At 35.9% G+C, this 279,858-nt stretch overlaps 2 protein-coding genes and 1 pseudogene across 4 annotated transcripts in view; 1 reads left to right on the top strand and 2 right to left on the bottom strand.

Moving 5' to 3' along the window:
* Window positions 1-66,977, bottom strand: part of GRIA2 (glutamate ionotropic receptor AMPA type subunit 2) — a 145,952-nt gene extending 78,975 nt beyond the window's left edge. For 2 of the 3 annotated variants that reach the window (XM_028104432.1, XM_028104430.2), the window contains exons 1-2: window positions 66,805-66,892; window positions 66,130-66,270 (exon numbers count right to left, since the gene is read on the bottom strand). In XM_028104432.1, the coding sequence (XP_027960233.1) occupies window positions 66,130-66,270; window positions 66,805-66,892 (229 nt within the window). Of the gene's footprint in view, window positions 1-66,129; window positions 66,271-66,804 lie in introns of all 3 variants that reach the window. The other variant, XM_028104431.2, reaches the window with a different exon arrangement.
* LOC114210093 (ubiquitin-ribosomal protein eL40 fusion protein pseudogene) lies at window positions 32,162-32,756 on the top strand (annotated as a pseudogene).
* Window positions 66,978-118,504: 51,527 nt separating the features above from the next.
* Window positions 118,505-219,399, bottom strand: GLRB (glycine receptor beta). The gene is made up of 9 exons (XM_028104391.2): window positions 219,278-219,399; window positions 177,013-177,119; window positions 175,243-175,310; window positions 156,260-156,489; window positions 156,075-156,157; window positions 154,371-154,511; window positions 149,139-149,291; window positions 135,007-135,299; window positions 118,505-118,801 (listed from the first exon to the last, which is right to left on the bottom strand). The coding sequence occupies exons 1-9, from the start codon at window positions 219,397-219,399 to the stop codon at window positions 118,505-118,507; spliced, it is 1,494 nt and encodes a 497-aa protein (XP_027960192.1).
* Between the last annotated feature and the right edge of the window lie 60,459 nt (window positions 219,400-279,858).

Below are 279,858 nucleotides of genomic sequence, written 5' to 3' on the forward strand. Positions count from 1 at the left end.
AGCTTTCTAAAGTTAGTTAGACAATAACAGCACCCTACATATATTCATTCTTTTCCTACATCATCTCTGGAGGCAGAGGAAGGAACAGAAAAGATCAGTTTCCCCTCTAGTTCCATGGCCCATATAATCACCTTATGAAACACTATTACAACTTTCTGAATGATTACGCTGATTAATATTAAAGTTGCATTCATGTCTTGAGACTCAAAACTGATTGCAAACTGGTAGGTAAAGATGGTCTTACTGAGTTCTACTTTAATAAAATATTTAATATCAACTTTGAGAAGCTCAGCAAAGCGAAGTCCTTTTAAAAGACACTTTAGGTCAAACAGCAGAAATTATCATCTCCTGGGTGTAAGTAATTTGCTGATTATTCCACTTTTTATTACAAGCCCAGATGATATAAGCCAATAACAATGCTGATGGTGCATCCACCTCCCATTTTTTTCTCATGGGTCATTCTGCTCATTGGTGCTGCTAATGTAGCATACTCGATACAGTCTGGAGGACCTTGCATGGTTATTTAGTAGAAAGGCAAAAAAAGAACAGGACATGATTTATTTTTGTTTTACATTTTTTTTATACTAAATTGCCATTCACTTCAATGAAACAGCATAGGCTGCTTCATAAGCAGGAATAGTGACAGCCCCTTTGCAGCTTGTGCAAAGTCTGATAAAAGCTGCATCACCAAGCAATCCTGACTTCAAAATCTGGAGCCCACTGAAAATATCTCTTCTCTCCTCACTAAATTTCTGACATTAACCCCTTGCAAACTTTGACCCTGATTTTACTATTGATATTTCCCTATCATCTGTCAATAATGATCTCCTCCTCACTAAATCCAATCATCTTTTTCTCAGATCAAGCTTTCTTAGCCTCTCTGAGTCTATTAATCAAAAATTTGCTTCTTGATCTCCCTCTCTCTCTCTCTCTCTCTCCCCTGCTATTAGGCTGGTTCTCCTCCAATCCCTTCTCCACATTGCTGCCAATGTAAAATCATACCATCTTGGTACTTTTCCTCTCCCTCTAATTACCTTTCACTCACTTATCTTTTTTTTTTTTTTTTTTTGCACATCCCAAATTAAAAAGGCATTCTCCAAGAATCTGTCTTCTGATTGTTTTTTCTTCTCTTTTTACATCTTATCTCTTAGTGGTCACATTTCTTTTAAGAAGGTCAAATTCAACTTTTTATGCATGCTTCCCAAAACTTCATTGGCACCTCAGTTGTCTCCCTTTGTCTATTTATTTACTGAACAAATACATACTGTAATCATTCAATGCAATGAGCATGGTGTTAGGCTTAGAAACTGCCACAGCAAACAGGGTAGATATTGTCCATGTTAGCTGGAATTGCTAGCCTAGCTCCAATCTCTCACCCTCCAATATCACCCACTGGAAAAATGTCTAATTCCCTATCATTCAGCTACTTCCATAAAAACAGGGGGAAAATCCTGAAAATTTTATCCTACAAATCATGTGTTTGTGTTGATTTTTTTTTCCTTTCTACTCATGGCACCGTAACTCCTGTAATCATTGGTCTTCTATATTTTAGAATAATTAATTCAATATTCTTCTTTGTTCTGTTCATGACATTTATAACAATTTCCGTTTTATTCTACTTCATTCATTCCCCTCTCCCTTGTCCCTGTCCCCCACTGCCCACTTGTGATCTCTCTCTCTCTCAAATAAATAAATAAAATTTAAAAAAAAAAAGAAAGAAAAGAAAAAATGAGATGCAACAGTGTTGGCAACTAGTAAGATCCATATAAGTCTCTTGTGACCTCCCCACTTATTATATTCCATATTCTAATCAATGTTGGTATTAACTACTTATTAGTCATGTATCAGGACTTTGTCTTTTTTCTTTAGCCTAAAATACACCAATTCCATAAGGCAAGTGTTCATGTATAAAAATATTTTCCAAATATGAGGGTCACTCTAGACATTTTCCTTTCCTTAATCCCCAGCATACAAATTGTCACAACTGCCCCCCTTGACTTCTCAAATCTGTCCACTCCAACTCCCCTGGCATTGCCTTCATATGGTCCCCAAACATTTATTGACTGGATTGCTGCAGTAACTTCCCAAATAGCCCCTTCATAATAAATCTCTTTCTTATCATGGCAGATATAATGCTCCTGCTTAAAATCCATCGATGTCTCCCCATTGCTTAGAGAATAATATACATAACAGTGCTCAGGTGTTACCTGCTCTGTGTGGTCTGAGTTACATGCCTCTCCTACATGTGATTCTAAAGCAATCTGCATTTTTGCATGTTAGCCTGAGTTATAATTGTTTGGCTTTGCCCTTGAACTCTGAGCTAACTGACAGCGGAGAATGAAGTGCTGTTTATCTCACATACTTGGCACACAGCAAGCACTTGACAAATGTCATGTAATAAAATACCAGTTCTTCCATGAAGGTTGTCCTGCTTACCATCAACTGAATGATTTTCCCGATTATGAGCCCCTCCCTCATGGGAGGTACAATATGAAGTACAGCATGTCTGAGTGAGCATGTGTATGTGTGTGGGGAGGGATGGGGAGGGTGACTTGTGACCTCCTCAAGAGCAGGGTTCAGTGTGAGAGCAAAATAAGAATACCTGAATTAGAAGGCCAATTTCATCCTTCGCTGGTCATCTGGTAGGAGGAGTCACTGAACCTGAGCCTGTTTCCTTGTCTACTCAGTGAGTATATTAATTCCTCTCCTGCCTAACCTGGAGGAATGGTTTAAAGTTTAAATTAGATAATATAGAGAGACATGCTGGGGGAAATATAAATCATGAAATAAATGTGCTAATGACAGAAAATCCAACCAGAGGCATTTTGTATTCTCTGAAATACCCAATTCAGGAATTTTCACAAGCACACCATTACATATTTGTTGAATGAATATATAAAAGATAAAGAGTTTCCAACAATGAAATTTCACCTGTCACTTCTGTTGATACTGGGGTAATCATGTCAGGACAATATTTCATCCTTCATTATCATACTGCAAAATAACTAGTGTTCATTTAAAATTACCCTGAAATTTAGTCTCTTCTTATAATAGAAAAACAAACCAACCCCCGCAAAATACCATAATCATTACTATGAAAAGACAAACCCTGAAATATTTGTAAAATCTTATTATTTTAAGCTTTCAAAATATATTTGATATGTAGAGAATGTGCACCAAGAGAGGTGAAGTTAACCTTAAAATATAAATAGTGCAGGGTGCACTTGGAAAACTAATGAAAGAAGTGAACTTCTTTGTCTTGGATATTTGTCCAATAACATATTTTGTACTTGAAAATATCTTCAGGTATTCTCACAGCCTAAAATGTATTACTTATATAATTCTTGGAGGTGTTCATGCCTGAGAACTTATCATAAACAACATGTATTCCTTCAAAAAAAGGTAATTGTAACAGACGGCACATGAGACAATTGTTTTCCTTGTTAAAACAAAAACAAAACAAAACCAAAAACTACAGTTTTCTTTCTTCTTGGAAAATCTAGGTAAATACAACAGCCTGTTCTCACAGTGAGATGGAGTAAAACTATCTACTTTCCATTAATGGGGTTATTTTAAAGTTCACATATCTATGGGGGGCACCTTCTTTCACTGCCAATGGACAGGAAGGATCTCCCCCTCCCGAGCTAGCAGTTAGCACCTCTTACAAAACTCTCTCGTCTCTTCAAAAGCCTACTACTGTTCTGCATCTACCTCTGCTCCTCAGAGGTCAGCACAGTTCTTAGCAAAAATACTCACTATAGAGGTATTGAATGAAACAGTAAAGAGTCAAAGAAAATGTGAAGAATAATACAGACACCACAATGACATTTTCTATAAATTGCCTCTGATGATTTTTCCTATAGCCCTGCCACAAATCTTTACTATGATAAATTGCTTCTCCTTTGCATATATTTTGATCCCATTTTTCATACAAATATTAAGTGGGATGCAGCATCATCACCCAGTAGTTGAAGATTATGAAGTTGTAATAATACATTTTTTCTTTCCCTCAAACAAACATTTATCCTTCCTGACCTTCCTGTTATGTTTGCTGAGTGGGGTGAAATGTCGTAAGTTTATTGCTGTTGCCGGTATTATATGCAGCTTTAAAAAATCTATAACATTTATTCTGGTTTCATTCATCACTGCGGAGAGCAAGCAATAGTAGTCCTGGCAGTAATAGGCAATAACCCTTATGTGAATTTTAATGATGGGTTCTGGACACGTAAACGAAAGGGAATTACCTCTGTTTATATAAGATGCTATTTCACAAAAGATAGTCCCATTCTTCATCCCTTGGGCATGTGTTTCCTCCTCATAAATACGCAGAGTTCTACTCTCTGCAAATTTTTGTTCAGCTTAAGTTCTGTGTAAATTCTGGGCATTGCATGCCCTGCTGTGATTTGAATGTTGTGGATAAGGAGTGCCAGGCTGAATGTCTGGAGGCCTGGCATCTAATCCCAGTTGTGACACCAGCCAGCTGTATGCTTCTGGCAAACAGCAACTTTCAAACGTCTCAGTGCCCTCAGAGGTCCCATCCAGCTCAAACTTGGGCCTGTACGGCCAAACATCAAAGAGAGAAATTATACAAAATGTCAGAAAGTGCATATTTATTATTCATTGAAAGCTTAAATCCTGTAAAATTGAGTGTGAGGTAGGATAACTTTTGCAGATTAAATTCTACCATTCTCTGCAAGTTTTATTAGTCTTTCTTCCTCCCATTCTTTCTTCTTTTTCTATTTCCTCTCCTTTCCACTTATCCTGTTTCTTCTTTCAATTTTTTATTTTTCTATTTCATGTCTATCTCTACCTTTCGCCTGCCAGAGACATCCTAGGCTCCACAGCCATTCTTGATCTTGATGCCTAAAAAAATGTCACAGCCCTTATCTGATTGTAATTAGAATGTACAAAATTGAAGGACTATATTTTTGCCAAATATAGATTCGATGATATTTCAGTACAAATAAAAATGTTAGCTTTTGCAATCAATCTTTTAAAAAAATACTTGAAAACTTTTCAAATAACTAGAAGGTTTCTACTTAAAAGAACTTTCCGTTAGGTGACATGCAAAAAAAAAAGGAAAAGACAGAACTTTATTCCTTTACCTGTCTGGATGCTCTCAAATTAGATCTGATAGCCCTCTTTCTTTTGGGAGGTTCAAAGTGTTTCTGTAGCTTTCACAGGACTTTCTTGCTCATCCTTTTGTCGGCAAGTGAGAAGGTTTCTACTTCTATGCCTCAGCATTTATATGTCAATTCATAAAGGTTTATTAAATGAAGGAAAAATTTTTGAATATCATATAACAAGCCATTATGTAAATGTACTAAGAAATGCTCTGGACCATTAGCCTACATTCCTAAATTTCTAAGTAACTGGAGGAATTAACTTTAGCACAATGGACTCATTCACACTTGATGCATCGGTTCTGGTAAAATGATGCCCTAATGTTTGTTAAGGGAACACGGCGCTTCACTCTAACATCATCCAAAGGTTTTGCTTCATTGCTATGCTCACTTCGATAAGAGGAACAAGTGCAGAACAAATGGTGTGAAGAGTTTCCTCAAAAAAAGAGTAATAATTTGTTTACATTTTGGCCTTATCTTAACATAAATAAAATGTTCATAACTCAAAAGTAATAGGAATAAACTCTTACACAATTTTAAACAAGTATGCTCATTAAAAGGCCATGATTCCCCTTCACTCCCTACTTCTCCCAGAAGCAACCCCTATTAACAATCATTTGGCATGTATACTTCCACAGCTGAAGTTCTAGAGTAGATTTTGTTGGTTTCTGATTTTGTTATGTTTTTTAATTAAGGAGAGCACAGAACAATTGTCCTGTGACTTGCTTTGACATTTAACAAAGAAATTACCATGTTGATACAGACTTAGTTCATTTTTTTAAACTACTCCCTAGAATTCCCTGGTTTGGACATATCACAATTTCATCAATATTTCCTAACTAAGGTATCATGAATTTTTGCTACTATAAACAAGGTTGCAGCAAATATGTCTGTATGTTCACCTTTGTGCATTTGTGCTAACATTTTTGCAGAACAGATTATTAAAAATGGAATTGCTAACAGCATTTTTCACAGAACTAGAATAATACTAAAATTTGTATGGAACTATAAAAGACCCTGAGTAGCCAAAGTAATCTTGAGAAAGAATGACAAAGCTAGAGGTATCACAATACCAGATTTCAAGATATACTACAAAGCTGTAGTAATCAAAAAGTATGGTACTGGCACAAAAATAGGCATATAAATCAAAGGAAGAGAAAAGAGAGTCCAGAAACAACCACTTGTATGGTCAATTAATCTATGACAAAGGAGGCAAGAATATACAAAGGAAAGAAAAAAAGGTCATCTCTTCAATAAATGGTGTGGGAAAATTGGCCAGCTACGTGCAAAAGAATGAAACTGGGCTTCTTTCTTACACCACACGCAAAAATAAACTCAAAATGGATTAAAGACCTAAATGTGAGACAAGAAGCCATAAATCTCCTAAAAGAAAATACAGGCAGTAATTTCTTTGACATTGGACTTAGCAACAATTTTCTAGATATGCCTCCTCAGGCAAGCAAAACAAAGACAAGAATACACTATCAGGACTATACCAAAATAGGGCTTTTGCACAGCAAAGAAAATGATCAACAAAACAATATGGTAACCTACTGAATAGAAGATATTTGCAAATTATATATCTGATGAGGGGTTAATATCCAAAATATAGTAAGAACTTGCACAGCTCCACACCAAAAAAACCAATAATAATAATAATAATCCAATTAAAAATGTCCAAGGGATGCCTGAGTGGCTCAGTTGGTTAAGTGTCTACCTTTGGCTCGGGTCATGATTCCAGGGTCCTGGGATCGAGTCCCTCACTGTGCTCCCCGCTCAGCGGGAGGCCTGTTTCTCCCTCTAGTGGCACCTGGATGGCTCAGTTGGTTAAGAGACTGCCTTCGGCTCAGGTCATGATCCTGGAGTCCCAGGATCGAGTCCCGCATTGGGCTCCCTGTTTGGCGGGGAGCCTGCTTCTCTCTCTGACCCTCCCCCCTCTCATGCTCTCTCTCTCCTTCTAATTCTCTCTCTCAAATAAATAAAATCTTTAAAAAAAATTTGAAAAGAATAAATGAAAATGTGCAGAGGACCTGAATAGACATTTTTCCAAAGAAGACTTACACATGGCCAAGAGATACCTGAAAAGATGCTCAACATCCCTAATCATCAAGAAAATGCAAATCAAAGCCACAATAGATACCCTCTTACACCTGGTAGAATGGCTAGCATCAAAAAGACAAGAAATAAGTGTTGGTGAGGATGTGGAGAAAAAGGAACCCTCATTCACTGTTGGTGGGAATGTAAATTGGTGCAGCCACTGTGGAAAACAGTATGGAGGTTCCTCAAAAAATTAAAAAAAGAAATACCAAATGATACAGTTATTCCACTACTGGGTATTTACCCAAAGAAAATGGAAAAACTAATTCAAAAAGGTATACACACCCCTATATTCATTACATGATTTATATCATTTATATATATTATTTATAACCATTATTTATTTCCATTATTTATAGCCAAGATATGAAAACAATCCAAGGGTCCATTGATAGACGAATGGATAAAGAAGATGTGGTACATACATACACACAGACACACACACACATAACCATTTATATACATACACAATGGAATATTACTCATAAAAAACGAGATCTTGCCATTTGTGCCAACATGCATGGACCTAGAGGGTATTATACCAACAGAAATAAGTCAGACAGAGAAAGACAAATACCATACAATTTTACTTATAGGTGGAATTTAAAAAGCAAAACATGAATAAACAAATAAACAAGCAAATGAAAAGCAGAATCAGTCTTATAAATACAGAGAACAAACAAATGGTTGCCAGAGTGGAGGGAATAAGGGATGGGCAAAATGGGTGAAGGACAGATAGAGATACAGGCTTTCAGATATGGAAAGAATAAGTCATGGGGATGTAAGGCATATCATAGGGAATATAGCCAATGGTATTGTATTAGTGTTGTATGGTGACAGATGGTAGCTACTATGGTGGTGAGCACAGCATAACATATAGACTCATCAAATCACTATGTTGTACACTTAAAACTCATTAGGATATTGTGTGTCAACTATTCTTCAGTAAAAAAGAAAAAGAAAGTGGAATTGCCCGGTTGAACATTATGCTGGATAAAATGTTATCAATGCCATCAAATTATCACCTGAATATAGTGTACCAATTCACATCCCCGTCAACAAAAAAAGATAAGTTCTTATTTTCTGGTATTCTTCATCAACAGCTGATAGTTTTACCCATTTAATTTTTTCTAATCTACCATGTGATAATAACATTTCACTGCTGTTTTAAAAATGACAACTTAAATTTTGTACCCTTGTGATAGAAGGTATTACTCAGGGTTTTTCAAGTAAGAGCTCTTTTAAAACTCACATCTATGTGAGACCTGATATTATACACTTTACAGATGAAAAAAACTTGAGAACAAGGTAATTTTCTGAGATAACACCTCTAGAAAATGATACGGTGGGGGTCTAATCCAAGCAGCTGGACTCCAGACCTTGCTTTTCATCCATTGTACTATATTCCCTCTGGTAAACAGAAAAATGTGGATTTCCATCATTAATGAGAAAGTGCATTTATTTTTATATATTTCTCTTTTAATGGCCTATTCCTATATACTGCATTTTTTTTCTTACTATCATGTTACCACCTAAATTTTGATATGTTTAATTGCCTTTATATGTAAAGGTCATATTTTTTTCCTTTCCCTGTTGTGTTTTACTTTGTTTATAATATTTGTAGGGGTGTCTGGGTGGCTCAGTAAGTTAAGCGGCTGACTCTTGGTTTTGGCTCAGGTTATGATCTCAGGGTCATGAGATCATGAGATCAAGCCCCCAGCAGGGTTCTATGCTGAGAGTGGAGTCTGCTTGGGATCCTCTCCCTCCCCCGCTGCACTTCCCCAACTCATGTGCTCTCTCTCTCTCTCTCTCTCAAATAAATAAATAAAATCTTTAAAAAAATTATAATGATATTTGTAACCAAATTCCCAGTCTTTTTCTTGATGACTACTAGATTTTGTGTCTTGTGTAATAAGGATCTGCCAGCTGAAGTTTTTCAATTTTTTTATGTTTGATTTCATGATTATCCTTGTCATAACTAATTCTTCTAATATTAGTGTTTAGATTTTATACAGGGTAGAATTTAACTTTGTTCCTACATGGATATTCAATATTCTAACTCCTTTAATTTAATTTTATTGATTTCCCCTCAATTTTAAAATGGTACCTTTTTCATATCCAAGTTCCCTTTTGTGCTTAGGTCTATTTATCAAGAAGTAAACAAGTATTTTAATTACTCCTCCTTTTAAAAATAACCATTTTCAATAGCTTTCAGTGTAATTTTGCCTATTGACCTACATTTCTCTCTTCTAAATTTTGGTTAGGATTGGATTGAAACACACATTAATTGGCAGAGATTAACATTTAGAACACCATTAAATGTATAGCCAATCTCAATATTGACTTAGAATTATTTTATGATTTTCAGTAAAATTTTACACTTTTATTCATACCTTGTACAATTCTTATTAAGTTTATCCCTAGACACTTTGTAGCTTTATTACTATTGTTGTCAGAAATATTTTCTTTATATTTCTATATTAGGTACTGCTAGCAGGTAAGAAAGCTACTGGCTTTAAAATGATATTTTTATTTCCCTGATGATGAATGATGTTGAAGCATCTTTTCATGTCTGTTAGCTATCTGTATGTCTTCTTTGGAAAAATGTCTATTCATGTCTTCTGCCCATGGTAAGTGGGGGGATGAGTTAAATAGGTGATGGGTATTAAGGAGGGCACTTGTTGTGATAAGCACTGGGTGTTGTATGTAAATGATGAAAAGCTAAATTCTACACCTAAAATTGTATGTAAACTAACATACATTGTATGTAAACTAACTGGAATTTAAATTTTAAAAAAATTATATTTTTATCTAGTGATATTATTGAAATCTTTTATCAGTTCTATGAGCTTTTGTGTTGATTCTCTGGGATTTTTGTATACAGAAAGCCATTAATTTTGTAATAATATTACTCAACTCACCTTTGGACCATTCTACTTTGAGATATCATTTCTCCTTATATTTTTATTTCTGTTACATTTCTTAAATTAATAATAAATTGAAAAATATGCACCATTATCTGGCTTCCATGCAATGAAAATTGAGTGAGAATTTGAATACTCATCTGATACATTTGATCAATGTATAAAATTAAACTTTTTTTTACAGTTCATTAGTCTTTCTTTCCCATAATATACTGGCTCTTAAAAAGCCCATGTATTGTATGAATTATTTTTCCAGCTTTCCACTTCACTTTACTATGTGGTCCATAGAGAATGAAAAAAAATAGGAGAAAACATAATACAAGTTATATAACGTTAATATTTAGTCATTATCAATATGGTTCTAAAATTATTCATACCCTACTCCCAGCATACCACAGGTGCAACTAGGTAAATTAATTAGCCAAGCAATAATTCTCCATTAGTAAGAGCCAGGGATAGAGAAAAATTGTTCAGAGTGATGAAAGCAAGTGGACAACAAATGAATAACTGAAAAAGAAGCATTCAGGAAAGACAGCACAAAAGCTCAGTATAAATTACTACTGCAATAACTAATTTCTCTGAAAATCAAAGCTGGGAAAAATAGAAATGAGTAGATGACAACTAATTGCAAGGAAAATATTAATATTGTATACATCTTATGCTTACACCATACGTGATTTCAGCTGCACATGATTACTGAAAATAGGCGCATATGAATTCAGTTAAAGCCATCCTTTCAAAGATATCTCAATGAATGGATGCCTTGTTCTGGAGAACACATGTAATTTTGTACATAAATCACAGAGTAAATTGAATATTTGGCAATTTTAAGGTGGTTAAATTAAATGCAAACGGCGAAAATATAAAGAAGAAAAAAAATCTATACTGGAGTCTAAACTACTCAGTTTGGTTGCCTACCTTTTTCAGAGCCGCTAGATAGTTACAGGTCCCTAAAAGATTATGTTGTGAAAACAAACAACATGGGGAGGACCAGAACTTCTAAGATAATTTTTTAAAGAATCAAAGAAGATGTTCTGATTTTTTAAAATGTTAAGAACAATATTCTAGTGTATGTCATACTTCAGTAAGTATAACAATGAATCTTTTATTAATGGGAACAATACAAAGTAAGTCTTAGCATGGAAGTGAGGAAAACTAAGGCATAACTTCTGGACAAATATATACACAAAATGGCTGGCCTACTTCTATGAAATAGTTCCTTCCAGGATAACATAGTAGAAAGCAATAATGTAATCAGCCAGGATATACTTTTATGAATGCTAATCTTGCAGAGTGTCCAAAAATATTAATGAAGAAGCGAGAAACCTACACATATATGTGCATGAGTATACCATTCTTTTCTTTTTTTGAGTATAATTTTCTTTTATGCAACACATTTCATGCTCTCAAAAGAATTTTCAGCAGCACTGGACCAAATGTAATCATAATCTAATTTGACAAGACTGCCAAGTTATTTGTGAAGCTATATAGTGGTTTTTTCCATAAGATAAAATTTCCCTTTGAGTAAATTGTTACACTATGTTGTATATTACTGTTGTATCATTGTATAACCAGAACCCATGCTTTAATGGAATGTAATAAAAAAAAGAAAAGAAAAGACAAAGCCTTGGAAATAAGTGCAGTGAATCTGATCTCTACATGACCATTATTCTTTGAAGTAATAACCAACACTTAGATAAAACATTATGTGCCAGAAACTCTTCTTAGGGCTCACATATATCAAGTCATTTAATCCTCCCAACAAATTGCCATACAGAGAGACTGAATTTCCCAAGTTCACACAACTAGTGGTAGTAGAGCTGGAATTTGGACCCAAATAGTCTGGAACTAACTAGAAATGTCACACAAGAAAAACAGGGAAACATATTATAATAGATGAGAAAATGAATTCTGGAGTAGTGATGTAGTGATAGATATCTTAAGTCAAACAGGTATTAAGGAAAATATCTTTCCAGCTTTTTATTTAAAGTTATTTTCTAATATATATGCTTAATGTATGGACCTCTAGTGTGTGTATGTGTGTGTGTACTTGCATGTTACTCTATGACATCCATCCATCCATCCATACGTCTAAGAAAAGATGTATATAAAAATTATGGACTTTACTGAAAGATAATAAAGAAGACTTATATAAAGATTTACCATTTTCATGTGTAAGAAGACTCAGTATCATAAATATGTCAAATCCTCTTCTAAATAATGCTTCTAAATAAAAGCTAACTTTTATTAAGCATGCACTGTGTACCTGATACTGTTCTAACTTGTTTAGCTCTCCTTCACCAAAAAATTAAGTACCACAGTTTTTCACCATTTTGATAACTAATCGGTGAGGAAATCAGAGTGGTTAAATAAACTGACCAAAATCAAAGAAAAAAGAAATCCAATAAAAATTGGGATAGATATTTTCATGAAACTTGGCAAGCTAACTTGAAATTTTATATTGAAAAGGGATAGGCGGAGAAGAGCAGAGACATTTTTTTATTATTAGACCAATAGATCAGTACAAGAGCTTAGAAACAGGCCCATTTATATACTTGGAAAATTACTGGAATAGAAGTGATATAGTAGCTAAATGTAGAAAGAATAAGTTCTTCAGTCAGAAGCTTCTCAGACAGTTGATTAACCATAGGGAAAACATGAAGTTGGATCTCTACTGCACACACACAGAAAAAACTTTATGTGGGCTAAAGGAAGAAATGTAAAAATTAAAGCTTTTAAGAATAGATGAAGCTAGAGGGCCATATCTTTATAAAGTGAATGTAGGAAAAATATTTCTTAAGCAAGACACAAGAAGCAAAAACGATAAAGGAAAATATTAATAAAGTCAACTACTTTAAGAGTTTTTATAAAAATGTATATGAAAAATAAAGAAAATAAAAAGGCAGGGGCACCTGGGTGGTGCAGTTGGTTGAGCATCCGACTCTTGGTTTAAGTTCAGGTCATGATCTCAAGGGGGTGAAATCGAGCCCCGCATCAGGCTCTGTGCTCCGCAAGGAAACTGCTTGGGATTCTCCCTCTCCCTCTGACCCTCCCCACCCCACCCCCATGCTCTCTCTCTCTCTCTCTCTGTCTCTGTCTCTCTAAAATAAATAAATAAATCTTAAAAAAAAGAAAAAGGCAAACCATAATATTGGCCAAGGTATTTGCCACCAATATAAGTGAATGTGGATTAAAATCCTGGTTCTATAAAGAACTACAAATCACTAAGAAAAAGAAAAGCAACCCAATATAAAGAATGACAAGAACAGATATTGCATTTAAAAAGGGACACAGAAGGCGTACCCAAAAATTTAAAAATGCTCAACCACACTGAAAATCAGGCAATACTCATCAAGACCAACTGAGTTACCTTGACATATCTACAAATTGACAAAAGTGACAAGTCTGATGATACCAAGAATTGAGGAAATATAAAAAACCAGAACTCACATGGTAGGCGTAGGTATGTGCACTGATACAGATACTTTAAACAATAATTGGACAAGATCCTGTAGGTTGAAGAAGTACACACCAGCAATAATTTCTTTCTCAGGCATTTGCCCTGGAGCATGCACACCAGGGGACATGTAAAATGTTTATGGCCACTTTTCTTGTATTACCAAAACAATGAAAACATCCTTCAAAAGGCCGCCACATACTGTGGTATACCCACTGGAACAGTACACGGCAGTGACAATGAGTATTTTCATTTTTTTAAATTTCATTGTTTCCATCTAGAACTATATCTCAAAACATATTGAGTATGAGAAAACCAAGTTACAGGAAATGGATAATTTGCTTACATAAAGGTAAAAGAAACTATGCTCTTTTTAAAAAGCAAACGTAAAAGTGGTAAAAACACAATGAAATTTATAGAAATGAGAAACATCAAATTTGAGACAGCTACTGTGAGGGCATACACAGGGGAGGAGGCTCAAGGATTTGAACCTTCCTAGTAATGTTTTATCTCCTTAGCTGGGTGCTGTGTATAAGGATGTCTGCTATAATAGGGCTGTATAATTTTTTATACATCTGATATATTTATTAACATGTTTTAAATGAATAACAGATGCTTTGGAGATCTCAGACTTATAAAAAAAACCTTGGTTAAAGTTACCAAGGATCAGATGAGGAACAGAAAACACATCATATCAAATGTAAACCCACTAAAGTCGACACAGAGAGAGCTTAATGTCACTTGTAGTGTCCTAATTAGTGGGGTTTTTTTTTGTTTCGTTCTCAATAAAGTAACAGCCAAGCTATGTTAAGAAAGAAATGCCGACTAGTTAATTAAGTGCACTAGCTGGCCCAGTTCTCCTTCTCGTGCAACATCAAATTCTCTCAAATCTGTGCTTCAGAAGAATCATAAATTATGTCTTGTCAATTATCTTCTGGGTCATTCCACTTACAGTTAAACTGATAAATGTCAAGTTGCTTTTGTGTTAGAGAAATCTGAGATCCACTTTTCTGCAGGAATCTCCAGTTTTTTTATTAAATATAAATGTATTATACTGATGCCACAATATTAAAAACTCTCCAGCAGGGCACCAGGGTGGCTCAGTTGGTTAGGAAACTGCCTTCGGCTCAGGTCATGATCCCGGATTCCCAGGATCCAGTCCCACGTAGGGCTCCCTGCTCAGCAGGGAGTCTGCTGCTCAGCAGGGAGTCTGCTACTCCCTCTGACCCTCCCCCTTCTCATGCTCTCGTTCTCTCTCTCTCTCTCTCTCAAATAAATAAATAAAATATTTTTATTAAAATATAAAAAATAAAAACTCTCCAGCATCACTCAAGAATGAATATTTATTATTAGAAACTAAGTTATTAAGTATTAATTAATGACTACTCTAAACCTTCGCTTTTGGAGAAGGATTTCATATTGCTTTGATTTCATGTCTCCTCTTTGACCTTACACTAGAATCTCAGGGTAATAATGTAAATCTTACTCTCCCTATTTTACAGGTAAAGATTTGACTGATTTTCCATAAAAATACTGATGTGAGTTTCTTAATTTACTTCAAAAAGCACACTAATTTCTAATAACTTTTAAAATAAGAGGTCCAAAGTGAAAATATGAGACTAAATTAGCTAAATGTAAAGTAGCTAAATCTGTGAAATGAGAGTCACAAAATGAGGAAATTTTAAAGATTTTTATTTATTTATTTGTCAGAGAGAGAGAGAGAACAAGCAGGGGGAGCAGCAGAGGGAGAGGAAGAAGCAGGCTCCTCACTGAGCAGGGAGCCCGATGTGGGACTCAATCCCAGGACCCTGGAATCATGACCTGAGCCGAAGGCAGACGCTTAACGACTGAGCCACCCAAGCATCCCAAAATGAGGAAATTTTAGAAAACGGTAAACAACATTAAAGACATTAGGAAGGTTTATTTCCACATACAATCAAACTGGTCGAGATAAATTAGACATAGCTCTTGCGCATGTAATGACAGTGACTCAGATGGATTTTTGCACCAAAGAAGTTGTTTTTGCTCATTAAGGGTTAATTTAATTTAGTTTAATTGGCATTTATAGTTCCAATATTATAAATAACTTAATACTTAGTACTTAGGCAATAGCACATTAATTATAATTGCCTTTGTGAGTATTTATCACATTCACTACGAGCCTAACATTTCAGGCCTCAGATTGTTCAGGGAGGAGATTTGCCTCTGCTCCTAGAAGGACACCATTTTCCCCTCAGACATGACTTTACAAATTTATTTTGCTGTCATCACTACATTATGCATAAACAAAATTAAGTCAAAACAGCATTCCATTTGAGTGGTTCTTAACAACAGCTTGGAGGGTATTCTGGGACCTTAAGGGAGATTTTTTAATGGAATTTAGGATGTCTAGATTGTAGATATTTCAATGGTTTAAACTCCTGCTCTTCACAATGAAAAGCCTAAATATTTTGTAAAACATTGGTTTTTCTAAGGTATTTCCTTGACATATATTTAAAGTTATGAAAGAGAAGACTTTAAATGTATAAAGCAAACTAGAAGTGAAAAAAGTAGTTGACCCAGTTTGTTTTTTGACCTTTTTATGAAATTGGCCTATTCTTTTGAGTCTCAATTCATATATATTTTCTGGGCCCAGGCCAATGTAATGATTGAAGCTGAATGTTGTTCTACACAGGCATATGAAGAGATGTTGATTGTGATATCTTGTTTGGGGTTTTTGTAAATTTTCAATAACATATTTTGTGGAAGAAGCAGAGCCTACTTCAAAAACAAAAGTACTGCTACTAAAATGGCACATCCTCCTCATTCCCACCCCCTGGCCCAAAGGACAAACCCCTGCTACCTACTTTTGTCTTTTTAATTTGTCTTTTTGTAATTAGCTTGGACTGAAATGTACAGAGGCAGTTCAAAATGAATTTTCTATGAAAATAAACGGGCTGAGAAGGCTACTCAACTGCAAATATGTAGCATGTCTAAACAAAAAGAAAGCAGACCCAAGGACCCAAAAAGCAGAGCCAAGCATAACAGAGAGCAATGAATTAAGGAAACCCCCAGGAAGCAGGATGACCCAATAAAGAACATTCCATACTCCTGGAGCATATGCCGGCTAGATTTCAGCAATGCTAAGGACCAGTAATTTCTTTGTGCCTTTTGTTCATCCAGTTATTGAGTTACGGAGATTTTCCTGTCCCTTTCAAAATTGATGTCAGGTGTGGATGTAGAGGAGGAAGAGGGAGAAAATGTAAATCATCTTCTTAGTTCCCAGTTCTCTGGTTAAAGAAAATCTCTACCCAAAGAGCTTCTCTGCCTATGAATCTGATGTAGATGATGAGATCATGGCCTTGGAGCTTGATGCCATGGTTGGATGAGACTGAAGGTTTTGGAAAGGGATGAATGCATTTTGCACATGAATCACTGGAGCCAGAGGGCAGACTGGAATAGACTGTTACACCAATGGATCCAAATAAATCACGCCCCCTGTTACTTATGCTCATGTGCAGTTCCCTCCCTCCTTCACTCGGGCATGGCATATGCCTTGCTTTGGTCTGTAGGCTATGAGCAAAGATAATGCATGCACTTGCACACTGAGGCTTGCCATCTTAGAACATTGTGCCAAGACTGTGTGTGAAGAAGTGTAGCCTCACTGAAGTAGTACTTCTATGGAATATTAACAAAATTACGTGTTATTTTTAAAAACAATACAAAATAAACTGTTGTGAGGTCAGCACAGAGGAGCAAAAGAGAGATGGCACGAACACTGGAACCAGAAAGAATGGTTTGCTTGTGCGCACAGGACCCAAGTGGCCAAGTCCCGGGGTGGCCAGGTGGCCAAGTCATCTGGCTGTTTTTCAGGGTTCCTTTAGTTTGCCAGTGTCCCTTTTGTAATTACCAAGAAGAAATCCCAATGGCCCTGGCCACTTGTGGCTGCTGGGTTTGCTCCGTGGCCCCCTCAATAGTGTAGGGGATTTCTCCCATCCCAAGACCTGGCCTCAGCCCCACTGACCCTTTTCTAAAGCTGACCATGTCCCAGGTAGGGCTGCTCACAGTAGTGGCAGAGGCTGGCTGGAGCGGAGAGGTACAGAGGCGGTTGGGCCAGAAAACTCTTGTCAGTACTCTTGTTTGGTTCATGGCATAAATTCTTGTCCTCTCTTAAAGAATTTCAATAAAACATTTCAAACACACAGACACACACACACAGACACACACACACACACACACACACACACACAAGAACAGAGAGCCAGTCATCCCATTTATTCCAACTGAGCTCACTAACAGAACCTGGGCAAGACAAGATGAAGAAACTCACTGCCCACCTATACAATCATGAAAACAAAACAGTTGTTGTTTTAATCCATTGATTTCTTTAGGGGCAACAAAAAGCTATTAATTTTTTTATAGGCAGCAATACAATATATAATTGATACAAACACCTCTTCCTTATCACTGCTGTTTATTGTTGAACATTGTCCAAGACACTTAGAAATTTTCCTGAGGTTGCTTTGGATACTACTTCTTCTTTACTTTTTTTCTATTTTCATCCTAAGGGATTTCAGTAAGCTCTCTTTTTCTCTGACTCTTCAACTCATAAGCTTTATAGTTCCTTGATATCTTCAATAATAAGAGCATTCATCTTCCAAATACTTTGCTATTTGTAAGCATGGCCATATCTTCAGCCAAACAACAATCCAAATATTCTATTTATTTATGTGCTCAAAAGTTTTTAAGTATAAAGGAGATCATTTCAACAACAAATATTTTATCAATGATATAAGTCATCAGATGACTTCTGGAGATGTCACTGTTCTAATCCTAAATACATTGGTAATTTAATGTAACATAAGAGAACATTTTAGGGTAAGACAAACTTGGAATAAAAAGGCAGGTTTGATGATATCCTTGTGTGTACAAAGAAAGTTGATGTGAGACAAAAAAAAGGCAGGTTTGAAATGAAAAAAATTGTATGTATGGTGATGGATATTAACTAGATTTATCGTGGTAATCATTTTGCAATGTATACAAATATTGAAATGTTATGCTGTACATCTGGAATTAACATACTGTTATATGTCAATTATTCCTCCATTTTAAAAAAAGATACTATTAAAAAATTTAGGCACAAAGAAAGTACATTCTTTTCTCAAACTGAATATAAGATGTAGATGTTCCAGAAGAAGCTTTGAGTCTCATAATTTCTAAATAAATTTAAATTCAACTAAGCTAAAAAAATGCCAGCTTTGGCATTGATTAACAAAGTAAATTTTAATTATCTTATGTATAAATAGTGAAAACTATAAGACTCAATAGCAAGATGTTAATATTATTATACTTATTCATATAATTACTTTAAATCATCCAATCCTATTTTAGAAATGTAATTGAATAAAAAAAGTGTTTGAATAAATAAGCAAATTAATAAATGGGTTTTCAGCCCTATCTTCCTCCTTGCAAATAAGTTTATATTTAAACATAAGGATGGTCATATAAAAGTATAGGTTGAGTTCAAATGTGAATCTCTGACTTGATGAAAGGACTACCTAATTTGGTGCTTAAAAAACTATTTGATGTCTGACTTTATTAATTAATTACCACTATTTGATTTTGATCATTTGCCCTCCATATACCTCCCTGATTCCTTATTTGTAAATACCATTAGCTACCTCACAGTGTTGTAGTGAAATCTAAGTATGAAAAATAACAAAAAGCTATTAAAATAAAAACTCACAGATGATTGGCCTACCACATTATGAAAACTTGAATTTTCCTGAATCTATGTTTAATTTGCAGATAACAAAATTAAGACCTCTAAAAAGCATTCCTTCTAGGACCAAAAAGCATTTTTTGCAATACCAGAACATAGGAACCTCCTAGGGCTAACCAGTTATAAATCGTCTATGTTCCTCTATTCTAATATGTTTAGGTCTCATTAAAATGAATCAAATATCGCTTTTCTAAAGTGAGAGAGTTTATTAGTGTTTGAAAATAAAAATACCTCCTGGAAATGAATGGCTCGTTTTTAAAGTGTATACTCCAAAAGAAAAATAAATTGTAATTCCCTATAATGTACAATGTTCTTTCAACCCACCAAAAGAATCACCAGTCTTTCCAATTCCCCATGCATCCAACTCCCTGTCTTCACTACAGACTAACTCCTATGCATGCTCCAAGATGAACCTTAATGGTTTTACTTCCCATCTGAACTCTTTTCTGACATTCGATCCAAGTCCCAAGGCCCCAGCACTGCCAGAGCACTTTAAGTTACCCTTGACTGTAACGGTGTCACAGTCTAATAATCAGTTTACTTGCATGTTTTTCTGGCAGATTATGAGTTGGAGCCAAAAAGTATATATTTCACTGTTTTCATCTCCAATTCCTAACATGAGAAATGGCCTAGAATAGTGGTCTGAAAAGGTTTAAAAATCTTGAATTATGAAATGAAATAAAGAGCAAATAAAAGCCATATATCTTAAAAACTAAGGAAAAATATGACCCAATCTCTGACACATTTTAAATCTTCAAAAATTTTTAACACAAATTGAGCCTCTTGAGTTCCTTGCCAAAAAGAAACCTGAAAGCACAACTGTGGAGGCTGCCGGGTGGTGTGTTCTCAGTATGAGCCAATACCTTGAAGCTAATGGCATATTGCCTTTTGGAGCACCAAAACTTCCAGGTGTCTCTAAGACACTCATTACATGGAACATGTGCCAAGTTCCTGAAAATGCACAAGGCAAAGGATAGAAGCACTTGAAATAGTTTATACCCAAATAAGTAAGAATATTTCTTCACTGGGAAAAAAAATGAAAACCGTGTCTGTATAAGCCATCATCATCATCATCATCATCATCATCATTGAGTTAAATCTGATTCTGACAGATATCAGCTCACTTAGAAAGTCTCCTGAGCCAGATAAAGCTCTGACCCTCATTCAGGAAACCCAATATTATACATGAATTTAAAAGTTATACACATTAAAAAATAAATAAATAAAAGTTACACACATTAAAAGAGCAGTATTTGAATTAATTATGGAAAGAGTTTGTACTTATAAGAGGAATTTTATCAAAATCACTTTAATAGAGCTTCTTAAGAAGCTACCTTTAATGGGAGAAGTCAGATCTTAATATAAAAAAGTTCTGAATTATAAAAGATAGAATACTATGGATTTAATTATAAAGAATTGATGGGCCCACTTTTCAAGATCCTTTTATATGCACATAAAGAAAAGCTCAAAAGTATATCACGCATTATCCATCTTAGTAAAAAAGGTACCTATGTTGCATAAAAGTTGTAGATGCCAAAATTAAATTTCTACATAACTGAAATTTATAAACATATTTAAATTTAAAAAATTTATAAATGTAAGAAATCTTAAGAAATCTACAAATGTATTTCAGAAAATGGAATGCCAATTCATGATTTGATATCTGAAGGATAATATACTCATTAAATACTGAAACACCTGGACTTGTATAAGTCTACTGCTAAGAAAAAAAAAATTGAAACTTCATATCATGCCTCTGAAGATGCTCTAATAGTGATGACAATAAGTAGTTCAGGCCAGGGAGATCTTGGCCAAGTTACTTAAACTTTTAGGTCATAAGTTTTCTAATTTATAAAAAGAGTAGTTGTTACAGATAGTTTCTTAATGCCTTCAAATTATAAGAGTCAGATTAAATTCTTGTGTTTGAGAACTGTCTTTGGAAGCATAGATGAGACTTTAATGAACAGCTACTGTAACCTCTGTCTACCTTAGAGCATAATTAGGACATAAAGATACCTTGGTGCTTCATCTTTTCCTTTCTTCCAAGTAGGGAACCTAATTTTGGGCTGTCCTCCTTGATTCTAACAATGCTTCTGTCTTACTACTTTTTCTTTCATCCACTTTCCCATGTGGCATCAGACGTGATGAGAGTATTGATTCAATAAGAAGTGAAGAGAGAATAGAATCACACTAATTGAATGATCCATACCCACTTTCATCACTAAACGAAAGCCTACATTACATTTGTGTATATATACATATATATGTGCATGTATACATATATGATGGATCACATGGGGTACTTCTCTCTTCTAATTCTCTCCAACAAATACTCATACCTATATTTTCTAAATTGAGAAAAAAGAAAAGAACTACTTATGTGGCTATGTAGCTATTATATGATCTTTTTTCCCTCAGTTTTAAATTCCTTTCTTCTTTTCTAATTTTTTCACAAATCATTATTAAGAAAAGGAAACTTGTACTCTAGAAAAAAAAATAGATCCTGAATTTAAAAGTGAGTAATAATGCAAGTGGAATACTAAATATGATCTAGTGGAGTAACAAACTTGATTACTCACAAAACAAATTATAGGTTTTTTTAGAAAAGAAATTTTTCCTGGAGTATAAACACTGCTCCCCAGTAATTTAAATAGAAGTATTGAGTTCAGTTTAAAATTGCTTTGCATTGGAGCACCTGGGTGGTTCAGTCCATTAAGAGTCTGCTTTCGGCTCAAGTCATGATCCCCGCTGAGCAGGGAGCCCATTTCTCCCTCTCTCTCTGTCTGCCTCTCCCCCAGTTTGTGCTCTCTCTTTCTCTGTCAAATAAATGAATAAAATCTTTAAAATAAATAAATAAATAAAATTGCTTTGGGTTTTACTTAAAATGCCATTTCAACAAAGCCAGTACTACAGTTTTTGGCATAACAACAAGAACAAAGACATCAAGTTCTATACTTATGTTAATACATCTATTTTAATATTTCATAAAACTATCATTAGGTAGATCTTTTATTTTCACTATGAGGGAATTGAGACATAGCTGGGTGAAGTAATCTGCCCAAAGACACATATCTAGTAAGCCACAAAACTAAGATTCTAATATAGGCAGTGGGCTTCCTTTTTTCAGTAATATTTTATACTATTAACTTTTAAGGCATGAAAACATATGAAATAGCAATCCCATACCAGAAAAACCACAGTTCTCCTTAGGCCATATGTAATTTGTTATCTGAGACTCATGTGGAAGAACAACTTTGTGAAATCATGTGAAGCCAATATGCCAAATATTCACTATAACCTTGAGCAATTCAAAGACTACTAAAGACCTAGCTCGTTCATGAATCCCCTTTAATCTATTTGTATTTTCACATTGTCTCACCCCTTTGGTTAATATTTCATTAATTTAAAACAGACTGTTTAAAGTAGTATTTCTTTTGATTTTCCCCAATCTCTTTCTTTGTGTTTCAAGGGTGTCCTCTAATTGTAATATTATGAAATTTGGCGAATAAGTTCATGTTTATTCTCTTCCAAGTCTTATAAACTTTGATCATTTCTCCTTTCAACACTTTGACTTTCCATACAAAGAGTTCTTTTAAACGCAGTAGATAAAAAATTCAAGAGTTGAGACAGTTTCAATTTCAAAGTCCTAAAATTTCAAAGGGATCCAGAAACTTGTTATCCATCCATGTCAAGAAGAATTTTAAAGAAAATGTTTTTAAAGTTAAAAAGTTCTGATTTGGAGATAGTCTCAATTCTCATAAATGACACTGGAAAGAAAGTCCCAAGGACAAATGCACTATGTCCATTTCTTAAAAGCTCTAAAGAAAGAAAAAAACCATGACCACTCATATATTTCCCAAGTCAGAGGCATCTTCATATCTTAAAATTTTAGTATATAAGACTTAAAAATGGCATGTATTACATGGAGCACTGGGTGTTATACACAAACAGTGAATCATGGAACACTACATCAAACACTAATGATGTACTAAATGGTAACTAACATAACCAATAAAAAAAAAAAGAAAGGAAAATTTAAAAAAGAAAAAAACTTAAAAAAAGACTTAAAATGCCATTAATGTTAATTAGAATGATATGAATAACAGCAGCAAAATGATAGGTCTTTGATGACAAAATGCTTGTATTAATCTCTTCCGGAATTAGTGATGCTGTTTTTCACAGCATTCCCACTCTTTAGATTTGAAAAATTTTAAAAATATTTTTAGCACAAAACTACCATCCTCTTTCTCTTAGATTTTCAAAATTTTCTTTATTTTTTTAACTGGTCCCTTCTGTCCAAGTCTCTAGAAAAAAAACAAAAACAAACTTGCTCAATGTCTCAGACTCCTCCATCCTCACTTCTCTCCTGCAGTCTAACATCTTCAAATAAATTCATGGCCCACGTGCCATCTCCACCTGCTTGCTTCCAACCCTTCATTAGCATGCCCCAACAGGTCGATGAAACTTTATGAAACTCATTGCTCAGATCTCCAACTGTCCTGTTGCTCCTTCCCACAAGTCTGCTGACCACCCTCTCCTCCTGATCTCTCAGTAGCATTCCAGAGAGATCCTTATAACCTGTTTGAAACTGGTTTTACTTGCCATAAGCATTTTTTCCCATCTCCCTAAATGCTTCTTCTGTCACCTCTGACCTTTCACCTTCTCTCTACCCTTAAATGTTGGTGTTCCTTGGATTCTGTCCTAAGCATACTTTTCTTTTAAACCACATTCTCTCTTTAGGCACCTTCATTCATAATCATACCTCCAATTATGTCTATGGAGAAAACAGCAAAATCTCTATCTTCAATAGCAAAATCTCTTACTCCTGAATCCCAGACCATATATCCAATTGCTTTTAGACAACTTCAGTTGGATGTTTCATAGGACTTTAATTTCAATAAATGATTCTAAAACTGAGCTCATCATTCTTCCTTCAGAACCTTCTTTTCTTCCATTGTGAGCTAATTCAATAAATAGCAATCTTAAGTTGTTCAAGACAGAAAGCATATCCTTATTTTCTTCTACCTCATCCTCTACCTCGAATCTACCTTGAATCAATGTCAATTTGACAATGACCATATCTTGTCAAATAGGCCTTCTAAATATCATCCAAATCTGACTTCCCTTCATGCCTGCCTACTTTCCTAGTCCAAATCACCATTATTATTATCCTAGAGTTTCACCCCATTCTCCATGTTACAGCCACAGTGATCTTATTTATAATTTAATTCTGAATTATGCTTAAATTTTCCTGATTAAAGTTGTTCAAAGTCTGTCTATTGCAGTTATTTTAGATTCCCAAATCCTTACGAGGCCTTGTGTGATTTAGCCACTGATTTCCTCATAAAAATCTCTCATTTACTTTCTATGTTCTAGTTTGTGATGGACCACTGACCACAACTTCTTGGTCACTCTTTCCATAAAAGATTTAAGTATACTTCTCCTCTTGAATATGAACACATTTGGGACACCTGCGTGACTCAGTCTTTAAGCATCTGCCTTCGGCTCAGATCATGATCCCAGGGTTATGGGATAGAGCCCCACATCGGGCTCCCTGCTCAGCAGGAAGCCTGCTTCTCCCTCTCCCACTTCCCCTGCTTGTGTTCCCTCTCTCCTGTCTCTTTCTGTGTTAAATAAATAAAATCTTAAAAAAATAAAAAATAAAAAATTTAAAAATTGAATATGAATTCACTCTGTGGCTGCTTAGCCAACAGAATACAGAAGTGATGTTGTATAAATCCCTGACCTAGTCTTAAAGAAAACTGGCAGAATTGTTTCCTCTCCCTTAAAACATTCATTCTTGGGACACTCTTTGGAATGCAGCCATTATGCAGTTAGAAGCCTGTCACATGGTGCACCAGCTAACAAACAGCACCAACTGCCAGTCATAAAAGTGAGCCATCTTAGATTTTCTAGTGGCATGAAGCTCAGCTGAATTTATATGGGCAGAAGAATTGCTCAGCTGATGCCAGTAAACCTACAAAATCGTAAGAGATAATGAAATAATTGTTGCTTGAAGCCGCCAAGTTTTGGGCTGGTTTGTGATACAACAGTAAATTATAGGAACGATGTCTATATTTCAATCTTACCTACATTCCAATTCACAGAGACAGAACCTATGTTTTGCTTACTTACCACCATATTTCCAATGCCTACCAGGGTTTCTGGTCTGCCAGTGGGTGCCCAATTAATATTTATTGGTCGATTTATCTAATAAATAGATGAAAAGATAAAATTTTAGTATCTTATTTCAATGAGGGCAATATGCCCAATGTTTAAAAATTCTGAGTTAGGTCAGACTTTATGAATGAAATCATACCTCTCCTGCTGAGTGATCTGCTGAGTGATCAAGAAAATGTTGTGTAAACTCTATGTGCCTCAAGTTTGATTATCTACAAAGTGGGGTAGAGTTGTTTTAAGAATTCAATGAGATAACACAGACATAAAAGAGTGAATGGTATATCGAGGCTCCCAGTGGAGAGTATTTATTATTAATTTATTGAAATGGTAAACTGTGAAACAGAGAAATAGTAATAGCTTTTCTGAGTTTCTTTACTAGTTGGCTGCAGAGCTGGGACTAGCAAGCTACTTTCTTCACCGACTGTCTTTTTTTCCTCACACCTTCCTATTTTTTGTTCTTTTTTTAAAAATGTCTCCATCACCTATGGTAGGCAGAAAAATAGTCCCTCAAAGAATCCCATTTCCTAATTCCTGGAATCTATGAATATGTTAGGTTACAAAGCAATGAAGAATTAAGATTGCAGATGGACTTACGGATGTTTGCTAATCATCTGATTTTGAGATGGGGAGATTTTCCTGGATTAATCAGGTGTTCCAGTGTAATTACAAGGGCCTTTATAAGTGGAAGAGGAATGCAGAAGAAGGAGAGCACCAGAGTGATACAATCTGAAAAATGCAAGAGCAATGAAAGAAAGACTTGACCTGCCATTGCTAGAGTTGAGAAGGAAGGACACCCGTGGAGGACTAGAGGTGGCCTCCAGCTGATGGACAAGGCAAGGAAATGGGTTTTCCGCTAGCAGCTCCAAAAAGGAATGCAACCCTGCTGACACCCTTAATTTTAGTTCATTGAGACTAATTTCAGATTCTGACCTAATAAATTTGGGATGTCTTAAACCATGAAGTTCACAGCAATTCATTACCACAGCAATAGAAAATGAATACATACCTCAATCTTTTTTTTTTTTAATTCATAAGCCTGCATGCAGTTCCAAAAACCAATACATTATACATTTTTCAAAGTGGTCCTTGGATATGTGATATTGAACTCAGATATTTCCATTTGGGGTCATTAAAATTCTATATTCCTTTGTTAATACATTTCACTACTGAAAGAGATGATAATACTTCCTTTCTTTGTAACCAACAGTAAAGTTCAAAATGGGAAAGGTAAAGAGAGAAAACTATTAGGAAAAAAAATAAAGTTAAACTTAATAATTCCAGGATTTTTGAATGGTAATTCCCACCAGAAAGATCAGTACCTATGACCTTGAGTGTCCTGGAGAAGGTAATTTCACCTCCCTAATCTCCAGTAAGACACTGGAACTATTGAATTGATTGCAATTATAATAAATGCTCACACAATCCATACTGTGTAGATACATTTTTTTTATAACAGCTAAATACCTCTGCCAAGGCGGCTAACCCAACACAATGACTATTAAATTGATTTAGGGCAACAAGATCCAGAAGGTGTCACACCTGTAAATGAACCTTTAACCATATGTTGTGATGTGTTTATATGCTAATCTCTTCAGAAGTAACAAAACCCTTGGATGCCACCTGGTTGGCCATATTTTCTGAATTAACTCCAATAAAATGGAATCAAATTATAATACATGAGGTCTGCATTCTTTAAATAGGAACAAGAATGTGAATGGATTATTTGGTGTATTAAGCTCTTAAACCACTTATAAAATACTTGAACCACTACAGAGAAAACTCTCCAAATGGAGATATCCAAAAAATAGAAATTATTTCATTTGAAACAGTCTAAATATTTATAATTTCTGTAAAGCAAATATAAAACAGTCATCCTCACATGTAATATTAGTGTCTGCTTATTGCTTTGGGTATTCACCAGGGAATGAGAAGTAGAAAAGAGAATGCCTTGGAAGAAACAAGGATGTAATATCAACTACTTTGAACTGAAGCACTTAATGTGGCGCATTTTATACTTCTCTATTCAAAGAAAATAACTGTGTAAGATTGTGACCTAGTTTGGGGAATCTTGCTATTCTTAGTTTACCTTGACAAATTTAAATGACAACCAGAAAAGTCACATTTTAAGTAAATATGTGTTAACTACTGTGGGCTAAATACATAAATAAGAGTTTACATTACCTGTCTCATATACAATAGTGTAACTCGGCTGCTGTTGGGAATTTGTTTTGTATGTCTTTTTCTCATCTAACTTAAATAACTTTGATCAGAATGAATCATTTTGGAAGTATAACATAAGTGGAAAAATAAAATGGAAGAGTTTCCTAAGAGGTTTTTGTGTAGTTTCTGTAGTTTTTATACCAGGCCTTTTTTGAGACGTTAATGAGAGTAGGATAAAAGGGTTGATTGACCTAAACAAGAATTGATTGTCTCTGCTAGTCAGTGAAAGAACAATACATACCAAGATATTCGTTTGGAGTCAAGACAAAAGGGAGTCAATTAAATCGTGGTTATAATAGATCCTAGTTCGGTGAATTAGGTCAAAATTAGGGGCACAGTTTAGAGAAAGGCTAGACTATAATTTAGAAGCCACATGGGCACTCAGGGTCCATTCCTGACACCTTTGAAGTATCAGAAATGATTAGCAAGATAACTTTGTTGGAAGCCCACCAATGGGCTTAGCAAAAAGTAATGGTCTTTTTGCTGATAACTCTGTTATAATTGGCCCAGAAACTGGTACAGGCATGGATTTAAAGTTAGAGCCAATCCAGCAGCAAAAGTTACTATTATTTGAGAAGGACAGGGACACAAAAAGATATCAAGGGATGAGAAATAATAGCCTATGGCTTTACTGATTAAAATGCAGCACTGATGTTTTCTCCAAACTTCCATATGAAGATTTAGATAATACGTTTACAAGGTCTTTTTATTTGTGAAGATCACAAATGAGTCCCCTATACAATGAGAACTTTTGACTCATAGAAGTTTGATACTTATAGTGCTCTCCAAGTCAGAACCAAAATATTAACATTATTTTTGGTCACAAAGAATTTCAAGTTATTAAAAAAAAACATTATCTAACATGGATAAAGTATGTGTATTTCCTAGCAAGAGATTTCACGTTACTTCAACAAGATTTTTGAGCACATAGTCAATAAGGTAGCATGGTACAATGGAAAGAAAAAAATAATTTTTGAAGTCCTATCAAAACTCAGGTCTTCCAGAGACTGATGCAGAAGCTGATTCAAAGGTAAAATCAAACATGAGTGAGACAAGAGATACAAGATAATACATTGCTTTTACAGAAAAGACACATATCTTCATAAAAATACTAAACACAAGAACAATGTAAATACATAAAGATTATATTCAATCAAGCTGGACTGGAAAATTACAAAGCAAAAGAAATGCCAGGAAGCTCTAGGAAATAAAAACTTTTGAAAAAGAAAAAACTCAATAATTCAACCAATCTAATTTCCACAAACTGTCTTGCAGCAAACTGGCTATGGCAAGCTTAGCATTTGGTGAATTAGAATATTTCCCTGCAAGTTACTAGCTGAATAATTTTAGTCAATTTACTTAACTCCTGAGTCCTTTTATTTGTTTTTTTTTTTTGATTGGTTGGTTTGTTGATGAGTGAAATGAAATAAAGTAGTACCTAGAGCATATTAGATGACAAAACATTTAATTCTCAAATATTAATATACACAAAGCAATGTAGATAAATATTATAGAACCAAGCTACAAATAAGATTCAGTACATGCTCACATTCTAAAAACTTAAAGATGAAAACCCATATATTAGATATTAAAGTACAACATTTTGTGCAAAAGGATATCAAGAGGAAAATAGATTGACTTAAAATTGCAGAATCTTGAACAGTATGGTTTTGGCTTGGATCCAAATGATGGATAGGAATTTTAGCAATGGAGATAAAACTAAAGGAAAGGACATCTCAACAAAGAAGATGGTAACAAAAGCCAGGGAGCTAAGGAGAGAAGGAACGAGAGGAGAGAGAGGAAGAGGAGGAATAGAGAACAGGAGAAGGAGAAGAGAAGGGGAGAGGGAGAAAGACAATGAAGAAGAGCAGGAGACCACTAACAATTTAGGGAGTATGAGAAAGACTCCTGGCTATCTCTCATCTGGTTTTCCCTTTCTTCCCTAGTATTAACAATTTTAACTATGCATATATTGGACTAGTATCAAGATCACATTTTCTAGCCTTCTATGCAACTGGTATGGCCAGGTTAGTAAGTGCTATTAAGTTCTGGCCAACGGCATTTAAGAGGAAATGGTTCGTGGAAATTCCAGAATTTGTTTCAAATGCAGAGTGTGTATTCTTCTTCCCCACTTCCTCTCTCATGCTGCTGGAGTGGAGACATGGTACCAAGTTACCACTGATCATGCTGGAAGGAGCAAAATGCTTCAGATGGTAGTGTCTGGGTTCCTCAATGACCACATCTGCAATCTGGGTTATTATGTGATGGAGAATTAAACTTTTATACTGGTTAAGTCACAATTATATGGGGTCTCTTTTACACAGAGCCAGATCCATATTGTAATTAACAGTATGAATTTAAAAATGGTAGGTAGTCTGATATGACTGAAGTACAGGATGTCTAGGAGAGAATTAGAATGGAAGGATGAGGCCAAAAAGTGAAGACTCTGAAAAGTCTAGACTGAGAAGACTGTATTATTTTCTATGCAATAAAAAGCCACAGATCACTTCTGAAAGGAGCAGGACGATCAAACATGTACATCAGGAAAATAAAGTGTGCAGAATGGATTATAAGGAAGAAAGACTGAACACAAAGACAATGAAGTCTCTGTTGTAACAAAAGTACGACACGGGTTTGTGGCCACACAAGTAAGAATAGGAATGAGGAGAAATGTTCCACCTTGGAGACAGAAATGACAGAATTGTGCAAGTATTTAAATTAGTAAGAAAGGGTTGTTCGTGAGCAAGAAGGACACATAAAACGTATAACTATAAACAAAGACAATCTTAATCAGGTTAAACGACAAGAAAAAAATCAAATTTTAAGTGACAACCGACTATGCAAGTGTGGAGTAATACAAGAGTTAGAGCTAGGTGTCTGCATCGGGTACTCTCACAAATAGGGACAGCAGTGGAAGACTTGGTAGTAAACAAAATGGACAAGGAAGATCATATAGAATTAAAATAAAGAGAACAGAAAACAAAATCATATGATGACATTGATTCTCTGAAATTATTTTTTTTAAGATTTTATTTATTTATTTGAGAGAGAGAGAGAGAATGAGAGATAGAGAGCACGAGAGGGAAGAGGGTCAGAGGGAGAAGCAGACTCCCTGCCGAGCAGGGAGCCCGATGTGGGACTCGATCCTGGGACTCCAGGATCATGACCTGAGCCGAAGGCAGTCACTTAACCAACTGAGCCACCCAGGTGCCCGTTTCTCTGAAATTATTTTAAAGCTTTATTCCTCCTCCAGGATTTAGGATGAATGGAACATAAGATTCATATCATCTTGAAACACCAAATGGCCTGTGAAATAATCTATCTGCAGAATGACAGAGTCATTGGTCCTCAGACCAACCCACTTTGTTATAGTTAAGGAAAGTGACATGTAAAGGGATAAAGTGACTTATCCAGGAGAGCTTTACTAAGATGACAGAATTCTCCAATCCCAGTGTGCCAGGCCATAATTTGATGCCCAGTGATTTGTAAACCCTAGTGAAAGGAATCTAAAGATGTTTCTCCTTCCCCTTCATGTCTTTATCTTTTAATTTTTCTTTGTTTCTTTCCGCTTCAGAACCTCTAGGAACTTGACAACTTTTCAAGAATCAGTAATATTCCATTAGCAAGATGCCACAGGATTGGCTTTTCATACTCTTCAACTGTATTGGATAAAATTATTTGTAGTAGAAAATTTAGCTTGTTTCCATAGTTACTCTTTTAATCAAATACATAATCTTAGCACTGTTTCAGATTAAAAGACCAATGACAAAAGAAAATTGTATTCGGGTCTCACCAGTAAAGCTGAGGCATTAAGACAAATGATACCTTTGAAATTAATCCTGTAGATTTTTACAAATTCATTGCTTTTCACATTGTTATTCCTTGCATTTCAATCAAGGAGAAAATTCAAACATCTATCATAAATAATATTTAGAGAAAGCAGCCAAAGGTTCATTGATCTTTGTAAGCAGTTAGACCTACATTCTTAAGAAACATTCACTCTTTCAGGCTCCAAAGCACTAAAGACAAAATCTCCCTTCAGTGATGTGAAAAAGCAAAATAAATCCATGAACAAATAACAACCTCAGAGAGCGATTAAACACTGAAAAGCAGAAAACATAAGATACACTTGAAAGCAACATGGCACAGTAAAAAGGCCATAGGGCCTGGCATGAGGGAATGATGGATCTGATCTTGGTTCTTCTATAGCATGTGACGTTAACCTCTCTGTGCCTCAGTCTCCTCATTCACAAAACGAAGGTCACTAGATCTATGGCAGTGCTTCCATAAGGAAAAAAAGAAACTAGCAGCTGATAATAGATGCAAAAAAAAAGCTCACTCATATAAGCATTTAAAGAACTTCTGATATGATAATAAAGAATGCATATGAAGGGGCGGCACCTCGGCGGTTTCCGGTTCCACCGCCCTCTTTTTCTTCAACGAGGTGGTCGAGTGGTTTGGTGGCGGCGGCCTTGCGGGTTCGCGCCAGCAGACGCAGAGATGCAGATTTTGTAAAGACCCTGACGGGCAAGACCATCACCCTCGAGGTCGAGCCCAGTGACACTATTGAGAATGTCAAAGCCAAAATCGAAGACAAGGAGGGCATCCCGCCTGACCAGCAGCGTCTGATTTTTGCGGGCAAACAGCTGGAAGATGGCCGTACTCTGTCAGACTATAATATCCAGAAAGAGTCCACCCTGCACTTGGTGCTTCGCCGCCGGGGTGGCATCATTGAGCCTTCCCTCCGCCAGCTGGCCCAGAAATATAACTGTGACAAGATGATCTGCCGCAAGTGTTACGCTCGCCTGCACCCCCGTGCTGTCAACTGCCGCAAGAAGTGCGGCCACACCAACAACCTGCGCCCCAAAAAGAAGGTCAAATAAGGCCCCTCCACCGGCTCTTCCTTTGCCCGCAGGGCAGCCTCCTGCCCGAGCCCCAAGGGCCTGGGGCCTCAATAAAGTTTCCCTTTCATTGACTGGAGCAGTAAAAAAAAAAAAAAAAAAAAAAAGAATGCATATGAAGAAAAAAAGTGTCTTTGAACACTAATTACCTGCCTAGATAATAGTTTAGCTCTTATTCAGTCACTTATTCACAAGGCGAAAATGTTTAAAAACTCAGAAGGTAACAAACATGATCAGGGATATTAGAGAAAACGCTTTTCCCTAATTCATCAAAACTAACAGAAAACGTTCCATAAGTGAATGAGAGAGTTGCTGATAATTTCTCTGAGATTTCTAGAATCTATTCCAGGACCTCCAAGATCAGTCTGTGAACTAAATCCTAATTGTTGTCCCAGACCCATATTAATTTCCTCCTCTTCAATGTTCATATTCCAGATTATCCCATTTTTTCCTTCTCTGACGTTACATATAGACATGTATTATACACCCATAATATTTTTATAAAAATAATCACAATATTTTATACTCAATATATGATGAAATTTATTCTCATTATATATAAAACTATATGTATTTTCATGACTGTACAAAAATATGTCAGATTGATTTGCTATCATTTGTTTAACTAATTCAGGCATCTCTGAAGTAACTCCTGCCAGCTTATAATTATTTGATCATTCAAACACTGCTTTGTACTATGGTTGTACTCTTTTTTTCTTTCCTTTACATTTTTTAAAAATTTTACAAGAATGTACTAGTGGTAAATGTAATTAGATTAACACATTGCCTGAATATAGTACACTCATTAAATATTAATTGAATTGAATTTTCTTAGTGAAATTCAAAGAACATAATCAGCTCACAAGATGGATACAACTTAAATAAGTGATTTGAGAAATAAATTAATTCTTAAATTGTGGTCACACTGGGCCTTTTGAGTTTTAGGGAGTAAGCTTTCTGTGAGCTCCTCCTTCTTTTAAAATAATTAATGTCTTATAATTGAGGAGCTGGCCACTGCAATCTAGTTGACACTTCCCCACTCTCCTGTAATATGAAAATGAATGCATTTATAACTGAAACTCAGGGAAATTACACTAGGAAAATTCAATTTAATTAATATTGAACTTGAGGAGATAAACAGTAAAAGAAAGTGAAAATCTCTTACAACCACATCACTAATTATATAAATATATATTTATATATTTATATAATCTATATATAATATATATGTCTAAATATATATATATTATAACCACATAAAGTAATTCTCAGTAGTTTGGTGTCTATCTTCCAAAGACATCTTATCAATCCATATAGATAAGTATTATATACACATACACACAGTATTTTTTTTTAATTTTTTTTTAAAGATTTTATTTATTTATTCATGAGAGACACAGAGAGAGAGAGCGAGAGAGAGGCAGAGGGAGAAGCAGGCTCCCAAGGAGCAGGGAGCCCGACGTGGGACTCGATCCCAGGACCCTGGGATCATGACCTGAGCCGAAGGCAGACGCTTAACCATCTGAGCCACCCAGGCGCCCTTACACACAGTATTTTTATAAAAATACTCAGAGTATTTTATACTTAACATATGATGAAATTCCTTCTCATTGTGTATAAAACTACATATATTTTCATGACTACAAAATTTGTCAAATTGACTTGCTCTCATTTATTTAATTAATTCATGACTAGTAACCAATTAACTTGTTTCTACATTTTCACCATTGAAGAAAATGAACATCCTATGCTTATATCTTTGAGCATAGATGTGAATAACCCAAGGATAAATTACTAGATGTGGACTCTCTAGCTTAGACACACATTCAGCCAAGTTAAAATCCTTAAAATTAACAAGTCAGGAGATGACAGATGTTGGTGAGGATGCAGAGAAAGAGGAACCCTCCTACACTGTTAGTGGGAATGCAAACTGGTGCAACCACTCTGGAAAACAGTATGGATTTTCCTCAAAAGGTTGAAAGTAGAGCTACCTTACAACCCAGCAATTGCGCTACTAGGAATTTACCCCAAAGATAAAAATGTAGTGATCCGAAGGGGCACCTGTACCCCAATGTTTACAGCAGCAATGTCCACAATAGCCAAACTATGGAAAGAGCCCAGATGTCGATCAACAGATGAATGGATAAAGAAGATGTGGTATATATAGTCAATGGAATACTACTCAGCCATCAAAAAATGAAATCTTGCTGTTTGCAATGACATGGATGGAACTAGAGGGTATTATGCTGAGCAAAATAAGTCAATCAGAGAAAGACGATTATCATATGCTCTCATTTATATGTGGAATTTAAGAAACAAAACAGAGGATCATAGGGGAAGATAGGAAAAAAATAAAACAAGACAAAATCTGAGAAGGAGACAAACCATAAAAGACTCTTAATCATAGGAAGCAAAAAGGGTTGCTGGAGGGGAGAGGATGGGAGGATGGGGTAATAGGGGGATGGCATTAAAGAGGGCATGTGACATAATGAGCACTGGGTATTATATAAGACTGATAAATCACTGACCTTTACCTCTGAAACTAATACATTATATGTTAATTGAATTTAAATTTAAAAAATTATAATAAATAAATAATAAAAAGAAAAAAAATCCTTCCAACTAGGCATAAGAGTCTTTGAAACACCATCAACTCTGAATAGCTCCAACATTTATAATATTGTCATTTTGACAAATTCTCCATATATTGGCTGAATATATGTATCTCTTCCTATTATTGTATTTCCTGATCTTTAACATTTCTTATATAGTTGTTTGCCTTTTCTTTACTGACTTGTAGGAGCTCTTTACAGACATTATGCACTACAGATATGAACCATTTGTTAATTGCATATATTAGAAACATTGTCCTAATATTTTTTTAAATTTTTCAAATAAGTAATACAGGTTTGTTTCATTTTTTTTTAGATTTATGTCATCAAATCTAGTTATCTTTCCCTTTATGTCTTATGTTCTTTGTATATATGCAAAGACCACCTCCATCTCTAGACTCTAAAAAGACTTCTATGTGTTCTTAGACTACATACAGGAAGTGGGGAGCTTATGTAATCTTTGCCAAATAATTATCAAATTGTCCCCAAATCATTAATAGACTATTGTAACTTTTCCCTTCAATAACTAAAAAACTTCTGGTCCTTAGAGTATAATCACACATACTTATTTTTTTGTTTCTGGACAGAAGAAAAAAAGTGTGTATTTCCCCTCACTTTTAATCTAATCCCAAAACTGTCAGAAAAACAAGAATGTATGTGCACACTTTTACCTTAAAATATTTCTGAAAAAACTACTCTTCAGATAAATTTATTTTTACTTATATTTGACAAATCTTTTACAAAAATACATAAAAAGAATTTTTCTCTAGTGTTTATTTTGCTTTTTCCATGATTAGCATAAGATAAACTTTATTCCCTGCTGAAAGTGGAAGAAAAAGCAGGATGATAAACATCATTGAGCTAGACTAGGCACTGGGTTAAAATTTCCAATGAAATTTTCTGTTTGGGTCAATTTTGTGGGGTCTGAAAGAGGATCAGAAACAGAGCCTCACTAAAAGTTTTGATCCCTATACAGAAGCAATTTTTCCCAAATATAGTAATTCCCATAAACTTTGGTGTAGGAGTTCAGTCAAACAAAATTTTCAAGTTCCAAATTTGTAAGTTCTGTTTCTCTATCATGTTGTCAATTCACTTTTTGAAGTCCTACCAGTAGAAAATCTCCTAGACTCGGACAGCAGTTCTCAAACAGTTTGGGCTCATCATTCTTTCACACTCTTAAAATTTATCAGGGACTGTAATGAGCCTTTGTTTATAAGAGCTATACTTATTCCTATTTACTATATTTTAAATTAAAACTGAAAGATTTTTCAAGTGTTCATTTTTTTTAAAGATTTTATTTATTCATATGACAGAGAAAGACACAGCAAGAGAGGGAACACAAGCAGGGGAAGTGGGAGAGGGAGAAGCAGGCTTCCTGCAGAGCAGGGAGCCCTATGTGGGGCTCGATCCCAGGACCCCGGGATCATGACCTGAGCTGAAGGCAGACACTTAACAACTGAGCCACCCAGGTGCCCCTCAAGTGTTCATTTAAAAACAATAGTATTAAGCCCATCCCAAGTTCCTATTCATAATGTCTTTTATGAAAAACCATATTGTCCAGAAGAATGAATAGAGGAGCACCGCTGTCCATTTTGCAAATATCTGTAATGTTAAAAAAGGAGAGAGCTGGATTCTTGTATTTTACTTTAATGGACGTATATTAAGAAAATCTGTCCTCACATATCTATTAATTTAAAAAGTGGCAAGTATTTTAATAGCTTTTTCAGATAACTGTGGATATTATTCTTTGGATCACACTAAAAGTTGGTAATTGGTAGTTTTTTAAAGGTTAGTTGCAATGTGGAATCTAAAACCATTATAAATGAACTTTTTGTACTCTGTTCCATTAGAATCCACTGGTCTATCCTGTGCTTTGGATCTTTTACCCATGCTTAGTTCTGTAATATTATGCATTGGTCATTTGGAAAATACTGATTCAATAAATTAAGCAGATCTTCCAAATGTTGATACATCTCATTATACAATATCAAAATTTTGCATTCCTTCATATTACCACTACTCTTATCGGAGAAGCCTTTAATTATTGGGAAGGTACAAACTCACAGTGACAGATACAAGTTTTCCAATATTCTATTTTTTACATAAAAGCTTGACTATTGTAATTGGCACCAAAAACTGTCAATTGTTGCCCCTTAAAATGACAGACTTACTTTGCTCTTTTCCAAAAACTATTTCGAGATAACCAAGTCTAAGTAACCCTAGTTTGTCAGTTACTCTTTCAAGTAAAGAGGTTGTCTATGAAATTAGTAAACAAATAACCAGGTGCTTCACATATACTCTTCATTTTGTTTCACAGAATAGAAAAAGATGTCTACTTATGGATTGAGATTCAGTAGAATCAACGGTTTTTACTGCTTTACGATAGACATTCTTGAACAAACCTTTTTTTTTTTAATGCATGTGTGATAGTGATGAATATAATAGCTCCTCAGTACAATTTGATACCACTGGCTTAGTTCATGCTAATGCTTAGTTCATGTTTTTGCCCCATCAGCACAAAGTATACAAAGCAGAAAGACAATGTCTTGATATTATTATAAAAATAATTTAGATTTCATGGACCCTCTTATAGAGTATCAAGAATCCCTGAGATCCTCAGACAACATGTTGAGAATCACTGGACTAGTATATAAGATTTCTGGCCTAGTGATACAACTGACTATGTTAATCTTGAATGAATGAATAAATGAATATCAATTTTCCACTAAATTTCCATACCTACAGTTACATGAAACAAAAATAGTCTTAGAAAATGGGTATTTTATTATAGTAGTCTCTGCTGTTAACGGTATTATTGGAAGAGCATTCATCTCTACTGTTCTTTATTAGAAAGATACGCATCTTCACTGACTTCGCAATCTGTTCCTGATGTCAACGTTAATAGTGGACATCAGCAGGTTGTCACTGCCAAGACATATGAAATGAAATTAAAAAGAAAAAAAGTACTACAGGAATAAAATAACTCCTAGGATGGAGTTTTTAACTGAACAAAATCCGATGAAAAAGCTGAGTGACTGAATGCACTGAAAGAAATTTTCTAAAAAAAGTAAAAATAAAGAAGACAGTTAGGAATCTATATTGTCTTTGTTCTGCCCCTCCCAGAATAGAATGACCTTATTTCTCTTATAATAAGCCACCGTGTCAGAAAATATTTTTTAAAAGCTTTAAATATTTTAAGAACTGTTTCATGGCATGTCTCTTTTCTACGATTCTCCATCTCTCTGAGGGCAATGACATGAGTTTAATTCTCTCTCCTAGTTGTTACTGCCTTCCTTCATTTAAGATGACATTTCTGACTATAAAACTGGAATATATACATAAGGTTTTTTGATAAGTGCTACAATGCATCAAATCCAGGTAATTTTGGAAATTGGGCTTCTGCTTCTCTTTCTGAGATCATACTCCTTCCCACTACTCTTCCCCTAAGAAAATGGTGAAATGAGAAAATTTAGGGGATGGGACAGAAACATAGAGAACAAGAAGAAGAAAAGCAAACATAGCTGGATAGTGAGAAGCACTGCCTCTTACTACTTTCTGGTAACTGTGCTGATGTCCTAAGATGTCCCCTGGGATCATGAAGTATGTGAGGTGAGAAAGATTTTTACTTTGGAGATAAGTTAAGAAGATTGTGGTTTTTGTAAAAGGGTGTGGAGAAAGCATTTTTATTATTATCACAGTTATTACATCTTTTCCCTATTTATCTTTTTTTTTCCCCTGGGGAGCAAGAGGACCTTCTTGAAATAATGATGGGTTTTAACTTAGGAGTGGAGGTGTTTATGTGTCTTTTAGATTTTTATCACCTTTGCCTTCTATATAGATCTGTATCTTGCAAACATTCAAAGGGACTGGGCCCATTCAGACCTGAATATGATCTTATTTTAGAATGTATAAGAAAGAAGGATCTCTAGATATTTATTTAATATATGCACTGGCCAGATGAGAAAGAAAGACCCACCATTATAACGTTTCTTCAACTGTGAAAATTGACCCTGCTCCAGATATCACCCCAGGATGCAATAATCAACCTCCCTGTGTTCCAATGATAGGATAGAGCAAAGCTTCATATTCTCTTTCCTAAGCCCTTAGTAAAAAGTACAATAATTTTCTTTAAATTCTGATGTATATCAACTAAAGAAGATTCTTCACAAGTAAAACATTAATAACATAGGGATTCAGGCTTCTACTGCTGCTTTCCATTGGAACAATACTTCCTTATCTATGAAGCAGTTAAACTTGTGTCTTGAACTTAAAGCTAAGAGCTTTAAATATCTATTAACAAAAAGGGAGCCATGTTCCTTTGACTTGTAGGATGCAATGATTTTTGGCAGTCCCATAATCACTAATTCCAACTTGAGGAGTGGCTGCTTAATGGTAGCTTTACAAATATTTGCAGATCACAACAGTCACTTCTTCGCAATATAAACAATCAATAGTCATTTTTGCTAGAGTAACAGTCCTAGCACATGCCCATTGCTCAACTGTGAGGCTCAGGAACCTAAATATTCTTCACAATAAAGACACAATGATAATAGTTCTTAACATTGACGTGGTCATTCTTTCATGGTTTCTATGTCCTCCATATGAAGACAATAGGAAAGAGGTTTGTGTTAACAATTAATCAGTAAATATATGCTTAGCATCTACAGCCGGCTCAGTTCTGTGTTGGTAATCCAGGATACACAATGCAAGTGTAAAGCACACACAATTCTTAAAGAAACCATAGTGAGGAGCAAGACTGATACCTAGCGAATAACAGCCATCATTCATTGAGTATCTGCAATATGCCAGCACTTTGTCAGACACCTGACTGATGTAAGAGTCAGAAGTTTGAGGTACAAATCTTGGCTCCTCTGTAAATAGCTGTGTTAACCTTAACTAAATCACCTTATCTTTTTGGGCTCCATATCTCCATATTTTAAAATAATTAAATAAATAATGTTATCTCTCTTCCAGCTCTGAGAAGTCTATAATTTCACAAAATAGTTAAAATAGATTAGAAGTTCTGAAGACTTCACTGGGACAGTGAAGATTACAATGTTCCAGAAAAGCTTCACAGTGCATGAGAATTTTGAGTTGTGTTGAAGGATGTATCTCAGCTTATATAAATATACACAGATATATAACAAAATAATAATATAATAAATGTATAAAACATTAATAACAAAATAAATAAAACAATAATAAAATAATACATTTTATTGAGGCATGATTGACAAATGAAATTGTATGTATCTAGATTATACTAAGCTCTGGAGTAGTTGGAGGAGAGTCTGAAGGCACTCCATTAGGAAGTGCTCAGGAACTTTAAAACATCCTTGGAGATTCATGAAGTGATTCCCTAGATTACAGACCCTTGAGGGCAGTTTCTTTCCCATTGGAACAGTGTCTGGCACATAGGAAGTACTAAAAATATTTGTTAAAAAAGGGGATATTGACTAGGGCAGTGAGTTTATTATCCAAAGAGTACATAATGTTAGGGGAGGATTCTACAAACCAGGCAAAGTTTAAACTTGATAAACCAGTAACAAGTGATTTCCCAGGGAGGATGATAAAAGCAAAGATCAGGCATCTCTGTGCTCTACTCCAGACTCAAGCCCTAACAGCTTCCTCCAGATAAGGGTATGTGCTGTCTACACGATGACTCTGTTTCCGCCTGTGCTTGCTTCACTAACTCCGCTCTCTGAAATCCACCTCCCGCACATACATTCCTGTGCCCCTGTTCTGCCTTGAAACCTCTGAAAACTAAAATTCCCTTTTAATCAGAACTGTCCTCGGGTCTCCATTTTGGTTAGATAGCTCTGATCTCAGCTTTCTCCCCAGGACTCTCAAGAACTGCCAGTGTCCCGGCTCCCCCAAGCAATCTCACAGCCAGCAGTCAAACTTGGACTCCGCTCCAGTTGCCTGGTTCACCTGCCTGCCCCAAGTCCCGTTTCTAGACTAATGTGACAAGTCCTGCTGTGGGACTATGTCTGTGCCCGCACTGCCGAAAACAGCCATTCTTTGGACCTCATCTCACATTCTTCATTGATTTCCTTCTACGTGCTAGGTATGTTTCTGGGCACCTTACTAATTTAAGAGTCACACGTTATGTCCATGACCTCTTTTCTTCTATTTCCACATTAACACAAAATAAACGGCATTTCCCAGTTTCATCAATCATAACGATCTCTGCATTTTCTAGATCCACATCCTACATATATCTAGGGACATAAGCATTCCATCTTCAAATCTTTAGTGTGTTTTGTCTTTTTCCTCCTAGCGTATTTGTAACATGACCCTGGGTTTGCTTCCTCAGAAGGCCTGTCAGAAAATATACCTGGAAAGTACTTGCCGATTATGGAAAGGCACAATTTTCAGCCATGTAGTAGAAACTTGCTGATGAGTCCCAAGTATTACAGACTTTCATCTTTATCTGGGTGAGACAAAATAAAAGGAATAGGCAAGAAACATCTTCCCATCAACTGGTGAAAGGAAATGTATTAAAGCATAATTAATGTAATTGTAAATTACAATTGTAAAAGGAAGTAGCTTTCAAATTTTATCACTAGTTGTGATACATGTTCTATACATGTTCTAACATGAATGTAGAAATTCAGGGTGAAAATAAATAGAAATGAAAAATTTAAATTTAAACTTAATATATTTTTATATAAGAGTACGAGAGCATGTTTCCTAAAGCACTTAATGAAACAGTGAAGATTTAAAAAAATGATGACTCAATATTTCTGAGAAGAAAAATCAGCCCTACCCCGCAAGTGAAAGTCCCTACAAACTACAAAGATGTAGCCTATCAACTATAGATAACATCATCCTAATTTCAATCTTTGCTTTTGCTTGTTTTTTTTTAAGATTTTTATTTATTTATTTGTCAGAGAGAGAGAGAGAGCACAAGCAGGGGGAGCAGCAGAGGGAGAGGGAGAAGCAGGCTCCCCACTGAGCAAGGAGCCCGATGTGCGACTCGATCCCAGGACCCTGGGATCACATGACCTGAGCCGAAGGCAGACGCTTAACGGCTGAGCCACCCAGGCATCCCCTAATTTCAATCTTTGATATTGCAGAGGACATAATAAGACACAGAGCTCAAAGCCCTTTAGAAGAATAAATCCTGAATAGATTCTAAAGCGAATTTATAAAAAGCAAACCAAACTCCATAAATCTGATTTCCATTCTATAATTTATGTTTGAAGGAAGTAATATCACTACTAAAGTATGAAACTAAAATAGAGCAAGCAGGGTCACATCATAAAAAAATATTTATTAAAAATAAAGAAAAGCTCGTGCACCTGGCTGACTCGGTGGGTTAAGCATCCATCCTACTGTTGATCTCAGTTCAGACCTTGATCTCAGGGTCATGAGTTCAAGCCCCACATTCAAGCCCACCATGGAGCCTACTTTAAAAAAAATAAAGTTGAACAAACGTCCTATTTCACTACGAATAAATGTATTAACTTCAAATAATACATATAAGAAAATGTACTCAGAATGAAAACTTGCTTTTCTTGAGCACTTACTACATTCCTAGTAGGTCATTAAATATTTTTATAGAGACAATATCACATTATTCGTATTTCACAAATAAGGTAATTAAAGCCAGGAGAGGCTAACTAGTCTGTCCAATACTACATAGCTAACAAGTAGCAGTTAGGATTCCTAACCAAACACAAGAATAATAAAGTAAAAAATAAAAAACAAACAAAAAAAGGTCAGCAAGATCTTAACCTACATATTGAATGAGTATCATCAATATAATGTAGTTATTTCAAAACTAAATGTAATATTGGAATGTATTCAATATTAAATGATATATTACCTTGAACAAATGCCTCAACCATCATCAGCATTAGCTAGAAATTATTACTATTGCACCTACCAGGTCTCAATTCTTTTTTCTTAAATAAAACAAAATAGGAATGAAGTTATATATGATGAAAAAAATAAACCAGAGCATGAACTCATGTATTTGGAGAAGCCTGAGTTGAGTCCCTTACTTAGAAAATAAATGAATAGTTTAATTATCATCTTTAAGTATATGGAGTCCTATCAGGCTGAGGAAGCAAAGAATTTTTTTTTTTTGCTTCTTTTTCAAGGGTTGAATAAAAGAAAGGATAAATTACAGTAAGACAAATTAAGTTAGACATAAGGCAGAACTTCTTGACAAGAAGAGTTATTTTGTGATTAAATAGACTACCAGGAGAGGTCTTGAAATCTTTCTCCCTAGAAAGCATCCCCCAAAGACTGACAATTTATTGCCTTTACTATTTAGCATGGCATCCATCCTGGGGTTCTGAGGTCCTGATATTTTATCATTGGATTTCATTTCACTTATCATGTTTCTAGTAATATAACAAAGTCTCTTCATCTTTCAATTTTACCAAGTTGTTGAGTTTTAACAGTTTCCCCCCAAGGAAACCCTGTTCTCAAGCCATTCAGAAAGCATAAATATCCTAATAAGGCATATAGGAGAAGATTCAAAGGGACTGTTCTTAGGTTGGATTCTACTCCTTTGAATGACATGTAACTCCAAGTCTATTATCACCAAGATAAGGAGAAAGGGAAAGCAGAGTGTTTTGTTTTGTTTTATTTTTCACAAGGAAAGCAGAGTTCATTCCATAGATGTATATTGGACCTGGCAGCATAAACAAACACTGAAGCATATGATACCACCATAATTACCTGAAAATAAAAACAGTAGTGGGCCTTGGGGATTACAGTGAGAATCACAGCTTCCATAGAGGGTCTAGTACCCTCAAAGCAGTAACTTTACTCTGTCTGCTACCATTTTAAAGTGTATGAAAATACTCACCTCATGCACTAGGTAGCTCTATTATACAAATGAATTGAGTAAATATAAATTTTTGGAAAATGGCAATCCTTCTGATATTATGTGATTTTTAAGCAGCTCTTTTTTCAACCAAAGAACATCATGTTTTGGCCAAGGCAATGAGGACCGATCAGCAGATGAGCACATTAAATTTCACATTTCTTTCCACACTTGCTTTCAGAGGGGAGAGTAATCATGGAGCCGCCAACATGGCTTCCGGGATGACCTCATTCATCCTCACTATGAGCAACTAACTCTGCCTCAGCAGGAATGAAGCTAAGAGGGAAATGGTGACCCCTCCCTTACCCCCAAGGCCAGACTTTCTCCATTCGTGATCTCCTGTTTCTCACAATGAAAATTTCAGAAGTCAAAGATGACAGATGCTTTGTTCAAAAGATTGTTGCAGCAACAAGTAAGGGACAAACTTTGAGGATCCTGAATTATAATGTAACTGTCCTATCAGTAGCCTCATTTATATAGGGCCATTCACAGCACAACAGACCGAAAGTCCCTGTAAGCATAGAAATTCTTTGTTGCCTAAGACATTTCTAGGGAGCTGTTCATACTGAACAAAATAAAGGCAAATCCAAATCCAATCCAAAGAAAATAATTTTGTCATCCTACAATGATTTTGTGAGTACCGCAACTGTATTTGCTTCTTCCTATCGAATATTTTTGCTGACATTCACTCTGATAAAGCGGAGTTGTTAAGGGATAAGATCTTTTTACTGTTTACCTTCCAGTCTGAGATAGATTTGAATCTTGAATATGCATAAGTTAACACACATGCTGCTTTCCATGATCTACAAAGAACTGTGTGTTTTGCCTCCTGTACTACTCTCTCGAGCTTCTTTGGCCCACTCTCTGGCTCTCTTACTATGCTGCAACTCCTCTGGTTTTCTCCTGAAGAGTAATCACACCAAGAATTTTCTCTTTCAGGCTCTTTGTACTTCCTGTGGCTTCTACCAAGGATGCTCTTTCCCCTGCCCTTCATCCATCAGGCTGATTCTGGTCTGCCTGGCCTCTGCTTACGTCTCACCTCCCCCAGGAATGCACCTAACATACTGTCTTTTTCTAGTTCCTCCATCACGTGTCCCTACTGTGTTCTTTTAAAGCATGTAACCCAACCTATAATCGCCTCTTTTCTATTTGTTGATCAGTTTATTATCACTCATCCCAATCTAATGTGGGTTCCATGAGGATGTATACCTTTCCAATTTTCCTCACCACAACCTCCTCAGTGCTGAGAAAAATGGTACCTAAATTCCACTAAACCCGTGTGAAGCCTAGATCCATCCCAACACACGGCCAAATTGTGTGTACACTATGCACAGATACACAGGACAGCCCTGTGCACTTCTCATTTCTCTGTCTTCTTTGGCACTTGGACCTTCCCAGTGAGAAGACTGGCAATACACCAGTGGAAAAAATGTAGAACACAACACAAAAATCACTGCTTAAACATCCCAAAGGAGCTTAATGCCTTTTGGTGCTTTAGACCTTTCTCATTTAGGGGATATCCTCTAGAGAAGAAATAAAATAAAGTGCTTTGTCCTTCAGCTGTGCCATCATGAACTAGAATTTGTGGAAATAAGCATTTTTTTACCCCTCAATTTGCTCCACAGAGTTTAAAGTAATGTCGGTTTCTCAGCCTTTCAAATCCAAGGTTATTTATCAGCATAGGTAATTACAAACATTTCAAAGCAAGGTGAAATTCTTTCTATTCTATCAGACTACTAAAAAGAAAAAATAGAAAGCTATTTGAATTGCCAAAACTGGCTCAAATCAAACAAATACAGTCAATTTTCACTATTCATGGATTTTGCATGTGCAAATTCGCCTACTCCCTAAAATTTATTTGTAACTCCCAATTCAACACTTGCAGCCCTTCTACCCAATGCCCAAACGTATGGGGTGCCTGGGTGGCTCAGTCGTTAAGCATCTGCCTTCGGCTCAGATCATGATCCCAGGGTCCTGGGATCGAGCCCTGCATTGGTCTCCCTGCTCAGCGGGAAGCCTGCTTCTCCCTCTCCCACTCCCCCTGCTTGTGTTCCCCCTCTCGCTGTGTCTCTCTCTATCAAATAAATAAATAAAATCTTTAAAAGTAAATAAATAAAATAAAATGCCCAAGCATAATGCTGAACACGATCCCAGGACAGGTCGCAACTGTCAAGTATTCCTAAGCATAAGAAGGGTGTGATGTGCCTTACTGAGAAAATGTATGTGTTAGATAAACTGCTCAGACATGTGTTCGATGTGAGTGGATCAACAATATGTATTAAATAAGGTGTCTGAAACTCAAACACATATCAAAGGTTATGTATCAATCAGTTGATGGAAACATTGTGACCAGAGAATCTAACTCTCTACTTCCTTAGGAGCAATGGTTCAGTATTCCCTAATTTGGGGTTCACAGTGATTTTACAGAACATAACTATTGTGAATCAACTTTACACGCATTTGGTGAGAATCAACTATAGATACATTTTAGGGAAGAGATGTTAAATTCTTCAGATGAGTTAAAGAGAGTAGCAATCTCACCAGTACCTCTATCATCAGAAAGTATATGAATCAATCTTCCTGATTTTCTTTAGAAAACAAAAAATTATTTAATAAACTGCATTTTCTCCCAGCCACTAATGTATCATTTGTGTGACTTTTTCATTGTACTTTCATTTTCTGCGATGGCCTCCATTATCAACAAGGAAAAGGGCAAATAAAGGTTGACAATAAAAAATAAAATCCCTAAATCTCCAGGCTTTTTCTCTTCTGTCAAATATATTTATTTTTTTTCTGAGTACCCCTATTTGATAATTAGTGGTGCACTTATTAAAATATAGGTGAAGCTTTAACCTGACTGATTTTTAGGATCAAGAACCTGGAAATGAAGCTTATCATGATCATCACATTCAAAATTCAAAACCCATACACCTAAGATGAAATATCAAAAAGATAGAAAACATTCGACTATGTTGCCAATGTAAAGAAAGAGTCTTTCAAAAGAATGAGATGGCAAGGGTAAGAACTGTGAATATATAGGTTTCATAGAACTGTTGTAAAGAGGAAGGAAAACAATTTATAATTAAATACAAGAAAGGGAACGACCAAGATGAGAAAAGAATCAGTAATGTGAAATGGGCAAAACAAGTATCTCTTATTATTTATGTCATTGCTCACATTTTCTTGCTCATCTGTTTCCCTCATTTTAATGATTAGTCTTTGCTTTTTGTATTGTTTACATCATCACTCACAAATATGTTTCCCTCACCCAGGGATTTTCTGTGATTTCCACAATACCACAAAAGCTATATTTTTAAATAACCATGAAATGAGTAGGAAGGGAAAAGTGAACACTTGATTAAGCATCATTTAGAAATAACCATTGAGGATAACCTTAAAATTAGTTAGATGTTCTATATAGCAAAATTAATGCTATATGATTTATTTTAATTGCAATATACTAGTAAAAACAAAGTTTAAGGGTATAGTATGAAGAAAACTGATGATGGCTTACTTTCAAATGTTTATATTATGTTATATTAAATAATTCTAAATGAGCAGGAAAAAAGTCAATCTAAATAGCTATCTAGAAAGAAATAATTAAATGGAAGAGGGCAAATCCTCTGAGTAATAATTGCTAAGAATTTCCTAAATCTTAAGGAAGAATCTGTTTTCAAATAGAGTGCTGAGTAGGATGGAAAAAAAATTTCCATACAGGTGTATAACTGTGAATTTTTAGGAGACTAAAGATAAAGAAGACCCTGAAAGCTTCAAGAAAGGAAATAATAAATTCACAAAAATAAGAATTAGACTTCTCAACAATATCTGATGATAGAAGATAAGCATGTGATTCCTTCCAAGTTCTAAGAAAATACAATTTTCATCCTAGGAATCAATATCCACCACAGTCATATATGTATATATGATAAAGTTTTATTATTTTATTACTTATTATTTTCACAAAATTATTTTAAAGGAAATTAGTCTGCACTCTTTTAAGTTGTGCATGGCCATGTGAATAGTTATAACCAACAACATAGAAGGTGAAGTATCATGGACCTTGTCTGGGCCAAAGCACTTAATACCTGGATGTTTAACTCCCTAGCCCCAACTTCTCCAGCCACAGTTGTCTTGGATAAATAACTCATGCCAGTCAATGGGAAAAAAATATCAAGATGGTGATGAAGACTGAGCAAAAGATCTAATAAACAATATGTGAAAAAAGAAACCTAAATGTGTAATAAGTATGAAAAACTTTTATTGACAAAGAAGATTTTTCTAGCTATCTAATACATAAGGACTTTTAAAAATAATAACAATAATATTGAGGGTCTGTGAGATTAGACTTTTCATAGATTGTTGATAGGACTATAAATTGGTATGAATTTCCTTAGTGTATATCAGAAATAATTAAACGCTTCAAGGCCTTTGATCCTATAATTACACTTCAGTCATCAGAAATGAGGAAAAATGCATATGCAGAACGGTTTTCAATTGCAGCAATATTTTATAATGGATAAAAGAAGGATTCAAACAAAATCTGCAAAATTAGAAAATGATGAACTAAATTATAGGTATGAATATTATAAAGCTATGAATATTAAGTGTACAAATGTCTTTATTGCCATCCAAGAATGTTTCATGTACAAAAGCACCAGAAAAGAACACACGTAACTTTTAAGTGATTATTTCTTGGTTAAAATTAGTGATGATTTTTATTTTCTTTTAGATTTCTTAATATGTAACTTTTATAATTAGGAAAACTATTCTAATCAGAGCCTCAGGAAGTTTTTATGTTAATTTTGGAGGAAATTTTTTTCTTTCCTTTTTTTATATGAACACAGTTGACACACAATGTTACATTAGTTTCAGGTGTTCAAATAGTCATTCAACATCTCTATACGTTATGCTATGCTCACAAGTGTAGCTACCATCCATCACCCACCATACGATGCTATTACAATACCATTGACTGCATTCTCTATGCTGTGCCTTTTATTCCTGTGATTTATTGATTCCATTAACTGGAGGCCTGTGTTTACCACTCCCCTTCACCCATTTTGCCAATCCCCTACCCACCTCCCCTCTGGCAACCACCAGTTTGTTCTCTATATTTGCAGGTCTGTCCAATTCTTCTTTTCATTTATTCATTTGATTTTTCATTATTATTAATAATTATTATTATTATTTCATTAGTATTCATCACATAGTTTTATTTTCATTATTGTTCATTAGATTTAGAAATATATTTAAATAAACATGTCCTGAATTAGATTCACCTCAGGAAAATTATGACGTCCAAGAGACTTGAAAAAACTTAGAAATAAATAAAAATGAACAGAAAAGAGACAAATATGATCGAGTGCTTTGAAATAAAAATTTGCAAAGAAAACTAAGAGCAAATGGAAAGTTAATACAAACTATGAGGTTTTAAATCAAAACAAAATTACTATGACATATATTAATAAACATTTAGACACAATTGAACATATGGCAAAAGAAAAGCAGAAGTAATCCCTTGAAATAGAATAGAGACTGTGTGTTCTACGGACCATTCTTGAAAAATTTGCCACCTTGGTCTAACTTCATTCCGCTCCATTATGACACCAGAGAGGCATTATGGACACTGTTTAGTGGCACTTCACCCATTTTTAATAGAGTGGCACCAAATGGCTTTTTCTTCCTCACTTTCCTTTGCCTTTATGACTAGGGGAAGAAATGAGACTAAACCAATGTTTACAAAATATTTAATTTTTTACACGTTACCATAAATAATTATTAACACTGCAGTTCTATGATGTATTTTTTATTTTCACCCAGGTATATGTTTTTATCCATCAAAAGATATATTAAAACATAAACAGATGACTAGAGTCTTTCAGAGACTTAAAGAAATATATTTATAAACTCATTATCTTAAAAGTTAATATCTTCCCATTTTAATGATCATGGAAAGAACATGTATTAGAAAATGTATGCCAGAAAATGAACTTAACCATGTTAAGTTCATTCTGCAAAATACGGTGATTAAAGATTTATAAATTTCCCTGATGTTTGGCCAAAAATATACAATGCATGTCATATACCATAAGGCAAATTGAAAGTATTTTCTGACGCAAGTGATAGGTTAGTGTTTTATTTAGCATTTCAGATTAAATAAGATTTATATCATAAATAAGTTGATATTTGGCTTTAGAGAGACCATATAACTAGTTCTTATGTGAATCCTCAACAAATTGAGGATGAAACTATATGTTAGTTAATAAAACCATGAGTATCTGAGTTCCTTTACCTTTCTTCATTGCATATGGATTGCGGTCTTTAGTTTTAATATTCTATTTGTGAACACATATGGATTGCTACACTGAATTAACTTCAAAGTGATATTCAAAAGCCAAGTCATAGTCATAACCCATTACTTAAACCTTGATATAGGCAGAGAAATATGCAAAACTAGCAGTCCATTTAAATGATATTAGTGCTGTGACACAAGCCAAAAAACATAACAAAATCCTTTATTTATCCCTCTGGGCTCAGTTAATGTTCAAAATCTGACATCCTTTTATCACTCTGAGGCATAGTGACACAAAAGCACAATTTATAAGAACAGCACTACTCAGGAAGGAAGTGTCTTGCATTACTTTACATTCCTTTGTCTGTAACAGAGTTTCAATCTTGTTTATTTCATTTTCTGGGTAAATTCCCTGTTTGTTTTTTTAACTCCCTAAAGACTTGTTTACTCAAGAAAAAACTTAGATGGCATTTCAAATCAATAAGGAAAAAAAAATGCATTTTTTAGTATTCGGTGTTGTAACAACTGGCTAACCTTATGAAGGAAAAACTACAGCTAGATCCTTACTTTAGTATTTATATCAAATAAATCCAGATGAATCAAAGATTTATTCTGAATCATGAAACCAAAAATAAGATGAATACTAATTTTAAAAATGAACAGTTGTTTTTCTTTAAATAACTTTAAGTGGGAAAAGTCTTGCTGAGCAAGGCACAAAAATCCTGAAGCAATAAAATAAACAATCTCTAAATTTGACTAAAATATAAGAATATGTGTACTGATATGAGGAATCTGAGAAACAAGACAGAGGATCATAGGGGAAGGGAGGGGAAAGATGAAGACGAAACCAGAGAGGGAGACAAACCATAAGAGACTCTTAATTTCAGGAAACAAACTGAGGGTTGCTGGAGGGGAGGGGGGTGGGAGGGATGGGGTGGCTGGGTGATAGACACTGGGGAGGGTACGTGCTATGGTGAGCGCTGTGAATTGTTTAAGACTGGTGAATCACAGACCTGTACCCCTGAAACAAATAATACATTATATGTTAACAAAAAAATTTAAAAAATAAGAATATGTGTATTCTTAAAAATCATGAACTGAAATTTTGACTCTGAAAAATCATAAACAGGTTAAAAGAAAAACAAAAATACCCACATAACACAACAAAGTATGTTACTTTATCATATGTATCCATAAGTAATATAGATCCACAGCCCAACAGAAAACTGGGCAAACTTATGAACAAGTATATGGGCGCACACACACATACACACAGAGATGCAAGTAATAATGTTAAGAAACTTTTAGCATTAATAAAAAAAATTATCGTTTTAAATTTCAGCCATTAAGTACCAGAGGAAAGCTTTAAAATTTTCAGTATTGTACACTACTAGTAAGATCAGGAGAAAACAGACACACTCATGCACTGTAGGTAGGATTGTAAATTGATATGCCTTTTTTGGGCAGTTAACACAATTTCAAATTCAAACACCTTTGAATCGGTTATTCCACTCACAGAAATCTATTCTGCAAACTCATTTGCACGTAATATTAAAATAGATAGCAAAATGTAGAAAAAAATCATCAACAAAAGATAGGGCTAAATAACAAGAGAATACTATGCAAGGACTACAGAGAAAATGGAAACTGTGCAGATAAAAGAAGCACTCCAATTTTTGTTAAGTTAAAAGCAATAAAGATACAGATAGCACAGTTCATATATTATACTAGAATTTCTAGAAACCATGATGGTTATAATCTGAAAGAAGTGGAATTGGGGGAGGGAAAAAGACTCAATATTTATTATATTCCCTTTTGTAGTGTTTAAAAAATTACCATATGCAAGAGTTATTTTGATCAGAATTTTTAAACTTTAAAATATTAAGACCTTAAGAATCTAAATTCTAATTTTTCCATGTTTTAAGTTTTAAGTCATTCAAAATACCAAAATGTTATTATTCACAAATATTTTAATTCTTTTATATTTTCTATATATTAAAACTACATAATTTTTTAAAAGATTTACTTATTTATTTGAGAGATAGAGCATGAGCATGGAGTTGGGGGCAGAGAGATAGGGAGAGAGAATCCCAGGCAGACTCCCTGCTGAGCACAGAGCCTGACTGGGGCTCAATCTCAGGATCCTGAAATCATGACCTGAGCTGAAATCAAGAGTCAGATGCTTAACCAACTCAGCCACCAATGTGCCCCTACATCAATTTTTTAGATAATTACAATCTTCTACCTGAAATACTCAAACCGCTATAATAATCCAAGTTTAGATTTTATAAAATCTGTCCTAACATTACAAGAGAAGTAATAATATGTTAGTTCAATAATTTCAAAATAACTATACATATCAATATTTTTAACTATTTCATAAAACTTATTATTGTAAAAATTATAATTTATTTCTTCAGTAACAAGCTAAAATAGCATTTATGGTAATTATATAATATGCCTACATCTAATTAATTTATATAAAGACCACCCAAAAATTTCCATAGTGTACACCAGTTCAAACAACTTAAAAGCTTTTGGCAGAGAAGGAAAAAAACAAAATCATGCAAAATAAAATGTAAACAAATCTGATTTAAAAATTACAATTCTTTTTGACAGATCTTCCATTCACATTATAATTAATATCACTAGTTCCTCATTTGGCTACCTATTTTTCAACAATATATTCTAAATCACTATTTAAGATCATTATTTTTCAGCTTCCATCAAGACCATTTTATGTTTTCTTCACAATTTTTGGAATTACCATTTCTATTAAGATATTTTGATTCATATCTAGTTCCAAGGTACTTAATAATATTTATAAACAGTCTAGAAACCATGACTACCCTACACACACTAACATAATAAGAAAATCACTTAGCTAACCTAGATTAACTACTACGTTTGCCATAAAAAAGGTTTTGGACCCACTGAATAATTTCCAATACAGAAACCTTATCTTTCTTTGTCATCTCAGATATCATCAAGGGATTGGCTTTGAGCAGATATCTACTAAAAGTTTGAGAAAAGAGGTAAAGAAAGAAGAAAATCCTGTAAGTTTTGACACAAACTAACAAGGTAGACATGAGTATTTTGAAGACAAGCATTTGACTTTTATCCAATGCATTCTACCTCCAGTCCAAATCAAAAGTTATCAGTATAACTTTACCTTGTAAATATATGGATTTCTTTTAAAAGAACACTTTTGACCCAAGTTCTGACTACACTAAAGATTTCATATGCTGATTACTGCAATATGAGGCAGCATCAGATTAATGCAAGTCAAAATGAGGTAATGAATAGTTTATAAACAAAGAAAAATTTTAGTTCATTCATGGGATTTCCTTATTTTTACTTACTGTCGGTTACATCCCCTCAAAAAGTTTCTATCCATTCTCCAAAAGAAGGAGAGCCTCCCTTATTCATGCTGAGGAAGAAACTTACAAGGAAGATGACAATGGGCCAACCAACCAGCAGCAAGTTGCAGATAATTGATCCACAAGGAAGAAATCACAACGAACATATCTTGTGTTTAACGTCACGCTATTCATGGGAAATATCTACCATCATTTCTACTTGCTCAAATATATTGATGGTAAAAGTGGTAACTGAATAAAATCAGATATTCACAATTAAAGCTAACCAGAATCTACATTTTTGTTAACTTATTCATGATTTTCAGTTTGTTCTGTTTATCTTTTGAATTTTAGGGGGCAGGTTTGTGGATCAAGAATACCCTAAAATTATTGTAAGGTGTGCATATTCACCAGTTTCCTAAAAAATGATAATAGAATAAAATCCTAGTCTCTAATATTAGTTGGAATGGCCATATTAAAGAAGCTTATTAATTTGAAAATTACACAGAGAGGTAAATTAGTTCTCCTTAGCTACTTTCTCTTTCATGCATTCTAAAAGGATGGAACCAAGGGACACTTTGGTAGCCCAGTTGGTTAAGTGTGTGACCCTTGATTTTGGTCAGGTCATGATCTCAGGGTCCTGGAATCGAGTCCCAGGTCTGGCTCCCTGCTCCGCGGGAAGGCTGCTTCTCCCTCTCCCACTCCCCCTGCTTGTGTTCCTTCTCTCACTGGGTCTCTCTCTGTCAAATAAATAAATAAAATCTTTAAAAAAAAAATCACATCTGCTCATCTTAATACACTAGCTTCACTACCACCTAGGACTGGGGAAAGGCTCTGGCCCAGGAAGCAGCAGGCAAGAGCTCCTCCATAAACCTGCAGTAGCTTAGAACAATTCACTTAATTTCTGTTTCCTCATCTGGAAATCCATATAATAATACCATTTATCCTATAAACTTTACAGAGCTACCTATAGTAAAGACCAAATGGATGTGGAAATGTTTTGAAAAGATGTAAGTTACACATAAATACAAAGCTATCAAATACATAAGCTCTCTGAAGGCAAGAGTTTAAATCTCTTCCGTTGCTGTGAGCATGCTGTTTAGTTCGCAGTAAAGGGCTAGGATACAGAGAGGAAGGGAATATTTGGACCATTTATGACAAACTAATCAAGGCCATTTATTTTCTCATTTAAACCTCCAATAATATCAGGTATAAGGAGGAAACAGCCTCATCCTACAAAGAGAAAAAAACATGCTTTGTATCATAAAGCTACTGATCATATTCAAACCTGTATTTGCCTGATTTCAAAGCCTCTGGTCTCTTGACAGCTTCTCATTTAAATAAATATAATTTAATTAATCAAGTGAAATAAAACATTAGGAATCTATAATGTGTACAGTTCAAAAAAGATATCAAATGATATCTTAATTATGTGCTTGAAAGATCTACCAGGGATAAAAGAGTTCCAAATTGCTGACATCCTAAATGTAAGTGATATGCTACAAAGGGAAAGCTGTGGTATCACCCGAGTTTTGGTACCTCAGTCTTTTCATACTTTAGTGCACCAAACATAATTTTAATTGGTTTTTGTGATTTATTTTGCTAGTCTCTTCTTTGCCATGAAACACATATGCCATGCTCTGCTACACAAACAGTAGAAAAAGATTCCAACAAGAAACCAGAAATGCATTTTTCTTTTTCTCCCACCTCTTACATCAATACGCATCAAAAGTACCTAAAGATCCTAACACAGGAATAATAAAAGTTCACTAATTTTCATGCACTTAGATGAGCCACATTACACAGTGTTTTATGTCTACTGTGTATCTTCAAAACAGTTCTCTAATGTATGATTGATTCCCTTTACAAAGGTGGAAACTGAGACTCACCTAGATTAAATTTGTCTAATGTCACTCATCTAACAATAGGACTAGAATCTGGTTCCAAGTTCAGACTCCTAGCCAATGCTATTCTGTCTCACATGTTATCAGGGCTGCAAACTGCGTGTGTTTATCGTTAAGATGACAACCCTTGACGTGTCTGTGTTCTTAGTATAAAGATGAGGATTTATAGTCCTTCCCATCAAAGAACTAAAACTATATCATTCCTTGATATTCCCTGTGAATTGTTGCCTCTCTTCCTAAAATTTCCTCTGCATATGTAAATCAGTAATAATACCAGAAATTTGTAAAAACAAGTGAAGCTATAAATTGTGAAAGTGCTTGGGAATTATAAAGCTCAAATCTCCATTTCCTATGGAAACTAAAAACAAGATTAAAACTTTTCAATTCCTCACAAGACAAGACATGAATAAAGAAAAAATCATGACATAAGTTGAAAGGTATCTTTCAAGAAAAACGAGCAAAGCACACACCTTTCCTACCATCCCTAGAATCATCATTTCCAGAACTCTCTTTGCTAAAGGCTTGCTATGAGAGATTTTTTTAAAGGCAGCCCCTCCCCCCAACTCTAGAGTTGTAGGGGTACTTCTGTGGTAGCTGGATCATTGAAAACAGTCCCTCTAAATATCTGTAATCCACAATAAATAGCTTACATGAAGCCCATGAGGAGTAAGTTAAAAATGTTCCAAGTTAGTATCACTAAAATATATATGACAATATTTTCAAATATATTGACCAAACCGATCATCCTATACCTTATAATCCTTATTCTTTGGATTGAAACTACCCATTGTGTTCAGCATTTCAGTGCCAAAATGGCCTTTAAGAATTTTTAAATAATTCACTGTAATGACAAAATTATATATTGGTTGTGAATTATCATTAATTTTGTTGAATATTCGGGTGCCTGGGTGGCTCAGTCGGTTAAACGTTTGCCTTTGGCTCAGGTCATGGTCCCAGGGTCCTGGGATCGAGCCCCGCATCGGGCTCCCTGCTCAGCGGGAAGCCTGCTTCTCCCTCTGCCCCTCCCCCTGCTAGTGCTCTCGCTTGCTCACTCTCTCTCTCTCAAATAAATAAATTAATTTAAAAAATTGTTGAATATTCTTCTAAGATGCTAATATATTTTAAATATATCTGGGATTGTTAAAGTATTATTTAGATGTTAAAGAAATGGAATATATTATCACAGGATAACACACTAAAAGACAAACTTTTCTGTGTTCTACTGATGAGCCCTATCAGCATTTATCAAGCAGTTGTTCAGTTGCTACAATGTCTCAGGTACCCCAAGCAGGAGGTCAAGTTTACTATGATTCAGTGCATGCCCCTCCTAAATTCAAAGTCTAGTGAGATGTGCCACATTACATATTTTTATCTACAATGCTTTCCAAAATTTTTCAGACAGAATTTTACCTCGTAATTACCAAGGACAAATTTTTTTACCAGCTCAGAATGATAAAGTGCCTAAAATTGGTGTTTTGCATAAAAGGATGCATAATGTCTCCTTTCCTTCTTGTCTCCCTGTGGAAGTAGTTAATAGTTTCCATTTGTCAAAAGTAATATTGATGTAAGAATTCACCATTTTGTAGTAGTTCAATGCCAGTGTAGATGAAGACTGACCATAGACTTGCAAACTGGGGGACTCCAAGCCATAGAGAAGCTTAAACAAAAGGATTTCCACTTCCCAATTCCTACTGCCCTACCTAGTGCACCACATTACACTGCCTTTTGGAGTTTACCCTGCTTTCCCATGGCCCTCTTCCCACTCTGGCAATTTCAATTTACAATAAAGAAAAAGAAATACTTTTCCCCTTGGCCTGAAGATATTTATTTCAAAATATTTATTTCATTCTATCCTTTTAGTCCTGCATAAGAAATAAAAAACATAATCAAATTGCTGACATCCTTAACTGCAATGAACTAAACACCAGGGCTAGGGGAATTGCAAAATGGAAACTAAATCTGGAAGAGAATAGGATTGTAATGTAAAGCTTTAATATCAGCTGCAAAGACTTACAGGCTGAGAAAATCTTTCTTATATCAAATTATGTAACTTGAGTTTCAATTAAATTTATGCTCAAGTTAGAAATGATCAACTAATGGGGCACCTGGGTGGCGCAGTCATTAAGCGTCTGCCTTCAGCTCAGGTCATGATCTCAGGGTCCTGGGATGGAGCCCCGCCTCGGGCTCTGCTCAGCAGGAAGCCGGCTTCTCCCTCTCCCACTCCCCCTGCTTGTGTTCCTTCTCTCGCTGTGTCTCTTTCTGTCAAATAAATAAATAAAATCTTTAAAAGAAATGATCGACTAAGGCCAGATTCTCTTGTAAGGATGAAGAATCAGGTAACACTTCACTATATCTTAATAATAAGCCTACAGTTTATTCAGTTTATATAACCATATTTCTATCATTTCTATCAGTATAATTGGGTATCTATAAATATAAGACCAAAAATATTTGCATTCAAGGAGCGTGTTGTGAGGTTCACTGAAATTCAACCGGAGTGAAAGTATCAGAGGACCATAAAACACGTGAGTATCAGGGACACCTGGGTGGCTCAGTGGGTTAAGCATCTGACTTCTGCTCAGGTCATGATCTAGGTCATGATCTCAGGGCCCTGGGATCCAGCCCATGCATCCTGTTCCCCACTCAGTGGGGAGTCTGCTTGTCCCTCTGCCCCTCCCCCTGCTCATGCTTTTTTTCTCAAAAAAATAAATAAAATCTTTTTTAAAAAGTGAATATCGTAGTATTTATCAATTAAAATTAATTATACATGAAGGGTTAATAAATTCCGTAGAAAAAATATGATAACATATTCAAAACATTTTGGACACACTAAAATTTAGGCACTTAGTTCAACACAGTTTGTGCTCATATTTTAAATACTGAAATAATGAGGAAAAAACATAAGTATTAACAAACCCATAAACTACATAACACTATGATTTAAAATTCTTTAAAAGAACAATCTAAATAGTAAAACTATGATGAGTGCATGCGTCATTTATGAGAGAAATGTGAAAAGATATGAAAATTAAAGCGATCTAAGAAACTATCTCTTTATAAATTTCCTTCCTATAATGAACCTGTATTCTCTCAAATCTATTTGTTCTATACGGTTGAAGACACTTACAAATTCCAAGGCTCTCAATTTTAAAACTGTCTTTGACCTTAAGCTACAAATCAGTAGTAAGCATTTTAAATTATTTTTTTTCAATGAGTTAATTAATGTCCAAAACCTAAAAGTCTATAATAACAAGTTGAGGGGTTTTTGCTGAAGCAAATTATCCATAGAATAAAAACAGGACAAAGCTAAATTACCGGAAAATAAATCTTAAAAGTAAAAAAAAAAAAAAGCATGCATATAAAAATACTGCACACATTAGCACAAATATTAGAGCAACTGGTCCACAACAAGAGACTGTGTCCATAAACTCATTCTGAGATATCCACTAAAAGAAAAAAGAATTTATAATTTGGTAGTTTTAAAAAAATTTGCACTAAAAGATTAACACAGAAAACTGTGATATATTATATTGTGGGGGTAGGGGGAGACTGACAATTTTGTGGCCATTCAAGGAATATGTATAGTCACATTTTGAGAAAAGTCCAAAACTAAAATGGAAGCTGAGCACACCCATAACTCTCAGGGCCCATATAATGGAGTCTTGAATTCTAACCACTAGCAGCATGGCTTTGGCATCACCTGAACAGCATTTGTAAATCCTCTTTAAAGTGTGTATTCTACTTTTCAGCAAATTGCTCTAATATATAGCAATGTATCTTAAGGAATAAAGATAACTTTGAACATATCTAGCTTGTAGATGAAAATGAAAAATATATGACACCTCTATCTAAATAGGCTATGAGGCAGATGCCAAGTAAACTGTTTCTTTTGAAACCAAAATGGAAAGGAAAAGCAAAATTCTGACTTTTCAAAATGTATAATTCTACAATAAGAAAATCTGCCATAATATTAAATGTGTTTAATGGATAAATAATCATTAAGTCCCTCAATGCACTAGGAATTAGGCTAAGGTTTCTGAAGGATACAAAGACGACAATGGCATGATCCTGCCTCCTTTAAGAAGGCCACATTTTCATTTCCCAAGTTAATTTTTAAATGTTTTCATTCTATAAATTAAAATGATCAAAAATGACAAAATAAATTGAATAGTACTGAAAAATAATAGGTGTCAGACTCAACGCCACTGTGAGAACCACACTCATCTTTTTTTTTTTTTCCAAATTAGAAAAATCAACTTTGAAAAACATTTTGATGTTTGAAATGTTTTAAATCAGGGGGGATTTTGAAATTTTAACTTAGAATTCAACAACTAATTACCCTATTGTACTGAAGAGACCTACTCATATAAGAGGTTTGGGATTAATTACTCAAATCACTAGAGAAAAATCTCAGAAATTTTGGCTGAAAACTGCTATAATAAAAGAGTTAATATTTTAATCATATCTAGGGAAACTTCAGTAGAATCCAGGTGGAAAATAAAAAGGAAAGGAAACATAATTTATCCAGTGGCCATTACCATCCCAATAAAATGTTTAAATCGAATACAAGATTTTAGCTCTGTGTAATGTATCCTTTGTTCACTTAAAAAAAAAAATCTCTATTTAAATTTAATTTTATTTCCTGTATTTGCTCTGCAGATTAAGTATTTCCATTGACTCTTTTTTAAAAGGGGAGGGCAAAGAGGAGGAAGAGAGGAAGAGGAAGGAAAAAACCATATTCTCTGAAAACAATTATACAGCAACACATGTTGGAATAGTTAGGAAACAATTTGTTCTTTTCAGCCTTCCTTAAAATTTGGGGGGCCCTAGGGGAAGTTCAAAAGTTTGTACAGTGTTACTGGAAGAGATTATGAGGGGATCTGAGGTCTGAGCATGAATCAGCATTCTGTTGTCATAATGTCACAGTGCAATGACCTTATCACGTTAAAAGCTTGATGTGAAACGGAAATGCTCCATACCTCTTGAGTCAGCGGGTTAAGCCTGCAAGACCTCAAAAAGGAATAGCACAGGAATAAATTCTCCTTAAGTTTCTATCATTTCATATAGTAGTTTTTTAATTTAAATACTTATTTTCTCTTATCCTAAAATAGAATGTTTCAACTGATGCAATTCTTTGATTTCTGTTTAGTATAATGTATCATTTTCTTGAAATTCTCTTGTGATAAGTGAAGTACGAAAGTTTAACTACAAAAAAACCTAATGACAAATTAATTATTCTTACATATCAGGACCTATTTCTTTCTTTGTAACCTCCAACTTAATATAACAATATTTACACCACCAGGTTGTAAGGTATTGTGTTCTGTTACACGTGTTCATGGTTTTCTTCATACCATGAGTTCTTATTTTGGCTTAACAGCATCCAAGTTGATTCTAGTTTTGTAAAATTTTTACATATGTTGCTAACTCCAGGTTTTAGTAATTGCCTCATTAAAAATGGCAAGACATGATAGCCCATCTATAACTATATATAAACATATCCATACTCACACATATACATACATACAGTTGCATTCATGCAAAATGTAATAAAGGTTTAGCAAATATGAATTAATTCAGTGAACACAGATATACAATTTCAAAAATTCACAACAAAAATTCAATGATAAATACACCTTAAAAATGATATCTGAAGAATCAATGTTGAAAAGCCAAAAAAATAAAATTTTAGAATTCTCTCTCTTCTGAGAGCATTTATAATCCATGCTGTCTTTTTTAATTATTTATTATCATATTAATCAATTTTACAAGGATATTCAAGATAATCTATATAAAATCAAAGGCACTCTGTTTTTAAAAGACACTTTAGTTGTTTTTCAAAGAATTTTAAATGAACTTTTTCAAAGTAAATGTCATTTATATATTTTTTAAATTTCTCTAAATAAATGTGTTTACAGGGTTTCAAAAGGTATTTAGTGTGCGTAACAGTTTTATGAAAGAACAATATTTTCTCCAACATCCCCATCTGCTGGCTTAGAGAAAAAATGGATTTTTATCTGTTTTTTCTTTAAATATTTTTATAATTTATTTTATCGAATTGAAATATAAAATTAGGTTATTTTAAAATAGACTAATAGCAATTTGTCAAAGTCATTCATGAAAAGAAATAGAAAGGAAAGATTTTGAAGAGGAAATCTCATATTAATCATTCTAAAGCCCTATGGGATCCAATACTCATGTTTGTAGCTGCTTTAGACAGTTTTGTTTTAAAGAAATTTTGGTAATGAGCAGAGTACTAATTTCTTAAATTTTTTGAGAATGTAAAAATAGTATTTTCCTCAAATCTGCTGTTTTGTTAAACTATATACAATATGTGGTATGTACATATATGACAAAATCAAATTTATTATTTTCAAAAAATCTGAGTTTCTGTAATACACTGCTTCTGTATAAGAACAATTAGAATATCGTCACATCCTCAAAGGTTCTTAGGTAAGACCATGGTGGCCAGTGCACACTGAAGGCCGCAAGGTCTACAAGACTTTGAAAACTATTCAGAGGAGTACAGAAGGACAAGGTTAGAAAAAAAATGAATTTCTATGAGAAAAGTATTCGTTTATTCTCTGACAACCAGAAGGCACTCAAGTAATATTGAAAGAAGGAAGAGAGTACGGAGGGAGGGACGGAGAAAGGAAGAAAGGAAGGAAGGTAGACAGAAGGAATGGAGGAGGGAGGGAAGGAAGGAGGGAGGGAGGGAGGAATTCTTGAGGTCCATCACTAGTCTGAACTGTTGAACACATCGGATGCTAGTTGTTTTTTTTTTCCTCCTGGGTTTATGGTTTGTATTTTCTCATATTAAAGGTTTATGTTTTAACAGCTTTCAAGAAAAAATAAAAATCTTAGTACTATCTCTAGCTAAGAAGAAAAAGAAGGAGGAAAGGAAAGGAGGACAGAGGAGGGGGAGAGTGAAAGAGAAAGAAAGAATTGGAAATCTGTCTTTTATTTCCTCAGGTACCCATGAAAACAAATGGGAACAAACAGGTACTTTCCCTATCCCACTGTGACTGTGAAAGGGAAAGATGTGGGAGTTGGTGCCCTGCACATTTTACCCAGTTGACAATATAATGACTTCACTTCATTTGCATAACCTTAACCCATTTGGTGGACAGCACTAGATCCTTACATCAGAGTCAACCTAGACATTTCCAAATAAGTTCCTTTATCTCAGGAATAAAACTAAATTAGTAAACTAATTTCTCTTCTATCTTGAAATTTTATTGTTGTTATAAAACTCCACTTTCTTAATATATACATTTAACTCTGGGATTTTTACAATTTAGCTAGGTGAAACAACAAGCTACTTTATGAAAGTTGATTGATGATACATATTTTAATAATGGAGTTAAAAAATAGAATTCCTAAGATTTCTGGAGGAAATGAGAGGAAGTCATTTTGGTTTTAGCTATCAACATATTTGATGCTGCTGCTTCCACTTCATATAGTAAAGAATCATGGACTCCCCTGACCACAAAAGCAAGCAAAGGCTAAGCATTGGAGAAAAACCTTAAGCAGGATTAAAATGATCAACACTCACCTTGACAAATTTAAGATTAGAGATTTCCATTCATTTCTTGACTACTGACTTCATGGTTGTAGTTTACATGAACATAAAGAGTTAAACTAATTTCACATTTTTCTCCTGCCCTTGGCAAAACAAAAAGAAATGAAGAAGGATACAAACACTCCAGTTCATTTTACAAGCTCTAGATTGTGAAAATCCTAAGGGAATGAAGAAACTGAGTCCCAAATGTTATTTGCTCAGTCAATGAGTCAATGTGAACTCTAGAAAATTCTATCCAATATGTCTCTTTTGTATAACAGTGCCTCATTAGTTCTCTTTAACAATCAATAAGATTACTTATTGCATGGGAGTGGCACATGCCAAACTTGAAAAGGCATTCAGTTGCTTACCACAATTTGTTTTAGTTTCTCAGAATAATAACCCAAGGTAGAGTAATTTTGGGATCTGGAGGCATGCATTTTTATTTCAGATTCATCTTCTGAGAAAAACAAAAAAATCTGCAGAAAATAAAGATTTGATTTTCCCCATTTCTCAGAAGTATGGTCAAACAAATTAAATTGTGTGTGTGTGTTTTCGATGAAATTCATGTGCCATGGATATATTCATTCTGTGGAAATTCATGGAGTTATATATGTGCTGATATATATACATTTTCTGTCTGCATAACTTATTTCAATACAATTTATATTAAAAATAAATCTATTCAAAAATATGGAGACTGAAGACCTAAACCAGTCACCTAACCTAAACCAAAAATAATCTTTAATCTTTAGAAAGCCCCAGCACAGTCATTCAACATCTCTTAGAATCAAGGAATATTCATTTTGTTCAGTGGACATATCTGTTATTTTCTCAGTTAGGCACTCTCGTTATTTTCACCAATGAGTGAACTTCTCCAACACTGACCATTTTCAACAGTGTACCTGTCAATTACTTTCACATTGTTTTAGAAATCTACATACTCCCACTAATCACAGTCTTGTCTTAGTTTCATTACTTTTCAAAGCATTTTCACACTAGTATACAATTATATACAGTTAGATACTTAGTACAGATGTAGGTTAAACTCATAATTCAGGAAAAAATAGAAATTTGATATCAAATCAAGTAAATAACCTAAATCTGGTTGGTTAATAGGTCAAGTATAAAAACCTTCAATAATTAAACTACAGCGGCTTCTTTGTATGTATCCATGTACTGAAATTTTTCAAGATATTCTTAATGTTCTTTTACAGAAAATTTTTTTTAAGCTGCAAATCCACCTTGTCTCATCTATCTATCTATCTATCTATCTATCTATCTATCTATCTATCTCTCCCTGCACGCCTGTCCCTTCAGTTTCTTCTCTCCTTTGGTATCAACATTCGAAGAAAACATATAGCAATGAAACCTTCTTAAATAGGTTCTTTATAAACAACTGGATTCTAGACGTCTAACATGACCATAATAATGCCCCTGTTCTATCAGTAAACGAAAATTGTTTCACTTCTTCATCCGAGCGGTGGTAGTTTCAAAATGAGTTGATGATGTTCCTGATATCATAATCAGGGTAACCTATCGAATATATGATTAAGGCTCAGTGTGGGGAATTGAGATGACAACCACTTTGCCTAATGTGGGAACACAGCAGTTGGGCTTTTTCTGTGGTAATTTTCCTCCAGCTCCTCTACACTGTAGCCAAAGTGGAAGGTGAGCCATCTGCGACCCACCGCCCGAAACTGTTAACCATTTAATCAAAACTGAGAACATTAAGGCAGAAAAGAATCCCACAACCGGGTGGGCAGGAAATGGTGGCAGCTGCTGAGAAGAGGGCAGGAAGGCACAGTGGCGGCGGCTGCACTGCGCATGGCCGTCGCAGGGGTGGGCGCGCCGGGACAGGAGCCCGCGAGCCTCTCCACTGAACCTTTTAGAGACTTAATGGCTTGGATTCTATTACTTTGTCTGAAGCCTTGACAGAGCTTCATCGCGTGTCCCGGAACCCTGAGCAGAGTGATAGGGCTAATACGGATAACTGCAAAGACTAAAATGGCTGATCAGCGACTTCTGATTTCCAAACTCGGCCGGATCCAACTGCTTTCAGGTCCTTCTCCTCTCGCTGCCTTTGCTGGAGCCCCGCTACCGGAGAAAAAAGCGCACCCGGCCGGAGAGCTGACCGCGGCGCCCACAGCAGAACGGCCCCCTTCAACTTAGGCTGAAGCTCCGCCGAGCACCAAGAAACTGACAGCGCTCCCGCTCCGCCCCTCCCCGACACGGCGTGCGGTGGGCCCGCGTCAGCCTCGCTCCTCGCCGCGCCTCGCCGCGCCCCTCGGGTGGGCGTTATGTAACAATCCCGAGCCCAACTCCAGAACCATTTTAACAACTTGTCCCGTCGAAGCGGGGAATATAGGACTCGCGGGGCCCATACAATGAACCCGAGCTGGGCCTGTGGATTTAAATCCGGGGTCAGGAGAGGAGTGCAGCCGCCGGGGCAGGCGGCCGGGCTCTAGCAGTCGCCGGTGGGATCTATCCAGCAGACCGACTGTGCGCCCGGGGGAATAAACGTGTTGTCTGTGGTCAGGGTACCACCAGTCGCGCAAGGGGTGCGGGGGGGAGGGGGAGGGGGCAAGGAGGGCTTCTCTTGAAGCACTCAAGATAAGCTGGAATCCCCAGAACCTAAGGAAGCCCCCTCCAGCTCCAATCCTCACCCCACTTCCCTAGTGCGCACACTCTTCAATGCCTTTTGCTCCCTCTTCACCCCCTCCCCGCCAGCGGGGGTCCCCGAGATTGCAGCCACTTTCTCCCTACGCCGTCACACGCACGCGCGTGTGCAGTCACTCACACCCACACACTGACACACAGAAACACACACACACCACCCCACACTCGCGGGCGCTCCGCGGGCGGCATCCAAAAGACATGAATATTCATTACTTACAAGCATTAGTGACTGCGAAGCTGTTTGCTACCTCCAAATTGTCGATGTGGGGAGTCAGTCTGAACTCCGAAGTGGAAAACTGAACCATTCCTACCCGAAATGCACTGTATTCCTGATCGGCGCCCCTGGGAAATAGACCCCCTGCAAAGAACAAACACCAAGCAGAACAGTGTCAGTGCCAGGGAAGGAAAGGAGGGGAGCCCGCTAGCGCCCAACAGCCCAGGAGTCTCTTATTCTCGCTAATAGGCCGAATAAACGCATCAAGGGACTCGGGCAGCGGGGAGCTGATCTCCAAATGGAAGCTAAGGGGTCAAGACACAGATGAGAGTCTGAGGGCAAGGTAGGTGGCCAGAAACGTTAGCCTTTCCCGGTAACCAAAACCTTTTCATTCAGACCCCCTAGAGGACCTGAACAAACAGGAAAATGTTGCTTGAGGCAGAATTAATAAAATTTGGGGATCAGAAATGAGAACACCTTTTCCTCTATTGTATCAAAGCCATAGCCTTTTCCCTTTGCTTCATGCTAAGAAAAACATGTATATTCTAGGCAGTTTAAATCTGGAATGCAGTCAAGGTATGACATAAGTCTACATGACATGAATTAATTTGTCCACTGTGAACAAAGATTACCACCAAATTATGCACAATTCAAAAGCAGAGCACAAAGGGTACCTACCTATCTGTATGCTGTTAGAAGAGACACCAAAAATCAGTCCCCATAAAACAGGAGAAAGGAGGACAGATATATGCATAATCTTTTGCATTTCCAAGAAAAGTAGAGCATCCACAAAATACCCCCCTTTTTTTTTTTTTCCTTTTCCTCCTCTTTCTTCCTTGGCGGTTTTCCTCAGCAAATTAGATCCTCTGCATTTTGAGACAGCAATTTAGCACCAAGCTCCTAAAAACCTGAAGTGGAGGCAGAAGAATTCCTATTTCCCAGGTCCTGCTGGTGGCTGCTGATGCCCTGCGCCCTGTCCCTGCTCCCGAAGTCCGGAGGACCGGCTGGATGCAGTTTTCAGCGGAGCTGCCGCTGTGGTTCCAGTGTCTTGGAATATTCAGCACCCTCCCATGCACTCACACACACTCACCCTCTCTCGCGCTCTCTTCTCCCTCTCCCCTCTGTCTCACACACGCGCGCGCGCGCGCACACACACACACATACACACACACGCAAGTCACAGAGGAGCAGGCAGTCCCGGGCGCGCGTGCGCGACTCGCGGCAGGCTGCTAGCGCGCGCGTCCAACCCCTCCCCCGCACCCCGCACCCCGCACCCCGCACTGCCCTGGCAGCTTCGCGTGCGCGGCGTTGAGAAAGAGCGGCTCAGAGCCGGGCAGCCGCCACCCCTGGGCTAGACCTCGGGTCTCGCGAGCCGTCGCGCCCACCGAACGCTTCTGCCTTTCAGCACCGAGGACAGCGCCCCACTCCTCGCCTCGTGCTACCTTTGTGCCTCCGCAGCAGCTGCCGCTGAGATGCTCCAGCCTGGACCAAACGCAGCAAAGCTGATTTCCGGCTGCTGTGCAGAAGCCGAATTGCTAATTGTTGCCGGTGAAGCGTTTTCTCACCAGGCCCTACTGTTTTACATTTTAAGTAATTTTTGTTTTCGTTTTCTATGGCCTGTGAAAACTCACCTAGCAATGTAGAAAAGCTATCATCCTCCTCACCTGACCCAGCCAAAAAGCAAACAAGAAAACAAAATACCCATCGAAGAACTGTTCCAAAATCGTGAAGTTTTGCTAAATGTGATGTAGCCAGAATCCAGGGACAAACCCAAAATTCTTTCTTTAAAGGCTAAAGCCGCATAGGAAGAGATCAAGATTGAATCTTTGAAACACTTTGCATGGATATCCCATCTTTAGAGTGTGTTCCATTGGGTCATAATGCCAACTTGCAGAGCCAGCTGAGTGCAGGTCTGGCAGACTTCACTGCAGACAGATTCCCTCCTGTAGTAGACATGTAGACTTGGCTCTTTAGAAGCCCTTTCTTTACTGAAAGCAGAAGACTCCGTTTCAAGGAAAGGCTCATAGGAGAAAGAAAGATGATGAAGTAAGTCTAGAAAGGCCTTTGAGCTGCACAATCTTTCCCAGAGACGTAGTGAGAAACCGGATATTCCACCGCGTGTTGGCCCTGGGTTTTGAGAAATCACTGCTCAAAGAAAGTAAGCTAAGTTTTCATCACTTTAAACGCCCGAGCTTGAGATCACTACGAAAGAAAGATGAGGTTAGGGATTAAAGTTTGTGGGAAGGGAGTTGATGGGGAGGATCTAAGACTAGACTTCCCCCCTGCGGAATTTATGCACTTCTCACCGCTTGCCAAGCAGTTGCCTGGGAACCTGCTCTGGCAATTCCTTCGGCTGCCTCAGAAATTCTTAAGTTTTATGGATTTTTTGGTTTAAACAAAGAAATAAAGGAAGGTTTAGTACAAGGGATTGTTTCCAGAAGGCAGTAGACTGGAGCCCATAATACTAAAGGATTGACTTGCTAATATTTCAGAATGCTGAGAGTGTTAGTCTATCATGCTGCCTTCCTGTGCAATTATCACACTAACATCATTCCTACAACCTCCTTGTTAACTGTTAACTCACACTTGGCCCTCAATCGTTCCAGGGCTTGATTTCTTCATTTTTAGAAATGAGAAAGATGGGCAAAGTGTCCTCTATGGCTCTCAAATCCTATAAATCTGTGATTTCAAGTTATGATCTTCCCCTGCTTTTGATTTTAGATATTTATTCCTAAACCAGGAAGTGAAATATCCATAATCTACTACTAAGCTTAGTAAAATACCTTAGTAAAAATATCTCCTAATTTTATCACCAAGAATTTATTTTAGTCTGTTAATAAGCAATTCACTATATGTAAAACAGGCCCTGTGAATTAAAATGCATTTAGTTTTTTAAAAATTAAGGATAAAAATGGCAAAAGAGCTATAAATAAAAATATATCCAAATTTACAATAGAAAGAATAATTAAATTAAGCTTCTCTATTTAATCACTAGTTGTGATGTAAGGCACAAAAAATGATCTGAAATTATTCCCTATTTGAAATATATGATGTATATAAAAATACATATGAATGAATAATTTCTCAGAGCAAAATAAAAAATACTTTTCCAGTCATTTTCTTTTTTTCTCCATTCAGTTTTTTCCACAAGAACTCCAATTTCATACAAAGAAACTTGGAATAAAAGGAGAGAGAGAGAGAGAGAGGAGCTTAAATGTGGAGAAACAATGACGTTTGAAGTGCAGATCAATGGAAATTGAATTTTTCTTTAAAAAATGTTTCAAAAACTATTTTCATACTAATCTATTTCAAATTCAGAGGCAAAGATGAACTCAAAATGACTGAATTACATTCTATAAAAGCAAATGATATAAAGTAAGAATTTGCTGAATCATAGATCATTTTCCCTAGTAAATAATGTAAGAACTCTGGGCAAATATTACTGTTTAATGACAAATTATAATTCATATATAAAATAGAAGTAAAAAATTTAGTAGGCATTAGTTGTAATTCAACTGCTATTCTATTGATGTGTCTTTCTCAAGGTAGTTATTACATATGTACATTTCACAACATACCTGGATACATTTCCTGCAATGTTAGTATCATTATATTAATATCATCATTCATGGAACTCTTTCTAATGTGCTATAATATTTATATAACTTATATTTTTCAAGCATAAAATACTATCATTATAAATGTAATTAAATTGACTGAAGTAAATAGTTATGAAAATGAATGAAAACTACTAGAATTTATTTTGAATACTTAGAAACTTCTCACTTCAAGAATATATCTCTAATTTATCAGTAATAAAATCAATTTTGAAAATTCCAAAACTACTAGATTTATAGTTGAATACAGTAGCTTGCTCAAAGCAACAGAATTTGCTCTTTTCTGCCCTCTGCTGTTCAATTTTGGTAATTATCCATAAGTATTGTTTCCTGAAGCAAGGATAAGTTAACATTAAACATGGAAGAAATAAAAATACTACCCACCCTGTCATTTGTTTGTTTGCTTAGTTGGTTGTTACTGTTGTTCCTTTATGCGTGTGTTTAAATATAATTTTTAGAATTAAGGCTAGAAATAAGTATTATATGTAAAATTTCTATTTCTGTTTCACTTAATCTTTGTTTCAACATGGGAAACAATAATTTCCCTTTTAAATCTGCTTTAAAATGCTTAAGGATATTATATATCCTACCCAATCTGCACAGTTTTAGTTTTTATTCCATAATAAATAGCTTTGCCTAAAGGAAAGGAAAGTCATTGTATGTGAGGAGGGTTGTGATAATTTTTTCAATGACTGGTAGTACAAATTTTAGCCGATTTCATTATCAAAAGTGGATTATAGGGCGCCTGGGTGGCTCAGTCGTTAAGCGTCTGCCTTCGGCTCAGGTCATGATCCCAGGTTCCTGGGATCGAGTCCCACATCGGGCTCCCTGCTCCGCTGGAAGCCTGCTTCTCCCTCTCCCACTCCCCCTGCTTGTGTTCCTGCTCTCGCTATCTCTCTCTGTCAAATAAATAAAATCTTAAAAAAAAAAAAATTAATAAAAAAAAAGTGGATTATAAATTAGTACCATACTTCCTAGTGACAAAGTCTCACCAAAGTGGAGGTCACTGCCTTTCTTCCTATCGGTCCTCTGGAACTGTGAAAATGTAGGCCATCTGAAAGGCTTGGATGCAACTCAACAATAGGAAGGAAAGAGGGTCCATGTTCTTTCAGCAGAAGATAGCAGATTGCAGCTCCTGCAGAAAGAACCCTGGTTCCAGACATGAGACCCCATTGGCTGAGAAAAAGCAAATAAAGAAGTGAATAAGAAAACATGAGGATTTTAATCACTTAGGACTATAGATAGAAATTTCAGTTCTTTAATTAAGATAAAGAATAACATTAATATTAATAGTTATTCTAGATTGAGACAATATTCTTTTCTTTTATGCAGCAAAAATTTAAATCACTGATTCAATAAGATCAACCACATGACCCAAAACATATATCTAAATCTAAGCAAGTTAGACTTTTGTACCTCTTTTTAAAATGAATTTAGAATGTCCAAAAATGAAAATAAGTAGTTTTCATTTTAGGTTGTTTGTGAGCTTTGGTTATATGAATTTATATTATAGGTAACAATCCTGTACCAGAAATATTTATTGGAAAACGGTGTTTCAATTCTTTCATTAATTCAATAAACTCTGAGGAACTACTATATTCCAAATACTGTGGTTGACACAGTGTATAAAAAGATGACCCAACAAAAACTTTTCTCAAGAAATTCCCAGACTTCATTCAAGTAAGAAAATGATGAAGACCATGTGAGAAGGGCAATAAGAAATGAAACAAGTAGGCATATGGTTAAGATATGGTGAGGCAAAGAGGAATCGATAAAGCACATTTTATGTTGGAGCTCAGGAAAGAGGAGAGTCACCCAAGGCTAACACCTGAACTGAGTCAAGTAGAAGTTATAGATAGATAAATGGTGGGGATGTAGTGAGGTAAACACTTTTTTTTATTTTAATTTTCAACTTCATGGATTTATAATTGACAAATAAAATTAAGGTATTTAGAGTGTACAGTGTGATTACTTGATATATGTTTCCATTGTTAAAGGATTACCCCATCAAGTTAATTAACATATCTATTGCTTCACATATTTATCCTTTTTTTGTTTTGAGAACATTTAAGTTCCACTCTCTTAGCACATTTCAGTTATACAATACAGTGTTATCAACTATAATCATCTTATACATTAATCATCAGACCTTGTTTATCTTAAAATTGAATGTTTGTATTCCTTTACCAACCTCTCCCTATTTCCCCCACCCTCCATCCCCAGGCAACCACTCTTCTACTCTCTTTCTGTAAGTGTGACTTCTTTTTTAGATTCCACATGAATCAGTGATATCATACAGTGTTTGTCTTTCACTGTTTGGCTTATTCCAGTTAGCATAATGCCCTCCAGATTCATTCATATGAAGGTTGAATAATATTATATTATCATATATATCATATATATCTCATATATAGCACATTTCTTTAATCCATTCATGCAATGACAGACACTTAGATTGTTTCCATACCTTGGCTAGTATGAATAATGCTGCAATGAACATAGAAGTACTGGTATCTCTTCAAGATAATGGTTTTATTCCTTTGCATATACACCCAAAGGGGGATTGCCAGATCATGTGGTAGCTCTATTTTTAATTTCTTGAGAAATCTTCATACTGTTTTCTGTAATAGTTGTATCAGCTTACATTCCCACCCACAGTATACAATGGTTCCCTTTTCTTCTCATCCTTGCCAGCATTTGTTATCTCTTATCTTTTTAATACTAGCCGTAACAAAAGGTGAGAGGAAATGTCTCATCATGGTTTTGATTTGCATTTCTCCGAGGATTAGTGATACTAAGCATCTTTTCATGTACCAGTTAGCCACTTGTACATCTTCTTTGGAAAAATGTTTATTCAGGTCCTGTGCCCATTTTTTAATCAGATTTTTGGTTTTTGCTATTGTGATGAATAAGTTCTTTGTATGTTTTGGATATTAACCCATTATCAAATATATCATTTACAAATACCTTCTCCCATTCCATAGGTTGCCTTTTGATTTTGCTGCTGGTTTCCCTTTGCTGTGCAGAAGCTTTTTAGTTCGATGTAGGCCTATTTATTTATTCTTGCATTTGGTGTTAAAAAAAAAAAAATCATTTCCAAGACCAATGTCAAGGAACTTGCCTCCTGTTTTCTTCTAGGAGTTTTATTTTTCAGGTCTTATGTTCATGTCTTTAATCCATTTTGAGTTGATTTTTGTGTATGGTATAATATTGGGGTCCACTTTCATTCTTTTGCATGTGGCAATCTGGTTTTCCGAACACCATTTATTGCAGAAACTATTCTTTCCCTATTGTATATTCTTGACTCTTTTGTCAAAAGTTAATTGACCAAATATACATGGATTTATTTCTGGGTTCTCTATTCTATGCGTTTGTTTTTAATATTAACTTCATATGTTTTATGTTTACTATAGCTTTGTAATATAGTTTGAAATTAGGAAGTATGCTGCCTCTACCTAAGTTTTTTCTGAAGATTGTTTTGGATATTCATGGTCTTTTTTGCTTTCGTGCAAATTTTAGATTTTTTTTTCTATTTCTGTTAATAATGTCATTGGAATTTTGATAGGGATTGCACTGAATCTATAGATCACTTTGGACAGCATGAACATTTTAGTAATATTAATTCTTCCAATCCATGAGCACAAAATCACTTTCCATATATTTGTATCTTCTTCAATTTCTTTCATCAATTTTGTAGTATTTAGTGTATGTTATTTTATTCTTTTTGATGCTGTTGTAAATTGGATTGTTTTCTTATTTTCTCTTTCTGATAGTTCTTTGTCGATGATAGAAACAATTAATTTTTATATTGATTTTGAATCCTGCAATTTTACTGAATTTATTAGTTCTAACAGGTTTTTGGTGAGACATAGTGTTTTCTATATACAATACTATGTCATCTGTAAAGAGAATCAATTTTACTTCTTCCTTTCCCATTTGGATGTCTTTTCTTTTTTTTCTCTTCTTTTTCTACTTTTTTCTCTTCTTCTTTTTTTCTTTTTTTCCAAATTGTCTGGCTAGGACTTCCAGGGCTATATTGAAAAAAAGCGGTGAGGACAGGCAACCTTGTCTTATTCCTGATCTTAAAGGAAAGGAATTTTCAGCTTTTTACTGTTGAGTATGATGTTAGCTAAAGCCTTGTCATTTTTTTTAAAGATTTTATTTATTTATTTGACAGAGAGACACAGCCAGAGAGGCAACACAAGCAGGGGGAGTGGGAGAGGGAGAAGCAGACTTCCCGCTGAGCAGGGAGCCCAATGTGGGGTTCGATCCCAGGACCCTGAGATCATGACCCAAGCTGAAGGCAGACGCTTAACGACTGAGCCACCCAGGCACCCCATAAAGCCTTGTCATTTATGACCTTTGTTATATTGAGGTATGTTCCCCCTAATACCCAGGTTATTGAGAGTTTGTATCATGAAAGAATGATGTTTTTCAAAAGCTTTTTCTACATCTATTGAGAAGATCATATGATTTTTATTCTTCATTTTGTTAATGTTGTATTTCACATTGATTTCTTTGCAGGTGTTGAACCTTGCATCCTTGCATCCCTAGAATAAATCACACTTGATTATAGTGTATGACTCTTTTAATGTACTATTGAATTTGCTTTGCTAATATTTTGTTGAGAATTTTTGCATCTGTGTTCACTAGGGATATTGGCCTGAAATTGTTTCTTTCTTGGAGTGTCCTTGTCTGGCTTTGGTTCCAAGATATCCTGGCTTTTGTAAAATGAGTTTGAAAGTATTATCCCTCCTCTTCTGTTTCTTGGAAGAATTTGAGGAGGCTTGGTATTGTTCTTTAAATGTTTGGTAGAATTCACCAGAAGAATCCATCTGGTCTTAAGACTTTTCTTTATTGGGAGGTTTTTGATTACTGATTCAATCTCTAGTAGTAATTGGTCTGTTCATATTTTCTATTTCTTCATAATTCCATCTAAATGGCCACTATTTTGAACTCTATATCAGGCAAATCCTTTATCCCCCTTTCACTAACTTCTGTTTCTGGAAATCTATTTTGTTCCTTTGTTTGGTATGCATTTCTCTGTTTCTTCATTTTCCTTGACTGTCTGTGTTGGTTTCCGCATTAAATCAAACAGGCACCTCTCTCAGTCTTGAGGGAGTGGTCTTGTGTAGGAGATGAACCTTGTTAATCATCTTGGCCCAAGTTTCTGGTTGTTCCTCAAATCTTTGTGATTGGCCAAACCACCTTCCTCATTCCTAGTGGGTACAGTAGTTGGGAGCATGCCAAAACCTATCATTGTCCCAAAGGGGAGGATCGTGTTTTGCACCCAGATGCAAGCTGATTGGAAGTTGGGTCCCCAGTTAGCAGCTGGGAAAGTATGTAGTCAAGCCCCTTCCAGGGATAAACTGGAGATGGACATTTTTGCCTACTCTTTCTGTGCTAGACCCTGGTGTATAGCCATAGGGGGTAGGGAAGGTGCTTCTGTACCCATTAAGAAATGCTTCTTTCTTTGCTACAGTTCTGTGGGACTCATAAAGGAAAGCCCTGTTGTTTCTCAAAGCCAGGCGATCTGGGGTCTTGCCCCTCAGACAGCAATCACAAAAGCTTGGCACACCAGACATGTGTACAAGCTCCTTCTAGGAAGAATTGGTGGCTTGAAGTGGGCTAGAGCAAGAAGGAAAGGGAAGGGTCCACTAGCTTCCCCAGTCTCCAGGGAGGATCTTAGCCAGACCCTGGATGTGTGCTAAATTAGATGCCTAACCCTCAGACAGCAGCTTTTAAAGTACCCAGATAGACCTTTTTCATTTTTGCCTACTTCCTCCATGCTGAACCCTGAGGTAAATAGCAGCAGGGAGTACTCACAGGCCCATTATCAGCTTCTTCTTCTTCTTCTTCTTTTTCTTCTTCTTCTTCTTCTTCTTCTTCTTCTTACCATAGTTTTGAGTCTCCTGGATGCAAACCTCATTTGCTTTCACAACTAGGTGTTTTGGAGGCCCATCCCTCAAGTGGGAATCCTAAAAGTTAGGGCACTAAATATGGATTCTGAACCCTTCATTCTTTAGAGAGAAGTGGGGAGGTGGGAGTTCCTTCTCAATAGTATGGCACTGTGATGGGGATGGGGTTTATGGCAAAGTGTGTCTCAGGCTTTACTAACCTTGATGTGCGTATTTTCCTCATTCACTCAATGCATAGTAGTTGCTCAGTTTCTGGATTTCTTTTCATGGTAATTGCTCCACGTGTAGCTAGCTATACATTCATGTTCATAGGAAGAGGGGAATTCAGGGGCTTCTTATTTTGCCATCTTGGTTGACTTCAAGAATGCTTCATTTAAGAGCAAATACATCAGTAAAGGTATGTGTGTGGTCCAGGAATTACAAGCAATGCAATGTTTCTAGAGAAGTGTAAGACAAGTAGTAACAGAAATAAGCTAGATCATGGTAAGAAATAGGTAGTTTATCCTATAGGAAAAGGAAATCATTTGGAAAGTTTTAAGTACAAAGATGAGTTCTTAAGATTTGTATTTTAGATAGAACATTCTGGAGGCTGTGGAGAATGTATTTATGGGGAAGCATATTGAATGTAGGGAGACCAGGTAGGAGGCTATATTCCCAGTGGGGATGATGAGAATCCCAGTTAAGAGAGTAATAATATGGATAGGAAGAAAATGTTGGTTTTATGAAATATTTAGGATGGAAACTTAGTAGAACTTATTAGTGAACGGGCATGTCATGTAGGTAAAGGATATGGAGAAACAAAACCAACTCCTGTACTAGGCTGAATGTCCACGACAATGTTGGCCTCACCTCAGGATGAAACATAGAGAACACTAGAAAGCAGAAATGTAAGCAAATGATGTGTTCACTTTGGTGCATGTTGGATTAAAGGATGTGTGGGATAGAACCCCTCAAGCTCTTGTGTTAGCACTTGACACTGATTCTGATACTCATGGATGAGGCTTCATCTGCAGTTTGACTTTGAGAAGTTAACATCATCAGCCTGTGGTGTTTTATACAATAATTACTGTTTCTCAGAAAAGTCATTCAAAACAAAAAATTGAAGAAAGAGAAGACACATGCATTCCTTTAAAATCCTGCTTTCACTTAGTACTGATAAATGTACAATCATTTTCCATCATTTGAAGTGAGACCAGGCCATTACCTTGACCATGGTTCTCCTAAATAATTTCCCATTTCAGTCTCTCTAAAACTGAATAAGAATTTAAGAATATTTGTGAAGAAATATGAACACTAAATCTTTTTCATTTTTTTATGATTTTTCTCATATTTTTGGTAGCCTTGCTCACTCTTAACTAGAATAAAATTTTTTGCCTACTTGCATTAGTATCTCCAGAACATCCAACATGGTTTTCAACAATTCTCTTTTCACATGTTATGAATTTACAAAGTATTTTAACCAAATTGCATAATCACAGTATCAAATTCAACTGTCATAAAATGTGTTGTTTTTTTTCTAAAATACACTTGACTCTCACTCAGTGGGTGACAGCAGAAATTAGAAGGGCAAGCTGCTAGCCAAAAGTATGCAGCAGGACTCCACTGGTGTTTTTCATATAATGTAAGGGGGGACAAAAGAGAGAAGAAAAGAAACAGATAAATAGCATAAAACATAGCTACAACCATTTCCAAATCTGTAGATGGTTATGAGACATAAATAGCCACTTTTTTAAAGCCTTCCTTCCATATTCATGTTACTTCAGTCAGCACTTCAGTGAGACAGAGTTCTTTACTTGTTGTATGTGACCCAAATCTTCATTCCTGCAGGGTTTGAGTCCTTGATGTTCTAGTCCTTTTTGGGGCTTCTATAGTTCCCTTTGGTCTGATTACTGGACAAGAGAATCCTAAGAGGAACTGTAGTGAGTAGTGAACCTCTTCATCTACTCCGTGGCATAACACATTTCCCCTCGAGGCAGGTAGGTACAATTTCTATTTTATAATAGTATGCTGCTGGGCAGGTACAATTCTATGGTACAATGGACTAGATAATGTCTTTTTTTTATTTTATTATTTATTTATTTATTATTTTTTTAAAAGATTTTATTTATTTATTTGACAGAGAGAGACACAGTGAGAGAGGGAACATAAGCAGGGGGAGTGGGAGAGGGAGAAGCAGGCCTCCAGTGGAGCAGGGAGCCCAATGCGGGGCTCGATCCCAGGACCCTGGGATCATGACCCGAGCTGAAGGCAGACGCCTAACGACTGAGCCACCCAGGCGCCCCTAGATAATGTCATTTCTTCTGGAGGGGGAAATCAGGTTGTAAAATCATGTGATATCCTCTGGACAGAAGCTTAGTATATCCTGGGGCCTACTGGCAATCTAGAAGCTTTTAAAATGGAAAAGAATTGCCAGCAGAGGGGAGCAAGGTTTTTCTTCAAACCGTAGGCACCTGTGCTGAGATTCCCTTACTAAAACTTGCCATGCTCTCTATATCAACAACTTTGTCTGCCCCAGACACTTCGAATACCACTGTGTCTACTGGGTCTCAAGACTTAAATGTCAGTTTGCACTGCAGCCTGAAATTGCCAATGGAGTTTATTTTTTTTTCAGTCCAACTGGCAACCTTATAGCTTAATCTAATAAATGTGTCAGAGCAGCACGCCCAAATGTGGTACACATTGCCTGCAAAATCCAGACAAGTCTACCAAGCATTGTTTCTTTCTTTGTGGTGGGTGGTAAAAGCACAATTAGTCTCAGGTCACTGGATGCTTGAAAAACTTCACCTATGAGGCCAACCCACTAATTTCTGAGGGGTTTATTTCCCACACTCTGTAATGCATATTTTTACTAAGGCATCTAAGTGGCTTACTATTTCTTGTTTATCAGGTCCAATTAACACGGTGTTATCAATATAAGGTATCAGTGTCAAGTTCTGCTATAGAGGTTACACCCAGAGTAGTCTCTGTACCTCTCTTGAGGATACAGTGGGATAAATATTATTTAGGATATATATACATATATATAATATTATCATGCATTATATAATATATAAGTTATTATGTATAATATTATTATATAATATATAATATAATAATAATTATTATTATTATTGGTGTGGAAACAAAGAGAGACGTTGGAGTGAGAAAGAACTGGCTTCATCCTGGGAATCACCTGTTCTGTGCACATTTTTTTTTCCGCATAGGGAATGGCTCCCTTGTAGAGTTGAAATGTTTGCTTCTGCTTCTGCTTACACAGCAATTCGGAGGAATTCAGAATTTATAAGCTCCCAACCTCATCCGAGTTTGTACGAATGTGTTTATTCAATGCACCAGAATTCCACTCCTTGCCTACCAGCACCATTATGTTACAGACAATATAGTCTCTAACTATAATATATACTTGTATATTATACCACTTAATATAGTATCTATATGTAATTGGTAGAGCACCTAATTGTTTACCTAAGTTTCCTCAGGCCATAAATTCTCTGCTACTATAGGAGAGGAGGGACTCATTCTTGATACATATTCCTAATTGTATGCTCATAGGTTTTTAATTTCTTATATCTCCTCTGTTTGTTCTCTGGGGCCAGAGGAAGAAGCTGGATGACTCCAATATTTCAAATCATTACTATTGTCATAACAACAAAATGCCACAGCTACCTGATTTCCCTCCAGTTCCACTTCATCCTATACTGCCATCAGTGAAAATGTTTATAATCATGGTGCCACCATCTTTAATAAATCATCCAAGTCCCATTCCCCCTCCTTCATAAGAAGCATATCCTCTGTTCCTTAAAATATGTGAGCAATCTAATGTTTGAATCCCATTGTAAGGTTCTATTTCCTAGGGCCACTTGCAACACAAATTATATGTGGGTCCCGCCAGAAAACAGATAACATATGCAAAAAGAATGATCCAAAGATATTTTACTTACAAAATGTATGCAATTAAAGGAAACCACAAAATTCAGTACAATAATCCAAGGTAGTAGCAGCAGGACTACTGACATCCTTAGGCTAAAAGGAATAAATGGAGGAATCCAGTACCTGAATCTAGAAGGAGAAGCCATGATCTTTGGTTGGGGGTCATAGATCACCAGACGTGACCCATTAGAAGGAAAAGAGAGGAAGAAATATTCCAACCTCACTCTGCTTTCTTCCTCCAATCACCTGACCAGGCTCCTTGTTGGCTAAAGGCAACTGAAAGTCAGAGTGAAGGAAGCCACCGATGCAGCTCCTACAGGTCAGCGGCCTGGAACAGAAAGCAGGACAGAGAAGGAGAAAGTGTAATTTGAAGAGGAAATGGAAATATGTGCAGTACACATTGGCCATTCTTTCTTAAACTTAATAAAGATTCAGATAAATGTTAGGATATAAGATGAACCTCTCAGCAGAGACACCAGAAATTGTGTTTCATAGCGGCTATTGATAGGGAAGACATTGTTTTTCATTCCCAATAATTGGCAAGTTGATAGCTTGGGTGACTTTGCAAGCATACCTAGAGGAAAAGCAGGGAAACGAAAGACAGTATAATGTCCGTCTGACCTGAGTTCAGATACACTGATTATATCTTTAGACAGAGAAGATAATGGAGGAGATGGTTTCACAAGAGTTTCTGTGAGACAAGATAGCATGATTAGTGTCATTTTGGATTATTACCCCCCCACCCCCAATTCTGCTTGGATCATGACATGACTATGTCAGAATAACCATCCAAGGAATTCTATGTGACTTTGGCAGCTTGAGATTTTGTCATTATGGGAACATTTTACAGAGTACATAGATTTTCTCACAGTAGCACCAGCATGAGACTTGGGGCGGGGGCGGGGGGGGGGGGTACATCATCAAATGGCTTGTTAAGTATCAGATATTGATGGAGGACCAGATGTGAAGAACTGGGAAGACTGTTTGTGAACACACACAAGAGTACTCCAGAGATCCCCAGAAGATGGAGCCACTTGGTGGCTAAGTTACTGTATTCTACAGGAGGAGTCAAGAGCATTACCATTACAATGAACATTACCATTACAAATTACCCATTTTCAATCCACAGCCTGAAGAGACCTGGAAAAATGCAATTGTTCTGTACTGGTCTCAACCTATCAATAACCGGTGTTGTGGTTAGACTGGCCCTTGTGATTCCTAATGTGATTGCAAGACCCTTCAGCAGTAACCACGAGGAGATTACAAAAATCTAAATGTTTATTACTTACAAGACTTGGAAACTATGTTAACACACCTGGGGACACACAAGGAGGTCACGCACACAGACTTGGGGTTCTGCTTTTATTGGGATCAATGGTTGGGGCGTAAGGTTTCACAGGCTCATTCTTTATTGGTGAATTTAAAACATAAAAGCAGGAATTTAAGGCACTGAAAGAGAAAAAACAAGTTGCCCAAATGGTCTGTTACCAAAATCAACTAAGATCTTCAAAACAAAAGAGCCTCAGTGCAGGGAGGTGGCTTGGCTTGGTATCTAGTTGTATCTCTGGCACTGTGTTTATTCAAAGTAGGCTTCTTTGAAATAAAATGCCTCTGTAATCAAAGCTTAAGTCAGGCACTTGCATTAACAAACAAACAAAACCTGCCTGGGCTTCCACAAGAGCAGTTTACACTTTGAGATCAGTTTTTAGGGGATTGGTTTGCTTTCCTCCATGACCAAACTTGAAATTAGTTCGATCTGAAACTGCTTTCTATGATGTAACTTTATTGATAGGAATACAACCCTAGTTTAATACCTAGGAAGAACACGAATTTGTTATTGTTTTTAACATAGACTGATAAGAAGTGTAAAGAAATTACCCAATGGTAATTTGTCTTTCTGGAATATAGCAAACATAATCCATATAAAACTTTTTTTTATAAGGGCAATTATCCTTAAGGAGTTTTAAAAAGCCAATTCAAATCAGATAATATTAAAGAATGAATAGTCTAAATTTAGGAAGAAATATTACATGGAGAATAAGTGGATGGAATACTTGGATAGTATTGTGCAAATACCTACAATATTTGGTCAACCTAAATCCCTTATATACTTATATTTTTATTTTTATTGTTCAGTTATGTTTTCATCCATTCAACAAATATTTATTGATCACCAATGTGCTGAGTTCTAGAGAAATCGAAGTTAATATTGTGGAAATGCAAAATAAGACTTCAGTTGCAAAGCCTCTGCCAGTTTTCAAATGCAAAAGGGTAAGTCTCAGCTGGGTTAATATTTTATTTAATAGAACACTTCAGTTCTTGGTTGTCCAAAGGGAAATCTACAACTAAGAGGCAGAAAAGGATAAATTCTTTTTTTTTTTAAGGTGAATTTCCAGAGGACACCCAATATAAGTGGCCCAGAAAACAGAGAAGCAAGGAAACACAGCAAGGCAGGAGCCAGGATCTACAGAGGAGATGGTCAAAAATTCCTGGGAAAGAAGACACAAAGTACTTGTTAAAAAATGGGGGTCTAATATTCCATGTTAAGTTGTACTACGGGGATGTGACCCTCTCCTTCACCCTAACCTCCAGTGAAACCTTGTTATGGAAACTGAATTCCATTTCTGCACCAGCAGAGGTAAAGTTACTACAAGGATTTTGGATATTCAAAGGAATTTCTACAATGCTGTCACACACCCTAGAAAACCTGCTTTTCAATGGGAAAAACCATAGAACTACTAGAGCCTGAAGACTAAAGCAAAACTCAACTTTAATATGGTAATGCTTAAGTTCTTATATCTGAATGAGTCAGGAAGAAATATAATTTCCCTTTTCTAAAAAGAGTAGTTTTGTTGCTAAATCTGTGTTTTATACAAATAACAACAAAAATCCCAGCACCAACTGCCTTAAAAATAAGATAAACATAATAATTAATAGAACTGAAATTCCAGAGTTATAGTAGGATTTGTTTGGTCCAATCACTCTGATTATCTTTGACCAGACAAGATTAAGATTATTTCTTCTTATGGTTGTAGCAACTGGTATTTTCTCCAGCTGGAAAGAAAGCACTTTAGTTTGCTTTATTCCAACAAGATGTCCTAAGGGTTATCCCAAATGGCTTGCCTAAGGCACATGGGCAACTTTAACCCAGCACGTTTGTCCAGGAGAAGATACGCAGTGGTTGGATTTGGGACTACACCACATGAAAGCCAGGAGTTAATAGAATGCATGGATACTCTTTTTTTTTTTTAAGCTTTCACAATTTTTATTAAATCCTAATCTAACATAACAGTATCTGATTTTATAGACATTATCCCATGGTGAACATGTTTAATAAGTGAAAACAAATCAGACATTGAAGTCATTATTCTCTGCAGACTAAGCAATAAGGTAACTACACAGAACACTACAGGTAATGACATACACTTACTTGTTCAGTTTTCATACAAGCCATGTTTTTTATAAAACTATATCTCTTAATATTTAATACAGTAGAATTAGTGATTTTAGCTCTCATATAATATTTTAATTACAAGTACCTTATTGAGATAACTAACATTTTGACAGTTTCACTGAGAATGCATGGTTACTCTTAACAATGGAGAGGAGGGAGACAGAAATGTGTAAGCAGAGAGACAAGCATGTCCATTAGAGTAGGTAGACATGGAAAAAATTAAGGCTAATTCTAATAAAGGAGAAATTTTGTGAGTTTACACACAAAAACGCTTTCTCTAATCTTAGAAATCTTTAAATTGATTTGATTACTTATATATAATTTGCCTTGAGGATAGCATTCTACTTATTTCAAAGGCTTTTGCTTGAACATTGCATAAACTCTGGTAACACTGTAAACTTGCTGAATAACACCATTTGCTACTACATATACTGCTTGAGAGAATTGCAAGATTATGAAAGTAGTTTGAGGCCCAAATAAACTCTAAACTGCACTGAATGCCCCCTCTGTTTTCAGCAGTTTTATAACATCATAAATATTTTGGTGTCTGATACTGCTAATGTGTTCCATAAAAGAATTTTTAGCCCACAAACATCCTTGTTCAGCACTCTCTTTTTGGCAACAATAATTAGGATTTTTACCTGACTGTGCTAAAATGCATCATGGTTGGATAGCTATTTTAAAAAAATTAAAATAAAATTGTATTATGTCATAACAAAAAAGACAAGATTTTTGTTTTAGTTGTTTAGTGGTTTTCTGTTTGTTTGCTTGCTTTCCCCCACTCCAGCTTTAAAATAGCAGCGTCTGACTGCCATTCTATATCACAGATAAATGCAAAAATCTGTCACTGATAGTATGCCAGTTAGATATTGCTATTTTAATGCTGGAGAGAGGTCAAGCAACTAAAACAAAAATCTTGTCTTTTTTTGTTATGACATAATACAGTTTTGTGGGTTTAACTACTTGTTTTACAATTATGATAAAGTGAAGGAACTGGAAGAAGGCTAAGGTTAATTTATACAGGTCAACTTTCTCCATAGATTAGCAAGAAAATTTAGGTCTAAAGGAGCCACATATATCCACTGCACTCGTTAAGTGGTGTTTTTATATTTCCTATTTGATATATTTGGTGTATAAATTTCACAGCTGTTAAAAGCTTAGCAATTTCTCAAAACTATTTTATAAGTTGTCCAAAAACTATGAACGACAAATCTTAATTAATGTCTAATGGAATGATGGGCAGGATGATCTCCAGGATCTTACATCTCATTTTAGAACCAGGAGTTTATTATTCAGATAAATAATTTAGTGTTCACATTAGTGTGTATTACATCTAGGAGTTATATCAGTTTACTCCGTTTACCTTCCTAATACATAAAAAATATTGTATGCTGTAAGTTCTAAAATGGTTACCTTTACTGAGTACTTGCTATGTGCCAGATACTAGATGTTAAACATTTTGCCTCATTTTATCTCCCTTGCAAGTCCTTTTAGGCACAATGTTATTTTAAAGAGGAACAACTAGGCCCTGGAAATTTAAGTAATTCTGAACTAGTAAGTAATAGACCCAGGATGTAAACATAGATTGTGTCTAACTCAAAGAACCATGTGTGATCCTCTGTTCTATGAGGCAAAATCATAATAAAATCATAGGAAAGAGGAATAAAATGTAATTCTTAATTTCAGCATTGTGTATTCAAGTTCCACAGAGACCAGCCCTCACATATGCTTCTTCCTACTATTTCATTCATCATTAACTTGTTCACCTCATATTAGTTGAATTCCTCCTCAGTGCCAGTTAAATAGACTGTGGGAAATATAATGGTAAACAAGTCAGATAAGGTCCCTGTTCCTATGAAAATTTTATTTAATTTTTTCTTATAATTAGAGATATCAACAATAACAAGTTAATATAGAAGTTTACAAAATAGGCTGTGATAACCAACAACAACAAAAAACTCAATAGACACAGTATGATAAAGAAAGAACTGTCTTTTAAAGATTGGTCATCAAAGAAGCCAAACTGAAGCTGTTCTATGAAGAAGCAGAAGGAATAACTGCATCTTTCAATATACTCACTTCCAAATTCATGCAATTCAAAAGAGTAAGAGGCATACTCCAAGTAAACTGATGATACTTTCAAGATCCCAGTGATCATCCATAACAAGACAATGTGCTCTTTCTTTCTGACCATATAACTGTAGGATCCCTTTAAAACTCCTTAATGAAAATAGAGAAGAAAACATCAGTGTACATACTCACTGCTAAGTAGATGATTAGGCAGAGAATATAGCATGGATTTAATCGGATTTATATGTAAGATTCTGTAGACAGTGAGGGTGGGAGATGGAGTGGTTAAAAGGACAGTTTTGGTATTATTTACTGTTGTTGTTTTATATTGAAGTTAAACACTTAAAACATTTCAGGATTATCTGTGCTTTTCTAAAGCGCGTTGTAGAGAATTCTGAGCCCGCATCTGAGTTCAGCAGGGAAGATGACATCACATGCACAATGGAAGTAGTAAGTGACAGCAATGAAGTCAGAAGAGAGCCTGGTGACAAAACACACCCGTTTGCCATCCCTTCTCTAAGGCATAAATGCTACCCAGAGGGATGACAAGAATTGGATATTATTAGTTAGGTATCTTAAGTCAGATTTCCTAGAAGCAGAACCTGGGCCAACAATTCAAATACAAGTGATTTATGATGTACTCCCAGGAGAAAGTAGGAAAGGAATTAGAAACCAGAGAGGGAAACGGAACAAGCCAAGGAGGATATGCAACTTCAGGTGAATTCCCAGATCAATTGGATCCCTATGGGAGCTCAAGAACATAAGTTTCACTTCAGAGTAAAGGATCTGGATTTCTGTTTGCCCATACAGTCAGTCCCTGGCATTAGGATGCCCTGACTCAGGAAGCGATGTGAATTCCAGGAAATTGTGTCTCATCAGGGCACCTCGATATTCTAGAGCCATCCTCTAAAGAGCTATCATCTTCAGGCATGATCTTTGCACAGAAAACACATCAAAGCCAAAGGATGGGTCCAAGGAACTGGTAAAAATCCTGAGGGGATCAGGCAAATGCACAAGTAGGGTCTGCGATACTACTTCATAAATTCCTCAGTAAATATGAGTGACCAGGAGATCAATATAGGAGACAGTCTGGAAAATAGTTTAACAATGAAGTAAACTACTGGACTAAGATGTCAGAGCACATGCCAAAGTGTCTTTGTCCAGTGCTCAAAGCAGAGTTATCCCCATGGGGGATAGCAATGGCTCTTGGGGGGAAAGAATGTGTTCTGAAGGGCTCAAGGTTGAAACTGGGAGGGTACACATGCTGAGTGAAGAAAATTAAGGTAGAGATAAAGCTACAAACTGGAAATAATGACTGGGTAGATTATTCTGTGGCCTCATTGCCTATAACTACACACGTAACTGGGATAAGTGTTATATGTGAAGGAGATATAGGGATGATTTTCACAAGGGATATAAATTCAGTCTGCTTTTGTTCCAGTTTAAATTGGCCTCAATAAACAGGAACTTGGGAATTACCTGAGCTCTCCTCAGTAGTTAGCATTAAGCAAGATAAAAATCCAGAAGGGCAGTAAATTATCATTGCTTTGATTAAGGAACTGGCTGAAGTGAGAATCTTGATTCCCACTAACTGCCACTGTAATAACCCTGTCTAGCCAGTATATTAAGTAGGAACTAAATGTGAACAGCACATTATTAAGGACTAAATGTGATGAACCCTCTGATTCATTCAGTTTACTTGATATGTAAAGGCAAAATCATCTTTCTCATCTAGGAATCCTGTTGCTTCCTAATCACAAAGTCACCAGAAGGAAATTTGAATTTGCCTTGGGCTCTGTGCAGAAACAAGCATTGAAAGAGTTACAGAGAGTGGTGTCACAAGTAATCCCATCAAACTCTTAGGACCTGGCTGTTCACATTACAGTAGAGGTATCTGCAACCAGAATATTCCCAGACTAGACCTTTGGCATAATTTGAATAAGGTTACTCAGCTGAGGCCTCACGGGTGTTGGATCTAAGGACTGCCTAAGACTGCTGTTAATTCTAGCTTACTTGAAAGAAAGTGTTGGCTTCTTATTGGGTGTTAATTAAAATTTTACCCATCACAGAAGGGTCAAATAAATATAAGGACAGAAATACCAGTGATGAATTAGGTGATATCATAGAAGCATTCTAAAAGAATTAAGCTTTCTAATAGCATTCTAATAGGGAGAGAGCAACACAGCAAAGTTGACTTATACAATGGAAGTTTAAGGGACACCTGGGTAGTTCAGTTGGTTGACTCTTGGTTTCTGCTCAGATCATGATCTCAGGGTCATGGGATCGACCCCCGAGTCAGGCTCTGCACTCGGAAGGGAGTCTGCTTCTCCCTCTCCCTCTGCCCTTCCCATTCATTCTCTCTCTCTCTCAAATAAATAAATAAAATCTTTTTTAAAAAATGGAAGTTTAAGGACAGCACAAGAGTGGGGAGATTTCAGTGAGGTATGCCACAAACATGAGTGGATTGCCTCACTTTCCACTAATTTATGATCTCTGAGGAGCTCCTTGCCCCCATTTCTCTGTAGTTAGAATCTTGTTCTCTCCCTGCAGGTGAAAAATAGGCTTCCTGGTCACTAGCAGGCATTCCCAAATTTAGGGAATTTTCAATCTTAGGGAGTGCCCAAACTTAGAGCCATAATGCTGTTTGGAAATTGCCACAATATGCCCAGCAGATGGTAAAACTTTGACAGAAACAAGCAAGGGCAAGTTCACATAAATAATGAATAGAACTGAGAAATGTATAATTAAAAGCAGAAGAGGAATTAGACTCAGGTCCTCTAAAAAGTGTTTGAGTATTTATAGACTAGGGTTATAACCAAAGACCTTTGCTATATGGTTAGGCAAATGGACTCTAGATGACTGAGCAATTAAAAAAAAGTACTGCATATGGAGAATTCACTTATAAAATCATCTGTGGAGATTTAGAGGAAGAATCAAATTGGGTCATTTGATGATCACCAATAAAATACTGTTGCCAGCTAAGAGGGGGATTGGAAAATTAAGGTAGATGCCTAGCTAGCTCCTGACTTTATGAACAAGTGGGCATGTGGGTGTTCAGGCCATGTACTCATGGACTGAGAGATGTCATGTCCTCTGGCACCCGATGAAATGTCTAACGTAATAAGAAACTGTGCCTAATGGCAATTGGAAAAGAATCAATACCTGCAAATCTGATTACACTGGATTTCAACCAGTAGCCGCAGGGGTCTACAAATGGTTTTGACTGGGATTGACACAGATTCAACTCCAGGGTTTTCTTTCTTTCATTATTTTTTTTCTTTTCTTTTTTCTTTGTCTTTCTTTAGCAAATATCTTTTTTTTTTACATTTTTTTTATTGTGGTGAAATACACACAACAAAATTTGCCATCCTAACAATTTTTAAGTGTTCAGTTCAGTGGTATTAAATACGTTCCTAATGCTATATTACCATCGCACTGTATATCCCTGTTCTTTATCTTATAAAACTGATCCTTTATACTGATTAAACAATAACTCCCCATTCCCTCTCCCTGGCTCCTGGCAACCACCATTCTATTTTCTGTCTCTGATTTTGACTGCTTTAAGTACCCCATATAACTGGAATCATACAGTTTTTGTCTATTGGTGACTGGCTTATTTCACTTAGCATAATGTTATCAAGATTCATCCATGTGCTTTAGAAAACATCAGAATTTCCTTCTTTTTAAAGGTTGAATAATATTCCATAGTATATATATAACACATTTTGCTTATCTATTCATCTGTCAATGGATAGTTGGGCTGCTTCCACATTGTAGCTGTTGTGAATAATGCGGCTATGAACATGGGTTTACAAATATATCTTTGTGACCCTGCTTTCTATTCTTTTGGGTACATGCCCAGAAATGAAATTACTGCATTATATAGTAGTTCTATTTTTAGGTTTTTTGGAGTACTGCCATGCTGTTTTCCGTAGTGGCTATACCATTTTATGTTCCCACAATGGTGCACAAGGGTTTCAATTTTTCCACATCCTCACACACTTGTTATTTTACTTTAATAGTAGCCATACTACCAGATGTGAGATATGTCATGGTGGATTTTGATTTGTATTTCCTTAGTGATTAGTGATATTGAGCATCTTTTCATGTGCTTTCTGCCCTTTGTGTATCTTCCTTGGAGAAAGTCTATTCAAGACATTTGCCTATTTTGAAAAAGGTTTTGTTTTTATTATTGCTGAGTTTTAGAATTTCTCTATATATTCTAGATATTAATCCCTTTTCAAATATATGACTTGCAAACATTTTTTTCCCATTCTGTGGGTTGCCTATTATAGGCTTTCCTACTCCTGCAGCAAAAACAGCCTTGGAGAAAACAACTACAAGTTTGGAACAACAAATTTTCTACCATTTTGGTCCTTCTGGATAAGTAAGCACTTGAGTACTACCAATAAGCAAAACGGGAAAAAGAAATCTAATATAATAAGAACTATCACATTTTAAATTTCTAATTGGAATAGATAATGAAAATACTTATTATTCAATACAGATAAAGGGAAACACTTTGAAAGGTTGGCTTAGCTGTTTAAATAACTTGATCCTCAGGCCAATGGGTGAATAGGACAGTTGAGCTAAAAAAGGCTGATCATGAGGGTTGATAAAAGGAAACAAGGGGAATTAATAACAAATGGAATTGGAATTCATAAGTGATTCACAATCCCAGGAAGGAATGCAATCATGCTATTTCCAAAAGAGTGTCTGTTCTTCCCAAGTGCTCTTATACATGGCACTGATTAGTGGCTAATGTTGGGTGGAAATTCTGAACTTATTTTTTTTTTTAGAGAAGTGGAATTGGACTCTTGCTAATATATGAGCTTTGTAAGTGAACTCCACCTGAAAACTTAAGGGAAAAGAGGTGATACAAAGCATCCTGACAAATCACTTTTGGTTAACTCCAGCTATCATTCAGCTTATTGTTTTTAGAATATGACTGAGTAATTGAATAATAACTCTAATGGAACTCCAAACTTGTCACCAATGATGACAGAGGATTGGCATTCTTATCTAGGAAGGACTTTTGGATATTCTAATCATATGGAATCTGATGTATTTAAAGTTTAGTTCCAGGAGTGCTAGAGGGTTAGAGTAGTGGGCTGTATTTATGGGGACACTGAGGTAAGCCTCAGTTATGGCCAGATGTTACTAAAGAACTAGTGGCCTTTACTATTTTCTTTCATTGTTCAGTACAATGATTAAAAAAGATTTTGTCACTTCTGTGATGCAACAAATTAGAATTGAAAAGATAAAGAAGCAATATAATATTATCCATAGAGGGGAAAGTTGGGCAGTGTTACACTTGACCCCTTTATGTCAGGCTCTGTGAAAAGCTATACCATAAATGAGCTATGGTTATGCCCACAGACCAGTCGGAATCCACAATTTACTGAACAAAGGCCTCCAGTCTCCATCCTAGTTGCTGAAACGTGATTTCTGTTAGGAAGGAATGAGAATGATATTGCAAATTTACTGATGTAAATTATCAGATATTTACAAGTGATGTGCCAAATATACCCTTTCTTTATCTGCTACAGTTTTATAGGTAACAAAGGATTTGTAGGCTAATAGGTAGAATCAAATAAAAACCAAACTTATTATAGATGATGACCTCCAAAATGAGAAAATAGTTTGAGAGGAAGATTTGAAAAACTAAGAGATAAAATCACTTTCATAAAAAATTTACCAGAATAAAATAAATGAATTTTTCCTTAAAAATTAAAAATGTATCTGCATGGTTTTTTTTAATTTGAAATTACTACAGATAATAAAATTGCTGGTAAAAAAAAAATCAAAGAACTGTGAAGTGATATGGTCACCCATAGCATGTTTCATAGAAAAAATTCCTTCTACACAATAAATGGTTTAAAATGCTGATCAAAGGGGTTTAGGAATTTTATTATTTAATATAAAATGGTTCATAAAATAAAACATGAAATTTTATTAAAAGTTTCTGGGAAGTATGTGTCAAGAAGATCTTGACCAAGATTAGAGAGTGGACTGAGAAGAAAAGCAGCAGACCTATAATAGATTCTCTCCCCTTTTGGTGACTGTGCAAAAAAGAAAGAAGACTAATCAAATCTTCTCATAAACATACAAGTGGCAAACCACCTAGAAAATACATTAGTAGCACGAGTTCTTACCTATGGAATGTTTTTAGGAAGATGTACCTGGTTTATCTAGAAATCATCTTGGTTAACAAATCCAAAATATATGAATTGCATCACTCTCTGGAAAGTGTAATATAATGTAATGTAAGCTATTCAACTATTATAAAAGGGAAATATTTCATCACCAAATAAGCTTCCTTCTGTGTATATTACGGGACCATGTACTTTACTGATAGATCTCTTACGTAAAAGCTAGTCCGGTGCACATCTTAATGCAGCAAGAAAGGAATACCATTTTGATGGTATTTGCTTCTCTGTGTTTTGCGATTACTTCTATCATTGAAAAAAATAGTAAACTTAATACTGGGTAATTTTAAAAGCAAAGAAATTAAGAGGACTATAATAGTTTCAGAAAGAGAAAGAAAAGATGGTAACACTATAATTTAAAAAAGAACAAAATTTTTCCCAAACTAAGAAAGATAACCCTCAATTTAGAAATCCACTAGCTGTTGAGAAGAACTAAAGAAAAAAAAAACATATATAGTCAAAATTTAGACTGTGAAGGGAAAGTAATATCCAAAAATATATTAGTAAGAAAAGACAGATTACCTACCCAAACAAACAAAATGAAACAAAACAATGACAACAAACCAAGACCCAGACTGATATCAGATATTTCATCAGAAACATTAGCAGGAAAATAACTTTAAAATTTATATACTAAGCTAAATATTCATGTAAGAATAAAGTAGAAACAGACATTTTCAAACATACATGAATTCATAAAATTTACCACAGAACTTCGTAACTTGTTCAAAAAAACTTCTACATAATATATTACAATGAGAAGATAGAAAATCTTCAAATCTAAATAAGTAATTCAATAATAAACATTTATACTTTTACTAGTATACTAAGATTAAAACTTCAGGCAATTTTGATATAGGAGTTGATAAAGAAATATCTAAAGAAGGAAATACTTGTTAATATTTTTATCTTGGTCAGAGAACAAATAGAAATAGTTAATACACTTAGACATAGGAGGAAAAAACTTAGATATGTGGTTTAAAAATTCTACACATAAAGAATGTAATAGGGGTGCCTGGGTGGCTCAGTTAAGTGTCCAACTCTTGATTTTAGCTCAGGTAATGATCTCAGGGTCATGAGATCGAGGCCTGAGTAGGGTTCTGTGCTAGGGGTGGAGCCTGCTTGGGATTCTGACTCTACCTTTCCCTCTGCCACCCTCCCCCCTGCACTCTGCTCTCTTTTTCTTCCTCTCTTTCTAAAAAATAAAATAAAAACATTTTAAAAAAGAATGTAATATACATATTTCTATATGATAGAGAAAAAATAGAATTAAGAAAATTTGATCAAATCAACAGTGAGAAGGAAAGAATGGTAAGAACATGCTACATAAAATGGCAGAAATATATCCATATATATCACTGGAAACAATAAATATTAATGAATTAAACAAAGCTGTTAATAGAAAACTCAAGCGATTTTTTTAAACTGTTTATTTTCAAATAATTTTATTTACACAAAAGAATTACAAGGAAAACAGAGTTCCAAATACCATTTGCCCAGCTTTCACTAATGTTAACATCTTATATAACCTTGGTATATGTATCAAAACTAAAATATTAACATTAGTACAATACTATTAACAGAATTACAGACCTAATTCTGTTTCCCCAATCTTTTTAATTGATGCCCCGTTTCCAGAATCTCATCCAGGATACCACACTGCATTTAGTTATCAAGACTTAGTTTCCTCCAAACACTGATAGCTCCCTTGTTCTTCATGACTTTGACACTTTTGAAGATTATTGGTCAAGTCTTTCATAGACTGTCCCTTTTGAGTTTGCCTAATTTTCATTACAATTAAAACAGTGTTCAAGTTAGATTCTAAAATAGCTCATATAATGTAGGTATGTGCAGTTCATAAGGGACAACACCAAAAAGATGAACAGGTCGGCAAAGAAGAAGTTATGTGACAAAATTAAAATTAGGCAAAATAAGATACAAAATTAAAGGGAAAGCATGAAATTGAATTAAATAGCAAAAATTATATAAATAAATGCAATATTCCATCAGAAAATGTCAGTCTTAGGCAGTTATATACAATATATAGATTTTGAAGGAGGAGAAAGATGGCAGAGGAGTAGGAGACTTTAGTTTGGTCCCAGGAATTCAGCTAGATAGATATCAAATCATTCTGAACACCTGGGAATACAACCAGAGATCTAAGAAAAGAATTGCTGCAATTCTACAAATAGAAAAGTGACCACTTCATAAGCTGACACCAGAAAGTGATATAGCAGGAGAGCACAAAATCAGAACTTTAATAAGTCTGCTCTGGTGAGGGACATCCCTGCCTGAAAGGCACTCGGTGAAACCGGGTAGAACCTAGGTGGGACAGTATGGTCTCAGGATCACCAGGGTCACAGGAAGACCAGGGGTGCCTGAGTGCGGCAGAGTTCTCAGGTGGAGCAGGGAAGTCAGCTGCAATCAGCGAACCCAGGAGTGAGCTCAGGTCGGGGTTACTGTAAACCATGAACCATGACATAGTTGGGTGACTGCTCTCTGAGCAGGGGCCCAACAAGTTGCAGAACCACTGAGAGACTCCCTCCCTCCTGGGCGGGAAGTGCAGGTGCGTGGCGCAGGAATCTGCAGAGTTTGGAGACTCGAATTGAGGTCTCATGTCTGAGGTAGAAACACTCGGTCACTGGCTGGGTGAGTATGGAGTGCAGACAGAGACCAGGGAGACAGGAGTGACTGACTGTTTTTCCTTGAGGGCGCACTGACTAGTGGGTCCTCGAGCTTTTGGGTCTGGGACCAGAGATTAGAAAGCAGTCATTTTCATTCTCATCCTCTAAAGCAGCTCCAAAAGTCTTCAGGGAACAAAAGCCACATAGAGCAATCTGAAGCCTTACACTGGCAAGGGTGGTACAATTCCACCCAGGAAAAGACACCTGAGAATCAACACAACAGGCCCGTCCCTCAGAAGATCAGCAGGAACATCTTGCTAATACTAAGTTTACTGAACAAAGAACTGCAAAACTTCAGTATTTAGAATTTGGGTTTTTTTTCTCATTATTCTTTAGTCTTACAGTTTAATTTTTTTCTTTTTCCTTTTTTTTCCTTTCCAACTAGTTTCTTATTTTATCAACTATTTTTAAGTCTTTTTTTAATTTTCATTTTTACATTTACATTATATATATATATATATTCTTCATTTTTGGCTTTCTTTCATCGTATTCAATTTTATTTTTGTATACATGTAAGTTTTTCTTTCTTTACAATTTTGGGATCTAGTTTCTTCTAAGAAACAGACCAAAATACACAGAGAACCTATTGTTTTATTCTGTTCTATCCACCTGCTTGATTATATTGTCTCATTTTTCCCCATTTTTTTCTTTTTTGTTTTTTTTTTATTTTTTATTGTTATGTTAATCACCATACAGCACATCATTAGTTTTGGATGTAGTGTTCCATGATTCATTGTTTGTGCATAACACCCAGTGCTCCATGCAGAACATGCCCTCTTTAATACCCATCACCAGGCCAACCCATCTCCCCACCCCCCTCCCCTCTAGAACCCTCAGTTTGTTTTTCAGGGTCCATTGTCTCTCATGGTTCATCTCCCCCTCTGATTTCCCCCCTTCTTTTTTGGTTTTTGATCTCTTCTGATTTGTTTAGTGTATATTTTGCATGGGTTGTGGCTGATATTTTTGTATTCTGTTCTCTCATTCATCTATTCTTCTTCAGACAAAAAGACAGGACAGAAAAACTCACCCCAGAAAAAAGAACAAGAGGCAGTACTTACTGCCAAAGATTTGATCAATATGAATATAAGTAAGATGTCAGTGCTAGAATTCAAAATGACAATTATAAAGATGCGAGCTGGGCTTGAAGAAAGCATAGAAACACTAGAGAATCCCTTTCTGGAGAAATAAAAGAACTAAAATCTAATCAGGTCGAAATTAAAAAAAAGGGTATTACTGAGATGCAATAAAAAATGGGGGCTCTAACTACTAGGATAAATGAGGCAGAAGACAGAATCAGTGATATTGTAGATAGAATGATGGAGAATAAAGAAAATGAAGAAAAAAGAGATAAACAACAACTGGATCATGAGGGGAGGATTTGAGAGATGAGTGATACCATAAAGAGAAACAATATTAGAATAATTGGAGTCCCAGAGCAAAAGAAAGGGAGAGAAATGGGCAGAAGGTATATTTGAGCAAATTATAGCTAAGAACTTCCCTAATCTGGGGAAGAAAACAGGCATTCAAGTCTAAGGGGCTCAGAGAACCACCCCTCAAAAATCAATAAAATTAGGTCAAAACCTCAACATATAATAATGAAATTTGCAAATTTCAGAGACAAAGAGAAAATCCCAAAAGCAGCTCAGGACAAGAGATCCTTAATCTACAGAGGTAGAAACATAAGGCTATTAGTAGACATATACACAAAGTCCTGGCAGGCCAAAAAGGACTGGCATGCTTATTCAGGGTGCAAAATTTGAAAAATATGCAGCCAAGAATACTTTATTCCCAGCAAGGCTGTCATTCAGAATAGACGAAAAAATAAAGAACTCTCAGGACAAACAGAAACTAAAGAATTTGTGATCCCTAAACCAGCTTGGCAAAAAATATTAAAGGGGATCCTTTAAGTGAAGAGAGAAACCAAAAGTAACATAGACCAGAAAGAAAGAGAGTCAATATACAGAAACAGTGACTTTACAGAAAACACAATGGTACTAAATTTATATCTTTCAATAGTTACTCTGAATATAAATGGGCTAAATGTTCCAATCAAAAGACACAGGGTATCAAATTGAATAAAAAACAAGAACCATCCATATGCTGTCTACAAGAGGCTCATTTTCGACCCAAAAACACAACCAGATTGAAAGTGACAGGGTGGAAAACCATTTACTGTGCTAATGGACATCAAAAGAAAGTGGAGATAGCAATCCTTATATCAGACAAAATAGATTTTAAATCAAAGAATGTAATAAGATATGAAGAAGGTCACTATATCACATTTAAGTGTCTATCCAACAAGAAGATCTAACAATTATAAATATTTATGTTCATAACTTGGGAGCAGCCAATTATATGAACCAATTAAAATAAAATTAAAGAAACACATTGATAATAATACAATAATAGTAGGGGATTTTAACACCCCACTCACAGCAATGGACAGATCATATAAACAGAAGATCAACAAGGAAACAAGGGCTTTGAATAACACACTGGATCAGATGGGCTTCATAGATATATATTCAGAGCATTCCATCCTAAAGCAACAGAATACACATTCTTCTTGAGTGCACATAGAACAGTCTCAAGAAAAGATCCTAAATTGGGTCACAAATCAGGTCTCAAATGGTACCAAAAGTTTTGGAATTATTCCCTGCATATTTTCAGACCACAGTGCTTTAAAACTGGAACTCAATCACAAGAGGAAATTTGGAAGGAAAATAAATGCATGGAGGTTAAAGAGCATCCTATTAAAGAATGAATGGGTCAGCCAGGAAATTAAAGAAGAATTTAAAAAAACTCATGGAAACAAATGAAAATGAAAACACAACTGTTCAAAACCTTGGGATGCAGCAAGGGCAGTCCTAAGAAGGAAGAATATAGCAATACAAGCCTTTCTCAAGAAACAAGAAAGGTCTCAAATACACACCCTAACCCTACACCTAAAGGAGCTGGTGAAAGAACAGAAAATAAAGCCTAAACCCAGCAGTAGAAAAGAATTAGAAAAGATTAGAGCAGAAATCAATGAAATAGAAACCAAAAGAACTGTAGAACAGATCAACAAAACTAGGAGCTGTTTCTCTGAAAGAATAAGATCGATAAACCCCTAGCCAGACTTATTAAAAAGAAAAGAGAAAGGACACAAATTAATAAAATCATGAATGAAAGAGGAGTGATCACAACAAACACTGAAGAAATACAATCATAAAGGGCGCCTGGATGGCTCAGTTGGTTAAGCGACTGCCTTCGGCTCGGGTCATGATCCTGGAGTCCTGGGATCGAGTCCCACATTGGGCTCCCTGCTCAGCAGGGAGTCTGCTTCCCCTCTGACCCTCTTCCCTCTCATGCTCTCTATCTCTCATTCTCTCTCTCTCAAATAAAATAAAATAAAATAAAATAAAATCTTTAAAAAAAAAAGAAATACAATCATAAGAACATAATATGAGCAACTATATATCAACAAACTAAGCAATCTGGAAGAAATAGATGCATTCCTAGAAACATATAAACTACCAAAACTGAACCAGGAAGAAATAGAAAACCTGAACAGACCCATAACCAGCAAGGATACTGAAGCAGTAATAAAAAATCTCCCAATAAACAGGAGCCCAGGGCCAGATGGCTTCCCTGGGGAATTCTACCTAACATTTAAAGAAGAATTAATACCTATTTTTCTGAAGCTGTTTCAAAAAATAGAAATGGAAGGAAAACTTCCAAACTCATTCTGAGACCAGCATTTACTTGATCCCAAAACCAGGCAAAGATCAAAACAAAAAGGAGAATTACCGACCAATATCCCTGATGTACATGGATGCCAACATTCTCACCAAGATACTAGCCAACAGGATCCAACAGTACATTTAAAGGATTATTCACCACGACCAAGTGGGATTTATTCCTGGGCTTCAAGAGCGGTTCAACATCCACAAATCAATCAGTGTGATACACTACATCAATAAAAGAAAGGACAAGAACCACGTGATCCTCTCAAAAGATACAGAAAAAGCATTTGAAAAAGTACAGCATCCTTTCATGATTAAAACCTCTACAGTGTAGGGATAGAGGGAACATACCTCAATATCATAAAAGCCATATACAAAAAACCCAAGGCAAGTATCATTCTCAATGGGGAAAACCTGAAAGTTTTTACCCTAAGTTTAGGAACACAGCAAGGATGTCCGCTATCAACACTGCTGTTCAAGATAATACTAGAAGTCCTAGCTTCAGCAGTAAGAAAACAGAAATAAAAGGAATCTAAACAGGCAAAGGAGAAGTCAAATATTTACTCTTTGCAGATGACATGATACTCTATGTGGAAAACCCAAAAGACTCTACCCCAAAATTGCTAGAACACAGCAGTGACAGGATATAAAATCAATGCACAAAAATCAGTTGCATTTCTATACACCAACGAGACAGAAGAAAGAGAAATTAAGGAATCAATCCCATTTATAATTGCACCAAGAACCATAAGATACCTAGGCATAAACCTAAACAGAGAGGTAAAGGATCTGTACTCAGAAAACTATAGAAAACTCATGAAAGAAACTGAGGAAGACACAAAGAAATGGAAAAATGTTCCATGTTCATGAATTGGAAGAACAAATATTGTTAAAATGTGTATGCTTCCCAGAGCAATCTATACATTCAATGCAATTCCTATCAATATACCATCAACATTTTTCAGAGACCTGGAACAAATAATCCTAAAATTTGTATGGAACCAAAAAAGACCCCAAATAGCCAAAGGAAAGTTGAAAAAGAGAACTAAAGCCAGTGGCATCACAATTCCGGACTTCAAGCTCTATTACAAAGCTGTAATCATCAAGACAGTACAGTACTGGCACAAAAATAGACACATAGATCAATGGAACAGAATGGAGAACCCAGAAATGAACTCTCCACTCTATGGTCAACTAGTCTTCGACAAAGCAGGAAAGAATATCCAATGGAAAACATAGTCTCTTCAACAAATGGTGTTGGGAAAATTGGACAGCCACGTACAGAAGAATGAAACTGGACAATTTCCTTACACCATACACAAAAATAGACTCAGGACGGATGAAAGACCTCAATGTGAGACAGAAATCCATCAAAATCCTAGAAGAGAACAAAGGCAGCAACTTCTTTGACCCTGACCATGGCAACTTCTGCCTAAACACATCTCCAAAGGCAAGGGAAACAAAGGCAAAAATGAACTATTGGGACTTCATCAAGATAAAAACTTTTGGACAGCAAAGGAAATAGTTGACAAAACCAAAAGACATCCTACGGAATGGGAGATTTTTGCAAATGTTTTATCAGATAAAGGGTAGTATCCAAAATCTATAAAGAACTTAAGAACAAATACTCCAGTCAAGAAATGGGCAGAAGACATGAACAGACATTTCTCCAAATAAGACATACAAATGGCCAACAGACACATGAAAAAATGTTCCACATCACTCATCATCAGGGAAATACAAATCAACATCACAATGAGATATCACCTCACTCCAGTCAAAATGGCTAAAATTAACAAGTCAGGAAACAACAAATTTTGGCAAGGATGTGGAGAAAGGGGAACCTCTTACATTGTTGGTTGGAATGCAAGCTTGTGCAGCCACTCTGGAAAACAGTATGGAGTTCCCTCAAAAAGTTAAAAATAGAGCTACCTTATAACCCAGCAATTGCACTACCAAGTATTTACCCCAAAGATACAAATGTAGTGATCCAAAGGGGCACCTGCACCCCAATGTTTATAGCAGTAATGTCCACAATATCCAAACTATGGAAAGAGCCCAGGTGTCCATCGACAGATGAATGGATAAAGAAGACGTGTGTGTATATACATACATAAATACACAATGTAATATTATGCAGTCATCAAAAAAAGATGAAATCTTGCCATTTGCAAGGATATGGTTCGAACTACAGGGTATTATGTTAAGTGAAATAAGACAATCAGAGAAAGACAATCATCATATGATTTTACTCATATGTGGAATTTAAGAAACAAAACAGAGGAGCATAGAAGAAGGGAGGGAAAAATAAAACAAGATTAAATCAGAGAGGGAAACAAACCAAAAGAGACTTAACTATAGGATACAAACTGAGGTTTGCTGGAGGGTAAGGGAGTGGGTAAATGTGTGATGGGCATTAAGGAGGGCACATGATGGAGGGAGAAGGAAAGATGGCAGAGGAGTAGGGGACCCTATTTCAACTGCTCCCTGGAATTGAGCTGGATATCTACCAGACCACTCTGAGCACCCATGAAATGAGCCTGAGATGTAAGAAGATCTGGATCTCTACAAACAGAATATCACAGGTGGTTGGTTTCGAGGTACAAAGCGGGGAGCCGTGATTCCACCGGCAGATATTGGAGGATAAACAGCAGCGGGAGAGAGCCTGGCCGTGGGGATCCTACACCGCCAGTGAGCAACAGCCTTGCGCACAGGGGGCGGGGCACAGACTCTCAGACCGGTAGCCGTGGGGAAAGGACTTTAGGGCAGCCCCCAGGGCAGAAATCTGGAGTGGTTCGGGTGATGCCTGCGAACTGGGAGCGGCTGGCGGTTTTAGAAGCACAAAGGGCAGAGACGTGCCCCAACCTGGAGGCAGGATTGGGGGTGCTGTGGAGGGGCGCACAGCCCGGGCCACTGCAGTTTATAGCAGCACAAACAGAAATGGAGATAGTGTGGCCTGGAGAGCTCACTGAAGAAGAGACTGCGGTCTCTCTGCTCTGAGGCAGAGTGTTGGAAACGGGCTTTTCTGCTCTGACTCACGGAAGAGACACGGAAAGCCGCCAGGGAAAGCCCCAGGAGAACAAAAGCCCCCAAAACTTGTTCCCACAGAGCCCATCCCCCACCACAGGGGGGCAGGGCAACTCTGCCCAAACAGGGTTGCCTGAGTAACAGCGTGGCAGGCCCCTACCCCAGAAGACAGACTGGGAAAACAAGGGGGCCAGCAACCCTAAGGACCCAAGAGAACAGGTGCATCTTGTTTGGATTCTGGTCAATAATTTGGACTCTGTACATTCCCTCAAACACCCATCAACAGAATGACTAGGAGGAGGAACCACCAAAATAGAATAGACTCAGAGATTATGACTTATGTTGCAGATTTACAAATGGAAGCAGATATAACCAAGATGTCAAAGATGGAATTCAGGCTAGCAATTGTGAAGACAATGGCTAGAATGGAGAAATCGATTAATGGCAACATAGAGTCTCTAAGGGAAGAAATGAAAGCTGAATTGGCAGAACGTAAAAATGCTATCAATGAGATCCAATCCAATCTAGATAATCTAACAGCTAGGGTAAGTGAGGCAGAAGCACGAATAAGCGAACTGGAAGGCAATATAATAGATAAAAAGGGAAAAGTGGAGGCCAGAGAAAAACAACTCAGAATCCATATAAATAGAATCAGAGAAATAAGTGACACCATGAAGTGTTCCAATGTCAGAATAATTGGAATCCCGGAGGGAGTGGAGAGAGAGGATTAGAAGATGTACTTGAGCAAATCGTAGCTGAGAACTTCCCTAATCTGGGGAATGAAACAAATGTTCACATCCTAGAGGCAGAGAGGACCCCTCCCAAGATCAAGGAAAACAGGCCAACACCCCGGCATGTAATAGTAAAACTTGCATATCTTCGGACCAAGGAAACCATCTTAAGGGCAGTTAGGGAGAAGAGATTCCCTTCGCACAGAGGGAGGAAGATCAGAATAACGTCAGACCTATCCACAGAGACCTGGCAAGCCAGAAAGGCCTGGCAAGACATATTCAGGGTACTAAATGAGAAGAACATGCAGCCAAGAATACTTTATCTGGCAAGGCTGTCATTTAGAATGGATGGAGAGATGCAGAGCTTCCAAGAAACTGAAAGAATATGTGACCACTAAGCCGGCCCTGCAAGAAATATTAAGGGGGGTTCTATAAAAGGAGAAAGACCCCAAGAGTGATATACAACAGAAATTTACAGGGACAATCTATAAAAACAACGTCTTCACAGACAACATGATGACAATTAATCATATCTTTCAATAATCACTCTCAACATGAATGGCCTAAATGCTCCCATAAAACGGCACAGGGTTGCAGATTGGATAAAAAGACAGGACCCATCCATATGCTGCCTACAAGAGACCCATTTTGAACCTGAAGATACATCCAGACTGAAAGTGAAGGGATGGAGATCCATCTTCCATGCCAGCAGACCTCAAAAGAAAGCTGGGGTAGCAATTCTTGTATCAGACAACTAGATTTTAAACTAAAGTCTGTAATTAGAGACACAGAAGGACACTATATCATTCTTAAAGTGTCTACCCAACAAGAAGATCTAACAATCGTAAATATCTATGCCCCCAACATGGGAGCAGCCATCTACATAAGCCAACTGTTAACCAAAATAAAGAGTCTTATTGATAACAATACGTTAATTGTAGGAGACGTCAATACTCCACTCTCAGCAATGGACAGATCATCTAAGCAGAAAATCAACAAGGAAACAAGAGCTTTGGATGATACACTTCACCAGATGGACCTCATAGATATTTACGGAACATTCCACCCTAAAACAACAGAACACTCTTTCATCTCGAGCGCACATGGAACTTTCTCCAGAGTAGACCACATACTGGGTCAAAAACCAGGTCTCAATCGACACCAAAAGATTGAGATTATTCCCTGTATATTCTCAGACCACAATGCTTTAAAACTGGAACTCAATCTCAAGAAAAAATTTGGCAGAAATTCAAACACTTGGAAGCTAAAGATCACTCTGCTCAAGCATGTTTGGGTCAACCAGGGAATCCAAGAAGAACTTAAACAATTCATGGAAATCAATGAGAACGAAAACATATCGGTCCAACCTATGGGATACTGCAAAGGCGGTCCTAAGGGGGAAATACATAGCCATCGAAGCCTCACTCAAAAAAATAGAAAACTCCCAAATTCACCAACTAACTCTATACCTTCAAGAACTAGAGAAAAAGCAAGAAACGATGCCTAAGCCACGCATTAGAAGAGAAATAATTAAAATTAGAGCAGAAACCAATGAATTAGAAACCAGAAACACAGTAGATCAGATCAACGAAACTAGAAGTTGGTTCTTTGAAAGAATTAATAAGATCGATAAACCACTGGCCAGACTTATCCAAAAGAAAAGAGAAAGGACCCAAATTAATAAAATTACGAATGAAAGGGGAGAGCTCACGACTAACACCAAGGAAATAGAAACAATTATTAGAAATTATTATCAACAACTATATGCCAATAAACTGAGCAATCTGGATGAAATGGAGGCCTTCCTGGAAACCTATAAGCTGCCAAGACTGAAACAGGAAGAAATTGACAATCTGAATAGGCCAATAACCAGTAACGAGATTGAAGCAGTGATGAAAAACCTCCAAACAACAAGAGTCCAGGGCCCGATGGATTCCCTGGCAAATTCTACCAAACATTCAAAGAAGAAATAATACCTATTCTACTGAAGCTGTTTCAAAAAATAGAAACAGAAGGAAAACTTCCAAACTCATTCTATGAGGCCAACATTACCTTAATCCCCAAACCAGGCAAAAACCCCATCAAAAAGGAGAATTTCAGACCAATATCCCTGATGAATATGGATTCCAAAATCCTCAACAAAATCCTAGCTAATAGGATCCAACAATACATTAAAAGGATCATCCACCACGACCAAGTGGGATTTATCCCCGGGATGCAAGGGTGGTTCAACATTCGCAAATCAATCAATGTGATAGAACACATTAATAAGAGGAGGGAGAAGAACCATATGGTCCTCTCAAGTGATGCAGAAAAAGCATTTGACAAAATACAACATCCTTTCCTGATTACAACTCTTCAGAATATAGGGATAGAGGGAACATTCCTCAAGTTCATAAAATCCGTCTATGAAAAACCCACAGCGAATATCATCCTCCATGGGGAAAAGCTGAGAGCCTTTCCCTTAAGATCAGGAACACGTCAAGGATGCCCACTCTCGCCACTTATTGTTCAACATAGTACTAGAAGTCCTAGCAACAGCAGTCAGACAACAAAAAGAAATAAAAGGTATTCAAATTGGCAAAGAGGAAGTCAAACTCTCTCTTTCCACAGACGACATGATACTTTATGTGGAAAACCCAAAAGACTCCACCCGCAAATTGCTAGAACTCATACAGCAATTCAGTAATGTGGCAGGATACAAAATCAATGCAAAGAAATCAGTTGCTTTCTTATACACTAACAACGCAACTGTAGAAAGAGAAATTAGAGAAACGATTCCATTTACAATAGCACCAAAAACCATAAGATACCTCGGAATAAACCTAACCAAAGAGGTAAAGGATCTACACTCTAGGAACTACAGAACACTCGTGAAAGAAACTGAAGAAGACACAAAAAGATGGAACAATATTCCATGCTCATGGATCAGAAGAATAAACATTGTTAAAGTGTCTATGCTACCCAGAGCAATCTATACCTTCAATGCCATCCCGATCAAAATTCCAATGACATTTTTCAAAGGGCTGGAAGAAACAATCCTAAAATTTGTATGGAATCAGAAAAGACCCCGAATCACCAAGGAAATGTTGAAAAAGAAAAAACAAAGCTGGGGGCATCACGTTGCCCGATTTCAAGCTATAGTACAAAGCCGTGATCACCAAGACAGCATGGTACTGGCACAAAAACAGACATATAGACCAATGGAACAGAATAGAGAACCCAGATATGGACCCTCAACTCTATGGTCAAATAATTTTTGACAAAGCAGGAAAAAACATGCAATGGAAAAAAGACTGTCTCTTCAATAAATGGTGCTGGGAAAATTGGACAGCCACATGCAGAAGAATGAAACTCGACCATTCTCTAACACCATTCACAAAGATAAACTGAAAGTGGATGAAAGACCTCAATGTGAGACAGGAATCCATCAAAATCCTAGAGGAGAACACAGGCAGTAACCTCTTTGACATCGCCCACAGCAACTTCTTTCAAGATACATCTCCAAAAGCTAGTGAAACAAAAGCAAAAATGAACTTTTGGGACTTCATCAAGATAAAAAGCTTCTGCACAGCAAAGGAAACAGTCAACAAAACAAAGAGGCAACCCACAGAATGGGAGAAGATATTTGCAAATGACACTACAGATAAAGGGCTGGTATCCAAGATCTATAAAGAACTTCTCCAACTCAACACCCAAAAAACAAATAATCAAGTCAAAAAGTGGGCAGAAGACATGAAAAGACACTTCTCTGAAGAAGACATACAAATGGCTAACAGACACATGAAAAAATGTTCATCATCATTAGCCATCAGGAAAATTCAAATCCAAACCACATTGAGATACCACCTTACACCAGTTAGAATGGCAAAAATGGACAGGGAAAGAAACAACAAGTGTTGGAGAGGTTGTGGAGAAAGGGGAACCCTCTTACACTGTTGGTGGGAATGCAAGTTGGTACAACCACTTTGGAAAACAGTGTGGAGGTGCCTCAAAAATTTAAAAATAGAGCTACCCTATGACCCAGCAATTGCACTCCTGGGTATTTACCCCAAAGGCAAAGATGGAGTGAAAAGAAGGGCCCTATGCACCCCAATGTTCATAGCAGCAATGTCCGCAATAGCCAAACTGTGGAAAGAGCCGAGATGCCCTTCAACAGACGAATGGATACAGAAGATGTGGTCCATATATACAATGGAATATTACTCAGCCATCAGAAAGGATGAATACCCAACTTTTACATCAACATGGATGGGACTGGAGGAGAGTATGCTAAGTGAAATGAGTCAAGCAGAGAACGTCAATTATCATATGGTTTCACTTATTTGTGGAACATAAGGAATAGCGTGGAGGCCATTAGGAGAAGGAAGGGAAAAATGGGGGGGGCAATTGGAGGGAGAGATGAACCATGAGAGACTATGGACCCTGAGAAACAAACAGGGTTTTAGAGGGGAGGGGGTAGGGGGAATTTGTTAGCCTGGTGATGGGTATTAAGGAGGGCACGTACTGCATGGAGCACTGGGTGTTATATGATAACAATGGATCGTGGATCACCACATCAAAAACTAATGGTGTATTGTATGGTGACTAACATAACATAATAAAATTTAAAAAAAAAGAAAAAGAAGAAAAAGGAAATTAATAAAAAGAAAGAAAAGGAGGGCACTTGATGTAATGAGCACTGGGTGTTATATACAATGATGAATCACTGAACTCTACCTCTGAAATTAATAATATACTATATGTTAATTGAATGTAAATAAAATTAAAAAATAATATATAGATATTATTATTCTAAATAATACATATATATATAGACACACACAGGGATTAATAAAGAATGAAATATAGAAAGCCAAATCAATAGAATTACATGGAAAAATGACAATTTTTAATAATTTTTCTCACAAATTATGTTCATCAACAACATATAGTAAGATAAGGAATCAATAATGAAATGATAGTCAAAAAATAGATATTCCTAACAAAATGATAGCCTAATATCCTGTGAATCTGGATAGTAGGAGCCACAATTCTAAATAATTTCATATCACAGAATAAATAACAAATAAATTTAAAAGCATTGATAACTAAACCTCAACAAAAAATGTACAGAAAAGTGTGTGCCATGCAGCAATGCCTACAGAGGAATTTGTAACTTGCATCTATTGTAAAGTAAGATTAGTTGAAGAAACAAGGACTCAGCATTTGAATAAAGAACTTTAGGAAAGAACAAGAAAATACCCAAACAAAATCGAAGGAAGGAAATACTAAAGATAAAAGAAGAAATTAATGAAGCAGTACACACAGATACAAAATAAAACCAATGGTATTGATCAATAAAGAAGTAAACTGATTTTCCGATAAAGCTAACAGAATTGAAAACCTGTATAAGGGCATTTAAGAAAAGAGATAACATAAGTAGATATCATTAAGATAAAAAGGGATACAGATAATAGAGATTTTTGACACCACAACACATTTTATGCATAATCATCAATAACTTAAAAATCTAAAGGCAACAGATAATTTCCTAGAGAAAATATAAATTATTAAAATTTATCTAACAAGGAAAAAGCCTGACTAGACCAATACTTTTTTTTTTTTTCAAATGCACTCAGATTCATAAATGTCTCCCAATGTACCTTCAATAGCATAAGACTGGATCTATTTTATGGGAGTTCTAGAAAAACTCAAAGAACCATTCATTCTGGGTTTACTTAATTTCTTCCAGAGTCTAGAAAGAAACAGGAAGATAACTCAATTCATTTTATGATACCGCATAAACAGAATGTGGGTGACATAAGAAAATGTTACTATTTTGGCCAATCTCACTTATAAAGACAGATATAGCAATTTTGCATAACTCTTAAAAGACTATATTAAATATAAAAGGAATATGCTAAAAATAACACATCACAAACAAAAACAGTTTATCTCTGAAATACAGGTATTAAGTTAGAAAATCTTTTAACACAGTAACTATGTAATAGTTTATAGGAGAATAAAACAATATAATCAATTCGATAGTTGCAAATTGAAACAATAAGTATAATCAGCACTTTAGTTTGGTAAATTTCTTAATGTTAAATTCTTATTGTATCACTTGCTGAATGGAGGATGGCAATAAGTTCTTTTATACAATCATGGCAGGTGTGTAAATTGATATAGTTACCCTATAAAAAATTTTGCCTTATAAATTAATTTTTTAACTGTACAAATGTTCTATGTATAGTTATCTACTACACAAAATCGTTCTCACATAAATACTAGGATATGTACACAAGAATGTTTATTTCAGCATTATTTGAAATAAAAATTTTGAATCAACATAAATATTCTTAAATAAAATGTGATACATGCATATGAATGAATAATCTGCTTATGTATGTAAATAGCTTTAAAAAATCCCATTGTTGTGGGATGCCTGGGTGGCTCAGTCGTTAAGCGTCTGCCTTTGGCTCAGGTCGTGATCCCAGGGTCCTGGGATCGTGTCCCACATCAGGCTCCTTGCTCAGTGAGGAGCCTGCTTCTCCCTCTCCCTCTGCTGCTCCCCCTGCTCTCTCTGACAAATAAATAAATAAAAATCTTAAAAAAAAATCCTAATGTGAGTAATACATGTAGTTACATATCATTTATGTAAATTTAAAAAACACAAATATTTATATATTGTTCCTTTAAAATATTATACAATAATTTTTGAAAAAGTGCAAACTAACTGATAATCATAACTGCCTCCAGGTATAACTGCAGAGGATCAAGATAAATGATTGGAAGTGGTGACTATTTTAAGTTTATCCTTTAGAGTCTGTTAACCTTAAAAATATATATACAAAATATACAGTTATTTTACCAGCAAAAATGAGTTCGTCTGGGAATAGCAGAAAGTTGCAATTCAGGACAAACCAGCCATGGCAAAGCCATAGCCAACCCTGGAGAACAAAGGAAAAGTATGCTTTTTATAGAGGAAGGAGATTGCTATAGAAGGTCTGTTATAAACAAAACATAAACATGTTGTTTATATTATAAATACAACAGGAGGGCTGTTATAAACAACAACAACAAAAAACAATGGAGAAGAGGGGTTTGAGAAATAGTGGCTTTTCGTTGGCTGAGTTGTGACTGCCTCTCTTTGGCTGAGTTTTTGCTGGGGGAGGAGCAAAACCTTTCTTCGTCCTGCTGTAGTAAAGAAGTAGCTAAAGTATTGTCATTTGCAAGGTATGTCTCTTCCTGTTGGGTCTGCAGGTGAAGACAAGAGGGCCCAAGAGTTTCCCCTGCTGGACTTCCAACTTTTACTAAGGTTTCCTCTTACTAATTTTCATAGTTCTAATTAAAAGAACAAATAAGACAAAGTTTTCTTATGTTATTTATCAATAAAAGGAATAACAAAATTTCAAATCAAATATACTAGAAGTTAAAGAGATTTAATTCTCAGTTGTTGGAATATAGGTAATTATTATATTTCCTTTACCATTTTTCTGAGTTTTTTCTACTCCCACTGATACCTCTCTCTCTCAATCTCTCTTTCATTGATACGCACACACACACATGTTTAAAATCATAATAAAAAAAGTTCAAGCTTTGAAAGAAAGGGGTTTTGCACAGTGTAATGGTGTGCAATAGTGTGAATGTTTGTGCCCACCCCCCCCCAATTCATATGTTGAATGTTGAAATCCTGATCCCAGTGTGATGGTGTTTGGAGACTAGGCTTTGGGGAAGTAATTAGGTCATGAGGGTGGAGCCAGCATGAATGGGATTGTTGCTCTCATGGGAGAGGCCAGAGAACTAATTAGCTTTCTTTTTGCCACGTGAAGGCACCACAGGGAGATGGCCCCCTGTAAACCAAGAAGAAGGCACTCCCCAAGAACAGACATGCTGGCACCCTAATCTCAAACTATCAGACTTGAGAATTGTGAGAAATAAATGTTTGTTGTTAAAGTCACCCAGTCTATGGTTATTTCTTATACTAGTTCCAACAGACTAAGACACATAGGTGGAGAAGTAATCTGGGAAATTAGTAGACAGCAAGAAAGATGCTTATTCAAGTCCCATACCCTATACGGTGAGAGAAAATAAACAGGGCCCACCTGAAACAGATACAGTTCGACAACTATTTCACAGTTTGGTATTGACTTAAACACTTCTCTGAAGAGCTCCAATTAAGTACAGCCAAGGCAGGGGAAGGAATAAAACAAATAAAGCTTAAGGATGTTATGGTTTCACGTATAATGGCATGGGCACCCCAGGGGCCACAGAGGAAGCATGCGGAAACATGGAAAGGAGGGAAGTAGAGGAGGTTGAGCCACGGGAGTGGAAGAATGAAAGAAGAGTTGGGATCTGGGCTGGGATGAACAATCATGGCTCATGAATAGATCCCAAGATGGGGTATCCTACTAAGATAGGATATTCTGCAAGTGCCAAAACCCCCTGGAGGACAAGATTGACCTAGCCTATGTGCAAGGAATTAGATTCAGCCTGAATTATGAGTAAACCCAAAAGAACTGGACTAAGTGAATAGGGAGGCAGCTGGGTGTGTTTCCTTCCTGAACCATTCAGCACATAGAAAACAGGAGTTGTTCTTGATGAATTCAATGATGAGGTGGGGGAGGCATATGTAGTTCATTTTATGAGGTGGGGCAGAATGAACCTGGGGTATATACAAGAATGGGAGTGTTTTTTCAATGAATAGCATACAAATAAATAAATGGAACAATCTGTTGAGACTAAGTTTTTCTCTGTGGGCCATCTGGTTCATATCAATTAGCACACACTTATTTTATTTGATCCTTAAATAGGCATTCTCTCAAAGAGCTCCTAATGTAACCTTAATGTGAAACTGTTCCATATATATATAAAATAGGTACCCTTTAGTACTTCCAAAAGGGCAAAATATAGTATGTCTTAATTGCAAATAAAACACCAATTGCTATTATACTGTATGTATGTGTATATATACATATATAAATATATATATATTCACCTGCACCTATACACACACACACACACACACACACACACACACACACACACACACTCATTTTTTATTAGTATCTTCCCAGCAGTATACTTGTCAGGTGCCAAGTGTTTAACAAATGTTTCTTCATATATGCATAAATATTATTACAGCTATAACATACAATATGTTGCCTTTAAGAAGAATTAAATATAATTTTGTTACTTAGAGGTTGGCCCCATACATTTTTAATATGAATTCAGAATGCAACACATTATCATTTATATAGAATTGTGTTAATTGGATATTTTGATTAATTGAGACTAACCATTGTGGTCAGTACGTAGTTGGATTACCAATCTTCAAAGAACTAAAGTACAATAAAATATATTAACACGACAATTTTACTGAACATAATTTAGTATTCCATGTTTCAGAAAGAAATTCAGAATCATGCAGTTCTCCAGGATAATCATTATGAGCATTAATTATCTTTTATTAGTACCATACATGCATGAGTTATGAGAGATGGAGTTCAATTTGAACAATATGGGTAACATATCTAGGAAATTCTTCCCTGTATTCTCTTTTAAAAATTCTGAAATATTTTCACTTATCTATTTTTATAGGATAAATGTAGAATATGACCCTTAAATATGTGGATTCTGAATTTTTGGCATTATTGTGTTCTGTTACAACCTAATGTTTAAATTATGGACTTCCAGGGGTGCCTGGGTGGCTCAGATGGTTAAGCGTCTGCCTTCGACTCACGTCATGATCCCAGGGTCCTGGGATCGAGCCCCACATCGGGCTCCGGGCTCAGCAAGGAGCCTGCTTCTCCCTCTCCCTCTGCCTCTCTCCCTGCTCATGCTTTCTCTTCTCTCTGTATCTCTGTGTCTCAAATGAATAAATAAAATCCTTTAAAAAAATAAGATAAAATAAAATGTTAAATAAATAAATAAATAAATAAATAAATAAATTATGGACTTCCAAGTAAATATTCCAAAGATTCTTTTTACCTACCAATAATATTTTAATATGCAAGTTATAGTTCCTGCTGTTCTTTCAATCCTTAAATTATTTTATATTCAAAATCAATCTCAATGATTATGGATGCTAAAATACCTAAAGGGCAGAAGTAATATGCACCTATTGTCAAAGTATCAGTGTATATTTTAGCCAAACACTCATTATTTTAATAAGGGCAACTTCCAGAAATAGTTTAGTCATAGTAGTAGAGGTAAAAATGAGATAAAAATAATTATAATTTTTTGCATTTACTATGTGCTAGAAACTCTGCTGAGCACTTTACATATAACAATACATTAAATCATCACAATAACGTGATTGTCATCGCTACCCATGTTTTAGAAATAGGGACACTGAGGCCCACAAATGTTAAATAACTTGCCAAGATTTACACTAGTAAATAGAATTCTGGCCTAGTTTATGTGTTTCCAAATCCTTGCCTATAACGGGCTATAAAAGGCAGACTTACATGTTGTAATTGGTCATTCTTACATTATTTTTATTCCTTCTTTAAAAATAGGGTACGTGAGAAAAAATTCTTTGACCAGGTGTGCAGGGCCGTACATGGCAAACCCAGAACTGTAACCCAGGTCTTATTCCCGTCCAAAGGGTCTTTCTACTACCCACTCCTTCTTCCCTATAAGTTTTTATACAATACTAGCTTTTGTCTTAGTTTAGACCCTAAGATTATTTTTATATCATGCGTGTCCTACATATAGTCCTTAGGAAATTTCACATTTTTATTTGACATTTAAATTAATTCATCTAGAAATTTGAAAGCTTCTAAGATGTCAATGGACTGATTGGAAACTCCAATGATTTTTGAATGAAAGGGCTTTTGAGTATACAAATGAATGAACCAGACAAGTGCAGCTGTGTTTAGAATGAGGCTTTATAATAGTCCAAGGCAGAATTTATTAGGTATTCCCTCTTAATGAGTTCCATATAATTCTCTCAGTTAATAAGTTAAAGATCATCTTTGTAGCTGAGGAGCCTGAAGATTCTAACTTAGAATTATAAAAAATGCTTAAGTTTTGTTAGTAAAGCAAGCAGATATGATGCTGCCATTGTGTGCTAACTTCGTGTCCGAAGGAGGAGATCCCCAAAAGCTATATGGCATGAGGTTGTAGTCCTAAAAGAGAAGTGGACAGGGTGTTTACTATTGTTAAATGCCATTTTCCTCCTGCTACACTTCCAACTCTAATAAACGCTTGAAAGAACATCCCATGGGAGCATACAATAAACTGAGCTGAGCTTTTTCAAAAATTAAAATCATTTGCCCCTTCATCTTGTTTACCATTTCACAAAATGGGGTTCTGTTATGTGTCATCAATGGCATAGGGTGAGGCAATGCTAATTGACTAATAAAATCCCTATTTGATGAGGTAATTGGGAAAGGACCTGTAGTTTGCGTTCTTTCTAAAGGGGGGTGGAGGGCTCTGATTCCTTTTGACTGCCTCACTCTGAATATTAATTGAACTGCATTTGCCTCAGGCTGCAAACTGGGATTTACTGAAAAATATTTCAAGTTATAGGATTAAGATCAGATGGGAGTTTTAGTTAAGAGGCAAACATTAGGTAACGTGCATTACATCATCAGCTAAGGAAACTTTACTATTCATTAGTTCCTCAGCAATGTTAACTAGGAAATAAAATGCAAATAGCACCTTAACAGTTTTAATTGCAATGTTTCTGCACTTTACATATCATTTTTTTTTAGTTAACATCTAGCTTCAAAAGTCTACCATCTATGGTAAAATAGTTTTTATTTAGCTATATTAAACTATTTCTTACTTTTCTTGAAGACAGGTCTTGTTCTTTTAGATAAATGAGTTTGTTCCTTCTCATGCTTTGGTAATATGCATTATGCATTCTGATTTGTATTATAGTGGTCTGTGTATTTAGCATATCTATTTTCTTCTCACACTACTGACTCTCATTTAAGAATGGAGTCCTGGTCTTTACAGTTTTTGGCTAACACAATACCTTTAGCATATTAAGTACCCAATAAGCATTTACTAATCTACAATTTTTTTTCGGTATTCTATTCTAAGAGCGTTTAGAGAGAATTGCTTTGGGTGTGATATGTGCGATTTGAGAAATTTTTAAGTATTTGTGGAAATGTAAATGCATTTATTGTTTAGAATATAGAAATTCCAATTTTCTCATTGTTCTTGCTTGGTAAGAACAAAATAAAATAATACATAAGCATATATAATAATATAGGTGTATAAATATAGAGAAAACATAAAATTTATTAAATGTAAAATATTAAATTTATGCATATATGTATATACACACACTAAGGTTATAACCGACCTTGAATATGGCATCCAGATTATCCATTAATATTAATTACAAGAAAGTCTGTTTAGCAAAAAAAGGGGGGGAGGTAGTGAATGCTAAATTACTGATATATGGTGTAAACATATGCATTTAATTTGAAAATATAATTGGAATAAATCTGCGATTCTAAAGCATGGTAGTAATATTCTAACAAGAAAGCCTTAAGGGCGCCTGGGTAGCTCAGTCGGTTAATTGTCTGCCTTCAACTCAGGTCATGGTCTCAGGGTCCTGGGATCTAGGCCTGCATCGGGGCTCTCTGCTCAGTGGGATGTTTGCTTCTCCCTCTCCCTGCTGCTCCCCCTGCTTGTGCTCTCTCTCTGTCAAATAAAATCTTAAAAATAAAAGCCTTGATTAAAAGTTATAAAAAATACTTCAGACCATTTCTCATCTTAGGCTTGGTACTTTAAAATTTTATATTCAACTATTTATGTAAACTGAAACTTTCAGTAATACAGATGATAAATTGAGTTGTTTTTAGAGCACCTTAATTTGAACATTGCATATGTAATGGGAAATAATTTTAACTTCGTTTTTCAATAGAGATGCAAACTTATGACTAAAAAACAATGTTGAGGGAAAACATATTAGTTAAAATGAGTAAAGACATGACGTCCAAGAGTGGCATACTTAAAAGAAATAGTGAAACATAAAATAAACCACTTCCCTAAAAGGACAGGTTCCTGGCTGACCTCAGCACTCCGATCATTGTTAAACATGACACATAAAGGTCAAAATCAGTTTGGTTGGAGTTTAAGATGTGAGGAGAGGGATAGTATGAGAAATATCTTCAGAGATAAGTTAAACATTTAATGGGAGAAAATTTTATGTCAGAGAGAGGACTTTTTACTTAGTTCTTGGGCAACACAAGACACCAGAAATATTTGAGCAGAATGCCATGATCAAGCTTTACTTTAAAGAATTAATGTCATGATAATTAAGTGAAATATGTGATATTGGATTGGATCTTGAAACAAAAAAAAGTAGGGCAAATGGTAAATTTGAATAAGGTCTCTAGATTATAGCCTTGTATTAATGTTAATTTCTTGATATGGATAACTGATACTGTGGTACTATGTCCTTGCTTAGGAAACATACACTAAACTGTTTAGAGGTAAAGGGACATCATATCTGCAACTTTGTCTTAAATGTTTCGGAAAAAAATGTCTCAAGTACACACACACACACTCACACATACACATGCAGTAGGAGGGGAATAAAGTAAGTATGATAAAATATTAACATTTAGGGAATCTGGATAAATGGTAAACAGGAATTCTTTGGAATATTTTTGCAAGTTTTCTAAAATTCTGAAACAATTTCAAGAAAGCTTTTTTTTTTAAAGATTTTACTTATTTATTTGACACAGAGAGAGAGCACAAGCAGAGGGAGTGGGAGAGGGAGAAGCAGGCTTCCCACCAAGCAGGGTGCCCAATGCAGGGCTCAATCCCACAACCCTGGAATCATGACCTGAGCCAAAGGCAGACCCTTAATGACTGAGCCACACAGGCGCCTCTCAAGAAAGCTTTTAAAAAGAAAAGTAGTATGTCAATGACATCAAATAGGTTAAGAGATGACTAGGTTGTGAGAGTTTGGATATATCATGATGAAAATCAACATTAGTAGCTTTTTGGAGGGAAATTTGGGAGAACACCCCCAAATTTAAAATGTATACATCTTTAAACTCAGCAATTCCACTCTGGCATCTGTCTCATGGAGGTATACTCATATGTGCACAAAGATACTTATTGCAATAACCATTTTGTATTAGAAAAGTAAACCAATCAAAATCTCTGCTACATTCAAGCACATTCATGCTATAGAATAATTAGGAGACAGAGGATAAATTTATGAATGTCCAATATGTCCTCACACAGAAAGATCTCCAAGACACAGAAATGAAAAATAAATTGCAAAACTATACATATGGTAAAATCCCCTTTATATTAAATCCCATTGAACTAAATTATCTTTTATATTTAAACCTGGACAGAGTTGTAAATGCCTAGAGTAAGGTGATGACCTCTGGGGAAAAGAGAGAAGAGCTTGAAGAAAGAAGGACCTGACAGCAACTTTTAGTGCTCACTCTAAATACATCTTGCTTTCTAGTACACCAAGGTATTCATATCTTACTTTGATAATTAAAAAAAAAATATCCCACAGTTAGTTCAAAAATAAGCTAAGTTGGGGCACCTGCTTGCCTCAGTCTGTGCAGCATGCAACGCTTGATTTCAAGGTTGTGAGTTAAAGCCCCACATTGGGTATGGAACTTAATCAAAATAGTAATAATAATAATAATAATAATCAGCTGAGGTAGAGTGGAGCGAGATTAAAAACTGCTGTAGCAGTCTGAAAAAGAATGGGAAAGAGCAACTGAATTAGAGTTGTGTCAGCAGAAATGGAGAGGAGGGGGTGGTAGGGGTGAGAGGGAAAATCTCTACGCCTTTTGAAAGGGTGTAAAGTGAGAGAAGGAAGGAAGATTTAATATGGCTGACTACAATAGTGACGTCTTTAACAAGAACAGAGAATAAGAAAACCTACTAATTTGTGAGGAGAAGATAATTTTTATTTTGGAGACACTGAATCTGAGATACTATATCCAGGTAGATATACTGCAAGTCTCCCAGAAAGATATAATATTTAGAGACACAGACCAGAACTACCCTGGGGTGACACGACTAAATCCTTGAGGTAACAATTATAAAACAACTGTAAGTGGACACGGGTCGTACTTCTTTGTTATGAGCACGGTCTAATGTTCCATTTGAAGTTCTATAACACATTTAGTCCTGGAACAGCTACATATTTATAGCTGTGTATTAAAATTGATCTTAAGAGGCGATAAATTTATATCACAGGAATTCATTCACATTTTTTTCAATAAATTCTTGCATAATGAAACCTGTCTTCCATTTGGTACATTTCCCACTTAAAACTCTGTATCTAAATCAAACTCCTGAATATGAATGAAATTTGCAAGAACACAGAAAACATATTATAAGCAAATATAATTTTTATAAGTAAAAATTGTAAATGGTTTAAGTCCTACTCAAGGCGTTTTTTCCTATCACAGTTCCATTAAAATGTTACTGCCCTGGGTCCTCACAGGATATTCAAGTCCATTGGTGGGGTTACTTGTGGCATTTTAAAACTATTCAGATGGCTAAATTTTTGCAACTAGGGGGTGCTGAAGGACTACAGAGGATTAGATTACATTTTATTTTTTAAAAATTTGGTAATCAGTGAAAATCTTTAAAAAAGTTAAAGTCTTTAATAAAATAGCATTGAATTACATATAGCAATTTGCATAAACAATATTTAAACACATTTTATCATTGAATTGACCATATAAACTCTCAGCTGCAACAAAACTCTCCAAATAATGTAAATATACTTACTTGGTCTTATGTTTGTTGTTATATGAATTATGGATAATTCCAATTTCAGCTATGGAGAAATAAAAAGGTACACTGGATTGATATCACTAGGAAATGGGAGACTTATAGACCAGAAAGTGCTTATTTCAGGTTCAAACAAGATCAAAGTAAATAAATCTAAGGAGTCTAGACTTTTAGCAAGAAAGAAAATACAACTAGCAATGAGACCTAACTTAAACAAAGATATTACATACTTAATCTTTAAATGTTTTATAGCAAATCCAAAAAGTATTCCAATAAAAAAAGAAATGAATTCAGAAAAAAATTTAATTTTACTTAAAAATATGTAAGCATTTTAATAAAGAAGTTAAAATTTTCCAATGATTTTTTTTTTCCCCCAAACTCAAGTTACTTCCAGGAATAGGGTATTTTCCTCTTTGTTACCTAAAAATTATGTGAAATCACATATCCATTATTATAGTCCAATTTAAAGTATTTATGACTCTTTAAGGCACAATGATTTTATATATTCTGTATCAACAAAATGAAATCCATGAAAATATATTTAGGCTTTAAGGTGGATTAAATAGAATTTCTTTTGTCAGAAATATTTAATCAATGTATCTATCCTTTATTTTTATTTTTATCAGAAGTCAGAATTCAGTATGAATTTATGTAAATCTAGATTTCCCTTTGTTTCAAAAATGCTTACTGTGTTTCATAAGTTGGCATTTTGACAAAACAGGCACACTTTAAAATGAGCTGATTTTACAAATTAGTAATTTTTTGAACTTTATTTCTGCACAGAGCCCACATAATTATAGTTGATATCTTTCTACTTACAAAGTTTAAACAATATGTAATATAATTTTGCTTAATCTGTGATAATACCATCTAAAAATGTACAAGAATAAGATGGCTTTCTCTGAAAGTTACAAGGAAGGAAATCTGAAATACTACATACATTAGAATGGTGATCATAACAGGATCCAGCGTGCACATCATTTTATTATCAGAATCATCTGAAGTATCTGTAATTTACACTAACTGAAGAGAATTGTTTGGATTTTATTTTATGTGGTATGCTTATCAAAGCAATGTGTTTGCTATACATATATACATCATTAGTAGAGCACAGAAGTAACAAGATCATGCTGCCATTCAAAAGTAAGGTGCCACATTTTTATTACAATCAAATGGCATCCAAAATGCAATATATTGCTATGAAAATGCAAAAATTTTCAGATTGGCATTTATGAATGAGGCTGGTCACAATGAAATGGCATTTTATTTAACACAAATGAAAAAGATCTATCATAAATATATAGACCAATATATAACATTGAAGAACAAGAAGCAGAAAGGAAACAATGCTCTTGCATAAAGATCAATTCGCTTTGCTGCTGTTGGAATAACAGGTTTGGCAGGGGGCGGCTTCTTGTTGTTCTTTGCCTGAGATTTCCCAAGCCCATTGTTGACTTCAATAGGTTTTCCATAGCAGTCATAATTGGATAATTCAAAATCTCTTGGTAAGCTTCCAACAATGCTGAAGTCATTAGACCTCAGGTCAGACTTGGAAGTGCAAACCTTTTTGCATCTCGTCTCTCCAACCTGAGAATAAAAGTTAAGGACAGAGTACATTAAGCAATTTTCTATTCATAAAACATCTCTTTAAAAGGATATGTTAAAAATCTGATGGTTTAATCAGTTGACTATTATCTCTGTTTGACAAAAAGAATCAACAGTAACTGATTAGGCCATCAGATTACCTGAACATTTAGGGCTCGAAAATGTTGCCCATATAACAAGGCTTATGTCATGGAATAAACTTTTGATAGGTTACTTTATGTCAAGAGACTCAAAGTGCAAATCAACAGTTATCTTAGGTGCTCCCAGGCCTGTGAGAGTTCTCAGTTGAAATACCAATAAATTACAATCTAATATTTAACACTGACACAGGCCATATTACCACAATACATAGATTACAGAAATCTTCTGGTACTTCTAACCTTTGACTTCCCCATGGATTCTATTTCCAAAGATGGCGGTTTATAAATGACTGAGGCATTTATCTCTTCAACGATACAGACTCTGTCTCTAAACTGCATTCACAAATAGGAACTAAAAGATGGTCACAGTGATTATGAATCAAAGATCTACTGATGAAAGGCATTCGTTCCTAATTTGTTGACTAAAGTGGATTAGCCAACCACACTCAGAGAATCCAAAGAAATTGTGTATAGTTCATCCAGATCATATGTCACAGAGATTATTCAGTTGATAATCTCTGAACTATTAAATTTAAATTCATTCCCTATAATATACAAAATAATTATTTCACATTGAACTCTCTCCAGCAATCAGAAATGCTCTCAGAAAAAAAAAAAAATAGATGCCAACCCCAATGTCTTAAGATAGTGCTGATATTACAAAAGGCCACAAAAGGGTAAGCTCTTGACTCTACTGCTTAATTTCCTACTGTTCCTAATCCTGAGTTCTGTGATCTGCTTTTGGAATCTCCATTATTGATATTTATTGCTTTTACTGAAAAAGGAAACCTGTCATTATATACTGTCAGTATACTATAGCTACTCTAGGTTTTGCCTTATTAGTATAATACAATGACCAGTTATATAGATTCTATTTACCTTTTACCAGATTATGGCTGGGTAAAACTCATGCTTAATGTTAAGAAGTAACACAAATTATTTCCCAGCAGTATTTCAGGTTGCAGGACCCTATCCTTTATCTGGACAAACACTGGAGTCATATCTTCTGGGCAAGAGCCAGATGGCAGTGTTTAGAGGTGGACAGCACATAAAATTAAGATATACTGAGTGAAAAAAAAAAAACAAGCTAAAATGTGTTTGTGTATATCCCATCATTATACATGTAGATTATTTCCATTTTTTTTCAATTATGAACATGTACTGGTAATGTTATTTTTTAAGCTGGTATATAAGTGTTGGCTTTATTCAGATATACTTTATACCACATAGATATTGTACAATCCTACTGAGTAAGAATTATTAAAAATATATTTATATAAATATATATACATATTATAAATATAATATATAAATATAACTAAACAAAAATACACAAACTATTGATAAGTAGGAATGGGAATTGTGGGGCTGGAATTTTACCTATTTATTTATTTATTATATGTTTTTTGGGGGGAATTTTACCTTTCTTAGTGTTTCATACTAAGGAAAAAAAAGATGTGAAACACCAATATTTTAACATATTTAGATGCTTTGATGGAACTTTGTTTAGCTAACAGAGGCCAACCTTAAGAAAGAGGATTCCCCCTCCCCTTTCCTAATGTGCAGTTACAATTTACCAATTGTGAGAAGTCAACTGACTTTAAAAGACTATGTCTTAATGAGGTAGTTATTTTTGATTGAGCAACCAGAGGTCCAGGGTCTAGTCCATATCAACTTGTGCACTGTGTCTAAGAAAATATCTGGCAAAAAATAGGGACTGGTCAGTGGCATGAGAACAAAGGTAGCAACTAAAATCTAAATTATTTAAATATGACTTTGGGAAATCATATATATATATAAAATTATGAATATCTATATATGAATGTTAGAAATATATGAATATATACATAAATATTATGTAAATGTGAATTATGATTATATATAATAGAAAATATATTTTATATATATATAAAATTTACTTTTACACCTTCCATTCAAATTCCCCAATTTGAAATTTTAAAAGGCCATTTTCAGCAAGCAGTCTGTCATTTAAACCCCACCACCATGCACACGCAGACACAGACTCACATTCACTCTCACACACCTTCCTTATAAGTGTACCAGAAAGAAGACCACATTTAAGCTCTAACTTTCCAGTGGTATTTGAGGAGTAAGTCTCAGGATGTATCAGTGAACTTTTGTGAAGAGTAAAATTGCTACCTTGACTGGAACAGAGGTTGAGAACAGACTCTACATATCAAATTTTTGCCTTATCCTCAGACTCTCAGAACAATCTTCAAAATCTAGGGCTCTATGGATATCCCATCTTGCTTTCTCCCTTTAGAATTCTCTACTCCAAAAGTTTTATTTACTAACTGTGCTTTAGAATCCACTTATCAAACAAAGGGGTATTCTAGCTTCTGCCAATAGACTTAAGAAGGATGTTTCTTATCATTTTTTTACTTTTTCACAAAGAAAGCCATACATATTTACTATAGAAATGCATTTGCTTTAAATCTTATACACAGCTCTAGGTATAGTTTTAGTATCTATAAACAACTAAACAAATAATCAAATTTATATGATACTATAACCTAAGTCACACATAAATACTTCAAATTTCCTAATCTGTTTTATTTACAAAAACATATTCTTAGATTCTGCTAGCTATTTTAACAATTTTAGAATTTCATCTACACAGTTTATTCAAAATGTAGACACAGGATGTTATATTTATTCAGAGAGATTATTTAAATATAGTACACATGTCAGTAAAAGAAGAATTTCTTCCATGTTAAAATAATAACATAGAAAAGCGCTCCAAAGAGCTTCAATTTAGTTATACTAAACCTTCAATCATTTAATGTATTAAAATCTCTTCTAGAAATGTATTTGAAGATTCTTTTATTTGAAAAGAGTAGAATTGTGTGTGTGTACAGAAGGAGAGAACCTCTACTATAGAAATATCTTTTTATTATGTGACACAACTAAATAAGAAGAAGTCCTCAGGTTCCTTAAATAGGTCATGATTCATTAACTAGTTGGCTGGTCTCACCTTTTTCCATTCATTGGAGATTTTACACAAACAGAACTTTTTTAGTTAATACTCTACAAGTAATTATCATATCAAATATGTATATAAAAGTACAAAAATATTTACAATGTAATACTATTTTAAGCAATTATAATATCACATCAAGAGGGATTCAATAAACTCCTTATTAATAAGAAAGTAACCCTACATAACACACTCTTAAAAGTGATCTTGGTTATATTAATCTCCAATTTATAATTTCTCAATTTTTCCTCATATAAATATGTCTCATTTACTTTCATCATATAAACTTGTCACCCCTGAAAATTACTGGTAGCAAAAATGAGGTAGTATGATAATGAAACTGTCAAGAATAAAAAATGATGCAGATAAGAACTTCCTAATGCTTCAAATTATAATCTTTAAGATTTTTTTTTGTGTATGGTCTTTTTCAGTTTGAGTCACACATTTAAAAGCAAATCTCCTTATGTAATATCTCCTGACCAGAAGACTTACAGATGATTTCATGGGGATAACGGTATCTTCTGCAGTTAATAAAAATAGGTTCAGAAGGAAATAATCTCTATGTATTTTACCAAATTTAAGTCATTCCTTATTTTTTAAAAACCTAACATTACCATAGTAAACAACATCTCATTCATGCATGAACAGCAGGTTTTATGTTTTTAATTGTTCAAATCCTAAGGCAAAGACACTTTTTTGTCTTTTATTCACAACATCTTTCTTATGAATAGCACATGGCACATACTGGGCATTGGGAACAGGATGATATTAACAACAGTAGGTCCTCAACGTTTTTGTTGAATTTAAAAAAGGGTTATACAAGTAAACAAACAAATTAGTAGGTAAAATACTGTAATGGTTGAGGAAGGCCTAAATTTGGGGGGGATAACCTAGATAATTATGTATGTATGACGACAAATTTATATATGCAGGCAAAATTATAAAAACATGCTAAAAGCTATATCACATGATTGATGTTTCTTATTTTTTACACTTTTTAAAATCATTCCTTTCCTTCACAAACACAGTATTATTTTAAAGATCAGCATGATCAAAAATTACCTTTAATCTAAATTTCATTGTACTTTAATTAATAACTATTGTTATTCTGTTTAAAAACAAATGACATATCATTTTGAAACCATACCCCACAGGGTTCATGAGGTTGAAATTAGCAGAAAGTTTAAAGCTTGTTTTTTAGAGAATTGTTTCTCCCTAATCAGCTATTATGTCTTTTCAGACCCTACTAACAGATCCACTAGCTGTTTCTGCAGAAGCCTGAACCCAAGGTCAACTGATATGGTGCCAGCCTATGATCAAGCAAGGCCCCACATTCCTTAACAGAGATAATGAGACTAAGACCCCTTCCAGTTTATGCCAGCTCTCAGAGCATGCCCATAGCCCCTTCTCCTTGTCCTAATATAACCTCCTGATGTCAGGGGCTGAATTTTGCCTCCTTCTGGTGTTAAGTCCCCACCCCAAAGTGAACATGGGATTTATGTTACATATATGTTTCCTCATATGTATGGTACATCTTTCCTCATGAATAGTCATAAGTTTCCCTGCCCTTTTCATCAATATGTATGTAATCTCCTACCCTAAATTTCCCCTTTAAAAACCCATTTCTTCGTCTGGAACCTCAGAGATGGTCCTTGGACACCAATTCGACATCTCCCCAGGTTGCCGGCCTCCTAAATAAAGCAATCTTTCTTTTCCAACCAACATGTCTCTTGAGTATTTCCTTTTGAGTGGCAAGCAGCCGAACTGGGGTTTCAATAACAATTTCTTTGAAATCACTTTGCAAAAGTTTATGTTCTGAAAACAAAGTACACTGGAACAAGTGCATTTTGAAATCAGAAACTATTTTTTTCACACCAAAACCACTAAATTAAAAGGACAACAATTTTTTAATTTCTCTTTTTTATATTCTTTTATGTCAATGTGTAACAGTCTTATGAATTTATCAAACTTACACATTGGCTCTAAGTTTGATGTATATATTAAAGATGCTATTTTTTTACTCATTCTCATTTTGAAGTCTATCTCAGGATACAAATATTACATAGGTACAATGTTCATTTTAGAAATTGCATTTGGCCTGTAAGCAATAAGAATCATTTACAGTTATTTCTGGAGATTAAAATTTCTGGTCAATTTTAAACTCCCTAAACATCATTCTATGACTTTTTTGTAGCAAAATGTAATAGTTTCAGAATCCAAACACGTGTGTTTCTGTTAGCAACCCCAAACACAATAAGAATTAAAATATAGAAGTTCTTAAATATGTTGAACTTTTGTTCACTGGGCAATTATTTTAATGCCTAAAAAGCTAAATTTAAAAAAAACATGATTCTTTTTAAATTTTATTTTATTATGCTATGTTAATCACCATACAATATATCATTAGCTTTTTTTTTAAATTTTATTATGTTATGTTAGTCACCATACAATACACCATTAGTTTTTGATGTGGTGATCCACGATCCATTGTTATCATATAACACCCAGTGCTCCATGCAGTACGTGCCCTCCTTAATACCCATCACCAGGCTAACAAATTCCCCCTACCCCCTCCCCTCTAAAACCCTGTTTGTTTCTCAGGGTCCATAGTCTCTCATGGTTCATCTCTCCCTCCAATTGCCCCCCCCATTTTTCCCTTCCTTCTCCTAATGGCCTCCACGCTATTCCTTATGTTCCACAAATAAGTGAAACCATATGATAATTGACGTTCTCTGCTTGACTCATTTCACTTAGCATACTCTCCTCCAGTCCCATCCATGTTGATGTAAAAGTTGGGTATTCATCCTTTCTGATGGCTGAGTAATATTCCATTGTATATATGGACCACATCTTCTGTATCCATTCGTCTGTTGAAGGGCATCTCGGCTCTTTCCACAGTTTGGCTATTGCGGACATTGCTGCTATGAACATTGGGGTGCATAGGGCCCTTCTTTTCACTCCATCTTTGCCTTTGGGGTAAATACCCAGGAGTGCAATTGCTGGGTCATAGGGTAGCTCTATTTTTAAATTTTTGAGGCACCTCCACACTGTTTTCCAAAGTGGTTGTACCAACTTGCATTCCCACCAACAGTGTAAGAGGGTTCCCCTTTCTCCACAACCTCTCCAACACTTGTTGTTTCTTTCCCTGTCCATTTTTGCCATTCTAACTGGTGTAAGGTGGTATCTCAATGTGGTTTGGATTTGAATTTTCCTGATGGCTAATGATGATGAACATTTTTTCATGTGTCTGTTAGCCATTTGTATGTCTTCTTCAGAGAAGTGTCTTTTCATGTCTTCTGCCCACTTTTTGACTTGATTATTTGTTTTTTGGGTGTTGAGTTGGAGAAGTTCTTTATAGATCTTGGATACCAGCCCTTTATCTGTAGTGTCATTTGCAAATATCTTCTCCCATTCTGTGGGTTGCCTCTTTGTTTTGTTGACTGTTTCCTTTGCTGTGCAGAAGCTTTTTATCTTGATGAAGTCCCAAAAGTTCATTTTTGCTTTTGTTTCACTAGCTTTTGGAGATGTATCTTGAAAGAAGTTGCTGTGGGCGATGTCAAAGAGGTTACTGCCTGTGTTCTCCTCTAGGATTTTGATGGATTCCTGTCTCACATTGAGGTCTTTCATCCACTTTCAGTTTATCTTTGTGAATGGTGTTAGAGAATGGTCGAGTTTCATTCTTCTGCATGTGGCTGTCCAATTTTCCCAGCACCATTTATTGAAGAGACAGTCTTTTTTCCATTGCATGTTTTTTCCTGCTTTGTCAAAAATTATTTGACCATAGAGTTGAGGGTCCATATCTGGGTTCTCTATTCTGTTCCATTGGTCTATATGTCTGTTTTTGTGCCAGTACCATGCTGTCTTGGTGATCACGGCTTTGTACTATAGCTTGAAATCGGGCAACGTGATGCCCCCAGCTTTGTTTTTTCTTTTTCAACATTTCCTTGGTGATTCGGGGTCTTTTCTGATTCCATACAAATTTTAGGATTGTTTCTTCCAGCCCTTTGAAAAATGTCATTGGAATTTTGATCGGGATGGCATTGAAGGTATAGATTGCTCTGGGTAGCATAGACACTTTAACAATGTTTATTCTTCTGATCCATGAGCATGGAATATTGTTCCATCTTTTTGTGTCTTCTTCAGTTTCTTTCACGAGTGTTCTGTAGTTCCTAGAGTGTAGATCCTTTACCTCTTTGGTTAGGTTTATTCCGAGGTATCTTATGGTTTTTGGTGCTATTGTAAATGGAATCGTTTCTCTAATTTCTCTTTCTACAGTTGCGTTGTTAGTGTATAAGAAAGCAACTGATTTCTTTGCATTGATTTTGTATCCTGCCACATTACTGAATTGCTGTATGAGTTCTAGCAATTTGCGGGTGGAGTCTTTTGGGTTTTCCACATAAAGTATCATGTCGTCTGTGGAAAGAGAGAGTTTGACTTCCTCTTTGCCAATTTGAATACCTTTTATTTCTTTTTGTTGTCTGACTGCTGTTGCTAGGACTTCTAGTACTATGTTGAACAATAAGTGGCGAGAGTGGGCATCCTTGACGTGTTCCTGATCTTAAGGGAAAGGCTCTCAGCTTTTCCCCATGGAGGATGATATTCGCTGTGGGTTTTTCATAGACGGATTTTATGAACTTGAGGAATGTTCCCTCTATCCCTATATTCTGAAGAGTTGTAATCAGGAAAGGATGTTGTATTTTGTCAAATGCTTTTTCTGCATCACTTGAGAGGACCATATGGTTCTTCTCCCTCCTCTTATTAATGTGTTCTATCACATTGATTGATTTGCGAATGTTGAACCACCCTTGCATCCCGGGGATAAATCCCACTTGGTCGTGGTGGATGATCCTTTTAATGTATTGTTGGATCCTATTAGCTAGGATTTTGTTGAGGATTTTGGAATCCATATTCATCAGGGATATTGGTCTGAAATTCTCCTTTTTGATGGGGTTTTTGCCTGGTTTGGGGATTAAGGTAATGTTGGCCTCATAGAATGAGTTTGGAAGTTTTCCTTCTGTTTCTATTTTTTGAAACAGCTTCAGTAGAATAGGTATTATTTCTTCTTTGAATGTTTGGTAGAATTTGCCAGGGAATCCATCGGGCCCTGGACTCTTGTTGTTTGGAGGTTTTTCATCACTGCTTCAATCTCGTTACTGGTTATTGGCCTATTCAGATTGTCAATTTCTTCCTGTTTCAGTCTTGGCAGCTTATAGGTTTCCAGGAAGGCCTCCATTTCATCCAGATTGCTCAGTTTATTGGCATATAGTTGTTGATAATAATTTCTAATAATTGTTTCTATTTCCTTGGTGTTAGTCGTGAGCTCTCCCCTTTCATTCGTAATTTTATTAATTTGGGTCCTTTCTCTTTTCTTTTGGATAAGTCTGGCCAGTGGTTTATCGATCTTATTAATTCTTTCAAAGAACCAACTTCTAGTTTCGTTGATCTGATCTACTGTGTTTCTGGTTTCTAATTCATTGGTTTCTGCTCTAATTTTAATTATTTCTCTTCTAATGCGTGGCTTAGGCATCGTTTCTTGCTTTTTCTCTAGTTCTTGAAGGTATAGAGTTAGTTGGTGAATTTGGGAGTTTTCTATTTTTTTGAGTGAGGCTTCGATGGCTATGTATTTCCCCCTTAGGACCGCCTTTGCAGTATCCCATAGGTTTTGGACCGATATGTTTTCATTCTCATTGATTTCCATGAATAGTGTCCTTCTGTGTCTCTAATTACAGACTTTAATTTAAAATCTAATTTGTCTGATACAAGAATTGCTACCCCAGCTTTCTTTTGAGGTCCTCTGGCATGGAAGATGGATCTCCATCCCTTCACTTTCAGTCTGGATGTATCTTCAGGTTCAAAATGGGTCTCTTGTAGGCAGCATATGGATGGGTCCTGTCTTTTTATCCAATCTGCAACCCTGTGCCGTTTTATGGGAGCATTTAGGCCATTCATGTTGAGAGTGATTATTGAAAGATATGATTAATTGTCATCATGTTTTCTGTGAAGACGTTGTTTTTATAGATTGCCCCTGTAAATTTCTGTTGTATATCACTCTTGGAGTCTTTCTCCTTTTATAGAACCCCCCTTAATATTTCTTGCAGGGCCAGCTTAGTGGTCACATATTCTTTCAGTTTCTGCTGGTCTTGGAAGCTCTGCATCTCTCCATCCATTCTAAATCACACCTTGCCGGATAAAGTATTCTTGGCTGCATGTTCTTCTCATTTAGTACCCTGAATATGTCTTGCCAGGCCTTTCTGGCTTGCCAGGTCTCTGTGGATAGGTCTGACGTTATTCTGATGTTCCTCCCTGTGTACGTAAGGAATCTCTTCTCCCTAACTGCCCTTAAGATGGTTTCCTTGGTCCTAAGATATGCAAGTTTTACTATTACATGCTGGGGTGTTGGCCTGTTTTCCTTGATCTTGGGAGGGGTCCTCTCTACCTCTAGGACGCGAATGTTTGTTTCATTCCCCAGATTAGGGAAGTTCTCAGCTACCTTTTGCTCAAATACATCTTCTAGTCCTCTCTCTCTCTCCACTCCCTCCGGGATTCCAATTATTCTGACATTGGAACGCTTCATGGTGTCACTTATTTCTCTGATTCTATTTACATGGATTCTGAGTTGTTTTTCTCTGGCCTCCATTTTTCCCTTTTTATCTATTATATTGTCTTCCAGGTCGCTTATTCGTGCTTCTACCTCACTTACCCTAGCTGTTAGATTATCTAGATTGGATTGGATCTCACTGATAGCATTTTTACGTTCTGCCAATTCAGTTTTCATTTCTGCCCTTAGAGACTCTATGTTGCCATTCATTGATTTCTCCATTCTAGCCATTGTCTTCACAATTGCTAGCCTGAATTCCATCTCTGACATCTTGGTTATATCTGCATCCATTTGTAAATCTGCAGCATAAGTCATAATCTCTGAGTCTATTTCTATTTCTTCCTCCTAGTCATTCTGTTGATGGGTGTTTGAGGGAATGTATAGAGTCCAAATTATTGACCAGAACCCAAGCAAGATGCACCTGTTTTCTTGGGACCTTAGGGTTGCTGACCTCTTGTTTTCTCAGCCTGTCTTCTGGGGGAGGGGCCTGCCACGCAATCCGTTTGGGCGGAGTTGCCCTGCCTCCCTGTGGCAGGGGATGGGCTCAGTGGGAATCAGTTTTGGGGCTTTTGTTCTCTGGCGGCTTTCCCTGGTGGCTTTCCATGTCTCTTCCACAAATCAGAGCAGAAGAGACCGTTTCCAACCCTCTGCCTCAGAGCAGAGAGACCGCAGTCTGTTCTTCAGTGAGCTCTCCAGGCCACACCATCTCCATTTCTGTCTGTGCTGCTATAAACTGCCGCAGCCTGGGTTGTGCACCCCTCTGCAGCGCCCCCAGTCCTGCCTCCAGGTAGTGGCACATCTCTGCCCTTTGTGCTTCTAAAACCACCAGCTGCTCCCAGTTTGCAGGCGCGACCCCGCCACTCTGGGTTTCTGCCCCCAGGGCTGCCCTAAAGTCCTATCCCCTGCGGCTACGGTCTGCGAGTCTGTGCCCTTTCCCCAGCATGCGAGACTATTGCTCACCGGCGGTGTAGGATCCCCACGGCCAGGCACCCTCCCGCTGCTGTTTATCCTCTGATATCTGCCCGCAGAATCACGGCTCCCTGCTTCTTACCTCAAAACCAACCACCTGTGATATTTTGTTTGTAGAGATCCAGATCTTCTTACATCTCAGGCTGGTTTCGTGGGTGCTGAGTGGTCTGGTAGATATCCAGCTCAATTCCGGGGACCAGTTGAAATGGGGTCCCCTACTCCTCCACCATCTTTCCTTCTCTCTCATCATTAGTTTTTGATGTAGTGTTCCATGATTCATTGTTTGCATATAACACCCAGTGCTCCATGCAGTACATGCCGTCTTTAATACCCATCAGCAGGCTACCCTATCCTCTACCCCTCTCCCCTTCAGAACCCTCAGTTTGTTTCCTAGAGTCTATAGTCTCTCATGGTTCATCTCCCCTTCCGATTTCCACCCCCCTCATTTATCCCTTCCTACTATCTTTTTTTTTTTAACATATAATGTATTATTTGTTTCAGAGGTACAGGTCTGTGATTCATCAGTCTTACACACTTCAGAGCGCTCACCATTGCACATAACCCTCCCCACTGTCTACCACCCAGCCACCCCATCCCTCCCACCCCCCACCATTCCAGCAACCCTCAGTTTGTTTTCTGAGATTAAGAATTCCAAAAAACAGGATTCTGGGGAGAATTCAAGGTGGCCTAGGAAGATGCTGATCTCATCCCTCCTATGGACATAACAAATCTACAACTGCATATGGAATAATTCCCTCTGAAGGGGATCAAGAAATTGGATGAACAGAGCCCCGGCAATAAGCAACATCAACAAAATGGGTAGAAGAGGCAGAGATACAGTCTTGCTAAGGGATAAAACCACACCCCAGGCACAGCACTCCATGTTTAGGAAGGATCTCAAAGGTATAGAGCTTTATCCTGAGGAGTGAAAGATGTGAGCTCCATATCATGCAACTTAACCCTTAGATTCTGCACAGGAGATATGAATACCTAACCTCTAAAAACTGATAAAGAATATGTCCAGGAAAACTATGGAACCATAGTAACAGAAAAACCCACTCTTAAAAGGCTCAGGTGCTGACTCACTTGACATGGAAACCAGTGCAAGAACAGGAGAGAGCTGAGCCTCTCTTCCCCCAGGAACTTAGACACTGGAAGCAGCCATTTTTACTATCTTGTTCTGCCATGCTGATCCTGGCATTGGTGAATGCCATTTTGGAATCCTCCATCTAGACTGCTAATTTTAGAGGGCATGCCCCATAAAGGGCATCAAACAACATGTGCCTCTGTCAGGCCTTGCAGCTGACAAGACAATAACCCCACCCACCGTGCACCTGCAGCAGTCAGAGCCAGGCATCCCGGCCAGTTGGGCCAGAGGCCACTCCCACCTACCACATGCCCACAACAGTCATGTCCCCACCACAACAGTAGGGTGCACATAGCCTACCCAGGGGATACTCCTGGAACACCTGGTTCTGGTGACCAGGAGGATATGCACTTCTGGGCTCCACAAGACAACACCTAATAAGGCCACTCCTTCAAGACCAGGAAAAGGAGCTCAACTATTTAATACTTAGTAACAAACACGGACAGTTAGGCAAATGAAGAGAGGAATATGTTCTAAGTGAAAGAACAAGACAAAATCTTGGTAAAAGAACTTAATGAAATGGAGTAAGCAATCTACCTGATAAAGAGTTCATAGTAATAGTCATAAAAATGCTTACCAAACTCAGGAGAAGAATGAATGAACACAGTGAGAATTTCAACAAAGAGATAGAAAATATAAGAAAGCACCAACCAGAGCTGAAGATTGCAATAACAGAAACGATAAATACACTAGAGGGAATAAACAGCAGATCAGATGATACAGAAAAATGGATCAGTGATATGGAAGTCAGGATAGTGAAAATAACCCAAACTGAACAGCAAAGAGAAAAAATAATTTTAAAACTGGATAGTGTAAGGGACTTCTGGACAAATCAAGTATACCAACATTCACATTAGAACTCATACCACTCAATATCAAAAAACACAATCCAGTTAAAAACTGGGCAGAAGGGGCATCTGGGTGGCTCCAATGGTTAAACGTCTTTCACCCCCACCTAGCAGAAACAAACTGCTTCCCCTCTTCTACACTGGGGATGATGTCATAGGAGGCCTAGCAGACAGGCAAGACTTTTATCACCACAAAGTGGTGACAAGGGCATGCCCCCTGTAGTTATCAGTGAAGATCACATGGGGTATTAAAAACTCCCAATCCCACCCTGCAATAATGAAGAGACCCCATCCTCACTGTGTGAGGATCTGGACTTCTACTTCTGGAAGTACTGATGCATCACCCTTCCTTCTCCTGGGACACAGTCAGAGCAAGCCAGCTAAAACAAGAAAGGAAAGTTTAAATAAGATTCAGAGTCTCATAAAATAATATGAAAATGTTCAGGTTTCAGTAGAAATCACTCATCATACAAAGGACTAGAGAAGATCTCAAAATGAATTTTAAAAAAATACTATCAGTAGATACCAACACCAAGGTGAAAAATGTATTAGAATTATCTGATAAATATTTTAAAACACGGATGATAAAAGTGTTTCAATCAGGTATTATGAAAATTTGTTTGAAACCTTTGAAAAATAGAAAGCCTGAGCAAAGAAATACAAAATCTTGAAAAGGGAAGGAAGGAGAGTGAGAGAGAGGAAGGAAGGAAGGAAGGAAGGAAGGAAGGAAGGAAGGAAGGAAAGAAGGAAAGAAGGAAAGAAGGAAAGAAGGAAAGAAGGAAGGAAGGAAGGAAGGAAGGAAGGAAGGAAGGAAGGAAAGAAAGAAAGAAAGAAAGAAAGAAAGAAAGAAAGAAAGAAAGAAAGAAAGAAAGAAAGAAAGAAAGAAAGAAAAAAGACAGACCAAATGGAAAGTTTAAAACTGAAAAATACATTAAGCAAAATATAAATCTCAGTGGATGAGCTCAACAGAAAAATGGAAGGGGCAGAGGAAAGAATCAGTGAATTAGAACACATAACCAAAGAAATTATCCAGTCTCAACAAAACAGAGAAAATCAACTAGAAAAATTGAAAAGCATGAGGAATCTGTGGGACTATAACAAAGGATCTAACAGTTGTGTCATCAGAGTCTCAGAAAGATGGGAGAAAGAAAGCAGATCTGAAAAGGTACTAGAGAAAATAATAGCTGAAAACTCTCCAAATTTACCAAGAAACATAAGCCTACATTTAAAAAAATTAAAAAAAAATTTTTAAGATTTTGTTTATTTACTTGAGAGAGAGAGAGCACACACGTGCAAGTGAGTGCACGATCAGGGGAGGGGCAGAAGGAGAAGCAGGTCCCTTGCTTAGCAGAGAGCCCGAGGTGGGACTCGATCCCAGGATCCCGGGATCATGACCTGAGCTGAAAGCAGACGTTTAACCCACACAGCCACCCAGGCGCCCCTTTAAGTCTACATTTTTAAACAAGCTGAACAAATCCCAAACAGGATAAACGCAAAGAAATCCACACCAAAACATAGAATTTAACTTCTGAATAATAAAGACCAAAAGAAGTCTTGAAGGTGGCCAGAGAAAAATGACAGTTTACCCTTAGGGGAAAAAACCATATGAATTAAGTGAGGTTCTCATCAGAGGCTACAGAGGCCAGAAGGAGGTAGCACAATGTTTTTTATGTGCTAAAGGAACTGTCAACTCAGAATCCTGTACCTAGTGAAATTATCCTTCAGAAATGAAGGGGAAATCAAGACTTCCTCAGATGAAGGAAAACTAGAACAATTTGTTACCAGCAGCACCACCCAAAGTAATGGATAATGGAAATTCTCTAAAAGTAAACAATGGAAGACATATCAGAATAAAAGCAAGAACATGGTAAGCAAAAAGATATATAAAGACAATAAGCTTTCCTTCTCCCTCTCAGTTTTCTAAACTATGTTTGATAGTGAAACAAAAAGTATAACACTTTCTAATTAGGTTCTAAGAAATATTTACAATTCTATCATAAACAGAAAGGTAAAGGAATGTTAAAGAATGTAATGTTTCTACACATCACACAAACTGGCAAAATAATGACACCAGTAGACCCTGATAAGTTATGTACATGTAATTAGTACCTAGAACAACCAATAAACAAGATAGACAAAGAGATACACTTAAAAACAATATAAAAAACTCAAAATGTCATTCTATAAAATGTTTAAGTAATCTTCATGAAAGCAAGAAACAGAAAAGAGGGAGATAAGAAAATGAAATATAGAACAATAGACTGAAGCCCTAATATATCAATACTTATATTAAAGTTAAATGATCTAAGTATACCAATTAAAACATGAGAGTGGTGGAGCAGATTAAAAGTCATAAATCAACAATATATGTTGTCTACAAGAAACTCACTTCAAACATAATGATATAAACATGCTGGATGGAAAAGGATGGAAAAAGACATGCCAAATATATGACCTCCCTAAGGTCATGATAGCTCTGTATTAATGAAAATTGTATACTTATTCTTCATAAAGGGACTTAGGGTATAATGATTTATAAGGCCTGAAAAGCCTTCCGACAAAGTAGCAACTAACATTGCAGAGAGTCTTGGCTGTAGATGCAGAAAATGAATTTAATGACAACCAGAACAAAAAAAAATTTTAATTTTTCTAAAAAATCTAGCTTCAGGCAGCACCACATAAAAACAGTTTGCCTGCTTTTGCATTTAAAAATGTGTATGTGGCATACTTGTCTAACATTCTAGGTAAGGGATATGGTGGTAATTAACAAATAGACTAATGGTCCCATTAAGATGGGGCCATAATATAGGCAGAGGAGGCGATTCATAATCCATGAAATAGACTCTTGCCCCAGAATTTATCAGAATCTAAAGGCACTGCCTATTATTCTTAGATCTATGATCAAGTGATAAAGCAAGGTCCAATTCTGTAAGCACTCACCACTGGGCTGGACAGATCCCAGACTCTGGGTATAGTTTCTCTAGGAGCCAGGCATCCGATAAGTAAGTAGCCTGCCTAACATACTCTGTGTGTAGCTCTCTAACTCGGTGGGGGATAGTAGGGGGTTTTATCAAGAGCATGGGCTCTGCTAAGGTCTTCAATGATGACAGAAGATCAGTGCTCCCGGCAGTCCTCTGGCCTCTCAGTGATGGCTTATCAAGTGAGGAACAGGAGGAAGGTCAATACTTTGGCAAGATCTCCACATTCAATGGTAGCCATCAAAGCAGAAATGTACCATGAAACTCCATGGAAAGTCTTCTAGAAATTTGATAAGCTGTTGATTTCTTTTTCTTAATTAGTATTTAACCTAAGTGTTTTTTTATTTCTTTCCCAAAAAAGTATGCTGTGTACAGTTCCTTTTCCTCTGTGAAAGAGAAATGACAGAATACCAATTCTATCAAAACTTCACACACACAGAAAAGTATCTTTCTCCTGATACTGCAGAAAGGATGGGGGAAATAATTTCCCTGTATAGTTTTATTCTTACCTGCAAAGTGCTAATGTGAACAGGAGTCCCTGTACCATTCACAGTATTCTTTTTAGCAGCATTTCCACCTTTCCCATCTGCTTGCTCAGCCTTAGCAATTCTGGCTTTTTCTGCTTCAACTCTTTTGGGGTTATTCAACATCACCTGGACGACAGCATACTCCACCAGTGAAGCAAACCCAAAAAGAAGACAAGCAATGAGCCATACATCAAGAGCCTTCACGTAGGATACTTTGGGAAGTTCAGCAGCAAGTGTTGTACACTCGGAGGCCAAGCTGAGTACCGAGAAGATACCTACAGAAACAGAAATGGGAGTTAAAATTGCTTTTTACCCCTGTGAAACGTTCTGCAAACAATACTTTTTGACAATATGACTCTCCAGTAAGTTTCAGTGCTCCTCAGGTCTCTTTCAAGCTCAAAGAGTAGAAAAAACAGTACTGACACACCTTTTATGTTAGGATTAGTGAATGTAGTTGGAGATGTTTGTAAATATTTAATATTTAAAAGTAAACAGACATTTAAACCAAGGTTTAAAAACACAATTTAGATCTGGTTTAAATACTATAGATGTCTAAAACTATTTTGTAGTATCTCAGAGAAAGCCATAAAGCTCTCTAATTAGTTATGCCATTTTTCAGCTTTATTTTGGACAGTTATAGAACTGAATTTTACCCCATCAAGAATTATACCTGAGCAAGAATAGAACATATAAAGCAATGTTCTGATAAGCCTCACAATTAAAAAACAAAATCTAATAGAAAAGATAAAGACAGAGCATCCCTGATTATTTCAGGGAAACAAATGATTTCAGCTTTTCAAGGAAAGAATAATATTCTGCTATATGTAATATTAACCATTTATGGAAAGCTAACTAGTTATATATCAATTTAAGTCAAATAATTATAAGATCCTAAAGGAAAATTGCATTAATTTATATCCCTCTTTTTCTTTACACTTGCCACACTCCCAGCCTTTCCCTTTTGTCTCTTCCTTCCTTCCTTTATATTTTCAGAAGAGGGGATGGGCAAATATGACCCACTGGCACTGACTACCAATAACACCCTGGGTCAGAAAAAGTCTTACATGATGTTAAGGGAGACTCACTTTCAGCCATGTAGGAAACAGGTGTGCCTTGACTCTGCGAGTCCAATTCACATATGGGGCCAAGTGCACTTTTTTATTTTCAGATTTGACCACCACTAAGAATTAATGAATATGTTATCCTAATACAGATACACTTGGCTCTCTTTTCTCTTGCCTTGGGAATATGGCAGGTAGTATATTAGTATTAATAATCAGTTAAAACATTGAAAAATATATTCCATCAGTTGCATTCAGTGGCTCCTGAAAGGTATAGCATTTGTTGGCTTGTATTTTTGTAAGTATTCAAGAGTTAAAAGATTCTCTAAGAAAGGTTTCTAGCAGATAGAAACAATATTGCTTAGTATATAAAGATTTGATAAACATCTAATCTGCTATCACACTAACTATCCTTAGTCCTCAGGAAAACTAAGAACTAATTAATAGGATTATATTTTTTAAAGTTAATATAGGTCTTAAGGTTTCTAACCTGGAAGTGGAAAATAACATAAAAATCCCAAGTCCTATCACTTATCGATTGAAACTACAGTTAATTATACCTATGGGCATTAATTTGGCAAATTATATTTCCAAGTCAATTTTTCTATTCTTAATCAAATGTTATGTGCCAACCTATCAATCAAAAACAAGCCTTACTTAATTCCTTGAGATAGACTATATTGACACACCATTTTCCGTGTTTCCATAGCATTTCACGTTCCTCAATAACAGAATGTATCAAACTTAGTAGTATGCCTGAATATTTTCTGATATATTAGAAACTTCATGGGGCGCCTGGGTGGCTCAGATGGTTAAGCATCTGCCTTCGGCTCAGGTCATGATCCCAGGGTCCTGGGATTGAGTCCCGCATCGGGCTCCCTGCTCCTTGGGAGCCTGCTTCTCCCTCTGCCTCTCTCTCTCTCTCTCTCTCTCCCTCTCTGTCTCTCATGAATAAATAAATAAAAAGTTTTTTAAAAAAAGAAAAAAAAGAAAAGAAACTTCATGAGAAAATGGAGAATAATGTCAGATTATAGAAGGTCCTAAAAGCATTATAACGAATTTACCATGTTTGGCAAAAAATATTAAGGAACTGTAAACTGAGGGAAGAGAAATGAAATTAGCAAAAGAATGTTGAATAACATTACTTTGGTAGGGATGTACAAAAGAGACAAAGAAAGGAAAAAAATAGTAGTTGCAGAGGCGCCCGGGTGGCTCAGTCATTGAGAGTCTGCCTGCAGCTCCGGTCATGGTCCCAGGGTCCTGGGATCGAGCCCCGCGCCCGCTTCTCCCTCTGCCCCTCCCCCTGCTCGTGTTCCCGCTCTCGCTATCTCTCTCTCTGTCAAATAAATACATAAAATCTTTAAAAAAAAATAGTAGTTGCTGAAACAAAGCATGAGGAAAAGAAGGACAGAACTGATATAAAAAGGATTTTGAAGAGAACATTTTTTAAAGACTTGGTTATTGAAGGAAGAAGGAAAAGATTGAGACAATTTTCTGAAAAACAGATTACTAGGAAAGTACCCATGAAAGATGGGAAGAAGAGACTTGGAAAAGATAATGACTTTGGTATGAAAACGCTGAGTTAGGTTAGGTAAAGGCCAAGAAACACAAAATTGATGACCATGATACAGCACAATGCACGTGAGAGTTTTGTAGAAGGAAAGATAAGCCAGTATCATGCAGATGGAGGTCATGTTGAAAATATAGAAAACTTTGTGAGGAAGAAATGTTGGAGTGTCCAAGGAGGAGACCAAAGAAACAGAGAAGGGACTGCCTTTTAAAAGGAACGATATGACATTATGGATTTTTTGGGGGGTAGAAAGGAGGTATTGATAATCCCAGGTATTAAGTTAGAAACCATGATAGTCAATTCTATTACAGTTTTTATCATTTCAAAGATGAAAGACTAGAAATGGAGATGAGTTATGGGGGAGGAGAATGTGAACATCACTGTATGCCTTCTCTTTAGGAAATCATATTAAAATAGGAAATGCCCATTTGTTCTTTTTATCCTAAAATAGGAAATCATGGGGCACCTGGGTGGCTCAGTCGGTTAAGTGGCGACTCTTGATTTCGGCTGAGGTCATGATCTTGGGGTGCGAAATTGGGACCTGCCCCAGGCTCTGCACTCAGAATGGAGTCTGCTGATTTTCTCTCTCTCGCTCTCCCTCTACCCCAACCCCCACTCACACACACTCTCTCTCTCTAAACAAATAAACAAAATCTTTTTAAAAAACAAAATCTGAGCAATTAATATTTCTTTAGACAAATATGGTGGCATTATCTTAACATATTCTTCAAATAAAATTACTTCACTGGTAAATAATGCATAGTGAAATTTTGTCTGAATTTTAATAAATTATAAACCACTCAGAAGAAATTCCACTACTAGGTATCTACTCAAAGAAAATGAAAACTGTAATTTGAAAAGATATATGTACCCCTAAGTTTATTGCAGGATTATTTACAATAGCCAAGATATGAAAGCAAACCAAGTGTCCAATGATAGATGAATGGATAAAGAAGATGTGGTGTATATATATATATATATACAGTGTAATATTACTCAGCCATCAAAAAAAAAATGAGATCTTGCACATTTGCAGCAATAAGGATGGAGCTAGAGAGTATCATGCTAATGTAATAACAAATGTCATGAACTGGTCAAGGAGTAACTGCAAGTGTTCTCATACCTATCTAAACTCCAAATGATTTTTATCTCATTAAGCAATTATAAAATTCATATATGTGGAATTGTGATTAATAAAATGAAAATTTATTTAGAAGTACTACTAAATTATATTAAGATGTTATCATTTCACAATGCCTTAATCAAAGGATACTAAAAGGAAAACCATTGTTAATATTATGTGGGAATCCAAAAATACTTTTTGACATTTCTGTAAGAGATCTTATTCCAGATGAAAAGAGTACAAGAAAGAAATCTATGTATGCATGGTCTGCTAGAGGTCTGACTTGTAACCTAAATTATTAATCTTTTTGACTGAAAGTTATTTGTTTGAAAAATCCCTTTTTAGCAGCAGTTAAAGAGTTTTATGTACCAGAGAAAGGGAATGTTAGTATAATTTATAAAAGTTACTTCAAAGTTACTTGCATAGTTACTTCTATACTTAAAGAAGTAGCTAAAGACAAAATTCTTTACCTAAAATTCATAGAGGGAGCTTTCATGTTTGTTAACAATGGAAAAGGTAAATCAAAATGAGATTGGGAGAATGTTGAGCATCTTTTCATGTGTTTATTGGCCCTCTGTAAGTCTTGGAAAAACGTCTCTTCAAGTCTTCTGCCCATTTTTTAACTGGATTTTTTTTTCTGTTTCATTTTGTTTTGTTTTTGTTTTTGTTTTTTTTGCTATTGAGTTGTATAAGTTTTTGTATATTTTGGATATTAGAGTTATTAGATATATGATTTGCAATTGCTTTCTCCAATTTGGTAGGTTATTTTTTCATTTTATTGGTGGTTTCCTTTGCTGTGCAGAAGCTTTTTAGTTCGATACAGTCCCACTTGTTTATTTTTGCTTTTGATTCTTTTGCTTTTGATGTCAGATTCAAAAAATCATCACCAAGACCTATGTCAAGGAGTTTACCACCTGTTTTCTTCTAGGAGGTTTATGGTTTCAGGTCTTACACTTAAGTCTTTAATCCATTTTGTGTTAATTTTTGTGTATGGTATAAGAGAGTGGTCCAGTTTCATTCTTTTGCTAGTGACTGTCCAATTTTCCCAACACTATTGAAGAGACTGTCCTTTCTCAATTGTATATTCTTGGCTCCTCTGCCATAAATTAATTGACCATATATGCATGGGTTTATTTCTGGGCTCTCTATTCTGTTTCATTAATCTGTGTGTCTATTTTTCATGTCAATACAATACTGTTTTAATTGCTACAGCTTTGTAGTATAGTTTGAAATCAGGGAATGTGGATACCTCCAGCTTTGTTTTTCTTTCTCAAGACTGCTCTGGCTATTCGGCATCTTTTGTAGCTACATACAAATTTTAGGATTATGCTATTTCTGTGAAAAATGCTATTGGAATTTTGATAGAGAGTCCACTGAATTTGTGTACTGCTTGGAGTAGTATAGACATTTTAACAATATCAATCTTGTAATCCTTGGGTATGGAATATCTTTTCATTTATTTGCATTGTCTTCAATTTATTTCATCAATAACTTGTAGTTTTCAATATACAGTTCATTTACATCCTTGGTTAAATTTATTCCTAAGTATTTTATGCTTTTTAATGCGATGACAAATAGGATTTTCTTAATTTCTCTTATAGCTCATAATTAGTGTAAAGAAACACAACAATAGATTTTTATGTGTTGATTTTGTATCTTGCAACTTTACTGAATTCATTTGTTAATTCTAGCAGTTTTTTGATGGAGTCTTCATGGTTTTCTGTATATGTCATCTGCAAATAGTGACAGTTTTAATTCTTCCTTTCCAATTTAGATGCTTATCTCTTTTTCTTGCCTAATTGCTCTGGCTAAGACTTCCAATACTATGTTAAATAAAAATAGCAAGAGTGGATATCCTTGTCTTATTCCTGATCTTAGATGGAAAGCTTTCAGGTTTTCACTGTTGAGTATAATATGTTGACTGTAGGCTTGTCACATACGGCTTTTATTATGTTGAGGTACATTCTATATCTTTGTTGAGAGTATATTTTTTTATCATAAGTGGATGTTAAATGTTTCAAATGCTTTTTCTGTATGTACTGAGATGATCATAGGAGTTTTATCATTCATTTTGTTAATGTGGTGTATCACACTGACTGATGTACAGATATTGAACCATTCTTATATCTCTGGAATAAATTCCACTTGATCACAGTGTATGATACTTTTAATGTACTCTTGAATTAGATTTACTAATATTTTGTTGAGGATTTTTGCATGTATATTCATCAGGGATATTGTACTGTAATCTTTTTAGTGTGTGGCATTCTTGTCTGAGTAATGCTGACCTTGTCAAATGTTTGGGAGAGTTCTCCCCTCTTCCATTTTTTGGAAGAGTTTGAGAAAAATTAGTATTAATTCTTCTTTAAATATTTGGTAGAATTCACCAGTGATGTTGTTTGGTCCAGGACTTTTGCTTTTTGGGAGGTTTTTGATTACTGATTTAATCTCCTTGCTGGTAATCCTTCTGTTTGAATTTGCTATTTCATCATGATTTGGGCTTCGTAGGTTGTATATTTATCCATTTCCTCTAGGTTGTCCATTTGTTGGTATATAATTGTTTCTAGTAGTCTTTCATGACCCTTCATGTTTCCTGATATCAGTTGTAATGTCTCTTTTTTCCTGATTTTATTGATTCGAGCATTCTCTCTTTCTCAGTGAATCTAGCTAAATTGTTTCTTTTTACAATTTTGTTTCTTTCCAAAGAGCCAGCTTTTAGTTTCATTGATCTTTTCTCTTGTCTTTTGAGTCACCACTTATTTGTACTATAATCTTTATTTCCTTTCATCTACTTACTTTGGACTTCATTTGTTCTTTTTTCTAGTTCCTGCAGGTATAAAGTTAGGTTGTTTATATGTGACTTTTCTTGTGTCTTGAGGTAAGCATTTATCACTATGGACTTCCCTCTTAAAACTACATTTGTTGCATCCATAAATTTTGGCATGTTACATTTATTTTCATTTGTCTCAAGGTATTTTTTAATTTCTCTTTTGATTTTTTGACTCATTGGTTGTTCAGTTGCACGCTGTTTAATCTCCAGAAATGTGTCGATTTTGCAGTTTTCTTTGTGTAATTAATTTCTAGTTTCAGGGGCACCTGGGTGGCTTCGTTGGTTAACCTTCCAACTCTTGGTTTCGGCTGAAGTCATGATCAGGGTCATAGGATTGAGCTCTGTGTCAGGCTCTATGCTCAGCGGGGAGTCTGCTTGAGATTCTCTCTCCCTCTCCCTCTGCCCCTGCCCCCACTCCCATGCATGGGCCCTCTCTCTCTTAAATAAAGAAATCTTTATAATTTCTGGTTTCATACCATTTGGTTTGAAAAACTGCTTGATGTGCCTTCAATCCTCTTAAATTTATTAAAACTTGTTTTTCAGCCTAACATATGATCTATCTTGGAAAATGCTCTATGTACTCTTGAGAATATGTATTCTGCTGCTCTTAGATGGAATATTCTGTATCTGTTAAGTCCATATGGTCTAACATGATGTTTAAGGCTGATGTTTATTGATTTTCTGTCTGGATGATCTATCCATTAGTATAAATGGGGGTATTAGGGTTTCCTTCAATTATGTATTGCTATCTATTCCCCCTTTAGGTCTGTGAATATTTGCTTTACATATTTATGTGCTCCTATGTTGGGTGCATAAATATTTATAAATATTATATTCTCTTGCTGGATTGGCCTCTTTGTCATTATGTAATGCCCTTCTTTGTCTCATTACAGTTTCCACTTTTTTTTTAAAGATTTTATTTATTTATTTGTGAGAGAGAGAGAGAGCACAAGTGGGATGAGAGGCAGAGGGAAAAGCAGACTCCCCACTGACCAGGGAGCCTGATGTGGGGCTTGATCCCAGAACCCTGGGATCATGACCTGAACTGAAGGCAGATGCTTAACCAACTGAGCCACCCATGGGGCCCTACAGTCTCTTTTTTAAAGTCTATTTCTGTTATAAGTATAGCTACTCCAGTTTTGTTTCCATTTGCATGGACTATCTTTTTATTAAAGTAATATACATTAAATCATACATTAAAGTAATATGATTTCTTTTTTAGATAAAATTATAAATATGTAATGGTTTAAAAACAGAGCTTCCAAATACCTGAAGCATAATTCTATATAGTGGGAGATATTGAATAACTCTCTCACCAATAGTTACAAAAATAACTAGACAAAAGACATAAAAGATTTCAATAGTACTATCAAACAACTTGACTCCACTGATATTTATAGAACACTACACCCAACCATGACAAGTATACTTTGCAAGTGAACATGGTATTGTTACCAGGAGACATATGCTGGTCTGGGCCATAAAAAAAAGTTTCAAAAAAATAGTTTGAAATCATATTCTGACAAAATCAAAAAGCATTAAAATAAAATTAAAATCATGTTCAGGTACTTATTAAAATTCTAAATATTTGGAAATCAAACAGAATCCATGGGCCAAAGAAATCACAAAAGAAATCAAAAAATATTTTTAACTGAAAGAAGATGAAAACACAATATATCAAAATTTGTGAATAGTAGCAGATGCTTATAGGGAAATTTATAACTTTAAATGTTCATATTAGAAAAGAAAAAAAGGTCTAAAATCAATTATCTGAGTTCCCACTTTAGGCATCAAAAAGAGATCCAATTAAATCCAAACTAATTAAAAAGAAGAAATTAATAAAGAGCTAAAAATCAACAAAAAGAATAATAGAAAAGATAAATGAAATGAAAACTGAGATTTTGAAAGTGTCAAGAAAATGGATAAGCCTTTAGCTAGAATGATCAAGAAAAAGAAAATTCACAATTTAACAATATCAGGAACAACATCTGGGATACCACTACAGCCAGACATTAAAGGTATAAAGAAATATTATGAACATATTTTTGTGCTAATAATTTTTGCAACTCATGTAACATCTAGAAATCAATCAATATAATTCACCAAAATAAAGATGAAAACCCATCTAAATATTTAAATACATGCAGAAAAAGTATTTGGCAAAATTCAATCAAATTTAAACTCAATCAAAATTCAATCAAATTTTATCATACATGATTAAAAAAAACAGCCAACTAGAAAGAAAATGGAATCTATTCAATCCAATTAAGACATCTACAAAAAATCTATAGCTACTACCACACTCAATAATGAATGGCTCAGTTATTTCTACCTAGAATCAGGAATAAACCATGTCTCAACAATTCTATTCAACATTATCCTAGAGATCTATAAAAGGTAAGAACACTAAATGTTAGGGAGTATGTGAACTAACTGATAAATGTTAGGGAGTATGTGAAGCAAATGGTGCCATCTTTTTGATAAACACTATCGTAGTATTTTATAAAAGTAAAACGTATTTTGATATCATCTCACACCTGTCAGAATGCTAAAATCAAAAACACAAGAAACAGCAAGTGTTGGTGAAGATGTGGAGAAAAAAGAACCCTCGTACACTGTTGGTGGGAATGCAAACTGGTGCAACCACTGTGGAAAACGATGTGGAAGTTCCTCAAAAAATTAAAAATAGAACTACCCTATGATCCAGTAATTGCAGCACCAGGTATTTACCATAAAAATACAGAAACACTAATTCAAAGGGATACATGCCACCCTATGTTTATTACAGCATTATTTGCAATAGCCAAATTATGGAAGCAGCCCAAGTACCCATCCATAGCTGAATAAAGGAGATGTGGTATATACACACACACACACACACACACATAAACATACCATGGAATATTATTCAGACAAAAAAATGTATGAAATTGAAATTTACAACAAATGGATGGAGATAGAGAATATAATGCTAAGCGAAATAAGTCAGAGAAAGACAAATACTATACAATTTCACTCATATGTGGAATTTAAGAAACAAAACAAATGAACAAAAGAAAAAAAAAGACGAGAGAAAGAGAGACAAATCAAAAAGTAGACTCTTAAATATTGAGAACAGACTGGCGACAGAGGCGACAAGGATGGGGGGATGGGTGAAATAGGTGAAGGGGATTAAATGCACACTTATCATGATGAGCACTGAGTAATATATAGAACAGTTGAATCACTACATTGTACAGCTGCAACTAATATAATACTGTATGTTAACTATATTGGAATTAAAATAAAACTTAAAAACTTAATAAAAATAAAATAAAATAATTAAATTTTTTAAAAGCAAAACATATTTTTACTTTAAAATCAAGAAATCTCATTCCTGGGTATTTACCCAAGAGTAATGAAAACATATGTCCATACAGAGACTTGTACACAATTATTCATAGCAACATTATTTATAATAACATTATTTAGATTGGAAACAATCTAAATGTCTATCAATTATTGAATGGAAAAATAAACTGTGCTGTATCCATACTATGAAATACTGCTCAGCAATAAGATAGAGCCAAATATAAACATAAGCAACATCATGAATACATGTCAAAAACATAAATATGTCCCTACCCCTTGCCCATTCACTACCTTCTCTGTCTCTTCAAACTCACAATAATCTATCCTATCTCACTGGCAACTCATGATCTTTCTCCCTATTTTATTAGGAAAACAAAATCATTTACAAGCCCCCACTACCATATCTACTCACCCATCTCTGTCTATACCTACATACTCTGCCTTCTCTCCTGATATCGTAGATAAGGGGACAGTAAACTGATGCACAGGGCACTGGAACACACCAACATCCATTCAATTATGTACTGTCAACTCCTATTGTTTAGGAGTTGCAACAAAAACCATATGGCCCACAAACATGGACTATTTACTATCAGGCCTTAACAGAAGGAGTTTGCTGATCCCTGGGACAAATCCACTTTGTCCTAGCAAAGGCCAGTCTGTCTACCAGATCTCATCCCCTCTCACGTCTCAGGGACTCTGCTCCTGTACTTCTTCCATCTCTCATTTGTTCCTTTGTTAGTGTTTGTTTTCCACCAAAAATAAACATACTGTGATTTTGTCCACCTTAAAAACAAAAACCAGAAACCTCTCAACTCCTATTCCCACCCCAGTTATTTCCTTATTCTCTTTTTCTTTTTACAGTTAACAATCTCCAATGGGTTGTTTATACTGGATGCCAATAGTTCCTCCCCTCCTGTTCTCTCTTGAAGTCACTCCAACCAAGCTTTCCTCTTGTCACTGTATGGAAACTGTCCTTAGCATGGACACCAGTGACTTCCCCAGGTTGCTGAATCCAATGACAATATTTAGCCCCAAACTCACTTGGTTTATAAGCAGCTTGACTGATCACTCCCTTCACCTAGAAATGCTTTCTCCATTTGGCTCCCAGGAACCTACATCATGCTGGTTGTTACTCATCTTCTCAGTCTCAAAGGCTGAGTTGTTAGATGTCTTCTGTACCTGTACTCCAGTCTCATCACTTTAAAGACAAATATAAACATAAGCAACTTCAGATAAATCTGAAGTTCTTACTACGAGCCTTGATCTCTCCTAGAAACCCCAGACCTGTATATCCAACTGACTACCTGATAACACTGCCTAAAAGATATCTCGGACTTAACATGTCCAAAAAGAAGCTCCTAGTCTGCCCATCTTCTCAAACCTACTTTACACGAAGCTTTTCCCATCTAATTTAGTGGCAGCTTCATCTTCCTGGATTCTCAGCCAGAAAAACCTTTGAAGTCAGCTTTGAGTCTGCTTTCTTAAATCCTACATACAACACATTTACAAAACTCTTTATCTCTACCATATCCATCAGCTATTTGTGAGCATCTCTACCCCCCTGGCAATACTGTGATTGTTTCACCTGGACTATTATAGCTTCCTAACTGCTTTCCTTGCTTCCACCCAAGCCTCCTTTTAGTGGGTTCTACACAAAGCAGGTAAGGAGAATCTGTTAAAATTTAAAGCAGATCATGTGCAAAAGCCCTCAAGGGCTTCCCATTTCACTCAGAATAAAAGCCAAAATCTTCAGAATGCCCCCTTAGGAGATGTTATATGGTCTCCTCACCATTGTTCTCTTTCTGATCTCATCTACTAATCATTCTTTCACTCATTCTGCTCCAGCCACATTGGCCTTGGCAGTCCCAAAATATTCCAAGCATGTTCCTGCCTCAGGAATGCTGGCCTTGATGATCACTATCCTGGCTCATTCTTTCCTAGATATCCACAGTGATTCATTTCTTCACCTCCATCACATTTTTATCCAATATCACTTCTCTCTGAGCAATTCCTGACAAGCAGGCTGCTGTCCCTGAACTCTCTGTCCCCACATCATCTTTCCACCCACTCCCTGGGCATTAGGAACTTTTTTTTAACTGAAGTGTAGTTGACATACAATGTTATATTAGTTTTAGGTGTACAACACAATGATTCCACAATTTTATACATTGCTCAATGCTCATCATGATTAAATGTAGCCATCACCACTCACCACACCCTGTTATTACAATGTTATTGACTATATTCCCTATGCTGTACTTCTCATCGTCATGACTTATTTGTTCTACAACTGGAAGTTATATGTCATTATCTTATATATTACATATTGTACTTATTTGGTGTCTCTTTCTTTCCAAGAAAAAATACACTCATTGAGGCTTAGTGTTTTCTTTTTGTTTTATCTATTTCATTAACTATCTATTTGCTATTTATGTTAACTCTATGCCTATCTTCTTGAATATTGCTTAGGACGTAGTTGGTGCACAATAAATACTTGCTGAATGAATCAAATGTGGAAAAGTGCTTTATAAACTATAATGTAATGTATAAATGAGGCATATTATTAACTCCTGAATGTGTAATAAGCACTCTCCACTCATATTTTCAATCCTCCAATGAACCCTTTGAGTATTTTTTCATCCCTACTGACATTTTAACAGAGTATGTTTAAAGAGGTTAGATCTGTTTGTCTAAATTGTCACAACTAATAAGCAGAGAACAGGAATTCAAATCCAGATTTAACTGAAGAGACTGACTTTAAACCATTAAACACATTTGTTTCATACAACAGTTCTACTGGATGTTAAGTGGACAGTTTAGGGACTTCATGACAGAAGTCCTGTAATAGAAAGGGATTTACAAAGAAAAATCCTTCAAGAATATGTCAGGGATTGAAATGTCTCTAGAGTACTCTTGGAAGCCTGACATTTCAATTTTTATCACTGTGTAAGAGTACAATATTACTAATAAGCAAAAAAATTAACTATTTGGGGGAAATGCATGACATTTTGACAAGTCTAAGGATACAACTAGTTTTTTAGGAGTTTTTTTTCTCAGTGCAGTATACTACAGAGTTCACTCTCATCCCCTAAAGGAGTTAATCAGTGGATTGTCATTGTCTTCATTCTAGATACATAACAATTAGGACGAAATTTCCCACATTTCTGGTTATTAAGATGTAGATTTGGTCTCTGTGGCTCTTATTAAATATAAACCATCAAATTTCTTATCCAGGTAAAACTGTCATTTTCATTGCTTCTTCCTGGTTGCCTACTTTTTAAAATCTATATTTCATTTAATTCCCCCAATATGTCAGGAGGGAGATTTGCACAGGGTCTTTTCTATGGAAATAACAAACCAAATGCTGCAACCAATCAGTCACTAAGAGGTCAGATATCCCACAGCCTTACCTATATGAGTTCCAGGTAATATTCAGAAAACACACACACATATATTCACACAGTAATGAAACATTTGAAAACACTCTAAACAATCAAAATTTGTTGTAACAATGTCCTTATTTTTAAGTTTATTCACTTCATCCATTAGAAGAGCTCTTGATTATTTCATGAAGCAAAGAATTTTTCACCCCTATATACACACAATTTTCAAGACTGGCTGATGCTGTTTCTGTGTGACAGAGCATTAAAAATAACAAATGGGGGAGCACGGATAACCAGCTCTTCTTCTCCCTAGCCACTCCTGATGACAGAGCACACAATAATTGATGTTTAAGAAAATGACATGAAGTCATGTTTAAAAAGATACATTGTACCACATATTCCCTGATGATGAGTATGAGATAGTAGACAATATTATTTAGAAAGATTCCCATCATAATAGTTCTGTGTTTAAGTTTGGAACTATTGGGGATTTTAGACCTTAGTTATCTGTGAAAATTACTTAGTAATAATTATTGCATGAAAGTCAAAGTAGGATAGATTAACTGTTTAAAATACCCAAAGATATGAAAAGAAAAAAACTTAGTCTAATTATTGAGTGCATAAACATTGAGAAAATCTAGTTCAATGTCAAGTTTTGAAGAAAGTCTAAAAACAGACGAGAGAAAGGTTGCCTTCAATTCTAAAAGTCTGTTTTAAAATAGTTGATTATATAGCAAGTTATGCAAGGACATAACATGTTCCCGACATGAGAAAGAAGCATGGAATACTTTACCCAGGGGCACTCTGGCAGCACTTGCATCTGGGTTGATCCAGAAGGAGAGCCAGGAGAGAACCACTATCAGCAGGGTTGGGGCATAGACCCCCATCATGTAAAAACCGACCTGCCTCCTCAGGGTGAAGATGACTTCCACACAGGTGTAGTACCCTTTCAGAAACAAACTTATGTTAGAAAAAGGAGGGACTCATCTACCTACAACAGCAAAAGCCAATAGTGTACCTATAAATTGTAAGTCACTTCTATCTGAGGCAGTTTCACAAAGTAAATTCCACAAAAAGAGTTTTTTCCCTATAAATATATAATTTATTTGATGTAAAAGGTTGACATGATGGGACCCGTCTCACCTGACCTTTCACAACTTTATTATGACGTTGAGAAATAGATACCACATGCTGCTCCACTATGTCAGTGTCTCAGCTTTTAAGTCTTTGTTCAGGGAATTGGCAATGCACTTAAACTTTTCATTATCCATGGGCACTCTCAGAGCAATTGATCTAAAGGAGTCATACAGGGAGCAGTAAATCAAAGTGGAACAAGTCTAAAAAGAAACATTCCACGACTATATATTGTCAGTATAATTTTTCAGCTACATGTATCACTTCTTATCTAGAAAGCATAGCAGTCTACGATAACTCCTATGCATATTTAAGCCTTAAAAAATTAAGTGTATTAGAAGTAAATCTTAGCAAGGATAAGAAATACATGTTTTCATTCTATAGAGATAAAAGATTATAAAGAGTAGATATCTGATATTCCTCTCAATTCTCTCCCTTCCTCCACTCCAGGCCCTCAAGCATGCTTTGTGAGGGAAAGGACTTCATTGTCACAAGCTGAGACAAATGCAGAAATTGCCTTACAACATAATTCTAGAAATGTCATGACACCAACTAGTCCCTCAAATTAATCACAAATTATGGGCAGCCTCATCATAGCCTCTGCTGACTTGAGAAACAAAGTAAGTGACAAGATATTGTTCTAGCACCAGAATAGAAGAGATGCTTCTAGATGTTTGAGACTTTTTTTTTATAAATGCTTTAGTCCTTTCAGTTAGCAAGTTAAATATAATATTTAATGCCTGAAGTGCTTAATTTTGATAAAAATGTCATTTGCCATTCAAAAAAAGCAAGGTTATGTGAAAATAACAGAAAGTTAAAATGTTTCCAATTGTGTTGAGCTTAAACATCATTGTTTCAAAATGTTGAAACAAATAAATCAATGAATAAATAAAATAATTATGGGGAAAGGACATTGCCTTTTTACTATTTTATATTTTAAAACTAACATTTATCTAATTTTCCTAATTAGTAAGAATATACACACTTCTCGCACTAGAACAATCTTCAGATTCATTCATTAATGGAACTTATGGCAGTACTGCCCCACAAAAAGCTCTTAAAAAAATGTTAAAAAAAAAACAGCTACTCACAACCTCTTACTAAATAACTTAGACCAGAAATCTATCCTTTTCCCAGTGTGAATTATAATCATTGCCACCTCTGAGAGATTAGAAAGATATCGGGGCTAATATGTAACAAAAATAAAGAGTTGACCGGAACTGAAGTAAATTGTAATTATGCCAAATGTTTCCAAATTATATCAAAACCCACCCCCCCAAAAAAAAACGCAGCATGTTTGTCATTTTTTAAATTTTAATTTCATTAAAACTAGGCAATTAATTTAAATTATGCATAGGTTTTAAAAAGATACAAGACGTCAAACAATAAAAACTCCCTCCCTTTTGTCTTCCCACCCCTCATCTTAACTTCCTGCCTGGACAAACAAGAACATGTTTCTAACTAGCGATCATGTGCAAAATTTCCAAAGTATAATCTTTTATAGGTCCAATTTTCTGCAATTAAGAGGCTCACAGTATTTCCTCAAAGTGGTTCTGAAGTACCTGGCTTTGCAATAGCATCATTTACTCAAGTTCATTTTATGTTTACCTAGGTCTGTGAGATAGAGAACAAAATGTATTTACTTATTGCATATTTTTAGGTAGCCTAAATTGTCACAAATATTACAACAGCTTACTGTAGAGTTGCTCACTTTAAAATGAATTTTGCATTCCATTCCACCACGTTTAAATGACAGCCTAAAAAACAGGAATCCTATACTCTAAAGCCAGTTTCCACCCCCTCCTTTTATGAAGGCACCCACTGGGGGAGCTTCCCAGGACTGGGATGAATTTGGCAATAAAATACATGCTTGAATATTATAGTGATTTGCTCCATAAACTTTTATGAGAAACATTTCTTGATCTTTTCTGATCTTTTCCTAGTACTGTTACATTTATGAGAGGCAGGTGGGCAGCTAATTGATATAAATGTTCATTGGCAAATTCAATTTACTTTCTATTTCTTGTGAGGTTTTATTTCATTATTATTCACTTAGGCTTGCAATTTAAGTATTTTTGTATACTTGTTTTCCTATATATCTCTCCACCTTTGTAACATCTATAATTTTAAAAACCTGTAATTTTCAATAAAGCTAAAGCCAAATCATTTCTGATTATTTCTGTATAAGTTAAAGAAAATATTGTCCATCATTTTGTAAACGTTGCTGTCTATATCTTTTTCACTATTCAACATATTAGGCATTCATATATTTAGAAGGTACCACATTTGTAAATGCATATCTAAATATTATCCAAACATTAAAATAAGTTTTGCTTATATTCATATGATGATTCATGTAAACACTGAAATGCATGTTTACTGAAATACAGTAAATGACAATTATCATTATGTTAGACATAACTTCTTTTATTGTTATTTTCTCTAGCTAATGAGAGATCTGTGACTTATTTAAAATAGCTCAAAAAGTACCACAGAAAACTTTACTTCTTATAATTTGAGTAATCTCTCAAGAACAAAAACGAAGAGTATTTATTTTATGTGTGTACCATATTAGAATATAGATCTATAAAAGGGCAGTGATATCTCCTTTATTCCCCTAAATGGAAATTTGTAGATGTAGGGCTTAAAGGTAAAAAAATAAGCACCCCCAGGATTTTCAATGCTATCTCATAATTTTATGCTATCACATAAAATCAGAAATAAAATTACTAGTTTTATTTTAATCTTTAGATGAAGTTTAAAACTTCAATAGGGTCATTTCAAATTTCTCAAAACAATTTAGAGACTATTCATTTTGAAATGTTAAGCATATAAATTAGATGTGGGTAACTATTTGCAAAGTATAACAGGACTGACTCCACAGGTAGTATAATAATGTCAGACTCACTATTCCACTTAGTAATAGTATGACTTGGTTAAGTGTCTTTGCTCTATTATCCTAACATGTAAAATAGGGAAAATAAAAGTACTGAATTCATAGGGTTGTTGTGAGGATTAAAATATAGAGTTCCTGCAGAGCACTAAAATAATGCCTGACATACAGCAAGAACTGCAAAAGCCATCTACTAAATATGTATTTCCATACAACAACCCCAAAAGGATATTCCTTGGCTTTCAACTTATTTTTTTTTTCATTACTAGGTGACCTGTAAAAGTTTCTAAACACTGTAGTCCATTTCCTTAATTTGAGTGAGTACAGGGAAAAGGAGTACTGTGCTTAGTTCCGTGGCTGACATTGATTTGCCTGTAACATTCAGTAAGTCCCTCACTCACGCTGCTCCTCAGTTATTTTCTGTGTTAAATAAAGGAACTGGCTCAGAATTGTCAATAAGATCACTTCCATATCTAAAAGTCCATGTATCGATGACTTCTTCATTGAGTACCCCCAAGGTCAAATTTTTAAGAGTTCTTAGGCTTTCCTTTTTAAAATCTTTTATAAATTCTTTTAGCAGTATATTTGCTTATTATCTCTCTTTTCTAATATATTATTAGTTCTATAAGAGAAGGAACTATTTATATATAAATGCTATATAATCCATTAAATTATGTGAAGGAAGGTCAACTACAACAGATGCTTAAACTAACTTTATCTCCAAGTAGCCTAAGTGTTGCATTATTGTAGCACTAAATGTGCAAACGTTCACTCTGCTTTTTTTAGTATTATATTTTGTCTTTGATGATGCCATGATGGCAGCATTATAAGCTCAAGCATCTGATCTCCCTGAATTCCACACAATTACACTATATATTTTTATTTTTTCAAGTCAACATAAATGTTGCAATACATTTAAAGTTAAATTGTATCTATTTCTTTTTTTAAAGATTTATTTATTTATTTTAGAGAGAGAGAGTTTAAAAGCACCATAGGTGTGTGGGAGAAGGGGCAGAGAGAGTCTCAAGCAGACTCCTTGCTGAGCTGCTGAGTGCAGAGTCCTACATTGGTTTGATCTCAGGACCCTAGCCAAAATCAAGTGTTGGGCACTTAACCAACTGAGCCACTCAGGCGCTCCTAATTATATCTATTTCTGAACATCTTTGTCATACCTTTGCTTACTTCCTCATAGAAAATCAGGATTGTGTAATTTACAAGTTGAAATGATTAGTTTGAATGTAATGAGCAAAATCAATCAGACTTTTATGTATGTTACTATGGGAAAAAACATTATATTTAATATCTAAAACCCTCAATAACTCTATCAGTTGTGACTCAAATGTTGAATATGAATCGTATTATTAAAGTATTGCTTAGTGGGTATTATATTTTCATTTCTGCAAAGCTTCAGGTAATGTAATGAATGAGGTTAGTTTGTTGTGCTTTTCACAATTAGCTGTTCCATAATCTAGGCCAACAATATTATATGGGGAGTATTTACTGACGTCCAGTTATTCTCCACACTTATTGCTTCCTAAGCAGCATAAAGATCAGTGCCTTGTAAAACTAAGAATATGGGTCAACCAACATCTACAGCCTGCCTAAAAGACAAGAGACAAGTGTATATGCATTACATTGATCAAATCCATAATGTTTGGCTCCAAACTGAAACTTGCCAGAAGCAGAGTTTCTTGGCAAAACCTAAGAAAACCATTGCCTGGGAGAGTTCATATTACTAAAATAAAAAATTGAAAACCTCTTGTTATCTAGAATTACATAAAGAAAAGCAAAACTATTTAGTAATAAACATTTTTAAGAACTTTAGTGAATGTAATTTTATGAAAGATCTAAATATATGGACGCAAAGATAAACTATTTGTAAATATTGAACTCACTTTTTAACTAATTTTCTTCTATTCTGTTCCTAGCATATGTTAAAATTAAAATGAACCTTTGAAAAAGGATTTAGTTTTGTTTAATTCAAAGACAATTACTTACCAGTGCCTTTATAGTATTTTGTACAGTTACCATATTCAATATCTTCCTTTTTAATATCAAACTGAGGCAAGGCAATTTTTTCTAACTGAACAGGATCTCCTGACTGCCAGATAAATCGTAAATCATCAGTTGTGTAGCCAACTATAAACAAAAGTAAATAAATAAAAATATTATTTTGAAATATAATTATTAATACTTTCTTAATATTTTGAGAATCCAATTACTAAACACAGAAATGGTAAGATAATAAGCCATTCTCCTATGAAATTTTTGTTAAAAATGCAAAGAGATAAAACCTATGGCCATCAATGAAAACATTAGCACAAATTTACAGATAATTGACTTAAAGAAAGAACAAGCTAAAACAATGAGCATATCATAAATATACATAAAGTTACAATTTCACTGCCTCATGTAGAGTCAGCGTATTTTGCTATGTCAGAATTCAGAACTGTCATCAATAAAAAGTAATAAATAAGTCATACTAGCTTTCTGAATATATTCAGAATAGATTCATTCACAATTATACAATATGCTACCTGGAAATTAAAAAAAAACTTAAGCACCGAATCACTTATACTTTTGAAGAAATAACCACAAATTTCCCTAAAGGCATTGCATTGCACAGGAAAGCAGTAAAACAATCTCTCAAGTGGACATCATTATTAAATGTGGAAGCACACATTTTGGGTTTAGGTAATATACCGTTCAACTCTAGAGTATATGGATTTTTTCAAAGCAATACTTCAGTGCATCTGGCAATAGATTTGAACGTAAATATCCAGTTGGAATTTTTTACACAAATATATATTAACACACAGGCCTAAATATATACAACACATACACAAAAATGTACATACGTACACATACTTACATCTGTAAAATCTCAATTTATACTTAGAAAGCAGTAGAGATTGTTCAAATTTAGCCTCCAGCTTCAGTAAATTTTTTTTTAAAAAAACAACAGATAACCACAAAGTAACTTGAAAGCATATCATCTAGCAAGTATATATAAGATGTTTTACAAGGCCATCATTCTTTACTTGTTGCTGAAATAGGTCATGGTATATAGGTATTCAGGCCAAGGCTTCCTTATATTAGTGTTAGTTTTTCAAGTTTTATGTCCTACTTTTATTTTCAAAAGATAAGCATCATAGAGAATTAATTGATAAGTAACAATTTCAATAATCATTTTAATTAATATACCTTATACCTTAATATGATACTTCTTTCATGAACTGAAAAACATATGATCATAGAAACACAAGAATTCCAATTTTGCAAAAAAATTTTTTAGACCTCCACAGAAAATGACTACTTGGTAGGATTTAGGTGCTGTTTTTTAATGTTTTCAAATTATCTGCTCTGAACATGCGGCTTTAAGAGCAGAACAGTTATTAAGATACTGTTTTCCCCTTTACTTTATTTATATTATCAATTCAAATGACGATGGCAATTGGAATAAGTTAGAAGTGTACACCTACATAAACTGATAGCAAAACCTAGTACCCAAAGGATGTGTCTACCTTAGTAATTGTTACAGCAAAAGAATAACAATAATTTTCCTAAATAAATTATTCTAATGACTATTTGTAATAAAAAGCATTAGTTTTACCATTGCTATCTAAGAGACTAGTAGAATGTATTGCCTAGAAATTTTAAGCATTTTTATTGCTATAGTCACTTAGGGTCTCATTTACATACAGCTCTCCAGTTGCATCTTGCAACGTTGGGTATCCATCGGAAACAAGGTCAAGTCCAAAGGGCATGAAAGAGTAATAGATAACCTGAAAGTAGAAACAGAGGTCTTAGAAGTCACTTAATATGTTTCTCTGTGATAATCTGACTTAAAAAAATATATATATATCTGTACAAATATTAAAGAATACCTCATGCTGACAAGAACATCTCCATCACGAAAAATAAAGAGAAGGATATTTTCCTGGGTCACATCATGAAAATTGGCACTTTTTTCGTTTGCAAAAAATAAGTCAGGTTTCCACAGACATTTGTACATTGTGGGATCCACCGTCAGTGCATCCGAGCCCCGAAAATCACTAGGGAGCTTCAGCCTGGGATCATTCCATTTCTGTCTCAAGAAAATGTTAACTCTATAGTCCTGGAAAAAAAAAATTGTGTGCATGTGTGTGTTTACTGCTATTTGAAAGAATATATTCAGCACCAGAATAAAAAGAGTTTCAGTGATAAGCAGCACAAATATTTTTAGTCTCCCACCATCAAACAGGATCAAAACTGCTTGGTCACTAAATATAAAGAGCCCCATGGGCAGTACAAAAAGACCCTTGTGTCTATTTTACGACTCTCTAGAGAAATTTCCTTAGCACTTGCTAGCTCCAACATCAAAATATAACTTTACCAATAATTGCTTCACCTTTATACAAATGTCAATTACACCAGTTTGTTAAGTGGTGTTATTGTAAAAACATGAGACTGCTAAATATTGTCATTATTCTTCCCAAAAAAAGTAGAAAGCTAAATATTGTCATTATTCTTCCCCAAAAAAGTAGAATAAAATTAAATTAAAAATAGATAAGAAGCCAAGGGAAAATGTTTCCATTTGCTTTTTACTAAGTAGCAAACTATAAAAATAATATATATATATAACATATACATTATATAACATGTATATAACTATAACACACATACTTACATATGTATATGTAAGAAGGAAAAAGAAAAACTATTCTTGACTACTCATATATGTACATGATTGTAGAGAGAATTTGAGATAGTCAAATGAGATTGCATTATGCAAAACAGATGAGCATATCAAAATTTGCATTATGTTTATTTAACTATAGTAGAAAAATGTTTTGAAATCTGCTAAATATCTGGCTATTTTACTTCAGTGTTTTTGTCTATCTCCAAAAATTTTCATTTTAAAACTTTGTAAAAATTAAATTATGTCAAGACATATATTTTAAGAATATGTGAACCTAGGAACATGTTCAATACCTTAATACATTTTATATCTGCCAGTGAAATGGGGTTCTGGCAAAAATCAGGTTGTTAGCATATACAAACTTAGCACTGAAGATCGTGCTCAGGTCTTTTGATGTTAATATTATATACTGTACTCAGAAGATGCACAAAAGTGCTCAAGGTAAAAATTGTTTTGGGCTTCAGCTTCCTTATTTTCAATCATTCAAAATTCACAAAATACTGTCTTACCCATAGCCTTTCAACATGATCAAAATGAATTAAATAATAAACTTCAAATCGAAATCTAAATAAGTAACTAGGAAGAAGTTATAGACCATCTTTTATTAAGTAATAAGAATAGATTTCTATGAAATGTAAGTGCACATGCTTTATATATGTATAATATATAAAATAAAGCATAATCAAGGAATAGTAATTGTCCCAGTGAAAAAGCTTGGACAATTTACTTTCTCACATTATCTTCAGACTCTGGATAGTAATTGTAGAAGGGTAGGTACATAGTAACAATATCCACATACTGAAGTATAGACAGTGAAATAAGATTTAAACTGCCTACATCTCATAGCTACTCTAAACTTAAGGTTTATAAAAACTTCAACATGTGTAATACAAATTGATTCTTAAAAATCACATGCAGATGGCACTAGAGTGCCAAAGTCAAATAAATTAAGGATTATATAAACTGACACCGAACATATCTGCACCACTGATAAAAAAAAAAGATAACATTTTCTAATCAGATGAACATGGAGTTAAGGTGGGGATAGAGGAGGCCTAGAACTCTGGAAAATAAAGAGCTGCATTGTACAACTACATGAACCGTCAAAATATACACCTATCTTAGAATTCATAATGGGACTTATTTGCTTCACATCTGACAGTGATTATGACAACAAGAATTAACTCATACGCGCCCAAGACAAAGGCTTATCTACATCACATGGTGAGACTTCCAGAAGACTTGATGTTGCTTCCTGATGCAAGCTTTTATCCATTCCAGGCAAACATGCATGGCCCTCCCCTTTAAAAGGAATACACATTAGGTTCAATTATTTTCTTTTTTTTGAAAAAAGACATTTATTTGAGAAGGAGAGAGAGAGAGCACACAAGGAGGGGCAGAGAGGGAGGAAGAGAGAGAATCTCAAGCAGACTCCCTGCTGAACACGGAGCCCCATGCAGGGCTCCATCCCGTGACCCTGATTATGACCTGAGCCAAAATCAAGCCTCTGACGCTGAACCCACTGAGCCACCCAGGCACTCCTAGGTTTAATTTTCTAATAAAATACCAATTACACTACCTTAGCTAAAGCACATGGTTGACATACTTTTGACATTACTTTTAGCACTTAACAGTATTCAACTTCAAATTATTTGCTAAAAAGCTTCCTTGGAGTGATCTGCTAAAATTATTGGTATTCTAAAATTACATACACTAAAACTATTTTTATTACCTTCTCTATGTACTGTGTCTTATCAAAAGGTAAATCATCAAAAACTACATCTTTAAACTGCCATATTTAAATTTACATTCACAATGTCATGATAAAATACATGTCCTTAACTTGCTATCAAGGATTAGTATGAAAAATAACCAGATGAGGTTGCTTATGTATCTTTTATAAACATGTTATTAAAGCCATGACTCCTTATTTTGGTCAATGACCATTATATGAAAATACACAAGATAAATTCTTCTTTATTTATTTAATTTTTTCATTTGTTTATACATATATTACTATAATATCATTATATAGGTGTTTACTATGTGCTAGGCATACTTAGTCTAAGCACTTTGCAAAAACAAATCTATTCCTCAGAGTTTATACTAAAAATACTTTCCTGATTCTCTTATATGCTCCCTATTACAGGAAAGCAAGACTGAAGTATCCCATCATGTTTTTATTTCTGCCTGGCAGCTAGGGAACTGAAGGCTAAATTCTATAGCCAATTGAATTAATAATTTCTCTCTCATATCCTTGTATGACTATCACTGCATGGCCCTTGCACATTTAGTCCTATTTCAGTTATTTCTTTGCATTTTTTTGTTATTTTGATACACGGCAAACCCTTGCCAGAAATAGAGATGGATGAAAAGTAAAATAACAGTTGAGGGATTGTCATATACTTGACAAGAGTCTGTCAGCATTATTTGGATGCCACTTCTCAGAAACTCTGCCAATGTGGCTTTTAGAATCAAGAAGCTTTATTTTAGTCTAATATTAGGTTTTCTTACTTTAATAGAATGTTAGTTGTATGTTTAGAGATACAGATACCTAGATTAAAACTACTACATTTTGGAATGTATTCTAGTTTACATCTTAGTAACTAATTTCCAATGACATTATATTGATATTTTTTATAATACTCAAGATATCTGACAGGAATTAAAGCAATTCTAAGATTTAACTTTGGCATAATTTGCATAATTAAAAAGAAGCCACTTTCGGGGCATCTGGGTGGCTCAGTTGTTAAGCGTCTGCCTTCAGCTCAGATCATGGTCCCAGGATCCTGGGATCAAGCCCCGCATTGGGCTCCCTGCTCCGCAGGAAGCCTGCTTCTCCCTCCTCCACTCCCCCTGCTTGTGTTCCCTCTCTCACTGTCTCTCTTGCTCTGTCAAAAAATAAAAAATCTTAAAAAAAAAAGCCACTTTGCAATGTTTGGGGTAGAACTTCAGAAATTACCCCAGCATCAATACCGAATTCTCCTTAAAATCTCCATACATTGGGAGCACTATTCTATGTTCCACAATTCTACCTCCAAAAATGGTATGGGTAACTCATCTAAAATTATACAGAAAAATTATTTTTCTTTTAAAATTTTAAAGCAATTTGAATGGTGCTTCTGCATGTGAAGTTCATTCTTCTAAATCCTTCTTAAAGTCTAATCAATATTTCCATCAATCCAAGAATATCTTTATATAATGCAAATCTTTATATTAGTTATCAAGTTCAAAGCATTTTAACCAGCCAAAAGCTGATTAAAGCCCAACGTAGCCCTACATAGTATCAAAGGCTTTGACAAAACAAAACCTATCCATGGGGAAAATTACAAAATTACAAATCATATAAGAATGTTTTAATGCCATTCCTTTTAAAATTCTATATATCATCATAAATAATTTTTTATAGTCATATTAATCAAATTATAAAGTCTAATATAATGGAGTCAACATGGGCTTGGAAATATAAAGTTCCTGACTCAAGTTTCAGCTCTGAGTCTTAAAGCTTTTACCTTGAGCAAGTCTCTTAAACTATCTAAGCTCAATTTCTTAACATAAAAAAAAGGAATCTTAATTTCTAACGTGATAATTCAATAAAATGCTCAATGTAAAAGATTAATAGAGTACCCACTATAAATTAGCTTCCTTTCCAATAAACATCCTTGAGAATCTAGCTAGAGAGTATATCATATACTTTCTGAAAAGGTTTTTTTAAATACCTCCTAAGTCTCTCGGTGATGGGTTGGCTCACTCATTCAATTCAAAAATTATTTATTAACCATATATTTTTTTCTATGCTCTGGGTACTAAGGATACCGCTGTGAGTACTCTCAGACTTCAAAGAAATAATTGTCAGTTAAATTGGCAATCAGTCAAATATAAAACAATTGAAAAAGACTATGAAAATGGAAATAGATTGCAATGGGGCATCTAGACTCAGGATTAGTTGAAAGTAACCAAGTGAACTGACACCTACACTGAGACCTGACGACAGGACAATTAGACAAATGTGGGTCTGAATTATGACCTATTATGTGCCCTAAGGCAAGTCACTTAACTTCTCTGAGCTTAAAATTCGTCAATAAAATTAATCTTCAATTATTCACAAGAATCAAATAAAAGGCTGTACCTAAAGCATGAAACCTGGGACAAAGAGGGTACTCAAAAGTTAACAAATTTATTATATGTATTATTAACATTATTACCATTATAGCTATTATCACCTCTTTGAAAAGGCTCACTATTACTATTGACAGCATTCCTTTTCTATTGTTCTAAAAATGCTACCTATAAGTTTCAATTGGTTACTGAACATCAAAACTAACTTTAATTCCATTCTTTAAAAGCTTTAAAAAGTGTTCTTTGGGTACTAGATGCAAAGACTATGTTAGTTGCTGGTTATACACAGATGAATACAATACAGCAGTAGAAAACAAAGCAATTTCTGATTATTAATGTTAATTATTAATATCTGATCAAACTATTATTATTCAGATTTCACAGACTAAAGATACATCGAACTAACAAGTTTGTTTTATGGACTAACAAAATAAAACATCTATTTGTTTTTATGTTCCAGACTAAATTCAATGATTGAAAAAGAGATGTAGTTAACAATCAGTTTTACTTTGCTAGGTTAACATTCATTCCATCCATCATTTGTTCATTAAATAGTAATTCATTAAGGACTTTCTATGTTTGAAGTTCTGAGCTACCAGTCTGAGAGGGATAAAAATTTGAGGGCCATACCCTCAGGAAGTGATAATTAAACAAGTAAGGGAATAATTAGTAAGGATTCTAGGGGTGACAGCCCTTGCTGAGGGACTAAATGATCAGTTCGGACACGGGGCAGGAAAGGCTGCAGCAAGTGAGTCTGAGGAGTTCTCTGAGAGTAGGCAGAATTTTGACAGGTGGTGATATCAGGGAAGGGCAGGACTAAAGTAGGAGGCAAAACTCACCGTTTCTTAAGTGTTTTGTCAGCAATACAAAAGAATCACTGAATACCAAGAAACGTAAAATGGCAGAAATAATCAAGATCATCACTAAAAGGAGGCCAGAGCAAGAGATAGAGGTTTTGGAGTGACCAGGAGAAAGACATTAGTTAAAGTCAAGACCAAGAAGAAACACACAAAGAACTCTTAAAATGTAATAAGAATACAAACAACCCCATTAAGAAAGGGGCCAAAGATCTTAACAGACACCTCACCAAAGAGATACACTGGTGGCAAATAAACCTATGAAAAGATATTCCACTTTATATGCCTTTAGGGAGATGCAAATTAAACAATGAAAACAATGAGATACCAATACACAACTATCAGAAAGGGCCAAATCCATCACACTGACAATACCAAATGCAAATGAGGATACAGAGCAATAGGCACTCTCATTCACTGATGGTGGGAATGAAAATGGTACATCCACTTTGGAAGACAGTTTGGAACTAAATATACTCTTACCATACTGCACTCCTCGGTATTTACCCAAAAGGGCTGAAAACTTACACCCACACAAAAACCTGCACTTTCGTTTTATAGCAGCTTTATTCATAATTGCCAAAACTTGGAAGCAACCAAGATGTCCTTCAGTAAGTGAATGGATAAACTGTGGTACATCCAGACAACAGAATATTATTCAGCAAGAAAAAAAAAATGAGCTATCAAGCCATAAAAAAACATGCAGGAAACTTAAATACATACTAGTAAGTGAAATAAGTCAATCTGAAAAGGCTATATGCTGCATGATTCCAACTATATGACATTCTGGGAAAGGCAAAACTTGGATACAGTAAAAATCTATCAATCAATCAATCAATCAATCAGTGGTTGTCAGGGGTTATAGGGGAGGGAGAGATGAACACGTAGAACACAGAGGATTTTTAGGGTAGTGAAATTCTTCTGTATAAAATTATAATGGTGGATACACATGTTCAAACATCTGTCAAAACCCATGAAATGAACAACACCAAGAGCAAATCCTAATGTAAGGTACAGACTTTAGGGGATGATGTGTTATTGTAGGTTCACTGATTGCAACAAATGCACCCCTTTGGGTGCAGAGGTTGATAGTGGGGGAAGATGTGGGCAGGGCGAGGCAGGGGGTATATGAGAACTCTCTGTACTTTCTGCTCGATTTTGCTGTGAAGCTAAAACTGCTCTAAAAAATAAAGTCTAGTTTTAAAAAAGTAAATGTACTTGGTACATAAATACATTTCAAAGACATCTACTGCATACATATATATAATAGCCAAAAAAAAACAAAAAACAAAAATTAAACAAGCAAACAAACAAAAATCCAGAAATAATCTAAAATCCATCAGGGCGGAACAGATTAGTAAAATATGTTATTTTCATATGATAGAATGTTATTTAACATTAAACATGAACAGGATTGTATAGAACAATCTGACAGTTCTCTCAAAAACACTGAGTGATACTGCAAGTTTCTTCTGAGAAAGTAACAACTCACATGAAAAACTCTATAGCAAAGTTTGCTACGAAGAACCAGTAAACATGAAGATATGTTCTGTCTCACTACAGAAGAAAAACAATGAAAAACAAGATTCTATTTTTTTCGCTTTGCCCATGAAATCGGAAATGATGATGAGTAATCATATTTATCACTGGCCAAGGCAATGGAGAGCTGGCACATTCATACACCACCAATAGAAAAAATAAATGTATAAACTTTCCTGGAGGGTTATTTGGCAATATGTATCAAAATTTAAAGAAAAGTAAATAAATTTCAACAAAGTAATACATCCTAAGAAAGATATATACAAAGATGATGTTACAAAAAAAAGTGAATGCAAAACATAGTATAAACAAAATGCAAGGGAATAAACACAAAGGTAAGAAAAATCAAAATTTGGAAATAAGAAAAAAAAGATTATTATTTACCCTTTCAATATCATGTTGAAACAGTATAACAAGCCCACCTAAGGGCTGTACGATTCTCTAGGAAAGTGTAACTTTGTCTGACTTGCCATTTTCAATTAGTTAGGGCCCAGACTCTGCAAAAGCAGATAAGATACAGAAGATTCATAAATTGCAAATGATATTTGCCTGGTACAGATGCAAATGTTCTATGTCAGGTAGAAAAGCTATCCCCAAAGATTAAGCCTTAATTGCCCTGTGAGACATTAACAAGCCTGTATCTAATTTAGTGATCTAATTTCAGCATTCATTCTTTCACTTCAAGCTCCTGAATTTTCCCCTGAAGCAGCTTTATTATCCTGCTGGGTCCCTCACTAATGAGTTAAATAAATCACTAACATGTCTGTACTTCCTCACTAAATGTACATTTTTAACTTTTAAATAATTATACTATGTCCTCAAAAACTTAAACATAGAAATACCATGTGATCCAGCAATTCCACTCCTAGGTATAAACCCAAAAGAACTGAAAGCAGAGACTCCAACAGATACTTGCACACCCACGTTCACTGCAGCATTATTCACAAGAGCCAAAAGATTTGAAACAACCCAATGTCCATCAAGAGATAAATGGATAAATGAAATGGGGTATACAGGCATACCTTGGAGATATTGTGGGTTCAGTTTCAGAGCACTGCAATAAAGTGACTATTGCAATAGAGCAAGTCAAATGAATTGTCTGATTTTCTAGAGCATATAAAAGTTATATTTACACGGTACTATAGTCTTGCTAAAAAATACTAACCATCACCTAATCTTTCAGTGAGTCATAACTTTTTTTGCTGGTGGGGTGGAGGGTGTCTGGCCTCAATGTTGATGGCTGCTGACTGACCAGGCTGGTGGCTGCTGAAGGTCAAAGTGGCTGTGGCAATTTCTTACAAGAAGAGAACAATTAAGTTTGCCATATCCATTGACTCTTCCTTTCATGAACAATTTCTCTGTAGCATGTGATGCTGTTTGATAGCATTTTACCCATAGCAGAACTTCTTTCAAAACTGGAATCCATCTCAAATCATGCTGCTGCTTTATCAACAAGTTTATGTAATGTTCTGAATCCTTTGTTGTCATTTCAGTGTCTTCACGGAGTAGATTGCATCTCAAGAAAACACTTCCTTTGCTCATCCAAAAGAAGCAACTCCTCATCCATTAAAGTTTGATCATGAGCTTGCAGCAATTCAGTCCCATCCTCAGGCTCCACGTCTAATTCTAGTTCTCTCGCTATTCCCACCACATTTTCAGCTACTTCCTCTACTGCAGTCTTGAGCTCCTCAAAGTCATCCATGAGGGTTGGAATCAGCTTCTTCCAAACTCCTGCTACTATTGATATTTTGACCTCTTCCCACAAATCACAAATGTTCTTAAAAGTATCTAAATGCTGTATCCCTTCCCTTCCAGGTTTTCAATTTGCTTTGCCCAGATCCATCCGAGGAATCACTATCTATGACAGCTACAGCTTTACAAAATGGTTTTCTTAAATAATGAGACTTGAAGGTCAAAATTACTTCTTAATCCCTGGGCTGCAGAATGGATGTTGTGTTAGCAGGTACGAAGACAACATTAATCTCATTGCCCATCTCCATCAGAACGGCTGGATGACCAGGTGTATTATCAAGAAGCAGTTATACTTTGAAAGGAATCTTTTTGTCACGCAGTAGGACTCAACAGTGGGCTTAAAATATTCAGTAAGCCATGTTGTAAACAGATGTGCTGTTATACAGGCTTTGCTGTACCATCGACAGAGCACAGGCAGAATAGATTTAGCGTAATTCTTAAGGGCCGGGGGTTTTCAGAATGGTAAAGGAACACTGCCTTCGATTTAAAGTTGTCAGCTGCACTGGCACCCAACAAGAGAGTTCGCCTGTCTTTTGAAGCTTTGAAGCCAGGCACTGGCTTCTTTCTGGTATGAAAGTCCTAGATGGCATCTTCTTCCAAAAGAAGACTATGTCGTGTACATTGAAAATCTGTTGTTCAGTGTAGCCACCTTCATGAACTGTCTTAGCTGGATCTTCTAGAGAACTTGCTTCAGCTTCTCCATCAGCACTTGGCTGCTTCACCTTACACATTGATGTTATGGAGATGGCTTCTTTCCTTAAACCTCATGAACCAACCTTTGTTAGCTTTAAACTTTTCTTCTGCTGCTTCCTCACCCCTCTCAGTCTTCATAGAACTGAAGAGAGTTAGAGCCTTGCTCTGGATTAGGCTCTGGTTTAAGGGAACGTTGTGGCTGTTTTGACCATCGATCCAGACCACCCAAACCTTCTTCATACCAGCAATAAGGCTGCTTTACTTTCTTATCATTCATGTGTTCATTGGAGTAGCATTTTTAATTTTCTTCCAGAACTTTTCCTTTGCATCCACAACGTGGCTAAGCCTTTGGTGCAAAAGACCTAGCCTTTGGCCTATCTTGGCTTTTCACATGCCTTCCTCACAAAGCTTAATCATTTCTACCTTCGATTTAAAGTGAGAGGTATGTGCTTCTTCCTTTCACTTGAACACTTAGAGGCCACTGTATGGTTATTAATTGGCCTAATTTCAGTATTGTCTATCTCAGGGAAGGGAGGCCCAAGGACAGGGAAAGAGACAGAAAATGGCTGGTTGGTAGAATAGTCAGAACACATACAACATTTATCAATTAAATTTGACATCTTATATGAGCTTGGTTCCTGATGCCCTAAAACAATCATAAGACTAACATCAAAGATCACAGATCACAAATCATCATAACAAATATTAATAATAGAGTTTGAAATAGTGTGTGAATTACCAAATGTGACAAGGAGACAGCAAGTAAGCAAATGCTGTTGGAAAAATGGTACCAAAAGACGCTCATTTCAGGATGCCACAAATTTTCAATTTGTGAAAAACACAGTATCTACAAAGCACGATAAAACAAGGTATGCCTGTACACACATACACACTAAGGAATATTATTTGGCCATAAACAGGAATGAAATTCTGATACATGTTATGACATAAATGAATCTTGAAAACATAACCAAAAAAAAAAAAAAGAAGAAGAAGAAGAAGAAGACTAATGAAGAGTCTGTCCAAAAGTATTAATTAGAGTAGGAATGCAAGGCAAAAAAATAACCCTGGGAAGGGCGGGCATGCAAAGGGCAGGCTAGAAGACTGAGGAAAAAAGAAAACCCTGAAAATGTGATTTCACCAAACCAAATAGGCCAAAGTTCTGAGAAGGTCAGCAGTAGCGGGTGTCATACAGGGTCAAGTATAGTCACACTGAATACTGTCAGCAAATGAGGAAGTCACTGAAAATTTTAGCAGAAACATTTTTGGTAGAGTGGCATATTAAAAGCAAGATTATGGAGGATTAAGAAGTAAACAGAGGACAAAATTCCCTATCTATAATATGGGGATAATAATAACTTACCCACAAAGATAGGGTTTTATAAAGATTAAATGAGGTAGTATGTAAAGTATATGAACTGCAACTGGCCAAACAAGTACACTGCCTTATTAGGATATATCCTTTATGCTGCTGTTATCCTTTTATAATGTTGGTAACACAGATTAGTAAGATTTTTTTTTTTGCCTCAAAAAAAATTCTGCATGTAGTGTAACTCATTCACTGTTCTGTACTATGTTGATCAACCAACAATTATTTTTGTTTGTTTGTGTATCTTAAAGATTTTATTATTTATTTGAGAGAGAGAGAGAGAAAGCATGAGTGGGGGGATAGAGGGAAAGATAAAAGCAGACCCCCCACTGAGCAGGGAGCCTGATGCGGACTCGGTCCCAGGACCCCAAGATCATGACCTGAGCTGAAGGTAGATGCTTAACTGACTGAGGCGCCCAGGTGCCCCCAACCAACAATTATTCTTAACAATCATCTACTTCAAGTCACAGATCTTGACATGGTGCTAAAATCTGCTTCTGAGCACCTCCTGAATTATTCTTCTTGCTTTCAAGTGCTCCATTGTAAGCTTAATGCACCACATAAGCTTCAAGCCTCTACAGTAATCCTTTTCTTAATTTTTTAGTAGAACTCCAGAGCTGTATTATAATGAGCATCACTGAAAACCTGGAAATTGCTTATTTCATTGTATCAGTCTTGGTCATTACATCTTATTATTTCATTATAAAAGTACTTGAAAGATGCTTTTCTATTAGCTGTGTAGCCACATATTACTATGATTCAATTCAAGTTGTATCAGGTTTATATATCTTTTAAGAATGTTTTAAAATTTTACAGTTTAAATTAATAGTTTGAGTTTAACATTCATAAAAAGATAAAAGCTCATTAGTTGCTTTGTTTAATGTTTTATGAGCATCTCTAAATAATTGCTAGCTATTGGCATTTCAAATGTTCTATATTAAGATAACTATCTTTGAAACCTATTTATTTTCAATTATCCAATCACAATAATTATAGCTTTATCATTTATTTTGCAATGAACAAATTCCCATCAAACAGACTTCTTTCATCAGTGGGAAATTACTTGTTTTTTAAAGAACTTGGTGACAAATACTACCCATTGTTCATTCCAAAGAGCACACTATTAGTCATTATCTGGAAAATGGATGTTCTCCAAAATTTTCACTCCCAATTAACACCCAAATTCAACTATTTCTTCAAGGCAATAAAACATTTCACAACAAGACATTAAAACTGGTTAAGCTGCATTATTGATATTTTAATATTTAAAAAATGTTTATACTTAGAGTTGTTGTCAGGATAGCTATTCTGGTTAGTTACAATTTTTACCTGGCTCTCACACAGGCCATCTTTAACTCATCTGTACTCTTTACATTATAATAAAAATATTAGCATTGACAAGGAAATAAAGGAGATCATCTCTCATAGCATGGGTAGCATTATAATTAAAGTTCTGTCAACAGAGCTGTTATAAGACTAGTTTGAAAAGGATTCAAATTTAGTCATTAGTGAGGTTAGATATTTCATGTAAGAATTACGAGTTAACAATACACCACTAAATTTTTTGGGGTTGTATTTTAGCAATTTTTCCCAATATGTCATTTTGTAAAAAAAAAAAAAAGTTAAATATTATTTAATAACACCTTATGAATATTTAAAATTTTCTAGACCTATTCCAATATTCCATGTATATTAGGAGGGCCTGCTAGGCGGTGCAGTGGTGCCTCACTAAACTATAAACTCCATCAGAGTAGCAGTCTGTTGGGCTAAATAGAAAGTATCCAACATACTTCTGTTTAATACATATTACTGTCACATTTTGACAGGTTAGGATATTTGTCTAGTATTATTAATACCATTAATTTAATTTCTCCTATATCAATTGATAACAATGACAAATTATTGGAAGAAGAAAATAAAACTTGAGCATTTCTCATCCTTCCTTATTGCCTAATATGATGTTTAGTCACCAATACTTCTAAATAATACAGCTAGGAGAAAAAAGGGAAGAGGAAAGTATCCATGACAAATCATATTATTCTTCATTTTAAGGCAGACACTAAAAAAGTAACTTTGACAAAAAAAGAGAATGAAATACATTTTTAACACCTAAAATATATATTCTCTTTCAAATTACGTCCTTATTAACAAGTGAGAGCTTTTAATAATCACTGAATTCAAAACCATTGATTGTTTTGCCATTTCCATATATGGAAAAGGTTATATACATAATCAGATAATTCTCCAGTAGCATTTGGGATGAAGTTATATGTAATCAGATAATAGTGCAACAGAATTTGGGAGGAAAAAAAAATACATTAACAAAGTGTTCATCAGCATGTGTATGAGTTTCCCATTGCTGCTGTAACAAAATTACCAAAAATTTAGTGATTTAAAATACCATAAATTATCATCTTATATTTCTGGAGCATCAAAATTAGTTTCATTGGACTAAAGTCATGGTATCTGCAGGACTGACTCCTTCTGGAGGATCTGAGGAGAGACTCCATTTCCTTGCTTTTTCAGCTTCTACGGGCTGCCTACATTCCTTGATTGATACATCACATGCTTGCATAACTCCATGTTCATACTGTCTTGATCACATCTACCACTACTGACTCTGATCCTCCTGCCTCCTGCTTATAAGGATATTTGTGATTATAGTGGACCCCCTTGGGTAACCAGAATAATCTCCCCAACTCAAGATCCTTACTTTAATCACAGACACACAGTCTCTTTTATTGTGTAAAATAGCTTATCCACAGGTTCTGAGATTAGGACATGGACAGTTTGGGGGAACATTATTTAGCCTACCACAGGGTACAAACCTGAAGATAGGTCATATGAGAAAAAATAAATATAAAAACCTTTAGAAGGTTTGTGTATCTAAGACATAAAATAGAAAAAAAATGGGGACAAACATGTCTAATATTATTCTACAATGAATAATGCTGGAAAGTTAATAATAAAAGCAACAAGAAAAAAAGAAGAGTAAACTAAGACAAGTTTTAAGGAAAGAAATGTAAGTCTATATAAAGGGAAATACATGAAATTGCTTTTAAAACAACAAAGATAAATAATTGCCAAGAACTAGAATTCAGCTCTTTTAGCAGATCCTGAATGTGACTTTTTTTTTCCTGATAGGCACACTGGGTTGCTCAAAAAGAATTGAAGTCTATTAAGACAAATAATAAGTCATGCAGCAGAAAGGCATAGAAAGTCTGATGGGATCATGAATTGCAGTATAATAATAATTCAATATAATTATGAAGCATGCCTAAACCAAAGAAAGAATATGGATTATATAAACAGGCTCCCATTTCCATTAAATAGCTCTTACGTATTTCTGATGAGATGAAGTTTCTGTGTACAGATTATTATAATAAACCATACTACCCAATTTTTTCCCCAAGTGCAATAGTTCACATTTTCAATTATGAAAATCCCAGTGATTTAAGCCAAAGGTAAGAACTGAATGGAAAAATCAACAAATATTATAAACATAACCACAGAGCAGATGCCACCTGGCCTCTAAAAAACCATTCTTTTCACTGTTCTGAATACTCCTGTTTCAGTTGCCACAGGCAGTAACATATAAGCTGATAAAACTAGAACTTCAAATTAGGATGATTACATTTATTTGAGAATTTTGGTGATGTTACTATTAATGTCAGTAAATACCACGTATAGTATTTATAATGATACCTTACAAAAATATAAGGTAGTGGAATACAAATAAACACACAGATATGAGAAAAAGGAATTATAAAGTTATAAAATGAGATCATAAAACAAGCTGAAGGGGCATATAACCATGGAAGTGTGGAAGATTTTAAGGAATATTAATATGGCTATAATTTTTCCTTCACTACACAATTATGGCTTCTGAATAAATGTGAGATTACTTTTAATTTAGTCACCAATAGTTAGCATCTGAATTAAAAAACAAATAAGCATGAAGCAATGGTTCCCCAATGGAATTGGCTCAAATTTCCTAACAACAATGTGAATGCCTATAACCTTGATTGCTTCTTTGATAATCAACATTATCTGTTGGAAAAAAGGAATGGGAGCCCTCCCCTTTCAGAAGCTGCCCTACATCTGTCCACCCCCTGACTAGCAGCTACTGAAGTTACAGTCACCCCTCCAAGCTCTGCATCCTGCATTATGCCTTCTGGAATAAGCAACTGCTAGTTGAAGTAGAAAGGTCTGAATGGGAGAGAAAAGTTTGGGGTAATACTAAAGCTTCCCAGACTTTACAACTTCCTTTATTTCAGCAGATCTTTGTAGGGGAAATTTCTAGGGGGCTATTAATAAACAAAACCACAACTGTACAATGGTGCTACTAACAAACTTATAAATGGTTCATTTTCTTTGGGATGAGATTCTATTGTGAAATACTAAATGAATTTGAAAATGCTTAACAACCCAAGAATCACCATCACTGAGAGCTACTATGCCAGGCAAAATATTGTTGCTTTATTTTTGTAATTTATTCACTCTTTGTCAGGGTATAGCACATGAGGTACACAACAGATTCAAGCACAAGCCGGTCTAACATTGCAACTTACACACTGGCCACCATATTGTTTCCCTGAACATATATCCTGTACTTAGACAAATCTAATACTCTCTGTTTTCCCAACCTCTTGTTTCCAGGGACTTTTTTGTTTTCTTTGTTTTTAAGAAATATGCTCTTGGGCTATTAGCAGAATAAATAAATGAATGAATCAATGAATCAATGAGAGAGATAACAAATACCAACAAGGATGTGGAGTAAAGGGAACCATTGTACACTGCCGATGGGAAAACAAACTGGGATAGCCACTGTGGAAAACAGTATGGAGGTTCCTCAAGAAATTAAAAATAGAAAAACCATATGATTCAGTAATCGCACTTCTGGGTATATATATTCAACAGAAACAAAACTACAATCTTGCAGGGATATCTGCATTCCCATATTCACTGCAACATTATTCCAATAGCTAAAGTACAGAAATAACCTAAGTGTCCATCAGTGAATGAATGGATCAAGAAAATGTGGTGTGTGTATGTGTGTGTGTGTGTGTGTGTGTGTGTGTGTGTGTGTGTAATGGATATATTATATATATATATAATGGAATATTACTCACTTAAAAAAAGGAAATTCTGTCATTTACAACAGCATGGATGAGCCTGGAGAGCATAGAAACAGTAGAAAACTGGTGGTCAGAGGCTTGGGGGTGTGGGAAATAGGGAGAGTTTGGTAGAAAAATACAAACTTTCAGTTATAAGATGAATAAGGTGAATAAGTTCTGAATAAAGTCGGGATCTAATGTATAACATGGTGACTATAGCTGATAACACTGTTGGTATAACTGAAATTTGCTAAGAGAGTAGAACTTAAATGTTCTCACCAAAATTTTTTTAAATAAGATTAATATGTGAGGTGATGGATGTGTTCATTAACTTGACGAGGGGACTCCTTTCACAATGTAGACATGTATCAAATCATCATGTACATTTTAAATTTCTTATAATTTTGTCAATTATACCTCAATAAAGCTAAAAAATAATAATAATAAAGGAAGCCCACCCTGGGTGATTGGAAGAAAAAAAGAAATATCCTCTCATCTTCTCCATACATGTATACCCTTGAAGTTACTCTACTGAGTCCATCACCAGTATTCCTGACCAGTGTTTATATTAGGTAATAAATAACAAATGGAAAATGAAGAAGTGGGATACATTATTCCTGATTTTAAAATGTTTCCACTCCATTAGAGAATAAGAGAAAAACACACAAAAAATAGTTTAATTACAGTAAAGAAGCTATCAGATTTAAGTAACAAGTGATAGAGATGAAAGACCTGGATTGAAAAGAAGGCACAAAGTGAGTCAGAGCAGCCAGAAAAGGCTCTGATTAGAAGATAAGAAATGAAAATCAGGGATAAATAGCAGGGACAAAGACTACCTGATGAGAATCGGTTGAATCTGGTCCCAGCAATAAGTAGTCTGGGCTAGCTACTATGATGAATCCCTGAAGGAGGACAATATGAGAATATGTTATAAATATGCAATATTTTATTATAACCCCCAAATAATCTGTAAGAAAATTCCTCTCCCTTTTCTAGCATACCTTTCCCCCAGGTGTTTTCAACCCAATATCATCAAGTAACTACTGATAGGGCCTGCAGAAGTTTAAGTGTCTGACATTTGGAAGGCATTCAATAAATGATTACTAAAGAACAGATATATTAATGATACCTACTGAGCTGGACACATGTGTAGTCTTTATGCAAATGAGAAAAAATATCCTTGCATTAGGTGTCCCAAAATGCAAGATAGAATAGGAATGTTTCCAACAGGCCAGAACATATTTCAGGGATGATTTAGGATTAGGGTAATGATGCCATGAAAGACAAAAGAGGGCACAGAGAATAGTGTAGAGACAAAATGGATTCCCTTAAAGTTTCACCTTGAGAAAAGGACATCTCTTATTCTTACAAAGTGAATGCTTAGCTAGACTAACCACGTTTTCTGTTAACTGATGCTACACTTGTCTCCTAAGTGCTATACGGTAGTCTGTATCTTACTCTGTAGCTGTCTTCTGGTGATCCGTACTCTGTTTCTATCACTTAGGTGAACTAAAAAGTCACTGGAAATAAATGAATTTGATTCCAAAATCTTCTTTTGAACAATTCTCTAAAAATATTTACACACTAAGAAAACAATCAGTTATTCATGGGGCTAAATATATGCTTCTACAAAAAATAAATAACATTCTCATTGCAATTAGATACAAAAATGGGTGTCACAAATTAAACGCAATATATAGTTGCTTTTATAACACATTATGCTGCTATGAGGAATAAAGGAATAAATATTTTAAATCATTCTTTCTCTAGCCTGAGATAGTCCCTGAAAAACTATACTGTGTTCTATCCATTCCTGGGATTTCAATCTAAAATGTGTATTATTAATAAAATATAAGTATCTCAAAAAAAAACAGAAAAAACTTGGGCCTTCTTTCTCCCACTTGAAGTATCATTTCAGCATGTGGTTTTTCAAAACGGGCACAAAATCTAATATTCTAAAACATCAAACAGCAGGTGGACTTTATTGAATGCCTTTTAAGAAGCGGAGGGGTAATTACATCACACATCATTCAGAAAATCTGCTCATGTAATCTACTAATTAGTAACCTACTAACACAACTACTACCTTATAGAAGCCTTTGTCCCTGCAGTCCAACTCATCATGGGTGGCAGCCACTCCTTCAAACCCTTCTTTTCTGTTCAAGACAGGAGCCTGCCGGTCATCTCTTTCTCGCTCTTCTTTTGCCCTTCCTTGACCTTTCCTCTTGTTACATAATTTTTTCAGGGACCTCTGTTGCCTTATCTTATAAAAATTAATTTTCCTCTTTGCTTTTTACAATTCTCTGATCCAAACATCACAATATTAGCACAACAGAGGAAACAAAGATTCTCCTCAGGAAACTAGAAGAAAAATAAACTGTGAACACTTAAATATTTTTTAATGTTCATACATATAAGCATACTAGGAAATAAATGTTGCTCCAGAATATTCATTGCATAAATGCTTTTCCCAGGTGGTATCCAATTAGATGTTCAGAGTGAGTATATTAATTCTTCCAAGTCTGTAAGTTTTAATTAGCATTAAGGCTACATTTGAATTGCAAAATTATATAAGCACTGAAATCACTGATGTAACACACCTTGGAATTTGGATATTTCATACTAGAAGAAAGCAAGCATTTTTCCTTAGAGTTACTCCTTATTTTTCAGTTTTACTATTACTTTCACTATCCTCTAGTTAAAATTTTGATAATTAAAAATATTAAACTGCCTGTAATCTTACCATTGTTGTCTCTTGAATGGATCCAAAACTGTTGATAAAAATGTTGACTACTACATCAACAGGAATTCCTACAAATAAAAGTTAAGAATATATTTAGTAGCTGTAAAAAACTTGGTCAGAATTTTCATATTTCTATGGTTTATGCACTTGATTTTATATTTTTTCCAATCCACATGGGATGTAAAACTTTAAAACTATGGTCTCAGTATTCCATGTTCACAATCGCTATTGACTTATTTTTCTAAGCAAGGGATCATAATAAAAATAAAAAATGAGTTAAGTTGTATTAACTCATGTTATTTATTCAGAAATATTTATTTCTTAAATTGTTAAGACTGAGTAAATATGTCTATCTTTAAAGAAATTTTAAATTGAGCTAATGCATTTACCTTAAGAAAACATGAAATATTCTTTAAAAAAACACCATTTTTAAATGTTTTAATTTTTTGCATTTTTATAATCATTTCAAATCTTACTTTCATTAGTAAAGCTGTATTCAATACATCTTATGATGACTATATTTTGATTTTTAATTCATGAATATGCGAAGTTAATCAGACATATAACAGAATCATTATAAAGATTTTTGCCTGACCTGTTGGAAAATAATTTGAAAGTTCATGGAGTGAGAATTAAGGTATAATGTTGCAAATTTCTTGCTTGCTTGCTTTTTTTTTTTTTTTTTTCTTTTTTCTTTTTATTCGTTGTGGGCTGCTGGTTGGGCTAACAAAGGGAAAATGTGAATTTAGCCTTTTAGCCACAGAACCACTGACTGATGAAAAACAGGTGGTGAATCAATATATGGTAGACATGTGACAACCCAGACCATGGCTGTTGTTGAAAGTAACTGAATAGGTTCTGGTAATGAACAAAAACCCTGTTTTTACAACATAGTTGTATAACTTCAGTTGACTAGAAACAGCTGCAGACATTTTTTTTTTTCTGTAAAGGAAGAAGAAAAAAATATCAAGCCTTATAATGTTAATCTGATCTACATTAATACCTGTCCTTAGCCAGCAATAAGGATTACAGTTTTCCAGAGAAGACTTTTTTCAGATAGCTTTTCCTAACTCATCAAGAGGACAAAAAAAGAAAATAAGAAAAGAAAGAAAGTTTACACAACTATATAATCTTCTCGTGACTTTTATTGCAAGTATGGTTTTGGTTCTTGAAAGGTGTGATAAATAGTAATATTCTGTTGGAGTAGAAACGATCTATGCTGTAGAAAACACAGTTGCTTTTATTCACAAAGTTAACATGTTTTTAAAAACTATATGGCCATCTTTCTTCAGCAAAAGAGTAGAGGGAAATTTTTATCAATGTGAAATGCTAGCAAAAATTTTAAAAGAATCTAAATACATATCAGAACTATTGTCTATCCCTAACGAGTATAGGCTAGTCTACAAATTATAACTTCGGCATCTGTGAATGAAAGCCAGATTCGTGTCCAGAGCTTGAAATTTAAATCACTAAGGTTAGGAATACTAAGTACTTAGCAAACCCATGACAGAGGTTAGTCTAATCCACAATATACTTATTTTTGTTCTTCTTTTAAGTGGGAACTGTATAAAACTACCAGAACTAATATTCTGCTTGTCTTTGAGTATCTTTGTCACTAAATTGCTCTAAGTCTAAGCAACATCACAGGACAGTAGCAAGCCAATTTGAAACCTTATTGTTTTGAATATCACAACTGAATGATTAGACAAAAAAAATTAACTTTTAAACTGCAAAGATTGAAGATTTTGGAGGGGTGGGTAAGAAACAAACCTTTAAAATTTGGTCTTATCCTGGGATCATAACTGACCAATAGTCTATTCAAGATATTGCTCGTGGAGTTGGCAGGTACTCGGGCAAGGTCCTCTGCTGACTGCTGGCTATAAGAGAAGAAGAAAAAACAAAACTCTGGTAAGCATTTAGAAATAGCCAGCAATAGAAATGGGTAATTTTCCATGGAGAAAAGATGCTTTTTGAGACAAATTCACAACTACCACAAGGCTTTTCCAAATAGAAGTAAATAAAGATAGTAGGCATTGTCAGATGCCCAAAAGCTAGTTGTCATAAAAAAATAAAAAACAAAAGAAGTATTTTAGCACTTAATTTCCTAAATTCATGAAACACTGCCCTAAATACTCCCTGTTGCTTTCTTTTAAATTAAATTAAGCAAATATCTTACTTGTTCAGAAGTAATCTGCAATCAAAATCTAGAGAAGCACAAAGGGAGTGCAGACAATGAGATAAAAGGGAAATAAAACAGCAAAAAATAGTTTTTTAATAACGTATATTAACCTTCTGCCTAAGCAAAGGAGTATGTGAATGCTATAATTATGAGGATATGGCCAGAGAGATAGTCTAGCAATTCATAAAACTATCATGCTGACATTTATAAAACAGTATTGCCTAAGAAATAACCAATGAATGTCCTCACTGAGTTTAATATGTTGGGGAGGATGGTGGGGGGTGGGAGGTAGTGGTAAAAGAAGTTTCTCTATTACTAGATCAATTAAATAAGGAAAATACAGAGCTACAAGTTTCAGCTTTCTTTTCTACATGTTTGCTTGTCAACTATCAAAAAGAGAAAAAACTGCCACATTTTTCTATTTTTTAAATAACTTAGAACAATTAATTTTGACCAAATTGGTATCGTTTGAAAGCACTTAAAAACACAAACAAAAAATGCATTTCCTTGGAATCCAGTGAAAAATGCTTTGTTGTTTACTGTTTGTTTCAGTTTGTTTTACCACCCATAAAGTCTTAAATAATCATTGTCCCAGTTAAAAAAAAAAATCCATGACAATCACAAGGAAGTTTAAAATTATGCTTGGAGCATCTAGCCCTGTCTATTCTATTCTGTATTGATATGGTGAAAGTGTCAGTTTCAAAAATGATATTAATTTATATGAAGCAAACTTAGAAGTAAGGGGACTGGGGGGATGGGTTAGCCTGGTGACAGGTATTAAGGAGGGCTTGTATTGAATGGAGTACTGGGTGTTATACGCAAACATGAATCATGGAACACTACATTAAAAACTAATGATGTAATGTATGGTGATTAACAAAATAAAATAAAATTAAAAAAATAAAGTGTTAAGCAGACTTAGGATAAACTAAAGTTTTTACAGGCAAAAAAAAAAAAAGTAAGGCTCATGGCTTTGTTTTGAAATCCAAGCTCTTACCTATCAGGCAATTCTGTTCTGAGTTAATTATCATACAATCTGCTGATGAGATATAACCCCTAGAGGTGGGGTGGGACTGATACTAAGAAGTTTATAAAAAATAAAAAAAACTACAAACTGATACAAACAATCTTTTCAAGTAGATATCAGAGTCCAAATATTAAAGAAAAACATGATAATCAGTTAGTTAAACCTCCTAAAGGTGCAGGAGATTATATATATATATTTTTTAAATTTCTTCTCATGGCCTTATCAGTGCCAATATCATAGCTGCAGGGACTTGGGGACTGATAATGAGATTTTCCATTTCACAGCAGGTGAAATTGTAACCTCTCTAAAGCCAATTGTCATCCCTTATCAAAAGACTGAAAACTCTAAAGAGAATGAGGGTATGTGGGAAAATTGGATATTAGGATGCAAATTAGTGTTCAAACCCATCCAAAAGCTTTCTCCTTCAAGGGAGGAAAATAGAATTGATTGATTACAAAATACACTTGTATTGGATCAATTAAGGACTGCATTATTGTGTCTCTTGATGTAAAATCCTTTACAAGTACATTCCTTCTAAGCAATAAAATGACCAGACAACATAAAAACAATTAACACTAATTTTAGTAGTAGGGAACTTTCCAGACTGACTTTTTTCTTCCAGCTGTGGAAGATGTCTTCGCATATGGATTATTTTGAGCTAAAGCCCTTGAAAAAGAGCAAATGCGGGGGAGGCTTTCTCTGAACTCCTATCTGCCTATAGACAGATTCTCCAAAAGGAATATACTGTCATAAATCCCCTACCTGGGAGTTTCATCAACTAAAGATTGACTCTTATCACAGGAGAGGGCACCCAGAAAACTTTGTCACAAACTATCATACCTCCCATCTAGTCTTCTAAAGTCCCATTCCTCTTTCCTAGAAATCCCATATTCTCCCTTAAGAGGCACACATCCTCCTCCCCTTTCTCTATGAAGACATAATATAAGCTCTCAAATCTCACTCTTCGGGTAGTCACTTTTTTTTTTTTTTTTTTTAGCTCTGATGCCCCATGAATGTGATATTAAAAATTAATAATTTGTATACCTTTTCTCTTGTTAATATGCCTGTTGTCATTTACCTCATAGACCTAGCTATTGAGGATAGAAGGGGAAAAAATCTTTCCTCCCCTACCGTTGTAAGTTGTGTCAATCAAACTCACTTTCTAGTCCTTGTAACTCACTACCAAATTTTGTCCTTCCTGCACTCACTGGTTCAGAATAAATCCCCCTTCCCGGAATACTGTAACTTCCACTTCTCATTGTACTAATCTAAACCCAGCCTGTCCTTTAAGATTGCCCTCCTAAAATCTTGCCTCAATCGTCCCATCTTACGCTAATGAACACAAACATAAATATACTGTTTGGCAATTATATTATAGCTTTTTTTTATATCTGTGTATATATTACCAACTAGACTGAATGCAGACAGTATGATTCTTGAGGGAATCGTGGCGTCTATATTTTTGCAATTCCCTATACTGCCTGATAGTATGAAATACACACTATCTCAAGCACTTTCCATCAGCCAGCTTTTTGGGTTTTTTTAAGATTTATTTATTTTAGAGAGAGAGAGCAGGGGTGGGGGGGTTGCAGAGGGAGAGGGAGAGAGCATCCCAAGCAGGCTCCACGCTTAGCACTGAGACCAACACAGGGCTCTGTCTCACCACGCTGAGATCGTGACCTGAGTCGAAATCAAGAGTCACAGGCTCAGCCGACTGAGCCACCCAGGCGCCCCCTATCGGCCAGCTCTTCTAAGTTGACTTCAGCCTCAGGATGGCTGTGTGCGCTAGAAGCAGTTCCACACATCACATCCAGGTGAAGAGCATTTCCTCCTGAGGTGTCTTCTTAGAATAAGGGTTATTTTTGTTCTTTTGTTTTCTTCAGAAGCTTCCCAGCATTGGCCACTCCTGAACCAATCACTGGCAAGGAGAACAAAATGATCATGATTGGCTCAGATCAATAGTCCAGAATGAAATAGATATTGAGAAATCAACTATCACGTCCATTACATTCTTTATTTGATAATCACAAACGCTCCCTTGATGAAACAGGAGAGATTATTAACCACCCAGAGAGCTGTTCTTCAGTGGAGAGAAAGAGAAAAATCCTGATTGGTGGAAGAGGGTCGCAGTAGGTGAGTTAATGGAGCTACTGAGGACACACCCACAGAAACTAAGACAGCAAGGCTAAGTAGCAGAGTTATGAAATCTGGTAATCCTGATTCCTAGTTATCATTTCACAATAAACTGCCATAACGGAAGTGAAACAGTACCTATCTTATCACCATCCATCCATATATTGCTTTAGGATATATATATTATATAAATGTGTGTGTACAGATGTATGTGTGTGTGTAATAGATATATTCTTAGTTTCTATTAGTCTTACTTATCATTGGTCCTGGAAAATCTGAGTCTGCTCTTTCTATAACTTATCAGAGTCACTCCTCCATCCAGACATCCCCAAATGTTTTTCTTTCTTTCCACAGCTAAAAAAATAAAAAAACAAAAAACAAAACAACAAAAATTCTTGTTTATTAACAACAATAAAAAAATCAGTGTTGGCTAACAAAAATCTCTTCAAATTAATAAAAAAGGAATATATCAAATACATTATGGCCCCTTTCTTTTATTCTTATTTGTATCAATGTCTGTTGTAGTTCACCCGATATGAATATTCAGTTAACAGTTCACCTTTCTTTATACTAGAAATTCAAAGATATTTTAAAATTTAAGTGAAATCCCATGTAGTTCATATTCACATGCATGAAATCAGTGGTTTTTCCTACCTGAAAACAATAAAAATCATTTAGCTCAGTCAATACTAAAATAATATTAAAGTCATCTCTACATGTTAGGATATAGTTTAAGAGTCTAGAAGCTACAGCACTTTCTGCCAAAGAGCTGAAATAATTTGCATTTTTTCCTCTGTCTGCCCTTTAAAATATAAACCTTATAATTTGGGAAAGTGATTAGTACTATTTACACAACACAAAAAGAAAAAGAAGAGTTAAATGTATTTAATTAGGTCACACACTACTATGTTGTATTGTTATTATCTTCTGCATCTCAGTCCAATATTTTATCCATTTGACTATGCCATTTTGTTTTATTTCAAGAAATCTATCAACAATTCTATTATGACAAAACAGGATTTATTCCATAGAAATATGATATTAATTTAAGAAAATAACTTACTTTCTCAGGCAAAGTGATCAAATGACTAGAGAAAATAATGTTTTATTTCAAATGCCTTTTTACAACCAGTCTTCTTTTGTTCACTCGCCTAAACTTGAACCGATGTCATTACTAATATGTGAAGTTATGCGAGGAATGTATCAGCCTGTATAGCTGAGTGATGTAATGTTTTCCAGCACTAAAGGAAAAAATCCAGAAATTTCTTTCCAAAGGGGAAACTCAGTTTTCCATTAACTGTAGAACACTCTTATTTTTACATGACCCTTTAGTGACCACACTGCACAGTTCAATATCAATAATATGCTCATACACAGTGTGTATGAGCATATTAACTGAACGTCTTCCCTCCAATCAGGAATCTGAGTCCAAAGGGATGCTTTTGTTTTTACGGAGCTATAAATGCTACAACAATGGTCAAAGTTCTTTTTGGACCTGCAAGCAGTCCAGCATATGCCACATGAGGAATCTGCGTGTGGGAGCTGCAAAGCCTCCAGCTGGACATGAACTGAGGCAAGCACAAAGCAGTAAGGAAAAAGCAAGGTTTGTAAAATGTGTAGATTGTGTTATTTCTCCTCTTTACATAAGGGCAGTGATTCTTTACCTCTTTTTAGGTTATGGACAACACTAAGAATCTGGTAAAATCTATGTTTTTCCCTGAAAAATGCACACAAAGTTTACAACCCTGAGGATCCTGGGCCTGAACACCTCAGGTTGTAGAAACTTTCCTTTGTGGAAACAAATGCGGTATCCTCATCTAAAATGAGAGGAAAGGAGAAGAATTAAAAAAAAAAAAAAGATCAGATATCTCAAAGCAACTGAAAATAGCAACTGAAAGCTCAAAAAAAAAAAAAAAGATGAGAGCATGTCAAAGGGACACAGAAGCCAATGGAAAGATTTCCCAAATGCTCAAATCTAAATCATTTGAGCAACTAAATAAAGTCATATTGGTTTATATTGCAAAGTATAAAATAAAAATCCATGAGTCCATATGGACACAAATAAATGAAGGAGAATAGACAATTCTCCCATGCAGAATTCCAAATAATTGGAATTTCAAATAGATCCTCTATTCTCAACTGGTGGAGTATAACTCTGCACTCCTTAGCATGTGCTGTGCATAGTGACTTCCTTCCAAAGAATATAGTGTGGGAAGGGGGAAAAGAGTGACTTTACAACAGAGAAACCTGACAAATACTACCTTAGCCAGATGATCAAGGTTAACCTCAATAGTGTTAAGTCATGCTGATTTTATGTACCCTTAATAAAATGTGATGAGAATGGCATTGAATCCTGTGACCTTCCTCCCAAAAAACACATAACTCCAGTCTAATCCTGAGGAAAACATGAGACAAATCCCAGTAGAATGACATTTTACAAAATACCTGACAAGTACTCCTCAAAACCACCATGGTCATGTAAAAAAGGAAGGTCTGAGAAATTGTCACAGCCAAAGGAGGCTAAGGAAACATGAAGACTATATGTAATATAATATATTGAATGGGATCCTGGAACAGAAAAAGGACATGGGGTAAAAACTAAGGAAACCTGAATAAAGAATGGACTTTAGTTAGTAACAGTGTATCAACAGTGGTTCTTTAACTGTAAAAAAAAAAAATGTATCATACTAATGCAAGATGCTAATAATAGGAGAAACTAGGAGCAGAGTATTTGTGAACTCTATATTTTGACAAATTTTTTGTAAATCTAAAGCTGTTCTAAAATAAAGTTTATTTGGGACGCCTGGGTGGCTCAGTTGTTAAGTGTCCGCCTTCGGCTCAGGTCATGATCCCAGGGTCCTGGGATCGAGCCCCACATTGGGCTCTCTGCTTGGCGGGAAGCCTGCTTCTCCCTCTCCCACTCCCCACTCTGTGCTCTATCTCTCTCTCTCTGAAATAAAATAAATAAAATCTTAAATAACTTTAAAAAATAAATAAAAAAGTTTATTTGAGTGGGAAAAAAAGAGCAGAGTGCCAAAGACTTTAACTTCACCAAAGAGTACAAACAGATGGCAAATAAACCTATGGAAAGAAGCTCCACATCATCTGGCACAGGGAAATGCAAATTAAAACAATGAAAAAACATTATACACCTATTACAATGCCAAAATCCACAACACTGACACCACCAAATGCAAATGAAGATATGGAACAATAGGAACTCTGACACATTTCTAGTGGGAATGCAAAATGGTGCAGCCACTTTGAAAAACAGGTTGGCAATTTCTTACAAAACTAAACATATTGTTACCGTACGATCCAGCAATCTCACTCGTTGGTATTTACCCAAAGGATATAAAAACTTAACGTCTACACAAACAAACCTGCACACAAATTTTTATAACAGCTTTATTCATAATTGCCAAACTTGGAAGCAACCAAGATGTTTTTTAGTAGATGAATGGATAAATAAATTGTGGTACATCCAGACAATGGAATATTATTTAGCACTAAAAATAAATGATCTATCAAGCCGTGAAAAGACATAGAGGTACCAGAAATACATATTACTAAATTAAAGAAGACAATATGAAAGGCTACTATGTGATGATTTCAACTACGTGACATCGTGGAAAAGGCAAAACTAGGGAGACTGTCAAAGAGGTTGCCAGGGACTGGGGTGAGTGGGGGATTAACAGGCAGAGCACAGAGGATTTTTAGAGCAGTGAAAATACCCTTCTAGATAATCAGACAGATAGATATACAAAGAGAGAGAAACACTTTATATATTCAGGTAATGAATTAAGTCGGTAGTTATGTATGAATCCAGATAACTGCAAGGTTATTATAGAGGGGTTTTATTTGTTTTGTATTTTCCTAATTACAGTATAACTTATTATTACTTCTCTTGACAGCTTCGATATTTATTTTCCATTCTGTTTTCAGAGATTAAACTGTGAACAGAAGGTTTATGAATACAGTGAGTGATACCTTTTATATGATTAGTTGAGTTTAATTAGTTTATATTTATTCAAAAAGAATGTGTTTATGGGTATGTGTGCCTGTGTGTGGCAAAGTCTACTGTGTTATTACAGGCCAAGAATCATAATTAAGAACAGTGTTTCACAGCAATCATTTTATTTATCCCTCAATTGGGCTTAAGGAACTGTTGGATCCTGTGGAAATATTTTCAAATCTTGTCTACCTTCAATTATGCAATTACATCATCCATGGCTCAAAGAAAAACATTTTTCACAAAGTAGAAACATCTATTTGCAGAGATGCTGGATTCTGGATACCAGCAACTTCCCAATCTCATCAGAGGCTGTGGTCTTTTTAAACTTTCTATCACATGTGAGATTACTCATCCTATGAATACCACAAGGATTGTCTACTGACACTGTATGTTTCTCAAACAGTGTAAAACATTGTACATTCTCACTACTTCGTATTGGTTTACTAATTTGATACAAACCTCATAACATAAGGAAGGAAACTTAAACCTCAAAACACTCACTGAGCAATTACTTTTCTTACTCTGCAGAAAGAGTACTACATCCTGGCTTAGCAAATACGAATCCATAGTAATATCTCTAACTCTGCTACTAACTGTAACTACAACTGTACTTATCTTTTCTCACTTTTCTATTTCCATACAGAGACAAATATAAAATGTTTCCCTTCCGGCCTAACAGAAATGGTGATAAGATAAATCCCTCACTCACACACACATAATAAAGTTAAGTGTGGGTATAACCGAAGAAACACTTGTCTAAGAGCAAAGAGACTAACATTATAGACCCCGACAGACTATAAGGTTACTTACTACATTATATTGGGCAAATCCCTCTCTGAGGGCGCCTGGGTGGCTCAGATGGTTGAGCGTCTGCCTTCGGCTCGGGTCATGATCCCAGGGTCCTGGGATCGAGTCCCGCATCGGGCTCCCTGCTCAGTGGGAAGCCTGCTTCTCCCTCTGCTTCTCTCTCTCGCTCTGTCTCTCATGAATAAATAAATAAAATCTTTAAAAAAAATCCCTCTCTGAGCCTCAGTATACTCACCTTTAAATCAAAGGTCTAAATAAGGTGATCTGTAAGATCCCATTTGGTTGCTCATCTGGTTCTCTTGTAGTGGATGTTGTGGCGCCTTATCCTCCCCATCACCACTTTGGAACTGAGGCTTCTGCCAGAAATGCTGGTTTCTTAAGGCTCTGAGCTGGGTCACTTTTAGAATAGCCTTCAGCTGAAGGAAGGTGTCTTGCCCTGGAGTCAACTCATACCCGAAGACTTTGATATGGGGACACAAAAGTATTCAAGTCTCTTCCTACTGATTGAGACAACTTTGAAAGACCATTCCAGCTTCAGAGCTCCCTGTAGCATCAAACCCATGCCTCAGGTGCAACTGCACAGTTCCTATGTTTGAACCTGCTTCCTCATTCCCAAGAAGTGTTCTTCCAAAAGCAATCTCTTTCTGCATGGAAATCTTCATCTCATGGTCCATCTTAGAGAGAACTCAACCCACAACATCAACTAAATAATGCAATTCCTTAAAGAACAACAAAAATGTAACTATCACTCAATTATCTACATGCTAAATATTTCCCTGACTTTAGTCATTCCTTGAATTCATTTAACAAAGTTTCTGAGCATTTTCTATATGCCATGCATGATACCATGTGCTGGTTATGTATTTAAGAATCAAACACAAATGTTGGTTATTCTGATGAAAATGTAGTATTTAAAATTGTGGGTTCAGATGGATTGATCTAGCGGTTCTCAGCTCTGCTGTACACTGACTTCACCTGAGAAACTCTGCAAACTACTGATGCCTAGTCCCACCCCAGATTTAATTAGTAGGGGATGAAGTCCAAGCTTCGGGATTTTAGAAGCTCCTCAGATGATTCTAATGGTCAGATGAATCACTTGTTAGAAAAGAGAGTTTACAGTGAAACGATATGGAATTAAAAACTGAGGAAGTCTAACATTTAGTGAGCAGATGGAGAAAGATAAACTAACAATTAAGACAAAGAATAAACTACCCAAGAGGAAGGAGGAAATCCAGAAGCATGTGGTGGCAAAAGAACTTAAGGAGAAAGAATATTTATTTTTTTTTAAGATTTTATGTATTTATTTGACAGAGAGAGACACAGTGAGAGAGGGAACATAAGCAGGGGGAGTGGGAGAGGGAGAAGCAGGCTTCCCGCCTAGCAGGGAGCCCGATGCGGGGCTCGATCCCAGGACTCTGGGATCATGGCCTGAGCCAAAGGCAGACGCTTAGCGACGGAGCCACCCAGGCGCCCCAGGAGAAAGAATATTTTATGGAACGGTTGGTTAATGGGACCAAATGCCCCTGAAAGGTTAAGGTGGAGAATGAAATCTCCCCCATGGGATTTAGCAAAAGGAGAGCTGTTTCTCAGCTGAGAGAGACAGGAGCCGGGCAGGAATGGGCAGAGTATTGAGTGGTAGGGTAGGAAATGGAGCCTCCTTCTCCTCATGGACATACCAACTCAGCAGCAACGCACAGATCAATTCCCTTGTTAGAAATCCAAAAGCTAGTTGAGAGGCTTCTATACCCAAGCAGGTGCAATGAAACTAGTAGGAAAAGTAGAGACACCCTTTCACCATAATTCCCACCCTAGTACAGCATAGCACAGTGTAATTTCATCCAGAGGTGTCCTCAGCTCCCTGCTTCTCCCTGAGGAGGGAAAGAGTCAGACCTCACATCTAATATCCCAGCTTTGCCAGGTGCTACCCTAGGGACCAGCTCCTATCTCGTCCATCTGGGGGAATGTGGGACCCAGCACACACGCTAGACCCTGGGGACGACAGAGAATAAAGCAGCTGTGCCAACAAGCGGCCCTCACCACAGCTCCACACCCACCACCTTGCTAGAAACCCAGGGCTTCCCTGTATCTGCACTCCCAGAGTCACTGCATTCACAGTAGCCACAATACAGAAACAAGCTAAATGCCCACTGACAGATGAATGGATAAAAAATTGTGGTATATATATACAATCAAGTACTATCCAGCCTTTTTTTTTTTAAGATTTTATTTATTTATTTGTCAGAGAGAGAAAGAGAGTACAAGCAGGGGGAGCGGCAGGCAGAGGCAGAGGGAGAAGCAGGCTTCCCACTGAGCAGGGAGCCTGATGTGGAACTCAATCCCAGGACCCTGGGATCATGACCTGAGCCAAAGGCAGACGCTTAACCAACTGAGCCACCCAGGCGCCCCCCCATCCAGCCTTTAAAGAGAAGGAAATTCTGCAACATGCAACAGGGATGAATCTTTAGGTCATTATGCTTAGTGAAATAAGCTAGTCACAGAAGCATAAGTACTGTATGATTCCACTCATATGAGGTATGTAGAGTAATCACATTCAGAGAAGCAAAGAAGAAAATGATGGTTGGCTGCAGTGAGAAGAAATGAGAAGCTGCTAATCAAAAGGTAAAATTCAGTTATGCAAAATGAGTAAGTTCTAGAGATCTGCTGTTTAACACTGTCTATACCTAATAATACTATATTACACCCAAAAATCTGTTAAGAGGGCTACATGTTATATTAAGTGGTGTTATCACATTAAGATGAAAAAAAATTTAAAAACACAATTTCTAGTGACACCCCCAAAAGAAAATCTATATTGTATGGATACATATAATAAGTTTTGAATAAGTTATTGCTCAATTGAATGTAAGAAAAAAGTCAAAAATTTGTTTGTTTTTGACTGAATCAAATGGCTGATTACTGAACTATCTGTACAGTTATTACTTGGAAGTCAGAGAAAGGATGGCCTCTTCCATAAATGTGCTGCATTAACCGATATGCCTATTTTAAAAGTGAGTCTTGACCCTACCCTAATCATATACAAGAAATGAACTGAAGTGGATTACACAACTAAATGTGAAACATAAAACAATAAGGCTCTCAGGAAAAAAAAAAAAAAAATAGACTATCTTCATGACCCTGGAACAAAGAAAGATTTTTTAAAAACACAAAAGCATTAACAATAACTAATAAATCAGAGCTCATTCAAAATAAGTACTTCATCAAAAATTACCATTAAGAAATTGAAAATGCATGACAAAGATTAGAGAAGAGATTTGCAGTGCATGTATGTGACAAAGAATCTTGTCTAGAATGTATAAAGAACTTTCACATACCAGTCAGGGAAAAAAAAAAAAAAAACAATTTAAGTGGATGAACACTTGAAATGGCACTTTGCAAAAAAGGATAGCTAAAAATCCAATATATGTATGAAAAGATGCTCAACAATATTAATCATCGGGGAAATACAAATTAAAATCACATTGTAGTATCATGATACCTACACCAGATGGCTAAAATTCAAGTTAACGCTACTAATATCAACTTTGGACATGAACGTGGAGCAGTTGGAACTCTCCTACATTAATGATGAAGTTTAATTGGAAAACTGTCCATATCTTCCAAAGTTCAATATACACATAGCCTCTGATACCAAAATTTTACTCTTAGGTATATGCTTATATCCACCAAAATGCATGTGTAAAAATGTTCATAACACCTTTAATAAACCCAAATAATAATGACCCCAAACTGGAAGCATTATGAATGTTCATCAACAGTAATAATAGCAATATTCAAACTTTACCTGAATTCCTGGAACACTGGGACATTAAGAAGTATCTTCACCATTTAGCATTGTGGGAAGTACCTTACTGCAAAGATCCTCTCCCCAGATGACCTGGTAAGACTCATGGTTAACCCTTTGTTTGCCTATGACAAGACCAGAAACCCTCTAAACTCCCCTTTTTTTGTCTCATAAATGAATACCTGAACTGTTTGTCCCCACTGACCAACCTGACCTAGATGCCTGGCAACTTCACTTGAACAAACTTGGATTAGGTTTCTCTTCTCCCCACAGGCCCCTCAATTTTCTCATGCCCCTGAGATTAAGCAGTCACTTGGAAAGCAGAACAAACCCTCCTTAATGAACTTCACCAAGAACTGGCTTGAGGCAAAGAAAAATTGTCCGATTTTGGAGGCAGAGCAAGATGGCAGAGGAGGAGGAGACCTGGATTTCGTCTGGTCTCAGGAATTCAGCTGAATAGGGATCAAACCATTCTGAACACCTACGAACTCAACAAGAGATTGAAGAAGAGAGTAGCAACAACTCTCTGAACAGAGAAGCGACCACTTACTGGAAGGTAGGACGTGCTGAGAAGGGAATCCGAGGCGATATTTGGGAGGATAGACTGCAGGGGAGGGGGGCCTCCGTCGGCCACTTCTGGCAAGTGATAGAGCCACGGAGCACAAAATCGGAACTTTTAGAAGTCGGCTCTGCTGAGGGACGCCGCTCCAGTGGCTAAGTGGGGAGTGGAACCCTCACGGGACAGTGTGGTCTCAGGACCCTCGGGGTCACAGAAAGACCGGGGGTGCCTGAGTGCAGCAGAGCTCCCAGGTATCGGAGCGGGGAAGCTGGCTGCAGAGAGGAGGTGAGGCGCGGGCTCTCAGCTCGGGGTGGCCATAAACTGTGATCCGCGGCCCAGTCGGGCCACTGCTCCTCCAGCAGGGACCCAACAAGCGGCAGATCCGGGGAGACTCCCCTTCCTGCCCCAGGAGGAGCGGCGCGGGAGCGCACCGCAGGGATCTGCTGGGTTTGGAGACTCCACACGGGGTTGGGTGCCAGAGATAGAAACGCTTGGTCACAGGCTGGGTGAGCACTGAGTGTGGCCGGAGACCGGGGACACAGGAGTGATTGACTGCTTTTCTCTGGAGGCGCACTGAGGAGCGGGGCCCCGAGTTCTCAGCTCCTCTGGGTGGAATTGGGAGGCCACCGTTTTCACCCTGGTCCTCCAAAGCTGTACCAGAGCTTGCAGGGAACAAAAGCTCCTGAGAGCAAACCTGAGCAGCTTGCTTAGCCCAGACCGACAAGGGCGTGGAAATTCCGCCTCCGGCAAAGACATTTGGGAACCATGGCAACAGGCCCCTCCCCCAGAAGATCAGCAGGAACAGCCAGCAAACCAAGACCAAGTTTACCGATCAAGGAGAATGGGAGAACTCCAGTGCTAAGGGAATACTGCACATAGAATTCATGGCTTTTTTTTACCATGATTCATTAGTTTTTCAAAGTTAATTTTTTTAACTTTTTTTTTTGAATTTTTCTTTTTTCCCTTTTTCAACCAACATCTTATCAATCCCTTTTTTAAAAAAACATTTTTTTATTTTTCATTTTTAGAGTCATACTTTATCCCTTCATAGTAGTTACCCTTATTTTTGGCATATATATATATAAGTTGTTCTCTCCTTAAAATTTTGAGATACAGTTTCTTCTAACAGATCAAAATACACCCTAAAATCACTAGTGTATGGCTTTGTTCTAGTCTCCTGCCTGATCACATTCTCTCCCTTTTTTTTTTTTCAAATCTTCTTCTTTCTTTTTTCAAACAACTTCTTATCTTATCAATTCCTTTTATAAAAAATTTTATAATTTTCATCTTTACAGTCATCTTCCATCCCTTCATTGTATCAACCCTTATTTTGTACATATATAAGTCTTTTATCCTTTAAAATTTTAGGAGGCACCTTTTTTCTAACACAAAAATATGCCCAAAATCTAGTGTGTGGCACGGATCTATCCACTAGCCTGATCATATTTGATCATATTCTGTTTTTTTGTATTGTTCTGTTTTTGTTTTTATCTTTTTCTTTTTTTTCTCTCTCTTTCTTTTTTCTTTCTTTCCCTTTCTTTTCCCCTGGTTTCAGGTCTTTTCTGATTTGTATAGACTATATTTGCTGGGGACATTGTTAACCTGTTAGCATTTTGTTCTCTCATTCAGCTATTCTCCTCTGGACAAAATGACAAGACGAAAAAAATCACCTCAGCAAAAAGAACAAGAGATGGTACTGTCAGCCAGGGACCTCCTCAATATGGACATTAGTACGATGTCAGACCTAGAGTTCAAAATCATGACTTTAAAGATACTAGCTGGCCTTGAAAAAAGCGTGGAAGTTATTAGAGACACCCTTTCTGGAGAAATAAAAGAACTAAAATCTAACCAAGTTGATATCAAAAAGGCTATTAATGAGGTGCAATCAAAAATGGGGGCACTATCTGCTAGGATAAACGAGGCAGAAGAGAGAAACAGTGAAATAGAAGACCAAATGATGGAAAATAGAGAGGCTGAGAAAAAGAGAGAGAAACAATTACAGGATCACGAGGGCAGAATTCGAGAGATAAGCGATACCATAAGACGAAACAACATTAGAATAATAGGGGATCCCAGAAGAGGAAGAAAGAGAGAGAGGGGCAGAAGGTATATTGGAGCAAATAATAGCAGAGAACTTCCCTAATGTGAGGAAGGAAACAGGCATCAAAATCCAGGAGGCACAGAGAACCCCTCTCAAAATCAATAAAAATAGGTCAACACCCCGACATCTAATAGTAAAACTTACGAGTCTCAGAGACAAAGAGAAAATCCTGAAAGCAGCTCGGGAGAAGAGATATGTAACCTACAATGGTAGAAATATTAGATTGGGAAGAGACCTATCCACAGAGACCTGGCAGGCCAGAAAGGACTGGCATGATATCTTCAGAGCACTAAACGAGAAAAATATGCAGCCTAGAATACTATATCCAGCTAGGCTGTCATTGAAAATAGAAGGAGAGATAAAAAGCTTCCAGGACAAACAAAAACTAAAAGAATTTGCAAACACGAAACAGGCCCTACAAAAAATATTGAAAGGGGTCCTCTAAGCAAAGAGAGAGCCTAAAAGCAGCATAGACCAGAAAGGAACACAGACAATATACAGTAACAGTCACCTTACAGGCAATACAATGGCACTAAATTCATACCTTTCAATAGTTACCCTCAATGTAAATGGGCTAAATGGCCCAATCAAAAGACACAGGCTATCAGATTGGATTAAAAAACAAGACCCATCAATATGCTGTCTGCAAGAGACTCATTTTAGACCCAAAGACACCCCAGATTGAAAGTGAGGGGCTGGAAAGCCATTTACCATGCTAATGGACACCAAAAGAAAGCTGGGGTGGCAATCCTTATATCAGACAAATTAGATTTTAAAACAAAGACTGTAATAAGAGATGAGGAAGGACACTATATCCTACTTAAAGGGTCTATCCACCAAGAAGATCTAACAATTCTAAATATCTATGCGCTAACATGGGAGCAGCCAATTATATAAGGCAATAAATAACAAAAGCAAAGCAACACACTGACAACAATACAATAATACTGGGGGACTTTAACACCCCCCTCACTGAAATGGAAAGATCGTCTAAGCAAAAGATCAACAAGGAAATAAATACTTTAAATGACACACTGGACCAAATGGACTTCACAGACATATTCAGAACATTCCATCCCAAAGCAACGGAATACACATTCTTCTCTAGTGCCCATGGAACATTCTCCAGAATAGATCACATCCTAGGTCACAAATCAGGTCTCAACTGGTACCAAAAGACTGGGATTATTCCCTGCATATTTTCAGACCACAGTGCTTTGAAACTAGAACCCAATCACAAGAGGAAAATCAGAAAGAACTCAAATACATGGAGGCTGAGGAACATCCTACTAAAGAATGAGTGGGTCAACCAGGAAATTAAAGAAGAATTAAAAAAATTCATGGAAACCAATGAAAATGAAAACACAACTGTTCAAAATCTTTGGGATTCAGCAAAGGCAGTCCTGAGAGGAAAGTATATAGCAATACAAGCCTTTCTCAAGAAACAAGAAAGGTCTCAAATACACAACCTAACCCTACACCTAAAGGAGCTGGAGAAAGAACAGCAAATAAAGCCTAAACCCAGCAGGAGAAGAGAAATCATAAAGATCAGAGCAGAAATCAATGAAATAGAAACCAAAAGAACAGTAGAACAGATCAACGAAACTAGGAAGTGGTTCTTTGAAAGAATTAATAAGATTGATAAACCCCTGGCCAGACTTATCAAAAAGAAAAGAGAAATGACCCAAATCAACAAAATGATGAATGAAAGAGGAGAGATCACAACCAACACCAAAGGAATACAAAGACTTATAAGAACATATTATGAGCAACTCTATGCCAGGAAATTAGATAACCTGGAAGAAATGGGTGCATTCCTAGAGATGTATCAACTACCAAAACTGAACCAGGAAGAAATAGAAAACCTGAATAGACCTATAACCACTAAGGAAATTGAAGCAGGCATCAAAAATCTCCCAAGAAACAAAAGCCCAGGGCCAGACGGCTTCCCAGGGGAATTCTATCAGACATTTAAAGAAGAATCAATACCTATTCTCCTGAAACTGTTCCAAAAAATAGAAATGGAAGGAAAACTTCCAAACTCATTTTATGAGGCCACCATTACCTTGATCCCAAAACCAGACAAAGACCCCATCCAAACGGAGAATTACAGACCAATATCCTTGATGAACATGAATGCAAAAATTCTCACCAAAATACTAGCCAATAGGATCCAACAGTACATTAAAAGGATTATTCACCATGACCAAGTGGGATTTATCCCTGGGCTGCAAGGTTGGTTCAACATCCGCAAATCAATCAACCTGATACAATACATTAATAAAAGAAAGAACAAGAATCATATGATCCTCTCAATAGATGCAGAAAAAGCATTTGACAAAGTACAGCATCCTTTCTTGATCTAAACTCTTCAGAGTATAGGGATAGAGGATACATACCTCAATATCATAAAAGCCATCTATGAAAAACCTACAGCCAATATCATTCTCAATGGGGAAAAGCTGAGAGCTTTTCCCCTAAGGTCAGGAACGCGGCAGGGATGTCCACTCTCACCACTGCTATTCAACATAGTATTAGAAGTCCTAGCCACAGCAATCAGACAACAAAAAGAAATCAAAGGCATCCAAATCGGCAAAGAGGAAGTCAAACTCTCACTCTTTGCAGATGATATGATACTGTATGTGGAAAACCCAAAAGACTCCACCCCAAAACTGCTAGAAATCATACAGGAATTCAGTAAAGTAGCAGGATATAAAATCAATGCACAGAAATCAGTGGCATTCCTATACACCAACAACAAGACAGAAGAGAGACAAATCAAGGAGTCGATCCCATTTACAATTGCACCCAAAATCATAAGATACCTAGGAATAAATTTAACCAAAGAGGCAAAGGATCTGTACTCAGAAAACTATAAAATACTCATGAAAGAAATTGAAGAAGACACAAAGAAATGGAAAACGTTCCATGCTCATGGATTGGAAGAACAAACATTGTGAAGATGTCAATGCTACCTAGAGCAATCTACACATTCAATGCAATCCCCATCAAAATACCATCCACTTTTTTCAAAGAAATGGAACAAATAATCCTAAAATTTGTATGGAACCAGAAGAGACCCCGAATAGCCAGAGGAATATTGAAAAAGAAAAGCAAAGCTGGCGGCATCACAATTCCGGACTTCTAGCTCTATTACAAAGCTGTCATCATCAAGACAGTATGGTACTGGCACAAAAACAGACACAGAGATCAATGGAGCAGAATAGAGAGCCCAGAAATGTACCCTCAACTCTATGGTCAACTCATCTTTGACAAAGCAGGAAAGAATATCCAATGGAAAAAAGACAGTCTCTTCAACAAATGGTGTTGGGAAAATTGGACAGCCACCGTGCAGAAGAATGAAACCGGACCATTTCCTTACACTACACACAAAAATAGACTCAAAATGCTTGAAAGACCTAAACGTGAGACAGGAGTCCATCAAAATCCTAAAGGAGAACACAGGTAGCAACCTCTTCGACCTCAGCCGCAGCAACTTCTTCCTAGAAACATCGCCAAAGACAAGGGAAACAAGGGCAAAAATGAACTACTGGGATTTCATCAAGATAAAAAGCTTTTGCACAGCAAAAGAAAAAGTCCACAAAACCAAAAGACAACCGACAGAATGGGAGAAAATATTTGCAAATGACATATCCGATAAAGGGCTAGTATCCAAAATCTATAAAGAACTTATCAAACTCAACACCCAAAGAACAAATAATCCAATCAAGAAATGGGCAGAAGACATGAACATTTTTCCAAAGAAGACATCCAAATGGCCAACAGACACATGAAAAAGTGCTCAACATCGCTCGGCATCAGGGAAATCCATATCAAAACCTCAATGAGATACCACCTCACACCAGTCAGAATGGCTAAAATTAACAAGTCAGGAAATGACAGATGTTGACGGGGATGCGGAGAAAGGGGAACCCTCCTACACTGTTGGTGGGAATGCAAGCTGGTGCAACCACTCTGGAAAACAGTATGGAGGTTCCTCAAACAGTTGAAAATAGAGCTACCCTACGATCCAGCAATTGCACTACTGGGTATTTACCACAAAGATACAAATGTAGGGACCGGAAGGGGTACGTGCACCCCAATGTTTATAGCAGCAATGTCCACAATAGCCAAACTGTGGAAAGAGCCAAGATGTCCATCGACAGAAGAATGGATAAAGAAGATGTGGTATATATACACAATGGAATATTATGCAGCCATCAAAAGGAATGAGATCTTGCCATTTGCAACGACGTGGATGGAACTGGAGGGTGTCATGCTGAGTGAAACAAGTCAATCAGAGAAAGACATGTATCATATGACCTCACTGATATGAGGAATTCTTAATCTCAGGAAACAAACTAAGTGTTGCTGGAGTGGTGGGGGGTGGGAGGGATGGGGTGGCTGGGTGATAGACATTGGGTAGGGTATGTGCTATGGTGAGCTCTGTGAATTGTGGAAGACTGTTGAATCACAGATCTGTACTCCTGAAACAAATAATGCAACATATGTTAAGAAAAAAGAAAAAGAAGAAGATAGCAGGAGGGGAAGAACGAAGGGGAGTAAATCGGAGGAGGAGATGAACCATGAGAGCCTATGGACTCTGAGAAACAAACTGAGGGTTCTAGAGGGGAGGAGGATGGGGGGATGGGTTAGCCTGGTGATGGGTATTAAAGAGGGCACATTCTGCATGGAGCACTGGGTGTTATGCACAAACAATGAATCATGGAACACTACATCAAAAACAAATGATGTAATGTATGGTGATTAACATAACAATAAAAAATTTTAAAAAAAAAGAAAAGAAAAATTGTCCAATTTTGTCACCTGCTCATCACACTCCCCTACACCTGGTTCCTTCTAGCCTCATTTACTCCTATAAAAGAGAAGCCCCTTCTGCCTGACCTTTGAGATGCTGACAGATCTTAAAGTCAGAGCATTCTCTCTATTGCAACAATCCTTTCAAATCAAACCTTTACCTGAGTTCAGATTTGTTTTTCATTTGACAATAAAGTAGGCAAATATACAAAGTAGTATATTCAAGATGATTAAAGGCAACACAGAAATGAGGAGGAAAGGACTATTGCTATACCCTCAACATGGATGAAATCTCACACATATGATGACATTGACTGAAGTGATTTTCCAGGATTATGAGCCCTGTTTACAGATGAGCTAAAGGAGGCACACAGGCTAACAATCCTGGAAAATCATTCCTTCATAAAAGACCTGTTTTCAGAATTAGACAATTTAAGTAAAGACCTTAGAATAGTACCTTATTGTTTGTGTTATATATCAATTCACAGTAACCTATATGTCATAGGCAAAGGAAGAGAAATCTGTTACAAAATAAGACAACCCAGTCAGGGGAAAAAAAAAAAAGTGGAGTCCAAACCAGTTGAAATTTATCAATATGTGGTTTGGTTAAGCAAATATGTGGAATATTCTGATTTCTTACACTGTATACATACTGTAAATTCATGTATCTTATTTTTCCAATCAATACTCTAGTTCTACTGCTCTCTAGAAAATTATGGTACTGAGCCAGTAATAGGAAGTAGTTTTCTTGCTACTACAAACCAAAACTTAAAAACAAGATATTGAGAGGCCAGAGCAAAAATTGGGAACTGAAACAAATAATTTAAGCTTCATAGCCCTTTAGAGTGAAGATCTCCAAGAGATACTGCAGAACTTTTGGATAAAGGGGCTTCTGCTACTCAGGAGTGAGCTGAGTGAACTGCTGAAAGGCCGCCACTATTGATCCTGTAACTGCTGTAACTCTCTTTGCAGTGTTTCTAAGGTATAAGATTATTTGTGAGATAGAGATCAGAAAACTATCTCTTTTGAATTGTATTTTCATTAAAACATCCGGAGGCACTCATGTCTGAACAATAATAAGTGTCCCAAACAAAAATCCCACTACAAGATACAAAGGCAACAAGTATGAATGCCATTCAGTGAGATGAACTGCTTCCTTGCAATATGTGGGGGCATCTGGATAATGAAAGATAAGCCTTTTTTTTGTTCTTATCAACCATTGTTTGGAAGCCAATGTAACTTTTTATTTAATGAGCTAGACTCTAGAAGACTCAATTATTAAAAAAAAATCTGTTTTTCCCCCTACACCCATCCAAACTCACTCTGTGAACTAGTATTTGGATGAAATCTCCAGCACATCTCTTAACATTTACAGTCACTCTCGGATAATAAAAAGTTTCCACTGGCACTTTCGGTCTCTCCAGAATTGTCACTTTTATCATTCAGATGCCGATTCCCTGGTCATAATAAATGATTCAAAAATGACACCCCCTCCCTCCCCTACTCAAGTCTTCCTCAGAAAGGAGTTGCGAGCCGGACTAGCTTCCGCTTGTTCTCCTGCCTTGTAGTTTAGAGCATCTTGGTGGGTGTCTCAAAATTCTCTCTTTGACAACCTCTCATTTCAATGACCATGAAATGGCCATGGCTTTTCTTTAGCTGCCAACTCCTGATTCCAACCTTCACCCCCAGGTATTCTGGAGCCCACACCTCACAGGCACACTGCTGGGGTTCCATCACCCTCCCAGGCCTTTTGGGGCAAATTTCCTTGGCTTTAAACCTCAAGCCAGCACGTTCTTGCTTGCTTTGCTCTCACTCTGTCACTGTTGACTTCTCTTGTTCTCTCTCATATGATCAACATCTGAGTCACAGTGAATACTCGAAGTATTCTTTTTTCCTGACAAACAGAAAGCAAATCTCCATGTCCTGGTAGCCCTCTTCTCTCTACTCTATCTCCTCTAGCCAAAGTCACAGCCATGCCTTTGACTTCTCCGATGTGAATCAGATACCAATCTACTATGAGCCCCCCAAAATACAGGGGAGAGACATGATTCTGTCTCTCACTAGATTTGAGAATGAGGAAAAACATTTTCGTCCCATCTCCAATGGCAGGGGGTATGAAAAATGCTACTGGGCTCCTGCAACTTTCTCCAAAGAATTTCTCCTATTTGGTCTCTTCAATCTTAACCCATTAAGGCCATCAAGGCACCTATCATTTTATTCTTGGCCTTTGGAGCTTCAGCCAAAACTGAGTCAGAAAGAATCCTACTTCAACTTCCTGATATACTATGTTAACTTTTAACTGCTCTTAGTGGTCCTAACAGAAAATGTAAGTAATTATAGATTATTTAATTAATAAGGTAAATGTTAATATTTACTTAAAAGTAAATGTAAATAATTAAGATGCTCCTTAATATCAAATAATCAATTATGATTTCTGTATTTTGGATTCTGGCAGGACATAAGCATAAATGACTTTCAAATACAGAAGGTGATTTTGAATTGATATAGATAGGCAGACTTCTTGAAGTAGAGATTTAAGAGTTTTTACATGAGCTAAGATTTGAGAATTATGAAATTATCAATTAGAATTTTAATAACTTGGCTTTCTAATTAAATAAAAGTGCTTTGTCCTAATTAATAGTTGAATCAACAATTGGTCATTTCCACAGAAGAGTTCAAAAAAAACTCTATTTCAAAAATACCACCTCTATTTTCATTTAATATGAAGAGTTTAGATTAATATGTAAAAGATAGCAGCAGTTCATGTCTTATAAATTCTATTTCTTCCCCTACGAGGTCACTGCCATCCATAAGAAAGCCTTAATTAATATTCCTGTTCAAGGGTTTTTTTTTTCCCCTAAAATTTCACACTATTGAAAGGTAATTTGTGCAATACATCTTAGAAATGGGACTCCAAAGACAAACCAACAAGTATATGGAAAGAAAACAAAATGTAAACTCATCTTCTGGAACCCACAGAGAAGATCAATGAACCATAACCAATTATCTACTGCATGGTACAGGAGTAGCAGTCAGTTAAAACCTATACAGGGCGGACAGATCCTGCATGGTTATGTAATGGAGACTGAAGAGAATATAGTTGATGCCCTGCTATCTATCAGAAGATTTTGTTTTGGCATCTGTGTCCTAGCCCAGAATAAATGGCAAGGATAGTAGGTGCAATATGCTGATACCAGATGAAGTCCCTTTTTATGTTTCCCAGGGTAATAGGACTTTTAAGCAAAACAATTGTTTGTCTAGTTTACTTCTATCATTGTGAACCTCATAGACAAGCTGGCAAAAAAAAGATAAAAATGCCATCTGAGGTAACATTTTCCATTTATCTGTGAGTTTCTGCCATTGTGGAATCACTCCAGCAACTGTCCCCACTATCCTGCATCACGAACTTTCTCTCTTTACCAGAAACTTTTCACCACCTTACAAAGATGCTTTATTATCCCCCATCTGTAAAATCCTTCCTCTCAACCCTACATTCCCTCTCACTATAGCTCATTACTACTCTGCTTCCTTTTGCATCAAAATTCCTCAGAAGAATCTTAATACTTTCAACCCCCATTTCTTCGCTGCCTTTTAAATCCAGTGTAGCAAGATTTTGTAACCATCTATAGAAACAAGTCTTATCAAGTTCAATGATGTTGTCAAATGCAATGACCAATTCTCAATGCTCACCTCTCTTGAGCTAACAGCAGTACTTGACATTGTTGCTCCCTACCCATCTTCTTAAAAAGATTTTAATTTGACTTCAGTTCTAAGTAAAAGACACGGTCTTTAATTCCAGTCTTACTTTCACTAGCTGTTCCTTCCCATTCTCCTTTGCCTGTTGTTCTTTATTTCTTCAACTTCATCCCCAGTCATTTCTCAGATTCCTAAGTCACTTTCTAAGTGACCTCATCCACTTCATTAATTTACAACTCGCAAATTTATACCTCCAGACTGCACCATTTCCCAGAATTTCTGACTCTATATTCAACCGCTTACTGGACATTTCCTCTTTAAAGTCTAATAGAGACCCCCAAATTAAAATGATCAAGACCAAACTCCTGATTTTCCTTCACCTCTTATCTACTCTTAATGTAGTCTTTGATAGACCTCTCAGTAAATGAAAAAACTTCATGCTTTCTGTTGCTCAAACCCAAAACATGGGACTCACCTTTCCAATGACCTACAAGCTTTCTGACTCTTCCATCATCCACCCTGTTCTTGGTCTCCAGGCTGTTGTTTGAACACACAAAGCCTGCTTCAGGACTTTGGTATTTGGTGTCCCTTTCCCTGAATCATCGTTCTTCCAGAGATCTCCATGGCTTTCATCTTTACTTTTCAGCTCCTATTCAAATCTTACCTTATCAGAAAGATATTTTTGACCAACATGCATAAAATAGCAACCCCCTACACCCTCAATTCTCCTTATCCTGCTGTATTTTTTCCCCGTAGCACTAATCACTACTTACCATGTTCAAAATTCATGTTTACATATTCATGTTCTGGCTACCACTAGAATCAAACTTCCTGAGGTCAAGAACTTTGTTTTGGTCACAGCTTATCCCAGGCACCTAGGTCAGGGCCTGGCACAAACTAAATGCTTGATAAAGAGCAACTGAATAAACTAAATGATTAATTTTTAACACATGAAATGAGAAGTAGACAGTAGGTCCATTAAGGATCAGAAAGAGATTGTTTGCTCTAAGTTGAAAATTTGCATTAAGAATTGTGAAATAATATAAATGCACTCAAAATAGTAGTGATTTTGCCATTTATTTATTTATTTTTAAAGATTTATTTGAGAGAAAGAAAGCACAAGTGGGAGAGAGAATCCCAAGCAGACTCCCTGCCAAGTGGAGCCTGACTCGGGGCTCGATCTCATGACCCTGAGACCAGGAACCTGAGCCAAAACCAAGAGTCAGTCACTTAACTGACTATGCCACCCAGGTGCCCCTGAGCCTTTTATTTAAAGCTACCTATGGGACTACTCCCTTCCGTTCCAATGATAAGCCAGAATTGACTATACCTACCTAATTTTGATAAGCAAGAAGATGCACATTTCTAGAAATAACTTACAGTAGTCAATCCTTATCTTGGACATTTTAACTACAGCTCCAAATGTCTATTTTACCTTTTTTATATAATTCTTATTCTAGACAACTCAATCTATATTAGTACTACCAAAGTTCTAACTCCTGATGCAATGCTAAATATTATTTTAGTCTAAAAATTCAAATTTTTTGAATCAAAAAAACATACCCAAACTTAAAAAAATGAATTATATTTTTGGTAATTACATATAATGTTTCTATGAATATCCTTGTACATATCTTTTGGTCAACATGCACACATTTCCACTGAGTATATACCTAGGAACAGAATGGCTGGGTGATAGGGAATATGAATTTTCAGGGTTTTTTTTTTTTTTTAGATGCTGTCAAATTATTTACCTAGTGCTTATGCCAATCTGAACTTTCACCAGCAGTATATGAGAGTTGTAGTTCATATTCTCGTAATACTTGGTATTTTCTTTTTTTTTTTAAATTTTAGCCATTCTGATGGATGTGTAATAGTATCCTGTTGTGATTTTAATTTGCATTTCCTTAGTGACTAGTGAAAATGCTTATTGGCCTTTAGGCTATAGACTTTTAGTCATTTTCAGGTAGGTTGCCTGCCTTTTTCTTAATATTTTCCAGTTCTCTCTATGTCCTCAATAAATGTCTTCATTGTTGTGTGTGTCTGTGTATTTGGAAACAACCCAAAGTCTCCACAGTAGACTAGAAAAATAAAGTGTAGTGAGTCATATAACAGAATACTATGTAGCAATGACAGGGACTGAACATTGCAGATGAATCTCACAGATAAAATGAACAAAATAAGGCACTCATTAAAGATATTTACTGGTTTACTCCATTTATATGTAGTTGAAAATTAGGTAAGTTTAATACACTGTATGGTAATCTTCAAGTGAGTAATTGGAAGAGGACATGAAGTGGCTTCTAAGGTTGGAGTGATGTTCTATCTCTAGATCTAAGTGCAGGTTACATGGTTAAATGTGAACTTACTAAGCTGTGTACCTATGATTAGTGCATTTCTCTGTATGCATATTCAACTTCAGAATGTTTACAATAATACACACAAAAACAACTTTTATGTTTGTCTGTGTGTGTGTGTATACACCCACATGGACAGACACTAACACCTGCCTACATACATACATGAAAAGAGAGAGAGACAGACTGTAAGAGCAACTAAAAGATGATACTAGAATTACTGGTTAAAACTAAAAATCTCTAATATTCTATATGAAAAGGGGTAAATGCATGTGTCCAAATTCGTCACAGTCACTAAATGATAATTCCCTTTTCTATCTCCAAAGAATTGGGACTATGGCTTTTTATTTCTTGAAAGCAGAGCCAAAGAGAACTGTGTGTTTTACACTTGATTTCCTTTGTAGTTTGTAGATCTTATTGTATGAGTATATAGAGTTTGAAGAAAGAATGGATCATATACTGTTTCCTGACAATAGTAGCTCAGAATGACTTCTTATTTACAAAACTCTATTTTTAACTAACATCCAAATTGAAACCATTAATCAAACTAATGAGTAGTTTTTATGTGGTGGAACACACATCAATGAACAGGAAGATTGTAAGACTGTATGCTCAGAAACTGACATTCTGTTATTTAGAAAGAACTTCAATGAGTTTCAAATCTCAGTAAAAGCCCACAAGTAAACCTAATGTGTTATTTGAAAATGAAAAAAAATATAGAAAGGACAAGTGAAATCAAGATAAAGAAAAATGAGTTCTTATTGGTGAAAGTAACAACTAAATAAATACAAACTGGAAAGAAAGCTAATTAAAAAAAACAAACAAACAAACAAACAAAAACTTGAACTAAGAATCAGAAGACCTAAGTTTTACTCCCAGCTCCTAGCCAGTGGTGTGCCCTTAAGAAAGCCATTTGACCTTGGTTTTCTTACCTTCCAAATAAACAGGATGGACTCTGATGTGCTGTATGAGCAAAAACTTGGCTAAAATACCCACCTGGATTAGATAACTGGAACACTGTTAACCTTATGACCTTAAGAAAGCTACACAAACATGCTCCCCAACACAAACTTTTCATATATAAAGGATGAATGACATTGCCTGCTATATAGATTCATTGTATTAAATGGGGCCATATGTCAAGCCGATGGTGTCCATCCTTGCATTGAGTGTGCCACAAATGTTATATTCACCCAAGTCCCAGCATCCTGAATCTATGAAAAAGCTATGTCTAATCAAGTTACCCAGATATTTTCTCCATGACTAGTTTTTCTGCCTATAAAAATTAGCCTAAGTAATGACAGAATGAGACCAAGAATAATATAAAATATGCAAAATTCCTTTGAACCCCTTAAAAGGGTTCCATAATACACAAACATAGGTAATCCACTTTGTAAAACTTACAGTTCAGAAAATACTTTCAGACATAATTTCAAATTATACTCTCAGAGAAGCTCTGTGAAATAGGTAGAGATTATTATTTCCAATTTACAGATGAGAAAATTGAGGACTGGAGAGGCAAAACAATTGCCCATTCAAGGTCACAAATATATTAATGTGTTCTAGAACAGAACTAAGGTCTTCCGACTCAGGACAACATTGCTTCCACGTGTTAAAATTCCAAGTAATCTTTTCTCCCAATTACCGTGAGAAATTCATAAATCACATTGCTAATTCCTTCATTTTACAGATCAGGGTTATTAAGATCCAAGGTGACTTATCTGAGGACATACCATGAGTTAGTAACAAAGTAAACCCAATTCTTCTCTGGAACTTCAATCCAATTCTTCCTCTTTAATTCAACTAATTTCACTTCAAATTTGTCATTATTAATTATATTTCTTACTCATTTAATGGTGCATAGAGTAGGGCTTTCTGAGCTTAAGGTACTTGTGAGCTGGGGCTGGAGGGATAAGGAGGCCTGTAACAAGTAAAAAGGAGAGGAGGGCAAATCTGAGGAGGTGGTTACGGTAGGAACAACCGCACAGACTCACAGACGGATCTGGACCACTGAGATGTTCAGCAGCCAGGAGCATGCTGGCGGTGGGAAGCAGAAGTGGAAAGAAAAAGGGGTGCCTGGGTGGCTCAGTCAGGTAAGCAGCTAGCTCTTGATTTTTGGCTCAGGTCATGATCTCTGGTTCCCGGGGTTGAGCCCCGCGTGGGGCTCCTCACTCAAAAGGGAGTCTGCGGGAGACTTTCTCCCTCCTTCTCTCTCTCTGCCCCTCCCCCTCACACACTCTCTCTCAAATAAATAAATAATTTAAAAAAGAGAGAGAAATAAATGACTGGATATACACTGAGCAACACAAATCTGTTGACACCATAAAACAGTAGTTCTCAAAGTGTAGTCCACAAAGACCTGAAGGTACACAAGACCTGTTCTGGTGGCCCACAGAGTCAAAATTATTTTCATAAAAATAATAATAATTTTAAAATGTTATTTGCTTTGTTTCAGAATACTGACATTTGCACTGATGGTGCAGAAGCAATGGTGGATAAAACTGCTGGGGCACAAATCAAGAAAATAATATTAATATGTACTAATAGTCATTGTGTTCTTTACTACTACATGCTAGCAGTAATTAAAGAAATAATTTAAAAAAGTGTTCATAAGAAATGTTTTTAAAGCAGTAAAAAAAAATGCTAAGTTTATTGAATTTTGAAATTTAAATCCACATTGTCTTAATTTTCTGTGTGAAAAAAATGGTAAGTATCCACATAGCACTTCTGCTACACACCAAACTATGTTAACTGTTCCTATGAAAAGCACTCAGGTGACTAATGTCCTAGCTAAACTAGATATTTTTATGGAACACCATTTTCATGGAACACAACAGAAAAACTGTGGTAATTTACTCTTAGATATTTAGCGAATAACTCTTTTAACAGCGCATCAAGAGAGCTTGTAAGTTCAACAATAACTACAAAGGGCATAGCATTTGTTGCCAGTAAAATAATGTAAATTTTCATACAAAAATTGGAATTTTAGAAAACAATATTCATCACCATGACTTTCACAGCTTTCCAATATTTAACAGACTTTCCAATGAGATCAGAAGTGACATTAAATGGATGTGAGTTTTTGATATTCTATAATGAAATGTGTCAACATTTGCAAAACCCAGCAAACCAATATTTTCCTAACGACCAATGCAGGATGTTATAAAATCATGTTTGGCCAAAAGAGCCATTCACTGTAACTACAGGTAACAAGACTATACTGTATATAGTCTTGTTGCTGAGAGTTGCTTGGAAGTTGCTGAGAGAGTGGATCTTAAAAGTTCTCATCACAAGAAAATAAATGTGTAATTTTGTGAGGTTTGATGGATGTTAACTAAACTTACTGTAATCCATTCACCATATTAACATATATCAAATCATTTTGTTGTACACTTTTGATTAATACAATGTTATAGGTCAATTATACCTCAATAAAACTAGAAAAAAAAGCAGATTAAATTGTTCAAAAAATAATTAAGACACTGAAAAAATGTGAATACTAATAAAACTAAGAAAGTCTTTAAAAAGTGTAAAACCAGTGGACTTTAGTGCAACAGAAAACAGAATATTCACTAATCTGATTGCAGAATCAGATTAGCTTTTAAATCTGCAACTAGCTTTTAAAAAATTATCACTTGTTAAATTTTGGCATGGCATTAAAGAAGAATATTCACCGTTAGGCAAAGGCTATTAAAATACTTTTCCCTTTTCTAATTACATGTCTGTGTGAGGTCATATTTTCTTTACCTACTTCAATCAAAACAGTGTATCACAAGGCCAATATGAGAACTTAGCTGTCTTCAGTTAAGCCAGCCTGAAACAGATATGCAGCAATGTAAAATAAGTTACTCTCCCCACTATTTTTATTTTTGAAAATATAGTTATTTTCATAAGAATTAAGTTGTTTATGTTAACATGGAATGAGTAGAGTTATTTTAAGTGATTTAATAAGTATTTAAAAAATTTGTCTCAATTTTACACAATTCACAGTGCTGTGAATTGTGTAAGACTGTTGAATCACAGACCTGTACCTCTGAAACAAATAATACATTATAATTTAAAAAAAGAAGAAGAAGATAGCAGGAAGGGAAAATGAAGGGGGGGAACTGGAGGGGGAGATGAACCATGAGAGACTATGGACTCTCAGAAACAAACTGAGGGTTCTAGAGGGGAGGTGGGTAGGGGGATGGGTTTGCCTGGTGAAGGGTATTAAAGAGGGAACGTACTGAATAGAGAGCACTGGGTGTTATACGCAAACGAGTCATGGAACACTACATCAAAAACTAATGATGTAATGTATGGTGATTAACATAACATAATAAAATAAAATAAATTTGTCTCAATTTATAAGGTAATATTAGTAGATATAACTCACATAAACAAAAGCTCTTTGTGTCCTTAACAATGTTTCAGATTATAAAGGGGTGCCGAGACCAACCATGTGAGAGCCACTGCCATGCAATATGAATTAAAGTGGAGAAGACAGGACGGAATTCAGGCGTCTAGGTATGTAACTGCAATAGATTCAAAGTGAAATGATGAGAGCCTGGCAAAGACCATACTAGTGGAGATGGGGAGACACAGCCAGATGCAAGAGTCATTTCTAAACAAGAATCAACAGGATAAGTAACTGATGAGATAATGAGGGAGATAGCTCATGGAAGAAAGATACTTCTGCCATTTCTCATGAAAGGCTGAATACAAAGCTGGGAAATACAGATGGAAGAACTGGTTCATACATTAACTCTGAAGTCCAGTAGGATATTGAAAATAATTATAGGGAACTCACAGGAGTAGTTACACCTCGAGACAAAGATGTGGGAATAGCCACTGAGGGGAATATTGATGAGTAAGAAGCTAAAAGGACCAAGAATGAGTATCTGGTAAAACCCAGCATTTCAGGACAGAGAGAAAAGGAATATCAAGTGAAGATGGCTAATCAGTTGTAGTCAGAGAGGTAGAAAAATAGTTCCAGGAGGGGGTCAAGTGCTAGCAGCCAAAAGCTGGGTGGGTGGGGTAGGAGACTGTGTGTCAGGATGCAGAAGACAATCATTAGTTCTTATTAAGTAATAGAAGGACTCAAAAGAAAGTCAGTAAATTTCCTTAAAAGGAATAAAATATCTTTACCAAAAACTACAATGGTGACAGGAGTTAATATCAACAGGAGAGTGAGTATTCAGAATATTAAGTGGTACATACTGTTTTATGTGTTACCACAATAATGTATGGCTTTCATAATTTAAAGAAATTCAAGGAAAGGAAAGGAAAGAAAAAAAATAATGAATATCCCTGAGAAAGTACAGACCATGATAGGCTATTAGTTTAAGACATATGGCAGTGAACACAGGGAAAAAAAAAAAGTTAATGAAATAGGAATATAAAAACTATTATTTTTCAACTGAGAGACCCTTCAGTATTTTTGTAAGCCCTCAGAAAAAAAAAAAAAAGATCCAAAGAAAAAAAGCATATTGAAAACTTGGGAGAACAAAGGTAATGTAATAGAGATAGGTGTCAGAAGAAGATGGAAGACAAAAGGAATCTCCTTTCCCATTAAGTCAGAAGCAAAGGAGAAAAGAAAGGATAACGTTATAGGTAGCTTTAGCGTGAAGACAGAGAGGCACTGGGGAAGTTTCTGCACAATGACTTCTATTTTTTTTCTTTGAAGTGAAAGCTAAGACTGCATGCTAAGACTCAGGATAAAGGATGAAACAATTATTAGAGAGAAAAGTAGAGCCACTGAGGGCCAAATAAAAGGATTATTGGAAACATAGTGAAGACCCAGCCAAGACTAGATCACCACACAAAATAAATCAATACAGATTCTTAATAACTGAAAACATCTACATCTGTAGAATTAAGCCAAAAATATTATAATCAAACGAATACAAAACTTCTGGATGATATTAAAGAGTGTTGCAGTTAGACCTCTGGATCATTTTGTCAGCCATGCCCACAGTATTAGAGAGCTTTTACCAATGCAGAAGAATACTCATTACACATTCATTCGTTAATAGGTTGGCCTTTTTATTAGGTTATTCTCAGGAATCAGAGTAGTAACCTTCCCTAAATAGTCATGAATTCATACTATTGTTCTCTTACAAGAGGACTAATAAAGGTCAGATGTTTCAAGTTACCCAACATATTCTATTAGTGATTTAATCAGTGTTTTGCTGTTATTCCAATCAGAGCTCTAGAAATATTATTTCATATTTACATCATCTCTCAGAGGAGCTATTTGTATGTACATAAATTTGAATAATTTGCTTCATGAATTCTAAGTGTTTATTTCCATAAAATGTCTGTGGTAAAGGAACTCATTTATAAAAGGTTCTCTGCTTTCTGGAACATAGCAGTGATGTGCTTCTTTTAGGTAACAGCACAAAGAGAATAGAGAAGACTTCTGCAAATACACTCTATTCTTTACTGTATTATTATATTATTCATCTCCAAAAGGAAAAAAAAAAGGTACATTTTTATAAGTCAAATTCCTTAATTTGTGAAAAATTGGTAAGCTAAGAATGCAAACAATTCACCTTCTGCATACATTATTCTACTTTAGGATTCAATTAAATGCCTACATTTTGATAAACCAAGTTCGAAATTTAGATCTCTTTGTAATTAACTTGGTCAAGAAACAGAATTTTGTGTATTCTTTTTCCATTGGTTTAGCTTGACTGGCTTTAAATCTGAAAGCAAAATAGTGACAAAAACAGAAATAGTTAACCCTGAATATAAAGGTACCAAAAGAATCATAAATAAAACTCGATTAAGTCTTAAAAGATACAGCCATCATAAATGAATGAATGAGTGAAATTAGGAGACTACTGAGATCAAACTTCTCCCTATACAAATGAGAAAATTGAGACACCCCCTAAAATTAGTGAATTACTGAAAGTCATAAAGCCAATTAGCAACAGTTCTAATTGAGATATAGCAGTGTTCTTTCTCCTATATTACCATGCCATCATGATTTAGCAGACATACAAAGGGAACTTTAAACAATACAGGTTTAGAAGTGTTACCTTTAATCACAGTCCCAGTGAGCCACTAACCAATCAAAAGATCTTTTGTTTTTTCTATATAGTCAGTCACTCATTTTATTCCATTTGATTTATCAAGCATAAGTGAGGCTCTTAAGGAAAGAATTTTGAAGTAGGCAGAATATAAAACTGTGTATGTGTATGTATAATACATGTTTGTGTGTGTATACACACACACATTCACATATATATATTAAATATACATGTGTGAATATATATATTGTATATACACTTCAAGATTCTTTGCATAAGAGCCTCACTTATGCATGCTAAATAAGTGTGTGTATATACATTTGTTTTATATGGTTAGAGTTACAATATATTGTGTTAACCATCTAAATAAATTATAAATATTTGAGATGAGATGGATGTATGTGTATATATATATATTAAATGAGATGTGTATATATACATGTATTAATACATACATAATATGGTTCAACTAGAAAATAAAAGATATCATATAAAGAGTATTAGTATTAAATATAATCAAATGTCAAAACACACAGTATGGGCGCCTGGGTGGCTCAGATGGTTAACCTTCTGCCTTTGGCTCGGGTTGTGATCCCAGAGTCCTGGGATCCAGTTCCACATCGGGCTCCCTGCTCAGCCGGGAGCCTGCTTCTCCCTCTGCTTCTCTCTCTCTCTCTCATATGAATAAATGGATAAAATCTTAAAAAAAAAACCAAAAGCACAGTATGAACAAAAAGGATTCAAAGAGATCAAGAAGAGGGAATTAACGTTAGTTCTAATCATAGACTCATGAAATTGTGGGGACAGAAAGAACTTTTACATTCTGTACCTTCTCAGTGATGCTTGATTTGGGTAGTATCCCTACCCAAGCTATGTTTAATCACTCTAGCAACAAAGAATCACCCAAACAAATCCGTTTTCTCTTTGGACAGTTCTATCATATCCTTTAAAATTGAACTTGTCTTCCTCTATGTTTCTCTTTGGTCTTAGTTCTATAACTTGACATCAGACAAAAGAAGTTGAGCTCACCTTATGTCATAATTCCTCAAATAGCAGGCAACTACTCTTCTATTCTTCAAGGAAAACAACCCACAGTGCAATTGATCAAACAACAAATTTTCATGTTCCTGCAAACCCTGATGATGATTCCCTCAACAAACTCTCATGTAATTCTAACCATCACAAATGATGGCAACCAGAATTTATACCAACCATGATATTAATATTTTTTTCTTTCTAAACACAGTATTTCTATCAGTGTCCAAGACCAAAGTATTAAACAGCCATCACATGCTATCAATTTATATTAACCTTATTCTCAACTGAAACTTCTAATTATTTTAAAACTTTCATAAGACAAGGTAATACTTGAGATGAGTCCTGAAGGACTAGTAAGACCTGCACAGATTATGCAGCAAATTGTCATTCTACACATAAACATGTCTAAGCATAAGCAATGGCAGAGAAGTTTAGGAGCAAGGACGGATCAGCCTTTCTAAAATAAGAGGGTAGTTTCACATAAAGTTTGGGATGCAAATTAGAGAGGCCCTTGAAAATCAAAGTAAAGAGTTTGCACTGGGACCCATCAGGCAGTAAGAAGACATTGTGGGTCTTGAACATAATATTAACAAGATGAAAATGGAAACAGTATGTGAGATGAATGATAATGAACAGAAAAAATAGGGCAAATAATTAGAAAAATGTTGATGAAAACTGCTCAAAATGATGGTAAGTGGAGATGCAATGAACATGACAGATATAGGAAATCATTCTAAGAGAAAGAAAGACAGGTTCCATTTAAGTTTCATGCCTGAGCAGCTAGAGTAATGAGGATGCCAGTTTCAAAACCTGGGAAAATTATTTGGAAAGGGAAGATCATTAATTCAGCTGATGGCAAAAGAAAAGCATGCCATTCAGCCGGGACTGTTCAATAGGTAGTAAGAAAATACACAACCAAACATCAGTAAAATATTCAACCTAGATATATTATAGTAAGCATAATGTAGGCAATTTTCCATTGTATTCATTACAGAGATTACCCATCCCCTTTTGTAATCAGCCTTTCATCTTTTGGCCAGTGCACTTACCTTGAACGTTTCCACTAGAAAGCAACAAAACTAAACTAAAATCAACCCACTCTATTAATCAATAGTAGGTAAGAAAATCAGAATTGGAAGAAAATAGCTAATATTATACTTAGACAACACATAGTAGCTTTGATTATTCAGTATTCCCACCCTTCTACCACATAAAACTGATGTGTACAAATGCTATCAGTAAGTGGTACAATCTCTCTTTAAAGGAGACAAAAAAATTTCTCATAACAGATAGCAACACTTTTACACACACATTTTTTTTTTAGTTTGTGAACAAACTAATATAAAGAAATCACATTGTTTACCATCATGCACACAGAACCACAGTAAAAATTTCTTTGTCATGATTTTAAAGCTAGAGTGCCAACAGTTTGGAGGAAAGATCATGAAGACAGAATAAATTCATGCTAACATGACTACACACTAATATAAATAATAGCAGCCCTCATCTAGTATCAATCAAGGGCTTATTATTAAGCTTGCCCATACCTAAGATATCAGTTTGGGCCAAAAGTGGGAGAAGGAAGATTTTAAATTTAACTTGTAAACATATTAGTGTACTTACTGTAAGCTAGCAGATACTTGAAATTCAAACAGCCCTCAACAAATGGTAGAAGGTTCCCTAGGCTCAGTGATGGTAAAATATGGCAGCACGTGCCAAGAGGTTACAGCCCAGCCAAATGCAGTATGTATGTATGTATGTATGTATTTTAAAGATTTATTTGTTTGAGAGAGAGAGAGAGTCTGAGAGAGAGAGCAGGCGCAAGTGCAGGGAGGGGCAAAGAGAGAGGGAGAGAGAGACTCTCAAGCCGACTTCCCACAGAGCACAGAGCCCAATGTGGGGCTGGATCTCACAACCCTGAGATCATGACCCCAAGATCACACCCTGAACCGAAATCAAGAGTTAGACGGTTAACCGACTGAGCTACCCAGGTGCCCCTAAATTTAGTATTTAAAAGTGTTACTATAGAAATGGCAAGTAATGTTTTCTGTTGAGATAATTCTGTTTTGTTTTCTTTTTGTTTATTCAAACAACAATCTGAAAGTATATTTTATTTTTTTATTTTTTATTTTTTTAAAAGATTTTATTTATTTATTTGACAGAGAGGGAGAGAGAGCAGCAGCAGAGGGAGAAGCAGACTCCCCACCGAGCAGGGAGCCTGATGCGGGACTAGATCCCAGAACCCTGGGATCGTGACCTCAGCCGAAGGCAGATACTTTACCGACTGAGCCACCCAGGCGCCCATGAAAGTATATTTTAATATGTTCTCGTTTCATATATGATACACATATAAATATAAATCTGTAAACCTATACCTTCTCATAAATTATAGCAAGCATTGATTGGATCACTTATGTCTACCATCCCCCAATCACTATTTGAGACATAATTCTTCCTATTGGTTTAGATCAGAAAAGAGAACTATTTTCTGGGTTTGAAAGATATACTTTTAAAATATGAATATTCATGAAATTCCAAGATGAAATTCTACCACTGAAGGTTTTTAAACCCTTATAATTAACACAGGACCAAGATATATTTATTTTATATGGTAGAGCTTTCCAAGATAATGCAGCAAAAATAAAGGCAGCTCTGTCTAAATCTGTATTGAGATAAAATTTTCAAATGATTCTACCTCATTCTATTGGGTAATAGTAAGGCCATAATCAAATACAATATATTAGAATCAAAGAATCTTAAAAATCTGACAAATTGAAAAGACCATCTGGTCTAACCACCTACCCAATGTTCAAATTTTCTATAAAATAGGTCTGCCAAATAATTACCTCTCAATACGAAGTGCCTCCAGTTATACAGAACTCCACTATGTCCCTTCCCAGTCAACTATATTTAGGCAGAACTCTTATTAGAAAGTTCTTCCTGAGAGCTAAAAATATCCTACCCACAGCTTCTACTCATTAGTCCTGGTTTTCATTATTAGTGCCAGCAGCAAAGTCTAATTTTCTTATCTACATCATAGTTTTTCAACGATTTGAAAACAACTTTCAAATCTCTGTTTTTTCAGTCTCTCTAATATGACATGACTTTAATGATCTCAGTTGTTCTTATTTCTCTCCCCTGAAAATACTGACTAGCACAATGCAGAAACCTAAGTCTTGCTTGAAATAGTATCATCCTATAAAGTGAAGTAATATACTTAACATAAGATTGGTAAAATAAAAATACTAGTTTAAGTAACTATATACACTCATTTATATCATATACATTATATGCACATAATACATTTTATATATATTTAAATCATTACTGTATTACCTAATTTTTTCAAATGTTCTCTACCATACTGTTTCCCCCATCCTATCCTTGCACAGATGATTTCTAGACAAAATTGTAATTTATACTTCCATCTATCTTTTTTAGTTTCAGCCCGTCACATCAACCCTTCAAGATCATAGTGGATCCTAATTCTGGTCAGATATTCATTTTATGTCCCCAAATCACATGATCCTCAGTTTGGATATGTGTTTCCTCTGTAAGGGCTTATTTTAGTCATTGATAAAATGTTAAACATGACAAGGCCAAAATTTCACCAGAAAACATCATCCAGGTTGGAAATGTTACACTAATTACCCAGTTGTTAATTCATCTAGTTGTTCCTCTCTTAAGACCATATTTCTAAATAAGGTCCATAGGGACTATATAAGTTATTTTCAAGTTCCTTAACAAAATCCAAATATAATGACTTATAAGAGCCAAAGATCTTTAGATTTTTATTCACTCTTTAAACAAATTTTATTGTATGTATACTTCATATCAGGCACTAAATTGATCTCATCTCTGGTGATTGAGTCAATAAGACGCTGCTCCCAAGGAGCTTACAATCTAGTGGGGAAAGCAGAAAATTACAATTGATGATTACCATACAGTATTATAAACATGATAGGCAATTAGGGAACTCCAGAGGCAGAGAGTACAATTATGTAAATCAAATTACCAGATTAGGAAAGGTTTCCCAAAGGAGATAACAAGGTTTGAGTTTGAGGTCATTATGGGACCGTCAGATTAAAATCTGGTTATTTGGGAGAGAAGTCTGGGCCAGGCATACAAGACTTAAATGTGTTAAAAAGAAAACCTTTGGCCCAAAATGGTGTCACTTAAGGCAAGTCACCAAATATGGACCTAACACCTTACCCAACTGCATTTCAACCTACCCTAAAAATGTAGTCTTAAACCGGACAGTCAGGAATTTTCTGATCAGCATCAATGAGGAATCTGTCACAAGTGCCCTCTCCATCCCCCCAAAACTGAGGTAATCCACCTAATAAAATCCCTTGCCCTTCCCCTTAAGGAAAGGTAGCCTTGCCTGAAGCAATCCTTTCTTTTGCTAATAACCTCTTGCCACATTCTCCTTCCTATAAAAACCTTCCACTTTGTACAACTCCTCAGAGCATCTCTCTACTTGCTAGATGGAATGCTGCCTGATTTATGAACTGCTTAATAAAGCCAAGTAGATCTTCAAATTTACTCAGTTGAATTTTGTTTTCTAAGAAGAGTCAACAGTGAAAGATGATATTTATAGCCATGGATTTGGACAAGACCACTGAGGTAGGAGTTAACTAAAGAAAAAAAGAAAGCACTGGAATTTCAGGTAAAGGGAAGAATACTTCCAAGGGGTGAAAAGTCAGGTGTGTATGAGACCTGACTCATATGTTGGGTTGGGAGAGGGGCTGGGATAGAAAAATACTGCTGGAGATGTCAGAGGCCAGTGCAGTAAGAGCTTTTTGTGTGGAGCCAAGAAATGAGCCAGAGGCCAGTTCAACAAGAGCTTTGTTTCTGGAGCCACAGAAAACTATGGAGGCCGTTGAAGGGCTCTAAGCATTGGAACTGCTTGCCTAGATTAAAGATTTAGAAAACATCCTCTAGGGTCAGTGTCCAATATGAACTGATGGAGGAAGACAAGAAGCAGGGAGACTAATAAAGAGTTCACCAAAATGGGTAGAGAGGAGTAAGTAAAGCAGTGCCCACAGGGCAGTGAAAATGAAAGACATATTCCAGAAATGAGAAAGACTCTGAACTGAGAAGTCCTGGACACTACTGAATTTGAGATCCTTCAGTAGAAAGAGAAGGTCTAAGGAGATCCCCAGCATTTCAGTTGGCAAAAGAGGTAGTGGTATCATTTGTTGGATAAGGAAACACTGCATCAGGAGTGGTGGGGAGGATTTCTGAACTCAGGTTTTATGATTTTAAGTTGAGTTTGAGGTCAAAATAGGATAGCCAGGTAGAAAATATTGGATGTATGGATATGGCATTCTTCAAAGAACTCTGGGATGGACATAGAACCTTAGGAGTTAACAGTGAATAGATGGTAACTACTGCCATAGATTTGGACAGAATCACTCAGGCAGACTATAGATAATCAGAGGAGAGACCCAAAAGATGAAGGTTAACATCAAATTCAAGCTTTAAAATAAAAAGCTTACTGTATCCAAGGACTTTATCAATTTTTTTCTCATTTACTATTTCTTATATTTTAATATGTACAAAATTTCTAAAGTTTTTGAAAGGAAATTTATCAGATAGCTTGTCAATGTGGTACTACTGTTTCACTTATACATCAAAAAACAATAGCATAAATTTATGTTATAGCATCTCAAAACAACATGAGTTAAAAAATATATAGTAAAAGGGCCAGGAAAGTTTATGATACAATTTAAGCTCAACATCAAAATTAAACTCTAGAATGTTAAGGACCCCAAGCGTTTTATTTCTTCTACATTTTAAAACCTTTTTCTTCTTATTTACAAGTCTTGGTTGGGGGAAAGAATATTGTTATACCAGTAAAACAGAAATTCTTGCTCATTTTTGCTACACTCACACATTAACTGCATGTGTATACACAACCTCATTGCTTCATCAACCCTATTCAAAAAGAAAAAAAATACAATTTAAATGAATAAAAATATCACTGAACAAGATTTCACCATATTGAAGAGCATTATGGTAATCTGTACCTAAATTTCATAATCTCAAATATTCCTCTTAGTCAAAATATTTTATACTTTATCAACTTATACAAGATGGACTAACTGGATCATCCTCTAAGAAACGAATGATTTGCATATTCTTTCACAGCACATTATTATAGCTGAGATTCTTAATCTGGATGTTCAAAGAAATTTAGTATAATGGATCCAAACACAGCCATAGAAAACTCTAGTCTTCTGAAGTTCAGAATTCAGTGTTAATAAGTCAAAATTCTTAATAAAATGCTCAAACAAAAATATATATAAACCTTATTCTCCAAGGCACACCTGCTTTTTAATAAGTCAGATTTTTAGAGGCATCACCATGGCAACTGTTAATAAAGTTTTATCTAGTCTCATAATTATAATAAAATAAAATAAATAAAATAAAGTTTAAATTTCATGGTAGAAAATTTCAAAAATAAAATTTCAGTTAATTACACAACATATCTATAATACTGTGATACGGGCTTACCAAGTGTACGTTGGGCCTTCTATTTGCCAAAGAGAACCTCATTGTTTCATTGTTAATCTACTAGATTTAACTAAAAATCTGTTCTAAATAGCTATACACACTGGAAATATATAGCCAGTTTATATATAAGACAATTTAATAGCGTAATTCTGAAAAGGGATAGAATGTCCTCTAAAGGACTCTCGTAAGATACGTGGTAGTTAGGGGTGTCAGGGTGGCTCCATAGGTTAAGCATCTGACTCTTGGTTTCGGCTCAGGTCGTGATCTCATGGGTCGTGAGATCGAGCCCCATGTTGGGCCCCGCACTCAGTGGGTAGCCTGCTTGAAGATTCTCTCCCTCTGCCTCCCCCACTCTAAAATAAATAAATTAAAAAAAAAAAAAGATACGTGATAGTTCTAAGTCTTGCTGTAGCCATCTTCCGAACTCTTTGATTCATGACATTTGATTGTGGGGGGCGGGGAATGGGCAGGAGGTAGTGGAAAAGAGTCCTATCAGCTTCACATATAGAGAAACTTGACCGATTGAAGTTGACCTGACTCCACACATAGAATCACCATGACTGTAACACATATGCGACAGTTTGTACCAATATGCCAACATTCATCAAGTAAAAGGTTAATATAAAAATATCTAAAACATGAGAATGTGTCTTTTCACTTGGGAGGAGTAAGGCCTGACAATGTCCAGTTCCCTAACAGGCTTATCTCCTGGTTGTGACACAAAAACTCTGAACACTGAAGAGTAGTAATGGTTGCAGATGGTGATTATTCCTAAACCTGCCCCATGAGATACTTCATACCCAACTGGGCAGATGGCCAAGGAGGAACACATGAATATAACTCAGGGCCATCCTGTAATACAGCCAGAAATCTGGCCCTGAAAGCAGACTCTGCAGCACTGGAAAAAGTAGCACTAATAAACTTGAAAACCAAGAGATACTTCTAAATCGGGAGCTTTATTTAATGCTAGACTATATGTGCATCATGATACTGTCTCCAGACTTCTGGTGTCACATAGTCATACAGATATCCATCCCAAAATGCCAATTCGAATATCCTTTCTTAACAAAATAAACTTCCCAAAATGTTCCTTACTATCCCATACCGAGTATCTACAAAACTATAATAGTCTACCTTTAAATAATGTTGATGCTGAGATGTTACCTGTGACCAATATGGCATTTAAAACATATTAATTGAAAAACGACCTATAACAGGAAATTAATTTTTATTCCAGATCAATGCATATGTGATCTTATTACCTGAAAACACCTTACATTTGTAAAAGTTATTTACTTACACATTCTTCAATTGCTCTAACCATTAGGTATTATTAAGAATATGCTGTTATTCACCAGTAATATTAGCTCTTCCTATTAAAAAAAAAAAAAAAAAGTCCAAACTACAAAAGGAGGAGTGGGTGATTCGGATTTAGATTTTGTTTTTACAAGTAACTTCAAATTTAGTGACGTATTTTTTGAAAAATATCCTAATTTTCCAATCTAAGCCCTTTGCAGAAAAATATTAAAATAGAAAGCTGATCTACTATGTGAATTTTCTTCTTCCATGCATCAATATAAATACACTTTAAAAATCATATTTTAGCTAATTTTTAAATTGATATTCATTTTTAGGAATTTTTTTAAAAACCATCTTTTTGAACTGCTAATTTGCTCAAAACATGGAATTTCAGTATCCAATTATAGTTGCATATTTGGGGTAAGAAAGAAATAGTAATGTTTTTTCTAATTTTGTAAAAGATGTATAGAAATTATGTAATCCCAGAGCATGAATAAAACTTTATAAAACTTTACCTTAAACACTAGGAATTAGCTATCACATTCTAAATCTCTCTTGTGAAGCCAATGGGTACATATGAAAAGTTCTGCTGATATGCTTCAAACCACCTTACTTTGATAAAAAATGCAGTAACATTTCTCCATATAATAATATAAGACATGAAGGACGTACGATGGGCATAGATACTGCTTCTTTTTCCCCTTCCCTTTCTTTGAAGACTTCTCTTTAGAATAAGCTTCTTCAACCCACAAGGAAATTAAAATAAAAAAGGCAATCGCCAATAAAAACTTCATCTTGAGAGTTAAATTTCAGGAGATCAATCTACAAGAAAGAACAAGAAAATGTTTACATAAAATGATAACAATACAACTCTAAGGAGTATGACCATTACTACCCAATTGACAAGAGCATTTGTACATGAAATTCTCATTGACCGAACCTATGTGATTAGCCTTCATTATATATTTGTGATGTTTAGCAGTAAGGGTTAAATAGAATAATGGCTCATACAAAATACAATCCCAAGGAGGTATAAAAGTATGCAAAAGGTATAAAAAAGGTATGCAAAATTTCTGATTTTATAGCTACAGACAATTGTTGATTGACATTGAATTGAACTGCACAATCTATCAATGTATGTTTAGAAAGCTACCTGCAAGGATGTTTAACACAGTTTTAAAATGGTTACCTTCTCCTTGTACATTTGGATTTTTTATTTCTTTCTTCAATTCCTATATTTTTGAATTTTGCCATGCAATTTTTTCAAAAATGATAAAGCTTTTCTAATGGAAAAGACAATTTTAACTTAAAGAATTGACAGAGATAAAGGAAAAAATTAGAATCAAAAGTTTCACACTTTAAATTCACCGTTTTTATTTATACCCATTAAATTTGCAAGTTACATTTTACCCAAAAAGGGTGCATACTGATTTACGGTAGCTTGTTGGCTTTCCCACTTTCATGTTATTAACAGTTATCGAAGATGATTTTTGATTCCACAAATTCTAGGTAACATAATATGAAAAAAAAACCCAGCAAGTATGGTCAGACTCTTCCAAATAATCTTCTTAGTCCTATTTTAATAACATTTTCTATGCTCAAATAAGAATTATATTCTTGCCGGTCCAATGCATCCAAAAAAGAAAAAAAGAAGAACTTTAATATTCTGGAATACTTAAGCCTCTTTTGCAGTCCTTCATTTCCAAACCATAAATTGTTTCTTCATCATTGTTTTCTGCAGACTAAGAGATCTATCAGATCCTTCAACATCCACTTAATTACTATCTCGTCCTTATAATTTTGCTTCTCTTATGTCATATTTTGCCCCTTCCTTTCTCCCAGGAATTCTTATTTTCTCCCACTTATCTTTTACAGCCCCTATGGCAAGCCAGAAGGGCTTCTTCCCTGGCCCCCTCTACCGAGGACAACAGAGGGGACTTATCATGCCAAGAGCAACAACAGAAGGCTTTCCTCTGTCAACTTCCAGCATTGGACCCTCCCTTCCCCCATCCTACGGTGGCATCTGCTTCCAGACACCTCCGTCCACAGCAGCAGGTACTTCTACCGCCTTCACATTCTTCCCCAGGAAAACAGGGGGGCCATCCTAACGGTTTGAAGGGTCGAAGAGAAATTCAACCCTATGCTCCCCGTCTTCACCTCCAACCTTTCAAAGGGGACAGCTGCAATGACTGGAGCTTCACAAACAAAACAACGCCAAGGAGCCCTCCCCGCAAATCCTGCGTTCCCCCAATTCCCCCCAGCTCTCTGCAGCCCTCCCTCCGGAGCGTATCTGCGGACTCCACCGCACCGGTGCAGCCGTGAGCCGGCTGCCGGGCGCCCCGCGCCCCCTTTACCCGCGCAGGGCAGCGCTCGCCTCCTCCCCCTGCACGCCGCAGTGCTCCTCCCGCCTCCACCACCCCAGGCTCGACCCGGCCTTTCCGCAGAGCGTTTATTCCGCCGCCTCCCACTGCGGGTCGTCTCCCGCCCTCCACGCCCACCCCAGCCTAGAGCCCCCGACACTTACCCGAGGCGTCCTCGCCCGCAGCCGCCAGGCGAGGACGCGGCGGCTCGAGGACCCAGACGGCGGTGGCTTCTGGGGGCAGCTGCGTCCCCGCCGCCCGCGCCACCGCCGAGCTCGGCTGACGCGCCTGCTCGGGCCGCGGAGCCTGCGCCGTGGCGCACTGCCTCCCGAGCGTCCGCAGCCCCGCTTGGGGCCCCTGCGAGACCTCGCGCCGCGCTGCCTGGAACCGGGGACTGCGGGCTGGCGGGACCGCGGGCTGGCGCGACGGCGGGCCGGCGGGCGGGGGAAGGGAAAAGGTGTTCCGACCGGGCGTGGAAGGACGTCACAGCACCTTCCCCTCCGGGCACTGGAGGGGTTTCTGTGAAATGTAGTCCCCCTGCAGGGGCCTAGAAAAGACTGGAGCGCGGAAAGGGGGTAAGGACCGTTTTGGTACAGAAGGAAGAAAATACCTTTCAAGGAGCTGGAATTCGTTTAGGGTCAACTTTTGATTACTAGTAACAAAAGCGGGAGAACAACAGATGACCTTCTTGGACCAGGGGACAACACACAGTTTCTGTAATTTCATCAGACTCCTGATACCTAAATCTCTGAGTCTTACCAACAATCTCTAAAAGCCTGACCTTTCTAAGTAAGCTTAAATTGGTCAAAATCATTGAAAACATATAATCCTGCAGGTAATGCTATTCTAACATTCGTTACATAATTAACTTGTGTCCAAAACTTGACAGTTTCAAAACCCTGGCCCTGCATTGTCTCCTTTGGCCCTCGCAACGTTTGTTCCTAGGCAAGTTTTATGTCATCATTCCTGTTTTGTGGATGAAGAAAGTGACGCTCAAATATTTCAAGGGATTTATTTAGTGTTACATATCTTGAGTGGAATTTACCAGAGACTCAGTCTGATGTTTACACTTTTGAGTCAGATATGACCTTGGCCCTCTGGTAGTCAAGTGTTAGTTGTGGTTGTTTTCTAGGAAGAAGCCTTTCATTTGACAATGCACCTTTGGGTGACAAACCTTTCCCATTACCTCTTGACGGTATAGCTAATTGACTTTTTTTATTATTATTAAGAAAGCATTGTCTCAGGGGCACTTGGGTGGCTCAGTTAACTGTGGGACTCTTGATTTTGGCTCAGGTCATGACCTCATGGTGGTGGGATGGAGTCCTGTGTTGGGCTTCAGTTTCAGCAGGGAGTCTGCTTGAGATTCTCTCTCCTCACCCTCCGCCTCTGCTACTCTCCTTCTGCCCTTCACCCCACTTCTGTGGGCGCTCGCTCTCTGTCTCTCTCTCAAATAAATAAATCTTAAAAAAGAAAAAGAAAGCATTGTCTCAGGTGAGCACCCCACTTAGCATTGTATATTTGGACCTACTTGAACCCATATCTATGACAGGAAGGGAATATTTCCTATATATAACCATGTTCTATAAGCTTCACAAGATGTTCTGCTGCCTAAGGTTAGCATTTGATAATTATTTTATTTATTTTTTTAAAGATTTTATTTATTTATTTGAGAGAGAGAATGAGATAGAGAGAGAGCATGAGAGGGGGGAGGGTCAGAGGGAGAAGCAGACTCCTCACTGAGCAGGGAGCCCAATGCGGGACTAGATCCCGGGACTCCAGGATCATGACCTGAGCCGAAGGCAGTGGCTTAACCAACTGAGCGACCCAGGTGCCTGATCATTATTTTATTTAAAGAGCTATCCTATTTGGAGCCTCCAAATGGGATCAGGATAGGACTTTGGATTTTACAAGTATATACAGGAGAATTGCATTGGTCATATAAGTTTAATAAGATACAAGTTTTGGAGAATAAGTCATGTAAGAAAGAAAGTGAGTGGGAACAGAATTTGCCACCCCAAAATATCTCTTTGGAATAAGGATTACTTGGAGCTGATTATTTTTACAAGACAGCAGACATAAGAGAAGCTCTGAAAACTGAGTAGAAGTTACGCTTTTGTAAAAAAAAATTCATATTTATAAGGGAAGTCTCCATTTGTAAGGATGTTTCTCTTTCTCTGTCTCTCTCTGTCTCTGTCTTTCTCCATCTCTCTCTTTCTCTATACCAGGGAGAGGAGGATGACTAAATCTCTAGAAAGTCTTACTGATGGAGAAGTCACTGACTTAAATCTGTATAACAACTGTACCCTTATTTACTGTACTATTCCTGATAACCTCCCATAACTGGCCTTCCTCCCTGACAACAACCTGCCCCCAACATCTTCTTTTGTCTTTAGCAGTAGAAGGTAACTAATATCATGGCTTGGGCCATTTTAGAGAGTTACTCAGTTTTCCTGGATGTCTCCCAAGTATACAGGAGTTATACGTGTTACTAAACTTTTGTTTGTTTTTCTCCTGTTACTCTTTTATTGGGAGGAGGGAGCAGGGGGAGGGTGGTTCTTTGCCAAGAATCTAGAAGGGTAAAGGGAAAATTTTTTCCTTCCCTACAGAAAGATAAAAGAGTAAGTTGCATGCAACCAAGGGAGTTCAGAAGTCGAAGAATATAACATAAACTTAGTTTTCTCATAATCAGGGTATCACTAAGAGTTTGGAATAATAGGATATTCAGATTCCTGTAATGAAATAGACCTACCTTTCACTTACAAAAATCCTATGAATGCATTTAGAAGAGCTTATGTGTTGCAAATACCTAAAATCGACTGGTTTACCTTCCCTAGTATTGTCTTGTAATTATGCCATTTATGGGTATATTATTGGAGAATTAGTTATTCATAAGAAATCATGTCCAACTGTTTAGATATGTTTGGGTTCATTTTTGTTTTGTGCCCAAAGTTTAGGAAGTACAGTTGGTGACCTAAGATGACCTCCTCCAGGCTTGTGAAGCTGTGAAGTTCAGAATTTTGAATATTTTCTTTGAAGATGATCAAGTCACCTGTATTTATACAGCTTTTGTGTGTGTGTGTGTGTGTGTTGTTGACAAAGGGAAACCTTCCCAATAATGTCATGAAATAATCTGATTTTCCCCAATCCTATCAAGAGTTGGTCCACTTTCTCTATTTTTTTTTTAATCTCCATTCACTGTCTTAGTAATTTCATCCAGTTATGTGGCTTTCAGTACCATTGTTGATGACTCCCAAGTTTATTTCTCCAAACTAGACCTCTCTCCAGAACTCTAGACTTAGATGTCCAATTGCCTTCTCAATGTCTCAACTTGCACATTTAATAAACATTTTGTACTCAACATGTCCAAAATGGAGCTAATGTTCTTCTCCCCCAGATCTGCTCCACACTCAGTCTTCTTCTTAATTGATGGCAACCATTTCCTTCAAGTTTTTCAGGCCAAAAATTCTTAAAAATTGTTCTTGAGTCCTCTCTTGGTCTCCCTCCCCACATCCAAACTATGAGGAAACTGTTTCTCACTATTTTTACCATAACAAACACGGACTGAGTCACCATCATCTCTTAAGTTGGATTATCGTAATAGCTTCCTGGCTGCTCTCCTTGCCTCTACCATTGCCCTCCCCTATCCTCTAGTATTCTCAACACAGCAGTCAGAAAGGTTTAAAACATGTCATATGTCGGATGATGTCATTCCTCAGCCCAGAACCCAGCGATGACTCCTCATTCCGTTTGGATTCTAAACCGAAGTGTTCATAGTAGTCTACAAGGTTCCAATTGTCATGTACCCTCTCCAGATACTGCCTTCTCTCCCTTTTCCCTTTGATCCCTCCACTCCATCCACACTGATCTTGCTGCTTCTCCAACATGCCTATGCCACACAGGGGCCCACCTTAGGTTATTGGCTCCAGCTATTCTCTTTGCTTAAAATGCTCTTCTTCCAGACAGCCATATCTAACTCCCTAACTTCTTCAGTTGTTTCTGACATGTAACCCTCTCAAGAAAATTTATCTACTATTATTTAAAGGTGCAAACTGTCCCCCCTTCAAGGATTTCTGATCCACTTTTTCCTGCTTTTCCTTTTCTTTTTCATAGTACTTATTGCCTTTTAATATATTACACAACTTATTAATATATGTGTTGCCTCTCTTTCCTCACTAAAATGTAAGCTCAATGAAGGCAGAGAATTTTTTTTAATTTCTCTTTTTTTAATTTTTTTATTGTTATGTTAATCACCATACATTACATCATTAGTTTTTGATGTAGTGTTCCATGATTCATTGTTTGTTCATAACACCCAGTGCTCCATGCAGAATGTGCCCTCTTTAATACCCATCACCAGGCTAACCCATCCCCCCATCCTCCTCCCCTCTAGAACCCTCCGTTTGTTTTTCAGAGTCCATCATCTCTCATGGTTCGTCTCCCCTCTGACTTACTCCCCTTCATTCTTCCTCTCCTGTTATCTTCTTCTTTTTCTTTTTTCTTAAAATATGTTGCGTTATTTGTTTCAGAAGTACAGATCTGTGATTCAACAGTCTTGCACAATTCACAGTGCTCACCATAGCACATACCCTCCCCAATGTCTATCACCCAGCCACCCCATCCCTCCCACCCCCCACCACTCCAGTAACACTCAGTTTGTTTCCTGAGATTAAGAATTCCTCATATCAGTGAGGTCATATGATACATGTCTTTCTCTGATTGACTTATTTCACTAAGCATAACACCCTCCAGTTCCATCCACGTCGTCGCAAATGGCAAGATCTCATTCCTTTTGATGGCTGCATAATATTCCGTTGTGTTTATATACAACATCTTCTTTATCCATTCATCTGTCGATGGACATCTTGGCTCTTTCCACAGTTTGGCTATTGTGGACATTGCTGCTATAAACATTGGGGTGCACGTACCCCTTCAGGTCCCTACATTTGTATCTTTGTGGTAAATACCCAGTAGTGCAATTGCTGGATCGAATGGTACCTCTAATTTCAACTGTTTGAGGAACCTCCATACTGTTTTCCAGAGGGGTTGCACCAGCTTGCATTCCCACCAACAGTGTAGGAGGGTTCCCCTTTCTCCGCATCCCCGCCAACATCTGTCGTTCCCTGAATTGTTAATTTTAGCCATTCTGATGGGTGTGAGGTGGTATCTCATTGAGGTTTTGATTTGGATTTCCCTGATGTGAAGGCAGAGATTTGTGTCTGTTTTTGTCCATTGATACAGCCCAAGCACCTAGAGCGAGGCTGAATAAATGAGTAAATCTTGGCCTCGTTGCTTAACCTCTTTAAATGTTGTGTTTTCTTATCAGTAAAATGAAGAGAAGAGTATATAACTTGCAGAATTGTTCTAAGAACTAAACAGGTTAATTTATGTTAAATATCTGGTCCATGGAAGAGACATAAGTAATTATCTCCCCTCTTTTTGTTTTTGTTTTTTTCTATTTGCTTAATGAAATGATAGATTTTTTATTAATAGGATCCTGTTGTACATTTCTTTCTGCTTTTTTGTTCCTTTATTTACATATATCTGGAATCATATTCGGAGGCCTAGCTCAATATATTCAATAGGAACCCTCTTTCTTACGTACCCAGCTTCATGTGGCCAATAATATTTATTTTACTTGATCATCAAACATAAATGCTGTCCTAAATATCTTGTGTTAGATTGAGTAGCCAAACATTAGAAGAAAAGAGATGTTTCTCAGGGGACTTAGCACTCTTGCTATTGCCTTAAGTAGCTTTAAAACATTAGTCTGGAATTCATAAATTTATTCCCATTTTATTTTTTCTCTATGTGGATCATGTTGATTTGTTAACATTAGTCCAAACTGTAACTCATAATGAGATTTTCATCATAACTTCAGTCTAAAGGCTATTATAACCACCATAGATTTTTAAGAAAAGCATGTCCAGCTGTTTTATTTTTCCCAATTTGATTGAGATACAATTGACATAAAATATTATATAAGTTTCAGGTGTACAACATAATGATTTGATATATGTATATATTGCAAAATGATTATTACTACATCCATCACCACACATAGTTCACAAACTTTTTTCCTTGTGACAAGAACTTTTAAGATCTACTCTCTTAGCAACTTTCAGGTATACAATATAGTATGTTAACTATAGACATCATGTTGTGCTTTACATCCCTAGAACTTACTTACCTTATAACTGGAAGTTTGTACCCTTTGACCGCCTTTACCCAGTTCTTTCACCATGTCCAGCTATTTTATTTATTTTTTAATTAATTTATTTTAAGTAGGCTCTACACCCAAAGTGGGGCTTAAACTCACAACCCTGAGATCAAGAGTCACAGCTCTACCCACTGAGCTAACAAGGCACCTCCATGTCCAGCTACTTTAGATGTGTTTTTCCCCCAATTCATCATCTTTAAAAATTACTCAAAAATAGATAATGAGACTATTAAAAAAAGGGAAGATTCAACAGAGACTAATTAAATAATGTGTCAATTATTCAGCATCTCTTAAGTACTACTCACAATTTCAGAAGAGAGCAAAATTTGTGTTAGGAAATTTCAATGAGCAGCCAATTTTAATGTATTGGAATAATGAAAACAATATTTGATAGCCCAAGATCACTTCCACGTGTTTTCAAACAACATATTATCCTTAAAATGTTCTCCAATCTCCTAATTATTTTTAAACTAACTTTTAAACAATAGCCACTTTTATTGATTAATTGCAAGAAATGTCATTGAATTATACTTTAAAAACTTCAAGATATCTTTGCAAGTTATTTTCATACCTGTATTTTTGATGAGAAATCAAAGGCCTCAAAAGAGAAATTAACTCATCTAGGATAATAGAGTTGGAAGGTGAGGAGATGGGATTGTTCCATCTTTAATGTCCTGTAGAACATCAAGACTCTGATTCTGGTTGCATATAGGTGAGTTAAAGCAGCTTGGTTTTTAGACATAGACATGGCTTATACAGAATTCTGACTACAGACTAGGAAATTGAAGTCAAAGAGGCTGTTCTAGTATAGATTCAGGCTCTTACTTCCGAGTCCAGGTTAGGTCTAAATATGAACTAACATGAGAATCATTTTTCATTTAATTCTTTTTGTTCAACATAATGACAATAGCAATAATTATCATTATTGATTGAGGTGTACTATTTTCCAGATATGCACAAAGCATGTTAAATTCATTATCTCCTCAACAACTTTAGGGGGTCAGTACTATTCTTATTACAATTTATAGATGAAGATTCAGAGGTATCATAAAGCTCTTATAAATTCTGCTAATAACTTTGCTAATAAATGATTGAGAGAACTAGACACTTAAGTATGTCTGATTCTGGTAACTGGGCCCTTAAAATATTTGCATGCATGTGTGACCACAAATTATATATTCAATCTTAATTTAAAAAAAGGGGGGGCGCCTGGGTGGCTCAGTTGGTTAAGCGACTGCCTTTGGCTCAGGTCATGATCCTGGAGTCCCGGGATCAAGTCTCGCATCAGGATCCCTGCTCAGTGAGGAGTCTGCTTCTCCCTCTGACCCTCCCCCCTCTCATGCTCTCTATCTATCTCATTCTCTCTCTCAAATAAATAAATAAAATCTTTAAAAAAATTATATATTCAATCATATCCCACGACACCTAGAATAACATTCATATGCAACCAAAACACCACATTAATTGTAATGTAATTTTGAGAAGATAAAATAAGAAATATGAGTAAGATCTTCTGTTTATCAATTTGAGCATTGTACTGTTTCATCTAACTGAGGAATAGTTCTGAACAATTAAAAGTCCACTGTACCATCTATCAATGCATCATCAGCCCTTACTCCCATGGAGAGGAACAATCTGCGATTGTATATGCAGGGATTTAAAATAGATCAAGATTTTAATGTTTTGACAGAGTATTCACTGCATAAATGCGTACATGATATGATAGAGCTTTTAGATAAATCAGATATATGTCCCAGGTCCTTAGCAAAAAAAGAGAAAAAAATTACTGACCTCTATGAAAATAACATGATACAGTCACTATACTTTGAAAATGTGCCTTAGGAAAAAACAAATAAATATATAATTTAGTGTCATCAAGGCTAGTCCAATATCAATTATATCAAAATTATTGATTTTAGCCAAAGCTCTTTGCATCCAGATAGATATTACAAAGCAACTGTCATCCAAAGATCTGTTTATGCCCCTTATTTATTCTCTTACTTTATAGTTAGCATGTGATAGGTTGGCTCTTTCAGGACTACTCAAAGCCAAACCTTCCTCTGGAGGAATAATAACAATTATTGTGGCAGAAGTAGATGACTAGTAACAGAACCACAGATCTTCCAGTCAGATGGAATCTCTTTCAAAAATATTTGCAGTTTTTACCAAGTCTGAGCAAAGTTAGAGTTTCCTCTTTTGACAAGCTATGAATCTGCCCATCAGCATTGCTGCAGATCCAAGAGCTCATGCTTTCCTCCAGCAGCCAGGAATTCTAGTCTTACATGTTTATGACAACATGCCCTCTTCTTCAGTATCCAAAGCAAATATCAGCTTAAAAAGCAATCCAAAAATCTGTTTTTTAGAAACTTGTAAACAATGGCAGGGTTGACTTTTTGTTATTGTCTCTCTCTCTCTTTTTTTTTACGACCTAGGTAAACAATTAACATTGGAGAAGTACTATGTATGATCAATATTAAAAATTTATTCCTTGGGGTGCCTGGGCAGCTCAGTCAGTTAAGCATCTGCCTTCGGCTCAGGTCATGATCCCAGGGTCCTGGGATCGAGCTCCGCATAGGGCTCCCTACTCAGCAGAGAGCCTGCTTCTCCTTCTCCCTCTGCTGCTCCCCCTGCTTGTGCTCTCTCTCTCTCTCTCTCTGTCAAATTAGTAAATAAAACCTTTAAAAATAAAAAATAAAAAAATAAAAATTTATTCCTCTATATTTTCTAATATCAAGCTAGAGCAACTGCAAGTTCCAAGCATGCAAATCATGGATTCTAAATCTATGCCTTTGTGGCAAATGTTTCATATTTACCACACCAGTAAACCCCATTTTAATTTATGTATACGGTATAAGAGATGATGAATAAGAACCAACATTCTATTTTAACAGGTATTATTTTTTAAGAATAAGCAAGTAAATGGGTAATGGTCCTACAAATATTAAAGGTAAATTATGTAAAGAAAACCATGGTATTTATCAAATTATTATGGTTTAAAGTAAGACTTTAAAATCAGGCTCACCAAGGAAATTAAGCTCATGTCATCATTCACTACTTAAGCTTACTGTGGATTGTAAAGTTTTTATCTCTCTAACCTAATTTTTAAAACTTACATTATCAATAGAACTTATATATAGTACAGGTGCAGGAGAACATTTGTTCTAGGTCAACAGCGTCAGCAGAAGGGGTGAAGGGTCACCGATAAAGACCCAGTTCTGAGGCTGGCTTGGTTGGGAAAGAGAAGCCAAGAGAAAAGTCAATAAAGCATTGGACTGGGTTAGGGAAAAGGGAATTAGAATACAATGTTTGGATAAAATCTCTCAGTTAACATTTCCTAAAGTATGTTCTCTGCAATGTTAGCCCTCAGTATGCTTCATAAGAAAATAGAAATAGTCAATGACTAAAGAAACTTGGAAATTTTTGTCTATTGTATGTACTCAGATTTATAGGTCTTTTAACATATTCAGTGTTTTGCTATGTCATAAACATTTTAATGTTATTTAACCCAATATCTCTTTAACATGTTTGTCCAGGGTTTTGTTTTTTTTTCTTTTTTTTATGCCACAAACTTTAAATTTCTATAGACCTAGGGTTCCAAGAAATAGTATTCAGAAAAGGTTGCTCTGTTACAAACAAAAACAAACAATACAAAACAAACAGTATAAGAATAAGATCCTGGTAGATTAGAAGGATGGTGAAAACAATGATTTTTGTGTTTATATAAGAATAGAAGAGTAGCTAAAGTAAGAGACTAGTGCCACAGTGCCTATCTAAAATGATCTTAGAGTAATCATGGCATAAGGTGAAGGACTAGATGAAATGAAGTCCATGAAAGTAAGCAGAAATGATCAAATCTTGTAGATATTCTGGAGAGGCAATAGACAACTCTTAATTCAGAAAGTTTATGCAATAGTTTATACAAATAGTTCTAGAAAGTATAAAACATGGTAATTTTCCTTAATGGACTATCTTTCTTCAAACAATAGATTTGAAAAACTACAAGTAACATGAGAGAGTTCAACATCTAGCATTAAATCTTGCGGGTACTAATAGTAAATGAAGTGGATAATCAACAAGAATTAGCAAAAAAAGCTTCAGTCAGGTGTTAGGTCTTGTGCCTAAAATAATTTGCCAAGGGTAAGAATAGATGGCAGCTTTGCTAGCAAAGAGAAGAATGAGAACTTGTTAACAGATAGAAGGGAAGAAAAATTCCACAATGATTCCAAGACTCAAGCCTTAGAAAAAGAAAATTAGAGTTTTCACTAAAAATGAGCAAGAAGGGATGTTGGTCCACAGGGGCCACACCAATGAATATCATGTCCATCTCTTAATCCTAAAATGAGTCAAACACAATACTATCCCCTCTTTTAAATGTACCATTCCCCAATAGTGTAACGTTAGAGTATTATCATTACAACAAAAAACTCGTGTACAAGGCATTCATGGCCTCCTGAAAGTGAGTTATTAACTGGCTCCAGGCGATGGGGAAAGAATTGCCATTTCTCAACAAAATGATGCCTGAGTTGGGTTTTATAAAATCAATATGCCAGATTGACCAAAGGGAAAAGGAATTCCTAACAAGTAGAAAAACATGTGTGAGACATAGATGTAGATTACATGATATATCCATATTTCTGTAGTTTTGTTTTGCTAGAATATAAAGAGTTAATGATATGAGGAAAAGAAAAAGGAACAGAAAACAAAGTTGGAGAAATTGGGATGGGCCTGATTACAGAGGGCCAAATATACAATGATGTTCATTTCCTAGGCTGTAATATAGCAGCAAAATGTCTTTTTCTTACATTTATTTTTTTTATTTTTATTTTTGTATTATTTAAATTCAATTAGCCAACATGTAGTACATCATTAGTTTCAGATGTAGTGTTCAATAATTTATCAGTTGCATATAACACCCAGTGCTCATCATATCACATGCCCTCCTTAATTAGCAGCAAAGTGTCTTAAGAAAAGGAAATTACAGGATCAGATTTGTTTTGTAGAATGATTACTTGAACAGCCATTTGGAGACGGTGACAGGTGACAAACAAGAAACAAGAAGAGCACTGAGGAAGTTGTAAAAGTACACAAGATAATACGGGCCCAAACATAAGCACAGTCTTGGAAAATAAAAGAAGCCAGAGATTATAAGAGATATCTATGAAGCAAAATTCCCAGGATTGGTGATGATTAGATGTTGAGGAATGCATAATGGAACATGATAGGTTGAGGATGGCAGAACCAAGCATGTGAATGACCAAAAACATAGGAACAATGGTGTAGTTATTTTGTGTATTTTGTTTGTTCTATTTCAGTTCAGTGGCCAAAACAGGAATATAAATTATGGTTAGGCAGTTTCAAGGAATAACTTTTTAATTAATATCCTGAACTACACTGCTTCATTGTTCTTCTGCTGTATTCCTTTGATAAAATTCCAATTCCGGGTGAAGCCAACTACCTGCTTTCTCCAAAACTGAGTGAACAGATTAATTACTTAACAATAGCTTCAATGACATTTATACTAGATTGGCCCTTTAAAAGCACAATAATATTATTATGTTTGCTCTTGTTTTCCATGGTTATTTCATACATTCTCCATTCTCCTCAAACCTTCCAGCATATCACCTCCTACTCACTCAACTGATGAGAAACTGGAAGCCATTAGAATGGATATTCCTCAAGGTTTATTCAATAAACCCACTTAGGATAAGAATTTTTCTTTTCTCTTTCCATTCATTTAAATAAAACATTTCTTCTTCTATGCTTCTTGTCCTCTCCAAGATCAATTCCCTCACCTGTTCTTTGAATTTTATCACCTGTGTGATATGCAGGAACTATAGCACATCGATTCTCCTCTCTCTTTCCTTGACTTTCATCTTCACCTTCTCTACTAACTCTGTTGTTAAACATACCAAGACCTTCCAACATTTAAAAACAGAAACCTTCTCCAGAAAGGCTAAGTTATCTACAATAAACTTCAATATTAAATAAAAATAAAGCAGTGGGTAAAAAGCATTCTGACTCTGAAGCTCTACTTCTACAGTTTTGCTTTCTCCTTTGGCTAGAACTTTCTTTCTCTCCCTTTCCATGATCAACTTTACTATGTAAAGGAAGAACATTAAGATCCCTATTGATTGGAAAGTATTAAGACCAAGTTCAAAATCATATTAGTTTGCTAGGGCCACCATAACAAAATAACATGGACTGGGGCTTAAACAACAGAAATTAATTTTCTCACAGTTCTGGAGGCTGGAAGTCCAAGATCAAGGTGCCAGCAGAGTTGCTTTCCTTTAAGGTCTCTCTTTTTGGTTCACTCGGCTCATTTGCTGCCTCTTCATTTGATCATCCCAGTGTGTGCACACATGTCCCTGGTGTCCCTTCCTCTTCTTCTTTTTCTTTTTCTTTTTATTTTTTAGATTTTACTTTTAAGTAGTCTCTATACCCAATGTGGGGCTCAAACTCACAACCTGGAGATCAAGAGTCACATGCTCTACCAACTGAGTCTGCCAGGCAATCCCCTTACCCCCGCCTTTTTTTCCCCTTCCTCTTCTGATAAGAACATTAGTCTTACTGGATTAGGGTGCCTTCCTAAAAAAAAAATCTCCTTTTAATTTAATCACATCTTTAAAGATCTTATCTCCAAATATGGTTATATTCTAAAGTACCAGGGGTTGGGACTTCAATGTAGACACTTGCGGGGGGGGGGGGCATAATTTAGCCCATGTCAAGCACTATAAACAGATATAAAAGAGGAGCACAGTGAAGACTCTCACAACTTTATTGACTACTTAGATATTAGTTTATTAATGTATTTTCTTATTCTGAAGGTAGAAGGAAAAGTTTCAGACCTACTATTTTGGACTTTGGACATAGCACCTAGAATGGATAGCAGAGATAGATGTGTGATAGGACTTTGAAAAAGGAGCTGAAATAGAGAAGAGAATATATGTGAGAGAGATTTCAAAAGAAGGATCCATGTTACTTATAATGCAATTCAATGTGGAGGGTAGTGAAAAACACTCAAGTACAGCTCATGGTTTTTGAACTTGGACAAGTACGTGGTTGATGGGATATTTATAGAAGTATGGAACCGAAGAAGAAATGCAGCTGTGGGAAGAAAGATGAAATGTTCTATTTCAGATGCATTGAGATTGAGGCACAAAATAGTGATGTCCGGTAGCCTGTAAGAAATGAAAAACTTATGCTTAGGAGAAAGTCAAGGATAACAATGTAATATAAGACACAATACCAACTGATACACAGGGAAAATACAGAAGAAGGAGTCCAGGTATATCTTTAGAGATGCTTCCACTTAGCGGAAAGATGGAAGAATTGTTAAAATGGATAAGGAAATAAAATTCATGAAGGTAAAGGGAAGAGAGATTTTGAAAAAGGAAAGGATAATTAATGTAGTGAAAGGCTGCAATCTGTCATCTTCAATAACTGAAATGGGGTCCATAAGAAAAAGAGGTACAAATGAGATAAAGGACCCGAAACAGGCATAAATCATTTACCTTATACCAGAAGCTTTATGTACAGTATTTCTAACTCTGGAGGTAGGTATCTTTTCTTATTTTTTTCTATGTATTAGAGCCAGAATTGAAATCTAGGTCTTTTCATTTTCACATTCTGCTTTGTGTAAATGAATTATAGTAAATTATCTACATAGAACTTTAAAGACAATATATGGAAAGCCCAAACACAGTACTGAAGGGAAAATAGAATTGATAAAATAGATAAGTGGATAGATAGATGATAGATAGATAGTCTCCAAAAATATTAACAGAGAGCAAAGTCTGACATTTTTCAACATCATATGTATGCCATTAAGTGCCAATCAGAAGAGAATTCCATAAGCATTTATGGACTTAGTCATTAGTCAAAATTGATACTTCAAAGTAAAAACTTTTTATTCCAACACAAAATAGTTAACGCACTTTTGATTTTTATTTCTTATTATTGTGTTCAATTTCTTTTATTTATTAATTCCATTTAATTCAATTCAGTTTCCTATACTTTCTTTGTAAATTAATCAAACCTAGGAGTGACCTGATTATTAAAAGTTTATACAGATAGAAATGATAGGGGGCTACAACAACAACATTAGACAGTATTTTTTTAAGATTTTTATTTGAGAGAGAGAGAGCGTGAGAGAGAGACCATGAGCAAGGGGGAGGGGTAGAGGGAGAGGGAGAAGCAGACTCCCCACAGAGCAGGGAGCTTGACTGGGGCTCAATCCAGGCCCTGAGATCATGACCTGAGCCTAAGGCAGACGCGTAACTGAGAGCCACCCAGGTGCCGTAGACAGTACTTTTTTAAGTAAGAAAATTACTCATTATGACTGAAGGAATACTATATAGCTCATTTTTATTCTATTTTTATTTGAATAAAAAGATGTTTTGGCTATTTACTGTGGGCCAAGCATCATATAGGCAACTAAAATATAAAAACTAGTAAGCAATGATACCTACCTGAAAGTGATCCAAAGTAAGGAAACAGACATTTGTAAAACAGTGTGGTTAAGACTTGTCACACTGGTAAGTACAAAGCATTCTGGGAGCACATAGCTCAGACTGGAGGAATCATGAAGGTTTCTCAAAAAGAGATGATTAGAACGAACCTTATAAAAAGAAGTTTGCTGGATGAAAGTCCTTCTGGTACAGAGATTTTTTTTCTGAACAGATAGACCAGGATGCATGTGACATCTGAACTGAGTGTAAGCCCAACAGGTATTCAGAGCTACAGTATGGCTTGAACATGGTAGGAGAGTGGAAGAAGATAAAACCAGAGAGGTAAGTCAGATCAAGTAAAGAAGAACATTGAACACCATGCTAAAGAGTTAAAATCTTAAGTAGGAGATAATACATAAGCAGATTTACATTGAAGAAGTATGATTCACAAAAGAATATGTTGATTTTGAATTGTTTCCAAATATTAAAGAGTTTCATTAAAATAGTTTAAGCAATGTAGTGAATTTGCATTGAGAGTAAACCTCTTTCAGTGTAACATATTGTGATTCCAAAATAGCCCATCATTGTTGTTTCAATTTTGTGGCATATTAATTCCTTTTTGAAATTTTTATTAAATAGCTATAAAACTGATTTAAAGGGTTATTTATGGAATTTTTTAAGAATTTAAATGTCTCAGGGCACCTGGATGGCTCAGTGGGTTAAGCTGCTGCCTTTGGCCCCAGGTCATGATCCCAGAGTCCTGGGATCAAGCCCTGCCTTGGGCTCCTTGCTCAGCAGGGAGTCGGCTTCTCCCTCTCCTCCCACTTGTGCTCTCTCTCGCTATCTCTGTCTTTCACTCTCTCTCTCAAATAAATAAATAAAATCTTAAAAAAAAAAAGAATTTAAATGTCTCCACTAGTGAATTGTGTACAAAACTTCAGTGTCAATCAATCAAGCTGTATCCTTCATTGATAACTGGGTCTATCCCAATGGTATTTGCAAAATAATTTTGGACCTAAAAATTAAAAATGAAAATTTTATTGGCAAGAATGGCTGTTCTAACGCAAATAAGTGTTATTCAAGGAACTTCCACCTTAACTGCTGTGCCAGTAACCCGGGATCTCTGAGCCACTAAAAGCTTGAGACCAGGACAGAAGGCAGGTATACAAAAGGAAGTCTACATATTTGCATGGAAGAGACAGGTTTGTATTGGGAATATGTAAAGAAGAGGAAGAGAGTCATTCATTCTGAGGCTTGGGATTTGAAGCATCCCTAGGAAACCTTTTCCATTAGATTTGAGGTCAAGATTTTATCTGCCTAATTTTTGAAGAAATCTATAACAAAATAAGTTCAGAATTCTTAGTTATTTAACATAAATCTCTGTCCATGGATTATGGAAAATTCCCAGATGAATCACATAATTGACTTTCCTAGGGATAAAATATTTATCAACTTTAATATAGAATAAAATGAGATATCTTTAAGAAAACAAACATAAAAGAGGTAAACATGATCTTTGAGACCTGTGTCTATGCCTCTTAGAAAATTATGGGGATTTTGTTGTTGTTCTTGTTTATGTTTTAGGGTGTTGTCAGAAGAAATATAGGAATATCTGGAAATAACTCTTCATCTATTGTCATTCTATTTTAGTTAGTCTAATTCCTAGGGAAACTATGTACAATTGACTGAGTTAATTGTTTCCATTTGAAAAACCAAGACAGACGTTGTCTCAACCAGATGCCAAATCAGGTTCAGTGTTACTGATGGAATAGCTAAAAACAATAGAGATTTGATTAGGTTAGTTAAAGAATATATTTTTAAATTTACAATAGATGGCATTTAGTGCAGCTTCACTGATTTCATTATGAACACTTAAATGTTGCTTTTAACAAATTTGTAGCTCCAAATGGAATTGATCTGGAAGAAGATGAGAAAAGCAGAGAAGGAGGAAGTATGCCAAAATTTAAGAAGGTCAAAAGAAACTGGAATGTTAACATGTGAATAAAGCTTAGTAAATTTAATATTATTTCCATTGTTTCTGAAGCGATGTACTTTATTATCTCCACATTGACAAGTTGACAAAAATACATTTCAAGAAGTAAGTCTCTTCATTTTCACAATTTATCAGGATAGTATTTTGTGAACAAGCAGGGCATTACTGATGTGAGGGCTTTAGCTTGGCTAGATACAAATAATAATTGAAGCGTTTTTCTAATTACATAGATACAGATATATTTCTTTACTTCAGCTAATTCAAATGTAAGGCTCTTTTCCTTATAAAGAACAAAATATAAAAATTCTTCAGTCTTCTTCAGGCCTACATTGCTGTATTTAAACAGACTCCAATACGAAATTTACTTTACCTAATATTGTTATTCAAGAAGATGGAAAGAGTTAATAATAACTAATGAGAGTCTAAAAATATGTATTCTTATGTTACTAATAAATTATTTCTTTTAAAAATTACCTCTTTGGTAATTAGTGTGTGAGTGTGTGTGTGTTGAGAAATTGTGTTGGGGGATTAGGCCAAGGGATACAGCTTAGGGAGAAGCATGGGGATCACTTTTTTTTTAATTTAAATTCAGTTTAGTTAACATATAGTGTGTTATTAGTTTCAGGAGTAGAATTTAGTGATTCATCAGTTGCATACAACACCCAGTGCTCATTACATCAAGTACCCTCCTTGATGCCCATCACCCAGTTACACCCTCCTCCCATCTGCCTCGCATGGGGATCAATCTTTTTCCTTTTTTAAGACTTCATTTATTTGAGAGAGAGAGAGAGAGAGAGAGCACAAGTGGCAGGGGGAGGGCAGAGGGAGAAGCAGGCTCCCAACTGAGCAGGGAGCGAGGACAAGGCTCCATCCTAAGACCCCCCCTGGATCACGACATGAACCGAAGGCAGACACCTAACCGACCGAGCCACCCAAGTGCCCCAACATGGAAATCAAACTTAAAAGGGTTTTCTTTTACAAGGAGACTCTGCAAGGAGCACTTTCCATCATGAAAGACCATGCAGTCTGAAAGGAGAACCCGCATAAGCAAATTGGAGTGATGCTATCTATCCCATGCCTTGGCTTTCACAGAGGAACTGTTCTTATCTGCATTGTGATCATAGCACAGGGAAAAGCATAGTCCACTTACTTATTGTGTCCCACTAAGGAAAGGACTGTGCCAGGGAAATGGGAAGCGAGGAGAAAAATGCATCGTAGTGCTCACTCCATAAGAGCTTAGTAACCTGGAGGCTTCCAAACAGAGCTCTCAACCTGGGTATCACAGCTTGCCAGGCCATTGGCTCCCAGCCAACTGGTGACCAAATTCATTTTAAATTCTTTGCACCTGGGTAAGACATTCCCCAGATAGGAGTAAGGAAATAAAAATGAATCCTTAAGATAAAATAAGAAAACATTTCAAAGAAAGTAGAAGAGAATAAAAAAAAGAGGTGTTTTTTGGGGGGGGTTATTATGTTATGTTAATCACCATACATTACATCATTAGTTTTTGATATAGTGTTCCATGATTCATTGTTTGCATATAATACCCAGTGCTCCATGCAGTACGTGCCCTCTTTAATACCCATCACCAGGCTAACCCATCCCCCACCCCCCTCCCCTTTAGAAACCTCAGTTTGTTTCTCAGAGTCCATAGTCTCTCATGGTTTGTCTCCCCCTCCGATTTCCCCCCTTCATTTTTCCCTTCCTACTATCTTCTTCTTTTTTTTAACATATAATGTATTATTTGTTAAAAACAATAACATGATTTTTATATAAAAAACATTAATAAAGGAAATTTAAAAATAGACTGCTAAAAACAAATCATCAATTTGGAAAAACAAATGTCAGAATCCTCACAGCACAAAGCAATGACAGTATGAAAGTAATGGGTTGAATTACCCTATTAAAGAATGAAGGGGAGTAAGTCAGAGGGGGAGACGAACCAGGAGAGATGATGGACTCTGAAAAACAAACTGAGGTTTCTAGAGGGGAGGAGGGTAGGGGGATGGGTTAGCCTGGTGATGGGTATTAAAGAGGGCACATTCTGCATGGAGCACTGGGTGTTATGAACAAACAATGAATCATGGAACACTACACCAAAACAAATGATGTAATATATGGTGATTAACATAACAATAAAAAAATTAAAAAAGAAAGGATAAATGTCAGGTTAGATTAAGAAACAAATCCAGCTATGTGCTTTTTATGAGGCACAAAACAAAATAAAATTACATAGAAAAGCTAACAATAATGACATGACTAAGAATGTCTTAAACAAATGGTAATTTTAAAAATCAGATAAAGTAAGATATAACCCCAAAAGCATTAAATGAGGCCCCAAACAAGTATATTTATAATGATAAAGACTAGATTAGGGACTTCCAAATTCAGATGTGAAGAGCTTGGAAGTTGCCACTCCTATCCTTACCGCAGGACACGCTGGAAATTGATGATTTTTCTTGGGCTTTTCAGAGAACCAAGTTTGTAGGGCTAACCTCTATCGTGAAGTTTGGAGAGACAGGAAAATCCAGAGTATCACAGCTGAAATCTGCTCACATGGAGCAAAAGCCATTGGAGCCATGCACTGGTAGAAAGCTTTCACGGTGATTTTGAGAAATTACTGGAGGCTGAGTGTGGACTAGCAGGAGAGTGAGATACTCCTGGGGGCTGACATCCTAGAGAGCTCCACATTTCATGGACTTTACCTTGAGGAACCCCCACAGATTGTCACAGTGAAGACTGGAGAGAGAGGGGAAGGAAGAGTAACCCTAGTGATATACGCCCAGAGCCTTCTCTGTAACAAAGACCTACTCTCCAGGGTCAAAGACTTTATGAGGACCTTATCCTAGAGCAGTGGGGGAAGCTGTTCTGCTCCCTCAAGCCTTCCTGCCCACCTATGGGGGAAGCTATACAGAAGTAAACACTTGTGAAGGTCACAGGCCAGATACACAGGCCCCAGTGAAAGACTGAGATTCAATCGGGAGATTATAGAATGCCCTACCTCATCCATATCTAACTGTCACACCCAAAGGCCTCCTGGAGAATAATGGTGTGTTAAAGCCTAGAGAAACAGACTCTCCCTGAAAGGTACCTTTTAAAAGCCCAAGGTCAAGAAAAGAGACAACAATAAGAACACAGGAAGAATTTTGGAAATTTTTGGCATCTATAACTAAGCCAACAGTGAGTAAAGCCCAACTGTTAACCAGATTAACATAAAACTTCACACTAAAGACCATTTACCTCAGTTCCTATTACCCAATAAAATATGTACAGCCTTCATGAAAAAAAAAAACACAAAGCACGATAAGAAGCAAGAACAAAATAATCAAAAGAGACAAGGTAAGCATCAGAAACCAGACTCAGATAGGATACAAGTGTCAGAATTATTGAACAGGGAATTTAAAATAGCTATGATGAATATGGTTAAGGGCTCTAATGGGAAAAGCAGCAACCTGCAAGAATAGATGGGTAATGTAGGTAGACAGATGAAAATTTTCTCTGCGGGGATGGGCAAAATGGGTGAAGGAGAGTGGGAGGTGCAGGCTTCCAGCTAGGGAATAAGTCACAGGGATGGAAGGTACAATATAGGGAAAATAGTCAGTAGTATTGTAATGGTGTTTATGGGGACACATGGCAGCCACACTTATGGTGAGCATAGCATAACATGCAGGCTTCTCAAATTATTATGTTGTACACCAAAAACTAATGTAACATTGTGTGTCAACTACACTTCAATAAAAACGAAAAAAATTGAAACAAAGAAAAAAAAAGATAAGAATATCAGAAATGAGAAACACCTTCGATGACCCCATTAGAAGACTGGACACAACCTACCTCAAGAATTTAGAACAATCACAAACTTTCTTTCCTTCATCACATTCTATAACTAAGACATTTATAATAAAAATTTCTGCTAATAAAAAAAAAAGAGAGAGGGGACTAATTGACCATATAATTGTGGGTTTATTTCTTGGGTTCCTGTTCTGTTCCATTGACCTCTGTGTCTATTTTTGTGCCAGTATCATACTGTTTTGATCACTACAACTTTGTAATAGAGCTTGAAGCTGGAATTGTGTTATCTCCAAGTTCTGTTTTTCTTTTTCAAGATTGCTTTGGCAATTTGAGGTCATTTGTGCTTCCATACAAATTTTAGGATTGTTTGTTCTAGTTCTGTGAAAAATACTGCTGGTATTTTAATAGAGATTGCATTAAATCTGCAGGTTGCTTTGGGTAGTATACACATCTCAACAACATTTGTTCTTCCAACCTATGAGCATGGAAATGTCTTTTTTCATTTCTTTGCGTCATGTTGAATTTCTTTCATCGGTGTTTTATAGTTTTCAGAGTACAGGTCTTTCACCTTTTCGGTTAAGTTTATTCCTAGGTATTTTATTATTTTTGGTGCAATTGTAAATGGGACTGTTTTTCTTAATTTCTCTCTGCTGCTTCATTATCAACGTATAGAAATGCAACAGATTTCGATATATTGATTTTGTGTCCTGTCACCTTACTGAATTCATTTATCAGTTCTAGTAGTTTTTTGGTGGAGTCTTTAAGGTGGACCATAAGCTTCTGGACAGGGCCAAACCACAAATATTCCGGGGCTCTGCAGAAATACCTGCAACTTGCTACAGAAATGGACATTTTACTCAGTGATGGCCTTAGCAACCAATTCTGTTTAGCCGACATTAGATTTCTGCCACCAACATCAATCACAATTATTTGTAAACAACATATAGGGCATTCCCTTTTGTCTTTAAAAACCCCTAACTTTTGTTCCCTACTAGGACACAATTTGGATTGTTTCCTGAATCTGTGATCTCAAATTACAATTCTAAGACCCCAAATAAATGCTTTGGTTTAAAAATAATAATAATAATAATAAAACTTTAAGTAAAAAGAGAAGTACATAATTCTACAATCATGGTGGAAGATTTTTAACATACCTCTTTCAAAAATTGTCTGATCAGATGGACAAAAAACCCCCGAAAGATATAGAATTTGTTTGTTCAGGTTTTTGCTTCTTCTGTGTCTTTTATTAATAAGATACATGATCCTGTTTGCACCTGAAATGGTCTATGGTGACTGAAATATAGAGTAACTGAAACCACCCTCAATTTTGTCTTCCTGCTGTCAATTTTCACTTCCCTTCCCCTTTCCCATCTCTGTCTGGTTTGGGACTACATGATGTTGAAGATAAAATTTGAACAGCACAATTAACATGACTGATCTAATACAGAGAGAATTTTATAACCAATAAAAGAAAAAAGTTACCAAAAAATTTTTAATTCACATCTAATCTTATGCAAAACCCAAATTCTTTGCCCCTGCAATAGTAGATAATGACTATTTATAAGGCCGTAATAAATAACTCAACTAATTTCAGGGGGAAAAAAAATCTATACAGCCTTCATTTTCAAGCTACAACACAATAAACTAGAGATTAAGTATAAATGATTAGAAACATACACACACATAAAGCCCTTCATTTCCAAAATTAAAAACACATTTCAAAATACAACTTGAGTAAAAGAGAAAATCAAAATTAAAAGTATAATCTTTCAAAATTAATAATGAATCTCTGTATTTCAGAAGTAATGGATTTAGACCAAAGCAGTACCAAGGAGAAAATTTGTAAGTGTATTTATTAGAACACAAGAATACTTTAAATAAATGAATTAGATATTCAATCCAAGAAGTCGCATAAAAAGATTATTTCTTTTTAAATATAAAAGAAAACATAAAAGTAAAAGCAAAAATTGAATAACAAATTATACCAACTAAGTGAAATAACTTCTGGTAAAGTCTTATTTTGTCCCAAAACAAAAGATATTAGAAACATATTACATATTATTATAATGAGAAAAGAGACAGAGGAGAGAAAAGATACAGGATGAATTTAGATGCCATAGATGGCATTCAAGGAGATATATAACCAAAATTGACTCAAGAAGACATAGAAAACACAAAAGACCAATACCCATAGAATATATTGAAAAGCATATTGGATTTTCCTTTGCAAGGGTTGACAAACTTTTGCCTCTACAGGGCCAGATAATTAATGTTTGGGACTTTGCCAACAATACTCTCTGTTGCAAATACTCAATTCTGCCATTGCAGCATGAAAGCGGTCATAGAAAATTCCTGGGAGTGGCTATGTTTGAAAAAAGCATGTGGCAGGATGGAATTGCCCCTAGGGCCCCTGTCTAATGTCAACTCAAATCATTGTTACTTTTTTCTTAGATCCCCTCTATATTTCAGAGGAGAAGCCTGGAATTATATTTTCCAAAGTCCACTTACGGCATGGTTCTGGGTTAGAGTCTATAAAAAACAGAAACTCACATGCAATATAAACAGGGTAAGGGTAGGAGAAAGGCATCATTATTCAGAATCAACTGCAGACAGTCTACCAGGGCTTGCAACTAGGTGGATTACGTTTGCCAAATTCTGGGACTCAGTCAGCAAGCCTGTTTGGCTCTCCCATCAGGTTACATTCTCTAGCTTAGACATTTCCATTTTGGCCTCTATTTTCCATTCCTTTAGTTTCTTTATTTATGTAGAACCCAGGGAAAGAAGAATGGTAACATTTGGGGAGAGAACCTCAAGATACCAACAAGTTTTTTTTTTTTTAAACCTATAGTGACAAATAATACATATTATAAATACAACATACAAAAATATTTTAAAAGACAAAGTTTTCAGTGCATACAAAATGAGAAAAATGTAATGTAAAAAATATTTAATTTATAAGAGTAATAAGAAAAACAAAAAGCTTAGGAATAAAACCTAAAAAAAACAAATAAGTAACATGTACATCAAGAAAACCTTAAAACCCTACTGAAGAAAGAAAGACCAAACTAAATGAAGTACCAGACCATATTCCTAAATGGGAATTATTTAATACTATAAAGATGATGACACTTCCCAATTAATCTGTAAAGTCAATGAAATCCTCAAGAAAACCCAAAAAAGTCTGGAGACCCAAAGGATGTTATCTTAACAGTTAGGCCCTAATCCATATGAGGTTTACTTTGGTGCTGGTGTGAAAAAATAGCCTAACTTAATTTTTTTTTTATCCCAACATTTAGTTGATTATTTAAAGCTCATGTATTGATTAGTCCATCTTTTCCATGCCAGTTTAGATCTGTGAAACTCTTTCTGGACTCTTTATCCTCTTTCATTCATTTTTTTATCTATAATCAGTGGTTTCAACCAGGAGGCTGCTTTTCAAAAAGCATGTAATTATCCACTGAAGAGGACATGGCCTAGCTAGAAAGCCTAAGGGTCTGTTATAATTCTTTCACTGAGACTTTCCAAAAATTTCTCATAGCATCTTTTACTACTGATACATTAAATACTGTAGGCTCTATCAGTTTTAATATTCTAGAGTTTGTCTGGAGACCAGACTCTAGAGCCTTTTTCTGCTGGGTGCCCTACTCAAAGGTGGCCAACTCTTGTGTTGCTTGATACAGAAATCAAAGCAATATTCCTAGATATGTCACATAGTGTCTCCATAATACAAATGAGCCTACATAGTACAGTCCTTTCTATTTAGTGGTACAGAACACAATAATCTACTCTTTACTTTGGAAGTAAAGGATCACTGGACCCCTAAAAGTTGTACTGATGCAATGGGTCCCTGAATCCTTGTGGGTTTTATTTCCCACCCTTTGGAACACATGGGTCTTCTTTTTTATTATTATTATTAACATATAATGTATTATTTGTTTCAGGGGTACAGGTCTGTGTTTCAGGGGTACAGGTCTAGTCTTACACAATATACAGCACTCACCACTACACATATACTCTCCAATGTCCATCCCCCACCCCCCCATCCTTCCCACCCCCTCCACTCCAGCAACCCTCAGTTTGTTTCCTGAGATTAAGAGTCTCTTATGGTTTGTCTCCCTCTCTGGTTTCATCTTGTTTCATTTTTTCCACATGGGTCTTCTTAAGACCTCTGATCCACTAGCCACTTGTGGCTCATTCAGTCCAATTAGCATAACGGCATCAATACAGTAGACCAATGATGTTCTTTGGGATATTCAGAGGTACAGATCCCCTTGAACTATATCATGGTACAGTGTAAGAGAGTTAACATAGCCCTGGTACAAAACTCCGAATGTCTATAAATGTCTCCTCTATTCCAAGTAAATACTGTTTATAATCCTCTTTTCTGATTAAGAGTGGAAAAGAACACGTTGATTAAATCAATGGCCATATACCATGCACCTCTTATTCCACTCTAGAGAGCTAGCCACATCTGGCCCAGCAGCTACAATTTGGGCTACTACCTGGTTGACTTTGTGACAGTCCAGTCACACTCCAGTCAGGCAACAGATGATCCAGCTCTGAAATCGCATATCAGCATCTGCTTTTTTGAACGTTCCTGGCACTAACTGCAGCAATTTGGCTTCTTTGTTAAACAGACTTTGAGATAAAGATTAGCTTGCCAGATATTTATTAAGGAGTGATCTTGGGAACCCAAAAATGTAAAAGAGATTGAAAGGAGAGAAGATTGGACAGAGAAGAGAAGTTGATCTGTAATGCTGTCCCAACAAGAGCCTCTGGATTCCATGGAACCGTCTGGAGCTAGAATGGCCTTTCAGAGTTGTCTTGAGTTAGGAAGAGAATTCTGGACCTCTGTGTCCCTGTGCTGATCAGTTACTGGATGCTGACTAACCCCAGACATAGGTGCAACTTTGCGTGAGACAATTTCTTTAGCCAAGGCAGTCCTCATAAAAGACTGATAGTTGAGAACATCTTTCAGCAGCCTTATCAGCTGCTGAAACAAGAAGTCCTTTATTTATTAAGGAAATTATCAGCTGCACATGAGAGCACCCACCACAATCAGACGACAGTATATGGGGACTATTTCTGTGCTTTCTAATCAATTCCTTTATTCAACTTCTCTGTCCTTGCACAAATGTCATGTTTTAATAATTACAGTAGCTTTAAAATAAGGTCTTGGTAGTTGGTAGTCCCTAGCATCTTTTTTCCTTTGATATTGCTGTTGTAAGTTCTTTCCATACACATTTTAGAATAAGCTTATCACTTCTGATTTAAAAAAAAAAAAAACTTGTTGGGATTTTGGTTGTGATTACATAGCATCTATACATACTTGGGGGAAAATTGATATCTTTACAATACTGGGCCTTCCAATGAACATAAACCATCCCTCTTCCTTCTTCAACTTTAGTAAGAATTTTAGTTTCTAGTGTAGAGACTTTGAATATCTTTTGATACATTTAGTCCTAGACATTTGATATTTGTGGATGCTATTATAATGACACATTTTTTTGTTTCATTTTGTTGTAGTTTTGTTGCTAGAATGCACACAATTTTTGTAGATTGGACACAAACCCAATATCCTTGCTAAATTCAGTTATTCTAATTTTTGTAAGCTTTTTATATTTCCTAGGTACACAATTATGAGATCTATGAATAGTGATCATTTTATTTCATCTATCCCTTTTATCTTGCCGTATTTACTGCCTGAACTTCCAGTACAACATCAAGTGAAATAGTGATAATGAACATCCTTGTCTCATTCCTATTTTCAAGGGAAATCTTTTCAATATTTCACCATTGTGTAAGATGTTTGCACTTATTCTTATAGATTACTTATAGATTAAGATATTTCCCTACTATTCCTACTATTCTCAGAATTTCTATTATAAGTTTTAGATTTTGTCAAATGATTTTTATAACTCTATCAAAATAATCATGTGATTTTTCTTCCTTCCCATGCCTTATTTATTTATTTTTTTAGTGTGGTAAGTTATGCAAATTGATTTTTTTAAATGTTAAATTAAACTTACATATGGAAAAACTCCACGTGATATTGGTGTATGTGTGTGTGTGTGTATGTGTGTGTATGTATATATATATATACAGTTGACCCATGAATAATGTAGGGGTTAGCAGCAGCATCACCACCACCACCCAACATACCCCGCACCCCCCAACCCCCGCCCTGACAGCCAGAAATCTACATATAACTTTTGACTCCCTCAAAACTACTAATAGCCTACTGTTGATGGGGAGCCTTACCGATTATATAAACAGTCGATTAACACATATTTTGTATATGTATTATATATTCTACTCTTACAATAAAGTAAACTGTACTGTATTTATCGAAAAAAAATCTGCGTATAAGTGGACCTATGCAGCTCAAATCCATGTTGTTCAAGAGTCAACTGTACTAAATTCTAATTGCTAATATTTTGTTAAAGATTTTGGCATCCATGTTTACAATTGGTCTGTAATGTTCCTTTCTTGTACTTTTTTGCCAGGGTTTTGCATCAAAGTTTGGATGCTATTTGTATGAGGAATTATTCCTTCCCCCACCCGTCTTTTTTTTTTTTTTTCACTTCCTGGAAGAATTTATGTCAGGTATTAATTCTTATTTTCATTTCTTCTTTAAATGTTTGGAAAGGTACACCGGTGAAATTTTCTGGATCTGGGATTTTTACTGTGAGAAGAGTTTTGTTTTTTTTAATAATGTATTCAATTTTATCTTCTAGACTTTTAAAAGAATGATATTCAGTCCCTGTTTATTAAATGTATGTTATCTATCAAGTTATGTATAGAATGTATGTTATGTAGCATTGTGATAGAGGTTGACAATACAGTGGTGATCCTGTGAGCCTAAAGTGAGCCTATGCTGAAGATACCAAGGTGAGATGTGCTCTTGTGTAATATATATATTCTAAAGGGGGAGACAGACATTTGTCAATAATACAGCAATAAATATAGGATTTCAATTTTAATGACTTCTAAGTAGAGGTTCATAGTGCCATGAGCGTTGGTAATGTGAAATCTCATCTAGGCAGATTAAAAAAAGATTTTTGTGAGGAAAAAAATATTTTTTGATGATTAAATGTTATCTTTATACCTTTTAATTATTTCTTTTATCTTTAAAAAATATTCTCTTCATTCTCCAAGGTGGGCTGTAAACACAATCATATCTCTCTTACAGTCTGAAATATCCATATTAGAAGGAAAATCCAATTCTCTTCATGAATTTCAACCCCTCCTACTTAAGGGGGAAAATTGTTTCTCATTTTTCTCTTACTGCCATTGCTTCTCCCTGCCACATGGTGTCTCTGTTGACAACTGGTCCTCCACAATCCGCTATGTGAAGGAGTCCATAAATCTTCAAAGGATTCTCCTCTATTCTCTGAGAATTTTATGGAACAAGGATCTACACTGTTTTGACTGATATAGTCAAGGGGCTTGTGCTCATCTCTCTCAGCCATATTCAGCCATTACCCAGACTCTGGAAGCGCTGTTTCAAAATTTTTTCAGGAAATGTCTCTGCAGTTCTGAGCAAGCCCAGAGCCTTGCCTTTACACTTCTCAAAACTCAAAAGACCCCAGGTGCCCTTTCTTCTCAGTTTATCTACCTGCTTTCTTAAGGATTGTTAGACTAAATGTCTTGGGACAACACCATCTAAAACACAAAAGATGCCTATATAGTCCATTTCCTAGACAAAGGAGGCTACTCTGTTTGCTCAGAAAGAGGGATCTACTTTCAGATCTCAAAGGAAATTTGTCTTCTTAAGGATTACTGAGGGAACTTTCTAGTACTTCTCTCACTAGATCAAAGAAATGGAAAAACAAACAAAATACATGTTTAATTTGGGGGATATATGTATACAATAAAATGCTCTTTAACTATATACCTTTCTTTTGTTCTAGCTAACATTCACATGAATAAAAGATAATTAGTTATAATCTTGTGAAAACACCTCACGTATTTAATTACAATAATCAGACAGCCCTGTGGGCTTTTCTTCTCTATTATAAACAACACAATTCTTTAAACCTTTCCTCAGGTTACTATTTTCTATCCCTTTATTCATTTTCCTCATTCTTCACTGATCTGTTCCAGTTTGTCCACATCTTTTAAAAAGTGCGGTGACCAAAAAGTAGCCACAATATCCTAATAAAGAGCTCATGAATGCATAATATAACAGAAAAATTACTTCCAAATGTCCCATGAATTATTCCTTTTAATAAATTCCAGAATCATAATAGCTTGGGTTCAACATCAAGACTCCAGGTTTTTCTTTTATATTTTTGTCTGGTTGGTCCTTTTTATTTTTATTTTTTTTAATTTTTACTGAATTTTATTGAACTTTGGAAACCAATATTTTTGCTAATGTCACTTTGATTCTTATTTTGACATTTCAGAAAAATGGCAAGATTTCTAAATGCTAAGTTATTCCACATCTCAACCCCTTTATATATGCTAGATTAATTATTTAGGAATTTCTATTTATTGACTTTTAAAATAACTACTTTTACTGCTCCCAATATCATAACATTTATGAAGAAAAGCAAAATTTAGATAATAACTAGCAATGTCTTTCTGATTCTGGGCATATCTGATTGTATTTTCTCCAACTTTAGCAATGAGGCAACAATTTTATACAAAACAGAGACCCATTTCTATTATACTTCTTTCAACAAAGTGCTATAACTAAAAAGAATCTCTTCTTATAGTTTTGTGTGCCAAGGCATCTACGTATCTGAAAGCAAATAAGTGGATCAAATAATTTCTTCGTATTTCTATAGCCCTATTAATTTATATAAGGTCACTTCTATAGCATATTATCACACAGTTCCAGAAACAAAATTTATTGTGTTGTTCTTCTATAATTCATTGAATCAGATACTCTCTAATCCATGAATCTTGAAATAACATTCAATATCATTAAATAAACCCCACGATGAGGAATATGAGGTTCAGGCAATTTAAGAGATTTGTCCAAAATCAATTAGTTAGTGATCAAAATTGGATTAAAAATCAGTTTTTCTGATGCAAAATATAAGGTTCTTTCTTCTCCATAACACCATATTCTGAATTTGCCATTTCAGTAACTTCTAATGAAATGTAGAGTTAAATATGACTAATATGTAGAAGTTGTAAGTCTATGAACTCAGGACTAACTTAAGTATCAAAGAGTTATAGCTTTATAGCAGAAAAAAAATTTATTAGTATTGGTTAGTTTGTTGTAAACACTATTTGTAATTAAAGCTAAATGTACTTTGATAGGTATATTCAAAGACTGTAATAACTAAACATTGCCAATCATTGCTTTCATAGTTATGGGGTTTTGATCCATTGTATCTCAGTTCCAAATCCATCCTTCTATAGGGGGTTCTAAAGCTGTAGCTGGAACTCCACAGGTTACACTTCATAGACTTCTTCACCAGCAACTTCCCATTTGTTTTTGGCAAAAAGGAAGAACTAGAGGGAGGCTGGAAGATGGGAGAGGGGAGGAGGGACTATTTCATTACTGTTTGTTTGCAGTGCCTGTCACCATCACGCCAGCAAGGAGCAGATGGTTTCAGCATTCAGCCTTTTCCTCTTCCCTCTTCCGGCTTGGCGGGCTCAGCTGCGGTCAGGAAGCGCGCGCTGCCCAGGGGTCTGCCTCCAGCTTCCGGTTACCCTGCTCTCTTCCCTTTACTCCTCAGCCCCACGGTGGGAGCTACTTCCAGCTCTAAGTCCTTGTCGGTTCCCTTTGCTCCTAAATAGCCCGCTACGCCTGAGTAGTAAAATCCCTATATTAAATCCTCCTGTCTGAAAACTTCTGGCGCCTGACACATCAGGTTATCCACATCAAGAAGACTTGATATTTGTTTATCAAAATTATTGGGAATTTTGTACTTTTAAATTCAGAATTCTCTACTATTGGAAAATTCTCTACCATTTTATCAGAGTTAGAAAGAGAGAAAGTTGGAAGACTTAATGTCTAAATGTCTACCTTCCTTGGAATAAATAAACATCATTAAATAACTAATAATGAAAAATAACAGATCTTATGCCAGAATTAGATTTTAAAGCGAATGTGCAAAACAGAAATAAGGTTCAAATTATCTTTGAAAGTCCCTTAATGGTTCATGAGTATATCACATGTAGTTCTGTGTAAAGTACTATATTTAAAATATTTATATAAAATGTCTATAAAAGCACAGTATATTTTCAATAGCACTCAATACAAAATATAAATGATTGCTTTTGTTTTTAAAAATTACTGATGAGTATTTATAGCTTATATTTAAACAGTGCAGCACAGTTAGATATTTGTGGAATTGTGAGGGGATATAAAAATTAAAATGTTATTATGTTTCCTAGGTTATAAGCTTTGGAATCCAAGAAGTATAAGTTAGCTAGCCAAGTTTTAGTTGTCTATAAATATCACACTTTAAAAAATGCTTACATAAGCATAGAAGTACTTCAGCTAATTAGAAATGATTTAATATACTTCCTGCAGCATTGTATTTTTTAGGAATTCCTAGGAAGATTTAGTAACTATAGTGAATAAAATGAACGCTTATAAATTTTTGTTAATTTATAAACAGGATATAATATTACTCAGAAAATACTTATAAAAATCTTTCTATTTTCAAAACTATTGTTTTTAACTTTTTGCAGAAAGTAGTTCTCATCATATTGATGCATTATATCATAAAGATACAAAAAGATATACAAAGAGTGTTGGATTTTTTAAACGCAAGTTTCTATAGGTAGGAATCTTTTTATATATTAAGTATTATGATTAGTTTTTTAAATATAGTTAATTTTTATTCAGGTGAATTTTTGTGATTCTTGGAAATGTAATTTTATTGATAATTTTTATAAGCAGTTTTATATTCTCAGAATTTATATCACTATCAGTTCTGTTCTCCATACATTTATTCGATTATGTTATTCTCTATGCATTTATTTTTATTTTTTAAGATTTTATTTATTTACTTGACAGAGAAAGACACAGCAAGAGAGAGAACACAAGCAGGGGGAGTGGGAGAGGGAGAAGCAGGTTTCCCGCGGAGCAGGGAGCCGGATGCGGGGCTCGATCCCAGGACCCTGGGATCATGACCTGAGCCGAAGGCAGACAACGACTGAGCCACCCAGGTGCCCCTCTCTATGCATTTATTTATGCATGTTATTTTATACAATTTTAGAAAAACTATTTTCTCTAAAAGTATAAACAATTATGGCAAATGGCTCACTTGTTTAATTATACAAAACAACTTAGAAAATTATAAACATATCATAATAGTATAAATTTATAATTTTCAATTACTAAAATGTATTCTCTTTTATTATTTTTTTATTAAAGTACTTTACTATGATACTTTCACTGGTAAGACAGCAATGACTATTCTATTATATTCCAGAAGTATGTGAATTATAATACAGCTACTGTCTTGGGTCATGAGCTGTGTGCCAGTGAAGTGGATATTTGTGAGAATTATCAGCGGATTGTTCAGACCAAAAAATATTTTCTCACAAATATTCAAAATTTTTTAAAAAAGAGTGTTTTTTTGAATCATCTTTATTGGTATTTGAAAAGTCTTTGCTGCTTTGTGTACTTTGCTTTGTATAACCTCTGTATAACCTTTGTATATACTTTGAAGTATAACCTGCTTAATTAATAAGCTTAGTCTTTAAAATTCACCAAGCTTCAGACTTTATTTTTTATTAAAGATCTTTCTTTCTTTCTTTCTTTCTTTGAGAGAGAGACAAAGAGAGAGAGAGGGAGCACGTGCACATGAGTGGGGGGAGGGGCAGAGAGCGAGTGAGAAGTAGAGAATCTCAAGGAGATTCTGCGCTGACTGGAGATCCCAGCAGGCTCGATCTCACGACCCTGAAGATCATGACCTGAAACCAAGAGTTGGATGCTCAACTGACTGAGCCACCCAGGCTCTCCAAACTTCAGACTTTTAAATATAGGGTTCCTGATTGAATTAGGAAGCTCTAGTTCAGCTAGTAGTCTCCCCACTTATAGTTCTGGGCAAAATGAGACATAGATAAAATTTGACCCTGTTTCCTCTCCTTCCCTTTCTAATACCTTACTCTCCATCCAAGTCATCCCAAAGTACCCGGCAGCTCAGACTGTCCTCTTAGTACCCTGGCCAAGCCTGTCATCCATAGGTAGTGCTCTAGGCTCTAGTATGATTCTCTGTCCCATATATTCCCAGTCACATTCTTTAAAACTCAAGTAACCTGTCACAGCTGGAGGTAAGCCATCTGATAAAAGAATTCATACCGTAGAATGTAAATGAAAACTACCCCGGGACTTTGCAACATAAAAACTGATTTTTGAAGATGATATGATTTGGGATAAAGTCATAGATTCCTAATGGTGAAATTTCAGTGCAGTGTGCCAACTGGGAACCAATGTGGGGAGGGGGTGATTGAGTTCTTACCATATATATATATGCTTTTTAATATCCTGTCTTTCAACTTTAGAAAGTAGTATCAAATGTAGCAAGAGGGAAAAGATCTCTGTGATATTAAGTGAGTGAAAGGAAAGGTCTCCTTGAAGGTCTACAAGCTTAAAAGTTTAAAATTTTCTATTTCACTTTAAATGATTTCTTCAATAATTCAGGTATACAAATTGTAATCTTGGAACTGAGGAAGCTGAGCCAGAATAAAATTAAATTTAATCCTGCTTCAAAGAAAGACATGGGCCATAGTCTTCATCACAAAATAATGTGATTATTTTTTATTTGGCCACCACAAAGTACATTGTATTTTTAACCATTAAAGATGGAATTTTGGCATGATTTTATAAAGCTTGAGCCAGATTAGCTTATTTTATTTGGATCCCTGGTTTATCTCAAGAGTTGGAATTCAGGACCAGCCCATTTGTTAAACTTTCTAATTATCTTCAGAGCTTGAACTGAGCCCTATACATCTTTACAAGAACTGTTTATCTTAGAATCTTGGCTTTTTGTAAAGAAATGAATACTCATCTTCAAGAACAAATATTTAGAACATAATTATATTCAAGTGATCTACCTAAGACTCACAGTAATAATTCTTATATTTGACATGTTAATGAATTTCATCGTCATAAAATAATTTACTATTAATGTAAAAGGTGATGAAATATACAATATGTATGAAGTGAGATTTTTCTCAGTTTCAAAGGAGACCACAGTGAGTGGTTCTGCAATTTTAAGAACTGAATTATTTTTTTTTGATTTAATAATAATATTAAGTATCTTTGGGTTGGTATATACAATAATGGATAGACTAATTTTTATCTTTATTTTTAAAATTAGATTAACTGCATTACAATTTGCAGTTGCAAGTGTGGATATCTAGTTCCATTCCCAGAGAGCTGCCTCCTCTTATGTTGACCAAAGTATTTTCATGATTCAAAAAAGAGGCACATCACGAGCAGCACTTTGCCTGTGATTTTCTTTTGCTGAATTCCCTTTTTACCAAGGGTCCCAATAAAATTAGGAAGGTTTCCAAATTTAAAAGATGTGTGAGTTCAAACAATTATAGCAAATGATTAACTTGTTTAATTAAATAAGACGACTTGGAAAATTATAAACATGTCATAATTATTCTTATCTATAAAATAAATTTATAATGATTAATTGTTGTCGGTGTTGAATTTAAAAAAATAGTGTAGATAGAGTATTGACCTCTACATCTCAAAAATTAAACACATTTTAATATGATGTATTTGCAAGGAAGTTAATATTTAAAAGCAGACAAAAAAAATGACCTCCTGGTGGCACTGATATGTCCTCATATGAAACCCTGGGTATCTTGTGAAAAGTGCAAATTGTGATGCAGTAGGTCTGGGATGGAGCCCAGGAATCTGCTTTTCTAATAAACCAGACAGCAGTGCCCGGTCCATGCAACACACTTTGAGTAGGAGGCTCTAGAGCAGTGTTATCAATACAACTTTCTGCAATGATGAAAATATTCTAGGGGCGCCTGGGTGGCTCAGTTGGTTAAGCAACTTCCTTTGGCTTAGGTCACGATCCTGGAGTCTCAGGATCGAGTCCCGCGTTGTGCTCACTGCTCAGCAGGGGGTCTGCTTCTCCCTCTGACCCTCCCCCCCTCATGCTCTCTCTCTCTCTATCACATTCTCTCTCTCAAATAAATAAATAAAATCTTTAAAAAAAAGAAAATATTCTATAATTTGTGCTTTCCATTATAAAAGACAAAAGACATAATTGGCAAGTAAGCACTCAAAGTGTGACAAGTAAAATTGAATTTTTTTATTTTAGCTAATTTAACTCTAAATTGCCGCATATGTCCATGACTATCTCAGTGAATACCACTGCCCTAATCTGCCTAAGAGTTCATACAGTATCCCTGGATGTCAAACTTGGTGTCTGAAACCTGAAAGAAGCCAATCTGACAAATACATATGTGATGTTTCTGTATAATCAGCTTCTCTAATTAATGGCAAATCTTCTAAACTTGGAAACAAATGGACATTCTGAAGTACACTCTTAGAATGAAGTACATGGGCATTCTCATCAGGGAAGACATTGCCTCCAACAGGATGAAAATTGGTTCTGGGGTGGGGGTGGGGGTGCAAAAATAGCATTTATGTATGGCAATGGTTGGTGGCCTCCAAAGCTCAGCTTTATCTGACAAAATCTTGTCCCTTAGTATTAGTTTCTCTTGTTAGGAAGAATTTATATTTATTTATTTTTCTCTTTAGAGAGGCGATATGTAAAAAAGATTGAGAAACACATCTAAAATACCATACCTGAATTTGAACCAATTAATTTAACAGGCCCCCAGATCACTCGCCAAATGATGTAATTTCACTCTCTGTTAGAAAGTGTCCTAAATGTGACACTTTTAGGGGATTACTTTCTCTAAGTGGGACTTGATTTCTTTAATAAAACTTGTGGAGAATTTCTCACTTTGCCTTTTAGGAAACAAAAAGATGAGAGGGACAGGAAAAAAATATGACAAGGTCCGTTAATGATAAAATTGAAAGTTGGTTCTAAGTTTTTGCAACTTAGATGTATTCGAGAAGCTTTAAGATCAGTACTAAATGGTCAAGAGACTTGCCTGAGACTTGGGCTTGGTATATTTGTGTTAGGTCCACATGCTCCGCCAGTGCAAGCTCAAGCACTCTCAGAGATAAGATTCTCATGTGGCAGAAAGCTAAATATGAAACAGCAATGAACTAGAATTTGAAGTCAGTACGGTGCTGTGGCAAGGAGCAAAAGCTCCCATGCATCATGAATAGGGGATGTCAAAATTTCCATTCTTTCACTGTAATTGGCTAGCCTGTTGAATGATAATATTTTCCTAACTGTGGCCTTAAGGAATAATTTCTGGGATGGTGAGGATGCAGTTTATTCTACACAGATCACTTTCATCATGTTCTTATACACCCCTGATAGAAATGGTGACCTAGCATGAGTGGTGTGCTAGTAAATGTTTTAACAACCAGCTCCATAAGGGGGGAAAAAATCCCTGATTTATAACATTTGCAGATTCCCATAAAATATCCCCACTCTATGTCTGACATGACATCCTTAATTATGCAATTGGAAAGAGATGTACAACCTCACCAAATTCTATAGTAGTTCCACCATACATATACAACAGACATAAATCACCTCAAAAGAAGAGTGAAAGAATAATTGTGACAGGTAGTAATGTAATTAAAAAGTGATGACTTAATTATTTAATGCCTTTAATTTTAATGTAATTTATTTAATTATAAGTTTATGTAAATTTATATTTACTAATGGCTCTGCTTAACGACTGACTCACAGAATATCTAAGAATATTAACAATTGGTAGGTAGCAGCGGGCCACAACACATGACTGCCTTTGACAAGGAGGCAATGATTTGAGGACAGATTTACACTGCAGTCTCTGCAGGTCTATGTGTCTTTGTTTTATCCAAGGAAAAGGCAATACATAAGATTCAGAGCAGAGGCTTCACTGATCAATACATTTACTAGGTTGGCTTTTATAAGCAGTTCCCTTAATATTTTATTTATTCCAGCAGAAAAAAAATACAGTTACATCATATCTGTATGTCATATATCTTAGCTTATATTTCTTTGATTCTCAAAAAAAATTTTGATAGAAAAGTGGCTCCAACTATTCTCTGTATCATCAAATCTATTAATAGTTATATTCAAAGTAGAAGATTTAGTTTGCATAGCACAGAGAAAAAAGGTATAAAATCATAATAGCACATGAGTTTTATATCACATTTTATAATTTAGAAAGTGTGTAACTCACTGATATACCATACCATATATACCATAGATATTTCATTCAGATAAATTTTAAACACAAATTTTATATCCAGCCTTAGTATTGTTGTCTCATAGTGTGAAATTCATTTCAGTGCATATTTATTTAATGTTTACTGTGTGTAAGGAAATGTGTCCTATTAAAGAGGAGGAACACTAATTATTTTGCCCCTCAGGCAGGTGGGAAAACAAGGGACATATTCCAATCTGGTCTATCTTTTAAGAGCCTTGAGAACTAGAGATGTTAGGCCAGGGAGTTTTTATTTATATGTTAAGACAAAAAATAAAGTACAGTCTGTCTTCCTATTCGCCCCACACCAACCACCACTACTATTATTATCCAATATTGAGGATTTTAAATTATACCTCTGATCGCTAAGAATAGCAGTGGTGATCGAAAGGAAAGAGCCTAGGAAGGATTATCTTGATTCAAATTACATAGAGACGACTAAGGAGTGAAGAGAAAACAGTATAGCAAAAGGAAGTTTTTGAAGATTGGAAGAGACTGTTGAAGGAGCAGTCATCACTCTTGACGGTCTCCGGAGAGGTAAAAAGGTAAAGATTCAAATAAACTTAGGAAATTTCCCTTGGTCTTAGCTAATTTTTAGTAAACTTTATTATTCTGCATTTTTGTTTTGTTTTGTTTTGCAATTAGATATGGTTTTCTTTATGTATGTTACCTCCCATTCATGCTTTGAGGGAAAAGCCAGGAAAGGAAGAAATCTATAGTATAAGTGTGTTATCTCTATCCTCCCTAATTATTATTATATCCATCAAACCCTAGATGTGACTCTCTATTTGGATATCTGCAATCTGAAAATTTTTATTTCAGTAATTATCATTAAAAAGGATCTGAACTTTATTACATTGAGTTTGAAATACCTTAAGATCATTCTATTCTTGTGAAACTTACATTCTTAATAGTTTTTAAATCTTCAAATAGCCTAATCTTTTGGCCTCTCTCCTTTTATTCTCCATATGGCAATGGATTCAAAATCAGCTGGGAAAACGGTGGCTAAGCTGCTGACCAAACTACACCATACTTTAAAGCACACGCCAACAGTTTTGTTTTGTCTTTTGCCCTAGACATCCCTTTATAGCTTTTCTGTTCTGATAATCTATTCCAGAGTTCCTGCTTACCTGCGAGATATTTCTGCAATGTATTTTGCAGCCTTTTCCATTCATTTGTTGAGCTCACAAAATCCCTGCTTAAAATATGACATTGGTGAAAGCTATGAAGAAAACAGCTATTGTTCAGACTGGAAATGTCTGTGGCCAAGAATAGCAATGGCTTCTCTGGTGCCATTTCTATCATCGGTATCTTTATTCCTGGCAATTCAACATCAGCATTTGGAGATTTTATTGAACAAAGGAAAATTGAATTAATGAGCCAACAAAAATGATCAACATCAAAGACTGGATGTCTTTGGAAAAAATAAGCAAAAGAATGAGGGTGTTCAATGATGTTAGTGCATGGCATGACTATTCTAAAGGATGTCACCTATCAACCTTTTGAATAAACAAAACATAGGTTAAGAGCTGATATTACAATCGCCTCTTCCAAGATAGAGTTGGACATGATCTCAGTGACTATATCACCAAGGCAGAGTGGAAGATTTTCCCTAATCTCTAAGACTTTAAACCCAAAGCCATTCCATTGAATCTTCCCAGTGTTCTAATACCTATTTAACTAGTTCATTTATACTAGTTGTTGTAATTCTACATGCAAAGGATACAATAGTTCTAACTAGCATTAACCAAAAGGAAAATGTTGAAAAATGTATATTGTAATTCTACATTAGTCTACCTGCTTGGACTGTAACTCTGATACTGATTATGGTCTGTAGTGAGGTAAGGGGTTGAAGACACCGGTATTTCTCAAGATTCTAGTGACCAGAAAACTAAGACCCCCAGCTAGGACAAATAGTGCAACAAAAACAAACCTGTTAGAAAGTTCTGACTAACACATAATATATGCATGGTCTACCAAAAACAGGCATAACAAAGTGCACTTTTGAGTATTTAGTTCAGCCTACCCCTGAGTCAAGATACTCTAAAAGGTAGTTCTGAGTAACTATTCAGCCCTGTTGAAATATTATAGCTGAGTTAGTTGTCGTAGTCAAATTAAATAGATTGTTGAGACCCTTTGGGGTTATGGCCTAAATAGGACTATTAATACTTGCCCCAATTCTGTGTCTTACTGCAGAAGCTTGACATAATGGTGTTGCAGGAAAAAAAGAAGCTTAAGGAATCAAAATAGCAAGGAATTAAATGGTGTACACAACTAAAGTTTTAGGACCATTGTATTCTAATCCTAATCTTAGGGCTTTTCCTATTTGAAAGAATTTGAAACAATGTATATTTGTCACAGTTTTCTGTTGGATGAGGAGACTGTTGTCATCCTAAACTTAGTCTATGAAATGATGCATTTATAAAGAGTAACCGTTACAACTTGTTCTGAATATTCTGCAAAGCATTGAAGGTATTATTAATTCTCTAGTTTCATTTTAAGAGTTAAGTTTTTGTGGAGAAGAAATTTACACTTTACCCTCAAAATTTCCCTACTGTGACTTACATCCATCCAGAGAATGAATATTTTTAATAGTTTTTTTTTTTTTGAAGAGTTTATTTATTTATTTGTCAGTGAGAGAGAGAGCTTACAAGCAGGGGGAGCAGCAGGCAGACTCCCCCCTGAGGGGGAACCTGATGCGGGGCTCGATGCGGGGTTTGATCCCAGGACCCTGGCATCATGACCTGAGCTGAAGGCAGACGCTTAACTGATTGAGCCACCCAGGCGTCTCCAGAAAATTCCTGGATCCACTCCCTGAAGATTCTGACTTGTAGCTCTGAGATGTGCACCCTGGGTGGTTCAGTTGTAAATGGTGCACAAACCACTCTGCAAATACTGCACATTGACCAGCCTGGTTGTAGAATGCATGCAACTCATTTTCAGCACACCTGCTGCTCTCCCTGATAGCAGGAATTACTCTGTAATGTGCATATGTGTTAAAGAAATCACATTGGACATGTAATAAATCTGGTTTAATTTTGATAAGTATATAAATCACTATGAGAAAAAAGTTTGCATCTTGGCCTCACCATTGATATTATTCTTTTCATCTTCGTTATCAAGTTCCAATGCCCAGCACATGAAAAAAAAAAAAAAAAAGGAAGAAATTCTACCATGGAACTGCATTCCCAAATGGAGGAAGACCATCAGCAAATGCTGGGTGCTGCAAAGTGTGGCAAATATTTCCTACCCAATGGATCTCTGTAGCTCAGTAATAATAGTCACAAAGTCCTCTTAGGAGTATGGTTTCAACAAGGGCTGATATTATAATATAATATTACAAGATTCAGTTTCTGAAGATTGTGCCATGGATATGGAATAGAAGGTGTTAACAAGGTAATGTAGGAGAAGAACGCTGTAATTATTAAAAATGCCTGGCTTTTGGGGCACCTGGGTGGCTCGGGGGGGTTAAGCATCTGCCTTCAGCTCAGGTCATGATCTCAGTGTCCTGGGATCGAGCCCTGTGTCGGGCTCCTTGCATTGGGCTCCCTGCTCTGTAGGAAGTCTGCTTCTCCTTCTCCCTCTGCTCCTCCCCCTGCTCATTCTCTCTTAAATACATAAAATCTTAAAAAAAAAATGCCTAGCTTTTGTATGTGGTTAACCTTCTGGCTACATGGACCTGTTTGTTTATTTTCTATTTATTATTCAACTCTAGCTAACTATATCCAGACTCCAGATTTTTTTTTCTGGGGAAAGAAAGATAGAAACTGGTAATTAGACAATTTCCTTACCAATGACCAATTCTTAGATCTTGCTTTTAAGACCCAGTTGTACAATATAAATTTCCTAAAACTTTGAAGAAGATAAGCCTAAAGAACATACAACATTTTATCTATTTACTATTTTGTATATCATGTAATTGTCTGAGTTAGTGGATATTAAATTCATGCTGCTTTCCTTCTAGAATTTTAGAATCAGAGAGTCATTATGGTAATCTTTCCTAAATCATTGCATTGACCGCTCTATAAAGTTTATTTCAGACATATACAAGAACGTCACCTGCGATAAGCACTTAAAAAATACAAATGCATTAGACACCAGAAGACTGCCTACAGGCCTTCAGAAAAATACCAGAGAATTATTCCTGTCTACCTCCCTCCCACCATCAGATTCTTCTACTCATATATCCCATGCACCACAGGGCATAGAAGATGCCTTCTATGTATGGTCTTGGATAATCCTCCTTCCTTGTGCCTCCTTTTAATTGCCCTTTCTAGGCATGGTGATAAAAACTTGTCTTATTATTTCATTATATATTTATTAGTTGATAAATGTAATTTGCTCTTTTTCAAATTAACAACATTTGAAGACAATTGCCAGTTTTACAATCAGGTCTTTCGTGATACATTAAAATATGACTTACAGTTACAGTTTTAGAAATCAATTGATATTTTATAAAGTTAGATGTGGTTTTATACTTTGATAGTTGCCAGAGGAAAATATCTTTAATTCATTATTTAAACTACTGCAGAAAAGTCTTAATTTGTACCAAAAATTCCCTCTTTCTATTAAGATAGGAATTTCAATTTATACTCCTCTTGAATTTTGAAAATCTATGTTCAGTGAGTAGCTCAAAAAGAACGTTGCTCTCCCTTGAATTCTAAAAAAAATGTAAGTACCTTAACTATTTTATAAGTAAACAGTTAATTTGCTTGTACATTGAGTAGATTTTGATTTCTGTAATTACGATTTAAATTTAAATGGAATTATTTAAGCAAATGCACAAGAGGGGAGAAAACTCTCTAATAATAAATAACAATCAGTAAAATAATAGAGAAATACTTAATTTTTCACACAGGTCTAGGGGAAAAAAACTGGTACAACTAGTGCAGTGTGAAGCCAAGGAATTTTATAATAAAATTCATGAATAACAGTGGAAGGGATATTGACGTCGGTGTTGAAAATATACACTGTAAGCCTCTGGTCTTACAAACAGAATTAATTTTATTTCCCATTTTAAAATTTAAAACAATTTTTTTTCTATGTTTTGCTATATATGCTCATTTCTAGCAGAGTTTTCTCTTCTGGAGAGAATTTTAAAGACTATTTTGGAGTGTCTTTGGGCTTGTGTAGGAGACTATACTTAGAACGTAACATCAAACTAAAATATGTAATTAATAGAAAGGGAAAGAATTTCTAAATGGCTCAAGACTTTAGTTTAGAAAGCATACGTTCTTTCTGCTCATTCTAGGGCTGCTTCTGTCATGGCGGCAGGGGCAGTAAGGGGAGAAGCAAGTTCAATTCTCCTTTAGTCCTGTTACAAATTATATGACTCAAGCTTCATTTGGTTTCCATGAATATGTAGACATAATATTGGCAATTCTATTTTGCATCCTCTGAGTTTGAAACTGATGCAAACTCAGAATAAGCCAATATACTCACAAACCAAGTAAACGTGGGGGGAAAAACGTCCTAAACTCTCAATAACACTAATTGTAATACTTTTCTTAAGAATTCTTAGGAGAGTTCCTTTTTCTTCTGGCTGCACTATGAAAAATATATATATATTAGTAGATGATCTTTACGTTAGGGCATTTTTCCTAAGTTTGAAATGTTTGGTTCTTCCTACCTTTTGTCAGAAACACTATTCACTCAAGTCAGTATGTATTTTGGCCAAAAGAGTATATTTATCACTCTTTATATGAAAACTGAAAATAACCCCTGAAGCTTCCGACTGTTTTACTGTCTTAATAAAAAGTCTTCACCCACACAGAAAGAGAAAAATTCTTTATGTATTTACATTTTATGTGCTAATTTGATAAGCTGTTAACTTTGACTTTTTATACAGAATATATATGTCCTTCATTTATTCAAAATGGATTTATTAAATATCTAAAATCTAGACACTGTAGAAGACCTTGGGAAAAATTCAAAGATGTTTCTGTGCCATTAGTGAATTTATTCAACAGTTAAATTACCACTGAACATAAAAAAATGGGCAAAATCTCAGAAATAGGCACTAGTACTGATATTCAAATATGATAAAGCATGACTGCTCTGCTTGCAAGAATTTTCATGTGTGAGTGAATTTTAATGTGGTGTTAATTAATGTGGGTGAGTGGAAATGTGTGTTTTAGAGGAGGGGGTTTGATAGATTAAAGATGGCTGCAAACGCGTTCTTTTTCACTCTTCCCTTTGAGAAGTAAACTCTAACTGAATGGGAGCTACCCTCAGTGATTTATTTATTTGATTAATAGAATGCACTGGAAAGAACATTCTGGGACTTCCAAGTTTAAACCATACACTGACTGTGGCTTCAACCCTGGCTCTCTTAAAATGCTCATTCTTGGGGGCTTATTCCCTCTGAGAATCCAGCTGACATAAAGTGAGAGGCTGAGGCCAAACAGAGAGGACAAATATTGGTGTTTTGGTCAAAATCCCCAAATCAGCTCCCAAGTGAAAGTTGGCATCAACTACCAGCCTTGTGAATGAGCCATCTTGGACATCCAAATCAGTAGGCCTTACAGATGAGCAGAGCCCCGGCTGACAACTGTCAGTGACTGTTCTAAAGACCCCAAGTCAAATGAAGTGTACACTATACTTTCAGGTTTTTCATCAAGTATTTATAAACATAACATATTCCTTTGATATTAGCTTACTATTATGAAGTAGGTGCCTAGGGGTCATATACACCTACTGTATGAGCTTAGATATGGTGTAGAACAGCTAACCTGGGAAATCTCAGTGGCTTAACACATAAAATGTTTATTTCTTGATGATAGTACATAGCCTGGTGACCCTACTTCTCTAAGTTATGAAGGTATCCAGGCTAATGGAGGCACAACTATCTCATAGCTACATTTTCTAAGACACAAGTTTTTTCTGTTTGCTGAGGTAGGGAGAAGACCGGAGAATCACTTTAAAAAAGCCCTTTTCACTCTCACTCACATGTAATTGACCGAAACTGGCCATGTGGCTCTCCCTAACTGAGAGGACCATGCAAATATAGATGAGCAAATGAAGTATGTTTGGTATTACTGACTTTCCACACTCACAGACTTGGATTGTAGTCAGGACTGTCATAAGACATCCAACTTACAAATGTAGGGATGCGAAGGGGTACGTGCACCCTGATGTTTATAGCAGCAATGTCCACAATAGCCAAACTGCGGAAAGAGCCAACTTACATTTGAATGTTCGGTGTGGACATAGAAAAATTTGATGAAAATGTAGAAGCTTAAAAAAATGAAAGAAACAAGGCAAATATGACCAAGATAGCAATAATAATATTCAGAAGGACAACAACAAAAATAAGAAGAAATATTATTTAGGGTTTAGAATATGCCAGGCATGTTCTAAGAACTTAAAATGTATTATTTTATTTAATCCTCACAACTACATTCTAAAGTAATTATTATTATCCTCATTTTATAGATGAGAAAACTGAAATTCAAAGAGATTAAGTAATTGGCCCAGGTCACATAACTAGGTGGTGGCAGAGACAAGATTTGAATCCAGGCAGACTGCCTCCAGATTTTGTTAAAATGAAAGAAAAAAAAAAAAAATCCAAGGGTAACACCTGAAGTAAGCCAGACTGTTGTATTCCAAAAAGACTAAGAGAATTGCATCATTACCATATTGAAATTCTATGGACCAGAATCTGATTCTCAGCCTTCTTTTTTTTTTTTAAAGATTTTATTTATTTATTTGAGAGGAGAGAATGAGAGATAGAGAGCACAAGAGGGAAGAGGGTCAGAGGGAGAAGCAGACTCCCCGCCGAGCAGGGAGCCTGAGGCGAGACTCGAATCCCGGGACTCCAGGATCATGACCTGAGCCGAAGGCAGTTGCTTAACCAACTGAGCCACCCAGGCGCCCTGATTCTCAGCCTTCTAAGCTCAGAAATATCTATCATCCAACCAGCCATGGACTTTCAGAAGTAACTTGAGACTGATGTATAATCAGAATGTAAAAATTTATAATGAGAATTTGTATGGCTCTCATATCCCCTGAAAGTTCATTCTCTTTGTTTAGGAAAGCTGTGAAGGAAATACAACTATAGCAAAGGTACTTGTCTAATAATTTATAATTAATAGTATAGTTACTAAAGTAGCCTGAGCAGTATTCCTCCAAAGGAAATGGATATTGAACCTGAAGGTGCTTGGTGATAAGGAACTGGAACTAGAAGCTAGTTATGTGAATCCATTGTGTGCTGACATTAGATATAATAGAATGGGGGAGCCTGGCTGGCTAAGTTGGTAGAGCATGTGACTCTTAATCTCAGGGTCATGAGTTCAAGCCCCACGTTGGGGATAGAAATTACTTAAAAAGAATAAATAAATAAATAAATAAATAAATAAATAAATAAATAAATCAAGTAGAATGGTCTCATTTACACAGTAAGAATTGTATCTGTCAGGTATAGTCTACATTCAAATGGAGCCACCACTCTCACCCATTCAGTCCAGACCAGAGGCTTCCAAATTTTCTCAGTTCATGGTACCCTTAGTGCCTCACAATGTTTTTCACAGTGCTTGTGGGACAAAGGAAATACCAGACAGTTCCTTTTCTAAAGTAGCAAGGGCCAATCAATAATAAGTACTCATTTGTTAATAACATAGAACCACTTGGAAAAAAATGCATATAAATTGAAAAATATATATTTATATTTAATTCTTAAATAACCAAAATTACTAAGAGGTATGCCTTTGTTGGACACTACACAACTTTTCAAACCTTGAAATCAGATTGGACGACAACACCCTCATTTCCTATTCCATGTTGATTTTCATGTGGTACTTGCTTCTAATCACAGAAACTGCTGAACACCCAGCTTTTCAAGGATATGACCTCACTGAGTGGAATGTAGTACTGTCTAATATTCCAACTATGAGGTACCTAGTATCTGTGAAGCATCCAACAGATGGATGTTGAGTATTGCTCTGCTTCCCTTGAACATTTGTAGTAGAACACAGGGCTCCAGGGTGAATGTTGTGGGGGGGTGGCTAGAAAATGTTTAGAAAGGCACAGTCATCATTTGCTTCTGACAATTTGTGCTAGCTTATAGGACTAATCCTCCATCTTTTCGTCAGTTATGTTAATATATTCTACCTAATACATTTGTCCCAAGGCTAAATCCTTTAGCCTCTACCACAACTACATCTCTCTTTAAACCTTGTTTACTATTTAACTCTCAGATGACAACTCTATTTACCTTGATCCCAAGCTCTTAAGGAGAACCTCAATGCAGGTCTTAAGGACAAATAATAGAAACTACTCAAAACTATTAAAGAAGTTGGTATGAAAGGTGCAAGTATCATATTGGGGAGATCATTGATCCGGAGTTTTTGGGTCTGTCACTCTGCTAATCTTAGAATTGGACATCAAGCCCAAATGAAATGTGAGTGCCAGACTGAATAATCCCAGATCTTTACCTCTGTGACTTGGCCATTTCATGAACTCAATAACAGCAAATATGAATAATCCCTCAGGCCAGACTGAGGTTCCACAAGTACCAAAGCGTCCTCTGCTGCCCAACAGATGTTCTTTTCCTTCCTCAATCTAACAGTATGTGTTTCATTTTTCTATGACAAAAAAAAGAGGGAATAATATTTAAATAAGCAGTAGTTAAATAATGTATTTTGGCTACCTCGGAATACATTAATCATCTACTCAGTCATCACTGCTTCAGAGAATCCAGCTTCGAGGCAGATCGCATTAGAATGTCAAAGAGATAATTTTTACAAGGAAACTCTAAAGACTGTCCCTAATTAATTGATATGTTCTAGGTTTCAATAAGAATTAAAAAAGACCTTTTCCCCCCTTTTTCAATGTAGTATATGTCGCCATCACTCAGTAATAAAAACACATACATAAAATCAGAGAAAAATATTAGTTCAATTCTTTTTCTCAGTGAAAATGCTTCCACTGATCATAAAAATCCTCTGGTCTAAAAGATGGAAGCTGATCATCATTATCAAGTATCTCTTTTTTCACTTTGTCTACTCTTAGCCAATTGTTGGAGGGGAGAGTAAATATGGTGGAACAATAATACAACCTGTGATGGGTATTAAGGAGGGCACGTGTTGTGATGAGCAATGGGTGTTATATGCAACTAATGAATCGTTGAACACTACCTCAAAAACTAATGCTGTACTAGATGCTGGCTAACTGAACATAATAAAAAAAAATATTTTCTTTATTTATTAAGATTTTCTTCTAACCCTTCTAGTCAATAATTTTAATACTTGCTTTTGCAAACATATTTTATTTATCCTTTAGGACTACTGAACACGCTGTCTGCCTAAAGTACTGGTCCAAACATTAGGCAATTAGGTTCTCTTCTGGCTCTGGCACTAAGAAACAATAATTTTGGAAATAATAGTATTAGATTTCACCAGGATTACCTGAATAATAAACTTCCTCAAAATCCTGGTAGTTTTTGACAACAAATATTTACTTCTCCTCCACATTACATGCAGGTGGATCTGCTCCAGGAATGTGGATCCGGTCCAGGTGTGCTCCTTGCATCTCTTATTATCCTAGGGTCCAGCTATGGAACACCCCTACCTGGATGGGCTGCTCATGTGATGAAGGGCAAGGGCACAAGAGAGCTGGTGAGAATTCAAATTCTCCATGAAGTTTCATCTCAGATCTGTTGCAATGTGACTTCCACATTATGTTGGCCAAAGGAAGTCCCATGGCTAAGCCCAACATCAGCAGATGGGGAAATACACTCTTCTCAAGTGGAGAGTGAATATTTGATGACCAGTAATACAATCTACCTCAGTCTGTCATCTTGGTCACATTCACTTGTTTCTTTGCACACAAAATGTACTCACCTCCATTGCAGGAAAGGGAGATATCCAAAAGTGGCCTCTAATCATGGCACCAGGGTCCAAATACAACATGTCACAGTAGTGTCTATATAAGGTCTAAATGTGTCATGATGAAGTCCCAGAAGTTCATTTTTGCTTTTGTTTCCCTTGCCTTTGGAGATGTGTCTTGAAAGAAGTTACTGTGGCATCTACATGGATGGAACTGGAGGGGATTATGCTAAGTGAAATAAGTCAAGCAGAGAAAGACAATTATATGGTTTCACTCTTATGTTGAACATAAGCAATAGCACAGAAGACCATAGGGGAAGGGAGGGAAAACTGAAGGGAAAGAAATCAGAGAGGGAGACAAACCATGAGAGACTATGGACTCTGGGAAACAAACTGAGGGTTTCACAGGGGAAGAGGGTTAGGGGATGGGGTAGCCAGGTGATGAGTATTAAGGAGGGCACGTATTGGGATGAGCACTAGGTGTTGGCTAACTGAACATAATAAAAAAAAAATTAAAAATTAAAATTAAAAATTAAAAAAAAGGTCTAAATGTGGCTCCTTTTGATTTTGAGACCTATGCAATAAAAAGATAACTTATCTGTATACACACACACACAGCACAGTTGCAGGACAAAGCAGGTTAACCATAACACACATCACCATCTGAAAAGGCAGAGCGAGAAACACAGAGCAATCACCGGTCCATAGCAATTTGGAAATCCTACTGGCCAAATGTTGCAAGATCTCCCTATTCTTGGGGGTAGGGGATGTTTCTTGATTAGGCCCAGTTTGGCTCCCTGGGAATAGCTCCCCAATCCACTTCCTCCATTGGTACTGGAACCACCATCTGGGAAAACCTTTTCCCTCATTATTTCCTTTCTCCTATCTTAAGAGGCTGTTGGGGTTTATGAGATTTGGGGGGCTGAGCTGCTTTCTCAGCCAGCTCCTAGCCCACAGAATTGGAAGGCCAAGTGTCAGTTTCTGTTTATTATAGTCAAATACCTTTTACATCCAGGCTGGCAGTACCATTAGTAATATAACTCTTCCAGAAATTTTGCCGACTTATGTTTTTATTCCAAGGCTATAGCCAAGTCAAAATTCCTTTTAAGCCGTGTTTCCCTCACTAGACTTAGTTACAAATGCTTTATGTTTATCAGCCCTCCCCGGGACCAAGTCCTTTGTCACTCTTCCTCAGCCTTACCCAAGTGAAAGGAGTTATTGGAAGTTGCATGAATCCAACCAGAAGTCTTAAAGAAATCTGTGATTGTCACAACCTTGATTTTTTTTTGGCCCCCAGGCTATGTCGTGAGTATCAATTAGCATTTCGGCTCAAGGGATTTCTCATTTTCATCTTGACAATCTAGAAATGAGAAACCATTTCGTTTCCTCATCCTCTAGGTTCCCTTTGGCTCTCTATGTTCCCTTGCAAACTACATGGATCCTTTCTCAGCTTATTCTTTCTTATGTTAGTTCTACAAGTATATTGAATGACAACCAGCTCCAAACACTAACTATCTTAAGTTCATTATCAGCCTCCTAGGTATTTTCATTCAAAAGTTTAGTTAAATATTTCCTTATTACATAACGTGGGTGGCCATTTTTCCAGACTCCTACGAATTTCCTTGCCACACACCAACCACACCCAAGCCAATGCTAGAACTATTTATTTATTTGTTGTTATTGTGGAAAGTGCTTCACTTCTAAGTATCAATACCTCCACTTGTCAACCTCAAGAATATTATGCTCCATTACAAAAAAGGAAAAAGGAAAATTTCAAAAATCTTAATGACTTACATTACAAATACTCAGATCATATTCACATTGCTTCTGGTTGGCTGTAAGTTGTGTGCTGAAGGTGTGCTTCAGGCTGTGAATTGGATTTAGGTGTGCTCCACAAGTTGGTGGAAACTTGTAATGTCTTTTAAAGTTCAGGGTTGTCAAAATGGCACTTCTGCCATTATTCCATTAGTTAAAGCAAGTTACATGATCAGGTCCAAAATTTGCAGGGTGGAGAAGTACATTTCTCCCAGTGGCAAGAGAAAAGGCTGAATATTTGTTGAAGAATAATGTAATTGACCATAGTCACTAAACTTTTATTGGCCTTACTATGATGTCTAAGCAAACATACCGTATAACTAATGATTAGATGCCAAAATATCCTCTGTGTTTCTGGTATTTACAAAGTAGCTTTAATGCACTGGCTCTTATTTTGAAATCAAGCTGAAATATATCTCCTTCTTGCTCTCTTCCACTGTACCTATCCTGCAGTAAATGAGCATGCACTAATGATATTTAGATCTGGTACTGCACAAGCTATGTGTAACTTATAATTAAATTATCAGTGAAAAGTATCAGTAATTTCTTTATCTATAACATCAACACATATAAAAGTGAATTTATGACCCCTTTGGATACATTTCAATATCATTAAGTCACCAGAGGGCTGCACTGAAGTATATTTAGCAAATAAGTTGGCTTCTAGTACTATCATAACATAGTCAATTGGCCTGTCAGCCAGGCTTACCCTGGCTTTCCATTTAAAAAATAAGAAAAATAAGTTTTTCTATAACATGACCAGGCATCAAGTAAAACGTCTATTACCCATTCTCCACCTTCGCCTCTCAGCATCAGTAGTGGGTAAAAGGTGGGAATTTTTTAGAAGTACGTGAATTTTTTACCTTTATCTTACAAACAATATTTACCTGTGAGGGTCAAACTTAGAACAGTCATCCTGAAGCTTACGCCAAAAGGGAATTGTGAACCATAGCAGAAAGTGCTTTTCTGGCGAGGAATTTAGCTTATCCATTCTCAGCACCTTTAAAAATCTCACTCAGCACCTGATAGTCAATGCAAAATGTTAACAGATCTCCAGTGCTCTGCAATAAGCAAGTGTATCAGTGTTGTTAGCTCTGTACATGTGTCCTAATATTCAGCCATTCTATGACCATTATGTATCCATGTGTCACATCTCCCAACTGCAGGGATAAAAGATTCAATGCACCTAAAGGAATTTTATTCCAGCTGCTGATGTCCATTTCCCACCTGTTTATTTTATAACACATTTATAAGAAGCTCAAATTTATAAGAAGAGCTATGTATAACTACTTTCAAGGCAAAGAGTGTGGCCATTAGTTCCAGAGTGGAGACTCTCTCCTCAGTTCTTCAGGGACACCAGTGTCATTTCATTCAGTCATCACAGAAGTTTGACCTGCACTTGGAAGCGAGCCAGAAAATAGGAGTGAGTGCAGGATAAAGTAAATTGCATAGAATTTTTATTCTCAGAGGCATGTTCTCCACCTGAAGTCTCTTCTTGTTCATAAAGTTGAGTCTAAGACCCAAACGGGATCCAAGACCCAAATAAATGAAGCCTGGATTCTCAGGTGTAAACCTCAATTTCCTATTTTCCTCTACTTTTCATATGTAGTAACAAGGACTTTTGTCTAAAAACAAATGATAGAATTAAGTACCATGAAGTAAAAATTTAAGAAGAACCACCACATACCTAGGAGAAGGGCTAAAATCCAAAGCACAGACATCACCAAATGTTGGCAAGGATGTGGACCAATAGGAACCCTCATTTGTTGCTGGTGGGAATGCAAAATGGTACAGCCACTTTGGAGGACAATTTGGCAGTTTCTTACAAACTAAACATTCCAACATATGATCCAGCAATTTTGCTCCTTTGTATACCTAAATGAAGTGATAACTTAGGTCCATGCAAAATCTGCACATGAATATTTAAAGCAAATTTATTCATAATTGCCAAGATGTGGAATAAAACAAGATGTCCCTTAATGGGTAAATGGATAAATAAACTGTGATACATCCATACAATGGAATATCATTTGGCAATAAAAAGAAATGAGCTCTCAAGCAATGAAAAGACGTGAAGAAAACTTAAATGCCTATTGCTAAGTGGAAAAAACTATCTGAAAAGACTATATACTACATGATTCCAACCATATGACATTCTGGAAAAGGCAAAACTACAGAGACAGTGAAAAGATCAGTGGCTTCCAGGGTTTCAGAAGGAAAGAGGAAAGGAGATGAGTAAGTAGAGCAGTGGAACATATTCTATATTGTACTGGAATGGTGACTGCATGTCATCATCCATTTACATGTCACAGTGAACATCCCAAAATAAACCCTAACATAAACTATGGAGTTTACTGAGTAATAATGTATCAAGATTGGCTCATCAATTATAACAAATAGTTCTGCACATCTTGCACAAGATAACATCTTGCACACTAATGTGAGATGTTAATAATAGGAAAAACTGGAGAAGAAACTGTTACATGCAAGCTCTCTGGATTTTCTACTCAATTTTCCTGTAAACATAAAACTGCTCAAAAAATTAAATCACATAATAAATTAAAGAGTTAATTAGGTTACAGCATATGGCATCATGAATTAAAATGAATCAAACTGACTCCAAAACTTGTACATGAAATTAATTTCACTACGCATTGCTTTTCATTTGTAACAATCCCAGGTATATTCAGAAACATTGTTAAAAAGAGAAATGAGGGTGCCTGGGGGCTCAGTTGGTTAAGCGACTGCCTTCGGCTCGGGTCATGATCCTGGAGTTCCAGGATCGAGTTCCACATCGGGCTCCCTGCTCAGCGGGGAGTCTGCTTCTCCCTCTGACCTTCCCCCTTTCATGTGCTCTTTCTCTCTCATTCTCTCTCTCAAATAAATAAAATCTTTAAAAAAATTTTAAAAAATAAAAAGAAATGAATACTGACACAGTATTTGCTATGTGTTTAAGAGCTATATACTCTTGAAATATAGTTTGTTCTCTAGAGAATCGTATATTTAAAAAGTAAACATTCTCTTTTAAAATAATGTTGAAATTGAAGACATCTTAATTTTTTTAACTGAATTATAGTTGACACACAATGTTACATTAATTTCCAGTGTATAACAGGGATTTGACAAGTCTATAGGTTACGCTATGCTCACCACTATCGTAGCTCCCATCTGTCACCATACAATGAGTGCTATTACGACACCATTGACTATGTTCCCTATGCTGTTCCTGTCATCCCTGTGACTTATTCATTCTATAACTAGAAGCCTGTACTTGCCACTCCCCTTCATCCATGAAGATCTCTTTAAATAGTTACTCTTGGACAACCTTCTGTCAATGCCTCAGTGAAAGGTACCTCTTATTTCTTGTCTAGAATGCTCATTCATTTATTTGTTCAATATATACTGACTACTTACTATATGTTAAGCATTGTACCAGATATGATAGTAAATATCCCAGAGATAGACATAAAGAAAATAAGACCTCTGAGCTCAGGGAGCACACACAATCTAATGAAACAGAGTGGGTTTGATTCTATAATAAACAATGTCAAAATCTCAGCAGCTTAGCATAATGAAGGTTAATTTCCAGTTTCTATCACAGCCTAATATGGATCAATATGTGTGTGGGGGGAAGGGAAATTGTTGACCATGAGGGGGTTCTGTGCAGTGACTCAGAAATCCAGGCTCTTTCTACTTAGTGGCTCCATTAACTTCAGTGTGTGATCTAAAAATTTGCCATAAAAGCGGAAAAGGAAGGTAGATTGTAGAAGACTGTGTAGGAGGTTTTATAATCAAGGCTTCTAGTTATATACATCATATGGTCCCAACATAACCATAAAGAAGGATGCGAGATGGGATCTACTTGGCCAGGAAGAAATGAAACGGGCAGATAAAGAACATAGTGTTCTTTCTGTCACACAGACATACACGAAAATATTTATAGTATGTTGTGGTAAGTGATATCACGGAGATATGTGTAGACAGTCATATTTTATACAAAAGGGAGTTTCCAAAGACTTTAAATTAAAATTCACACAATTCAGCTAATTTTCCCATAAAAAAATATGAGTTAGAGGAAGTGTCTTCTTACATACTGTAACTCTTCCAACAATTTTAGCACCTTTTTGATTGAAAGTTCCTTTTTATTGTCTCAACCAATGTCCAATATTTTAAAGTTTCCTCTGTTAAATGAATTAGCAAGATAGGTTGTGCAGTATTTGATCTTCACATTTCCCCACATCCAAATTTCATTCCAAAGTTTGGGGACATATTTCTCAGCAAATGCAGGAATGCACCAGTATAAATGACCTCCAGATGATACTGTTAAAGAATACAAATCATCCCACGTCATAATATTATATGATAAAATACAGCCCCTTTCCCCAAATCACCCACTGACAGTCTAAGCCCCATAAACAAATTCATATAATACTGGCTACATATGTGTGAAAAGCATCTTTGCCAGCCAAATTGATGCCACCAAGTGGCAATAATGTTAACAAATTTATAATTGCTTCTACATGACAGCTTTGGAAGTATGTGATCTTGATAAATATTTAAATTTTTTTTCAGATTCTCAGTAACTCAAAGTGTGACTTTATTGATGTTTTAACTATTTAAAATCATGTGATAAACCTTGCATAAAATGTAACCACATTTATGAACTGTTTTTTTTTTTCCTCAGTAGCCTTATAAGTTACAGACCAATCTGTGATAGCCTTTCTGTCCTTAGCCCCTTCCAAGTCTTTCTCCATGTTATCCCTGGAGAATTATAAATGAGAAGCACAAATCTCATCATGTGATTCCCTTAAGAAGATGCCTTTAATAGATTTTCACTCCGCTGTCTCCACTACCTATGAGACAAAGGTCAAACTCTTCAGATTTTAAATACTATTTCATACAACAAACATTTAATGAAAATCTACTGGACGCCAAGTATTTGGGAGAAGCAAAACTTTAAAACTCTTTGCAATCTTTGCAAAACACACTTTATCATCTGTATTTTCTACCGCTCTCCAGATTGGCTCCATCATACCTAGCAGCTAGTCATTCTCTGACCACAGAATTTTTTCCTCATAGCTCCTCGCCTTTGAACATGCTGTATAAGCCAGGGTTTCATGTAGTAAATAGCTATTTCAAGCAGAAAGGGATTTAATGCAGGAAATTAAATGCTTACAAAATGATTAGAAGGGCTGGCAGAAGGGGAATATGGGTCTGCTACTGGAGTGATGAGTTCAAAGACACACGATGTTGGTAACTAGACGCAGGTATGCTGATTTTGGCTTCTGTGATTCTCTAACTGCTTTTACATCCACCAGACGTTGGGATATTAAGTCTAGCTGTTACAACTATCTTTCTTTCTTTCTTTCTTTCTTTCTTTCTTTCTTTTTTTTTTTTTAAGATTTACTTGTTTATTTGAGAGAGAGAGCAGGGAACGGTGGGGGTGGGGAGGGAGAGAGAGAATTTCAAGCAGACTCCCTGCTGAGTACAGAACACTATGCTGGCTGGACCTCATGACCCTGAGATCATGACCTGAGCCAAAATCAAGAGTCAGATGCTCAACTGACTGAGCCACCCAAGTGCCCCTTCAACTATCTTTAAACTCTAACATCTCTGTGACATTATTTGCTAGTTAAAATAGCAGCAAGAAAATGACTTCTACTAGGAGAGCCACATTCCAAATTTCACATGAATGCATCTGCTTAGCATAACTTAATTTCATATGAACGCATCTAATTAGCATAACCTAATTTCATTCAGACCTAGGCTACCAGCAGGTCTAAGAAACAGGTTTTAGCTCTCTTCCCCTATTTCAGGAATGCACATAGAAGGAAGTAGGAAAGAATGCTGAGTCAAATCCGGAATGAACAGTATCTAATGCCTGGATTGTATTCCATCCCCCTTTTTGCCGAGCACAAAACACACTCCAACATCCACCTCTAGTATTTCCTTCTGTGTGATGAGATACCTGGTTGTAAGTCAGGGCCACAGCCTTGCTCAATTCCTCAAGGTACCATTTTCATACAAGATGCCGAATACAAAGAATATACAGAAATAATACACAGGGTCTGGGTCAATGGCGCCTCCTGAAATTATTCACCACAATAGCCCTGCTATAAATCTGACTCTTCTCTGTTTGTACAAACATAATTGTGTTGTGATATTTTGCTCTCTGTGGACCCCACTAGACTGTGTGTTTTCAGAAAACGACACCTATATCTTACTCTTATTTGAATATTCCCTTTTCTTCATGCCCAGATGTATAAAAGCCACCTTAAGAAATGTTTTTTGAAGGAGCAAGTGAATAAATAAGCAAGCAAACAAACAAACATTTTAATCATAGATTTTTATGTCATTTTTGATGTCATCAGGGCAAAAAGAGACTTCCAGAAGCCTTTATGTTTATGGAGGAAATGTTTTGTGACTTTTTAAAATAATTAAAAGATCCTTTTTAATCACTGATTTTCAATGAGTTCAAGATGATTATCTGATAAAAAATATATAGATACATAATGATTCGTATTTAAGAGTAATCAACTCTAACTTGTGTGTGTGATTTTTACTATATGTGATCTTCTATTAACTACTTGGGTTTTTTTTCCCCTATTAAGCATTCAGAATTAAGCCAGAAACAAAGGGGGTACCTTAGTGTCATTGGTATAAGATACTTTCTCTTTAGAGTTTTGTTGTTGTTGCAAGGAACATAAACTCATGGAAACAACATATGGGGAACTGAGTTTCACTGTGGGAACAAACATGGACAGGAGCAGAAACTGAAGGGAGAACAGTCAGGAGTCCAGGCATCTCCGAGGATGAGCTGCTCTGTCCCTCTCTTTCTCTCAGGCCACGTGGCTTCATTGCTTCTCTCTTGCGCTCTGTGCATTTATACTTTCCCTCTTGCCATCTTTTCAGCTTCATAAAGTAGTTCTCTTTCTACCTATTTACTCACATTTTTCTTCCTCGGAAGCTCTGACTAGATCCTACCAGCACCTCTCACTGTCATGTCAGGACGGTAGCTACTGCTGTCAGATTCTCTTTCCCATTCAACATCCTCAGAGAAAGACTTCGAATGGTCCAGCTTACCTTTCCTTGCTGGTTAGACCACATCGCAGGAAGTTTTTACATCCGAAAACTGTGTTTTCAGCCACTGTGAGTTGGCTTTTCTTTTAGTTGCTGCAAAAACATTCGAGATGTTCAGGAGTGTTGGCCTATCCCACACCAACAGGAAGAGGGTGTCTTCTAACTCCCCAGGCTGTCATGAGTTATCTCCCACCTGAGAGTTTACCCCATTTATTTGTTCCTGGTGATTTGGGATGTATAGAAGGGATTTACTTCTATATGGTCGACAGTGTCTAGGTCTTCAAACAATTTGTAGTAGCTACCAAGAACTGTGAAGGGTTTGAGATTGTACCTTGCTTGCCAGCTAAGTTAGACAGCCATAGTTTCATAGATATCCAGAAGACACAATACCCCTGCATCAGAGTAAAGGGAAGTTTGTTACCCACAATAATAGCAACAACCTGAGTATCATCGTTCCCGTACATTACTTCCACAGGCCCCAGATACCACAGGCCTGCCTGATGCCCGTACCCACAGTGGGTCGTGTTACAGAAAAGGACTCTCTGGCTTAGCACCCTCTAATCTTGTATAAGATTACAAGCAAATCTACACACAGCCTTTGCTCAGAAGAGGGACATTATCTTTATTGTTATAGTAGACAATAAACAAACCACCTCTCTGTCCCAGAGGGAGACAGTATATCTGTATTCCAAGGCTGTTTGCTATACAAATATCTGTGAAAACATAATCTGAAACAAAAGCGGTCAGTGCCTCTGCTTGTAAGGTACTTGAAACCTTGAGAGATGGAGACAGAATTTTCTCACATCAGTAGCTTACTCCTTCGTACCCAAAAAGGAATGATTTCTCATCATAATTCATGCAACCAAATGATGAGCTTCAGCACATTTTATTTTTTAATTGTTATCAACAGGCATTGCTCACTTTTTTCTTAAGTTGGTAATAAATTACAATTATAAGCTGATTTCTTTGAGATCAAAAGATTATTTTATTCATCATAGAATATATAAATTTGCGTTGAAATCTTTCTTGTTTTTGGACACTTTTACAATGTTTTTCGATGAATATTAATCAAAGTGTCATATGAATTTAAGGTTATATTTTGTTTTTATTCCAGGATTTTGCTAGACTTCTTGGAAACATATTAAATCAAATGAGACTAATATGTAGTACTGACCTACATGGTCCATAAAAATGAAATTTCATTCCAAATTATTGTCTTTTTCAATGCAACAATGTCTTATTTTGCTTGATGCTAATAATTATTGTCACTGATTCATATTAGCATTTTGCTACAGTTCATTGGCCAAACTGTAGTCACTTGGCCATAACTAGCTGCAAGGAAGGGAGAATGTCCTTACTTTTTCCTAGGCTGCCCTGTATCCACTGAACATTAAGGTTGTTATTACTAAGACTTAAGAGTGGAATAGATATCGGGATACTACTAGAAATCTCCACAATTGTGCCTTTACCTTATCCTCTAAGAAGCTATTGTCATTTTTTTTTTAAGATTTTATTTATCTATTTGACAGAGAGACACAGCGAGAGAGGGAACACAAGCAGGGGGAGTGGGAGAGGGAGAAGCGGGCTACCTAAAGAGCAGGGAGCCCGATGCGGGGCCCCATCCCAGGACCCTGGGACCATGACCTGAGCCGAAGGCAGACGCTTAACGACTGAGCCACCCAGGCGCCCCGAAGCTATTGCCATTATTACCATTTATTTCCAAGAATTTGTTCAGGCCCCAGTCCTCCAGTTTTTTCCTGGTTTCCACCCCATTACCTAACCTGATTTTTTCTGTTTCACAGGCGAATTTCTGGTGATTCTTTTGGACATCTGCCTTCTTCTGATGTGGCTTCTTCCCAAGACTGCCTCTCAAATCACAGCCCCAACTTGGCTCAGCCACGTAGGCCTATAGTCAAGTGATCCAGTCCCCCAACCCTAACTCAGTTAGTTACTATTCAAGCCTGAACCTAAACACTCTGACTCCCTTCCTTTCCAGGAGGAAAGATTATCCACTAATAGTCTAAGCTTTACGCTATAAACTAGACCCTTAGTTTTTCAAGCCTTTTCTAAATTTTTCATAGGGATAGGTTTTCACTTTTCAGACCAGTTGCTCAGTAACTACATTTCATTCATTCCCTTATTACCAAATATTTATCGAGTACCTCCCATGTGCCGGGCATTGAACAGCAGAGGGTTCTTTTTCCTCCGTATCGACGTGTTTTTATAAAACACACTGTCAGGATCCAGCAGCAAAAGTGGGTTAATAATAGATAACTTTTTCCCTACAAGAGACACTTTGCCACATAAAACAAGGGATCAATGTGTACTTTCACAAAGCTTCCTGGTCTAATATTTCAATATTTCAAGACAGTTATAGCACATTTCCTTATTTATCTCCCTAAGTCTTTCAGCTCCTAAGTTTCAGTTGTTGGCAGGTATACTTTG

This window comes from Eumetopias jubatus, unplaced genomic scaffold (genome assembly GCF_037043125.1).
Source record: "Eumetopias jubatus isolate StellerSeaLion01/CBP00866 unplaced genomic scaffold, mEumJub1_p1.0 scaffold_2, whole genome shotgun sequence".
Classification (NCBI taxonomy): Eukaryota; Metazoa; Chordata; class Mammalia; order Carnivora; family Otariidae; genus Eumetopias; species Eumetopias jubatus.

What these genes read in the sequence shown, in the direction of transcription:
- GLRB (XM_028104391.2), bottom strand. Translation starts at nt 219,399, where the DNA reads ATGAAGTTTTTATTGGCGATTGCCTTTTTTATTTTAATTTCCTTGTGG. An exon ending in AAGCAGTATCTATGCCCATC is followed by an intron (nt 177,120 to 219,277) that starts GTACGTCCTTCA and finishes CTTCTCTTATAG; the next exon opens with CCAGCAGTCAGCAGAGGACC. An exon ending in GATGTTCTTGTCAGCATGAG is followed by an intron (nt 156,158 to 156,259) that starts GTATTCTTTAAT and finishes TTCTACTTTCAG; the next exon opens with GTTATCTATTACTCTTTCAT.